Source organism: Lutra lutra, chromosome 6 (assembly GCF_902655055.1).
Source record: "Lutra lutra chromosome 6, mLutLut1.2, whole genome shotgun sequence".
Lineage (NCBI taxonomy): Eukaryota > Metazoa > Chordata > Mammalia > Carnivora > Mustelidae > Lutra > Lutra lutra.
The window spans coordinates 12,849,046-13,137,403 of record NC_062283.1 but is presented as its reverse complement, the minus strand read 5'-3'; the positions used below and the strand labels follow the sequence as shown (position 1 = coordinate 13,137,403).

Here is a 288,358-nt window from a genome sequence, read left to right as displayed (position 1 = left end):
CCATTGCCCCATTCCATATGGACATCCAGGGCCAGCAGCTCCTCTGCCTCGGGGTCTCATTTGGGGAGTTCGGGGTGAGCTGGGACCCCCCCAGGCCTTACCTCCCTCTAGGTCTGCAACACCCACATCTTTATGATCTTTCCACATTTCCTGGCCTCTCTGTCTCCTGCCCTTTCATCATGCTCAAAACCCTCTCTCGCCCAGCCTCTGGCCCTTATAGTCATCTCTCTCTCTCCTCCTGAGGCCCTCAAAGGCCTCCTCTCTCCCGTCCACCCCTGGGACCCAGGCATCCTTTCTTCAAAGGGTATGGATATTTTACAAAAGCCTTTGACTTCAAGCAGCTTCTGTTTTCTGCTCTCAAAATATCCCGAGGCAAGGACAGGCAAAGAGCCAATCTACCTGTTGACCTGAGGGAACATGAAAATAGAGCAAAATACAAAACAATCTCTCAAAGTATCATTTGCCATATTTATATATTTTCACCCTTTTCTCCCTTCCAGACTCAACCTGCCTTTGGAACTAAGTATTATCTTCTCTTTGTATCTCTACCATGTCTACAACCACGGTAGCCTCTCAGTACACGTGGTGAATGTAGATGAACGGATGCATGCCTTACATGAGCTCGGGATTTTTCAGCCCCAAACTTCTCTGCCCATGGTAGGCACACAGGTGCACCAAAGACCTAATCTTGGGCTCAGGCAGGGGGTATATAAGTGTAATCCACTACCTACGATATTTACTTCATCCTTGGGTTTCCCCCACCTAAAAATGGACACGCAATTTGAGGTTTTAAAATATAAGAAAAATATACCTTATTTCAAAACCATGATGTGTTGGGGGGAGGGAGAGGGCAGAGAACCAGTAGGATGTCTCCCTGGGTGAGGCAGCCTGAACTCACCACCCCTGCAGGACAGCTCAGAACTGGTTCTCTCCCACTTGGTACTAACCCCTTCCTGGGAACCTACCAGGTTCTTCCTAGGGTGCCATGCTCAGGGAAGAGAGTATCAAGAGGGAGAGGGAGAATGAATGAATAGGTAAGGGATTTTTCATTGAAACTGGAGCAAACCTGGACACACAAGGACACCAGTCTCCTCCTCAGCAGCTGCAGCTCTGGTGTCGGCCATGCCCACCAACAGTTGGGAGCCTGGGAACTCATGGTCTTCTGGAACCTTGGCCGGCTCTGACGTAAAGGAAGCTACACGGCGCTGCCAGTCTCGAGAAAAGTCTCAGCTCCGGCAGGGATGCAGCGTCCAGACGGGCTCTCTGGTCCAGCCATCTGGAATGGCCAGCTCTAGGAACTGACCCCCTGTTCGTCCTCTCTTATTCACTTCAAAGGATGCCCCATGAGGGAAAGAGACAAAAGGCCATCAAGGGGACTGGGGGAAGGGAGGAAACTGGCTAAATAATTAGCCCTCCAACCTTCAAAGTACTCTATAATCATTAATTAATCCACCCAACTGGGATCTGTGGGCAGATGGAGGCTCCCACCCACCCTGACACACCCATTGCTAAACGGGGCCTCGGGGCTGAGCCAGCGCGGGTAGGAGGGGTTGATGCACCAGATGGGGAGAGATGGAGACCACGGCACTTTGGGTTCGAGATCTGCTACTACGAAAAATCTTTGGGTAATCTGAGACAAGGTGGCAAAAATAGACCAAGAGGCTTTGGAGGAAGAATTCACCCCAGGGCTTGGGCAAATAGGACCTGAGGGCCAGAGGCCAAGAGTCAAGAAGGTAATGGCCCTGATTCTGCAAGGAGGCTGCCCCCTGAGGATTGCACATGAGTCCCTGCCCCACATATCCCCCAGGAAGCAGACTCCTCAAACCGTAAGGACCCCTGCCAGGACCCCCCCCCCCCAAGCAGCCTTAACAGCCATTGGCACCACCTTCAGCGGAGCCCCTGAAGACAGCAGGAAATACGTCCCGGACGGACCTGTTCCCTCCAACAACAGGGCTCCACCAGACCTGCCCCACACTCCACTGTGGATCCCACCGCAGGTGAACTTGGCTGTCTGGGGGCAACGTTCATTGTTCTGTCCACCTTTTTCACCAGGTCGCCCATCTGTCCCTGGGCAGTCCTTGCGGTATGACCAACTAAAATAAGGTTGTGGGTTCATATTTCTCCCACACAGATGAGCTCCCACCCTCCAAATCTTTATTTCCTACTAATGCTTACAAGGGAAATGAACGGTGTGTTCGAGATGTCACGAGGGAGAGAAACTGCTGATTTCCCAAGATTCACAAGATGTTGTTCATCCCAGCAAATTCTCAAGAATGCCTGGGCCTGGGGCTTGCATTCCCCAAACTCATTTTAAAGTCGTTCGGATTTCGGGATAACAAGTCATGCTAACGAAACTTACAAGAGACTGATAGGCAACATCAGAATGAATTATTCTTATGATTACTGTTACTGCTGAGTACTTCCTGCGGGTCAGGCATTGGGCAGAGCACTTTTCTGTGTGGCGTAGTATTTCCCTCATTCCTCACACTAACCCTAAGAGACAGAGATTCTTCTCATCTCCGGTTTTCACAAGTGGATACAGAACCATCCAAGTACATGAACTTGTTCCAGGTCTTTACATCTTGTCAATGGAAGAGCTGGTTTTCCAACTCACAAAGGACTCCTGTGTTCCTGTTCTGACCACTCCTCTCTGTTGCCAAGACAAGCGTTAAGTGCCAAGCAAGGAGAAATCGGTGCCACCTTGTTTGCCCTCCTGCAGGCAGGCTTTGGTGGAGAGTTTGACCCAGAAAGTTCCTCCTGGTCAGTGAAATCAGAACACGGGAAGCACTGTGATTTAAGAAGGTCAAGGCCTCCCTCTGTTGCTACGGTCTTCTCTCCAGGCCACTCCAACAGAGCATGAGCTTCTCCAGGCTCAGGGGGTCCGATCCAGGCTCCCTTTTCTATCTGTCCCCTGCAGGTTGCCACCTGCTTCTGAGGAACCCATCTCCAACACAGCCATGTGCAGGCTTTCACCCTGGGATTTGCTGCTCCTCTTTGAGGAGTCCTCACACAACTGTGGTTTCCAAAAATGAGGGAGATACTGTACGATTCTATTACAATTCCATTGCATAGGGTTACCTAGAACAGGCAAATTCATAGAGACGGGAAATAGAATAGTGGTTGCCAGGGGCTGGGAGTGGAGAGGGAAGAGAAGTCATTGTTTAATGAGTACAGGGTTTCAGCTTTGCCAGATAAAAAAAGTTCTGGAAATAGGTAGTGCTTGTGTTTGTACAACATTGTGAGTGTACTTAATGCCACTGAGCTATCTACTTTAAAAAATGGCTAGGATGGTAAATTTTACTTTACGGATCTTTTATCTCAATGAAAACATCTTTTTCTTAAATGGGAAGGAGGCTGCTTTGTCCAGCACACCCTCTGAAAAGACTCTCCCCCAAACTGAGTGATTGGTTCCCCTCCACTCCCCAGGAGGTGCTTCCTGATTTCCAAGGGATGGAAAGATGGGACCAGGCAGGACAAGGAACAGAGAGAAGTGGGGGCTCTCGTGGGGCTCCCAGAGCTCCACCCCCACGCCCAACTTTACAGGACTGGCTTGTACCTCGTCCCTGTTCCCAGGGCCACAAGCCTCCATTCCAGGGCTCAGCCATCTAGCTGAGGAGCCACTTTCTTGGAAGCTGTCAGGGTACGGCTCTTGGCCACTTTATGGTTCCAGAAATATCTGCAACCTTGTTTCGGGTACCAGAAAACTCAATGTTCCTGGCCCTAAATCTGCAAAGAGGTAAGTCATGGCTGCTTCTTCAGGGTTCTGGGGGGGGGGGGGTGCGCAGGGGTGCATAAAATAAGCCTTACATCTATTTAAGAAAGAACAACACTCCATTTTTCAAGAGCCTGTGCCTTTCCTCAAGTCACATACACTAACCATGGGCCAGGGAGCCAGGACAAAGGTCACATGGCCTATTCCAGCCTAGGAAAGACAGCAGCCACCTTCCCAATCCCTCCCACAGCCAGGTAGCCGAGTGCAATGACCCGATCTGCAGACTCTCACCCTCCTCCGAGACTAGGAGGACCTCAGCTTCCCCTCCTGCAGCAGCTCTCACACACCCCTTTCCCCCTCCCCGCACCGGCACCCCACCCCATGCACCTCCCACCCCGGCGGGCTCACAGGTGCATAAGGACTACGGCAGGTGGCCCTGTGACTTGGAGACACAAGCAACCCACAGGGCCTCACGAGGCCCGCTTGGAAAGTTCTGTGTTGGTACCAGGTGTGCTGGAGACGTCCCCACACTGGCAGGAAGGAGGCCTTGACCTCAGAAGCCTGCCCAGGACAGCATGTTCAAAGCCCACCTAATCTCTGCCTCCGACAGGCGCTCCCCTGCCCAGTGGCTGCGGCTACGGCGGGCCCCTCCGTCTTAGGTCTCCCGCCGTCCTCTGTCTAGGGCTTCAGAGAGTGCTGGTTTTATGACGGGAGCTGTCGGCTGGAGAGACACATTTTAAAATTCATGACCTTTCCCATCAGGGTTCAGAAATGGATCAGACTCCAAGATGAAAGCTCAGTTGATTCTTTCACTGGTCCTGCCCCCCTGCACGCCCCCTTTCCTCCACTTCCTCCCCGAGCTTTCCTTCCCCCATTGTCCTCTGGGATCTTTTGCATTCGTCCCAGTTTTAATCCCCCCACCCCATAATCCAAAGCAAAATGAAAATTCTCCTGTTTCCAAACGGAGCGTGCATTCCACGCCGGACTATCAAAGGTATCTCCCTTTGTCTAGTAGGGAAGGGTCACCGAAGGGGCTGCTGGGCAGCAGAGATAGAGCCCAGGTTGGAAGGGAGAGGGGGTCAGGAGGCAGGGGCTGTGGCCGGTGCATGTTTCCAGGCAAGGTCCTGGGCGGGGGGGCGGGGGGGCATCCACCTGAGGCTGGGGGAGGTGGAAACACCACTGGGGCCCAGCAGACAGGCTGGCAGCCACCCTTCGCAGCAGACCCTGCCAAGGAAAATTAAAGAGCAATGTGTTTGCTTCCTGCCACGAGTATAAACAACAACAGAGATCCTCTGGGCAGAATTCTTGCCATGCGATTTCAGGCGGCTGGCTGTCCTCAGCTGCCCCTTCCCTGCCGTGTCTCCCTTCTCCGTCCCTTCCCGAGGCCGTCTGGGGGAGGCATTGCCCAGTATCCTAATTTATCCTGGGAAACAGGAAACATAAATCTCCTCCCAGACGCGGTGGCCACACAGGAGGCGCGCGGACTTTACTGCAGCCGCAAGAGGCGAACAGGAGAGAAGCAGAACCTGCTGGCAGCAGGAGGGTCAGCCCAGTGACGGAACTGACATATCTGAGCCGAAGCAAGAGTTAGTGTGTCGGCTGCTGGGAAGGAACAATAGGGAACACATAGCCGGAACTTAGCTGCGCCAGGCATATTCTGAGCTCTTGACATCTAGTAGCTCATTTATGCCTCATATCAACCTCAGGAAGCAAGACCTTATCAGCCCCATGTGATGGCTAATGCCATACACCAACTCAGCTAGGTCACAGTACCCTTGGTCAAACACCACTCTAGCTGGTGTAGTGGTCAAACACCACTCTATGAAGGTACGTTTTAGATGAGATTAGCATTTAAATCAGTAGACGATATAGATAGAGCAGATCACCCTTTAAATGTGGGTGGGCCTCATCTAATCAGTTGAAGGTCTGAAGAGATAAAAGACTGAGGTCCCCTAAGGTAAAGGGCTTTCTGCCTCCAGACTGCCTTCAAATTCCAGCTGCAACATTAGCTTTTCCCTGCATCTCCAACTTGTTGGCCAGCCCTGTCGACTTCAGAGTTGTCAGCCTCTATAATCACTTGAGCCAATTCCTTAAAATAAATCTCTCTATTCACATACATACAGATAGGATTAAGTGTGTTTGTTTATGTATGTACAGATAGGATTGTGTGTGTTTGTGTGTGTATATATGTACACACACATGCACGTCCTATCTGTTCTGTTTCTCTGAAGAACCCTAATACACTCTACTTTACAGACAAGGAAACTGAGGCACAGAGAATTTTATTCCCTTGCCCAAGTCCTCAAAGCCAGTAAGTGCAGCAGGCAGGATAGGAATGTATGCAACCTGAATTCAGAATCTGCTTACTTACCCAGACACTCACACCTAGGAAGTCTTAACCCATCATCAGTGAGCTAACGTGGGGAGGGAAGTGTCATGGAAAATGTATTCAAGTAAACTTTAGCTGGGTCAGCAGACATGGACAGGACAGACTTTGAAATCAATGAGATTTGTTTTCAACCTCGGCTTCAATTTGATGCCCGTGACTTTGAGTGTGTGATTTAAACCTCTCCGGGCCTCCCTTCTCCTAATCTGTAAAGTACCATAAAAACTTCACAAGGTTATTGAGGGATTAAATGGGATAATTTTGTGTGCAAATAGTTATTTCCCAGTGTGCGAGGGAAATCATGTTCTAAGCCCTCATCAACTTGACTTACCAGAGTCTTCTGTAATTTCCTCCCAAAGTTTTTTCAGTTCGTCAAAGCCACTGACCTGTGTCAAGGGCAGGGTTCCCACAGGTGGAGATCACTCCCACCTTGAGTGACTACCTCCTGCAGGGACAGGCTGCAGAGCAGGGCCCGCTATCCCGGACCCTCATTGGCATTCCTCCTTTGGGCTTCCCCTGGGCCAGCTAAACCTGCCAAGCTTCTCTTCCTCAGTGGGGATGGGACTGCTCACCTGGGGTCCTCCCCTCACCGTCCCCATCCCTAGCCACCCATCTACTACCTCTGTCTCCAGAGGCTCAAAGCTTGATGGGGGTGGACAGGGCTCCTGGGTTTCTCTCTCCAAGGAAATAAGCATGTACCTTCTCCCCCAGGAAGAGGAGCACAAGCAAAAGGACATTCGGGAACAAGATCCTTCACCAGCAACAACTCTGTGGTGGGCCAAAAGAACAGGGAACCCAGTTTGCAGGGAGAGCGGGTTGTTTACGTCTTGGGTTTGTTTTCTTTGTTGCTTCTGTTCTAGGCTGGAGATGCTCCATGTGCTGGGAACCCCAGCAACGTGTCTGACCTGCATCTTCTCATGTGAATCTCCCACCTCCTCTCTTGGGCTGTCATCATCGTCTCCACAATACGTAGGAGAAAGCTCAGATCTAAAGAAGCCAAGCAGCATACCACTGCCTGGCAAAGAGGGAAGAGCCAGGATTCACCCCTACGACCCTTTGACTCCACAACCCTTACCCTTAACCACCTTTATCATGGGAGTGTCTACCTATTTCCAACAAACTTTAGTTTTTGTTTCTGGAAGGTGAGAGACATTCCATCCCTGCTCTGTCTCTTAGAAGGCAAATGGCTTTGAACCAGTCACTGAATCAAAGGAGAGACATGGAGCAGAGTAATGGTGTCCTGAGTCTCCAAACACTCACAGCTCTTAGAAGGAGCGGCCAAAGAGCCTGAACTAATATATTTATACCACCTCCTTCTCAGCGACTACTTGGCATTAGAGAAAATTCTTAGAAATCGAAATAAACAAGGATATTAGGGATAAACTCTCTATCAGATTCACAAATTGTATTGCAAAATTTAATGTGCTTGTCTTTCTCCTTTGAATGGGAACATCTAGATCTAGGATATATGATCATAATATTGCTGGGAGGGGAGCTAATACAGACAGGCCGAACACATTTCCAGTTCCAAGACTTTTCTCTGAAGTCACAGGCTTGATAATGAGCATATTAAGTCTGCCCATCCCCACCCTGCACCTTCACCCAATGAGCAACACAGAAAAATATTTGTATTTTCTATTCCAAAATAAACACTGGGAGTCTCTCTTTTTAAAATGCTAAAAACAAAAATAAAATGAAATAAAATAAAATAAAATGCTGAAAATAATCATAGAGATAAACATAACCAGAAACAGTTGTAGAGAAGGGCGGGGGGAGAGAATGAGGGAGAAATTTGATAGACCATCTATCTCTTTGTACCAGTCCTCTCTCCTTTGGCTTAATCCACTTCTTTTGTGACTACAGAACCGGAGCCCATGGCGGATGAGGTCTTAGCCCCATGCATGGTGAAGTCACTTCCCAAAATAAACAGGGAATTCAGGACACGCTGGTGAGGCTATTGAAATCAATTCAGCTCAACATGTGCACTGCTCCGTCTTATTCCCTACACCCTGGCTTTGGACATCCTTACCATAAGAAGTCTATCATTTTGATGAGGCATGCCAGGCCATCCGTCAGAAGAGGGTCCTTGTCTCAATCCGATGCACACACTCCAGAAATCTCTTGTCACTTTCCTGTTTCATTTTTAGCCATTTTAATTCCTGTGTGTACTTATTTATGTATGGCAAACACATAACCCAAGTGTTCTCCCCAAGGCAATCAAATCACAAACGAGTGAACCTTCACTTGTTCTCCCTGCAAATCTTTACCATGCGCCCACTATGTCAGCAGGTGTCTATACAGACACAAAAAGACGTGGTCGCCGCCCTAAGAAACCACCTGTAGGAATCAACTCCGGAACCACCTCCTCCAGGATGCCTTCCCCAAGCCCTGGGTCAGGATGAGAAGCACCGCCTCTGGGTCCCATGACCTTAGAGCCTTCTGCATCCACGACCTGCCCCTCCCGGGTGTAACTGCCCGCTTCGTGAGGCTGGCTATCTGTCCTTGCTCCAGCTAGAGTTGGGCAGGTTAAAAAAGGCTGCATCTCACAGCACTCTTGGACAAAGAATTGTAATAATGATGACGAGAATGAAGATGTTAATGATGATATGGCAGAAAAAAAAAAAGTAATCCCTTTCTCAAGAAGGATTGCTCGCTTCTCTCCGTCTGCCCCACATCTCTGCATGCGCCTCCTTGCGCGCTTCTCGGGGCACGGCGCGTGTCTGAGAGGATGCTAGGATGACAGCATGATGTCAATTTCTTGCGGGGTGCTCCCCGCTCTGATTTGTGCCGTCCTACCTAATAGACTTCAGCTGTATTGAAATGAAAAATGAATAGGAAGTATATCTTGCTTCTAAAACATATGTGTCAGAAAATCATTATGGGTATTAAATTACAGCAATAAAATGAACCAGAACTAATTTTGCAAATTAAGATCCAATAAATTTTTTTCATAGCCACACCTTTTCTTTAAAAAAAAAAGAAGTAGCAAAATAAGATTCCGTCTAACGGTATTAAAATGGAACATAAAGGCTTTTGGGGGTGGAGTGGGGTGCGGGTATGGACAGAAGCAGAAATTTCCATATGACAAACACTTAGCGTTTCAGAGGGCAGCCCGGGAAGGCTGTTCCTCCCCCGTCATAAGAACACTGCCCCTGTGCCAAACACTATAATGATCAGTTTTTTAAGCTGACATACCTATGTATTTTACATGTAAAATTTATGTATACATATCCCCCTTCCTCTCTTCTGCTCCCCGCCCCACCTCCCTTCTCCCTAGACAAGGTTCTGCTGACACCAGAAACTAGTAAATTTCTAAATTTCTGACAACTGCTTATTTTTAGAAGAGACTATTGCTGTCGGTCAAATTAACACTGAAGCTATAAACAAACCTTTAGAGCTTCGCCTGTTCTGGAGAATAACAGGATGTCTCCCTCCACCCTCCAGCGCTTGGAGGAGCCCGTAATTAGCTCATTGTCCGTGAATAGGTACAAAGGAGGCGGTGCCCGCATCCCCGCTCCCTTTCAACCCTTCCACGGGAGATCCTGGGGCAGATGTTAATTAATTAAGTGAGTAACTTCCACCATCTCCTGGGAACCCAGTTGCGCGCCACTCCTCCTTCCAAAAGGGACAGCGAGGAAGAGGAGGCCGGGCCAGCGCTCACAGAGCAGGTCCTCCAAGAAGAGGGAAAAACAGGATTCACTTCCCTGCTGTCGCTTTCCTCCTGGCTCCGGCTCTGGCAGAACTTCGCCCAGCCGTTCTGCTACACCCAGCGAACCAAACTATTTATAGCCACACAATCATTATAAATAAAGCTGTTTATAACACTGAACCTTGGCCCCGGCATGACTTAAAACTGTAGACTGGCAGTTATGAATTACTCTGTTATAGGCACAAGTGTGACTACTGACGGATACTTCCTCAAATTGTGACAAATAATGACAAGTTTGTTTGACAAACATCCCACTGACATTCATCTGATTTTGAATAAGTGGTGCTGCTTTTTAATTTGGTCCCTGAGGTCTGGGATCTCAGGGACTTTATTCTTTTTCTCTCTCCCCTCCTGTCCCCTCCCCCCCCCCCCCCCCCCCGCCCGACAAGACTCCGTTCTGTGTACAGCCGCTTCTCCCCACCCCCCTGATCACTGGGAGGGATTTGGGGCTGCTTAGGGGGAAGCTTATTAAGTCTGCAGTTTCTCTCATGGGACAATTCTGCTGTTGGAGCTTTGTGAGGGTTTGGGGAGTTTTGTTAATAACACAACAGTGATGGGGGGGTGGAAATGTGGGCCAGCCCTCTGGTGCTGGATAAAGGCAGAAGGAGGGACCCCAAGGGAGTCTTGGTACTGGGGGGGAGCTGTCACCTAGAAATGCTGGGTTCATGGCTGCACATGAACCAGTGAAAGATAAGAGTCTGGACAGAGGGATTTACCTCACCAGGCACCTGATCTGAGAGATCTTGACTGGTCCTATTTTGGGTCCCCAAGCTGGCGTTCTCTCTTTGGGTGAGCTGTTATAAATGTATGTCAGGGGATTTCAGAATGCCAGCGGACCTTTGGCATGTAATTCACCCTTTTACTGGGAGAAGAGTTGAGTCAAAGTCTCCCACTACTGTTAAAGCGGAGCTAGACTAGAACTCAGCTCCCTGGGCTCCAGGCAGGGGTTTCTCCCACCATCCTTGAATTGATTAATGCACGTAAAGCGTGTAGAACTGTTCCTGGCCCCCGGCAACCATTCCCTGACTGCTAGTTATTACGGGAGTGGTGATTTTCATACAGTACTTTCCACTGCTAGTCTGAATTCCCTCTTTGAAAGGCAGTCTTACAGGGCTCCCCACCTTCCATGGTCTGTCTTCTCTGTCTGATTTACCTTTTTTTTTTTTTAAGATTTACTTGTTTATTTGCGAGAGAGAGAGAGAGCGCGGGGGGGGAGGGGCAGCGGGAGAGGGAGAGAGAGACTCTCCTGCAGATACCCCGGTGATCACAGAGTCGATGCGGACCTTGATCCCATGACCTTGAGATCATGATCCGAGCTGAAACCAAGAGTCGGACACTCAACCAGCTGTGTCACCCAGGCTCCTGTGATTTAATGCTTATTTATAAGAAGTGCCCAATCTCGCCTCCCGTGCCCACTTTTTCCAATTTATCTTAAAAAGGGCTTTCAGAGCTATGTCTTCAATGTCATGACACAGTTGCCCATCCCTTCCCCCATCTCCTGGCCAGGCCAGAAGCACAGTGACAAGGGTCACTCTCAGACCTTACAAGGACAGGGCCCACCTCTGAGAGTGAGCCCCTTCTTACATTTGCATCCTACCTGTTTCTCAGCTGCTTTGCCTTAGTCCCAACCCTACTCCCTCCTCCCCCAGAATAAAAACCCACCAGTAGTTCCATATTTCCCCGAGTCACCACAGGCCTCTCCCCTGGAGGACAAGGTCCCCACCTCCTTCTCCAGTTCCAATCTATTCTTCATCCCAAAGCAGACTCTCCACTCTTCCCTGAATATGCTCCCTGAGATAGCCTCCTGTTCACTTTGACACGGATGCCCTCCCTCTGCATTACAAAACTCACACCCACATCTTGCAAGAGTCCTGGCAAATGCCCAAGGAAGCCTGTACTGCCTGATCGGGCAACTGCAACCCTCTTTCCCAGTTTCCCAGGAATCCCAGTTACCTTTCCGTGTGTGTCTCCGTCCGCTCCTGTCCCGTCTTCATCCCGCGTTAAGGTTACTGTGAACGTGTTTATGTTTCATCTTCTTCTCTAGTAGTTAGGAGCACCTCTTTCTTAAAGCCTCTTGGTATCTAGCATAGTGTAGATCCCAAAAAGGCAAAACATCTCAAAAGTCGGCTTACTAAAAGGGCAAGCAGACACAAAAACAAAAAAACAGTATCAACCTGTGTACATCCACTAAGATGTATAAATCAGTAGCAAACCCTACCATGGGGCCATGTGGCTCACACCAGCCCAGGCTTCTGCCACTCTGGAAGGTTCCATGAGGGATGCCCACCTTCGCCCTGACCAGCAGCAGCGCATACTTCAAAGAACTGAAAATGAGAGAGAGTAGATAACTGGCCAAACTGAGGCAGTGAAAGACGCTGAAGGACAAAGAGGCAAGTATCTCATCAACCCATCAGTCAGCGGGGCCCTCGAGCCTGCGTTTATTTTGAGCCTGCGATGCTCCTGACACAGAACCACCCTTCAAGGATACACGTGTTCCCTGCCTAGGGGCACTCACCATCGCCGCACTTTCTGTCTCCACACCCTTCCAGCTTTCATGATACTAAGCCCCTTGGAGCTCCAGGTCTCTTGTTGACCCCCTAGTTCTGATGTTTCTGATGAGAGAATTTGAAGGTCTGTCGGGCCTCTCCCGCTGAGCTCCGCACTCTTAGCCTCCCAGGCACCGGGGCTGCTCCAGACCCCCGTGCTACCCCGTGGACACTGGACCGGAGTCACCCATCGGAACCAACCCATTCCCCGGAGGAGGAGCGGGGGACAAAGCATCAGCTGACCAGCTGACAGCTAAAAAGGAAAATCACAAACTGAGCACTCCTACAAGAGCCCTTTCTTCCTCCAAAGCCACACGGGAAGGAAGGCGCCAGGCTGGAGAGGGGCTTGGGGTCCCTTTGTGTGCTTCCGTATTAACACAGTCACACTTTGCCATGCAGATGTCACTTCCAATAAGCACCAGGGCTTTCCCGGGCCTGGACTCTAATTGAAGGAATTGTTACTGTTGGTGAATGGCTGGGGAATTAATTAATGCAAAGCCAACCACTCCATAAATGGCTGCTTTGTGAGCAGTCTCCGAGTCCCGGGGACCTCGATTCCTGTGGTCAGTGCGGCCCCAGGTCTCCGTGTCGGCCAGGGATATTTGCTATCACCGCCTGCCCCTTTCTAAAACCACCAGGGGACAGGGGAACAGGGCCTCACCAGGAGCCTGGTGGGCACAGCCAACCATCCTCTGACTTCTCTGCAGCTGAGCGTGTAGTGTGGAAAAACTGTCCCCTCCCCAGGTTCTGGATTTTTCATGCACCACCTTCCTTTTTGAAGAAAGGCTTGGCTTGCAAGTTAAAGATGGGAACAGGAGTGCGAACAGATAAAAAGTCTCTTCTCAACCCTCCTAACTCCTAAACTGGTTCCTTGAGCTTTACCCGGGTGTAAGAACACACACACATACTCTCACGCCTAACAACGCCGCACACGCACAGTTTTTCTGACAGGAATGACTCAGTCTCTGCCTCATTTAAAAGCCAGTTCCAGGGACTCCTGGGTGGCTCAGTTGGTTAAGCGGCTGCCTTCGGCTCAGGTCATGATCCCAGAGTCCTGGGATCGAGTCCCACATCGGGCTCCTTGCTCAGCAGGGAGCCTGCTTCTGCCTCTGCCTCTGCCTGCCACTCTATCTGCCTGTGCTCACTCTCGCTCTCTCTCTCTCTCTCTGACAAATAAATAAATAAAATCTTTAAAAAAAAAAAATCAGTTCCAATGAACTTTTTGGGTAACCTGCTTCCTAGAAATAGAGGATCCAGGAAGAAAAGAGCTGATCAGTAAACGTGCCAAGCCCTCTGCCTGATACACACACACCTCACTGAACTCACAGGCTGGGTGTTTTCATTCTTCCCCCAACTTCTGTATACGGGGCATGTCCAGCCCCCACTTTTGTTTTTGCTTTGGTGGTAGCTTTGCAGTCTCCTCAAGCTAAACGGCCAGTCCTGAAATCCCCCTTCAAGCTTTAAAAAAAGAAGAAGAAGAAGAAGAAAAAGAAAGAAAGGTACCATGATGCTAACAATGGTGGAATTGAGGACAGATTTTGTTTTCCTTTATGCATTGTGGGGATATCTAGATATTCTACAGTGAAGGTTTTATATTCAAGAAAAAAAACTGCCTGATATTAAAAAAAAAAGGAAAGAAAGAAAATTATTTTAGGTTTATAACATCCCTCAAGATCCTGAGGTTTGCTTTGGCAGCTTTATCTGATTTTTGCAGAAGAGGCGTTCTGGTCTTGAAAATTAGCCTGGGTCATAAAACAAGGAGACTATGACATTCCCTGAAATTGGATCTTAAACCACTGGTTTCTGTCTGAACTTAGTGAAAAAGCAGTCAGTAAAGGAGAATTTATCTTTGGAAGCTCCATCCTCTCCTTTCTGTATTCTTATCCCTCTTCCCATGCCCTTACCACTCTTACAGTTCCCATCACTTTCCCTGTTTTGCTTTTTTTTTTCTCCTTCTTCTTCTTCTTTTTTTTTTTTTTCCTCCTTACTATTCTTAAAGCACTTCAAGGATGGGGCTTGGTGTCAGTCATTTACACTATAGTATGAATTAAATAATCAGGATTTATTTAGCTACATTATAAGTGTATGTTTGCATTTTAATTCTTAACTCAACTGTATAATGAAAGGTATGGGCTGATGAAAGCAGTCCTCACCTCTGCATTTCTGAAATCAGACACCTAGCTTCCCGGCTCTTCTGTTTGTGGGAAAGGCAGGTCCCTGACTGCAATAAATATTTCCATTTTAGCTACAGAATATCAGCATTTAATGTCTCTGCCCCTTTAGAAACAGCACACATTCTGGAGAGCCTACTAAATGTGGGAATGGTTGAAATAATGTTCAGTCTGCAAAAATATTCAAAGGCCCAGGTCTTTTCAAAGACAGTATTCTGTATTCTTACTTATAAAATCATATTTGCTTCCCAAAGATATTGAGTACATATACCAAGTGCCTAATAAATAAAAATGACTAATGATTTCGAGTGCTGGAAACTGTATCCTAGAGCATTTAAATAACCACTCAAGGTCGTTCACTGGTCAAGGTAGGGCTTGGCCAAGAGAAGGGGGTTTCTGGTTCCTGGGTTCGTGTTTCAACACATCATCTCTCAAACCACCTAATTCAAGTCCCAGACAAATCCGACAGCCTCACGTTGACGCTGACGGGAAAGTTCAGAGTGACCCTCCTCATTCTCTCTCCTTTTCTTTGGGGTAATTCTTGGCAAGTAGGCTATGAAATTAGGTTGAGTGAGCAAACACCATGTGGCTGACCCTGCTAAGCTTTGCCAACTTATTAGACCATACTCTGCAGCTAAATGGGCAAAGATGCAGAAGGAAGAAAAACTTAGAATGAAACAATCGCTTGTCTTTGCTCCTATTTCCCTCATTCTGACCCATGTCATGGCATGGTCAGTCCCTGGTTATCCACACATTTCCTGGGACCGAGAGAAGGGGGGGCAGCGGGGATGGGACTGCCAAGAAGCTTCCCCAGGGCTCACCCCTTAGAAAGAGTTTCCCAGTGGAAATCCACCTCCAGCCAAAAGGCTGAATTCACGATAGCCTTGTATTACTTATAGAGGGATGGTTGACACTCTGTCCCCCAAGATCTGGGGTCACCTTCCACCAGACCCCATGGGGACCGAATCTAGGCCCCCTAGTCATCATCATGTATCCTGTATATTTGCCACATTACCCTGTCTGCTGTCACCTAAAGCCCACATCAGATCTTGACCTTGACTCGCCAATGTGTGTTACCTAAAGAACCTCAGTACCTGCCATTTATGGATTTGTTCACTTGTTCAGCTAAAATATGGTACATGGTTACTGTATGCCAGGCACTGGGCCAGGCTCTTGCTATATAAAGAAACCAGACATGCAGCTCTTGCTCTTGACAAGCGGATGTGAGAATCAGAAAGGGACAAATGACAGAGAGCCAAGTTAATTTATACCCAGATCGACAAACGCCACTTTACTCTTGAAGACTCTGATCAGACATCGCCCTCTTCGAAAGGCTTCCTGCCCATCTGCAAGCAGGGCGTGCTTCTTCTCCTATGTCCTGCTAATAGGCGGGTTGTTACTCGACTGCAGAATTTTTCATATTGTTAAATTTATTTCTATGCACCTCTGCTCGATTTTTGAGACTGTGTGTGAAAAGGCGGGAGGATGGAGAGAGGAAAGGAAGAAACTGCTATTTCACACCTCCAGACACCCACAGTATCTGGGACTTTTCAGATAGATGGATGGACGGATGGACGGATGGATAATGTCCAAGCTCTCTTGTCCTCTTCATAGATTTCCTTGACCCAAATGCGTGTCCACATGAGAAATAAAGTTTCCTCACAGCTACTTAATATATAGAGCATGATTATTTCAGGTTCATCACGCAAACTTCCAGAATTTGGAGACGTGAAAGGCTCATCTCACTCCGCCAAAAGCTCATTTGGTTGTCTTTGTTTATGTTTCTCCAGGAGCGTAATTAGAGTACGTGTCAGCATGTGTGAGTGCAGGCGTGTGTCAGTCCTCACGGAATTGGGCAACGTCCCCCATAACAGGGGTCCCTCCAGTGGGTCTCAGCAGTGATGGAGGGCATGGAGGGGTGTGCCAGGAAGATGGGAGATTCAGCCTGTCAAAGCCAGTCACATTAAATCTTAGTGCTCATTCAGTGCCTGTCACAGGAGGAGAAATCTGATGACACCCGAACATCAGAACGGTTATAGCGTCTGTTAAATGGCTTGTTAATGTGATTGTTGAAAATTCTACACAGAAATGACACTGGTTACAACCAGAGCAAGGCAGGCCTGGCTCCCAGCCAGCTCCCACGGCAGGCCAGGTGGAAGGGGGGTTCCACTGCTACCTGGCCTGGCCTCCTGCCATCATTTTAAAGCTTTCTCTCTGTCTTGTAATCTGTTTCTTGTAAGAGAAGCCTGGCAGTCTCCCCCTGCCGCCCCCTAACCAAAAAAAAAAAAGAAAAAAAATGCCTCCTGTCATGAAGTTTACCTGTCTTTACAAGTGGAATAAAAATTTTTTACACCACAAATAAACAGAGCTTGGAAACAATTTGTCTATTCTATTTTTGGTGGGAAGGGTACCTATCAGAAACATTCCGTGTTGGTTTAGGGAGGCCTGAGTAAGAAAACTCTTCTGTAGGCTAAATACATTTCATTTGATACCCAGGCAACAATCATAGAATCTTAGGGTCATAGACCTTGAAGGTGACCGAGCCAACCTTATAGTAAGTGAGCTATGGCATGGTGGACTGGAGTGACAATCCAGGGGTCCTGATGGTCAGCCCAGCTTATCTCCCACTCACCCCACCCCCCACTACCTAAAAATCCAGATGCCGCACTGTTGTCTTTAGTAGCAAGAAACACAGGTTGCACTCTTGGACCTGGCCCTGGTCCCAAGGACATCTCTGACATTTCCCTGCCATCCCCTGCTCATATCTCTGAGGAAGGATGCTTGGATCTCTGAAGTGTCATGTGGGCTCCGCCCCCACCTTGCCCCAGGTGTGTGAGGACTAAGTCCCTGTGAGGCAGGATGACCACAAGCTGGGTAGCACTGGACACTCCCTTCTCCTCCAACCCCCGCCCAGGAAACAGACGTCCCAAAGCGGCTTGTTAGCATTGCTTACTTGGAAGGACAGAACCTTCCCTGACTGGGTCCTTTTCTTCCAACCCTTGGTAGTGGCAACAGATGATTTCTCAAAGGCCTGGATCACCCCATATCACATTTTGTTTTTCCCTGACACACTCTCCCCTTGTGTGCAAAGCCTTGAAGTGATTTTCTGGTCAGTTTCAGTGCCTCCTGCCGTGCAGGCCCTGGTATGAATTACACAGAGCAAATGACAAGCCCCTGCTATTCTCAGTCTTTAGCTTACGTTGGAACTCCCTTGCCTTCCTCAGGACCCATGGAAATTAAGATCTGCCCTCCCAGGCTTTCTTGACAGTTCAGTGCCTGGCCTCCACCCACAGGAATCCTTCAACCAGCCTCCCCCCCATCTCTTCCTTGCAGCGCTCTGAGCCACGCTCTGTGCGTTGGTTTTAATGGCTTTTCTTGAAGGCAGATTACCCTCTGTATTAATTTCCTAGAGCTGCCGTGACAAAATACCATGATCTTGGGCACTTGAAAGAACAGAAATGTACTCGCCCACCCTTCCAGAAGCCAGAACTACAAAATCAAGGTACAGGCGGGGCCATGCTCCCTCTGAAGCCTCTAGAGGAGAATTCTCCCTTGTCCCTTCCAGTTTCTGGTGGCTCCAGGCTTTCTTTGGCTTGTGGATAAATGGTTCCAATCTCTCCTTCTCTCTTCACATGGCCTCCTCCTTTTCTTCCCCTGTGTTCTCTTCTGTCTCTTTAAGGACACTTGTCATGAGGTTTAGAACCCACCTGGATAACACAGTGTGATGTCATCTTGAAACCTTTAACTGAATTATATCTGGAAAGGTCCTTTTCCCAGATCAGGTCACATTCACAGGGTCTCAGGGCTTGGATATGGATCTGTCATTCCAGAGAGCACCATGCAACTCACGACACCCTCTTCTAGGAGTGCCACTCAAATCCTGCTCCGAATGGAAACCTTCACTTTGGAGTAACTCAACAATTCAGCCGTGAAGCATCGGGTGCTGCTTGGGCACTGGAGGTTGGATATTAGTTCGCTATTAGACACACCCGGTGAATAAGGCATGGTTCCTGCCCTCAAGAAGTTCTTCATCTGACCCAGCAGGCAGAAAAGCAAATAAGTCTTTACAATACAACTTGAGAAAAAAAAAAAAGAATTGGAAAAGTCCCCTCACTCAAGAATCTGATGGCCCATTTCTCTGGCAATTCCATATTCCAAGCAGTGTCGCTCTCTTTTTGTTCCTGTGCCACAGAAGTCTGCTTAACCAGGAAAATGAGAACGGATGGAGGAAGGGAAGGGTCATGGGAGACAAGGGAGGTTTCTTCCCTGAGGAACCTTCTTTAGACTGCGGATACGTCTGTCTAGATATTAAAAGTAAGGACAGACGTTTGGCAAAAAACAGTGCACTAGGGGCATGACGTTTCTGATGTCTGAGCAGAGAGCAGCTCAGAGACAGAAATGACTCACCCACGGACAGGAGTGACGGCTCCCTGAAAAGCTTTCCACATATTTGTGCACAAATCGACACGTTGGCCAGGTGCCAAGGAGCAAGCGTGCTCTTTCACTGTTGAATTGTTTAAGCATTTCAATACTTGAGTTATGCGAGGCCGTATCTGAGCTCCCATGTGAAACCTTGCATGTTTAGTGCTCCAGATAGGAGATGGCCTGGCTCACAGACAGAGAAATAAGGCCAACGCTGTCCTCTGTTTCAAAACAAAGAATCTAAAAACCCTCTCCTAAATTCCTAAGGGGCAGGGAAAGGGAGGTGGAGGGGAGGGAGGGTGTGGGACATTATTCAGGATGATAAGGACGCCAGGTGGAGAGAAATAAAAAAATATACCTTGTCAAGTAGTTCTAGAAGGTTTTTTCTATAGCAAAGCCTTCCACCATTTAGGAGGCCAATTGTGGATAATACTTATCCTTGAGAGCCGATAAATACAGATATAAAAATGACAGGCAAATAGACAATGTACAAATTGGCTGGAATATTGTGATTCAGAAATAATCACTAGCTAGAGTGGTTCCTTTGCTCTGTACTTCTAAAAACACACTTAAGTAGTATCTTACAATAAAATGACTTTTCTTCTGACTTTTTCTTAGTGGAGATTCAATGAGTAAGACATAGATAATCATCCTAAACCAACCCTTATCTTCAGGGCTCTGCCATTTTCTTTGAAAAATAAATTATGTCCCAGAACAGTTCTAAGAAAATTGGCAGAGATCCACCAGCTGTCTGAAGAAAGTTAAAACTGCAAAATTCTCTAGGAAGCCATGCTTTGGTAACTCTGCCCAGCAGAGAATGTCTCGGTTCCAGATAAGTGGCCCTTATACAACACCATGTTGCAATTCCAATCTTTGCTCTTAAAAGACTCGTGTTAAATCCTGAGTGGAACATCTTGACCAATAAAAACAATAATATGCATAATTGTAATTACATCCTCATAACTACAAAGGAGAACACCACACACCTACTCACACAGCTGAGAAATATTACGAAGTTGGTGTTGATCTGGCTAAGTCCCAGATTCTCTGAGCTTACACTGTAGCCAAAAGAGGACAATGTAAACTGACCTTATCTAGCTCTTAAAGATCAGGGTCACCCCCAGCTGGACACTGGTTTCCCTTTTGCAAGTAAGTTCCCCACAAAAGTTGGTTCTAACCCATTTCTCATTTCTAATTCAGTCTACCAGAAGAAGCAAGAAACCCCATCCTCCAAAGAACAGAGAAATGCAGGTGGTGAATTCTGTCTACAGATCTCATTTAAGAAAATGTCAGTGTAATGTGCTGTTTATCAACCTACCATGGCCATCCTAGGGGCTCCTGCTGCTGCAGACTGTGCCCATTGTGTCCCTCCACCTCCCACCCCTTCTCCAGGACAGGGGCTCGAAATCTCAGGTTCACCAATGTGGCTGCCACCTCTTGGACTTCCCTAAGCAAATGAAGTCACAATAAGACCAAAATGTAAAAAGGCCAATGGGTCCATCCATTTTCACATTATGTAACAGACTAAAGGAAGGTCTTCATAAAGGTATGTCCATGTCCTGGACCTGTGACTATGACTATATTTGGAGAAAGAGTCTTCGCAGACATAAGTAAGTTAAGAATCTGGAGATGAGACCATGCTAGATTATCCAAGTGGGCCTTAAATCCAACGACAAGTGTGCTTATATGAGATACAAAGAGGAGAAATGCATAAAGAAGAAGAGAAAGCCGTGGGGAGATTGAGGTAGAAACTCATGTCACAGGTATAGCCAAAGAATGCCTGGGGTCACAGGAGTTAGAGGTACAAGGAAGGATTCTCCCCTGGAACCTTTCCCAGAAGCACCAGGCTCTACCAACTCCTTGATCTTGGAATTTTGACCTCTGGAGAGGATAAATTTCACCCAAGTTTGTGGTGATTTGTTATAGCAACTCTAGAAAACTCATACCTCTTGCTTCATTTTCAAGGACAAATTACACTCTCACGATCCAGAAGGCCACATCATGCTATGATCAAGCTCATAGGTTTGGTTTGAAACCTTGTACTCTTTCATTACGTAATTGGACATATCCCTCAAATTGATCAGGCAATAAATACCCTTAACATCTATAATTTGTGGCAGCAAGCACAAAGATGAGCTAGAAAATATTGCTCAACATATGCTGAAAGTTTTCACTACAATTCAGGATGAATATACATGATAGACACATCTGAGGTTGTCGGCCCTCAGCAAATGAATCTCCTTTCCTGGCAAATCACACCCCACACTCACAGAATTGAGCCCAAAGACCTGTTGGTGTTACGTGACTCTTCTCCACCTCCTATTAGACCAGTTATAATTGATGGGAGCAGAGACAGACCTTGACCAAAGCTGGACCAACCATGATTCCTCTCCTGGGAATCTAAGGTTGGGCTGAAGGTAGCTCGGCCAACTGAGCTGTCTGGGTGTAGAGGACCCAGGGAAACTGGATCACCATCAGGAGGCCATCTTCCTGCGTTTTTACAGATACCGGTCAATCCGGACAGAGAAGATGGGGACAGATCCCAGCGAAAAACAAAGATCAGAGACACAGAGAGGGTCCTCTCTGGCTTCCTCCTGCAGCCCTCGGATTTGGTGTAATATTCCTATATTCTCCTTACACCTTCTTTCTGGCCTGAGCCAGTTCAACCCGATTTCGGTGGTCAGCAACCAGGAGAAACTTGGTTGAGAACTGAATGAGCTCCAACAATTAAAATTAACGAATAAAAATTTACATTTCACAACAGATATATGTAGGGATAGGCTGATCTATCTGTCTACCTCTCCAGCCACCTATAGACATCTGCATTTCTTTATTGATATACAATGCATACAACGTTCCTTGGTCGAACTCAAAGTCCTTCCGGACGTAAAAATTTAAGAAATCCTTCCTCTCAGTTAGCATCCTTATTTTAAAGGAACTGGTCATTGTACTCCACCCCTTAGCCTTGAATTAGAATTTAATAAGTGTTTATTGCATGCATACTAAAGAGGATCCTGAAGACTTTTTTTTGAAAGTCCTCTCTTCCCCTTGAAGTACTTAAGACCTAATTAGGGAGATAAAATACACGCTGTGACCTAGTGTGGGTATCTCACCTTGTCACAATTACTGGCAGTTTTCACCTTTCATTAATCGAAAACTTCTCCATACCCCTAACCACTCACACATTTGACACTGACACCTCTCAACCCGCTTTTGTCTGCCAAATTCAGATCTTTATAAATCAGCTGAGAAAAGAGCATTTTGAGCGATTGCGTGGTAGTGCTGTCAGCCAAGAGCCGAGTTCTGGAACCATTACCATTTTCTTCCCCTGCACAGCAATGCTTCTGCAATTACTTGAAATTTTTTATTACACCGTGCCCCTACGGTTTTATAAAAATAAGTGGGGAAATGGAAAAATGAAAGCACTTCAATGTAATTCTTATGAACTTAACACAATCAAGACAAAGGTGGAACTCGGGGAGCCTGACTCGCTTAAATAGTCACCAGATTTAAACCGGTGAAGGAAAATACAAAAACGAAGGAACTTTTATGAAACGGCGCGAAACCCATCTTGCAAGAGTGGATCTAAGAGCAGAGGGGTGATAGAGGTTGGGGACGGGAATCCCAACCCCCTTCTCTTGTTCTGCTCTCACACGTCGATGTGAGCCAGAAACTTCCCAGAAGGCTTTGCTGATGGGAGTGGTACCCGGTTGGTGGACTGATAGAAGGGACCTCGGGGGCTGGAATCGGACTTCCCCTCCTACCTGTTTTCTCAGCTCTGAGGTAAGGTAAAGAAGGCCCTAAACTGAGGAGGAGGAGTCAAGATAGCGGAGAAGTAGCAGGCTGAGACTACTTCGGGTAGCGGGAGATCAGCTAAATAGCTTATCTAAAGATTGCAAACACCTACAAATCCAATGGGAGATTGAAGAGAAGAAGAACAGCAATTCCAGAAACAGAAAATCAACCACTTTCTGCAAGGTAGGACTGGCGGAGAAGTGAATCCAAAGCGACGGGAAGATAGACCGCGGGGGGAGGGGCCGGCTCCCGGCGAGCGGCGGAGCAACGGAGCACAAACTTTTAAAAGCACGGGACTTTTAAAAGACTTTTAAAAGTCTGTTCCGCTGAGGGACATCGCTCCAGAGGCTTAACTGGGGTGAAGCCCAGGCGGGGTAAGCGCGGCCTCAGGTCCCGCAGGGTCGCAGAAGGATCGGGGGTGTCTCAGTGTCGCAGAGCTTACCGGTATTAGAACGGGGAAGCCGGCTACAGAGACAGAGCCGAGGAGTGACTCTCAGCTCGGGGTTGCCTTGAACCGGTTGCAGGCTCGGTCAGCTCGGAGCGCGGCCGGAGGCCAGGGTGGCGGGAGTCATTGGGCGCTGTTCTCTGAGGGCGCACTGAGGAGTGGGGCCCCGGGCTCTCGGCTCCTCCAGGCCGGAGACCGGGAGGCCGCCATCTTCATTCCCGTCCTCCGGACTCTACGGAAAGCGCTCAGGGAACAAAAGCTCCCGAAAGGGAACCCGAGCGGATGACTCAGAGCGGCCCCGGGTAAGGGCGGTGCAACTCCGCCTGGGGCAAAGACGCTTGAGAATCACTACAACAGGCCCCTCCCCCAGAAGATCAACGGGAAACCCAGCCAGGACCAAGTTCACCTACCAAGGAGAGCGGCGGAATTCCAGAGGAGAAGAAAGCAAAGCACGGAACTCATGGCTTTCTCCCCATGATTTTTTAGCCTTGCAGTTAATTTAATTTTTTTTTTCTTTTTCAATTTTTTTTTCTTTTTCTCTTCTTCTGCTAAATTTTTTTTAATTTTACCGTTTTCTTTTTTTAACGTTTTTTAAATAGTTTATCTAATATATATTTTATTTTTCCTCTTTTTATATTTTTTCTTTATCGGCTTTCTTTTTTTTAATAGATTAATAGTTTAATAGTTTAATAGTTTTAATAGTTTTTTAATAGTTTTTAATAGTTTTTTAATAGTTTTTTTAATAGTTTAATAGTCTTTAATAGTTTTAATAGTTTAATAGTTTTTTTTTCTTTCTTTCTGAACCCCTTTTTATCCCCTTTCTCCCCCCTCACAATTCGGGATCTCTTCTGATTTGGCTAAAGCATATTTTCCTGGGGTTGTTGCCACCCTTTTAGTATTTTACTTGCTCCTTCATAAACTCTTATCTGGACAAAATGACAAGGCGGAAAAATTCACAACAAAAAAAAGAACAAGAGGCAGTACCAAAGGCTAGGGACCTAATCAATACAGACATTGGTAATATGTCAGATCTAGAGTTCAGAATGACGATTCTCAAGGTTCTAGCCAGGCTTGAAAAAGGCATGGAAGATATTAAAGCAACCCTCTCGGGAGATATAAAAGCCCTTTCTGGAGAAATAAAAGAACTAAAATCTAACCAAGTTGAAATCAAAAAAGCTATTAATGAGGTGCAATCAAAAATGGAGGCTCTCACTGCTAGGATAAATGAGGCAGAAGAAAGAATTAGCGATATAGAAGACCAAATGACAGAGAATAAAGAGGCGGAGCAAAAAAGGGACAAACAGCTACTGGACCACGAGGGGAGAATTCGAGAGATAAGTGACACCATAAGACGAAACAACATTAGAATAATTGGGATTCCAGAAGAAGAGGAAACAGAGAGGGGAGCAGAAGGTATATTGGAGAGAATTATTGGAGAGAATTTCCCCAATATGGCAAAGGGAACAAGCATCAAAACTCAGGAGGTTCAGAGAACCCCCCTCAAAATCAATAAGAATAGGTCCACACCCCGTCACCTAATAGTAAAATTGACAAGTCTTAGTGACAAAGAAAAGATCCTGAAGGCAGCCCGGGAAAAGAAGTCTGTAACATACAATGGTAAAAATATTAGATTGGCAGCAGACTTATCCACAGAGACCTGGCAGGCCAGAAAGAGCTGGCATGATATATTCAGAGTACTAAATGAGAAAAACATGCAGCCAAGAATACTATATCCAGCTAGGCTATCATTGAAAATAGAAGGAGAGATTAAAAGCTTCCAGGACAAACAAAAACTGAAAGAATTTGCAAATACCAAACCAGCTCTACAGGAAATATTGAAAGGGGTCCTCTAAGCAAAGAGAGACCCTCAAAGTAGTAGATCAGAAAGAAACAGAGACAATATACAATAACAGTCACCTTACAGGCAATACAATGGCACTAAATTCATATCTCTCAATACTTACCCTGAATGTTAATGGGCTAAATGCCCCAATCAAAAGACACAGGGTATCAGAATGGATAAAAAAAACAAAACCCATCTATATGTTGCCTACAAGAAACTCATCTTACACCCGAAGACACCTCCAGGTTTAAAGTGAGGGGGTGGAAAAGAATTTACCATGCTAATGGACATCAGAAGAAAGCAGGAGTGGCAATCCTTATAGCAGATCAATTAGATTTGAAGCCAAAGACTATAATAAGAGATGAGGAAGGACACTATATCATACTCAAAGGAACTGTCCAACAAGAAGATCTAACAATTTTAAATATCTATGCCCCTAACGTGGGAGCAGCCAACTATATAAACCAATTAATAACAAAATCAAAGAAACACATCGACAATCATACAATCATAGTAGGGGATTTTAACACTCCCCTCACTGAAATGGACAGATCATCCAAGCAAAAGATCAACAAGGAAATCAAGGCCTTAAATGACACACTGGACCAGATGGACATCACAGATATATTCAGAACATTTCATCCCAAAGCAACAGAATACACATTCTTTTCTAGTGCACATGGAACATTCTCCAGAATTAGATCACATTCTTGGTCCTAAATCAAGTCTCAACCGGTATCAAAAGATTGGGATCATTCCCTGCATATTTTCAGACCACAATGCTCTAAAGCTAGAACTCAATAACAAGAGGAAATTTGGAAAGAACCCAAATACATGGAGACTAAACAGCATCCTTCTAAAGAATGAATGGGTCAACCAGGAAATTAAAGAAGAATTGAAAAAATTTATGGAAACAAATGATAATGAAAACACAACGGTTCAGAATCTGTGGGACACAACAAAGGCAGTCCTGAGAGGAAAATACATAGTGGTACAAGCCTTTCTCAAGAAACAAGAAAGGTCTCAGGTACACAACCAAACCCTACACCTAAAGGAGCTGGAGAAAGAACAAGAAAGAAACCCTAAACCCAGCAGGAGAAGAGAAATCATAAAGATTAGAGCAGAAATCAATGAAATAGAAACCAAAAAAACAATAGAACAAATCAACGAAACTAGGAGCTGGTTCTTTGAAAGAATTAATAAGATTGATAAACCCCTGGCCAGACTTATCAAAAAGAAAAGAGAAAGGACCCAAATCAATAAAATCATGAATGAAAGAGGAGAGATCACAACGAACACCAAAGAAATACAGACAATTATAAGAACATACTATGAGCAACTCTACGCCAACAAATTTGACAATCTGGAAGAAATGGATGCATTCCTAGAGACATATAAACTACCACAACTGAACCAGGAAGAAATAGAAAGCCTGAACAGACCCATAACCAGTAAGGAGGTTGAAACAGTCATCAAAAATCTCCAAACAAACAAAAGCCCAGGGCCAGACGGCTTCCCGGGGGAATTCTACCAAACATTTAAAGAAGAACTAATTCCTATTCTCCTGAAACTGTTTCAAAAAATAGAAACAGAAGGAAAACTTCCAAACTCATTTTATGAGGCCAGCATCACCTTGATCCCAAAACCAGACAAGGATCCCAACAAAAAAGAGAACTACAGACCAATATCCTTGATGAACACAGATGCAAAAATTCTCGCCAAAATACTAGCCAATAGGATCCAACAGTACATTAAAAGGATTATTCACCACGACCAAGTGGGATTTATTCCAGGGCTGCAAGGTTGGTTCAACATCCGCAAATCAATCAATGTGATACAACACATTAATAAAAGAAAGAACAAGAACCATATGATCCTCTCCATAGATGCTGAAAAAGCATTTGACAAAGTACAGCATCCCTTCCTGATCAAAACTCTTCAAAGCGTAGGGATAGAGGGCACATACCTCAATATTATCAAAGCCATCTATGAAAAACCCACCGCAAATATCATTCTCAATGGAGAAAAACTGAAAGCTTTTCTGCTAAGATCAGGAACACGGCAGGGATGTCCGTTATCACCACTGCTATTCAACATAGTACTAGAAGTCCTAGACTCAGCAATCAGACAACAAAAGGAAATAAAAGGCATCCAAATCGGCAAAGAAGAAGTCAAACTATCACTCTTTGCAGATGATATGATACTATATGTGGAAAACCCAAAAGACTCCACTCCAAAACTGCTAGAACTTGTACAGGAATTCAGTAAAGTGTCAGGATATAAAATCAATGCACAGAAATCAGTTGCATTTCTCTACACCAACAACAAGACAGAAGAAAGAGAAATTAAAGAGTCCATCCCATTTACAATTGCACCCAAAACTATAAGATACCTAGGAATAAACCTAACCAAAGAGACTAAGAATCTATACTCAGAAAACTATAAAGTACTCATGAAAGAAATTGAGGAAGACACAAAGAAATGGAAAAATGTTCCATGCTCCTGGATTGGAAGAATAAATATTGTGAAAATGTCTATGCTACCTAAAGCAATCTACACATTTAATGCAATTCCTATCAAAGTACCATCCATTTTTTTCAAAGAAATGGAACAAATAATCCTAAAATTTATATGGAACCAGAAAAGACCTCGAATAGCCAAAGGAATATTGAAAAAGAAAGCCAAAGTTGGTGGCATCACAATTCCGGACTTCAAGCTCTATTACAAAGCTGTCATCATCAAGACAGCATGGTACTGGCACAAAAACAGACACATAGATCAATGGAACAGAATAGAGAGCCCAGAAATGGACCCTCAACTCTATGGTCAACTCATCTTCGACAAAGCAGGAAAGAATGTCCAATGGAAAAAAGACAGCCTCTTCAACAAATGGTGTTGGGAAAATTGGACAGCCACATGCAGAAAAATGAAATTGGATCATTTCCTTACACCACACACGAAAATAGACTCAAAATGGATGAAGGATCTCAATGTGAGAAAGGAATCCATCAAAATCCTCGAGGAGAACACAGGCAGCAACCTCTTCGACCTCTGCCGCAGCAACATCTTCCTAGGAACATCACCAAAGGCAAGGGAAGCAAGGGCAAAAATGAACTTTTGGGATTTTATCAAGATCAAAAGCTTTTGCACAGCAAAGGAAACAGTGAACAAAACCAAAAGACAACTGACAGAATGGGAGAAGATATTTGCAAATGACATATCAGATAAAGGGCTAGTGTCCAAAATCTATAAAGAACTTAGCAAACTCAACACCCAAAGAACAAATAATCCGATCAAGAAATGGGCAGAGGACATGAACAGACATTTCTGCAAAGAAGACATCCAGATGGCCAACAGACACATGAAAAAGTGCTCCATATCACTTGGCATCAGGGAAATACAAATCAAAACCACCATGAGATATCACCTCACACCAGTCAGAATGGCTAAAATTAACAAGTCAGGAAATGACAGATGCTGGCGAGGATGCGGAGAAAGGGGAACCCTCCTACACTGTTGGTGGGAATGCAAGCTGGTGCAACCACTCTGGAAAACAGCATGGAGGTTCCTCAAAATGTTGAAAATAGAACTACCCTATGACCCAGCAATTGCACTGCTGGGTATTTACCCTAAAGATACAAACGTAGTGATCCGAAGGGGCACGTGCACCCGAATGTTTATAGCAGCAATGTCTACAATAGCCAAACTATGGAAAGAACCTAGATGTCCATCTACAGACGAATGGATAAAGAAGAAGTGGTATATATACACAATGGAATACTATGCAGCCATCAAAAGAAATGAAATCTTGCCATTTGCGACGACGTGGATGGAACTAGAGGGTATCATGCTTAGCGAAATAAGTCAATCGGAGAAAGACAACTATCATATGATCTCCCTGATATGAGGGAGAGGAGATGCAACATGGGGGGTTGAGGGAGTAGGAGAAGAGTAAATGAAACAAGATGGGATTGGGAGGGAGACAAACCATAAGTGACTCTTAATCTCACAAAACAAACTGAGGGTTGATGGGGGGAAGGGGTTGGGAGAGGGGGTGGGGTTATGGATATTGGGGAGGGTATGTGCTATGGTGAGTGTTGTGAAGTGTGTAAACCTGGCGATTCGCAGACCTGTACCCCTGGGGATAAAAATATATGTTTATAAAGCTGTAAAAAAAAAAAAAAAAAAAAAGAAGGCCCTAAACTGACTGCCCCTTTCCTTTACAATGCCTTCAGGTGAGAGCTCACCATTGGAGTCTTGGTCTAGCCCAGCGGGTCCTGAACCAGGGACATTCTTGCCCTCCAGGAGGCATGTGGCAACATCTGAAGATATTTGAGTTGTCACAACCAAGAGTAAGAAGGTGTGCTACTGGCCGATGGTGGGTAGAAGTCAGGTTGTTAGATGCCTCTAACAACCCACACAGGACAGCCCCCAACCACAGAACTTCAAACAGTGCTGCCCAAGCCAAGGAAACCACTAGCTCCCAAACTCCATTCTTAATTTAGGAACTCTCTTTCCATTGTAAAACTCTCTGAAGTTTTATGAACCTCTCTCTGGACGATGAGTTATCCTCTCTAATTTGTGTGTGGTAAGTTACTGTCACATTTAGGTGGCAGTGGGGTCGGGGATAAACTAAATGACCACCATTTACTGCCCACTCACTACGAGCTGGCTGAACTCGGCTCCAAGTGCTTTGCAAACGTGACCACGTTTAATCCGATGAGAGTCAAATATAGTAGGTCCGCTAGGGTCCTCACCTTACAGATGAGAGATCCGCGGCTCGGAAAGTTGACTCTGGTGTTCAAAGTGACAGAGGTCCTAGGTGCAGAGCCAAGGCTGGAAGGGAATTTGACTCCAGACCTGGAGGATGCATGAAAAGCCAGAAACACAGATGATGCTCCAACACAGCATTTAAAGGAAGGAGGAGGAGGAGACACACTTGGGGAGACCCAGTGGGTCAGGAATAAGTCACGCATGTCCTTGGCGTCCTTTGTGCTGGCCCAGCTGCAGAAGCTGTAGTCCAGAGCCCTCAGACTCAGACCTGGGTTCGAGCCACAGCCCCGCTGTTCAGGGCTCTCACATCGCGGCTCTCTCCCCCACCCCCGGCTCAGACTCATCCCATCCTGTTAACCCAGAACTTGCTTTGTGCAAAAGCTGCAGAACTGTGAAAAGGAGCAGAAAGCATGTGATACGTTTAAATATGCCGGAGTGACATGCTGACCAGCGAGGTTTGTTTATTAAAATCTTGGTGTGGGGTGAAGCTCAATTGAGCTGATGTCAGCTGGTGTAGGAGAGGCCCTGTTTCCAAGATCGGGCTGCTGCTCGTCTTCCGTACTGAGCTGACAGAGGACATTCTGGAGAATACATTATGCCAAAAACATCTGTATGATAGAAAATCAACAATGAAAAGCAAGAGCTCCAAATGGAGTTAGTACTTTGAGAGGCTTTTATCTGTCAATAGATTAAACTGCTATTTTTATCTAAGGAGGAAACTAGAGGAAGTGTAAACCAGTTTAAGAACAGCAGAGACAGGCCCACTCTCTTCTGCCAAGTTATTTTTACGCGCTCGGGAGGGAAGGGGGTGGGTTTCTGTTTTGTTTTAATCGGCGCTTTTAAAGAAAGTGCTTAGAGAACGACCTTATCCCAAATCAGTCTACTTGGGGCTGATTTTTTCTTTTTTCCCTTCTGTTATTCCCCCACTGGAATGCGTGCCCTGGAGTGAGACACTAATGGGTTTGCATCTCGTGGCTTTCCTAGTTCCAAACTCTGGAGCTGTCACAGGCATAGCCAGGTGTGACCAGAACTAAATTTGTCACCAACACCCTTGTGCGGACAGGAATAATATCAATAATAAATTGCTAACATGTATCAAGCACTTACCCTGGCTAGGTATTTTCCATTCATTATTCCATTCAATCCTCATAGCTCTATGAGCTTTGTCATGTTTTGATCTGGAAGTTTTTACATTAACATTTTATTCAAGTGTAACACGCATGCAGGTAATGGCACAAATTCTAAGTATGGAACTCGGTGCATTTCACAAACTGAATGCACCATCTTGCAGGACAAGAAACCCAACATCTCCCGCCCTCTCCTGTGCCCACCTGCCCTTACCCCTCAAAGCTAACTGCCATCCCAACCTCCCACAACACAGAATGGGTTCATCGAGCTTTGATCTCTATGTAAGTGGCCCTTATACAATGGGAAACTTTTTGCATCTGGCTCCTCTCTCTCAGGCCTTGTGAGATGCATCCACATCCTTGTGTGTGGCTGTAGCGGGTAATTGCATTGTGCATCGTGTGTGGTTGTAGTGTGTAACCATGCTGTGTTTCATGCCCAACTGTGATGGGTAATTGTCTTGTGTATGCTATGTGGTTGTGGACTTCTTATCCTCCCAGCTGCAAAATACTCCATTGTGTGAATAGGCAACAATTAACGTTTCGGTTTCATTGTGGATGGGTTTTATGCCCGTTTTAAGTTTGAGGTTAAAGTTCAAGGTTAAGGTGGGAAGTTGAGAATACTGAGACTCAAGAATTTAACAACAACAAAAAAAAACTTGTCCAAGTTCACAAAGCTAGTAAATGTTAGATCTGGGATTGTAGCTCAAGTTGGCCTGACTCCAAAGCCCATGCTGTTAAGCACCATGTGGTCTTGCCTTTCAGAAAAGCTACTTTTGCAGGGACATCTCCCCAGTGGGTGGAAAGGTCTTTGGGATAAAGAATTTGAGAGGTCCACAGGAAGAGATATTTGAATAATGTGCCATGAATCCAAGTCTGCCCACCACTGTTGAGCTATTACCTTCTCTGGATGCGTCTCTATGCCTTGGGTCCTAACACTTTCTCCCATGTGCATTACTCTGCTAGACCATCCAATAGTTCTACCAGGATCTCAAGCACCGTGGGACTTGACTGAGTAGCAGACACTGAAAGCACACCATTGCACCTGAGACCAGGAGATATGTAAGCCAAAGAGGGTATGGTGCATGTCAAGTTCGGCTCGCACTCATGTGTCGGCTCCCTCTCCCCAGTCTCTGGTATTTCTCCTACAAACAGTTTATTATGCCGTTGCCAGGTCATTCCCATGGTAAGCATCAAGGGCATATCCAGCGAACTGGTCCACTATTAGGATAATTGTATCCTAAACAGCATTCCTGTATTTTTTACATGTTCTCAAGAGGAAAGGAGAAAAAAAAGAAAAAAGAAAAAGGAGACTCCCAAAGAATTACAGCACGAGAAAGGAAATACGAAATCTTGCTCTCTTCCTAATTGTTTGTCCTCTTTGAATGAAGAGCAACCCAATAAAAAGGTTTATTTTTATTGGATTTTATTATTCTATATTCTATATTTATTATTTATTATAGATATTTATATTATTTTATTTGATTTTATTATTTTATTATTTTTATTGGATTGTAAAGAGGAAACATCTATTTTAGGCAAATTTGGGGGGGCCCAAGATTTGGATCCTTCTCAACCCTCATCATCATAAGTGACTGTGGCTAGAGACACACAGAGACCAGCCACCAAGGAACTTATGAGAGCCTTCAGCACAGCTTTCTTTCATCATCTTTCAGCCTAGCTCCCCGGTGATCTTCTGCAGACAGGCACAGAATTGGTCATGATGTGTGTCTACTAGGTCATTTGGCCCGTTCACAGCTGACCATGCAGCAAATGCTCCATTATTATGGGCCAATGAACCCTGCTTGTTAAGATGAAAGAATCCTTGGATCAGCTGAGCTATAGGCCATTGTTTCCTTTCCATAAACACCACTGGCATTTCCAAGTGTTACACCAGAAGAAGCCCACCTTGCTTTGCAGCATCTCAAGAACCCTTGGCCTCTCTCTATGACCCTCCCCTGAAGGAAAGAAGAGGCTGATGGTACTGGCCAACTATACTCTCTTGGTAGGCCTGCTGCCACAAAATACTACAGACTGGGTGATTTGACCAACGGAAATGATTGTCCCATGGTTAAGAAGACTGAAATCCAAACCCCAGGTAGGTGTTGGCTGGGTTGCTTCCTTCTGAGGGCTGTGAGGGAAGGATCTGTTCTATTCCCTTTTTGCTGGCTAGCCAATGGCCATCTTCATGTTCACATTGTATTCTGCCTGTGCGCATGTCTTGTGCCAAATTCCCCCTTCTTATGTGGACACAGTCATATTGGAAAAAGGCCCACCCTATTGACCTCACTTGATCTCGTCTGTGAAGACCCTATCTGGGAAAGCCACATTCTGAGGTACTGGGCATTAGGACCTCAAATGGGAATAGTAGGGCAGACACAACTCAAGCCATAACACCAGCTCCCTCAGAAATTTCTTCTCTCCCCAATGCACAATTTAGTTCCACTCTCCCCTGAATCTAGGGTCTCCATTCTGTATGCTCTGATCTCAACCAAATAAACTTACTGAGGAAGTGGGAGTAAATGTGACATGGCCCAAGCTCCGATTTCTTTGTGGTCTTCTGGTAACTTATCACATTGAGGAATGACGTTTGGGTTGTCAGGGTCTCCTGTGGTCCAAGAGTTAGAGGCATCCACAGAACTTCTGCTTTGGTCTTCCCAATCCCCTTCCTCACACCCGATGGTCTCACCAACTGAACCTCTGCCTTCACATCACACAGGCTCATTCTTCCCTCCCTTCACCTACGCGATGCGAGCTCTTTCCTCCTCTTTCTTTGCCCCTCCAGTGATCTTTTAAGATCTCACTCAATTCATGTCTTCCATGACAGGCGCTTCTCACTCACATCATCTGAACAGACAGCACCTTGTTCCAGTTTGTGTTATGCGATTTGATGAAGGAAAATGGCGGGCATTTTCTCTTTCCATCTGCGATTTCTCAGCAGCTCCCCATGGCTGTCACTGACATCCCAGTTCCATGTCTTAGTTTCCTGGAGCCACAGATTTCTCTTCCAGGTATCCGGTCTTTGAAGCTGCTGCCAGGCAAGCACAGACAGAACAGCTTGATCACATGGATCTCTGACTGCCCCTCTTTTCTGATGAGCACAGGAACTTGGGAGATTTTACCCATGGTTAAATGAGAGGAGAGAGGGAGTCAGTACTTCATTTTGACTTGCCTGAATGAAAATAGGATTTTTTAAAAATCTTGTTTTGTCTCCAGTCCTTATTTTTGTGATGTCTTTCCTTTCCAACCAACTTTAATTTTAAGAAACTACTTCAACCCTTCAGAATGTCATAAAAAAGTCCCCCTGTTCAATTTGCAAGCAGAATCAAATTGCTGGAAATCATTCACATGGAGAGAAAGGAAGAAATGTGCTATTGGGAATGACTTGTGAAGTGTTTTAAAAATATAACATTTGACCTCATTTCTTTAAAAAATGTAAAGCTTGGGGATTTCTTCTGTGAACTTAGAAGCGGTGAATGGATGGGTGGGTAGATATGTATCGATTAGGGGACTTCAAAACCAATTGAAGCACCTGGTTTAGTCTTCCCAGGGAATGAGTACCTTTCTAGCAGAAACTCAGGTGCTTAGAGAAACACATACACTCTTTCAAGATGGGAATCCACTCCTGACAGCACTCTTTGCTAATGGATCTGATTACTATCCCCAATTAACTGATGGAAAACCGTAAGAGGGAGAGAGAAAGGATATTCAGGTGCCCAGCTCCATACCTGAGATATAACTCTCATTACATACATTAGACAAATCTTAATCAGTATTGAAAGGTATAAGGGCAACAATGGCCATAAAAGCTCTATTTCCTCACTCAGTTAAATTCAATTCACTCAATAGCCTGATTTTTCATACCCAAAAATAAATGTGTCTTGCTCCAGTTAGTAGATATGATACGAAAAAGCTATGTGTTCAACATACTGTGATACGTACCTTGGTCATTCCTTTGTGCAATGAAAATTTATTGAGTATTTATTACGTGCAGGCAATGGAAATAACTTCCAGTTGGATATGGGATACAGACAAATTAAAGCAGTTGCAGTATAATTTATAGGAACACATAGGCAAGTCTCCTGATCCAGTCTTGGAGGGCAGAAAATGAAAAAAAAAAAAAAAGTGTTATCGAAGCTGAGTACTCTCTGAGATGAGGCCTGACGTTAGCCAGAGGGATTGCATTAACCTAGAAGTGAGAGGAAAGTGGTCGAGTAGAACCTTGGCAGAGAAGATGGAGAAAAGTAGTCAAATTGGAAAAACGTTAGGGGGAAGGGTCCGCAGGACTTGGTGATGGCTTATGTCTTGTCTCATAGGTTGTGGTACTGATCAGGGGAGCAGATGCAAAGGTGATTTATTTTGCAAAGTGAATAGTAAGACACTAATCCTCCTGCCTGGTAAATCTCTGTTTTCACACATAGCTGCTTTGTTTCCAACTGTGCGCTGTTGCACAGCAGCTTTGATTTAAGTGAGTCTTTTTATACCAATGAATTTCTTCCGCTGTCTCATTCCAAGAGCCTAGCTGCTAAGACAGATACCTGAATTTAGAGTAAGCGTCTTCTACCTTCAGTCCTTTACAAGCAGGAATCAGAGACTCTTTTAAGCTTCATGCAATGAGATGATGAAGGGGCACGTGGAAGGCGAGCAAACACTAATTTGTTTTGTGTGGATAAGGCATCATCGAAGTAGCGACTTAGTAGTAGCGTGTTAGATATTGGAGATTTTCCACGTGATCAGCCCCTGCTTTTGAGCTCTCGATGTAGTAGAAAAGATAAACTGGGTGTGATAAGCGACATCATGGAGGCATGAGCAAACGTCTGTGAGCACCAATGGGAGAGCACGCGCATTGAACCTGCACTCAGGGAATAGCAAGGAGGGAGGTCACTGGCAGGAGTGGGCAGCAAACCTGGATAGAGGGATTGGCCTGAGTTACTCAGCTGGAAGGGTGCTGAAGTGAGCTCCAGGGGAGAAAAAAACATCGTGAACAAAAAGTCCAAATGTGAAAGTAAAGGGAAGAGTGGAGGATGGTAAATAGACTGCGTGCTGAAGCCAGAGTGGGCAGGGTCATTGAGGAGAGCAATGAGAAAGAACCAGAAGGATGGACAGGATGAGGGGCTGTGAGTGCCAGAGAGAGGATCTGGAACCACATGCCCACCGTGGGAGCCATGGGCGAATGTCAAGCAAGGAGCAACGGGACCAGATCTACCTCTCAGCTGCCCCCATGTCTGTGATAGATTGGAGGTAAGAGAGAGAAATGTCAGGAAGGTCAACTTGGAAAGAAGCCAATGAAGATTTGCGGAGGATCTGAGCCACGGCTTTGCGAGTGGCAATGAGCAAAGGAACAAAGTCAGCTGACATTTCTGCAACAGGATCTGGAGAAGTTGGTGACCAACAGCGTAGCAGCCATGAAAGCCGGAAGAGAATCTAGGGCTTCTGTCTTAGTCCACTCGGGCCACTATAACGGAATGTCATAGACTGGGTGGCTTATTAACAACAGGAATTCATTTCTCACAGTTCTACAGGCTGGGATGGCCAAGGTCAAGGCTCCAGATGAGAGTCAGCTTCCTGGTTATATTCCTGTCTGGTCACTGTAACCTCACATGGTAGATGTGGAAAGAGGCTCTCCGGGGTCTCTGTTACAATGCTCCACCCTCATGGACACAATCACCGCCCAAAGACCCCACCTCCCAACACTATCACACTTGGGGTATGTTTCAACACATAAATTTGGGGGACACAAACATTCAGTCTCTAGCAGTCTCTACCTTGGGCATCTCGTCATTAGGAGAGAGAGAATTCAGGGATGGCGGGGGAAGACGTTGTGAATCTAGGATGTGAGTTATCTTCACATCCCTTTGGAGGCCAGACAGCTTCCCAACATTCAACATTCCCTTCCAGACTGGACCACGTGAGTCTCTCTGGCTTCTCTGGGTGACGCTATGTCAGAGTTGCTCTTAGAATGAGGAATGGACATGTTTTCTAGTTGGAGGTGCGTGGCGTGCCTGAGTGTCACCTGTACATATGACATAGGGGATGTTTTTAGAGGAAGAGGGTAAGAGTAAGAGGACAGACGGTAGAACACTGCATTGCTCCAGCATGTGGAGCATAACAAATAACATGGAGGACAAGGGGAGATGGAAAGGGGAAGGGAGTTGAGGGAAATTGGAAGGGGAGGTGAACCATGAGAGACTATGGACTCTGAAAAACAATCTGACGGTTTTGAAGGGGTGGGGGGTGGGAGGTTGGGGGAACCAGGTGGTGGGTATTAGAGAGGGCACGGATTACATGGAGCACTGGGTGTGGTGCAAAAACAATGAATACTGTTATGCTGAAAAGTAATAAAAAATTTAAAAAAGAAAAAAGAGAGAACACAGGAAAAGAGAAGCGAGCAAGGAGATGCCAATAGAGAAGTCACCAAGGGGAGTGAGCACTGGGTCCCTGAGGTCAAGACTGCAGGCACTTGGGGAAACATCAGAACATCACTACGGAGATTCCTGGAGTTTGTGCCTTGGAGATAAATGCCAGTCTCTTCCTAGCCATTACTGCAGAGCCATGGAGACTAACGTTGGCAATAATGAGAAGTATAAATAGAGAACACAGAAAACAACAGAGATAAACACTTTTTCATAAACTATTTTATGATCTGGCATAAAAAACCAGAATGATGTGCAAAAGTAATTATGTACAAGGGCTATTTATAATAAAAACATAGTATGCATTTAATAAAATTTGCAACAACGTAAAAGACCAATACAAGGTATTGACTAAGGAGGATGTATATTGTAGCATGTTTCATAACAGGAGAGAATATTCACAGTCTGAGTGGATAAAGCAAGATACAAAAAATGTATAAGTCTGATCTCAATTTTGGTATATATATTATATATAATAATGGAAAGAATATTATATATATTTTCCATTATATATTCCATTTTATATATATATATGTATATATACATATATATATAATGCAGGCATGAAAAGACTGAGATGATATATATAGTGATTTGCTAGCAGTGTTATGTTTCACTGATAAACTTAAAGGTGAATTTCATTTTCTTTTTCATGTTATTCAGTATTTTTAAAATTTTCTGCATTCCTTTTTACTTGGGAAAAAAAAATCCAGAAAGTTCTATCCATTGTTTTAGTGATTGCATTTTGTGGGGTGGAGAGAGAGAGCTGGGTTAGTGGCTTGATAGACAGGCAGGACAGAGGGGCTAGATTCCGAGGATAGGGAACACTTGCACAGGACCCAGCAGCCCAGGGGCAGAGGAATTAACTATGGAAAGGAGAGGGCACACGCCTTCCCTCTGGAAAAAGAGGAGAAGACACCAAAGAGCAGATGACTGTACAAGTACCTTTGGAGTCATGGTTGGGAAATGCAGACAGTGAGGGTCCATTTTTATGAGACAACTAATCACCCATAGAGCGAGGGTCTGGGGGGCAGAATTAGGGTCCTGGGGAGAGTGGCAAACATGTGAAGCAAATGCTCAAGAAAGGTTAATAAGTAGCTGGGCTTGGAGACCTCCAAGCCCCCAGATCATCCTTTTCTACAGAGCCCATAAAAATGTAGGGTAGATGCCTACAGATTTGCCCATCTCCCAGGGGCTTCCCTGTCCACTGGTTCTCCTACTAGTCCATGCCCAGATGAACAAAGGGCAGGGAGACCATCCTGGTGTGGCCTGTGTCACACAGTCCCATGGACTGTCCCCAGTGTCTGCAGAGGCCAACAGCCTGGTCTCCCTCTATGGCCAGACCCTGGCCATAGGAGGCACACACAGCACCTCTCTCCAGGTGATGATCACTTACCCATTGTCTTTACTCCTTACTTAACCCCAGGGAAAACCTTACCCAAATTTAGGGGTCATGATGGGTATAGGGAGCCAGCCTTGTCTCCTGACATTTCTCCCTAAGGCAGTAGTCCTTTGAAACAGTATAAGACAGCAAAAAGTGCCCAAACCATTTGCTCTCCATCTGACCACATCCTTCCCCTGAGGCAATGAGGATGGGGGGCAGGGGACTGGCAAAAGGAGGACAAGGGGCTGGAGGAGGGAGGAGGGAGGACACAGGTTCACTTTTCAAGACCATTATCCTGCCAGCAGATACAGCAATGCTGGCCGCGCCTGTGTGCACCCAGGAAGTGCGTGTGCAATGGTAATTCACCAGGACATCTTTACTCTTTCCAGCCTCTATCCCAAGCTCTCCCCAGCTCTCTGCCTTCTGGATGTGCAGGACACCTGGTCTCCTCCAGCCCAAAATATGAGCAGCTGTCATTCCCTCCGTAGCCCAGATTAGCAGGTTGCCGAAAAGGACAAGCCGGTCCCACAAGGGAGTGATATATACCAAAAGGGACTACATTAGGCTCTTCATTAACTGGAGGGCCAATAAATTTATGAAAATCATGAATCACTGAATCTATTACTCAGAACGATTAATAGCTAATTAACATGAGGACGAGGGCTGACCCGACTATTCATCTCCACTCACTCCCAAGCACCCAATTACAGACCCCAGGGCTATCTCCTGTGTGCTCCAGTCAGATCCCAAGGGGACAAAGCTGAGGGATGAATTAAATGCAACTTTCTCTTAATGCTGGGACTTCCTCTGAGGGCCTATGCATTTCTTTAGCTTCGTATTATGGAAATAGTCACACATGAAAAATAGGTAAGAGCACCATGAACTTGATGTACCCATCATCTACCTTCAACACTTATCAACCCATGACCAATCTGATTTCATCTCTAGGCCCCCTTTCTGGGTTCTTTTAAAGTAAACCCCAGACATTCTGTTATTTCATCTATGATGACTCAGTTTATATCTCTAAAAGAGAAGGACTTTTAAAAACACAGCCATAATGCCGTTATCACACATTAAAAAAAAATCCAATAATTCCTTAACACCATTGCATTTCCTTGTGAATCTTACAAATTTTTAGCAGTTTGTTTAAATTGGGATCCAGGTAAGGTCCACACACAGGGCAACTGGTTGATAACTCTTTGAATTTATATGTTCTTCCTCTATAGATGCTTTTTTCTTGCAACTTTTTTGTTTTGTTCCATTAACCATGTCATTTGCTCTTAGCATTTGACAGTCTGGATGTTAATGACTGCAACCTTGTAGTGGTGGTTAGTGTGTGTGTGTGTGTGTGTGTGTGTGTGTGTGTGTGTGTGTGTATGTGCCCCTTTTTTGTGAAAGTTAGAGAGGCTTCCTTCAGATGAGTTTCTGTTTTTGCGTGCTTTAGCAAGAATGTCAAAGGTGGTAGTGTGTACTCCAATCAGAAGACCTATCAGTTCTCCTTGTCCCTCCTTTTGTGATATTACCAGCCATCCATGATTACTGCCTGAAGCAGAAGTTCTCAAACAGGGTGCCTTTGCCCTCCCAAGGAACGTTTAACAATGTTCATGGACATTTTTAGTTGTCATAGCTGGGATAGGGGATGTTACTAGAACCCAGTGGGTACACACTCAGGATATTGCTACCATCCACCACACAGCCCCTTAACACAAAGAATTATCTAGCTCGAAAGGTCGATAATGCAAATTCGAGAAACCCTGACCCAGGGCCGTGTTTTCATTTGGGGTTGTAAAATGTGATATTCTAATTCCATCAGTCATTTCTTATTTGTTAGCTTGACTATTTGTATAAAGAAAATAAATATAAAGAAGTATATATAAAAATAAAGAAATGCAAAAAACATAAAGAAAATATAATCAGCTTTTTGGTTTCCTTGAGGTAGAATGTATAGAGTAGATGTAAGTAAATGCTTGATTCTTTCATTTATCAGTTTCCGAAATGATAAGGGAGTTTGCTAGACTCCTCCAGAGGTGACCAGTAAGATCTCTTCTTACAAGAATCACTTACGAACTTGAGGGCCTATAAGGTATTGGATATGTTCCAAAAATACAGCAATTTTCTTCGCTGATGCCTAAATTGTCTCCTCTTTAGACAGTAGGAGCTTACTCAAGTTGCTTCCTGAGTCCTTCTGACATCTCCGCTTGTCTTTAAAAGTTTGCTTGACTTTCTGGAAGACAAGACACTCTTAGGTCATCTATGTTTACCCTCCTAGACTGCAATCAGCCTCTTCTCCAAGGTTCTTTGGTTCCTTTCAGTGATACTTAAAGATCACCATCTGGGTCCTAGGGGCTTGTGCATTTGAAGAGACAGATAGCCTTTGTAACACCATATTTCTCTCTAAGGATGGGATTTTCTGAGCCATATTTTATACACAGAAAAACTTGGACCCTTTTACCCAAACTCAAAGCACATGGAGATTTTTGAAATCCTGAAAGATACACACACTCCCATCTCCAGATTCTTTCAGTCAGGAGGTCTGGGAATGGAATGGGCTATCTCAAAAGCTCAATAGTGAGGTTAAAATGACAAAAGAGGCTGGATCTTGGGGATCAAGAGGGCCTGAACATGCCAGAGGCTTGGGCCTCTGGGCTCTGCAAGTCTGGGACTTCCCTAGGCAGAGGCTACCAGAGGACCCCAGAGTTGGCCATGAGGAGTGTCAACTCTGCCCAAGGTTTAAAGAGATGAGAGGATCTTCCTCCATGTTACAAATCAGATGCAATATTTTATATTAAAAAAAAAAAGTCGATTATGGAGTAATGCGCACAACTTCCCATGGTGATGTAGACGACGGTTTTGAAGAAGTGGTACGTCGCCTGCAGCCCGCTCAGCACTTGGCTTTACAGCACCAGGGCGCAGGTCCCTGGTCCACTGGCGTCAGGGTGTTTGGGGGACAGAGTGTGAGAAGGACTGTGAGCTGACTCTGAACCCAGTCCGCTCCAATAAAGGAGTCTCTTCCTTCACTATAAAAGCGAGGTAGCTTAGATTTTAGTGAAAAGTCCACAAATGGGTCCTTTGTCTAAAGCCAACAATTCTTTTATGTAGAGAATCCCTCTCCACCTAATTTCTCCTTTCTTGAATAGTGTCACATTGGAGCCACCTGTCTTGGGTTTAAGCTGAGATATGTCAGATTGAGAACAGCCTTAAATCCTTTCCAAAACAAGGTAGGGTATGATAGAGGGATAGATAGACGATAGATAGATATAGATAGATAGATAGATAGATGATAGATAGATGGATGGATGTGGAAACATACCTGCCATTTACCCGGGGGGGGGGCGGTTAACTGAATTTCTTTTCTTTATTTAGCCCTGCAGCTGGCTATCTCTAAGTGAGCTCCATAGAAAACTCTACTGCCCAAGTGATGAAATCAGATTAGCATGCCCAACTCTGATGTTCCGTGCTGAGGGAATTGGAAGGAGCTGAGAGTGCTGGAGCTGGGCTATTTTGCATTTCTCAGTGACATCCTCTAATGAGCTGACAACGCAGAACACCAGGCTGCTGTCTCGGAGAAATGAAAACAATACAGTGGTCATTTCACATCCTATCATCCTAATGACAACCCATGAGCTGCCTTCTCCTTGCCTTTGATTAAAATACATGGGACCTGCAAGAGGAATTGAAAGCAAGAGGCCCCGATGGGAGGAGAGACCAAAGAGGGCTGCATGGAGGGAGAGGGGAGGCATCCAAAGGAAAAACACCTTTAAGAAAGTCGGAGAGGTCAAGGGTAAATAAACTAGCCCTGGTGTCCCTTGAAACTTGGGCTCTTGGGAATTGTCCACTGCAACACCTGATTAACTTCGGCCAATAGAGCCAAAATGGTTCCACCAAAGAGACCCAGTTCTATTTCATGGTTCAGTCGCCACAGCAGTGCAAATTATAGGGTGACATTCCCCGGGCAGGCGTTCAGCTGGTGTACACCAGGACAGCTGGGCTCGTTATTAAAATTTTGAAAGACCGCATACGAGTTCATGAAAACCCACTCCTCGAGTCCTTCTGCCACCCACCACCCGTCTTAGGGGCGCCTACACCTGTCCTAAAAACTGGCGGCACCCCCACAGCTCGGCAACCTTACTAAATGGGCAAGGCCTGGTGCAGGGGAGCGGCCTGCACCCTGGTTCAGCCTGGTAGGCACCTTCCATTCTGACTGTCAACGTCCAGGCCATTATTCCATAGTTTTCATATTCAATTAGGCATGTCCATTAGGCCGCCCAGCACCGCTGAGCCTTCTCGAATGCTGCCAACAACCCACTGGGTCAGGCCCACGCGGCCCTGCCCGCCCCCCTCAGGCCTGTTGCCTCCACAATACACTCCCACGGGCCCCAGTAAAAGAACAAAGGGAATTGAAAGCCCTACAACCGTTCCACCTCTCAGAGGATTGGACAACCTTCACATGCTTGGCAAGCTGAACATTAGGATTTTCTTCCTGCCCTTTTGTTGCTGCCAACCCTCCTTAAGCCTCCTAAATTAATAATGATGAAGCTCTTTAAACCTTATCTTGAGTCTTTGTTTTTGATGATTTCCATTCTCTGGGGCCTTTTTCTCCCCCTCTGGTAGAGTTTTACCAGTCCCTCCTTCATTCGTAGCCATTCTCAGATATCCACAACGATCATCACTGGTTAGGTCATCGGTAGTGGGGGAGAAAAAGGTCACGGGGAGGGTGGGGGAAGGAAACATAATTATGGAAAAGAGAGGAATGGCCATTTAGGAATCGCTGGGTCGAGTGTTTGGGTCAGGAATGGTATGACATTTCATAGGCTCTGTTCCCCAGTGAAAGGGCCTGGGAGAACGAAGAGTTGGGATATCCCTAAAGGATCATATATAATGTCTAACATGTGGCAAAGAGGGGGGCAAGAAAGTAAGGGGTAGAACACCCTCCAGGACCAACACTTGAACCTGGCCTTGAGCTTGCCTAGTGTGAGCAGCGGGGGAAGTGTCCCTCTGACGCCATCGCTTCCTCAGAGGTAGATAATCCTCAGCTTGGGGACAGTCGCCTACTTTCTCCTCAGGGAGAAAGCTGGAGCCACCAGCTTCAACACAACCGTTCCTTTTTCCTTTCTCCACAACAATTGCCTTGTATTCCTGGGTCACCAGACTCCTCTTCTCCCACTGCAGAAGGTATGGAGAGGGAACATTCCAAGGGACTTCAGGGCTGCCCTCCTGGCTAGAATCCTCACAGGGCGGCACCAGCCCCAGGCAGGGGAGAGGGGACTCCACCTGTCCCCTTCCAGCCACCGCAGAAGAGCTGTTGGCGTAAGTGGAAAACCAGGACTCACTTGCCACACTGCCATGAGCTGGAGCTTCTCCAGTTCAATCCCACACAAGAGATATGTTGAGTATTTTCTAAGTGTCAGAATCTGGGCAAAGTACTGGGGACTTTAGAACAGCAAAAGACCAACTTTCTCTCAGGGAAAAGCTCGTCATTTGGCTCGAAGAAAGCTAAGATGAGCCGATTTGTGAAATAGTGACAAGAGGAACTATCTCTTTGCGACAGACCCAGCGTTGTGTGAACACCGACTCGAGTTCATTCTCTGGGCACACAGCTCCCCGTTTCCCAGCACCATCTGCAGCGTCCACATGAATGAGCTCTAGCTTATGGAATGTGGACAGAAGGGTTGGACGCTCCTTCCAGGTCTGGCCTCTGAAAGCTTTCCCACAATCCTCCAGGCAGGAGACAATCTCTTCCTTCTTAGTCAGCCGGAGGCAAAAGTCCCCACAGAGGGCTCAGAGGACCTACAGGAAGTGAGGCCACTAGCTAGAAGGATTCTGGGTCCCTAAGAGACTACAAAGAACAGAACCCCCCCTCCCGATACACACACACACACACACACACACACACACACACACACGAGTCATGTTGGATTGTAATATGAACAAAACAATAATATTGCATTGACCCACTGAGACTTTAGGGTTGTTCATCCCAGCAGCTAATATTTCTTACCCTATTTAACAGACTCATGGATTTCCTCAACAGATAAAATGAGAGAACACATGGAAAGTGCCTAATTGTATGCCTGACGTAGGGTAGGGGCCTGGCACTGTGCTGGGAACACCGCAGGTACTCAATGATTGACGATTATGTGATGAGAAACCAGTTGCCTTTCTTAGAGGCTCCAGACATGGAATCTCTGTCAGCACAAGCCTTTGTAGCCAAAGAGAGGGGGAGGCAGCTCCCAAAACGGGAGACCCACAAAAACATGGGCTGATGGACAGGGAGCGCTGCTGCAGTTAAAGGCACATGGAGAAAATTTTAAGTGACAACAGTCACAATGCACCTATCTGACTTCTTCCTGCCTTTGTTGAACATGGGCTCTGCCAGCTTCCCTGAGTTCCCGGCCTCCCTACAGGTCCTGAGCCTCCCTCTCTCCAGCATAGTCTGTCGAGCACTGCTTTGTTCTGGCCATTTCCTAGAGCAACCCTTCCATCCCAGCCCTCGCCTGGCATCTGGACTCCGCCACCCTGACTCATTCCCCAAGTACTTAGTATATGCAGGGCACTGCGTTAAAGACACACCAAACCCAGGGCGGCTGGGAGTGGGTAGCAGTATAAAGCCACAAGGGGAAATGGCAGAAAATGGAAAAACAATGATAAAACTCATGCAGGTCTGCATTTTATTATCATGGTGTCAGAGCAATCCTAAACAAAACCAGCAATAAAACCTCCTCCCTGTAGATAGTACCTGGCTTACTCCCCACATGCCCTGGAATCCTACTGGCTGGAGACCCAAGGTCAAATACAAGACGCTCCTTGCCTTCGGGGTACCTGCGGTCTAGTAAGCGAGCCTACAGCTAAATGCACCCTCAGTGTGGGGAACAGTCAACAGTAGGGAAGGCTCTCCCAAAAGCAGTGTAGTTGGAGCTCAGCTTTGCAAGATCAGAGCTAGGATTCCTCTAGATAAACAGGAAGAAACAAGCATCACAATCCCAAGGCATGAAACCACATGACACAGCCAGGGGAAGACAAATAGTTCCCTGTGACTGGAGGTAAAGTGGCACCTGGGCAGGGGTGCCTGGGTGGCTCAGCCAGTGAAGCATCAGACTCTTGACTTCAGCTCGGTCATAATTTCAAGGTGGAGAGATCAAGCCCCGCGTGGGGCTCCGTGCTGGCCGTGGGGCCTGCTTAGGGTTTTCTCTTTTCCCTCTCCCTCTGCCCCTCCCTGCCCCTCCCCACTCCTCTCTCTCTCTCTCTTTCTCAAAAAAAAAAAAAAATGCACCTGGGCAAACAGATACTGGTCAGTCAGACTTGAGCAGCCCATGGCATTCAATTCCAGAAGAACCCTTGCCGAGCTGGTGATAAGAAACTCACAAAGCACTGTTTTTCTTGTCTGTCGCTTTACTGAGATAGGATTCAAATACCATATGATTCACTACATAAAGTGTACCCATTCCGTGGTTTGTTGTGTACTCACAGGTTCCTGTACTCCTCACCACCATCCATTTTGGAATTGTACCCCCAAAAGAAACCTGGCACCTCTTAGCTGTCACTCCCCAATGATCTTGGGCATCTGCATAGGAGCAAGCCAAGGGTTTTTGAAACAGGAGAGTGAACAATTTTTACATCAGTTTTCTATTTTTTAAAAGGTCTCTTTCTGACCTTCCACTGCCCAAAGCCCAATATGGCACGCGTGCATGCACCCACCCACCCCCCCACACACACACACACACTTCCTTCATCATCCTCATGACGCAAGCATGAGGAGGACCTACCCGCAGCACCAGGTCCCTCCCCCTCACCAGCTGCGACCCCTCAAAAGCTTGCCCCTGCATGTCAAGCCCCCCCCCCCCAATAGGCACTGGTTTCCTGCCTCCCAAGAAATGCCTTCGGGAGCGTAGCTGAGCGAGCCTGGGCCTCAGGCACACCCCCTTCGGGTCCTGCTTCCTGGTGGCTGGACTTGGAGGATCTGCCCCCCAGGATTTTCCATCTCTTGGCCTGTTCTCTAACAGTTGACTCTCTCCCCCTCCAAAACCCCCTCCCTCCCACAGCTACCCCATCAAACCACACCCCTCCCCAGGGGGCAGAACCTCCTGGCTCTCAAGGCCAACAGAGGCCCACAGAGGCCTCAGCGCTCACAGAAGTCCCTGAGATTCGCTCAGGACCTGCCTGCAGGGAACATATCATTGTGCTTATTTCAGAAATGGGGAAACTGAGGCTTGCAGAGTGTACGTGGGGTTCTAGGGCTCCATGGCAAGTGAAGGGCAAAGCCAAGCCTCCAGCTGAGGCAAGGAGAGGCAGTCAGTGTTAGAACAGCTTTCTGCCGCCTCAAGCTACCCTCTCACACGAGCGGCCCGGTCAGATGGGAACAGAGAGCTGCTTCTCCCCGAGTAGCGCGTCCAGGTCAAGCACGGTACCACACACTGCGGTATCAGCTGAGTCCCGGGATCCCGTGTCTTTGTGTTTCGCCATCCCTAGCACGGGACTTCCAGTTCCATCATCAAAACTCCTACTCCAGACCCTGAGATTTTTTTTCAACTGGGCAAGCAATAGCTTTTCCAGAAGCCTCATCTGGTGGGCTTCTCTTCCATCTCACTGGCTCATCAGGAAGCGTAACATTCCTGCTACACACAAAATTAGCATTTTTCACCAAGGAAGAGGGAGGAGGGAGAATGGATACTGGGTAGGGAAACTGATGCAGGCTCTGAGCAGAGTCCGGCCCCCTGGTCTCCCACACTCCACCCTCACTGCCCCAAGCCTGTGGCCCAGCATCCCCCACGCCCCAAGATGCACCGGGCTAGGCCCCAGGCAGGCTTGCCACTCCCAGAGGGACAAGAGCCTCTGCCTATCATCCGTCTACACTCTCAGCTGAGCACGTGTTCCCATGGGCAAGGGGAGAGTTCGGTCATTTCCTCTGGTGGAGGAGCCACTGAGAAGTCCCCACTTCAGAAGCGTTAGAAAGCCCTGGGAATATGCCTGCCCTCCCAGCTGTTGCAGGCCTTAATGGAAAAGGCTCCGATGAACTCATTTCCAGGCCCACCACAAAAGCCTTCTAAACTTTCTAAACTTCAGGCTCTCAAAAGGGCTCAAGGATAAATTATGTATTAATCACCATCTCCAGATCATACATCAAATTACGCCTTCATCCTACAGTTTCCGAGCAGCATTAACCTGGATGGTTGGGGTAGAGGGTAAGGGGAGATGTCGGCAAGCTGGGAAGGAAAGAAGTCTCTTAGAGGACAAAATGCAGAGTCTCAGAGACGTCTACGCTGCAGGGGTATTAACTAGAGCGGGTCCATCTGTCTTGTCTGCCTTTCCCTCTAGCTGAGCGGGCCCATGAGACTGGGGAAACTTAATCACAACAGAAGTGGACCTTGCAGAGGTGGGTCCCCCCACCGAGCAAGCCAGGCCCTTGTCCCCCAGGCCTGGCGGCCATGAGGCACTAAGACACTGCTCCCCACACCCTGTCCTCCGAACAAGGCACCATGGAAACCTCACTCAAGGCGTCTTATTTCCAGGCTCCATTGCCCTCCCCATTCTCTGAAGATTAAACCTGTTAAGAACCTTGAGAAATGTTAATCACCTTGGGCTTTTAGCAAACATCCTTCAAAATCGAGACCCCAGGGCAAAACTGTAATGTTCCATGGGCAGCACGATAGCATGGAAAGATGCAGGGACCGCAGCCCTGGGTTCTGAACCAAACCCCTCGTGAGGCTCCCTGGCCATCTGACCATCTTCTCACCCATAAAACTAGGCTTTGAGCTAGTAGAGATTAAAGATCACTTCAGGCTCTAATTCTAAGACTCTAGGAATGAACTCTATTGCCCTGAAGTTTTTTTTTTTCCTTTTTTGTATGAATTTTTTCAGAAAATGCAAGTAAGTCACAGATATTCATGACAATAACCTTGGAGTGGTTACCATGACCTCTGGCAAGGTACTTGAACCTGGTAACTCAGTTCCCACAGTAATCCTATTGTAGGCTTGGGTACATACTACAGACCCAATATACAGGTACAGTAACTGGGCACAGATAAATAAGTCATCAACCACTGCATCTCCTCTTGGGCGTCTTAGAGGCATCTCCAGTTTAACGAGTAGTTTCCCCACCCCTACCCCACCTGCTTCTCTTCCAGTCTTCCAGTCTCCAGCAAGTGACAGCTCCCTTCCTCCTAGATCCAGGCCAAAACCTTCACACGTCTCCCGCCTCCCAACTCCTCACAAATCGTGTCAACTTTGCTCTCAAATGTACTCCCAGTGGGACCCATCCAGCCTAAGGCTCCATCATGTGGTGTCTGGGCCACTGCAAGAGTCTTCTTACTGATCTCCCAGTGTCCACCACACAGGAGGGGTCTCTCAAGGCCATAGCCAGAATGATCCTTTGCAAATATCACGCAAAACTTTCAGTGGCTCCCTATTTCACTGAGGATGAATTCCAAAGTCTTTATTGTGGCTTCCAAGGTCATCCAAGATCTCTCCCACCCCAATCTCTGATCTCCTCTTCTACTCTCTTCCCATGGCTCGCTCCTTCCCAGCCACAATGGGACCCTTTGGTCTTCCTCAGGCCCACCAGGCATCCTCCTGTCTCAGCCCTTGCCCGGCCTGCCCTCCCCGCCCAGATACCCAACTGGCTTGCTTCCACGCTTCATTCCAATCTCTACACCACGCTCAGGAGACACTCTCTGACTATATAAAATTGCACCTCCCTTATCTGTCTGTGTCCCCTGGTTCAGTTTTTTTTTCTCTTTAGCACAGATCTCTGCCTGACATTGTTTATATTATTTATTTTAGCGCCCTTCTCCCTCTACCAAAGGTAAGCTCTATCACGACAAAGACTTTGTCTCGTCTATTCGCTGTGAAATCCCCAGGGCCTAAGAGAGTGCCTGGCATTTTCAAAAGTCCCTCCGTGTGATGGAGGTGTCAGCTAACATAGTGACATTAAAGAGAAAAGTAATAATGTGTTTCCTATGTCACCTATATTCCTTAGTCACCTATAAAACAGCCCATTGTGGATTTCTGCATGATATAAGGTATTTAAAACGCCAATTACCTAATTATTTGACTCTTAATGAACTCATTAGTGAGTATGTTTGTATGCAGAAGGCTAATGTACTGAAAGAATGACATTTTCCCTCTACCTGGACAGGAATTATATACTGTGATGTAAATAAACAATAAAATGATTTGTTAAAGACATTAACTCAATGCAAATATAATTATCCAAATAAAATAAACCATTTTTTTTTAATCCTTGCTTACTGAATGAAGAGTTACCTGACTGAGAGAGGGAAGCACGTGCCACTGTGTGGCTAGGGGGAAAGAGAAGTCAAGAGAACTGGGGAAGGAGGGAAACCAGTGAATACCCAAGCCACATCCATTTCCTAACCCAGGAATTTGCAGGCAGACTCCCCTTCTTGGCATTCAAAACCTGGAAGTGAATGAGTGACTGTGGATCATCATTCAAAGTCATAAATGAGGCCATAGGATTAAAACACACGCAGGTGCACCTGGATGGCTCAGTCGGTTAAGTGTTTGACTCTTGGTTTTGGTTCAGGTCATGATCTCAGGGTCATGAGATCGAGTCCCGCCTCGGGTTCCGCGTAGGACATAGAGCCTGCCTGGGATTTTCCTTTCTCCCTTTTCCTCTGCCCACCCCCCACTTGCTCACAGACTCTCTCTCTCTCTCTCTCTCTGAAAGAAAAAAACACACACACACTCAAAATAGACATCTGTTTTAACTATGTAACTATATAATTTATTACCCACACTGAGACAGTTTTGAAAGTGAGAGACAAATAAAAGTATAATTTTTAAAGGATGCATTTATAGATTGACAAATTTTTTATTTTATTATAAAGGTAGGTCTATAAAATTGTCTTATTTAAAAATTATTTTCATGAATAAAACCATTTCTAAAAACAAAAAGCAATGCACATGAAAGCAAAAAATGTTTAATTATTTAGACTGATTTGTCTGAACAGTTACAAAGTGCAAAAGCAGAATATTATTCTTGGTTCATAAACACTGTAATTCACTGTGGAGTCGCATCTCTATCTAATACCACGTCACAGACACGTTTCTCATATTTTTAGAATTATTTTAAATTTTTTTATAAAATTACCTTCAATATTTTTCAAAGTTGCATTTTATGGTGTATAAATTTGAACTTACTGATGACACCTTGGATTGACTCTTCTCAGCTGACCGCAGTATCTTTAGTTAAGAAAATATTTTTTCTACAGGTAAGTGAAGAGCTAATTCTGATAAATGGAAAATATTCTCAATTCTAATTATTTCCTTATTGAAATCTGTTAACATCTCATTCTAGATCTTTTCTTGGGTACCTTTTTTTTTTTTTTGTCATTCAGAGAAACATTCTTTGACTGAAATTTTATGGGATAAAATTCATCAAATACATTCTCTATGATTCTTTTAAATATTTTGCCAAATTTAGATGCTACAAAGTCATAAGATATTTTGAAGCATAATTATTTACCCTCAAATTCAAATTATTTGATTTGTTCAATTTTTCCTTTGGTTTTGTAGGTATGAATATTGTTCTCAATGATTACATTTTCCAAAAAGCTTCCAGAGCTGAAGTCTTCTGGCACACGGTTCCTCAAATACTTGGTTCAAGATTACCAACTGCTTTGGAACAAAATGCAAACAAAATTTAGAGGACTTACTTGTTCACCTGTTGGGGGGCGGGGGTGGTGGGGAGGAGAAAAGGTCAGTAGACATCATAGCACGTTTGAGTTGATTTACAAAGTAGCCCATTAAAGGCTCAAACATTTGCAAAATTTAAGAACACGGTGGAAAAGAAAAAGAGCTCATTTTGCTGAAGCACTTTTCCGATTTGACATCAGCTCCATTACAAATATTTTGTAGTTTCGCTTTTCTGTGTGTAAATAAAAATATTTATGTCTGTCAACTATGGCTTCTATTTTGTTGGTAGACTGGAACAGCTTGTTTGGATGCAATTATGAACTATGAACGCACTACATCTAATTCCAAATACGTTTCTGCTCCACAGATTTCTTAATTTAGTAATGATACTCTTTCTCTCATGATGCTGAGCTCCACCAAAAACCGTATTCGAGTGTACTACCCCATTTCCCATTGTTGGACCGTTATTAAGTGAAGTGAGAAGCTACAATAATGTCAGAGGCTACATTTTTGACAGAATGAACTTCCAGAAGCTTTGTTTTGAGTCCATGAATGGATGGCGGGGGGAATCAAACCATTATTTAAGTTAACTGGTTTTCTGTTGAAGAAACAGATATAAAGCTGCATCATTTTAACTATTTGCAATGTTCTTCTGCTAATGGAGCCATCCTGTTAATAACCATCACTTTGTGCACAAGAAAAAGTGAAATCAAAATTAAGCCAAATAAACAATGAATAATCATTGTCCGTAAACTGAAAAGCCATACTTCCCAAAGTGATCTAGATACACAACAGCACGGGTGAAATCGTCCTGGCCAGGTGTAACTGTCTTAGAACAGCTACTCATTTTTTTTTAATTGGACAGTGATGATTTTTTTATAAGATTTTGTTTTCTGGGTTTAACTGTGCCAGTGGTGTTACCACAGTCCCTGGGTTTTGTGGCAAATGTCATCAAGCCCTATGCAGGTTTCACATTCATCATCAACATTCTTGAGCAAAGGATAGTCAGTACTTAATTTTTCATTAAACATGTACCTTTTTTTTAGCTCAATGATATTAGGGAAAAAACAGTATTATCACACAATAAGGTAAAACCATAGCTTATGGGTTTATCCTATAACACTGAGGTAAAGGCTACAACTGGGTTCAGACCATCTTGTCTACACTCCACTGTGTGACCGACCAGTCAAACTCTGTCCAGCACATATTTCACGTCCACCAAACCAACAGACCCCATGTTCCCTTCTGATTGCCATGACTCTTTCCTGGTCACCCCAGGGTCTGACACAGGCTGAGGCTTGTAGCCCAAGCTGCAGCAGGGTACAATTGGATAACCCCATCATTCAACACCTAGACCCAAAGGAGAAAAGCATCCCTGACCACTGGTGTCCAAGGGGAACAGGGTCTCCTTCAGAGCCCTCCAGAAAGAATCAGCGTTGTGGAGACCTTGTCTGTGAGAGAAGACTTCTCTGCTGTGGAAGCCAGCACCCGGGGCACCTGTTACAGCCGCCCCAGGAAACCAATACTCTGCCTTGAGCCCCTGAAAGGCACCTCTGAACGTCCTCAAATGCAGTCTTGATTTCCATGTGGAGAGCCATACTTCCCTGGCGTGACAAGTTGACTCTTGCAATTTTTGAATCTTCTGGACTGTTCTGGAACCATCCCGACATAGGAACAGTTTCAACATTTTCTCTCATGGCACACTAGGACTTTAGCACCCATTCATCCAAGGGGAGGTTATGAGGATGTGTTGATTTTGGATGCTTAGGGCAACAGAACAACTTTGGACCCAGCAAATTTTTGGGTGACATCAAGTTCATTACACAAAGCTACTTGGACCTGTCCCCAAATCCTATAGCCCCCCCGAGATCCTACTTTCCCTTAATTCTTGGATAACATAACTTAGTCAAACATCCTCAAATTCATAAAATGTCCAGGGCTTGCATTTTCCACGTCATTTTTTATTGCAAACTTCTGTCTCCACTCCGGAGGCTACCCTATGTTATTTCCTCAAAGCATACTTCATACAAAACAGCCAAATGAGGAAAAGTTTACTGAGGGTTTGGGAAGAATGGAGAGGGCGGCCCAGTAGGAAAGAAGAAATGACTTAAAACTGAATAGAAGGCATGCTTCTCAGGACACCCTTAGACACCTCCTGCCATTGGGGAATGTCACATGCGCCATCTTCCTCCCCTTGTCTCTGGCTGGCACTCAAGCTTTTCAAATAGTCTTTGCAGATTCAAGTCCTTTGGATGCATCATTGGATGTGACCTTGGATGCATCATTGGATGTGACCTTGGATGCATCATTTCCCCTTTATATGCCTCAGTATCTTCATTTGAAAAACAAATGTAACATTATTCAGTCATTAAAAAAAATAGGTACTGATGCACGCTATGGCAGGAATGAACCTTGGAAGCATGATACAGCGTCAAAGAATCCGGACATGAAAGTTCACATAGTGCATGATTTCGTTTGTATGAAATATCCCTAGTAAGTAAAGCCATAGTAACAGGAAGCAGATCGGTGGCGTCCAGGAGCAGTGGGGTGGGGGTTGGCGAGAGAAATGAGAAATCATTCCTTAATGGGTATTATAGGTTAAATCATGTTCCCCTAAAAAGATATATTGAAGTCTTAACCCCCAGGAACGCCCAGAATGTAACCTTATTTGGAAATGGGGTTTTTACAGAGGTAATCAGTTTAAAACAAGGTGATCAGCATGGCACCGAATCCCATATATGACTGACGTCCTTATAAAAGGGGGAAATTTAGGTACAGAGACAGGTGCAGACACATGGGAAGAACAGCCTTTAAAAAAAAAAAGATTTTATTTATTTATTTGACAGAGAGAGAGAGAGAGAACACAAGCAGGGGGAGCAGAGGGAGAGGAAAAAGCAGGCTCCCCACCAAGTAGGGAGCCTGATGTGGGGCCCCATCCCAGGACCCCAGAATCATGATCTGAGCCAAAGGCAGACAACGACTGAGCCACCCAGACGCCCCAGGAAGAACAGCCTTTGAAGGTGGAGGCAGAGAATGGACTGAGGCAAGGAAGCATCCTACTCTGAGTGTCAGAGGAACATAGCCCGGGAGACGCTTTGATTTCAGACTTCTAGCTGCAGAACTATGAGACAATACATGTGTATTGCTTTAAGCCCCCCAGCGTGTACTACTTTGTTACTGAAGCCCTAGAGAAGGAATACAAATGGAAACAGGATTTTCTTTCGAGGTGGTCAAGATGTTCTGGAACCAGATCAAAGCTGAGGTCGTACCACATTGTGAATGCATTGAATGTCACTGAACTGTTTACTTTCAAAAGGTTAATGTTATGTTACGTGAATTTCGTGTTCATTTACACATGTATAATAACACCTGCCTACCACAGTTGTGAGCGTTTAATGAGTCAACACACAGGAAATCCTTAGAACAGCTCCTGAGATGTAGTAACCACTCAATGAAGGATTGAGTAAGCAAGTGTAGATAAAGTAGAGAAAATACTACTATCCAACATTCTCTTCAAATTTTCCTGCTTCGAACCATCAAATAAGAAGGGGCAGTTAATTACCCAAGACATGTTTTTTTTTCTTTATGTAAAGCGTTCCTCCCTCTTTTCTGCCAAAACACTCTGAGTGAGCATTGAGTCTGAAATGGCTTCTCTTTTTTTTTTTTTATAAGCTGTCCCAACAAGTCATTTTCCCCAAGATTTCTCACCCACAAGATGATTTGTACCAACCCCCATCACCGAGCATTCAAAAATTAGCAGTGGACAGATTTCTAAAAAGTGCGATTATTTGGGGCGCCTGGCTCACTTAGTTATCTGCCTTTGACTCATGATCCTGGGGTCCTGGAATCGAATCCCATGTCGAGCTGCCTGCTCAGTAGGAAATTGGCTTCTCCCTCTTCCTCTGCCTCACCCTCTCCCCTCAATCATGCTCTCTGTCCGTCTCTCCCAAATAAATAAAAATATTTTAAATAATTGTAATTATTTCCACCCCATCTCACTAACAGCTGCATACAGAAATGAACTCATTTCCCTACCACTTAAGAACAAACATTTTTCGATCATCCTTCCTGGGGGTGGAGGTGGTGAGTGGGGAGGGATGATTTTATGAGACCCTCTACACCCTTGCCTACTGCTCCTGACCACAGCGTCTCTCTGGGCTGTGATGGCTGAAGCCAGTAAGAACACTTGCCCACATGGAAATCAGACACCTAACCTGGGACCCTGGGCTCTTACCAAGTGGGTTTATTGTCTGGTACACAGCCCATCTCATGAGGAGGAAGCCCAGGCGGATAGGTTGGCAATGTATTAAAATGGGGCAAGATCCAGTAGTCCTAAGCATTAAAGTCTTTTTGTTTTTTATGAAGGTCTTGGTTCTAGAGGATTAAAACACCCATACACAGAAAAATGACTTGCTGACCTTAAAGTCGTCTTGTTTATCATTCTTTCTTCTAGAATACAAAATAGGAAGAGGGAAAGTCTTCCAAGTACTGAGAAACTAGCCTTTAAGGGATGTGATGCTCTGTGCCAGTGGAAAACTAATCATGGAAGAAAAGGCAGAGGAAAAAAAAAACTGTGCAAGTGAGCTGGAGCAATGAAAGGAAAAGTTCGAGGAGACACGTTAGACCACGGCCACCGATCTGAATCAGGCATGCCACAGATTTGGGGCAGGCTTTTTTGAAAATCTATGCCTCAAATTTCATTTCACAGAATTGCTGTTAATGCCCCAGAACTTGTCGTAACACGCTGCATCTTCAGGAAGGCCCCTTTTTATTATTAATATTTTATTGTTTTTAGGGTAGGCACCATAGGAGAGAGTATATGGGAGCGAAAATGTACCAGCAAACTCTCAGCCAGGCATCCGGGTGGCAATGCAAAGTGCTGGTTTGAACAACTCTATTATAAGCCAGATACATATTTATGTCCTAGATGCTTTCTTCTTCATAAATATTTTCTCTGGTGTCTCCGTGTACCTCCCTATCCATTTAGGGATCACTTAACCTCACAATCAAACACTACTGGGCAAGCCGTGGAAACACACAGCTGTTTCCCAAACAATTACAAAAGAGGAGAAATACATCAAATGTGCGATTCTTATCACAATTAGCTGTTGTGGGAAAGGATAGCCCCTCCCTTTCATCTGTCGAGATCATCAGAAAAACAGAGGCTACATTTAGAAAGAAAAAAGCAGTCCTTACTAGAGAATAAGTGAGATGTTTTATAAGTTAAGCAAATAACAACGAGGAGAGTAATTATCCAAGTGATGGCAGCCAACATGTGAAGCTCCCAAGGCCAGGACTCATGCCGAGTGGTCTACGTGATTCTCCTCACTAAAGTCCTCCAGCCCCCCATGGGGTAAATGTCATCATACCCATTTCACAGATGGAGACACTGAGACGCAGAAAACATGGCCAAGTTCATCAGCTATTAAAGAGATCCAGCTCTCAATTTAGATTTATCTGATGCTGAAACCCATGGTTTTAATAACAGTGCTTCTTGCTAACATGAAAGCTTTCACATGCCCAAGGACAAGTCTGCCAGTCCCCTCCCACGGATTCTTATTCTTTTTGTCAAAGGATAAAATTTAGTTACTGCAAATAGCCTCCGTGGCTGCTATTCCCCCTGTGGCCGGGTCTGCCGCCTTGACCCAGACAGAGGTCATTCTCCTCTCGCTGACCAAGGTAAGCAAAGCACACTGGGTCTTCGGGATTTAAAAAAAAAAAAGCTGAGCTAGAAACAGGTGAATATAGTTATTGTGAAGACAAACAATAAAAATGAAGTCCCCGAATGGAAATATGAGTGCCCTGCAGTCAAGACATAATTGCTAGAGAGTTAAAGAGAACAGAAGAAGGAGGGAGGAGAAAGATGGGGAAAGCCAAGAGACCCACTCCAAGCCCAAGATAAAGGCAGGGAAGAGTAAATGCTTTTCTTGGATAATTAAAACTGGGATCGTATGAGATATGAGGTTAGACACTTGGTGAATTATATATTTCTAATTCCTCTACCGAAGCGCCATAGGCTAGAGACAACCTCCCAGGTATTAATGAAAAGACCTCAGCATGGTGCTCTGAATTCACTGCGGTGTGCCCAACCCAACAAAAAGAAGCCCAGAAAACCCACAAAAATGGCGAGAGTCAGTTCCTTTGATCAGTTGATTTCTCTTAATGGTTACTGTTTGCTAACGGGCCCCCTCCCACCGTCCCCCCCACACACACATGTGCACACACACATACACACACACACACATACACAGAAGGGTGACAACTCTAAGAATATTTTCTGGATGGCTTCTTTGTCTTTGAAATGTGTTTTATTATTCTTCAGCCAAATGTAAGAAAAAATCATCATCCTGCTGATGAACTAAGGCCCAAAGACTGACCACACTTAGCAAGAAAAGGGCTGTTCAGACCCTCAGAGGATGCAGGGCCCAACCGGGACAATGGAATCCCACCTCCTCTTTGGGAAGGTGTCGCTTCTTTACATTTCCTCCAAGTGGGTGAAAGGCCAGCCCCGCTGAACACTTTGAAGTAGGGGACTCACAGCTTCCTGGTGTTGTCTCCTTCCTCAGAATCCTCCCATCTCTGCCCTCCTCTCCTTCAAAACCCTCTGCCCAACATCTAAGGCCTGCTCAGAGCCCACGGGTGGAAGGTGTCTCTGGTAGCATGTTTGCAGAAAGCAGTTTGGACAGGGTGCCTCAAAAAATCTCAAGAATATCCTTCTCTGTGAGCCACACAAAAATGCAGCCCAGACAAAAGATTTGTGCCCCCAAATGTTAATCGCAGAATCACTGAAAACAGAAAGGGAAGATATAGGGCCTCATTATGGGGGAATGTTTGGGTAAAGGATAATCCTTTCCATGTATGCAAGGATGGTTTTATCACCAAAATGATTATAAGATGGTAAAGTACAAAAGTGTTACAAAGTCATGTGTGGTAAACGCAACTGGACAAAAATATCACCCACAGGATGAAGGAAAATGCTGAGTGTAGTCACCCCTACACATACTGTGGTGGCATTTATGTTTATATACGAAATAATAAAAAAAATTTTTTTCTCTTAGTTATGTTCTGTTTTTGCTGTCTTGAGTATTCTACGATGGATATTAATGTTTTAAAGGCAGAACAAGAGTATGGTTAAGAGCAGCCTCTAATCCGAAGACCTAGCTCCGCGTCCAACATCCCAGATCTACCACTCACGAGCTCCATGACTTCAGGCAGGTTACTTAATATCCTTAAACTTTGGTTCTCCAATCGACAAAATGAGGACGATTTTATTGTCGGGAGGATAAAATGGATTGGCAGGTGCAAGGAGCTTAAATCCACAGCACAGAGTAAATGCTCAGTAAATATGACCCATATTATGAAACTCTTACTGAATACTTGACGGTTGCAGGTTAAATGTTCAGCCCACTGGGTAAAGAAGGCAAGAACCAGCTCCCTGTTCTTGAGGGGAAACAGACGGGAAACAGACATGCACAATATGGTGAGGTCAGGTGCACAAGCTAGGGAGATCCAAGACATGGGGGAAGCAAAGAAGAGAGAGTCCCTACTCCACCAGGGCAAGAATGTGACTGTTCCCGGAACTAGAATCCCTCAGATAGTTTCAGATCCCAATGTTACGTCATCTTGATACATTTTAGCAACTCGGAGCGGGGGTGGGCAGGGATGAGTACCTGCAGGGTAACTGGCTCCATAAGAAGGAGGTGGTGTGGTACCTGGCATCTTAAGTCTGGGGAGCGTTTGATAAGGTCCAGACTGCTCTCATTCGCACCATCACACTTGGCTTTCGCGTGACACTATAAGCTGGCTATTTTTTTTTTAATTTTTTTATTTTTTCAGCATAACAGTATTCATTAATTTTTGCACCACACCCAGTGCTCCATGCAATCTGTGCCCTCCACAATACCCACCACCTGGTGCCCCCAACCTCCCACCCCCCACCCCTTCAAAATTCCCAGATCGTTTTTCAGAGTCCATAGTCTCTCATGGTTTACCTCCCCTTCCAATTTCCCTCAACTCCCCTCTCCTCTCCATCTCCCCTTGTCCTCCATGCTATTTGTTATGCTCCACAAATAAGTGAAACCATATGATAATTGACTCTCTCTGCTTGACTTATTTCACTCAACATAATCTCTTCCAGTCCCGTCCATGTTGCTACAAAACTTGGGTATTCATCCTTTCTTTCTTTCTTTTTTTTTTTTTTTTACAGCTTTATAAACATATATTTTTATCCCCAGGGGTACAGGTCTGCGAATCGCCAGGTTTACACACTTCACAACACTCACCATAGCACATACCCTCCCCAATATCCATAACCCCACCCCCTTTCCCAACCCCCTCCCCCCATCAACCCTCAGTTTGTTTTGTGAGATTAAGAGTCACTTATGGTTTGTCTCCCTCCCAATCCCATCTTGTTTCATTTACTCTTCTCCTACCCCTTCAACCCCCCATGTTTCATCTCCTCTCCCTCATATCAGGGAGATCATATGATAGTTGTCTTTCTCTGATTGACTTATTTCGCTAAGCATGATACCCTCTAGTTCCATCCACGTCATCGCAAATGGCAAGATTTCATTTCTTTTGATGGCTGCATAGTATTCCATTGTGTATATATACCACATCTTCTTTATCCATTCGTCTGTAGATGGACATCTAGGTTCTTTCCATAGTTTGGCTATTGTAGACATTGCTGCTATAAACATTCGGGTGCATGTGCCCCTTCAGATCACTATGTTTGTATCTTTAGGGTAAATACCCAGCAGTGCAATTGCAGAGTCATAGGGTAGTTCTATTTTCAACATTTTGAGGAACCTCCATGCTGTTTTCCAGAGTGGTTGCACCAGCTTGCATTCCCACCAACAGTGTAGGAGGGTTCCCCTTTCTCCGCATCCTCGCCAGCATCTGTCATTTCCTGACTTGTTAATTTTAGCCATTCTGACCGGTGTGAGGTGATATCTCATTGTGGTTTTGATTTGTATTTCCCTGATTAGGCTGGCTATTTTTTAGCAAGGCTTAGACAGGTAAAGGCAGCTGGTTCTGGCTCCTCAGCAAGTAAGGGTAAAGATGAGACACAAACTCTGGGAGAGAAAATGTCATGGCAGAGAGGTTACAGAAAGCCTTCTCTGTTAGGAGAGGCTCGTGTTTCATTCGTTACTTCTCTGTGTGAGAAGTCTCCCACACCAAGATCAGGACAGAGGGATTTGGTGCCCCAGTGAGCTTGCGGACAGTTGGGAAAGACCAGGCATGAAACCCCAGCGAGAGGTTCAGACAAGCTCTCGCCAAAAGCTCACACTTTGTATAGGAATTCTGGAATGAGATGCAGACTACTGGTTGACCCAAGGATTGTTGATCTTCATGCCTGATACTCTAACTGCAGGCTTCCTTTGAGCCTATCATCCAACTTGAAGGTGTTCTTTTGCATACCCAGCTACAGAGAAGCAATGTAGTCTAAAGAAAACAACAGTGAACTTGGAGACCAGTGGCCTAATCAGGCTTAGTTCAGCCATATGACTTTAGCAAATGACTTTAAGCTCTCTGAGCCTTCGCACCCTCCTTTATTGAAATGTTGAAATAGTAACACCCACATCCTAAGGTTGTTAAGTGATTAAGTGAAATTATATTACGTGTTTTTGGCATATTTAGCAAAATGGTTTGGCTCGTAAATATCACTTATTCTTCTGAATAAGGGAATGGATTCTTGGTGATACCCAACCACATCATCAGCATCATAGCTTAGACGTGTCCCATGAGTCACATGGCCCCAATTGCTCAGCAATAAGGCCAGTCAGTTAGACCATGGCTAAGTCAGCAATAGAGACATTTTCCACTCGAACTGGAGCCACCCCTCTGACTCACATAAAAGGAGTCTTGCTATCCAACTCCCATGGCCTTTACCTAACTAGGTGGATTATCCACTGGTTTTGAACATCTAGGTCAATACTCTTTATTGTTGCTATAGAAAATTGAGAGCTGCAATAGGATAAAAATAACCTCTACCAAGACCTACATTTCTGTACAGAATCTGCGCTGCTATGAATTGCTCTTGATCATTTTCCATTGCCAAAATGGGCCCTCTTCATACAAAAATGGCCATGCGACCCCAACGATTTCACCAACCATAACTCTACACAGTGATGGTCAAGTAATGATGAAATAAAATGAAATGGTGTTTCATTTTAAGGCAACTTAAGGAATATGAATGGATTGAGCTATTTTGCATTTTTCAGTAGAATCATTTCAAAGGAGCGGGTAATGGCGAACTCAAGACAGATGGCCAAGAGAAAAGGCATGAATACTGGTACCACTTCATAGCCTATCAGCATTATTTCTCCTTGTCTCCTGTCCTGAACTGCTGTGCATTGTTGTACACGGCTACACCCCTGCTAAGTGTTCCTGGCATCTTTACTCGAATACTGGGTACATTGACCTGAACCATTTCCTTAATTATTTTGTATCTGAATACATAAAAAAAAAAAAAGACATGCAATCCCCATCATAAAATCTCACACTGTGCTTTCTCTGTAAGTCAGGTCACTCATAACAGTATCTCTGGGATGTGAGTTATGAACAAGACTCTTCCAGTAGGTATAGGCTGTCGCCTGTCTTGTATCACCTCTACTTGACAATGAACACTACGGTGACCAAGTTCAGGGTTCTTGACATCTCATGAGAAACAAAGACACATCTCCACTTCTCCATATCTTGCATTGATACCAACAGTGCTATGGCATTGCTAACTTTTCTGTCTTTAAGTCCTAGGCTTATAATTTTTAGATCCCTCCCATGGAGTTGGCAGTAGAGCAAAATTCCACACAACCCCTTTTGTTTTCCCACTGATATCATTATAAAATTAGAGGTACATTCCTATGGAAATAATTTGGCCCTGAAATAGAATCAGAAACACACTTAAGGACGCAGCACATATTTTAAGCACATATTTTAAAAAATGAAGATAACCTGTATTAAATAATTGTCAAAATAACCATTAAAATAAGGGGGAAAGCATTGGACCTGTGTTTGAATACAAGTTCTGTGACCTACCAGCCATGTGATTTGGGGGTAATTTTTTTTTTTTTTAAGTTGGACTAAAAACTCTTGCATCGCAGGTCATTATAAGAATTGACAAGGGAATGCCTGGGTGGCTCAGTCGTTTAGGCATCCAACTCTTGATTTCGGCTCAGGTCATGATCTCAAGGTCGTGAGAATGAGCCCCGCAATGGGCTCTGTGCTCAGCAGGGAGTCTGCTTGAGATTCTCTCTCTCCCACGCCCTCTGCCCCTCCCCCCATCGTGAGCTGTTAAAAAAAAAAGAACTAAGGGAAACAGTAATATAATATCTGATGTACAATATGGGCTTACTAAATATTGCTCAAATTGAATGAATGACTGAAAACAAGCTCTAAAAATAGAAGGCTAAAACTGCCATCAACTGGCACTTTGCTTCAAGAAGTAGCAGCACCGATTAAAAACCAAAATATTTTTTTAGTTCCTGAATGTTTTTAAAGCACGTGTCACATTATCCATATCTGTTAAAATCCTTATTGACTTTTTAAAAATTGTAGATGTAGTATGAAACTGGACAAAATGAAACATTTCAGAAAAACATGATATAATGAAAATTTCTGTTAATTAAAGAATCCAGAACTTTAGAGCCTGGATTCAAACCCAAGTCCTATCAGGGTGACCTTGCCTGACATTGTGCCAGCATATGCCTTTCATCCTGGCATAATTATTAACAGTGGGCCTCTCACTTTCAAACTGTCCCCACAGAGGTGATAAATATGGGGTCTCTTGCCCTATAACCTGCTTCCCAAAAAGAACACCCCATCAACAATTGGATGCCATGTTCCCCATCCTCTTCATTCTTTATTACCCTCAAAAAAGCATTATTTTCCACAACTTATTTCAACTTTTCCTCTTACTTTACAGATTGAATTTGAATTGAATACATAATTTTCCGTACATGTCCATTTTCCTATTTGAACCTGGATGGCAGAATTCTGTTTTAAATGCATTTTGTATTTCCAAGAATGTATGCAAGTGAGTTAAAATGATATAAAATAATAGGTGATGGTACCTTTTTTAAAGTTCCGTGAAAAAAAATTATTTGACCTGAGGTCTGCTCTATATGTCTCAGCCACGTGAACATAGACGCAGGTGGGGTACAGTAAAATCCCACCGGTTCGGAATCCAACATTTTGGAATTTGAGATCATTTGGGCAGGATCTAAATTGAAGGTCCCCACTACTTAAGAAGTCATTTCTCCATGACAATGAAAATGATTATTTTTAAATAAGATTTTAGGGCCAAGTGTTTAAGAGATCAAACTGCCTGTTCTAAAAGGGTTATAAAAGAAAAATATGTGATTTAGCTCAGTTTGACTAATAGCATGAAGTTCAAAGTTATTTGATTATCTGTTACATGTTCTGTAATTAGGCTGTTCCGTAAGTATGGTCTATTGAGATGCTAAGACAAACTTCATTCAGGAGCTCCTCTGCAACTATATCCAACTTTTTTCTTCCTTGAGAACCAAATATGTCCCCAGCCTGTTCTGCAACCAGTAGTGATCCCGTCCCAGCTGAATCCCTAGAGGGTAGAGGTGGGCAGGAAGGGCACAGGGTCCTTTAAGAAGAAATGTCTTTCTGATCGAGGCAGACATGGCTGGTGCCGCCTGTTCCCCACCCTGTCTGCCTTGAACATTTGGAGGTCAGACTGCCCTATCACAACCACAGAGGAAAGATCAAAAGCATGAAGACTCCCAACTCCGAGGATTCTGAGCAGGTGGACCAACACCACAGCTGCCTGCTCCAGACTTCCGGCTGCAAGAGAAAAATAAACCCTTATTCGTGTAAGGTGCTGTGAGTTGGATTTTGCATTACCTGGGGCCAAATGCATTCCTAACTAACACAATGGCCCAGGGGGCTGACATAAGCCTATTTTACTTGAAACCAGGTTTTGCATTCTTCCAAGAAGTGATGTGGTCTCTTTCCCGCAGTAAAGTAAGAAAGCGTTCCCCTTCCATCACATGAGCCTTTTCATCTTATTTCAATTTGAATTCCACTTTTTCATTCCGAAGCAGATATTCTCAGAACGTCGTCGCGCAAAGCCATATTTAAATTTAAGCGTTCAACCTATTCCAGGTACCGTGTTCTTACTACTAACCGCCACACCATGGAGTTGTGGTCACGAACATGGGCTCTAGGGTTGGAATGCCCAGTTCCCAGTCCCAGCTCTACCACAGACATACCCTATGACCTCACACTTGAACTTCTGTGCCTTAGTTTTCTCATGGTAAAAATGGGGGTGGAGGGGAGAAATAGAGTATATGCCCAACAGAGTAATCATGGTGGGTACAATGGTGGGTACAAAACCAAGATGGGTACAATGTTTAAAACGGTGTGTGGGGGGACTCCTGGGTGGTTCAGTGGGTTAAAGCCTCTGCCTTTGGCTCAGGTCATGGTCTCAGGGTCCTGGGATCGAGCCCCGCATCAAGCTCTCTGCTCAGCAGGGAGCCTGCTTCCCACGCCCCCCTGCCCTACCTACTTGTGATCTCTCTCTCTCTCTGTCAAATAAATAAATAAAAATCTTAAAAAAAAATCGGTGCGTGGAATACTAAGCACTCAATAAACAGCAGGCTTTACGTGGGATTTAATAGTCGATTCTATGTCATATATACAAATACACACAGACTGTGTGTGTACATATGTCAGTGTGTGTATATGCAACTGCTTGTGTTTTACTTTATATTCTCAAATAAAACATGGAATAAAATGAAAGTTGGATCATCCAGTCCTTTGGACACCCCAACTATAAATCCAGAGAAGCCCCAGGGAATAAATTCTTCTTCATCTCTTTTGCTTCTATTTTTTTTTTTTTTTAAGTTCTGTGTCTAAGCCCATTTGATTACACCTGTGTTACGGAACCCTCAAAATCGTTCACTCTTATTTCCATGAGCATTTGAAAGAATATGGACACTGCTTGGAAAGTCTCCTCAAACCAGCCTTCCTGAAGTTCGAGTTTTACTATTTCTTACCAACAATTGGCAATGATATCTTTTGATTTGGGGTTGGTCGATTTCGTCTTTTTTTTTTTTTAATCTCCTTCCTTATACAATTGTTGTCGTGCCCTCTGTGCGTTTCTCACTGTCTTCATCTGGGCCCGAGAAGCTTTTCTGTGCGTGAGCCTAAGGGAGCGCACTGTTCTCCCGTCTCTCAATGCCACTGGCTTTTTTGGATGCTTGACACAGCATTACTTGAACTTTCTATCATCAAAGAATACATATCTTTTTTTTTTTTAAGATTTGTTTATTTATTTGACAGACAGAAATCACAAGGAAGCAGAGAGGCAGGCAGAGAGAGAGGAGGAAGCAGGCTCCCTGCTGAGCAGAGAGCCCGATGCGGGGCGCGATCCCAGGACCCTGAGATCATGACCTGAGCTGAAGGCAGAGGCTTTAACCCACTGAGCCACCCAGGCGCCTCAAGAATACATATCTTAACCAAGTGGGTCACAACTGCAGTTCCAATTTCTTCTTTTCTTTCGTGACAAGGTTTCTCTTTCCCCCTTTGCAAGAGCTTTCCAAATGACCAGCACCTGTCCTGTCCTCTCCTTCCCCACAAGGCACCATTCTAGTCCTGCCCCCCTCCAGTATCCTGGTCTCAGTGAGCGTGTTCTCTCCTCCCTTGCTCCCCAGCATTTAGATCCTGCCTCTGTGTGATCCCTATCTTCCAAATTGCCTTCCAAGCTGCAGCTGCCACCCCTCCTTGGTCTTGGCGCCAGAGTCGGATCTAAAAGAACTGTCCCCTTGCTGGCTTCCCTATCTCCCACATTAAAAAGTTGTCATCGTCACATTTCACTTGTCAGCAATGCAATGCACAAATCAGGTATTTCTTTTTTACGCCTTCGTCTTTGCTGCACATAAGAATTAGTGTCTAATGACACAGAGGCGAAAAGTTAATGGAAATTTAATTGAAAAAAACTACCGTCCCAGCAGGAATTGGACCTGCTGGCCTGCACATGAGAGGTACATATTTCATCCACGTGGCTTCGGGGTTTGGTTTAGCGGGCTTGGATATAGATGATATCACTTTGGTAAACAGATCATTCCCGTATTTTTCCAGTATTACTTTGGTCAACAGAGAGAAGAAAGGAGTGGATTCCAATTTAAATGTCAGGGCTACCACTCTAAGGAGGGGAGTTATAAAAATAGGATTTAATTTCCTATAAATGTTTGATTTCTTCAACCCTAACATATAGAAATAATGAATATTTATACATGTAAAACATGCCTTCCTCTCACCTAAAGCAGCATTTAGTCGCTCATACCCAAAAGAAGTCTGGGAGAATGTTTTTAGGGATTAAGAATCCCACCTCAGATTTTTCTAGAGGAAATAACATTATCCAAAGACTTTTCCCCTCCTTCTTTCATATTTTTCCCCAAAAGCCTAAGCCATAGAAAGAAATGGGCAAGGGGGCTCCCCAGGGTGGCTCAGTCAGTTAAGCATGTACCTTCAGCTCAGGTCATGATCTCAGGACTCTGCCATCAAGCCCCACGTGAGGCTCCCTGCTCAGTGGGGAGCCTGCTTCTCCCTCTCCCACTCCCTCTGCTTGTGCTCACTCTCAAATAAATAAATAAAATCTTTATTAAAAAAAAAAGGAATGGGCAAGGTATACAGTTTTGATGATTTGGTGATAATAGAATACTGAAGTAATTCAGACAATCAGGATATTAATATGTGTTTCTATTTTAAAACAAATTAATTAAGATTAACAAATATGTCGTATCCAGATTCACCTAGAACTGTCACCTGATCTGCAATACTTGGGCTGTACACATGAGGCTTCCCGAGGAGGTTGGGAAATGTATCTCTCCCCAGCTTCTTGCTTGCTTTCAACATTTTAGAGCATTTAGCTATTTTCTGGTGCATGGCTATGTGACAGAGACTGTATGCATTACAATATGTAACTTTGGTCAAACTGGCCATTAAAGCATTGAACAAGCTGTAGAAGGAACCCCTAGACTAGAAATTCTACAAATAACATGAGCCCAAAATGGCAGAGCCTGTACTTTCTTTGCACTTGGACACCATTTTCATCAGTCCCACCGTGTGGTGAAAAGCATAGAAGATTTCACTTTCGGTCAACCAAAAAAAAAAAAAAAAAAAAATCCCTAAAATTATTTTTTTTAAGATTTTATTTATTTATTTGACAAACAGAGATCACAAGTAGGTAGAGAGGCAGGCAGAGAGAGAGGAGGAAGCAGGCTCTCTGCCAAGCAGAGAGCCCGATGTGGGGCTCAATCCCAGGACCCTGGGATCATGACCTGAGCTGAAGGCAGAGGCTTAACCCACTGAGCCACCCAGGTGCCCCCCCAATGATAAATATTTAAAAGCTTCTTTTTTGTAAAAGCAAAAATGGTTTTGTGAACTGCTAATAAATAAAAATTACATCTCTGAAATACAAAAATATTACAGAAACATAATTTTTATCTTTACTTCATCCATGTTAAATCTATTTGTATGAAACACATAATATATTAAGACCACAGCACAAACATACACACACAAGTTATTAAAAAAAAATCTCTGAGCCTCAGTTTCCCCATCTGCAAGATAGAAATACCCATACCCATCTCATTTTTTCAGATAAAGCAAGTAAAACAGCACAGTGTTTGCTACATCATAAGAGTCCATTAAGTATTAGCCATGATTGTTGTTGTTACCAAAATTATTATTATTATCCCTCCTAAAGGCATAATGTTTTCCAGCAATGCTGAACCACTCACTGTCTCCTTACTTGCTTTTGATCACTCCTGAATAGCTCCTACCAGCTCTATGTAGTCAAATATTATCTGTGCTTTTCAATTTTAAATACTACCTGCTCCATTAACACTGCTTAGCCAGAAGCAACTTTCTTTCTCCTCCACTTCAAATAATACTGTATTTGCATCTCTCTTATGAAGCTTATAGCTTTTTGTCCTGTATAGACATATAAGACATATTTGACAGACATATGAATTGTTTATATTTATACACCCCTTCAGAGAGAGTGAGTTTCTTGAGGATAGGGGTCATTTCCTATTCTTATGTGTCCTTCCCAAAGCGTTCAGTGTTGAACCTTGCCCTTAGTGACAATCAATATATACAAGTTGAATTAATTAATAAATATTTCTCTCTACTCAGTGCAAAATGTCTGCTTGAAGGCAAAAGTGAGACAATGAGGAAGGTTGTGAGGTAGCAGATATTTCAATCTTTATGTCTCCAATCCGTGTCACATGTTATAGTCAATAAGGCAATACAAAGTTTATCTAGACATGAACGTGAACCCTCCTTTCCCTCCCCACTCTCCACCACTAATTTGGTAACCTTGGGGAAGTCATTAACTATTCTAGGCATCGGTGCTCTCCCTGGAGAAAATAAGGAGTTGGATTAAATATCTGAGGGCCCTTCTGGTTGTAAATCCAGGGTACCGTATTTGAGATAATGTCTGTGCCAGCAAAGATGGAGTTATGGGGGAGGGGTCTAAAGCATAAGAATCAAGCATCAAGGTTGAAGCCAGAGAGGTATCTGGGTGGCTCAGTGGGTTAAGCATCTGACTCTTGATTTTGGCTCAGGTCATGATCTCAGGGTCTTGAGATCAAGCCCCACATTGGGCTCCATGCTCAGCAGGGAGTCTGCTTAAGATTCTCTCTCTCCCTCTCCTTCTGCCCCTCCCGCACTCAAGAGTGTGCTCTCTGTCCCTAAAATAAATCAATAAATCTTAAAGAAAAAGAAAAAAAAAAAAAAAGACTGAGGCCAGAAAACAATACTAAGGAGGAGCCATGGGCTGGTTAATTTAAGGTCAGACCTAAGGGCAAACCATGAGTCTGAGAACAAATCCAAGATGGCGGCTGGAACATGAATGAGCATTTCACAGGGTCTGTGAGTGCAAACAAACAAACCAAACACAACAACGAACACAGTCTAAACCAGGTAGCTCAACATAGAAATGTTAATATGGGAATCTTGCCACAAAGATGTTGGAAGAGCTAAAAGGAAAACCCAAAAGGGATGGAAAGCCAACCCAGGGATTAACAGTGGTGGATAGCCACTACTCTTCCCAGGAAATAATGGGAGGAAATAATGGGAGAAGCAGTGTTACTGGTGTCCAGGGCTGGGGAGGTCCAGCAGAAGAGACTGCTCCGTAAGAGTTACAACTGCCGATGAGACCCAGCTACTTCCAAATACACCATCCCAGGGAGAAATTGAGACAGAGAAAGACCTCATCTTCTACCTTTCTCCTATCTTCTAATGATTCTTGTTGGCCAAATCCAGCTGTGAGATACTTGGCAGGACCATCCAGAAACATAGTTGATAGGGGTCAGCTCATGCAATATCAAGCAGAGCAGAAGAAAATGAGAAAAGGAAATGAGAGCAAACAGACAATTAACCAACCCAGATGGTCTTGGAGCTAGCTTCAGAGATGATTTTTCCAGAACAGGCTTCCTTGGTCTGTGACTTCTTTGAAGTTCTCCACCCCACCTGCTGCCATCACACTTTGCATTATTGTTGCTTTGGGGGAGCTAAGAGGAAAGCTACTGACAAATGGTCTGATGAACCGATGTATGGAAGTGAAGACCACGTCATACAACATCAGTTGTAAACATTCCAGAATTCTTCTCTAGATGCTTCCTAATGTATGCTACACTTGCTCATAACCAGGGTTTCTCCAGTGCAATGTATCCCCGAACAGAACCCTGGCTGTTTTTCCACACTGACATTGATCTCATCGGCTTAGACAATGCAGCGTCTCATGTCAACTACTAAGTTAACATGAGCTGTAAGACCGTACTCTGATGATAGTCTGATCCTTCCAACAAAAACATAAAATCCATCAGTGCGGTTTCCTGCTAATGAACTAGGAAGCAACAAGCTTTCCTTTTTTTTTTCTTACATTCCACAGTGACATTCATTGACCTCCAGCAGGCATGTGCGACACCGGCAGTAAAATGATATCACATGCATATTTATCGTATACAAATTCACCTTTATCCATTTCGGGGGAAAATTGAGGGGTGGAGGGTAGGGAGAGAGAGGGTAAATTTTCCAATAAACATGGGCAATTTTACCTACCATTTCCCACCATGAGCGAACGCTCTGGAGTGAGTCGGAGATGAGAGATGTTTATCTGTTCTGCCCTAAATCAATCTTCCCTCCTGCTTATCTCTCAAAGCCTCTTGCCGAGATGCTAATGTGTAAGGATTTGGCACTGAAAAATTAAATGTTGCTTACATAGTCTTAACTGTGTACGTATTTTTATATATACTCTGCATACCAATGCTGTAAACGATGTGTACTACACAAAACTGGCAGATGAAGACTTTTTTTAAGGGTAGATTTTCAAAAAATATAACAGTTCCTTGCCTTCCATGCGGACATTAGAACCTAGGCGACCCGAACAGTATGACTCCAGGGAACATGTGTAGGAATTGAAAATTCAGTTGAGGGGCACCTGGGTGGCTCAGTCAGTCAGGTGTCTGCCTTCTGGTTCAGGTCATGATCTCTCGGTCCTGGGATCCAGCCCCACATGGGGCTCCCTGCTCAGTGAGGAGTCTGATTTTCCCTCTCCCTCTGCCCCTCCCCTGCCATGCTCTCTCTCTCAAATAAATAAATAAAATCTTAAAAGAAAAGAAAATTCAGTTGAGAGGCTGGTGGTGGTGCAGGAATGGGGAGGAGTTTCACTTCTACCAAAACAAGAGTATAAGCCTTACCTTCGAAAAGGGAGAGAAGGAAGAGAAGACAGGGCTGGAAATCAGTATCACTGCCAAGATTTATCGTCACAGGCTGTCCCTCTTGTGCCCAGATACTGCTCTGAGATTTCATCATATGACTAAACCAATGATTTCCTTTGCTCCACCTCAGCTCTCTGCCTCAAGAGATAGGGGCATGATATCTTCCTCTTGCTTGTTATCACAAAAGAATATCTAGTGATTAGATCTAATTCCCAAGTAAGCCATTCTCCAATGCTGAAGCCATTCTCCAATGTTGAGAGTCCAAGACGACAGACGAATTCGGATCGGAATAACCCACCCCGGTTCTGTTCACCTCAAAGGTGGCCAGACATTGGGGTGTCGGGATGAGCACGACAGTGTGAATGTCACTTGCATGACAAACATCCCAGTGATGTTCTTCCTTAATCCAAGGTACCAGGAGAAAGTTTTTCCCAACCTTCATCCAAATCTAAAGGGCTTCGTCTGAAGTTCTTCAGATTCCTAATCTCAACTGTGTAACATCCAGAATATATAAACAACCAACCAACCAAACCAGGAAAATCATCTATGAGCTCCCGCAGCCTGAAAAGCTGCCATCAGTAATAAGCCTTCCCTCTTCCCTCGCTCGCCCTGCCCTGAACCCTGGGCCCCTGCTGTGTTCCACAGCACAGCTTTCTCTAACATGCCAGGTTAATGCTGAGAAGGAACTTAAACCACAAAGGACCAAAAAGCAAATATTTTTGCCCAAAGCTAATGTAGCAAATTACATGCAAGATCTAAACTCCAAGAACCTTTTAAATGGTGCAAGTCTACACAAACAGACAGCATCTAGCTTGCCAAGACTTAAAAACTAAATTAAATCTAAATCATGTCCCACTGGGGGATTTATAGAACCCAGTTAAAAGACCAGGGGTCGGGTCTTGGCAGGACTTCTGGCTCACATCGCCCCCCAGCTAACTAATTTCTCTCACTGGGCTTCTGTTTGCCCGGGAAGCCTACATTTCTGCCCCAAGTGCATAGGAGTGGCAAGGTGAGAGTGTGTAGGCTGGGTGCTCAGGGCTCCAGGCAAGAGAGGTGTCTCTGCGGAATTGGAAATTCACCGTGAGTGTTGCCAGCCACGTGCTCTGTTGCCCCTAACTGGGCTGCTGTGGATGACGGTGTAGTCTGTGAGGTGCAAAGGGCCAGTCGGAGCTAAGGTCAAGTCCTCTTTGAGCAGAGCTTCTCCATGGAGGAAACCACCTTGCCTCCATGCACAGTGCTAGCTGCCTCCAGGCCCAGAAACCTCATCAGCTCAGAGAGGGTGACTTGTCTACTTCTGTTAAAGATACCCCATCAACAGTGACCTGAGCCCTAACCAGGGATGGATCAACTCTCAAAATCAACGTCCTCTTGCACAAAAACATGCAAGGGAAACATTTACAAAGGAGCTGCTTTGGTGGGAGTCAGATCCACAATGAACATTTTCGGTCAGAAGGCTAGAGACCAGCAGACGTAAGGTGTTCACGGCCACCTTTGGAACCACGGCCATAGGACCTAGCACCCGGCCACACTCCACGTCCTGCCCCTTCAGCTATGGCTGCAGCCCAAAGCAACAATGCAGATGAAGCTGGAAAAGCTCATTTAGAATCAGTGCAGTGGGGAGACTGGCCCTGGCAGTGGTGTGTAGGGAAGCCAGGAAGTTAATGGACTGCATCTGGCTTTGTTTTGCTCACATACTCAGTTGGACACCAGACAGCCGTGGTGGTTATTTTTTGAGCACTTGGGGGAAACTGTATTTTTTTAGGTCGGCGTGCACTATCAGTTCTGCATCACTTTCATCCCTGAATTTCTTTGTGCATAGGTTTCAAACTGTATTTCAACTAGATGTTTTTGACCTTGTCTATCAGTAGGGAAATGAGTTACTGTCAATGATGGATCACACACTTTCACAGATCCTGTGGCTACAAATGTCACCCTGAAAAAGCAGCCTAGCAGACTGTCCTGCAGTATCTGAGAAGGGCAACAAGACACTGATCACTAAGAACAGGCCCAGGGGCCTAATTCAGACTCAAGTGCAAAAGGCTAGCACCTTCTAACACCTACAGAAAAATCTCCTACACAGTCCATGCTGGCTGGATCTTAAAGGTCATCCAAGCCAACATGTCAATCCATCCACAAACTGTTTTTTAGAAATGCCCATGGATTTGGGGTGGTTCTGAACTGGGGAGAATGAGAAGCAAAGGAAGGCTATTCCTCACCCCCTGCCGTAAACCATTCTCAGGAAATGAGCATTCGGGATTATACCTGTGTCGATGAGTCATTTTGTCTTTTGTCTCTAGTCTTCTTCGTGCGTTCCTAATTTTCTACAGTAAACTGGTGGTTTCTAGTAAGTAAGGAGTGGGAGAAGTGCCCCTTGTTATCTAAATTTATTTGACTCCTAAGTTCTGAGAGTGAGTGTTTAGAAATTGAGTTTGGAGAATAAGAAATCTATCCAGTTGCTGAGTTTCAGAAAATAAGACCTGACATTTCAGAGAGTGATGGCTTTATCCAAATCAGTTTGGTGGCTGAGCTCCAAGAGGGAAAATTTGGATGACCAGCAGTCAAATAGCAATAGACATCTAAATTGAACTTTTAATAAACAAACTTTCCCCTCCCCTCTCTACACATAAGCACTAAAATTATACTCCGGTGGGTAATTTTTGCAATGTTGGTCTCTGGAAAAGTTTTATACCATAGTACTTTCGTATGACAAAACTTCACACTCATTTTAGTTGTTTCTTCAAGTAAGGAAGAAGTTTCCAGGATGAGTCATAGAAGCAAAGAAATTGGGGACAACACAGGTGAGTTAAGCATCTTTGTCAAATTCACACAATGGAAACACTTGAGTAAGGATTATGTTTTAATGTAATTCTGTGTTCTCTCAACTAATCCGTCAATGAGCTAAGAATCTGAGATCTATAGGCAATAAGTGTTAGGCAAACATGAAGAATGATTTCTTGGCCTCCGCCCATAGAGCCTTCACTTACGCTTTAGACAAATTAAATTAGAGAAAACAAAATCCTGGCCAAACCCATGACTGTTACAGACTTTCTATGCCAAGGAAGTAGAACTCCTCAAGGAACTAGGAGCTAGAACTGCATCCCACATACGCTAAGAAAGAAATACCATAGTTGTCAAGTGAACCCAGTATTGCTAATATACTTCAAGCAGAGATGTAACCAGAGAACCAAATGTTTTCTATAAAAAGTGAAAGGTGAGATCAGACCCCTTGGAGAATTTTTTTTCCCTTTCTTTAATATCTTCCAAATATATTTGAACTTGTTTCCTTCTTGGACTCATTTAATTTTCCCTGATATACTTCACAGATGTGAGTTACATTTGGAAACACGACTCAGGGACTGTGTGGTTTTGACCCATATGTTGGGCTCGTGGAATTCCTCCACGGTTTCCCACAACACCAACGTCGCTCACGCTCAGATTCCCTTCCCAGTGCTGCCCACTTCCCTCCCAGCAAAGGGCTGCATTACTCAAGTGACCGCTGACTCAGTCACTGTAGGAGGAGACTGCCATCAGAGCCAGTATGAGTCTATGAAAGAGGAAGATCCCAGCTGGTCTATGAAAACTGTTGGGATTGGCCAAGCGGCCCTAACCCACAGGGCTCATTCCCTCTTCTTCCCTTATAGTGCTTAAAAGTAGCATCATTTGCAACTTGTTAAATAAAAAAAGAAAATACTGGCTTACTTCCAGTTACCTATTCCAAATCACAAGTGTTAAGTAGAAATGTTTACTGAGCGAGTGAGGAGTGGGAGAGAGAGAAAGGAGACCCAGAGGGGATAATGAGGAGGGCTGAACAGCAACCCACACTGAAATACTCAAACTTCTCGGAAATTCTAATTGTAAAATAACAGCAGTCCCCGCTTGTTGGAACCCAATATTTATCCTCACAGCAGCCCCAAGGAAAAGCATTGTTTGTATTCCCATTTTACAGAGGAAAAAATAAAAAGCAAAAGTTTGGGTAAGTTGCCCAAGATCTCACAACTGGGAAATGATAGAGCTGAGTTTCCAAACTAAGTTAAATCCCTGCTCTTTCCACCTCTAACATCTGTCAGAAATATTAACCAAAGGGTGTTTCATAAAATCAGTTTGGGTAGAAAATAAAGAAGATCTAAAGAAATTTGGAGAATGGTTTCTTCAAAGATCTTCTACGTTAGTTATCATTGTCATGTTATTCACACATCTGTTGACAACCTAATTCAACCTAATTTCCTTTATGTAGAGAAGTGTCAAAGAAAGCATGTATGCTCTGCTTTCTTCTTAAAGAATCATCTTCCAGGTTCCCTTCTTTTTCCTTTCAGCTCATTGCCATGTTGGCCATCAAGGTCTCCCCAGGACCTCATCAGCACAAGCCTGCCTCTACCTTCACACTGGTCTCCTCCCATTGCCCAGAATCCCACCACCACCACCACAAGACTCCCTAAACTTTATATTCAGCTGAATAAATGCTGCCTTCTTTAACAACTGGGATTTGAGTCTCTCAAACCCTCCCTTCAGCTCCCTTCAGGTCAGCCCCACCAGATCCTGACCTTTTGAATCACAAAACACAATTGGAGAAGGGCGCATAACCCCCAGACCTGGCCCACCACAGGCTCACACCATCCAAATACGGTTTGGCCTGGCAAGTGCTGAGTCATCCCAGTATCTGTCCTTCATCCACTCTCTGGCTTTTTCCCCCAGTGTAACAGTTACAGATCTTATTTTGTCTGAAGACCCGAATCCTGGTCAAACACCCATCTCCTTCTTCACCAAGTAGCTGGAGACCTTCTGGAATCAGCTTCGCTTTGGAGCCCTCCTTCATCCACCATACACCCTTTTTTTTCCTGCCTCTCCCCCTTGGTAAGACCTAGTTGCCTTCCACGCTCCTCTACAAAGCCTGCCCTGAGTGTTTCCTCCCTCCCTTGATGTCCTAAAACAGACCTGTTTATACATCTAATTAAGGTCCAGTTGCCAAGTATTTATCTTTTTCCCTTTGAATCTTCTTTTAATATTTTAAATTGCACAGTCTGACTTATCTTTTTTATGCACGTATCCTGTCTATCTACCCAACCAGATTGGGTGTCCTCCAATGCTCTGTCCTTTCCCATCTGCTCATCTTCCTTTCTAATAACTCCCTTGGAGAGAGCTCATCCACTTGTGAAATACCATGGAGGCTACACATATTCGTGCCATTAAGCCCCTGCTCGGGCTACCCCTGTCCTTAGGCTCCTTTCTTCTTCTCCCTGTCAGTCTAAATCCATACTCTTTGTTCAAGGCCACTTCAAATTCCAATGACACCTTCTCCAGCAAACACAGGTCCACGATTACCTATTTTTTTCCTTCTGAGTATCTCTAATACTCCTGTCTATATGAGTATTTTCATGCTTAAGCATATTTTTGTCTTAGTGTGTCTGTAAGTGTGTCCACCATTCCTTTCCCTACCAGTTTTGGAGTCTCCTCAGGACAGTAACCAAGTCTCTGGTTTTGTACCCCCGTAGTACTCAGCACAGTGTTATATATTCTAAAGTGCTTATTAATTACGTCCTACCTGCATGCATCCTACATTTCAAAAATTAAAATAGAACTCAGATTTCTGGTTGCCAATATGGCGCAGTAAAGGAAGGCTGTGGTGGGGCTAAATGGAGCCAAATCTGGAGCCAAAACTGAGCAAAATCTAAACCCTTGGGGCAAGGGGTTTTATGTGCTTTAAGAACCTCTTTTCAGAGGACACCAAGTGCACCAGCTGTGTTGCTAGTACCCAGCTTCACAGGGTTGTCTTGTTTAGTTATCCAAACCCAGAAACATAACACCTTGAAAGAGTCTAGCCGAGTCAAGAATTCAGAGCTCATTTGCCCAAGTGGAAAGTTGCACAGGGCCAAGCAAAGCTGACCTGATGAAAGCCAGCGTGTTCAGCTTCCTTTCAAATCAGCAACCATAATTGCCACTACCATTTCACATGGCACCAGTCACACCTGTGTTCTGGGGCCAAGAACAGTGGCCAGCTCAGCACCTTCTGAAACACGGGTGGCTGAAATCCAAGGCAAACAAGTCTGAACAGATGAATCACAGCAGCAAGACCCCAGCGGCAGCCATTGTAATCCAAGGAGCTTACCCACAATCCAGCAGGGCAGGGTGTAACCTGTAAGGTGCTGGATATGGGGTCCGCTCAAACTTCCATCCTCAGAAGCTGTGTCTCTAATAATTGCTAAAGAAATTCTCTTGCCTCTTCTTGGTTTGAAAATACGCTTAGCCTTCCTGGATAAGGGACCCAGACCCCATCTTTGAAAGAAAGTATGGTGACCCACAGAGCTGACCCACCCTCATAGCCACGGTCCATACACAGATGACAACAGAAAGCCAACAACCAACATTCCTAGGCTGTTTCATTATGAACTAAGCTCAAAGGAAGCTACTAACACTTATAATGTTCTATAAAGTTCTCAGGAAAGAGGTACATGGGTGGCTCAGTTGATTAAGCCTCTGCCTTGGACTCGGGTCATGATCTCAGGGTCCTGGGATCGAGTCCCACATCATGCTCCTTGCTCAGGGGGGCTCTGCTGGAGGATTCTGTCTCTTTCTCCCTCTGCCCCTCCTCCTTCTCATGCTCTCTCTCAAATAAAGAAATGAAATATTTTTTTTAAAGTTCTCAGGATAGTATTCTAGAAAGGCAGTGTCCCAGTGTTCACCAGTTCAAAAGCTAGTCAGAGTGGAAATTGAGGGTAATGTTCAGTCTCAGGAGCTTTCCTGCCTCTGCCCCCCGGAACTAGCCATAGCAATTGAGAGAAACGAGAGAAGAAGTACAATTCACTTTTCATAAGTACATCCCAAGCCCATGCACCCTGGTGGACCCACACTACCAACCTGCCCCTCCCCGCACTGGTCTGTGGAGAAAGTGTCTATATGCATTCTCCTACAAAGCCAGCATCCTCTATAGGATCCTCCCTGAGGCATGAGAACAGCACTACCTGGACTTGGGGCACCTTAGTCCTGAGAGTCAAGAATTCTCAGAGTTCTTGAAAGTCTTTCTCGAGAGTGGAAAACCAATTCATTTATTCATTCAACAAATACTTATCAAGCATTCACTATGCGTGAGGCAGGTGTTCTAAAGTCTGGAAGATGGCAGGGGTGGCTGTGTGGCCCAGTGGGCAGAGCATCAGACTCTTGATACCGGCTCAGGTGTCAGGGCCGTGAGACCGAGCCCAGCATCAAGCCCCTCATCAGGCTCCCCGATCAGTGTGGAGTTCGCCTGCCCTTCTCTCTCTGACCCTCCCTCTCCCCCTCACGTGCTGGCTTGTGTGCATGCGCGCTCTCTTTCTAAAAATAACTTTAAGACTCTTAAATAAATTAACTAAATAAACTCTGGAAAATAGCAATCATTAAAATAAGAAAAGGTCTCTGCCCTCCTGGATCTTATATTCTGTCTGGAAGAGATAGGCAATTAACAAATAAACGTGTCCATATACACACTGTCAGATGATCGCGGGTGCTTGTGGGCGAACCCGGCAGATCAGAAGGGAGAGAAACCACCCACAACTGGGGGATGTGGATCATGAGGGGCGGTCAGGGGCAATCAGGGGTGGGCTCACTGAAGAGGGGACGTCTCCGAGACCCTAAGGAGGCGAAGGAGAAGCCATGCGGAATGGTAGAGGGAGATTTCCGAGCCAATGCACCAGAAAGGGCGTGGGGGGACCCTGAGGCGGGAGCCAGGCTCGTGTGTTTGCAGAGTACCAAGGGACCAGAGGTGCTGGAGGGACTGGAAGAGCAGGAACCAAGCAGAGCAAGGTGGAAGGAGCGGAGACGGGACACGTGGCCGGAAGCCAGCTCAGGGAAGACCTCACAAGCCTCTTGAAGGACTTTGGCTTTGACCCAGTGTATCAGTGGGGCCCGGTCGGGAGACAGAGGCCACACCAGTTATTTCCACAGAGCTAATTTAATATAAAGAAATGTTAATGAGAAATAAAGTCATTAACCGGGTCAGGGACAGGGTAAGAGAGAGAAATGCCCAAAGCTGGCTCCGCCGCTAGGGCTGGGCGAGTGAAGGATGAATCATTAAAATTCAGACGCTCAGACCAGGGTCCCCACGGAGCAGGAGCCCAGACCCCTGAAGAGGGGACGAGGGCAGCTGGTTCTGGCTTCCCGGAGGAAGCGCAGTGAGATTGGCTCTTGAGCCAAGTGCATTTAATTGTGTCTACGGGAAGGAGCTGCCGAGGCCATGGGAAGGCAGCCGGGGCCGGGGTGCCCCTGGGAGGGCCGCAGCCAGACAAGAAAACCCCGCAGAAAACAAACCCGAGAAACGAATCTCTTCTGGCTCCTCCGGGGGCGTGGCCTCCCTCCAGCGCCCCCTACTGGCTGGTCCCAGCAGGGAGGCGGCGCAACCAGGGGAAAGGTGGTTTGGGGGGGCCCAGCCCCAGCAACTTAAAACCCAGTATGGAAGGATGAGTTCGGAGTCAAGTGGCAATACCTTAACAACCGACACCCTCTGAGCAAGGCAGGAGGGCATCGGGGAATTTTGAGCAAGAAAGGGGCATATGCTGACTCAGTCCGATGGCTGCTTCATAGAAGATGGTGGGAGGACAAGAGCGGCAGAGGTGGGAAGAAGTGGTTGGCTTCTGGATACTGCTGGTCCCATGGGATTTGCTGACCACTTGCATGTGGGCTGTGAAAGAAAGTGAGGTGACTCCCACATTCCGACCTGATTAACTGGAGAGCTCTGGGTAGGGCCACTTGGGTTTGCCACACCCATTAGAAGTCCAAGCAATGATTTGGCAGCTGGGTACCCAAGTCTGGAGCTCAGGAAGGGGTCTAAGTTAAGATGTAATCCTGAGGTTCACTCACTACATAGATGGATTTTTTTTTTTAAGATTATTTATTTAAGAGGGCACCTGGGTGGCTCAGTGGTTGAGCCTCTGCCTTCAGCTCAGGTCATGATCTCGGGGTCCTGGGATCGAGTCCCGCATCGGGCTTTCCCGTCTGTGGGGAGCCTGCTTCCTCCTCTCTCTCTCTCTCTCTGCTTGCCTCTCTGCCTGCTTGTGATCTCTCTCTGTCAAATAAATAAAATCTTTAAAAAAAAAAAAAAAGATTATTTATTTAAGAGAGAGAGAGTTGGGGGGGGGGGGGGTAGCGGCAGAGGGAGAAGCAGACTCCCCACAGAGCAGGAAGCCCAATGCAGGGCTGGATCCCAGGACCCTGGGATTGTGACCAGAACCAAAGGCAGACGCTTAACCAACTGAGCCACCCAGAAGCCTCCCCAAAGATGGATTTTAAAGCCACATGCTTAGATGAGATCAGTAGTGACATGTGAACAAAGGCCCACCAGACACAATGGCGAGGAATAAGATTTGAAGTCAGAACGCCATAGACTTGAATCCAGCTCTCCCACCACTGGACATTCCCAGGCAGCTCCTCACCACTCCAAGCCTTGATTCCACATCTGTAAAATGGGGATGATAACCATCATACTGACTGCATCGTTCCCATGTGAGGATTAAGCCTGGTGGAAGTAAGCAAAGCCCTTACAGTGCCTGACATGCATCCGAAGCTGGAGAACGGGATAGCAGTCAAGTTTACCCCCCACGGTGAGGAAACTAAGGACAAAGGAGGTCAAAAGGAGTGCCTTCTGATGCATATGGGAATCCTTGCTCTAACTTGTTAATCACTGGCCAGGGAGTAAGAGGAGATGCCAGACAACCATTAGACAGAAACAAAGAGAGAAGACAGATTCACAAAAGGATTCTCAAAAAAAAAGCAAAACAGCAATCCTTGAAACCGCCAAAACTGAGTTGGCAGGGCAACAACGGCAGAGAAACAGAATCCTTGCAGAGAGATGAACTCTGGAGACATCGGCGGGTGCCTGTCTTGAGCTGGGTGAGCTGTGAGTGAGTCACGATGAGCACTGCATCACCACGACAGTCAGCCCCACACACCAGCCCTCACTCGCTCCAAGTCGGCCTGGGAACCGAGCCCCATCCTCCCCTCAACTGTTCACCACTCATGGAGCGTGTTCACATGAAGCAAGCGGTTTCTTTCCCAGAGCTCAAAGGCAGGGTTATGTAAGGTTGTACTGATGTCCTTGCTCAAGAGCTGAGACCAGCTGCCTGCACAGGGCGCTCCCTTCCGAGGGATAGGTCAATTCAGGAAACCAAACCGCAGATCTCAAGGCTTTCAGAAACCAGCGGTGGGATGCAAGGAACCGACCTTCTCCACAGGCTGCTCTCCCTGAGTGGAGAAAGCACTCTGCGTGCCGGACCCCACTGTGTGACATCAGAGCCCCCCCTCCACCCCTCATTTGGTGTCAAAAGCTTGTCACGTTGCTCTGCTTACAGCAGCCTTTTTCCACACGAGTTCCCAACAATTTGACAATGTGAAATGCTCTACTGTCCAGGGATTATATTCCAAACAGCTGTTCCTGGATGCTAGGAAGGACCCATCGGAAATAGGGATTCTTGACCTCAGCTGCAATTCTTCTTTAAAAAGTTCTGATGCCTACGCTCCCCTCGGGCCAATCGTTAGGAGCGGCACTGCATCACCCCTCAAATTCTAAGTCCCAGTCCTTCAGACTATGACTGCATTTGCGATGGGATCTTTCAAGAGCTAATGAAGGGAAAATGAGGTCATTAGGATGGGACCAAATCCAGTATGACTGGTGTCCTTATAAGAAGAGGAGATTAGAACATAGGCTAGTACAGAAGGGAGATCATGTGAGGACACAGGGAGCAGCCTGAGGTCCACAAACCAAGGAGAGAGGCTTCAGAAGAAACCCACCTGCCCACGCCTCCATCTCTGTGATGGAGGATAACATCCTCTGTGAGAGGATAACAGGCGTGTGTGAGCTCCCCAGTCTGCGGTACTTCTCTTATGGCCGCCAATTGAATCAGAAGCTCTGCGAATGAGACCTAGGCGTCAGTATTGACTCAAGTTTTCCCGGTGTTTTCACCACGGTTCTGTTTTAGATGTCACTCTTCTGATTGTAAGTGCTCTTCCTTCTGCTAAAATCAGGGCTGACTCTGAAGATGGCTTCTCAAAGAATCCATGATGCATGTTACTTGGTATAAGTTCGTTCATTCCTTCTTTCCTTCCTTCTTTCCTCCCTCCCCATTCATTCCTTCCTTCGTTCCTTCCTTCCTTCCTTCCCTTCTTCCTTCCTTCCTTGACAGCAATGAACAGGACAGGCCATGGCCCACACCTCAGCCTCGGGCTCAGCAAAAACAAAGTTAAGTCCCATCTAACGGCCTTCTTTTAAAATCTGAACCACTGAGCGGCCCTAAAGAAAACCTCTAATAAAGCCAAGGACCTAGAAAAGGGCTCTAATCTGATGAAAGCTGCCAAGGGAGGGAGGGAGAGAGAGAGAGAGACCCAGCTGTAAAAGCTAGCCGGAAACGCCAAGGCAAGGCCTTTCCTCTCTGGAGCACACCCCAGTCGCACAGAATGTCTTTTTTTTTTTTTTTTTTTTTTTAAACTTGTTCCTCATTCAGCTTTCTAAATGTCCCGTTATACGCAGTAGCACCTTCCTAGGAATGGCCAAATGACGTGTCAAAGTATGGGGATCAGAAAAGGGAGCTGCGGCAAGAGACCCACACAAATCCACAGGAATGGCCAGTCCTCCTTTTTCTGCGAATGGTTGGTTCAAAACAAGCCACCAGCGGTGATCTGATCCCTGCAGGTCTTTACATAATGACAGCAAGGAGGACCGGCGAGCTTGCAAGCCTCGTCTCTTTCCCTGGGCCTCTGTTTCCCCACCTGGGCTGCAGACACAGGAAGGGTGGACATCTGAGCACCACTCGGGTGCAGGTGAACTGTTGTGGTTTTAATCGCCCTCCCCATCAGCCTCTGAACCTCTCCACAAATGTTTCCCCAGCACGCCTTTGCCATCCCCTCCCCCTCTTTTTTTTTTTTTTTAAATTCATCCCTGAAAGCTTCTATTATCAGTCACTGCATGGGGTAAATTTTCAAATCAGCAGTCAGTTTTTAAGCTGCATGACTCCTATTACAGCCAAAAGAGGCAGGTGACCAACACCGATCCGGTCTCAACAATCCACTCCGCAGCGCATTTCCTCGTCTTCATCCACTCGTCTTCGTGGTGTGGGTCCAGGTGAGCTTCTAACAAAGCCTTCTGGGAGGATGGGTCTCTGGTTCCCAGGGGGTCCAGGGGAAGAGGGAAGGAAGGAGACAGGGCTTCCGGGATGGTTCTTCCTAGGCCTTTGGTCACATTTACCGGAGCCGGCTCTGCTAGGAAGGAACCAGTGTTCTGATGGGTGTCTGAGGGGCTCTCCAGCATTCCAGCTTCCCTTTCCCAAGCATGCACATGTCCCTAAACAATGCCTTCCGCCCACTGGCCAGGCCATCCCTACACAAAAGGCTCTGACCCACATTCCTGCAGCTCTGGGACCTTCTTGGCAATGCCTGTCTGTCCTCTGTGGACACGCCATCTTACCTCCCCTCTGGCCTCGTGGTTTTTCTTCCCACTCAGCCATTTGGACCAAACGTTCATGCGCATTGTGCCCCTGGTGTCTGACCCCACCTTTACACTCAAGGTGCTGCCTTTTATATGGCATCTATAGGTGGAGTAAGACCTCCCCATCCCTTGGAGATACAGGCAACTGCTAAGCCCCCCAATTCTAGCCTACCAAATGTCCAAAGTCTTTCCTGCAACTCAGCCTCTGCTTCTGATCCCCATACCTTGACGGACTGTTTCTGGGCCACATCCTACTGGGCTCCTCAGCCTGTGTCCAACACCTCTCCTACAAAATCATTTATAAGGACTATAGGTCAGGGAGCAAGAAGAAAGATTTACCTCAGGCACAAATGAAGAATCCATGATATGTGTTCTCAAGTTCCTCTTGGCAACCCCACAACCTGGGGCAGGGAGGAGGTCCCCTTTTCCTCAGACCCAGCACCCAGCCTCAGGGCCTCTCAACAGAAAGCCTGGTCTTCCTCTTTCCGTCATGTAAGGAAGTTCCGCAAACACAGACACAAGTGCCTAGTACAAAGGTCTCTTTCCGATGGCCTATCACGGCCTTCCTCTGAGGAATGAACTCCTCACTCAAAGGTCAGCAGCCTCTAGCAAGGTCCTTCCTCCCTCCCCTCCTCTGAAGTGAGGATCAGCTCCAGAGTCAAACGAGAGCTGGCCGGTGGCCTCTGATGAGACCGAGCAGGAAAACTGCCAAGAGAGGACCTCCACACCTTGTAGAAACCAGTCAGGCCCCAGGGATCTCCTCTCAGAAGGCTGGGTTACAGGAGTCAGTCACGGCCAAGAGGAGCAGTTAGAACAGCTGGTATAGCAGCAAGAATCCGAGAGACATCCCAAGAAGGGGCCAGTGAGCGAGCAGAAGTCCAGAAGGCGCACGGAAGCAAAAATCGTGAGATGCAAAGCAAGAGGCAGGAAGGGTTGAGGTAGGTAGTGGCAGGTGAGCAGGGAAGGAGAGGGAGCTGCCCCATGTGTCCAGTCAAGGCCCTTCGGAATGAAAGGAGGTGCCATTTTCCCCACCTGGCCTCAGTTACCTGCTGCAGACACAGTGTCCCCTACTTGCTTACTTCCCTGCATATGCGTGTGATGAATCCCCATTGCCTCGGACTGGAGGCCTTCTCTACTTCTTACCCCTTAACAAGGCAGCTTCGTAGCCTCTGTTCTGTGACAGTGTCGCGTGTCGATCTCAGAACACCGCTAGGCCCCCCACCCCTGCACTGTGGGTCAGGGGTCTTACTCAGATTCATAACCTCGTGTTCATAGCTGCTAGCACAGAGACGCTCAAGAGGGATTTCCTTCCAGCTTAGCCCTCTACATTATGCCCGTGAACTTAGCCTGATTTAATACCTCCCAGGTCGTCAAGCAAAAATAAACATGATATAAAAATATAGGCCCATGTGTAAGACCTTCAACTTCCTTCCTCCAGGTTGACCAACAAACTACAAGGGAGAGTTTGAAATGGAATAACAACTCCCTGGACCATGGAAAGAAAGTTGAGAAAGACCTTGAGGTCAAACCAAAAGCCGTGATTTCTTCCCTCCTCCTGACCCCAGGGCAGCCTCCCTGACTGCAGATGGCATAGTCACGGGCCTGTCAGATTCTCCTGCGTTCAGGTAACTGTGGAAGGGTCAAGCTTGAAAGTCCTCCTCAAGTAAAATGGCCCAGTTCTAACATAGTGATTCTCCACAAAAAAAAAAAAAAAAAAAAAAAAAAAACCATCTACGGAGGAGGTGATTCTGTAAAACTCAGGCAGCCAGAGAACACATCAATTGAGAGCTATGGCATGAGGAGAAGAATTTGCTAGGGTGATTCTTTCTGCTGAATGTGGCTGATGCCAGAGCAGAGGAAAAATCCAGCCTTTTGCCTCCTGTCAGAAATGGCTGCATTCACCCAAAGGGCAGATTTTACCCGTTTTCTCTGAAGGAGGCCTTTCTTCTCTGTTTTCATGCCGAAAATTTCTGACGCTGTTAATAGCCAATGTCTGAATATAGCTTATGTTGGCTCCCTTTATGTGGCATTTATAAACCTAATAATAATCTCACTGGCATCTCCACCTCTGAAACTCAGATTATTACAGTGGGATTAAAGTCTGTAGACCCCATACTTTACCGCCATCCTCTCTCTGTACCCACCAGTAATGGAGGGTCTAGTGGGTCTCTCTCCAGTGGAAACCAGCTGCATCCTCTGAAGGCGTGAGTAGTGGAGGCGTGACGTGTCATAGCAAACCTCTATGTTTCTTCTGACCCAGCTCACAACCCAGATGAAGTTCACACCAACATGGCCCTAAATGCATGCCCACTGGCCAGATGCATCTCCGCCATTTTCCTCCCACTCGAGAAATTATATCAGAATGCAAGAACCTAAAAACAGCAACCTTAAGGGGCCTCTCTCTGGTACTCATTGTAATTTTTCAACAAAGCAAATTATTCAAAACTTTGCTATTTCAACTCTTACTAATTAAACTCATTCCTTCTCACATGCAGTGTGGACACCAGGGTTGAGAACACTGACTTCTCAGACACCCTAAGACGCCTACCACTGGAATTGTTGATGTCCAACAACTGAGCAAAAAATAACTGTTGCTGTTAACTGACTCATGGAAGATTCCAGCACTTTAACAGGAATCAAGTCACCTCTCCCTTTCATAAAACACACTCACCAAAATGCCATATTCTCCAACGACAATAACAACTGTGTAATACCCAGCAAAGGCTCTGTTATCCTCCGAACAAAGGAAAAGATAAAATGTGTCAACTTTATCATCATTATGGATGATTAGTACTTTTTGTTGTTTTATATAGTTCCAAATTCCCTGAAAATGAACATCTACCATTTTTAATTGGATATTGTTCCAAATGTTATGTAAAAAATGTATTTCCACACTAGGAGTGTGATTTGAGGAGATTCCCCAGGGCATAGACTCTTTCCCATATTGACTTAAGAAATTCTTAGAGCAATGAGAAGAGGGGGGCATTTTTTTAAACGACCTCCAAAGGGAGGGTGGGGGGAAGGTGGAGTTTACCTCATTTTTACTAAAAGATTTCCTGACTGCCTTCCATTGAGATAGATATTATAACAACACTCCTACTTTCTCAACCAACAATTAAAAGACAACTCTTTCCAAGTGTCTGTGAGACATGATCTTGGGATCTATTACATCAAATGCATGTTTTATAAGTCACCTGTCAGCTAAGCTTCTGCGAGTGACAGACTTTGGCCACTGGAAGAAGTATGTCAGAGAACTGGAAATGAAAGTGGATCAAAGGTGCACACCCCTCTAACTAACACCAAATCTTCTTTGGTCACTGAGAACATAAGGGCTTGGGCTATTCCTTTCCAGCCATCTGGGCAGCTGAACTGTGATCAGGGGTCACGACACTGAAAATCCAGAGGACCACTGAACAGCTTTTTTGTCTGGCTCACCATTTCCGTAGCCAGAAGGTGCGAGCTTTGAGCTGGGTGGTGGCCAGCATAGAGGCCGGAAAGTGGAGAGAGACAGTCACATGGCGGGGTGGGTAGTCACTACGGGAAGAAGAACAAGAATCCAGAGGAAGAAAAATAAAAGCGAAGAGGATAGAGGTAAAAAGGAGACCAAGGAAGATTAGCATTCCTCCCTGCCAATGCAGGTGAGATGATGGAAGTTTACTCTTCAAACTCATCGGGAGTGCAAGCAATGTAATTTCCGAAGCCAAAGGGCGAGGGGAGACCCCCTGGGTGACCTAGACTTTGCAGTGAAAATGCACCAGGGAAGCAGAGTGTGCAGACATTTATGCCACAAAACTGGGGGAAGCCTCCACACCACTTCCCAGTCTTCGTCTTGTCAAATGACAAATGTCTCTTTTCTGTAAGGATCAAATGGTGTTGGGGGCAGGAACATAAGCAAAACCTGCAGTGACATTGATTGTGCGTGTTAGTGGGGCTGTTTCACAGCGGGCGGAGAGTTTCTTCACCAAGGACCGCGATGCTGCAGCATCCTTAGCCACAGATCGGCCCACAAAACACGTTCATCCAGCCCCTCTGACAGCCTCACATAGACATTTCAATTACCTGATAACACCGCCATGTTTTCCTCGCTGAGCAGGAAGACTCCAAAAGAGCTACACCTTCTTCCCTCTTCAGCTCCCGCTAAATTTCTACCTCCTTCTGAGGATCCTCAGCTAAGTCTCCACAGTGAGGTTGCTACCAGCACACAGAGCGAATACCAAGAGAGTCCCGGACCTGAATTCAAATCCTGCCTCTGCTGTTGGCCAGTGGCGTGACCTCGACTAGATTGCCTATATCCTATCAACCCCATTCTCCTCACCCGTAAAATAGCAGTTGCTACAGAAAATCAGATCAGACTGGCACCGTTTGGAACACACGGGTATGGTGCTGGTTGTTGGGATGCCAAGTGTGGTAAGCAAGTATTCAGCTCCCTCTCACAACTAACATGAAACGTACATTTCTTCTCATGAAAATGCTCTTGAAAACCTCTTGAGTGCATTACAAGTAGCCAATCTAGCTTTAGTTTTATGCAAAAATATTCTGCTCCAATTATCCCGAAAGCTTCTTGACAGAAAATTAGTGTTTAATTTGATAACATCATCCTTCCAATGTAGGGGTGGAAAAAAAAACCCACAAATTTTGTGTATCTGAGAAATAATTCTAAGTGATTAATATGATAACAATTATTGGTTAATAATAAAAAGAACTATGCTATGGTCAATACCTCATATTTATTTACCAAGTTTTTTTTTTTCTTTTTCAGTCTAAAGATGGCAGCAGAGAATATTCTAGATGTCTCTCTGGGCTCCACTCTATACAGATTTCTATTAAAGCAACTGGAGTCCCTTTAGGGCATTGGTTGCTGTGTCTCTCACTGGAATGTGAGCTCCCGTGGCTAACGTCTTCGCCATCTTTGCGTATCTGGTGCTAGTACATAGGAGGTTAGGAAGGATGAGCAGATGGTCAGTCCACCTACCTTGGCAGGCAAAGATACAATCTGAAAAAGACAGCTGTTTTATAAGTTTATATTATACTTGTATCAGTTAAGATCAAGCTCAGCTGCTTTCATCTATACCCTATCAAAAAGGGCTTAATCAAAACAGATGTGTATTTCTTTTCACATCGAAGTCTAGAGCTAGTCTGTCCACTGTCCCAGCTCCAGGGACCCGTGTGGCTCGAGTCTCATTGCTCAAAGCTGTTGCCACGTACGGCTTTCATTCCTGGGTTTACGTCTTGGTCCAGGATGTCTCTGAAGCTCCAGTCATTACAATCACAATCCAAGTAGAAGAAACGTATGCATGGGTATTTGGGAACCTATATGGGTGGACTGTGTCAAAGAATGCTATTTACCTCTCAATATCTATTTCTTCCCTTTTTAATAACAGAACCTCAATTTTTATCCCCTTTTATTATCATCCATAATAAATATTATATTCTTCAGCCTGCTTTGCAGGAAAGTTTTGGATAATGAAATATAAGCAGAAATATTATGTGGAATTTTGGAGAAGTTCCTCCTCTTTAAACCGAACACGGATAGGATGGCTGGAGCCCAGTCAGCCATCTTGGATCATGAAAACCACAGAGAGGAAAGCTGCATCCTAAGAATGACAGACAAATGAACTACAAGGAAACTTTGTATCTGAAAACCTCATAGAGGATCCAGACCAGCCCTGGACTGCCAACTCTGAACATCTTCGTTCTGAGAGAGAAATTAACTTTTACCTCTTTTCTGCCACTGTTATATTTCTGGCCTCTGTAAAGCTGAATCTAGTCTGAAACAGGGCAGGACTGAAGTATGGAATCTCTTTCCTCCCCCTTCCCATTTATCCATTACCAGCAGCGTCACTCTCCACCACACAAGGCCATTACTGAATCTTTTTTCACTATCTTAACCCTTCTCACAGGGAGTAGCAAATAAAGGGCACAAAGCTCATAACTTTTAGTTTTGCAAACTATGAAAATTTTATAACAAAAGGAAATAAAACATGAACCATCAACAATTCCCTGTTCTGCTCTTGTGAAATAAAAAAGTTAAGAGAATTCATCTCCAAAATCCCAGAAGCCCTTCTGTCACCATTCAGCGTCTATGGCCAAGTTCTTACATTGTACTTGATAAGGGAGCATATCTTTAGATAAATGGTTCCTCATTAACATACATACTTAAAAAGAATAAAGTCAGCAGGAAAGAAATACTTATTGTTCTCTATCAAAGGGGCAGATCACAAGCTCTTTGCCATTTGACCTAAAACCCCTCTGAACAAGAAGATCACCCCATTTTCCTTCCTATAAATCTCTATTGAAAAAGTTCAAGCCATGTACGTTGTCAAAGCGACTTTACAAATAAGCAGGTGCCGACATAGCCATGAATACGAAAAAATATTTTCCTGGCCAACAGTTGTCTTCTCTAAGATTCTATTAGAGTTATGCCTCTGCTGATAATCTCAATTCTTATTTTATCTTATTTATGTTTAAATGAGTTCCATGTACCCACAAGTATAAGATAAAGTGTTTTATAAATTAACACCATGGAGAGATCAAGATTAACAAGTTTTATGAAGGTGATGTGTGGGTAGCTGCTCTGAATCTTTCTGCAAGCCGTGTCAGGACTCCACAGATCACTACAGATCCCATGACAGAGAAGAAAGGTGAGTAGACAGAGCTTACTGCAAAGACCTGGATTCTTGTCCCGAGTCCCATTTCCAACACTAGCATAAATTTGGACAAGAGTCTGAATCTCTCCAGCCTCTTCTCTGTTAAATGAGAATTATAACAACTTTAAATAATTTTGGTGAGTTTTAACACTCTATGAAAGCAGTTTATAATGGTAAGGAGTTGTATAAATGTACTGTCCATATGTTTGTATGAAATAGTAGTGTTTAAGTTCTAAGTAGTCGAAACTAAACTGTGTACCTTAAGCATTTGTGTGTATATATGTATGTGCCTAATGTATACAGAACATTCTGGAACAAAAGAAAATAGACCATTAAATGAAATGGTCATCCTTGGGGGATAGGGTTTATTTTGTTTCCTTTAAACTTTTGGTAGTAGCCATATATTATAAAATTAAGAAAAAATATGGACTATGGCTGAAGTTGTTTTTATGATGAAATGGGAGGAGGCCAAAACAAAGGGATTTGAAAGAAACAGGATATTCTTCTAGCAGTGATAATGAGTCCCCCAGATCTATAGTCTTGAAAGCTGTTACCCTGGTGACCCATAAATTATGTCCTTCAGATGGATGCCAATACCACGTTAGCCCTAGCAATTACGCATCAAGATTTAGAAAACCAAAATACTTATAATTGTGTGTGAAGAAGTCCCCAAACACTCAATACATAGGTGTTTCTGGCATTAGGAGCCATCCCTAAACGCACACCACAACACTTGTATTTCTAAGAAGTACTTTTGATTCAAGGAACACCCTTACTACCACAATCTGTCAGGCAAAAAGTGTTCGGCTTCCACAATTATTTTGTTGTCCATCATTTCCCTTCCTCTTCTTCACTACCTGTTCCATAAATATTCCAACACTCACTCCCAAAACCCCAGAGAAGATTTGGGGGTGATACATTGAAATTAAAGCAGAAATTCTTTGTCTTTGTGCAAATCCCACTCTCTTTCCTGGAGTCTCCAAATCCTTACCATGATTGCCTTGTCTCCAGCCCTGAGTCATCTGGTCTAGATTCTCCAGGCAGGCACACATAGAGTCTGGACCTCCATCCTAACAATGACGACCCCCTCCATCCACACATCCAGCTCCTGCAAATGCCCTCGGGAAGGCTAGTCAGCAGGGAACAGATCAGGTATGAAGGACACCAGAATGGTGGGGCACTATGGAAAGTAAGATGCTGGTTCTTCAAAAAATTAAAGGCAGAATTACCATGGGATCTAACACTTTTCACAATAGCCAAAAGGAAGAAGCAATTCAAGGGCCCATTGACAGATGAATGGAAACAAAATGTGGCATATACATTATTACTCAACATATCCAATATCATTTGACCTGAAAAAGCAACGAAATTCTGTCACATGCTACATACAATATGTGTAGCATAACCTTCAGGACATTATGCTTAGTGAAATAAGCCAATCACAAGAGGACAAATACTATGTAATTCCACTTATGTAAGGTCATTAGAGCCATAAAATTCATGGAGACAGAAAATAGAATAGTGCTTCCCAGGAACCGGAGGGAGGAAAGAGGGGCATGTCATCATTTAATGGGTACAGAGTTTCAATTTGCAAGAAGAGAAGAGTGCTGGAGATTGGTTGTATACCCCTCTTGCTTAAGACGGTAAATTTTATATTGTGTATATTTGATCACAACGTTTTAAAGAGGGATGCCCAAATCACCTATGTCCTCACCTGGAGCCAAGAGCACCACACATCCAGCCCAAGTGGACCCTCTAATGTCCAACCTTAGAAGACCAGCCCAGGTCCCATTAAAATCCTGCCATGAGCAAATGCCTTCCAGCTAATGGGAAACTTCCTATCTCTGACCTGCTGTAGCCACATGATCGAGACCAAATCTCAGTCCCAAACTGTGTTGCAGAAGAATGGTTTTAGATGTAATGGGGTCCCCACGTCGGTAGAAACTTAAGAAGCTGTCAGCAGCAGTGATATTGCTTCTTGATCTGAGTGGTGGTTACGTATGTTTACTTTGTGAGAAATCATTGAGCTGTACAATAAGGATCTGTGTGCTTTTCTGTACATAAATTAGGCTATTTTTTTAAGTTATTAAGAAAATTTTCCAGCCCTACTCCATTGTTGCTTGCTTCATTATTACAATCCTGTGCCTCTCACAAGATGATGAGTTCCTGAAAGCCTTAAAGAGTCTAGCACAGTGCCAGGATTTATTACAAGCTTCAGATCTCCCTAGTGACTTCACTGAAATGTGGAGATCCAAGGGTTGTCAGAGGGAAGAGGGCAGTGGGATCATTTTCCAAAATCCTTCAGCATCAGCAAAACAGAAGCTTCCTGACCCCAAAGCTGCAGCTCAACAATACAGGTTTGATAATCAGCCCAGGCTTCTAGAGCAAATTCAGCTGTGCTCATGATAACCCACACTCTGCAGAGGTAACAATTTTGATTTTAAGAAATAGATAGATAGATTTTTAAAAATATATTTGTGTATGTGTATATACACACATTTATATGCATGTCTGTGTATACATGTACACACACACCAAAAGCACCAAAAGTGTCAACAGAGCCCAAATCCAACCTCTCCACAAGAAGAATGAACATGATGGGGTAAAAACTGTGCCTATATTGAAAAGTGGCTTAAACCAAAATAGATTTGCAAGTGGCAAGCTCTGTTGACAAGGTCTGCAATGGTGGATTCTTAAGGAAAGTCAAAATTTGAATGAGAGGTCCTTGGTCTTGAAAATGCTGCAGACTCTTATGACCCCAAGAAGAAGGGTTGGTCCCACAGCAGAAAGGCTAGAAACAAAGCACCTCCAAGGGGATGAGATAGAGCCTCCAAAACCACTGGTAGGAGATGCTCAGTTTAAAGCCTCTCACTGGAGAAGACCTTTGAACTCGTAGACACTAAGCCTTGGTAGGGTCTCCTGCATTGGGATGCGGAGAATGGGCGCCATTTGCATTTCATCTGTTTCTCCAAGGGTGGTATGTCCAGTGCAGAGCTGGCTCCCAGAGGAGACAGAAGGCCCCCACCCTCACCTAGCAACCCTCTGTATGTGGAGCAGAGAGGGCAGCTTTGACCCACCAAGGGAAGCCGGAGGAGGGAGTTAACTGAGGTCTGACTCAAACACCACGCCTGTGGGGGATTCGTGAGACAAACAGATCTGGAGGCAAAGGGGTGTTCTAGTCAGGACATGGAGGAGCCCTCCCCTTCCCACCACTCCTGAGAGAAAATATACCTTTGGTGGGTAGACCAATGTAAGATCGAAGGTGCACCAAGCTGCCCTCAGTTCTCATTTTTCTCTCACTTTCCGGTTTTCTCTGGTCTGACAAATCAAACAGAATCCCAGAGGAAAAACGCCAGAGGAGGGAAGAGTCCTCCCTCTCCAGGCAGATTTATGGCATTCTGGATGCAGCTTGCGTCTGTCAGGCCCAAATGGTGAGGGTGGGCTCATCGAGTAGAATTACAGCTTCCTATAATGGGGAAAGTTAAATAGACAAGCTCGCCTACCCCGAGGAGCACGAAGCAGAGGTCAATGCTGCTGGCTTTGAACATGAATGGCCCCTTCCCCTCCATCCCCTTTCACATGTGGCCCGGCAACAGTAGCAGACAGATGCCGCACAAAGACAGACACACCTGATTAACCATGAATACAACAGCTGTCGCTTCCCCACCGCCGCCACTACCCACAGCCCGGCTCTTTCCGCTCACTTTTTCCCCTTTCTTTCAGCTCGCACGAGGAAATTAAACCCACCATTAAAACCCAAGTTAGTGGGAGGGTGTCAGCAGCCAGGCCTTTGTCTCTCTGCTCACAGCCCTGTAATAGGTACCTTCTGATTTGTCCTTTCATCTGAAGAAGAGCTGCGGCCTACTGCTGAAGGCCCAGTCAACTCAAAACCTGAGACCCCAGAGAAAGGCCAGCGGTGGGTGGGGCAAGATGGCGCTGACTCAAATGGGGAGGGAGAAAGTCGACAGAGCAGCACGTTTTGTGTGCACCTGAGACTTTCTCTCTTCTCCCCTCCTCCTGTTCATTGTCTTGCCTCCAGCCGACCAGCGTTCCCCGCTGCTCAAAACACCCACCCTTACGATAATTTGGCAGTCCTGCATTCACCGATGGGAAGTGGAGCTCAATGCAGCATTGTCTTTCCGTGAGAACTCACGTATTTCGGCCCCCCATTTTGAGCTAGACTTCACAAAGAAGAATGAGGGCAGTTGTTGTTTTTTGCTTTTTGTTTTCCCCTCTTAGGTAGCCAAATCCTTGAGTCCAATTTAACTTCCAAGACCTTGAGAATCAGAGTAAGGGAGGAAATCTAAATGTTGAAATGCAAGTAACTTCTAAGGACATCAATAAAGCAGAATGTGACTGTGCTGAGCTTCCAGAAACCTACAGAATAGTAATTAGAGCCCTAAGTGTGAACTATGATTTTTCTTCAGGGGTTTCCTTTTGTTTTTGTTTTGTTTTTTCCCCTTTGGTCAATTCAAGTTAATTATTTGACCTCTGTAGTCCTGTGTTTCTAGTTCTTAAAATGGCTCTCTTGACTGTCAAAAAGTTTCTTAAGCCATGACCAAGAGAGACTAATAAAAATGATCAGAAATCACTCAGTAAACACAAAGTCTTATAATATAATAAGGGGTTGGTTACTGGGTAACTTAACTCAAACTCCCGAAAATTCAACAAATATCCCTTACTTCCTCACGAGTGGAAAAGTAATGGAACAAAGCAAACCTGTCATCTGAAATCTGTTTCCAATGAAGACCGAGCTCTACTGTATACTTCCGACTTCTACCAAGAATTCATGGAGATATCTCCATCAAGATAATTAGAAAGAAGTCTAACTAAAATGCCTAGAAGATTCTGTTTCAGACAACATAGTAGAAGTCCCAAGAGCCACGATTATGTAAGACATTGGGATTTGTTCCAGAACACAAAGGTAGCTTGCCGTGGTTGGTAATCTTAGACTCATCTTCCATCCAGTGGATGAAGAGCCATATCCACCTTCAAATCAACCGAGGTATCCCACTTCAGAGCAATTTGAAAAGACCTCCCTCACTTTGCCATTGAAAGCCTTCTCCACAACTCTTATAGTATCCAAATATCTCTTTTTCTTGCTTCACAGAACCCACAGTTTAAGCAAAGGAAGCCTATCTGTTTTCAATTCTTAACTTTTCACACATGGCAAACGAGTAGAACTTTTGAACACTGCGATCATCTGGCTGATGAGCAAGCTGTTTTCCGTTTCTGGCAACAAATACTTTTGGCTTATCTTGACGGGAAGAAAAGGGATGAAAATATACTCTGGTTGGATATCATTGATAACATTTGTCATCTTTGCAGCTTAAAAAAAAATAGCTTAGAAAAAGTCTCCCTTGGTGTTATAGAAAATGGCAAAGAATTGACACCATCATTCAGATGCCAATTAAATTGAGTTCATAAATGAAGTAGACTACTGTGGTCCTTTTCAAAACAAATACAATATAACATCATGATGTGGGATGAGGTCCACATCAGGAATAAGGATCTTTGGGTCCTGGATCTGGAGCCCCACTGGTGCACATAGTACCTTTGAAGGCTCACTTCGTGTGTCTAAACCTATCCTCATCCCTATCAGTGTGCTAGGGCTGCTAACACAAAGCAGTTTGGTCTGGGGGGCTTACATAACAGAAATGTTCTGTCACAGTTCTGGAAGCTAAAAGTCTAAGGTCAAGGTGTTGGCAGGGTTGGTTTCTCCTGAGGTCTCTCTTGGCTTGCGGATGTGCATCTCATCCCTGAATCTTCACGTGGTCGTCCCTCTGTGTATGTCTGTGTCCTAATCTCCTCCTCTTATAAGGACACCAGTCACATTGGATTAGAGCCAACCTTATTGACTTCATTTTTCACTTTTAACTCTTTAAAGACCCTCACTCTAAATACAGTCACGTTCTAAGGTACTGAGGATTAGACTTTAACATATGAATTTTGGGGGAACGTGTTTCAGTCTATAATACCTTCTGAGGGACTCATTGGACTAAATTAGTTTAGATCTATCTCAATTCTGACACACTCTGAGGCCATGGTCTGGGTCCATAACCAAGGTGAGCAGAGGGCTCACATGGCATCCATCTTGCCATGATTCAGTCACAACCAAACATGAAGGAGACAAAATGGATGGCCACATCATTTGAAAGCAGGGAAGTCAATCTCATGAATTGCAGGGTCCTTGAGAGTCATGCTGCCACCTTTCAAAAGAATCAGAAAGACCAGTAAACAAGATCCCTTCTGCTTTAAGGGAGGAGTGTTTTACGAGCATTAACTCACCCTTGCTGACCATGCCCACTCACCAAACCCCTCATAAAATGGTTTTTCCTTCTCTCACATTGAGAAATGGCAAAAAGCAAAGGAATGAATCATCAAAGAGGCAGAACACTCTTCCTATGACTCTTTTACCTGAGCAAAAACGTTACTTCCTGAAAGAGGAAAGAGAGAGAAAGTGTCAGGCATGACTAACGGAGGTGACAAGCTGACGCAAAGAAGTTCAGGACAGCATGAACATTAGAAACAGGCAAGATTACGTAGGAAAACGAAGGTGGATGAGCACACTCCCTCAGGGAAATAAGGCTTGGGGGGTGGAATTGTGAATAAAAGATTTCCAAAAAAAGACATGTGTGTGTAATTTACTTAATAGTTCCACCAACATGCAGCAGTGGGCTGGGGATGATGGTTCCAAACACCGTGTGACACATGTTTACAAAGGAACTGGGTGACTCTATTTTAAATGACAACTTCTTATTCATCACCCCTCCAAATGGCCTGTTTGCAGCACTGCTAATCACCAGGGTTCTTCTGGAAGCAGCACTGTTTAGTCATGAGCCATGTGCTGGCAGTGGCTGGGGACAGACAGGAGGGCCAGCAGCTCGTGACTTCAGGGATCCAAAGAGGGGAAGTAGCTCCAAGTGATGGTGTATGTTATAGGTTGACTTACGTCTCCCAAAAAGATGTGTTGAAATTCTAGCCCCCAACACCTCGGAATGGGACCTTATTTGGAAATAAGGTTCTTGCAGATATAATTAGTTAAGATGAGGTCAGACCATTGTAGGGTAGGCCCTCAATCCAGTATGACTAGCATCTTTATAAGAAGAGGAAAATTTGTATACAAAGAGAGATGCAGGAAGAACATCATGTGATGATGGAAACAGAGATTGTCTGACAATCCCTACAAGCGAAGGAATTCCAAGGGTTGCTGACAAATAACCAAAGCTAGGGGAGGCAAGGAAGGATTCTCTCCTGCAGGTTTCAGAAGGAGCATGGTGCTGCTTACAGCTTGACTTCAGATTTCTAGTCTTCAGAACCACAAGAGTAAATTCCTATGGTTTAAGGCATCCCGTCTTAATCCATACTTTGCTATATGGCAGCCCCAGGATGCTCAGGTGTCCTGCATTGTGGTGAACCCAGCAAGCTTCATGGTAGGTGTTCTGCAGCTCCATGACTTCTAAAACAATGTATTCTTCCAGGGGCACCTGGGTGACTCAATTAAGTGTCCACCTTCAGCTCAGGTCATGATCCCAGGCTCCCTGCTCAGCAGGGAGTCTCCTTCTCCATCTGCCTCTGCTCCTGCTCATGCTCTTCTCACTCTTCCTCAAATAAATAAAATCTTTTTGAAAATAAAATTTAATTTAATTTAATTTAAAAAATAAAATAAAGTAAATAAACTCTTCCACAAGTCTATACTTTCAGGGATTTGACCTTTTTCCAGTTCTGAAAAAAAAATAAAAGACCTTTATTGGCCTTCCAGCCTCTCACCCCAACATGTTGAACAAAGACTTGGCAGATCAGAGCTGGAGACGTATCATCTACCTGCTTTTAGGAGTGACTTCCTTACCATTTTACATTTTCCCTAACCAGCATGACTGTGGGTGAGTCTCTAGGCCTCTGTCTTTTCATTATAAGATGAAGGGCCCCAAGTACAGTAATTCCTAGCCTGAAACACTGGAGACCATAACTGCTTTTCTTCGTTGGTGTTTTAGACACCAAGATGATGAAAAAGAAAGGGGACAAGGCTGTATTACGTTCTCTTCTCCCTTGTGCTAGTCCTAAAATGTTCTTAAAAAAATTAAACGGAAAATATTTCTTGAATACACTGTTTAGCAAGTAGCAAGAGGAAAGATAAAGGTTATGAATTCAAAGGAAATACTTCAAACCATAATCAGAGCAATCAACTAATTAATCAACCAGTATTTACTGATGCCTATGGAGAGATTAAGTATACAAATGGTTAACAACCAGAGCATATAAAAAATTGATTTCTAACTTACAAGCTGCAGCAACCAGCCAGGAATCCAACCCATTATCTACAGTAACCAGCCCAGAAAGTTAACCTGCTGTAAGTCAGACTTGTATGAAGTCAGATTACTATCTCCAGCAACAATCCAGGAAGCCAAACAATAACCCCTGTAACAATTAGTCCAAAATGTCCAGGACCTAATTAGAAACTGAAAGCTTACCTCATTTTGGTCCCCATGGCCAAACTTTGACCAACCAGAGAAAGTCAAGTATGCACCCCCAACCAATCCCATGGGATGTTTGCTTGCTTCTAGTTAGACCATATCAATGGTCTCCAATCAAGGCACAGCTGAAGCCTTCCTCCTTTTCCATTATAAATCTTCCCCACCCCTCTTCCTGCCTTTGAGTCTTTGTCAAAACACAAGTTATGGGGCGCCTGGGTGGCTCAGTGGGTTAAGCCTCTGCCTTCGGCTCAGGTCATGATCTCAGGGTCCTGGGATCGAGTCCCGCATCGGGCTCTCTGCCTGCCTCTCTGCCTACTTGTGATCTCTCTCTGTCAAATAAATAAATAAAATATTTAAAAAAAAAAAAAACACAAGTTATGGTAGCTGACTCCCTTGCTATATAGCAAGCTCTGAATAAACTTTTCTTGTTCTTATTTGGTTGGTCTTCCATTTACTTCCACACCACCAAATGCAAGTAAAGTCTACTCTTGGAGGGTAGGGAAAATACAAGGATGTATAAGACCTGGTCCTTATACTTAATAAACTTAAAATCTATGGGATTTGAGATAAAATGCCCAAAGATCAGAAACAACTATCATGACAATTAAGCAAGTGATAAAACCAGTCAGGAATAAAAAGTCTTAAATGCAGCTCTAGGCACTGGGTATAGAAGTTTGCAGGTTAAAGATTACTTTTGGCTGGGAAAGACAGATATGAACCGGATTTCAGTACACAGAAGAAAATAATTCTAGTAATTATTGAGATACCCCTGTTCACACGGTTATTTAAACTTGAAAGTCTGTGGGAACTAAAAGGAGGCCTGGCAGAAAATGTGTTTGTTCCATGACTACTTTGACTGTCACTTGAACATGGAGTGATTTCTTGGGAAGGTCCCTCCTTTCTCTTCATAAGCCCCAAGTGAGTCAGAACATTCCCTGAGTCACTCAGACTGTAGACAAGACACCCTCGCCCAATTAGCCTTTCGATTAAGTTCATCTGTGTTCCCATTCCCAATGATTTCCCCTGAATCCTTGACTATCCACCAAGAGTAGATCTTTATCCACACCAGGCCATTTTTGGAGGCCAAGCAGGGTGCCCTCCTAGAAGCTGGGGTTTTAGGAAACCCCCTTCCCTGCCCAATTTCTAAACCAATTAAGAGGCATAAGAATTAGACATCTAGAGGTAAAAATATCACCATCTGTTAGATGAACAAAGTCTTGGCTGGAGACTATGACTTCAGATCTGTGGGCTTGTTAATATGATACCACTGAAGTCGCCTAGCAGGTGCCTGGCAGGGCTGGAAGACAAATTTTGCCATGTGGGTCACTGCCCCTTAAAACTTCAGGCTTGAAGAAGCAGAGAATGTTCACTGTCTCTAGACAGTTCCCAGAGAGTGAAGAGAAGGTGAGGCATTTATGCTCAGTGACTTCATCCAGACTGAACACCCCTCTCTTCCTCCAGTGCAGTGAAAGAGATGATGGGGAGAGCCCAGGGGATTTACTCAATGCAAGCATGTCCCCCTAGAAACAATAGGAGTGGGAACATTCCCATGTAACACCCACAACAGGCAAGTCTTACTTCCCACAGGGTTGAAGTCTATAACACACACACACACACACACACATGCACGTACACTCTCACACATGGCTGCCCATACTATGGTCATGCTCTGTAGTTCTAGGATTTATGACAACTTTTAAGTCTGACGAAAGCAAATGCACTCATGGAGAAAGCTCCCAAGTGAGGGATTGTCCTCAGCACGGACTATGTTAGAGGTGTAGACCCCTAAGTCAAGCATCCTGAATTCCTGTCCTAGTACTGGCATTAAGTGGCTCAGTAGTTATTCAAGGTCGTTTCCCTCCAGGTGCTCTGTTCCCAGCTATACACTGGGAATCAGCACCTCTCCTGTCGGGTGTATAAAGTGAGAGAGAAAATGGGAAAAGCATCAGCATAGAACTCAACTCCACTTCACAGAGGCACCAAGGTGGTCCCATATTAAGAGACAATAGTAACATCTTTCTTGAAAAGGAAGTTCACCACACAGAACTTTTTCAGCATGAGGGAGTACATCCAAGAGTGGATCCCTGAAAGTGAAACTGGAGAGCAGAAAGGAAAGGTAAGGATGGTCCCCAAGCCTGTGAGCTGAAGGGCTGGGTGTTACTGGGTCAGTTTGGACAGCACATAGCCAGCAGCCTGACAAGTCCTTTGCGACTCGTTACACTGCTGACTCTGAAAGCCTTCACCCTCAGGCAACCTTTCCCTGAATTATCCCTTGGGAATAAAAAACCAGAACACCCCACTCCAAAAAGTATTCATAGGAGAGAGGTTGGAATTTGAAAGGGCGTCCAGCTTTTCCCTCTGCCGCTTCTTGAACAACAACTATTGTTGGCTTAGCCCTTTGTCATGGCTTTTTTTTACCATTCTCTTGGCAACAAAATGGCCTTAGACCTAGCTAGAGAAATGGTGGGAAGAAAGGGAAGGAGAAAGGAAACATTGGATTAAGGAAGAAGAGAAGAAAAGAGGGTTCATCTTACAAATAGAAGACCAGGGAAAAATTAAGTGCAGAATTTTTTCAACACCTAATTGGGATTTCCTAAGGGTGCCCTGCCTGCCCCGAAGCCCTCAAAATCAGAGCTTTGTCTATTGGTAGATAGAGAGGCTCAATAGGAAATGCAACTTTATTCGGAAGGATAGAGAAGGATCTATTATTTCACCTTGCCAGTAAGGCTCTGCTTCCGTTTTTCTGCTGATGATTCGCTCTACTATGTGCTTCCCTTTCACATGTACTCATTCACCAGGTGCTAGGAGCCTGGTGGTGTGATACACGGGGAAATGAGACAGCACCCTGCTACCCTCAGGGAGATCCCGGTCAAGTGGGAGAGACGCTAGAACGGAGGGAGTTCTGCTGCAGTACAATGAGACAGGTTCAAGTACAAATAAAGGCAGTGAAGGAGCCCAGAGGACGGGGTTCTAACTTAGGGGGTGAGGTGAGGGGTCACAGCAGGGGTCCTCATGGGGTTCCCCAAGAAATAGACTCAGAGACCACTTGCAAGAGGCTTTCTGGAGAGGGCTCGCTTAAAAGGGAGAGAGAGAAGCAGGATGAGCAGAGAAAGAAGTTTGCCCACGATTCGGTTGCCCAGGGGGCTTTGGATGACCCCTGGGGGAGATAGAAAGCTGGGATGGCTTTTCAGAAGCCATGCTACGAATTGAGGCTCCGTCCCTTGCACAGACCACTCGTTGGCAATGGGCAGCCCCAAAGGACAGAGGGGCATGACCTCAGGCAAGGCTGCCCCATGGGCCAAGGGCAATGTCCAGGGAGGGCTTCATCGGTGAGCTGGCAGCGGGCAACACCCCACCGGGGCGGAGGAGCTGGGGAGATGACCACCTCGGACCTAAAGGGGAGCTAGAGCAGCACGCCGTGGCACCCACTCTCAGAGGTTTTCTAGAAGAGAATCGATCTGAGCTGAGTTTTAGAGCATGCAAATACCCACAAGGAAAGAAGAGTGTTTGAGGCAGACAAGAGCAACATGCCAAGACTAGGGGCCTTCAGAAAGCATTGCACATTTGGAAAACCATCAGGAATTCAGCAGACTCATGAGGTATGTCGGAAGGCAGGACCTGAGAGGAGAAGGGGGAAACGAGCCAGGAAAGCAGGCGGCCAGATCATAGAGAAGCCCATTGGCTGTGCTAATGAGTCTGGATTCCATCTTAGAAATAAGGGAAAAGCCAGAGAAGGATGTTCAATACTATTTATGGGGTGTTTTTTTTTTTTTCCTGATTTACTATGAGTTTAGGAAATGCATTAAGTACAAAGGGAAAAATAAAATAATCTCATAATCCCACCACCCAGAGATAACCATAATTAACATTTTGATGGTATTCCTTCTGGTATTTTTCTATTTATAGATATATGTATTGGGACAGGAAGAAAGGGGTTTTGAGAAACATCAGACAGATTATACCATAGGTACAGGTTTTTATCTTGCCTTATGATTTATATCAAAAGTAGCTTCACGTCATTAAATGTTTTTCAAACACATGATTTAAATAATCGCACTGAAGTCTATTGATTGGATTTAACTAATGCTTTCCTTATTGTTGGACAGGAAAGTTTCTTTCTGGATCTTGGTCAATAAGTTTTATTGTATCTTAAGACAAATTCCCAATAAAGGAATCACATTGGGTTAAAAGATAAAAACATTTGAAGATTGAAAAAGTTTAAGAAATGACACTGGATGCAAAGAAATGTATTTTTTTTCCACTAACTCGCCTCTGGGTCTTCAATAAGGAGAAGGGGAAGAGATCTAAGTGACTGCGGAGTGTTTCGGTTAACCGAAGGCCGATTGTGGGGTTCTAACATGGACCCACGGGTTTCACATGAGCGCTCTGACACTGTCAGTGTTGCAAAGAGCATGTGAGGCAATGCCTCAGTGTCCCCTCTAAAACTGAGACCTTCCTGACCCTCAACCACTCGGGGTACTCAGATTTCATTTTTCCTTCCCGTTGGAAAAGTTCCAAACATCCAAAGCCTACCATCGGATGACTTCTAAGGTTCCCTTTCCTGATGAAATTCTGACTGTATCTCTGCGAATGTTCCTCCAGAGCAAACTACTTTATTAGCTCTGCTTTCCACATTCTACTTCTCCCCGAAGGCAGACAGAAGGAAGAAGCTCTAAGCCCTCCATTGACACAGAAATTGTCCCAAATGCTCTCAAATTTATCTTCATTTGTGCTGCTGCCTATAAATTACTTTCTCATGGGATATGGTTTGAATTATAGGAACAATCCATTCCTTTCCCCGTTGGTTGCCAGCCCTTCCCCAGGGTCACAGAATACTTCTTTTTGATGTTCATATCCTAATTTTAATCCAACTGTGTGTTCTGTCAGTGGTCTCTGGAGTCTGCATCAGACATAATTCTCAAGCAACAGGAAGTGAGTTAATGTGACCAGTTCCGTTGCTTAGGACCCTTCCATAACCCGCTCTCTACACAGCCTTCCCGACATGTGTTTATAATCACGTGGTGTTATCTCTATAGCAGCTTGAATGGTCTTCCGTCGGAAGGGGCCATCGGGGAAGCGCCCGTCCATCGAGCCTGCTTCTGGTTCTGTTGTTGTTGTTTTAATCTGGCATCTCAGAAGGCAGAATGGTCTAATGAAAAGACAAACCCAGATCAAGAAGTCTAGATTCTTGGCATAGTTCTGCCACCAACAATTTAGGTGACAGAGAGGAATTTACCTCCCGTTGACCCGTCTCTCAGAGTGGTCATGAGGAAAAACCAAATAGTCATCAACACAGAAAACAATGTGCACAGTTGCATAGATCCAAGTAGTAATTTATTCCACCAATCTCATGTATATGCACAGAATGAACAGTAATATAGTTCATAAAGCAAATATCATCATTCAAAAAATGTTTATTAAGCCGGCAGTTACTTGGAGAACAAAGAAAGACAGAATACAGCCAGGGTAATTTCCAAGGCTGGTTGGAAAGAGACACAGGAGTGACTATTTGCAGCAATGATAAGTGCTTTCATGGGCATGTGTATGATCTGACTCGCAAGCGCAGAGGAGGGAGCAGCGCATCTCGCCAAGAAAAGTCAGAAAACAAATCAACAGGTGACACCTGAGCGGTTTGGAAGGATGAAAAAGACACTCTCACGGCAGGTAAGTCAGGAATGAAATCATCACTTCTAAAAATCTCCAAGAAGAAAAAGAATACCGCATGTTCAGGGAACCATAAATCCACCAGCGTGTGGGAGCGCCATGTGTGTGTCAGGAAGGAGCAAGGCTGGAGTCCTGTTCCCCTACTGTAGAATGTTGCTTTGTCTTCAGGGCAAGGTAGAGTTGGTGACATGCCTACAGCATGGCTGTATTGGTCTTGGTCCAGGCAAGAAACATTGAAATCAGTCATTTGAGAGGAGTTTCCAGCAGGATTTTGTTCAAAGGTGTGGATAAGGTGTAGGGAAACCACAAGGGATCCTGATTGCTGTCCTTAGGCCTAGATGGGTGAGGGGAGAAACAATTATTGCGACTTGGAAGAAAGCCATGTGAGAATCCACCTGATGGAAGCAATGAGCCCTGGGAAGGACTTAGGGAGAGAAAGGACCCCTCTCGCTGCTCCCACCCTTCCCACCTCATCTCACCAGTACCCTCATTGGCCAAACCCTACCAGAAGCCAGAAGACAAAGGAGCTTTGGAGGAAGAAGGCAGGGTGAAGAAGGATGGCTCTATAGAGACAAACAAAATCTATCTAGCATCAGGCGAATAATACCAGATTGGAATTTCAGGCAGCTCATCAGGCAGCAGTACAGAGAAAGGAAGCCAGAGAGAATCAGGAGAAGCAAAACACAATCCAGATGAGATATGATGGGGATTTGATAAGGCAGTGCTACATTAAGGAAGGGGTCCAATAGACTCAAGAACATTGAGAAGATTCAATCTAAGGAACTTGATTGTCCCTAGCTGGCATCTCTCAAAAACTCTTTCTCATACATGGATAGCTCCTTGGGCAATAGATAAAAACAGAAACAAGAGGATCCTGGGGGATACAGTTTGTCATTTCTGATATCAGAGACTCATCCTTTTGAAGCAGTTCATTTCGCTGATGACACCAATCCTTGGATTTGGAAGCCAAGAACTTAGGACAGGCAGTTCCTTCCTTTTCAAGTGTCTCTGTATCCACCATCTGAGAAAAAAAGAGGCCATTGGGCTGAGTGGTGGCATCATGAAAGATGTGTTCACGTCCCAGAACCTGTGAATATAATCTTATTTGGGAGAATGGTCTTTGCAGAGGTAATTGAGTTAAGGATTTTGAGATGAGCTCATCCTGGATTATGGAAGGCCCTAATCCAAGGACAATTGTCCTTAGGAGAAACAGAAAGGAACACAGGGAGACATGGAGAGAAGAAGGCCATGTGAAGACAGAGGCAGACATTGAGTTCAACAGCCACAAGCCAAGGAACATGTGAAGTTACTAGAAGCTGGAAGAGGAAGCTGGAAAAGGTGAGGAAGGATTTCTGGGCATCTCCCCTAGGGCCTTCGGACACCTTGGTTTCACACTGCCAGCCATGGCACAATCAGGCAAAACTTCTAAAGTTCACCAACACTCATTACCACCTGTGTCCCCAGCGATCTCGCCACCTCTTGAATGAAACTTTGGTTCTGTTTACCACTTGGCCCAATGTGTGTCTTTACCATCAGTGGCCTCCTTCCCACTCCAGTGTTTGCCCCAGAAGAAAAATACAAGACACTTGGCTTATTTGATGTCACACGTTCTGGAAGCTGTCATTGAAATGAAATTTGAATTAAAGACAGGTCATCATAGACGTCTTGAAATGTGCCTCAAAGCGATATCAGATATATTTCTGCCAACCTTCACTTTGCCAACTAAGCTTCACCCCTTTATGGGAAAGAACTTCTAAGGCAACGTGGCATATCGGGGAGATTGCTAGAAGGAGATTGCTAGAAAATATTCCAGTACATTGATTAGGTGCCTATGAAAATGAGGCTGTCACTGCACAAACCACAGAACCAGTAGTAAGAGCACGTTTGTTAAGGTGGGACAAAGAGATGATGGGTACCATGTTCAATAGGTTGAATACAAGATCCCTGAGGCCCACTGGGGTAGATTTCTGGTAAGCAGATGAAATATGTCTGAAGCTTAAGAGTGAAGTTTGAGAGGACATTCTGGATAATTATGTTTTCCCCTTAAAAGTAGAAAGTGTCTTGTATCTTTGATGCATCTCTTCTTATTTTTTGTTTTTTAATTTTTTTTAGATTTTATTTATTTATTTGAGAAAGAACACACAAGCAAGAGGAGGACAGAGGAAGAGGGAGAAGCAGACTCCCTGCTGAGCAGGGAACCCAATGAATCAGGGCTCCATCTAGGAACCCTGGGATCATGACCTGAGAGGAAGCCAGACACTTCACTGCCTGAGCCACCCAGGTGCCTCTTGATGTATCCCTTTTTTAATTCCATTACCTCATAAAACAAACCCGATATAGAACATAATTTCACTTCTAGATATCTTGGGGTTTGCCTAAGGCAAGAGTTCCATTTGAATATATCTTGCCCCCATGCAGCCAACAAACCCCATTCCTACATCAGAGAGTATACCATTGTTAGTCTGAACCTATAACAGGAGTTCCATGCTCCTTACTGGAAATGAAGGTTGGTCATGTGACCCCATTCTGGCCAATGAGATGGAAGGGCTGAAGGGACCTGGGAAAGCAAGTGCATAGCTTTTCTGCAAGAGGTAGTGACAGCTCATTCTTTCTCCTTCTCTGACAGAGTAAAGGAACACTAGCTCTAAGGCTACTGGCAGTCATCCCATGCGCACAAGGACAGCCAGCCTGAGGATCCACTCAACACCACACACAGAGAGGGAGAGAACGTGGGTTCCCATGATCATCGCTGAGCCACCAGCTGGATCTCTTCTGAGTCACTATAGGTCCTTATCACTTAGATCACTTTCACAGTTTCTATTAACTGCATGTGTGAGCACCCCAGCCCCTACCAGAGTCTTCCAATGCTTTGTCCCTAAACCACATCACCCCAGACCTACCCTGGTGAGGCTCCTGTCACTCATCAGTTGTCATTTCTCAGTGACAGACAAGAAAATATGAGCTAAAGCCCTTGGCATGGGGCTTAAAACCCAGGAGGCGCTGGGTAAACTTAGTACCCACTGCTTTGTCTTACTTCTCAGGTTTGAGCCCTCTGTCTCTCTCCCAGATCCCCACCATTGGTTTTGAAATGCTCTATGTGATAAAAGCCAGGTCCCAGCAGGCCTCTGGATGGCTGGGTGCTTAGAAGGCCTCGTTGCCAAGGAGTATGCAAGTGGGAACTCCATGCCCCAGAAACATCAGCAAATGAGCAACCTTCCTTATTAGACTGTCACCATGGCTAGTCACAGACACTCTTATGCCTCATGAGATTCAAATATAGATGGCAGGGCATGAACACCAACGCCGTTAGAAGCTCAGTGAAATCTGGTTTTCGATCATTCAGAGCCGAGATGTTTCCCATCTGAGTCATCATTACCGTATCAGTCCTCACGTTGCTGATGAGCAGAAAGACTGATTAATACCGAATTCTGATTACTATAATGTTCACAGTGTTACTGAAGGAAAGCCCAAGAACTCTGATCAGCAACTTCTTTCGAAAAAGAGACCATTGGATTTCCCCTCCCCTTCACCCTGAATGTCCTGGTTCTCTGGTTTGGCCCAGGAGTGGTTGCAATAAATCCTCATTTAGAGCTCAAACTTTCTCGAACTACAACACTGCCCTGCGATGGACCCTTCGATAATGCAGCTGGAGAAACCTTCCAATAGCGGTATTTTTTTTTCCTTTTGCTTTTTTGGGTTAAAAGTCACTCACATTCATGTGAGTCTTACAGTAATCTCATGAGATACTCAGAGACACCTTGAGGTATTGTAAAAACAAATGCTGAAAATGCTGGTTTGAGAACATCAGCCTGGGTGGAAAGCGCCTTCCCCATCGCCAGTGACTCACTTTGGTGACTCAGGGCTTGTCCTACAAATGCAGAGATGCACAGCGCCTATCTTAGCTCCCCTTCCTCTGCCTACCTGGATGGCAGTGAGGGATTCATTATGTAAAGTGTACAAAGTGCTTTCAGTCCTTCTGGATACAGTTTACATGAACACACGGCACTTCCCAGGTGTTAAGGAGCATTCAAATTTAGGGGAGGGAAGGGGGGCAGGGAGGGATAAGGCGTGGGATCTTACTTTCACAAGTGTCTTAACTGAAACTGAATGTCCCCAACAAAGCCAAGACCTTAAAATGGAGAAGATTCTGATTATTGGTTTAAATGTGGAAATTTTAAATTTCTAGCAAACTTTAAGGAAAAGAAAGAAGGGAAGGGAAGGGAAGAAAAAATCTTGATGTGCCAGTCCAAACTTCTATTTCACATATATTAAATCCCCTTTACCCTGGAAGACTGTCAAGTGTCCAGTAACATTTTAATATTTACCCTTTTTTTTCTTTTTTTTTAAAAGATTTTATTTATTTATTTGACAGACAGAGATCACAAGCAGGCAGAGCGGCAGACAGAGAGAGAGGGGGAAGCAGGCTCCTCGCTAAGCAGAGAGCCCGATGTCGGGGCTCGATCTCAGGACCCTGGGATCATGACCTAAGCCGAAGGCAGAGGCTTTAACCCACTGAGCCACCCAGGCACCCCTAATATTTACACTTTTACTCCTCTGCCATATAATCACCTCAGCTTAGACATTATGCAAATATGTGAAATCTTCAAACATAAAATGAAGCCAAGTTACTCACCGAAGGGAAACCCTATGTCAACCTTCATCATTGCACACCAAAAATGTCAGGCAAACCCACTCATTTACTAGAACCAAGATAAAACTACCCACCAGTGCTCAGGAGTCCCTCTCAAACACATGCAGGGCTAACAAAATACTGAACCTTAAACTCATTTGGAAAATAAGCCTACGTATTTTTTCCTTTAGCAAGTGCCACTGGGTGACCCCACCTTCAAGTCCAACAGCTGAAACTCAGCTTGCCCTGTTTCCCTTGAGTACTGAGTTCTAAAGGCCACTGGTTTCAATATATTTTGCCAGAAATAACTTGAAGGCTTTCCTGAACAGGCACCAAAGCCCTTTAACAATGTAGTCGTTTAAAATTAACATCCTAACTTAAAATAACTAAACCCGATTTTCACTTATGATCAAAATTTATACTGGAACACCTCTGTGGGGGTTAAATCCAGTGCCTCCACCTGAGACAGGGGATTTGCTGACAATCAAGAATGGAAAGAGAAGGTTTAAGTCCAGATGCCAAGAAACCAATCCTATTTCTGAAAAGAAAACAGTGTCTGTACCTTGTCAATCACTTGGAGTTGAACCTATGCCTCCATTAGTCAAAAGAATCCCTGAGTAAGTCTTCCTCTTTCAAAAGATTTTCTTTCCTGCAAACATCTGCTAAAAGTAGTGACCTAGAAGAAAATATATAAATATAAAAGGAAAGAAAATACTGCGAGATGGCCAAAAATTAGAAGTGACCAAAATGTTCTTCAGTAGGTAAATGTACATCTATGTCATAGAATATTGCCCCGGAATAAGACCAGCCAGTCTTGGCAGGTCACGTACTTTTCAAGATCACTTCAATAACATTCTAAATGGCCAAATCACAGAACTGGGGAACAGACTAGTTGGTGGTGTCATGGGTCTGGCGATGGTGGGTGAGTATGAGCATTAGTGGGTAGCATGATGGAGATATCTGCATGTTGATGCTTACTGAATCAGTACATGTGGTGGAAGGGTATGGAACTCCTCACATGCATTGTACCAGTGTCAGTTCCCCGGTTCTGATGCAGTACTCTAATTATGTCAGATGGGACCATGGGGGAGACTTGGCGAAGGGTGCGGGGGACCCATCGGGGCTATCCTTGTTCTCCTTGTAACTTTTGACACATCTATAATTATTTAAAATTTTTTAAAAATAAAGAGAAAATAAAAGAGTGAAAGGAAATAAAAGAAAGAAGGAAAAAGAAACAACTTAGAGTAAAATACTGACAACTCCAGAGATGAAAGATGACAGGGAAGATCTAGAGGAAGGGACAGACAGCAAGAGTAAACAGCAGGGGTTATGGTCAGGCAGGCTGACAACCAGAAGCTGGCTGGGTTGTAAGTTGTAAATGAACTCAATGGACAGAGAAGGGGAAAGATCACTGAACTGTTACCCTTGAATGACAAGGATAGAAGTGAGGGAGCAAGAGTAGAGTCATCGTGGTGGCAGAAGCTACAGGAAGGTCTGGTGGAGAGGGAGTGGGATGCACAGGGTGGGACTAGCATCTCATATTCCTTAGGACGTGACAGATATCAAATGAGAGAAAGAATGACAAGGGGAAATGTCTGACTTAGAAAAAAATATTGGAAAGGAAGACGAGCCATAGAAACCTGTAAGTTGAAAAAGAAGGGGCAATTTTCTTGGGCTTGAGCAGAATCACCAATCAAATAATGATGATGTGGCCAAAGAACATCACAGGCAGGTGAGTCAGAAGGAGAAGGAGAAGAATGACAGAAACCAGGTCTTTGAGGGAGACAAATGCTGAGCAGCAAAATGCAATGGCCTCTGAGAAGGTATTCCTTACGCAGGTCTAAAACCCAACAACATATCCTGAACTTTCTAGATTTATTTAACAAACATCTTTGATAGCCTGGTACATATCAAGTCAAGCATGATTTTCACATTAAAAAATATGACCTTACCAAGTGCCGTTCATGTACAAGTAACACAAAACTGCAGGAGGGTGAATTAGCATAGGGGAGGAAAGAGTTCACAATACAACCTGTGAGCAAACATCTTGGAGTCCCCTAGGGCCCAATGCAGGAGACTCTTCAGTGTCTCCGAGAGCATAAGCAGCCAGTAATATTAAAATCTGAAAATTAAAACAGATCTAAGGATCTGATACTCAGATCTTAGAATCTGAGATTTAAGGTGGTCATAAAGGAATTCTAATCACACAAAGAGAGTCGCAGTTCATGAATCTCACAGGAGACACCGGGGAAATTCCAAGGAGGGTAGCCCCTAACAAAACAGAAGGAAGAAAGATGGTTGGCCACTCCCCATGGTTGGAGAAATTACAAAACAAACAATCAGTTTCTCTCTCAGCTACTGGGGAAAATATCAGCCGGAATTCTTAGCCAACATGCACTCAACAGTAGGGAAAGAATCAATGGCATCCTCTGAAAGTGATGGGACAGGAATCCATTTATCTCCATGGCCACAAAGCCCAACCTCTAGCTTTGGAGAAGAAGTCAGCAAGTAACCTAAAATTAAGAAACCCAAAGCATATGGTAAACATTGCCAGATATCATTCCCTGATTAATTATGTTCCTGTGGCCCTACAAGAAATCTTCATTTTCCTTTCCATTTTTTGTGATTCCCTTGCAAGAAGCAGATGTGCAATTCAAGAAGGATGCTCTGATAAAACCTGAGTGCCCAGGGCCTGTGGGTGGCTAGTGCCAAGGACTGAGAGGTGAGAAACAGTGAAAAGTTTTCTTCAAAAGAATCATGAGTGATAGGGCAGAGGGAGAATTCACTAACATGTGGACTTTAAGAAACCACTCTGTAGAAAGGCCAACAGTTGAGAATAAAATTGAGAAGAGAAGTTTGAGCACTGTGAGATGTAAATCCCCTCTTCAGTTTTCCTTATAAAATCTTCAGTACAGCTTATCTCGACAAGCGCTGCAAAAGGTACAGAATTGTCAAATCACTCCATTTTACACCCAAAGCAAATGTAACGCTGTACATTAACTACACTGGAATTAAAATTTTAAAATTAAAAAATAAAGGGATGCCTGGCTGGCTCAGACGGTGGAGCAGGTAACTTTTGATCTCAGGGTTGGGAGTTCAAGCTCCAGGTTGAGTGTAGTGGTTTCTTTTTTTTTTTTTTTTTAAGATTTATTTATTTATTTATTTGTCAGAGAGAGAGGGAGAGAGAGCGAGCACAGGCAGACAGAATGGCAGGCAGAGGCAGAGGGAGAAGCAGGCTCCCTGACGAGCAAGGAGCCCGATGCGGGACTCGATCCCAGGACGCTGGGATCATGACCTGAGCCGAAGGCAGCTGCTTAACCAACTGAGCCACCCAGGCGTCCCGAGTGTAGTGGTTTCTTAAAAATAAAATCATTTAAAAAATAAAAATTTTAAAAATTAAAAATAATTTTTAAAAATAGAATAGATTAAAATCTCCAGTACAATCTGCTTTGTGGCGTGAACTTTCATTGAGGGAGACACACAGAAGTGCAGAGCCCTGCGTCAAGGTCAGCACAAGGGCAAAAGCATAGGTCTGGGTTACCTTTTTATTAACTACTCTTTATTTAATTTATGTTAAAAAGAACCTAAGGACATGAAGCCCAAGGAAGGAAAGAGAGGAGGGGAGATTGTAGGTTGGATCCCTTTTTCTTTTACTAAATTTTGAAATTCTTGAGTCACTTATGCTTTCTCGGTTTCCAAGCAGGCTCTGTGGGAGAAGTGTGATCACCTAGGGTTTATAAAGAGGGTCTGGTCTCATTCATTCCCTCCAAAACTTCAAGAGGCTTTAAGGATCACAAAGATTCTTTTCAGCTCTGATATCCTTTTCCTCTCCCGGGATCTCAAAAGCCTTCCCATCCTCCTCAGAAACAAATCTAGATGTCTTTGAAAAGAGGACACATACTCGCGGTGTTCTGTTACTGCTGCTTTCTATGGGTCGTCATCGGATTAGAGTTTAACTATTTTACCAAATAACCAGATAATCTCTTTACCACTGCACCCTTTTTTTTTTTTTTCCAAAAGGGTTGGCCATCCTAGAAAGTTAAAAGATTGGAAGGGAGTCTCTGTCTTTATCCCTTTGCAAATAAATCCTACCCCAGAGGGAGACGCAATTATGCTGAATCCAGACTGTGAGTTTCTTTTCATACCGAACAGCAAAATAAAGAACAAGGTACACACGTGAAAGCCAGAGATTATCTGTGTGGTTTCATCAACAAACACATCTGTGAAACTGAAGAGGAGGTCTGCAGAGTAGTTTTGCAGCCAGAAACAGCAGCCTCGGCAGTGAATCAGGACAGGTCTTGGAGCAAGAAAGACCTGTTCTCCAGTCCTGGCACTGCCCTTGCTGCTGGATACTCAATAAAGTTTTTTCGTGGCTTGCAAAGTCATTAAAAATAAGAATGAAGTTTGCCTTGTGGAAACAGAGACAAAAATACGAGGCAGGGGCGCCTGGGTGGCTCAGTGGGTTAAGCCACTGCCTTCGGCTCAGGTCATGATCTCAGGGTCCTGGGATCAAGTCCCGCATCCAGCTCTCTGCTCAGCAGGGAGCCTGCTTCCCTCTGTCTCTATCTCTCTCTGCCTGCCTCTCCGTCTACTTGTGATCTCTCTCTGTCAAATAAATAAATAAAAATCTTTAAAAAAAAAATACGAGGCATATGGTTCCTTATCCCCAAGCACACAAATAATAATTGATGAAGAAAAGAAATGAATGAAACACAACTCTCTAGCTCATCTCCTTTTTCTCTCAGTCACTTTTTTTTTTTTTTTTTTAATTTTGTCCTCTCTCAGTCCCAATTCTGTCTCTTGTTTTTTCCAACCTTCCCTCCCCTGGTATATAATTATTCATCCCGTTCTCAGAAGAAACAGCACAATCATAATTTGCTCCAGTAATCATGAGTGCTCAAGGCACCCTAGGCCACCCGATGCTAGGTGATGGGACAAGAAGGGATGGCAGTCAGGTGTTACGCAGCGTGGACACTTAACCATGGGCAGCCCAGCAGACCAGATGGGTTTTTCCCACTTATCAGAGGGGCCTCATTCTTGTTCTCCCACCCAATACCTCCAAAACAGTCTTAGTAAAATATCTTTCATCATGCTCTCCCTACTTAAAACTTGTCACTCCTCCAATCCGCAAACACCTGCTGATTGTCTCCCCCAGGTTCTCCGCAATCATCAATCAAGGTGATGTTTGCTTTACCTCAGCAATAAAAGACTTAAAGCAGGTGCTGTGCCCACAAGACTCCTTACGTGTCAGAGAATGTTCTTCTCTAGTCTCTCTAGCCTTCCCCTGAGCAGTGAAGCAGAAGCCCTGCTTGCAAGAAGCCATCACAAAAAGTTATAGATGAAGAAAACTGCTAGAAACATTTTTTTTTAAGATTTTATTCATTTATTTGGCAGAGAGAGATCACATGTAGGCAGAGAGGCAGGCAGAGAGAGAGGGAGAAGCAGGCTCCCCGATGAGCAGAGAGCCCGAAGCGGGGCTCGATCCCAGGACCCCAGGATCATGACCCGAGTCGAAGGCAGAGGCTTTAACCCACTGAGCCACCCAGGCGCCCCTAGAAACATTTTTTTAAACACTCTTTTGCTTTTCTATAGTTCTTGAGCCAAACTTATTGCCCTAGCACCAAAGTCTCTCTCTGGCTTATGGCCATTCCTCTCCTGTTCTATTTTCTCACCAAATCTGACACTGTTTTGCATCTCCCACAGCTGTGAGCACAGCACTTCGCAAATACTTTAGCTCAGTGTAGACATACTGTCTTGATTTGATTTCTCCTTAGGATCTCAGTAGCATGATTGGTTTGGTTCTTAAGCCTTTGACTCACCTGATGGGTAGGGTTGCCAGATCTGGAAAACGAAACAAAACAGGATGCTCAGTTCAATTTGAATTTCAGATAAATGATAAAAACTTGTATATGTTGTAGGCAATATTTGGAGCATATTTATACTAAAATAATTATCACTTATCTGAAATTCAAATATAACTTGGGCATCCTGTGATTTATCTGGAAACCCTACTGGTGTGTCACCTAAAGCTAAGCAAGGGAATTTTCCATATATTCAGTTGGTGACGCTTGGACAACAGAGATGGCTTCCATGCAGCAAGACTCTGATAATCCCTCACTACAGACATGGCAGAAGGAACAGGGAGGATATCCCAAAGCTGGCAACTTAGCCCATATGAATAATCTGTCTGGCAAAGGAGGGCTTTGTTGCATTCTGAGTCGAAGTGGCCAATGGTATTTTAAGTGATCGTGCAAGGTGGCAAGGCAGGAAGGCCTGGGAGTGGAAAATATCGCCCAAGAGTGGCATACAGCAACCACTGCCCTTCTAAGAAGCTGAATTCCTCCACAAGGGTCCCCTCTGGCCCTGTCTCGTAAGCATGTCCTAAATCAAGGGCAAATGGAGGCAGGGCGTGTAGTTGAGTGGGCTCCCTGATTAGTCACCCCTGCCCACTAAGCCATCCCACTCCCCAGAGTCACAGCCTTGGGTATTTTCAGAAAACCCATGCCCAGAAGTCAGGAGCATCTCCAGAGATTCTGGGCAACCACCACAGTATCCAAGAGAGTTGGCAGCCTGTTTTCTACCTGGGGAATAAGGGCACTTTCTCCTTTGTAATGTGATTTCTTGGCTGGAGTGGAACCACGAGGCACCCCGAGATGCTCTGTAGAAATGCAAGATGATATTGTATTGTATTAATGTCACTTAATGGTAGCTGTCAATGATCATGATGGAATAAATATGGAAAAGGAAATTGCCGTAATTGATTGACAGTCTGGAATCTTCGATATTCGACCTAATGAGAGAAACCTATGAGCAGCCACCTCCCAGTGCAGGCTATTAATGCAAATCGTATGCACCACACTGGCACGCTGAATTATGCAATGCCGTGTGAATGTCTAATCCATTTCACCAGGCTTGTCTTTATCCAGAAAAAAAAAAAATATTTCGCTGACATGCTGATTAGTATATTAGGAGAGTTTAAGAAGTTTGGTGCTAAAGTAGGTGCCATCGTGGTGTTATTAATTTAGTTCTGAACAAGACAAACAGCTCTGTGCAGCCATCAAAATCACTACATAGGTCTACAAGATAACTTTGTCAAGACTGATGGGAATTTACAGAAAAGGCTTGTGATATGTGGAAGGAATTAGCAACTAGATAAGGAGCATATCATTTTTCTAGAAAACCACTGTCAAGGACTCAGTACCCATGCAGAACCAGACACCTGCCAAGACATATACGATGTCTGCATGATCGCTTGCTCAGACATTCAGAAACTTGTGGAAACTTAGAACAGAACCAGATGTGGGAGGTCAAGGGAACGACAGGTACAAATAAGGTTTGGGGCCTCCTCTGGGGATTCTGTGGAGGTTTAAGTACTGCCCAGGCATGATCAACAACAACAAAACACTCCCTGTGGGAATTCACTTTATATGGGAAGAAGTCCCTTAGGACGGAAAAGTAAGTTGCCAATCATCCGTTACTTACACATTCCAAGAACTCAGCTTTGAGAATTCCCTTGCCCTAAGCTCTTAACTCTACATGTATCAACTCTTAAAACTTGGACCCTTAGAGGAAGTGCCTAGACTCCTAACTACATCTCCCAGGGCTTCCTACAAGTTAACCGTTTCCTGGCTGCTCACGGGTACCCCAAGTGTCCCCAAGTTTTAAAGCCCAGGGATGGAAGAAAGAGAAAATGCCATGCATTGCAATTTTCCACTACTGGTCTCAAGGTAATAGGTCAGTACATAGATGAACTTTTTACCTAACTGCACAAAATATTGTTGCATACCTAGAAGTACAAACTCAGTCTTGCCCACATGGTGTTTACAGTCAAAGAGAGGGGGCACAGAGGCCGTGGGGATTCCTGGTGGGTGGAGAGACGGTCCTAAAGGAGGAAACAAGTGTACGCGACAGGGGGGCAGACTCAGTCTGGGGGTCGGTGTGGGGGCTAGAGAAGGTGTTATTGAGGAAGCAGTGCGTAAGCCAGGACTCTTCCAAAGTTTTTATCCTTTTAACTTCAACGAACGTGTCCTGATACGATGTGTATTGGAGAAAACACGCTTGACGAACTTCCGATCTGGTTGTCGTTCTATATAAACAGCTGCCCATTTCGAGGGAACTGATGTAAATTGTTCCCTTTTCGAGGGAACCGATGTAAATTGAGACGTGAACCAGCCAATGTAAAGACAATATTAAGCAAGTAAGAGTGCAATCGGCACTCAAATATTCCACAGATTGCGAATGTAGGACGTGATTGCCTGAAGTCCAGGAAGTCTGTGTGAGGGAAATGTGAAGAGAAAGGTGAGGGGCCACCTGGGCAGGAAGGGTTCCAGGCAAGAGTTGAAATAACAAAACGAAGGAACAGGAAAGCAAGACAGAAAGTTCCTTCCGTGTGCTTTCCCATATTTTATTGCATTCTTTCACCAATCACCAGTCCCCTGTGGTGTAATGTATTCCGTCAGATTTTCTGTAGAATAATCGAGGCCCTTCCAAGGTCAAGTAAAACACTAGAGGTCACTCAGCAAATTAGCAGCAGAGGTAGAGTTACAAGGCAGGCCACTTCTCGCCCCGTGGAGAACACTGTCTCTCGCCTCCAAAGTTCCGAGTGTGCCGCAAGACGGAAAAAGAAACTTTATACAAAACAAAGTAAAACAGAGGACTTCTAAGAGGAAAATAAAGGCTGCACATGGCTTAAAAACATAGCAGTGTTTTCGTAATTGGATGTCCTTTGAAATGACTCCGTTCCAAGGTCCTTGTTGAAGCTTGTGGAATATTGTATATCTTTCCAAGGACAAGGTAGCCTCTACAGAGCAAGCAAGGATAGCCGTACTGGGGAAGTCTATGTCCCATTCAGTCCAGTTCTGGCTCTCACAGAGGCATGAAAGGGCATTCCATGCACGGTGGGCTTGTCCTTCTCAATGTCAACGTTCAAGTTGGGTTTTCCCCGTGTAGGTCCCAATTATCCTTATAACCCATGAAAAGGCAACATGTCAAGCACCATCCATAAGCTCCTCTGAAACCCTAGAGGAACTAGTTCTGTTTTCCAAGCTCCACCATTCCAGGGGTAATGAACTCCACAAGCTTATTTCTTCCTGTATAAAGAAGAAGAAGAAGGGCTGCTCCAGTCATGGCTCCTCTAGGAACCTGTCCACTCTTGTTTCATGGTCTGAGAACAGTCTGGAAAGAAGTCCCACTGCTGTTAAATGCCCTGCCTTACCAGTGCCTTCTCACCTCTCCCACCACGCTTCACTGGCTCCATCCACTTCCTGCCCTGTCCCTTCCCATTTCTTCTTTCCTCTCTCCCAGATCCCCAGGCTTTCACAGATTTCCAGCTTCAGGGCTCATGACTGGTTCATTCAGCCAACATTGAAATGTGAGCCCCATCTACCTGCCAGGGTTTGCTCTAGATCCTGGTGTGCAAACAGTCCTTAGTCTCACAGAGCTTATATTCTAGTGGGAGGAGACAAAAAATAATCTCATAGGTTTGTTACAGATTTTTATTGTATTTTATTTATTTGAAAGAGAACGACCATGAGCAGGGTGAGGTGCAGAGGGAGAAGGAGAAGCAGACTCCCCGCTGACAGGCAGCCCGATGCGGGGCTCCGACCCAGGACCCTGAGATCATGACCTGAGCTGAAGGCAGACCCTTAACCAACTGAGCCACCCAGCTGACCCTCATAGGATTTTTTTTTTTAATCAAATGGTGATAACGATATCTACAGAAGAGTATTGTTTAAAGACCAATGTGGGAGGAGTCAAGATGGCGGAGAAGTAGCAGGCTGAGACTACTTCGGGTAGCGGGAGATCAGCTAAATAGCTTATCTAAAGATTGCAAACACCTACAAATCCAACGGGAGATTGAAGAGAAGAAGAACAGCAATTCCAGAAACAGAAAATCAACCACTTTCTGCAAGGTAGGACTGGCGGAGAAGTGAATCCAAAGCGACGGGAAGATCGACCGCGGGGGGAGGGGCCGGCTCCCGGCGAGCGGCGGAGCAACGGAGCAAAATCAGGACTTTTAAAAGTCTGTTCCGCTGAGGGACATCGCTCCAGAGGCTTAACTGGGGTGAAGCCCAGGCGGGGTAAGCGCGGCCTCAGGTCCCGCAGGGTCGCAGAAGGATCGGGGGTGTCTGAGTGTCGCAGAGCTTACCGGTATTAGAACGGGGAAGCCGGCTGCAGAGACAGGGCCGAGGAGTGACTCTCGGCTCAGGGTTGCCTTGAGCCGGTCGCGGGCTCGGTCAGCTCGGAGCGTGGCCGGAGGCCAGCGTGACGGGAGTCATTTGGCGCTGTTCTCTGAGGGCGCGCTGAGGAGTGGGGCCCCGGGCTCTCGGCTCCTCCGGGCCGGAGACCGGGAGGCCGCCATCTTTGTTCCCGTCCTCCGGACTCTACGGAAAGCGCTCAGGGAACAAAAGCTCCCGAAAGCGAACCCGAGCAGATGACTCAGCGCGGCCCCGGGTAAGGGCGGTGCAACTCCGCCTGGGGCAAAGACGCTTGAGAATCACTACAACGGGCCCCTCCCCCAGAAGATCTACGGGAAACCCAGCAAGGACCAAGTTCACCTACCAAGGAGAACGGCGGAATTCCAGAGGAGAAGAAAGCAAAGCACAGAACTCATGGCTTTCTCCCCATGATTTTTTAGCCTTGCAGTTAATTTAATTTTTTTTTCTTTTTCAATTTTTTTTTCTTTTTCTCTTCTTCTGCTAAATTTTTTTTAACTTTTACCGTTTTCTTTTTTTAACGTTTTTTAAATAGTTTATCTAATATATATATATTTTTTCCTCTTTTTATATTTTTTCTTTATCGGCTTTCTTTTTTTTAATAGTTTTTTTTTTTTCTTTCTTTCTGAACCCCTTTTTATCCCCTTTCTCCCCCCTCACAATTCAGGATCTCTTCTGATTTGGCTAAAGCATATTTTCCTGGGGTTGTTGCCACCCTTTTAGTATTTTACTTGCTCCTTCATAAACTCTTATCTGGACAAAATGACAAGGCGGAAAAATTCACAACAAAAAAAAGAACAAGAGGCAATACCAAAGGCTAGGGACCTAATCAATACAGACATTGGTAATATGTCAGATATAGAGTTCAGAATGACGATTCTCAAGGTTCTAGCCGGGCTTGAAAAAGGCATGGAAGATATTAAAGCAACCCTCTCGGGAGATATAAAAGCCCTTTCTGGAGAAATAAAAGAACTAAAATCTAACCAAGTTGAAATCAAAAAAGCTATTAATGAGGTGCAATCAAAAATGGAGGCTCTCACTGCTAGGATAAATGAGGCAGAAGAAAGAATTAGCGATATAGAAGACCAAATGACAGAGAATAAAGAAGCTGAGCAAAAGAGGGACAAACAGCTACTGGACCACGAGGGGAGAATTCGAGAGATAAGTGACACCATAAGACGAAACAACATTAGAATAATTGGGATTCCAGAAGAAGAGGAAACAGAGAGGGGAGCAGAAGGTATATTGGAGAGAATTATTGGAGAGAATTTCCCCAATATGGCAAAGGGAACAAGCATCAAAATCCAGGAGGTTCAGAGAACCCCCCTCAAAATCAATAAGAATAGGTCTACACCCCGTCACCTAATAGTAAAATTGACAAGTCTTAGTGACAAAGAAAAGATCCTGAAAGCAGCCCGGGAAAAGAAGTCTGTAATGTACAATGGTAAAAATATTAGATTGGCAGCAGACTTATCCACAGAGACCTGGCAGGCCAGAAAGAGCTGGCATGATATATTCAGAGTACTAAATGAGAAAAACATGCAGCCAAGAATACTATATCCAGCTAGGCTATCATTGAAAATAGACAGAGAGATTAAAAGCTTCCAGGACAAACAAAAACTGAAAGAATTTGCAAATACCAAACCAGCTCTACAGGAAATATTGAAAGGGGTCCTCTAAGCAAAGAGAGACCCTCAAAGTAGTAGATCAGAAAGAAACAGAGACAATATACAATAACAGTCACCTTACAGGCAATACAATGGCACTAAATTCATATCTCTCAATACTTACCCTGAATGTTAATGGGCTAAATGCCCCAATCAAAAGACACAGGGTATCAGAATGGATAAAAAAACAAAACCCATCTATATGTTGCCTACAAGAAACTCATCTTACACCCGAAGACACCTCCAGGTTTAAAGTGAGGGGGTGGAAAAGAATTTACCATGCTAATGGACATCAGAAGAAAGCAGGAGTGGCAATCCTTATATCAGATCAATTAGATTTTAAGCCAAAGATTATAATAAGAGATGAGGAAGGACACTATATCATACTCAAAGGAACTGTCCAACAAGAAGATCTAACAATTTTAAATATCTATGCCCCTAACGTGGGAGCAGCCAACTATATAAACCAATTAATAACAAAATCAAAGAAACACATCGACAAGAATACAATAATAGTAGGGGATTTTAACACTCCCCTCACTGAAATGGACAGATCATCCAAGCAAAAGATCAACAAGGAAATCAAGGCCTTAAATGACACACTGGACCAGATGGACATCACAGATATATTCAGAACATTTCATCCCAAAGCAACAGAATACACATTCTTCTCTAGTGCACATGGAACATTCTCCAGAATAGATCACATTCTTGGTCCTAAATCAAGTCTCAACCGGTATCAAAAGATTGGGATCATTCCCTGCATATTTTCAGACCACAATGCTCTAAAGCTAGAACTCAATCACAAGAGGAAATTTGGAAAGAACCCAAATACATGGAGACTAAACAGCATCCTTCTAAAGAATGAATGGGTCAACCAGGAAATCAAAGAAGAATTGAAAAAATTTATGGAAACAAATGATAATGAAAACACAACAGTTCAGAATCTGTGGGACACAACAAAGGCAGTCCTGAGAGGAAAATATATAGCAGTACAAGCCTTTCTCAAGAAACAAGAAAGGTCTCAGGTACACAACCTAACCCTACACCTAAAGGAGCTGGAGAAAGAACAAGAAAGAAACCCTAAACCCAGCAGGAGAAGAGAAATCATAAAGATTAGAGCAGAAATCAATGAAATAGAAACCAAAAAAACAATAGAACAACGAAACTAGGAGCTGGTTCTTTGAAAGAATTAATAAGATTGATAAACCCCTGGCCAGACTTATCAAAAAGAAAAGAGAGAGGACCCAAATAAATAAAATCATGAATGAAAGAGGAGAGATCACAACGAACACCAAAGAAATACAGACAATTATAAGAACATACTATGAGCAACTCTACGCCAACAAATTTGACAATCTGGAAGAAATGGATGCATTCCTAGAGACATATAAACTACCACAACTGAACCAGGAAGAAATAGAAAGCCTGAACAGACCCATAACCAGTAAGGAGATTGAAACAGTCATCAAAAATCTCCAAACAAACAAAAGCCCAGGGCCAGACGGCTTCCCGGGGGAATTCTACCAAACATTTAAAGAAGAACTAATTCCTATTCTCCTGAAACTGTTCCAAAAAATAGAAACAGAAGGAAAACTTCCAAACTCATTTTATGAGGCCAGCATCACCTTGATCCCAAAACCAGACAAGGATCCCAACAAAAAAGAGAACTACAGACCAATATCCTTGATGAACACAGATGCAAAAATTCTTGCCAAAATACTAGCCAATAGGATTCAACAGTACGTTAAAAGGATTATTCACCACGACCAAGTGGGATTTATTCCAGGGCTGCAAGGCTGGTTCAACATCCGCAAATCAATCAATGTGATACAACACATTAATAAAAGAAAGAACAAGAACCATATGATCCTCTCCATAGATGCTGAAAAAGCATTTGACAAAGTACAGCATCCCTTCCTGATCAAAACTCTTCAAAGTGTAGGGATAGACGGCACATACCTCAATATTATCAAAGCCATCTATGAAAAACCCACCGCAAATATCATTCTCAATGGAGAAAAACTGAAAGCTTTTCCGCTAAGATCAGGAACACGGCAGGGATGTCCGTTATCACCACTGCTATTCAACATAGTACTAGAAGTCCTAGCCTCAGCAATCAGACAACAAAAGGAAATTAAAGGCATCCAAATCGGCAAAGAAGAAGTCAAACAATCACTCTTCGCAGATGATATGATACTCTATTTGGAAAACCCAAAAGACTCCACTCCAAAACTGCTAGAACTTGTACAGGAATTCAGTAAAGTGTCAGGATATAAAATCAATGCACAGAAATCAGTTGCATTTCTCTACACCAACAACAAGACAGAAGAAAGAGAAATTAAGGAGTCCATCCCATTTACAATTGCACCCAAAACTATAAGATACCTAGGAATAAACCTAACCAAAGAGACTAAGAATCTATACTCAGAAAACTATAAAGGACTCATGAAAGAAATTGAGGAAGACACAAAGAAATGGAAAAATGTTCCATGCTCCTGGATTGGAAGAATAAATATTGTGAAAATGTCTATGCTACCTAAAGCAATCTACACATTTAATGCAATTCCTATCAAAGTACTATCCATTTTTTTCAAAGAAATGGAACAAATAATCCTAAAATTTATATGGAACCAGAAAAGACCTCGAAAAGCCAAAGGAATATTGAAAAAGAAAGCCAAAGTTGGTGGCATCACAATTCCGGACTTCAAGCTCTATTACAAAGCTGTCATCATCAAGACAGCATGGTACTGGCAGAAAAACAGACACATAGATCAATGGAACAGAATAGAGAGCCCAGAAATGGACCCTCAACTCTATGGTCAACTCATCTTCGACAAAGCAGGAAAGAATGTCCAATGGAACAAAGACAGCCTCTTCAATAAATGGTGTTGGGAAAATTGGACAGCCACATGCAGAAAAATGAAATTGGATCATTTCCTTACACCACACACGAAAATAGACTCAAAATGGATGAAGGATCTCAATGTGAGAAAGGAATCCATCAAAATCCTCGAGGAGAACACAGGCAGCAACCTCTTCGACGTCAGCTGCAGCAACATCTTCCTAGGAACATCACCAAAGGCAAGGGAAGCAAGGGCAAAAATGAACTTTTGGGATTTTATCAAGATCAAAAGCTTTTGCACAGCAAAGGAAACAGTTAACAAAACCAAAAGACAACTGACAGAATGGGAGAAGATATTTGCAAATGACATATCAGATAAAGGGCTAGTGTCCAAAATCTATAAAGAACTTAGCAAACTCAACACCCAAAGAACAAATAATCCAATCAAGAAATGGGCAGAGGACATGAACAGACATTTCTGCAAAGAAGACATCCAGATGGCCAACAGACACATGAAAAAGTGCTCCATATCACTCGGCATCAGGGAAATACAAATCAAAACCACCATGAGATATCACCTCACACCAGTCAGAATGGCTAAAATTAACAAGTCAGGAAATGACAGATGCTGGCGAGGATGCGGAGAAAGGGGAACCCTCCTACACTGTTGGTGGGAATGCAAGCTGGTGCAACCACTCTGGAAAACAGCATGGAGGTTCCTCAAAAGGTTGAAAATAGAACTACCCTATGACCCTGCAATTGCACTGCTGGGTATTTACCCTAAAGATACAAACTTAGTGATCCGAAGGGGCACATGCACCCGAATGTTTATAGCAGCAATGTCTACAATAGCCAAACTATGGAAAGAACCTAGATGTCCATCTACAGACGAATGGATAAAGAAGATGTGGTATATATACACAATGGAATACTATGCAGCCATCAAAAGAAATGAAATCTTGCCATTTGCGACGACGTGGATGGAACTAGAGGGTATCATGCTTAGCGAAATAAGTCAATTGGAGAAAGACAACTATCATATGATCTCCCTGATATGAGGGAGAGGAGATGCAACATGGGGGGTCGAGGGGGTAGGAGAAGAGTAAATGAAACAAGATGGGATTGGGAGGGAGACAAACCATAAGTGACTCTTAATCTCACAAAACAAACTGAGGGTTGATGGGGGGAGGGGGTTGGGAGAGGGGGTGGAGTTATGGATATTGGGGAGGGTATGTGCTATGGTGAGTGTTGTGAAGTGTGTAAACCTGTCGATTCGCAGACCTGTACCCCTGGGGATAAAAATATATGTTTATAAAGCTGTTAAAAAAAAAAAAAAAAGAAAGAAAGAAAGAAAGGATGAATCCCCAAGTTTTGTATCAACATGGACGGGACTGGAAGAGATTATGCCGAGTGAAATAAGTCAAGCAGAGAGAGTCAATTATCATATGGTTTCACTTATTTGTGGAGCATAACAAATAGCATGGAGGACAAGGGGAGATGGAGAGGAGAAGGGAGTTGAGGGAAATTGGAAGGGGAGGTGAACCATAAGAGACTATGGACTCTGAAAAACGATCTGAGAATTTTGAAGGGGTGGGGGGTGGGAGGTTGGGGGCACCAGGTGGTGGGTATTGTAGAGGGCACGGATTGCATGGAGCACTGGGTGTGGTGCAAAAATAATGAATACTGTTATGCTGAAAAAAATAAAAAAATTAAAAAAAAAAAAAATAAAGACCAATGTGAAATTTAGTGAGCAAGTGGATATTTTGCAACCTGAAAAGCCTGTCTGAGAAGATCACATCTAAGTTAAGATCTAAACCGCATGAAGAGCAGTAGGTAGCGTTCCAGGCAGAGAGAACATCTCATGCAAAGGCTCCAGGCTATTGGGAAAAGGGGAAGGTTTACAGAATTGAATGAAGGCCATTCTGGTGCAGTAATTCTCAGTGGGGCCACGAGTGGCAAGATTGTGGGGGATCCTTCCATGCATTTAGGGATTTCTACTATCCCTGGCCTGTCCTCTCAATAAACACCAATAAAGCACCTGGTTCTAACCACCAAAATCATCCCCCTCCCCTGCACCCTCCCCAGATTTGCCCCAGCTGAGAAGTATTAAAGACCAGCAGGTCAGCAGTGAGAATATTCAAGGGGCTTTGCAATCAAGTATATTAGTTTCCTCTTTAAAGTACAGAAATTGATGCCTTCACAGTTCTAGAGGCTGCGAATCCCAAATCGAGGTGTTGGCAGGGTCATTTCTCTCTGGGGACCATGAGGAAGAAACTGTTCCAGGCCTTTCCTCTGCTTCTGGTGGCCTCAGGCGTTCTTTGGCTTGTCGATGACATACTCGCAGTTTTCATGTCGTCTTCCCACCATGCCTATCTGTCTCTGATCCGTATTTCCCTTTTTATAAAGACACTAGTCCTCTGGGCTATGGCCCACCCTACTGACCTCATCTTGATCACTTGCAAAGATGCTATTTTCACATAAATTGGCCTTCGCAGCTAGGCTCGGGGCGCCAACCCCACGTGGGGAGGAGACTGTTCAACCCATAATGCGGGTTAAGAAATTTGGATTTTGGGGCGCCTGGGTGGCTCAGTGAGTTAAGCCTCTGCCTTCGGCTCAGGTCATGATCTCAGGATCCTGGGATCGAGCCCCATGTCGGGCTCTCTGCTCAGCGGGGACCCTGCTTCCCCCCTCTCTCTCTGCCTGCCTCTCTGCCTACTTGTAATCTCTGTCTGTCAAATAAATGAATAAAATCTTTAAAAAAAAAAAGAAAGAAAGAAATTTGGAATTTATTTTGTTTTATGAAATGCTTCAGAGGCTTTTAAGCAACTGCGTGATAGGATTTGATTCCTGCTTTCAAAAGTTCGATAGATGGATAGATAGAGAATTATTTGGGACAAGAAAAGGTTGGCTTGGGAGGTGTCCTGATACCTAGAGTCAGGTATAGACAGCATTTGGCCCAGTGCCCTCTCAAAGAACTACACCAGGAAATGGGCTAACCCTCCCCAGGAGAACTGCTCAGGGAGCGAAAGCTATCTGGGGACTGCCCAATGGAAGAGGTAAATTGGAGCCTGAGAACCATCAGCTTTCAGGTCGAGACCAGAAAGTGGCTTGGCTAGGTTTCTGAGTGCAGAGGGCAAATTGGATCATCTCTCAAGTGCCCTTGCACCTGCAGGTGTGGACGGTGCTGGCAATTTCCACATGGTTATGTCAACACAAGATAATGCCACCTTCTGTGGGTCAGGCCATGAGAGGTCAAGGGTGCCTTCTCTCCCCATCACTCCATTCTCCCTCCCTCCTGTCCCTGATGGTGCTCACCAGGACAGAACACGGCCACTGTCTTTTCAGAGCTGTAAGGATACACATCCCCTCCAATAAATGAGTATTTTCATTTCATTGAACAAAAACAAGTTAACGCACCAATAGCGTGGGCTACCTTCCAGGGTTTGTCTGCTGACAGATTAAAAAGTATGTCAACATGGCTTTAGATTAACAAATATTGCAAAGCAGAAGCCTCTGTTTGTTTTGTTTTGCTTTGTTTTCCTGGTTTCATGGTAATGTCAGCAGATCCATGCCTGCGCCCACGTGAAGGTAGGTGGACCATGGTTCTCCAGCCAGGCCAGGACCTTGAAACGTCCAAGTGTCCGTGAATTGCAGTGGTCAGTCTCTCCCTCCCACCAGATCAATCAGTGGGGAGAGCGACAGCAAAGGTGTGTGGGTGGGTAGTGTCTTGATCATGCAATCTGGGTGCCTATAGGCACTGTTAAGTGCCTGAATTCTGATTTTCGTATCAAAGGAGAAAGAAGATGGTGAGGGATGAGCTAAGGGGTGGGAGATCCATGTGACAACTTTTCAAGAAAGGTTTAAAAAAATAAAAAAGAAGAAGAAAAGAGGAAGGTCATCTTTTAATTCTTTAATGTAGGTACTAACTCTGGACTTTTTGTTGTCCTCCATCCTTAGTGGCTTACAAATAGTGCTTAAGGGTAGACCTGGACCCAAGGACACTGGACTGGCCAGAGTTCAGGACTACTCTAGAGCAGGGGACAGCCAGCCATGGCTTTCAGATCAGTTCTTTTTTTTTTTTAAGATTTTATTTATTTATCTGACAGAGAGAGATCACAAGTAGGCAGAGAGGCAGGCAGAGAGAGAGGGAGAAATAGGCCCTCACTGAACAGAAAGCTCAGTGGGGCTCAATCCCAGAACCCTGGGATCATGACCTGAGCTGAAGGCAGAGGCTTTGACCCACTGAGCCACCCAGGCGCCCCTTTTCAGATCAGTTCTGGCCCACCACCTGCTTTTATACATCCCACAAGCTAAGAACGGCTCACGTAGCTTTTAGCGGTTGGGAAAAAAGCAAAAGAATTGTATCTTGTAACATGTGAACACATTTCATGACCCACGAAAATTAAAATTATGTGAAATTCAAGTCTCTGTGTCCGTAAATAAAATTTTATTGAAACACGGTCACATTCATTCATCTACATACCAATTATGGCTGCCTGGATGGTACGGCAGTGACATTAAGTGATGTCCAAGACTGTAGGGTCCTACAAGTCTAAAATGTTGACTCTCTGCCCCTTCACAAAAAAAGTTTGCCAACTCCTGCTCGAGAGGATTAAGGAACAAGCATACTGGATCTTGTTCTGTGTTCTCAGATGCCTGTCCTAAACCTCTGTGAATTACTGTTGTATTCATTTGAGAGTATATATGGAGCTCCTGGTCCCGGTGCTGGAGGTACGACCGGGAACAGTAACAGACAGTCCTGCTCTCAGAGCTCAGAGTCCAGGAGCAGAGCAGGTGTCAAACGCAGAGTCACGCCAGGGTAGTGTGCTCTCCCTGATAACCGGGCCAAGTGCTCCCTGCAGGAGGTACGGGGAGCTGTAAACACACAAAAGAGGTGAACTGACCTCCTGCTCCATGATATCAAGTAAGATATGCCCAGGTTAGATTAATGATTAATTGGGGGTTTATAGGAAATGGTGAAGTTGACAAGAAGGGGAAGAGAAAGGTTATCTATTTCACTTTCTTGCACGTACCCTTCTTCTGTCTTCTACCCTTCCCTGAACTTCTGCCTGGCATGGAGCAGCAGAGGAACAGAATATGAGGTAAGAGCGAGCGGTCTGGGTGGGGCCGGGCCAGGCAGAGACCCGGAGGCCACATGAAGGATTTTTGTCTTTAAGAGCAGCGGGAAGGGGATGCCTGGGGGACTCCACTGGTTAAGCCTCTTCCCAGGGTCCTGGGATCAAGCCCAGCATCTGGCTTCCTGCTCAGTTGGGAGTCTGCTCCTCTCTCCTTCTGCCCCTCTGCTTGTGCTCTCTCTCTCTCAAATACATAAATAAATAATCTTTTAAAAAAATAAAAAAGAAAAAGAAAGAAAGAGCAGTGGGAAGTTGTACAAGGACATTCTCAGCAGCAGTGTCCCCTTAGCAAAACTCTGGAGGCGACCAAGCCCCACCCACTGGAGAAGAGAGAAACGAAGGCATATTTGGAAAGTGGACTATTACAAAGTCATTCCAGCAAGTCTACTGTGGCAACCTGCGATGGGATTGCGGCATCTCAGCCACCTGTTATTGGGGGGAAAAGCAACCTCAGAAGATTACACAGGAGATGATAAACTTTTTACAACGTTTAAGCTAACTAAAATTTAACAGGACATTTTTTAGAAATACACTTATAAAATAATAAAGCAAGGAACAATTAAATAAGAGGCCTGGGAGAGTGAGTTGGACGCGTTGTGCGATGGGGCTCCACGCCTAGTTCTTGTTAATGTTCCAGTTCTTGTGGGCAATGGATTCATAGGTTTTTATAATATTAAAAAAAAATTTTTTGATTGTAAAAAGAAGCCCTTAAAGCATTTTATAACAGAGGGTGACGCAGTCTGGTTTGCAATTCAGACAATCTCTCTGGCTGCCATGAGGAGACTGACTTGGAACAGGGCAAGAGTGGAAGCAGGCAGACTGGCCAGGGGCGAGGGTAGGCAAAGCAGAGGGGCTGTGCTCAGATCAGAGACATGGCAGCAGAGACAGACAGTGGCATCCCTTTGGTCAAAGTGACTTGCCATCTGTTTTTACATTTAAGGCATCAGTATTCAACAAACAGCAACTCAACACTTCCTTAAATAGGTTAGGTAGAAAAGGCAGAAGGACAAGAACCTAAATCAGGACAGTGCCTTTTACCAACAGATTTCCAAGTCTACCCATTGGAAAAACGAGTGATTACATGAATGAAGATAGCCTACATCTGAATGAGGATTCGAGATCTTTAGAAACACTACCGGCAAGGCCGGCTAACTTAGGAGACCTCATAGAAAACCCTCTTATCTCCTGGAAAAATAAATAAGAGAAACACAATAAAGCTACCCTCAAACAGGGGCGCCCACCCTTCCTCAGAAATTCTCTCCCCTCACGCATACTGTACCAACCTCTGACCCCCACAAGCGTACTTGAAGTTCTCCAAAGTACCCGTTCTAGGAAACTAGCCTCCCAACTGGCATATTTAGCTTGGCTAGCTGCTTGTGTGTGTAAATGTAGCTTGGCGTCCAAGGATCAAGGTTAAAGTCCAGCCAAGGCAAGTGACAAGTTTGTTACCTAGACTCAAGGGAGTGCTTCACGCAATTAAAGGGGTTGCTGTCTTTGTTAAACTGCTGTTGGGACAACTCAAGACAATGAGATGTAGGCCTGCCCTGTCTCTCACGTGTTCCTCACTGTGACCAGTCCAGTGAAGGAAGGGCCCCTGACTGGCTAAGGGACCCCGGGCACCAACCCATGAATCTGACAATACCAGGCCCAGGAAGACCCTCTGTAAGCGTTGGTCACTCATCCCTAAGAAGTCATCTCAAAACGCACCTACCTCCCACATGTGTACCCTGTTCTCTGCATTGTTATCAAATGCTCCAAAACAACTTCGGGTCCTATCCCAGCTGGTTTCATTTTCTCTACAGACTCAGAACCCAGAACAGAAACAGAAGCCAGTGGAAACTTTCTGCGAGTGAGGGGCTCCTGTGTTCACCTTCCAGTGTGTTCCCCCACAGTCACCTGCCGAGTCAAGGACAGGCCCTCTCCTCTGCAATGCTGAGTGGCTCCTTTTTGTTTTCCCTTCTGCTTGGTTTTTGGGGATCTGATTCTTTCTTGGTGATTACACTTATAAATCAAACAACTTAAAGGAAAAAACGAAAGAAAGATAATGGGTCACCATCCTGTCCTCCATCATGCTCCATCCCCTTAATCCACAGACCCTTTCTTCCCTTCTTCCCCCTCCCCAAGAAATAACAATGACATCATTGACAAAAGGCTGCCATGCTTTAAAGGTTTAGAAGTGAGTTTTCTGACTCTGGGGACTTTCAGATAAGAATCTGCCCCTCAAATGAGATGAATAATAGTAATGGTAATCTTTTCAAACCACAGGAACAACAAAGGATGTGAAAGCCCGACAGAAGACCAGATTTTCAGAAATGTGGAAGGTGCCACGTTCAGGCAGCCTCCCACGGGCGTGCTCCGGCGATGCAGGGGATGTGGGTGTCGCTCGAGAACTTCCGGAGCACCCGCTGATGCTGATGGGCTGGGGAGAAATGGGAATTATGCACTCTGGAAACCCTAGGGACGTGACAGTTAACTCCTTTACACTGAAAGTTGAACAGATCTGCCCCAAGTAACAGATAAACATATTGACACAGATTGTAAATTGCCATGCTGCAGAGCTGGCAGGGGTCCAGAGATCATCTCACCTGACTCGCTCCTGTTACAGAAAAGGAAACTGAGGCCTGGACATCCCACGTGACCGGCGCAGCTGCACCCAAGGGAGGGGGTGCGGGCAGAGCTAGGGCTCAAGTGTTGCTTTCTTGGCTCCTAGTACAGTCCGCTTTTCTTACAAGCCCCCATATGCCTCTGAACTTGAGTGGAATGATTCTGTTATCTTACAACAGACAGAAGGCAGTGAGGGAAACAAGATGGAAAAAAAAAAAAAGAAAAAAGAAATTGAAACAGAGAGGAAAGAATGGAAGAGATAGAGAGTGACAGACATTACAGGAGGGACTCTGTCTGCCCCTATCTGTCTTTATCTTTCTCTGTATCTGTCTGATCCCATTCTCTTCTGTAACCTGTCTCTATTCTGTCTCCCACATGCTGGCTCCTGAAAGAGTACAGCATTATTTAATTTATCCTAAGTACTTTTAAGGAAGGCTTGCAAGTGAGTGAAATGCTGGTGGCCTGGGAGCAGTCAGAATGAATTTTCCAGAACTTCTGTACTTGGGCTTGGGGTGGGCCCATCCTCTTCCCCCACTTCCAATGAGGGACTGAGATCCCATCACACACACCTCAAACTCTGGCTCCTGGGCATCACCTTACACTGTTAAAATGCAGAATCTTGGGGGCACCTGGGTGGCTCAGTTGGTTAAGTGTCCGACTCTTGATTTTGGCTCAGGAGTTGTAAGATAAAGCCCCACATCGGGCTCCACACTCAGCGGGGAGTGTGCTTGAAATTCTCTCTCTCTCTCTCTCTCTGCCCCTCTCCCTGCTCACGCTCTCTCACTCTCAAATAAATAAATCTTTGTTTTATTTAATGCAAAATCTTGGACCCACCCCTACACCTGAGGGATCCAAGTCTGCATTTTAACAAGATGTCCTGACGACTGATCGATTCACATGCACATTAAAGTATGAGAAGCAACAATGTTGAAAACATTGGAAATTCTTCTTCCCAAGTGTGTCTCCCTCAGTCACAAACTTTCTTTCACGCCCGGGAGGAAGACACCGCAGAGAGTTTAAAGACTGAGTAAGACTTGCGCAGTTTTTTAAAAGCTAAAACCCATCCTGGGAAAAGCCTGGGGAACACATACATTCATTCCAAATAGTTTGTTTCAAAGCAGTTGAGGCTTGGTCTTCTCAGGTTGGTTGTCACCTGTGACAAAGTCACAAGAATGCCTATAACAGTTTGGATTTTTGCAAAGTCCAGAGGGATGTAGATTTCTAATACTTCCAGCCTCTCCTAAATCAGAAAAGTATAAACAGCAGGAAGGATTTAAGTATTTTGAACTTGCCAAATTCCATAATAAAGCAGTTCTCCTCCCATGCCTTGCTGGAAAGGGGATATCGGAATGGACAAAGCTGGAAGTTGTGGATGATTCCACTGCTTAGAAAAGGCAGCTTTGGCTGCCTGGGTGGTTCAGTTGGTTAAGGACCTGCCTTTGGCTGAGGTCATGATCCCAAGGTCCTGGGATCGAGTCCCACATTGGGCTCCCTGCTCAGCAAGGACTCTGCTTCTCCCTCTTCCTCTTCTGCTCTCCCCACTCATACTCATTTTCTCTCTATCTCAAATAAATAAGTAAAATATTTAAAAAGGAAAAGAAAGGGAAGGGAAGGGAAGGAAAGGAAGGCAAGGCAAGGCAAACTTGCCAAGATTTCTAATGCGCACCCTCATGGCAAGATCACGATAAAAAAAAAAATTAGTGGGAGAAAATTTTCAGGTGTCAGTTGCAACTGCGGAGTGACGGGCAAGGAATTAGAAGCTTCTTATGTAAAAGCGTTTCCAACTTTGAAGCTGGTGAGGGAATATTGACTTATATCCTTATTTCTCCCAAGCGTGATGTCATCCCATGTGTCCCGTTGACACCGACAAGGATTTCTTGTTAAATAATCCCTCTGCCAACATCAGGGAATAGTCTTGCCCTTTGATCTAAACAGATAGGATCTCGAGAGTTACCCTGCTTACACATCTCCAGTTAGGCTGCTCAATATCAGATTTCTGAAGGTAGAACGAGGAGAAGAAAAGTACACACAAAAGTAGAATGAGTGAGCTCAGAAAAAGGAGAGAGAGCAAATTCTAGAATATGCCTTCTATGAATAGATACTGCCAATGTTTGGTGTATGCAAAGCACTCTACACCATTCACAGATTTTATTTAATCTGTAGATTTTGCCAATCATGTTCATATTTATAGCCGTATGCAACTCTTTGTAACTCAAAATCTAAAACAAAGGCCAAAAACTCTACCCTGGAGAATCTGAATTCTGTCGCTCTTCCTTCTTTCTACACACACACACACACACACACACATGCACGCACACACAAGCCACGGCCATGAAACTCTCCTGTGCCCACACATTGACATCGTGTCACACCTCTGCCCGCACAATGATCCCAGCCCCCAAGACTGAAAGCAAGCCTCACTCCCACACTGGATTCTCCCTTGTCACCCGAAAAGATGTTAAGCTGGGCTTCAGGGTTGGAAATGCTCAGGGGAGAAAATGAAAGCTTCCAGATTGAAACAAAACTCCGAAGGGACCAGATTCATGGCAATGCACCCCATCAGAGGAGACGCACACACACACTCATGCCTCCCTCTGTCTCCTATGCCTTCAAAAGATATGGTTCTCTGTTTTTACCGGACTTTGAATCCAGCGCCCCAAGACTAAAAGTCTGACGATGCTTCCAGTCCGCTCCACATTTGAGCTGGCTCCGGGCAACCCCAGTAAATTGTGGGTCGGTTCCTGCTGTAAACATCAGCCAACCTGAGCTGAGTCTTCTTTTCGGCAGGAGCAAGTTGAGTGCAGGCAGGACCCCGTCCTAAAGATTTGAGATATTTTGTCTTTTTAGAAGTTTGGGGAACACAGAGTGGGAAAATACTTTAAAATAAGGGATCAGCCCTGTGAAATGGAAGGCAAGACAGGGAAGGGAGTGTTTGGCTCACCGCCCACTGTGCAAATGTGTTTTCAAAACCAATTACCATGCAGCGATCAGGCAGCCTATCTGTTGGGGGACCAGACCGTGGACACCGGCAAGCTGGGCGTGGCTTCCCTGCACACACCAAGCCACATCCTTGGGAATGAGGGGACAGTTATCGGTAGAAGACTCTTGATGGAAGAGAGGATTTCTTTTAAAAAGGACATCTTTGGGCGCCTGGGTGGCTCAGTGGGTTAAGCCGCTGCCTTCGGCTCAGGTCATGATCTCAGGGTCCTGGGATCGAGTCCCACATCGGGCTCTCTGCTCAGCAGGAAGCCTGCTTCCCTCTCTCTCTCTCTCTGCCTGCCTCTCCATCTACTTGTGATCTCTCTCTGTCAAATAAATAAATAAAATCTTTAAAAAATAATAATAATAAAATAAAATAAAAAGGACATCTTTTATTTTCCCATCTGTTTCTTCTCACAGTACAGTGTGGGGTCAAATCAGGTCTTGCAACATTCTACAGGGTAATTTGGCACTTTCCTTCTATAAGCTTGAACGTAGAGACAGAAAAAGGCTCGTTACTACCTGGTTCACCACGAAGGACAGGATTGAAGGGAACACCACCTCCCACCGCCTGCCTCTATGTAAGAACCCCTTATAAATAGACAGGGGGTGAAAGGCTTTTGAAGGGAAAAAAAAAGGACATCCCCCCCACTCAAAGAAAAGGGTGTTAATTAAATTTGTTTTGAAAAGTGCAAATCCTTGTATCTGCTCAAAGTAAATGAGGCATTAATGCCTCAAAGGCCATTGTGTCCATTGCACAGAACTCCCTAAATGGAGCACACAGCCACTGTGGCTTTTGAAATGGTGAGATTTGGCCCCTCAAATTCAAGCTACATGGTATGAGGTTACCGTGGCCTCACGGTCACAAAGAACTTGAAACTTTTATAAGAGTCCCAGAAAGAAGGAGGAAGAAGCAAAACACAAAAACAAAGAGACTTTTATTTTTCTACCTACTAAAAAAATAAAAACTGCCCCTGCTCCTGGCCTTCCTCCACAGCTCACATTAGCCAGCCTCAGAGGGGGTGAGCTCCCTAAATGGAGAGGTAATCAAGCAGGTGGTGTGCAGGCTGGCATGGAGCTCAAGCCACCAAAGGAGCCATGCAAATCCTATCACTACCATCTCATGCTCCCTATCTGATCCCCAGGTGCCCATCTCCCCTCCCCCCTCCTCCCCTGCAAAACTCCTGGGTACCAGAAGCAACACCAGCCATAAGCCCAGTCCAATTTTTTTTGTTTCCAAATATAGTGCAGAAGAGAAGTGGAAAATGAAATCATTTACAACAAATGGCCCTCAGGAGGGACTAACTAATTCTATGCCATGCTTTGTACCATCAGGTAAAGGGGTAGGGAAATGGATGTAAAAGAGAAGTAGGGATTTGCTTAAATGGATAGGTAAGCTTTCCAGATGGTGCCAAGGCAAATACCTTGACAAATTAAAAAGTTCATTGTTGACAATCAAAATGATATGAAAATTTTAAATCCATGACATTTGATCCTAATTAGATATAACATCAATTATTGAGTTAACATAATTAAAAAGCTTCATTTAGAAAATGTGTAAGCATAAGTATGATTTAGAGGGGGATGGGGAAGGGGTAGCCAACTAAAGGCCAGGACATTTGTGTAGAACAATAGAGCTTTTGACCTGGGTTTCTTAGAAAGTCCTTCTACCTCCCTCTCCATTCAGTTCATGGGAGCCTCGCCTTCCCCAGGGGGTGCTGACCCCCCCCCCAGAAGGGGGTTCCAGAAGGTCCAGGATTTCCCAAAGCTGGACCTGACTGAGCAGAGGCAGCCATTAGCAGAACTTTGCAGGCTACCCTTGCAAAATGGGCTAAATGTCCATGTCCCCCCAAATTCAGCTGTTGAAGCCCTAAGCCCTAGTGTAGGAGTGGGGGCTCCGGGAGGTGATTAGACTGAGATTAGTTAATGAGAGTAAGAGCCCCATGATGGGATTAGTGGTTTCATAGGAAGACCATAGTCTCTCTCTCTCTCTCCCTCTCAATCCCCTCCACCACCAAGGAAAGGCCATGTGAGGACATGGCTAATGGCATCCATCTACAAACCAAGAAGAAATCTCTCACCAGGACCCAGATCTGCTGGCCCATTGATCTTGGACTTCCAGCCTCCAGACCCATGAAAAGCAAATCTCTCCTGTTTAAGCGCATCAGTCTTCGGTCCTTTGTTGTGGCAGCCTGAGCAGCCGAATTCACATCCCACTCTGTCCCTCCCCCAACAGCCAGCTAGCCTGTCCAGGAGGTCACCTTCCTCTGCTGCTAAAAATAATCCTGCCTTAACCTGGAGGACCGATATTCACTTCCTTCCTTCTAAACACCATGGCAGTAAGCTTCTGACTTCTGGGAGGGAAATACTCGAGCAAAAAGTGTGTGTGTGTATGTGTGCATCTGTGTGTATGTCTCTGCGTGTGTGTGTGTGTGTGTGTGTGTTTGTGTGTATACATTGTGCACAGAACACCGTCTCTTTCAAAGACCAACTAGAAAAACACAACAGCCACCAGCAGGTTTTCAAGAACATCATTCCAGAGAGAGGTGTGCTCTGTGCTTCTGTCCAACCGTGCCTAGCCTCTCCGTGTGCTCTCTCTATCATGTGTGCTGTGTCTTGTTCTTACAAACACCCCTTGAAGAGGGTGAGAAGGTCATCCTGATTCACATCGGTAAAAACAAGGGGGCATTTGGTTGAGCTTGTCTCCGTCAGTGATATATTTTCAAAACTTCCTAGCAACCACAAGCTGTTGGTATTGGAGTGAAATGTTTCCAGAACACAGAGACACAAAAAGTACACCAAGTCTGAGCAGAGCCAGACACACAAGGCTCTTGTACTTGATATCGTAGTTACTTTCATGGACGTTAGTGTGGCGAGTTGGCAGGGCTAACAGCAGAAGGGCACAGCAGAACCTGAGATGGTATTTTCACATTCCATCTCCCTCTACCTGCCCTGAATTATGACCCATCCGCATACAGCCTAGAGAGTTTAGCTCTAGAAAACACCAAGTGATAAGCCTCGCTTTCCCCCAAGCCTTCCCAAAGGTCAAAAGCATCATGAAGGATGCTATTATGATTAAACCAACAGCAGTCATCTCCCACTGGCTGCAGTAGAATGTACAAGGAAAAGGAAGTGGGGGGGGGCAGAGGAGGAGGTTCAAAGAAAATTCTGGAGACGAGTTAAGGCCTGAGGAATGTGAGGTGGGCGTTAGGACCCTGCTCTCCACCAGAAGAGAGGAGAAGGCTTTCTGGGCAGATGAGGAGCCTGGAGGTGGGGGTGGGGAGATTAAAAATAACCCCAAATAGACTTGGGCCATCCCATATTTCAGGAATGTGCCCAGGAGGGGCAAGGGAGAAAATGGAGTTCCACAAACGGGTAAATGTCTCCTGTGTTTTTCCAGATGGCCATACCCTTGCGTAGGAGGGCCCTCAGGCAAGGTCCTGCTGCCCAGACAGGCCTGAAGAGTGCCTGACCCAGATGTTTATCAGGGCTGATCAGCTGGGTGGGTAGAGCTCAAAGTAGGATAAGGAACTCTAGGACATGGATGAAGTCCTGTTTGTTTTGTACCCACAGGATCACGCCAGCCCTTCATAAGCCTACAGCTCTTGGGCACTCCCACTCCCCCTTCTCTATGGCTCAGCCCGCCACCCCCATCATGGGTGTTCTCCACACCAGGCCCTGCCTCTCTGTGCCCTCCTGTGACAAGCCCCCTGCCTAGTTCCCTCTACCTGCTGCCTCTACTGAAAACCCCTACGAGGGGCTCAAACTTCCCGCTCTATCCTCCAAGCTCAGAATGCAAAAGTGGTCTTGATTCTGCCTCCTGGGTAACCCTGGAGGGCTCTTGGGGAATGAGCTCTCAGCACCGCTCCTGCCCGGAGGGGCTTTGTCTCTGCTGTCCTCCAGCCCCAGTGACTCCACCCACTGACCCACAGAGAGCCTAGGGTCTGCACGTCCCCTTCCAGACCCTGCTCTTTTGGTTCCACAGGTGACTCGGGTGGTGGTCACCAGCCTCCAGATGTTTCTTGACTTGTTGGTCTTCATCACACAACTCTTACAAACGTCTGAGGAATCCCTTACTGGTGGGTCAGTCTACCCCTGCCTTCAACCTTAGATGTGGGACCCTGATGGATATAATTGCACTTGACAGCTCTGAGCACAACATCATCTTTGGTCTATAGATGGGGCCTTCTCTTGTCTTTCTGGCTTTGGTTTTATCAATGCCCTCTGTCTGCGTTACTCCATTACTCTGCCCCATGGGCCATTATTCTGATGCGGTCTACAGCCGTCGTCTTCTGCACATTCTCTTGCACAATATTTACAGCTCGTTGGTGTGTATATATTTTTAACTTGCACAAGTGGTTGGTGTTTCACATTTTATTCTGTTTCTTACTTTTTCCTACCAACACTCCTTTTTTAAAGAGAATCCATCCACTTTTACATTTAGTGCATTGCTTTGAATTATTGCACAACATGTACATAGATGACCTCCATCTACCTGTCCTACCAGTAATTCTGCTGATGGTGAAGAGTCTCTAAGTTTCTACCAACACAATAGTAAGGCAAATCCAAATACAAATATCCTCAGAGATTTTCCTGTCTGGGTCAGGGTAAAACTTTCTCTGGGATACACACCTCACTATGGATTATCTGCGTTATGGTTCACACAAATCCTTCAAGTACCCCAGCAATGCCAGGTTACTCACGAAAACACCTACCCAGTGGTGAGGCTCAGTCAGCAAGGCATGAGGGAGTTCTAGAAAATCCATTTGCCACCACCAGTTGACGTCCCTGAGTTTTCTAACGTTTTCCAGCCTAAGGTGGGGTAGAGCGAAATCTGTGTTCAGATCTGCGTTTCTCTGGTTGTTAGTACAGATGAACATGTCTTTACACATTCATTGTCTTTTAGGTTTTCTCCTTCCTACAATGTCTGTTTTTTATCTTTTTTTCGTTTTTCCATTGGAGTTGATTTGTAGGCCTCCTTTGCAAATTCTACATATTACTCCTTTGTCCGTTCCAGATGCAAACATCATCTCCCACTTGAGATCGTATCTATCTTTGAGGTTTCTATTGTGTTCCGTTTGGTCTCTAGGTCTGTTTCTGAATACTATTTGTGTGACTACGATTTGGTTGTATGTTTTAATATCTGAATAGATACATGCCCTCTTTAACTTTCGTGTTTCTTTTGTAATATTCACTTAGCTATTTGTTAATCTTTTTTTTATATAAATGTATTGAGTTCCTGGGGAAAAAGTCCAACTGGAATTTGGACTGAAAGTGCATGGAGATTATAAATTAATTTGGGAAGAATTGCAATCTTCATAATATTAAATTCTTCATCCAAGAACATGATATTTATTGATATTATTTTCTTTGTCTTTTATTAGAGTTTTCAAGCTTTTCCCCATGGAGGTCTGAGGCAATCTTGGTTAAATCAATTCCTAAAAAGTATTTTTTTTGTTCCTATTGGAACGGCATCATATTTTTTATTATACTTTCTGGATAGTATAGCATAGTAGGAACTGAAGTTATAACTGTCTGACTTAATTATTCCTCCCCACTAAGAAGGGAAGGATGTCTTCCCGAGCTGAGCCTCTTTTTTTTTTTAATATTTTATTTATTTATTTGACAGACAGAGATCACAAGTAGGCCAAGAGGCAGGCAGAGAGAGAGGAAAGGAAGCAGGCTCCCTGCTGGGCAGAGAGCCCAACGTGGGGCTCGATCCCAGGACCCTGGGATCATAACCTGAGCCAAAGGCAGAGGCTTTAACCCACTGAGCCACCCAGGTGCCCCCCGAGATGAGCCTCTTAAGGAAAATGCCCCATCTGGAAGCTTCTTCTCTCCTATTTTATTCTGTCTCTCCAACACCTCACTTCATTTCCAGAGGCTTCTTGTTCAAATCTCCCAACATGGAGCATTTACTTTTAACCCAAAGAGGGATTCTACCATTTTTCTTTCTTGTTTCTTGCAAACTCCCAACATTGGTTGATACGAGTAGAAGCTGAGGACATGAGTGGGGCAGGGAATGAGCTCCAGTTCTGTGAATGAGAACAAAAATGGGTGCCCAATTCCAGTGTAATACCTTAATCTTCTACCAAGAAGCATTCCGGCTAACTCCCAGTTGGTTTCCTCAGGAATTGCAGAGAACACCTTGCCAAGCCAAGCATTAATTTTCCTTGAAGACATTACAATATTATTTCACATGAAGAAAGGACATTGCTAAGTTGACTTTAACCTTGTCCCTTTCTAAATAATGAACTTTGGCATGGTGGTGTGGTGAAGTCTTTTCTTCTTTCCTGGGCTGGCATATATTCCAACAGACATCACAGCAGCTATAAATGCCTCCTTCCCATCACCCTCAATGTGTGGCACCAGCTCTGATGAAATTTTCTGGTTTGTTTTGTTGATGTCAAAGAGTTCTTTAATCAATGGAGTGAGCGCTAAGGGACAGGGAAAGTTTAACCTACCAGAATCCCTCTCCCAACCCCAGTAGTAACATTATGGAAACCATGGGATACAAAGCTTCCTTTCTCTCTGCTGGTTCAGGATGAACCTGAAAAACACTACCTGTCTTATAGACAAACTTCTACAGGCTGATGGGTATGAATGGTGAGACTATAAAACACTCCAGGGCCCGAGATGTCAAAATAAGGTTTTGTTGCAAGGGAATTTGTTTGTTCACAGTTTTACCAAATTCCTAGTGTTTATGTGTAACCAGGGGCCACTCTGAACCAGGAGGACATTTTGCTCGCAGGATACATGAGCTCCGTTCATTGGCATAGCTGTCTCATGCTCCCATGCCTTCAGTCAGATGTTTCTCCCTGTTCCCCCTTTTGTCACCAGCCTTCCATACACAAACCACCCATGCTTTGAGAACCACTGAATTGGAGACACCACTTCAAAATTATAAAGTTTACAGTGAAATTCAGAAGAGTTTTTAAAACCCCCTCCTTCAGGGCCCCATCACATGCCCCTGTTTTCACAAAAGAATTCACCTCTTCCTCTCCTAAGTCCCTGGGTACTGCTCCAGACCTAACACACCCACCGCGCTCACTGAGGCAAAAATGAGAACCACGAGGAAAGGCAACTTTCTTCTCCTTCCTCCCTCTCTTGTCCCAAACTGGGGCTGAACACAGCTCTCACTATTCGTGATGCTTATTTGCTTCTTAATTATCCTCAGCCTCACATCGTCCCTTAAATCTGTTCACACTTTACCTCTGCACTTGGTCTCCAAAATCAAGATCCATGTGGAGGACCTGTCGGTGGTAGACTTCTGGTCTCTCCCAACACACGGCTCTAGCCTTGGGAGATCTTCACACCCACTGCACTAACAGACCATCTCTGTTCAAACTTCCATGCAGTTCTAGTCCATGATGGCAATCCCGCCTGCAACTCCAGCCTGAGTCCTTAATCCGCAGGGAGAAGCCAGAGGCACATTGAAATGTGAATTTGAAGTCCACGGGTCTGTACGTTCCCTGCATCCCCTGGGTCTTGCCTTTTCCCTTTGAAGAGTGGATTCCTGTTTCACATTTTACTGTCGCCTAAGAATTTACTCTCATCCAAGTGCAAGGCGGGCAACATTCTCTCACCTCCCTAACGTGTGCCTGAGGACTAGATATCGTAGCCCTGAGGATTTTTAAGCCCCCGATGAACAGACCACTGGGCATTCACAATGGAGAGGCGCAATTGTTGGGTTTCGGCAGCCTGCGAAAAGCAGAGGTCCTGATGGGCAGGCTGGAGAGAGTACCCACCATTAATTGGTAGACTTGAGTTGTTAACATTCCCTCAGTGTTCCCCAGCACAGGGCTCTTGACTGGACGGCTGGAGATAAGAAGTGGGTGTAGGGGAGGGGGCAGCGTCGGGTGGAGTAAAGGAGAAAAATCTCTCATTAAAACCCCAATCAAGACATTTTAGCACCTTTTCTCCCCCACAAGGCATTTGCTTCGAGCCCACAATGTTATACTTGTTGAACACTATCATACCAGAGACAAATCATTTGCTTTCTTTGGGGGATTTGGGGGTGGGTTGTGTGTCTCAAAAAGCTCACATACACTGGATCCTTGAGGATCATATGTTCACACTGTAGTGTCTCTGACAAATGCATTTCTAAGCACAGGCACATGTATGTACGCAGATCGTAGGTTACAACAATACTTTCCAACCTCTGTCCTTTTATTTTTCTTAATTTCCTTCCTTTCTTCCTCCTTCCTTCCTTTTATCCTTTCTTCTTTGGTAATTTCCTTCCTTCCTACCTTCTTCCTTTTTTCTTTTTTCTTTTGTAATTTCCTTCCTTCCTTTCTTCCTTTCTCCTTCCTTCCTCCCTCCCTCCTTCCCCCTTCCTTCCTTCTTTTCTCTTTCTTTCTTTCTTTTTTTTTCTTTTTTTCTTTCTGTTGGCATAAAAAGTATTGGCTATTTCTTGAAAGCAGGCCTTAGGTTAGTGCCCCAAAAAGCCTTTTCTTACACAAGGATTGCCATGAGAGCAGATGCTTGTTAGGTTTTATGGGCAGTCCTCCTTTCCAGAACCGTCCTTCACCCTCCTGCCTTGGTCACAGGGAATTCTCAGGGGCCATGTCTGCTCAACGTGGTCCTTCAACCCCAGCCAAGTGGACCGGAACCAGACTAGGCACCAGACCCATTCCAGACCAGTGAGAATCTCACATTCCAGACCCCAGAACTTTAGAATATGAATTAAGGAATGGACATCGGGGTATGGCTGTGTTTTCTGCTTTGTGAACTAAGACAATGATAATGTCATCTTACTGAAAAAAGAAAGAAAATACTACAAATGTGCAACAAGAAAGGGAAAAGTGAGATGCGGGGGAGATCACACCTAGGTGCCCCACGGTCCACTGAGGAGTGTCCTGGTACCCCGGGCCCACTTGTCTAGCCAACTTCTGCATCTGGGGAGTGAGAGCCCTTCCACGGGCATGCAGGGCCAGGGAAGAAAGGTCAGGCTAGAAAACCCCACTGAGGATCCTAACAAGGGGAAGCATTCAGTGCCTCCCATGTTAGGTCCCCCTCCTCTAGCAGGGAACTTCCGGCAACAAAGCTTATCATCAAACACATCTCATTCAAGGTCGAAGTATCGGCGTACCATTGTCACAATGAAATCTGACCCATATCGAAATAGCTACCTCGACACTCTGTGTTCTATACTTACCTGCTCACATTACCGATAAACCCACAAATATAAAGCCTGGGAGGAAAGGCTAACTCTGTGTATTCACATCCCCAAGACATCCCTACACACGGATTACACCGATGAGGGAATCTGAGTGACGCTGAAAGAACCACCTGGCCCCAAATATCCCCCACCCTTTCTGGCTGCTCGTGGCTACCTGTAAATTCCACTATTACAATCATTCTTCTATATTCCCATGAGCGCTCCATTTAGAGGACTTTGTTCTTGAGATGTGACTATCCCATGGAAGATGCTATACAGTAAACGACACAACAGCATGAATTTAGTCATCAGATTCATTAGTTGATAGTTCGTAAAAGCTTGAGGATCTGGGCTATCCTAGGGTAATCTTTAACGGTTGAAAAAGCAGATTTTCTTTATGTCGGAGAAAATTAGAGTCTCCACTATATGTCTAAGACTCTGCCAGTGACAATATAATGAAACATGACCCTGCTCCTTTCTCAAGAATTTCTGTATGATAACACCTCTTAATATATACCAAGGAATTTGGATATTTTTGTACTACATATGCCCCTGGAATGTTTACTAACTCTAACAGGCCACCCACCAGCCAAGGGAAAATCTGCCCAGCCAAGGGTCACCGCTGAGAGGGTTACTTCTAAATTCTCAAAACGAGTATAGACAGGGGCCAGACTACGGGAAAACCAATGTGGCTCTTTCAGCTTTTCCAAGTCCTGGGCCCCATGCTTGGAGGTCCCATGCAAGTACTTTTTCAAGAACTTTTGTTTCTTTTCTCTTGTTTTGGATATTTACAGGTTATCACAGATATGCATGACTTCTTGTTTACCATACTCATAGCTCTATTTTCAAAATGGACTGATATTTGGGTAGTTTTATAGTTACTACCCAGAGACTTCTCTTCGTCAAGGCTCAACTGATTAACCCATTCAGGCATGCTGAGGTCCCCCTGTGTGTGATACAGTCTGTGGCTATATCCCAAAATAGAGCAAAATCTGCCCTCAGGTGAAAATGTACGTACTTTTGCTCATAATCAAAGGATCATGTAAGGCCATTCAAAACCAATCTCTGTAATACATTTTAGAGAAAGAATGAAAAAATACATTTTTTTAGAAAAAAAAATTTTAAAGGACACCATGGACAAAGTTAAGGGACAACATATTGGAAGAAGATCTTTGCAATGTCAAACTGACAAGGAACTACAATCTAGCATATACATAAGGAACTTCTGCCAAGCTACAAGGTCCAGGCGGCCATTCTGCAGAGAATCTGGTAGTACTCAGCCAACGGAAAGGCTATGACCCAGCATTCCTGCCCCTGAGTCCAAGGAGATATATGCCAGGAATTCTTAAGGATTAGCCTATCAGTCAATAAGGGGACATGGTTGGGGATCTTCACCTCAGCATTTGTGGCAATAGGGACTTCGAGATGGTCTAGGTGCTCCTCACTGTTGGAACAGATGGGTAACACAGGGGAGCCACACACAGCCACACACGTGCCTGAAAAAATGCAGTGCAGAAAAAGTAAGAAGCAGAATGAGTTCTCTAATATGCCATTTACGTAACTTAAAACACATGTTCCCCAAACTGAAATACATGTTTTGCAAGAACACAAGCAAATAAACCAATACGCACAAACACGTTAAACCAGTTGCCTTCAGAGAGGACAAAGATGAGGATGGGGAAAGGGACAAAGGGAAAATGTTCCATGCACTGGAGACGAGACTTGAAGGGATCTGTCACTGTAGCACGCCGCAAACCAGTCTTCTACACTTCAGGCTTAAAAACAAGCAAAAATGGGCCAAGAGAAGCCATCCGGTCCTCCAGTCCTTGAGGAGAGGAGGCAAAGGGCACCTTTCTGAATCCCCAACAGCACCGAGTGCCATGTCCCGTCTTTGGACCACGTCTAGTATTTGTACAACAGACACGTGACTGGTGGATCTATCCACAAATGGCTTCATAAAAGGAAAAACACCATCCCATGGAGGATGGCCAGGAGCCATGGAGCTGCCCTATAAATAAATAATTACTGATGCTCTTTTATAGGCCAGACACCATGCTAGACCCTGGGAATGAAATGAGTGAAGAAGGAGACAGTCCATCTCCCCACGGGGTTCTGCTGAGAGAGAACTCAATGAGTCAAGTGGCAATTACAACAGACTGTATTGATGGCTATGACGCAGGTCAGAGCACGGGAGGCCCTGGGGACACCCCACAGGGGCTCCTAGCCTCACTGCGGAAGTTCAGGAAGAGCATCCCAGGAGAGACTGATGCTTGTACTGAGTCCCAAAATGTAAGTAATAGTTACATCAGCGGGAATGGGGGGGTTGGGAGGAGGGCGCATAAGAAGCAGGAGAAATCGCATATGTAGTGGGGCCCCAGGGTCAGAACTCTACCATATTAACTCTGATCCCTACTTCAGAAGGGCTGTCTTCCTAGCCTGAAGATATGACAGACCAGTTACTTTCCTAGATGGAGCCGCTCGGCATGTATAAGCGTTCTGGAGGCATCTTTATCAAACAAAGAACTGATCCCTGTGTAAGAGGGGAAAAGAAAAAAAAACCCTTTAGTTCTCTTTTCAGAGCCAGCACATGTGCACATGCAAGTCAATCTTGCCTCAAGCAGGCCAACAGGAGCCGAGCACATATCACTGTCCTGTGCCATCATTTCTATTCAACTTAAAAGGGATAAAGAATTTCGAACGGAAAGGCTTTGCACCTGCCAAGTGACTTCACCTTTCCGACGTTTTCCTTCCATCCCGTAATTAGGATTCTTCATTTGTATATGGGCGAGGATGCTCACAGCTGACACACGTCACACATCTCACTCTGGAGATGTCCTCCCGGAGTACGTAGGGCTCTGGGTTTGCACTGGCCTGATGAGCTGAAGCACAGAGTCCTACAAAATGTCAGTGCTAGAAACTTCCTCCAGGGGGTCTCAAACCTTGAGCCTGCAGCAGCACCCCTGGAGGGTTTGTGGAAACCACAGGGCTGGCAGGGCCGCTCCCAGGGGTCTGACTCAACCCCAGCCTCCGCTGGGGTTGCAGAATTTGCAATTCTAACAAGTTCCCAGATGGTGCTGATGCTCCTGGTCTGGGGACCACACTTTGAAACCCACTGAACTCTTCTAATTCTGCTGATGGAGAAACTGAAAGTCAGAGAACATGTCAAGAAAACCTACAAGTCCCCAGTGTGTCTCCTTCATGCTCACTTATCTATGACCTTGACGATGCTTACCATACCATAGGTGGCAGGACAGGGTGTGGAGGGCTCCCCACCAAGCAATTCTCTGGGACAGCACCTAGTGTTATACAATGTAACTCAATTCTGACACCATCTTCCTGGACCTTAGACCCTCCAGAGTGCTCCCCTCCTGCCCCCTTCGGACATGGGTCTCAAGTCCCGGTTGCCCCTTGGGCCATACACTGGAGGTTCCCACGACACCCTCTTTGGGTTTGATTAATTGGCTAGAGCCGCTCACAGAACCCAGGAAAAGAGTTTACCTCCTGTCTTATAATCAACTGATTATAAGATGATATGATTTAAAAAAAACAAAATAAAAAATACTTGGATAGAAGAGATATGCAGGAGGAGGAATGTGGGGAAGGGTCCAGGGTTTTCATGCTCTTTCTGGATACAGCCCTCCCAGCACGCCCATGGTTCACCCGCCCAGCAGCTCTCTGAACCCCACATTTTGGGGATTTTTATGTACTCTTCATCGCATAGGGTTGATCAATCATGGATTCCATCACCAGCTCCCCTCCCCTTTCTGCAGAATGGGGGTACAGCTGAACATTCCAAGCTTTTAATCATGGCTTGCTCTTTGTGGAGACCAGCCCCCAACCCGACTGCGGAGTCCTTGGGGAGCCCACCCAGAGTCACCTCAAGAGAACAAAAGACAATGCTATCACCAAGGAAATTCCAAGAGATTTAGGAACTCTGTATTAGGAACAGGGGTCAAAGACCAGATATTAGAACAAAAGATGCTCCCAGTGCTCTTATCACTTAGGAAATTACAGGTGTTTGGGAGCTCTGTGCCAGGAACCCCGGGCAGAACCCAATATATATTTTTTCTATTACCTCACAGCAAGTGACTTATGTAAAATGATACAAATTCCTGGTAATCCAACCCAGGTTTTAGGGGCATATAGTGAACAGGAAAGAAATAAGAGTTACAGAGATTCTTGAACCAAGGTCCTCACAGTGAGTGGCTTCCTAAATAAACAGGAGACATCTTCTCCTGTTCTTACAACCTTCCCCCTCTCCCTCTCATCCAAGCCTGAGAAACATCACCAAGGATGGGGGCTCGGGGGTTGCACCAGCAACAAAGGAGGTGGAGGCAGGCGCTGAGGGTTGAACAAAGTCCTAGAGGTCCCTGCAAGGCAGAGGCAGGTACCACTCTGCGCTGTGTTTCCACTCACCCTGCACGGTGCTCAAGCCAGAGGTCCGAACTATATGAGTGAGTGAGCCCTCTGCCAGAGCCTCCTTAACCCATGCCCCACAACACTTGCAAAAAATATGGCCTGCAGATGAACTCCAGAGAGCTTGCTCCACCTGTTGGCCCTTGGTACCTCAGAGGAGATAGCAGCTTCGGGGAAACCCCCTGAGACACATAGGAACCGCAGCCCGCCACCCTCTCCCATCGGAACCCTGCCATTGTGCAGGTTGCACTCTGGGAGAATGATGGCGGCTGCCGCCATCTTGGGACCTTCCCTGTGGGGGTAAGGAGGGAAACAAAATCTGGCCTGTTTACCAAAGAGGGCTTAATGGGTTTAATGACAAAGAGCAGGAAGTCTGTGCTTTCGCTCTTGTCAGCACCATGGGGAAGAGTCTGGGTGAAGAAAGATGGTGGCTGGTTATCCTTGTTTTGTTGTCCACACCCCCACCTTCTTCTCAGGAGGAATGTGATGGGAGAGGAAAAGTAAGCCATCAGCTGGGGCCCTGGTCGTCAGTGATGTCAGTTATTGAGCCGGAGATGCATTGTTTAAGCATTAAGAGTTCAGAGGTCAAGTCTCTCTGGCTGTTTATTACACCTAGGGCCCAGAACACTCAAGACATCTGCAGTTACTGAGAGTTCATTACAGAATTCTTTCCAGTGGCCCTCCTAACAATCTATGATTACAAAGATGGAAATGTCCTGCTTTGCAAGAAGCATGAGTTTGAATTCCACCAAAAAAATAATAGTTCCGCCCTTCGGTTGAGTGAGATGTTGCAAGAAAATTACCCCAGAGCTGCTCAACAACCCGGTGTGGCTGTAGAGCTACATGTTCTAAGCTTGCTTCTGTTTCGCATTCACAGCAACATGGAGAGGTCATTTGTCTCTGGAGACTCGTGGTCACAGTGTGACTTATGACAAGGGTAAGATACTCATTTCAATGAACCCGAGCTTTAGCGGAGTCACTGGTAGTGGAGCAAGACACGTAACAATAAATATTTCATTTTATCGTATACCAGATATTTGGGGAAATAGTCATAGACTACTATTTGAACCAATTATTAACTGATTTTTTGAAACCTGATTGCTAGTGGATAATCATGGCCCTCTGGCCTGGAGCCCGAGCTAGAGGTCATCTGACCCCACTGCATAAAAGGCCAAAGGAATCAGACCTACAAAGGTCTTACTTTAAAAAGATGTTGGAAGCTCGGGCTTCCAAGGCTGGGTCCCGCAGGACAAATTCTCTCTACTTTGCCTTTATTCCTGAGCTGAATAGCCTGATTCCGAATTTTGCAAAGCAGGGGCTCTCAGAGGCTATAAAGAGAGTTGAAACCTCTCCCCCAGATGAAGTCCATTCTTGTGGTTTGCCTCCCTTCTCTGCCCTCCCCCCCACCCACAACAGCAGGCACGCAGGCAAGACCCTGATGTGGTTTTAGCTTCCCAAGGGTCATTACCTAACATTTTGACTTGAGTCAAAATGCCACTTATAAAACCCTTTACACGTTTGTTTTTAAATTGTGGAAATGGCTGATTTACTTCCAAAGAATGTTTGGAGATCTTCCGAGCTGTGCCAGGATCCATAATTATCAACAATTGCTAAGGCAGCTTAACCCTAATGTAAAATATTGTGCATACAAATGGGTTTATTTTGAACCCGTTCACACTATTAAATTTGAGTCTGGTACAGGGTTTATCCCCAGGCAGTGCTCAATGACAGCACAGTAGCAAACACCTTGGCTATATGTCTTCCTATTTGGTTGGCTCGTTTTATATCTTTGCATGTTTAAATAGGCAATGGGAGTGCTAATTAAAATGCAATCATGCAGATAAATTAGACCATGTTTCTAAAAGGTAAAATGAAACCCCTTTTGAGTTCAAAATCTTTGTGATATTCAAGGCAAAAGCACAGTGTGATACTGAGTCCAGAGAAAATCTTTCATGATTATGGCATGTTTAAAACCAAAATTCGTTTCGTTTTGTTTTTAGATATACGGAAGAGGCAACAAATTTTTATGGGTAATTTCTTATGGGGAGTCAAGACTTGGGGTTTCTAGCAAAATGTTCAAGTCGTAGGTCACTCGGAATAATCTGTACAGTCCATGTTTTGCCTGTAGAATGGAAAGTATAACGCGTATTTCAAAGCCTACATCGGTGTAGGCATCAAGGTGACCTCAAAACCTATGGTTGAGTTTCACTCACTGGGTTCTTCACTCTACCTCTTGCATAATCTGTTCACAGGTGAACCTGACTGCCCGCAACCAAAGACAAAACAACACGCTGACATCCCATAAAATACTTTCTATCTCTGAGTTTCAGTTTCTTCCCCCTGCAAAATGAGCTCCGGTAAGGCACTGTGGACTGCTTTTGATATTATAAACTGTTCCAAAACAACAAGGATAACAATAGTAGGTCTGCATATCCCCGCCCCCTGCACAATTGTGCACATGCAGCCTCTAACCCTCTGATCTGTGTCTGTGGACCTCCAGTTAACACTTTTAGTGCGTGAACCGGCAATCCCACTTCGGGCTATATATACAAAGAAAATGAGAACTCCGCATCCCTACAACAATGAGATGGCATATGTCTTTATCTAGGACTTTGTCCTAGGCTCTAACCTGTTCCCTTTTGCTCAAACTGTGTACTACGAATTAATCTTTGCAAAACAAAGCCCCCAAAAATCATATAAAAATTCATCTCTGCTTCAGCATGAGAATATTCTGCTGCGTACACCATTTACAAGCCAGGAAATAACTAGAAACCATTTAAGTAATACAACCAGTGTGGTCTAATTGAAAGCGTTAGATAGTCTAGGAGTTCTTGTTTGCCTACTCCCCCCTTTTAGAAAGTGTGCACTTTATTTCAAGGTTACAATTTCTTCCATAGATTCCCACCACCTTCTAGTTTCCAGTCCCAGTCCCAGGCTCAGAAGTGTTCTGAGCCTGCATGGGTGCCAGGAGAAGATCCCGCTTGGGTATTTGCTTCTCGCCCTTCAGCTTTTGAATTGGAGCCTCTCTAAGTGCTAAAGCTATCAGCCTGAACTACCGTCTCCCCAAGTCTGTTCTCAGAAACTTCCCCAGAAATGTGCCAAAAAACAACGTGTCCATGGACAAAAGAATCTGGTATATTCTGCACCTTGGATACTCCCAAAGCATTTTGTCCTATTAAATGCACTAAGAAGTCTTTCATAAACAAATCCATTTAATTTTGTTTTCCCAAAGTTTGAAAAACTTATGTGATTTGGGGCACCTGGGCTGCTCAGTCGGTTAAGCCTCTGACTTCAGCTCAGGTCATGATCTCGGGGTCCTGGGATCAAGCCCCACTCTGGCTCTGTGTACAGCAGGGAGTCTGCTTCTGCCTCTGTCCCACACCCCCTGCCCTCACTCATGCACTTACATGTGCTCTCTCAATCTCTCTCTCAAAATAAATAAAATCTTTTAAAAATAAAAACTTATGTGATGTTAGAATCATTTTGTTCCTATGGTATTACTATTAGAGCACATTTGGAGAAAACCAAAGATCTGGTTTCTACCCCATCCTCAGCTGATGGACTCTCAGTGAGCTTCACTGAGATTCTGCTGACCCGGGTTCAGTACTCATCCCTTTCATCTAAACATCATTTTGTCCATAGACCTCTTAGGTCTTTTGCAGTCTTGCTCGGTGGTGCTGTCAAGCCACCCAGGTCCATCCTCCTCCATACCCACCTTCCCTTTTGGAACTCATAATTCACATTTATGTATGAAAAGATGGTCACCAGGGCTCCTGGGTGGCTCAGTCGGTTAAGCATCTGCCTTCAGCTCAGGTCATGATCTCAAGATCCTGGGATCGAGCCCCACCCAAGTTGGGCTCCCTGCTCACTGGGGAATCTGCTTCTCCTTCTCCCTCTGCCCCTTCCCCTGCTTGTGCTTATGCACGGTCTTGCTCTCTCAAATAAATAAATAAAGTCTTAAAAAAAAAAAAAAAAGATGGTCACCACCCTGCCCAGGAGACAGGCCCCATTGTTTCTCTCTCAGATGTGTTTCCCGTCTTAGCAATTTGGAGCCAAGAGAGCTCTAGATATCACCCAATCATTTTCTAAAGTTACAAAGAAAAGAACAGACCTGAGGTGTTACCTGACTTGACAGAAATGAGACCAGAGCCCACACTTCCTGATTCTGGGTCCAGTGGCCCCAGGAAGGAACTCAATCTAACCAGAGGCACACAAGATTGATACAGACCAGAGAGTAAATTTGCTGATTTGCAAGGAGAAGTGAGACGTGTCTGACCAGACATCTAGAGACAGACCTGCCCAACAATGAAATTACAGTTGGATGCCTTCCTGATGAGGATGGGCTCTGAGGGTGGAGAAGCAGTTGGGTTTTCTTAAGGAATTAATGCTCTGGAGAGCATAAGGGATGGGTAGTTAGGAAGGGGACCCTGAGTCTGATTTCTCACCAGAAGTCGGTGATGGCAGTCCGATGACATCACCTCTTACATCACAGACTACCTGGCAGATGAGACAGTTACCTTCCCATCCCTTCCAGCTCTACGTTTTAGGATTCTGTGATTCTAAATTCTGTCCTTTAAATGACTCTGCCTTCATGTCTTCAGCATCCCCTTTTACATGTCAACACACAAACCCGTAGCCCTTGGTGAGAGGTTCTTTCAATCCATAAACCCCCAGGATTGGGCATGGGTCCTCTTTGTCCTCACAAGGTCATTACATACATCTTCTCGGTATTCTCAAATAAAAGGCTCATTGAAAAAACAAATAAAAACAAACATAATACAATAAAATACACACAACAAAGCAGGTTGACCGCAGCTGCTCCCTTGATCTCGAATAAATATTAACGTCCCCATCTCATCCCAGAACCCCCGAATTAATGTAGTCGCCTCATACTCACCGATATGTATTCATTCGATGTCACAGCAAGATCTCGGGCTCCCCGGGAAGCCAGAGTCACAGGCTGAAGTCTAGACTTCTCCATCGGGCAGTCTCGGTAGTTTCCTGCAACACCAAATCACGGTGTCATTAGCCCCAGATTATGATGACAGGGTCTCCTAATTCAAGTCCGCGATAGTGCCTTTAAATCACAACCGCTACTAAACTGCTTCATTTATTTAAAGAATGTCCACTGCCCCCGGGGCCTCTGGGCACGGGTACAAAATGCTGCTACCAAGAAGTAGCCACAGCAGTTCTCCCTAATCAACTAGCTGCTCATTAGCACGCTCTTACCAGTAACGTTAAGTACATCAACAAGGATGAACTATAAGAAACATATGATTCTTGTTCACACTTACATAAAATAGTGACAGTGCTGTTAGTAATTAGTTACCAGATCCTCAATTGCTTTGTTCTTTGGCATTAGTAATATGCCACTTGAAGTTTTACACCAAATTAACATTATCCGCATTCAACTGTTTCCAAGCCCCTTGAAAATGTGTGATCCTTCCTCGTAAGCAAAGATATGCGCCTGACAGGGAGACGTGTACTTTGAATTGTTTGCTGGCGGCCTCGAGGGAAGAGTGTGCCGAGCATGATCCATCGTGGTGCGGGAAAGTTCGGCTCTGAAACTGTTAGCAATTGTCCACAATTAGGAACGATTACTTCACCGTTTGAAGCTGATGCACCTCTCTGGGCAATAAGTTTACTAACATGTGGCTGTGTCAAACCATCAGGTCTGGCAGATGGAGGGGAGCGAGAGCGAGCCCCGAAGGCCACTGAGGCTCTTACCCAACTAGGACTCTTTCTGGTTCCACGGTCGGCTCATAGACAGAAACAGAATTCCAGATTCTTCCGGAGGTTTGCAATCAATGCAGCTAAATCCCATAAATTCAGTTTCTATTTTTCTATTTGTAGGAAGATAATGATATCTGTTGATATCTAAATTCCTTAGGAAGATGAGTGCGGTGGTAAAGACATAGATCACTGCCATTTTTAAGGAAAAATAAAATGCTTCTGAAATAAAGAGGATTAGTGTAAGACCAGGCAGGAATCCCAGAACCAGGCTCCAAATTCTGTTCCCCAGAAGTGGGCATCTATTGTCTCCACTTCCACTGGAATAACCATCACCACCTTTGTCTTATGAACAGCTCTGTGGACAATATTTATATCGTATCTAAGGATTTTGTTTTGTTTCGTTTTCCACGGACACTGTACATCAGATGTTTCCAACCGCCACTGTCACTAGAAAACTGGATCTAAATCTTCTCGCTGGTTAACATTTCCAAATCTGTCTGAAACCCAGATCTCTGACTCCCCACTTCCAATTGAAATATGAATGTGTCAGTTAGCTGTCTGGCTGAGGGAGAACACACCGACTCCAGAAACTCCAGATTTTGCCACAGGATTAAATACTGCATGTGCTGTAAGTGCAGATCCTAGAATTAGACTGAATCTTTTCCTTTCCCGCATCCTAGTTGAGGCAAATGCGGTATCGTTCTTGTTCTCGTTGATGGGCTCATGGTGCTGTCCTTCACGTATGGAAGTTCTGATTCATCAGCAGAAACACATGCTTCTGAGGGCTTTAACCAGGAAAGAGACTCCATTGTTATCAGCCCTCACTCCGCCAAATTCCTCTTGCAACCATAGGAAGGATGAGTGGTTGGACTAAGGGGCCCCTCTGTGAAACTAGAAGAGATGTGGGGCTTTTTGCCTTAAGTAACATGAAAGAAATTTAAGTCCGTGATCTTTTGATTCTTAATATCATGGTCTCATAAACCGAACGAACCATCCCAGGTATTATAAGAATGCAATTCAACATTTACAGGGAAATAGTACCTTCAGTATTTAGTTAAAGAATGGATTCTAGACTCTAATAAGTTTTTACTATGTTGGCAAACAGAAAAGAACCATAGGATTAGTAACAAATGTTTTGCTCCTGCAAGTAATTACTTCGCTTAAAACAAAATACTTTTTTTTTTTTTGCCTTCTACAATGTGAATTCTCCAATCCTTTTGGATAAAAGGCTTAGATGATCTGTTGTCTCTAGCCAGAATGACTGCATATGTTCCATCATATATCAGTTTCATCAGCCGCCATAGAATAGGCACATATGACAATAAATCATTTTGGGAACTTCCTGAATCCCAGCCAAGTTGTAGACAATAAAAGATCCTGCTTGTAAAGGCAGCTATAAAAGTTAATTTCATACAGGTTCCCCAGCACACATGCCACGGTTCAGTTCCAAACAGATGTGATCTTGGAACGGCAATGGAAAATGGCACGAAACGTTTTCGCTAACTTTCCGTATCCAGGAGATTCAAGTATTTCGTGTTTTCTACAACCTTCCGTCATTAGCACATTGCAGCAGGTATGAGAAATGAATTCTTCAAGCTTTTCTAAGGCCTAAGACGGTGTCATTCCAGTCTAAAATATTCCTCCACATTGGAAAGATTATCCATCAAGCCAGACACACAGAGACTGAGAAAACCCTCACAGAGCAAAATAACAAAGACAAAAGCAGACATGTGGGGCTGCATTCTGAAAGAATCTCTTGAAACAGGAACTTTTCTTCATTTCCCTGTTTGCCTTTGCCGATAGATGCCCCAGCAGACAGCTACAGAGACAGTGATCTCCTCCACCCACTCACTCATGGCACGGCCCAGAAAAAGGGATTTGAAGGAAGGAGAAGCTGAGGTTGAACTTGGGCCACACACACCAATTACACGATTGATTTGAAATTTTTCTCTCTGTCCAAGATCGCACTTTGTCCTTGGTCGCCAAGGCCATTACAAACTCTTTCCCTGCTCCTGCCAAGGACCGCAGCCACATTCATTCCTAAAACTCCCCCATGGTCCTAGGCTAACACCGCGTTTCTCCCGATTTTCAACAATAGCTGATTGCCTGAGACGCTGCACGTTCATCTGAATTTTTGTAACATGAGTCGTTCTCTACATACTGGCAGAGCTCCATGTTCACAGGTCTCTGGAATCAATTCGCAGCAAAAATGATCAACCCTCGGGTTTATCTGTTGCTGGAGTGAGGATTTTTCCAACTGTCATAAAGACACCCTCTCTCCACAAAAGCCCCGCTGAGCCTGAGAGCACAGAGCTCAACTGAAGTCCAAGAAATTGTCGCACAACGAGATGCTGAGCGCTGAGAGAGGGCGCCATTAACGTATTAATCATACACCTGGAATTAATTAAAGCCAACCTAAGGATTAAGGTGCTCCAGGCCAACAGAAAGAAAAAACTGGATTGATGATGTTATGTGGTAGATATTTATAGAATCACATCTTGGACCAGCAGACTTGCTTCAAAATTACAAGGGACATTTTCCAACCATTGGTTCTTAACAAATACTGGGCCAACCTCAGAAATTTGTGAGGGGTTCTTCTTTTGAAGGTTTCAGGAAATAGGCTCAGTGACATTGGGTAGCCATTCCAAAATGGAGAAAGGAGAAAAAGGCCACAAGCCCACAGTCATGGCCTTGAAAGGGAGCCCTGACTTCTTCCCCAGGGTATGGTCTACACTGGATCTGGGATTGTGTTCCTGGGGGATTTGGTTCACACCGAAGACACAGGAAATGGAGTTCTATCGGCTCCACTGCTGACCAGCTGTGGCCTTGGCAAGTCCTTTTAAACGCTTGGACCTCCCCTTCTTTAACGGTGAGGAGAATAAACTAGTAAATAAACCCGAAGGTCCCTTCCATACCCAGCCTTCTACATAGGTCACAGTGGAGGTAGTTGAGCTGTTGTTTATTGACAAAAGGCACCAGGAAACGCGTTTTGTGAGCCTTGGGTTGAAGGTACTCCCACTCCTGAGCTATGTTTTTATCACAACTGCTTTGCATTTTCAAGAAATAGGTATAAATATGTCACAGCATGGGCGGGGTGACCTCAAAGCCAGAGGATATTTGCTTGCACCAGAGTGAAAGAGCAGGATCCAGGACAGGCGAGTCAGGGAGCAGAAAGGCAAGAAATAAGGTCAGGCTCACGAGCCCCTGGGCAGCTCTCGGGTGGTTTCACCCGAAACCTGAGGTGGTTCTCAGTTTAGCGGCTGGTTTTCTTGGAACTAAGAGCAAGTGGTTTTGCTTCACCAAGCAGGTCAGAAACCAAATACCTGCCCTGTGACCAGCCTGATCTTTGTCTGGAGCAACTAAGTCCATTGTGGTGTCTTTCTCCGGACTCCTATGACCTCTACCTTTGACCACCTGGGCTAGTGCCCCAAGCAAGAATGAATCTCACATCCCCCAGTATCTTCCCCTTCCTCCCCTATTTTGCAGTTCAGAACACGGCAGGTCTTCACTAGCTGGTTATCAATTGAGTATTAAAGGTCCTGACTGTTTAAAAGGTAATCTGTGGCGTTCGATAGAAGTAGGACAGATCTGATGTCCAAACTCTACTGTGAGAATGATTCCTTCATTTAGCAATCCCATGAAAACCATAGCCCTATTTTATAATAACTAGAACGTCTATAGCTCCTAGCAATTTCTCTCCGTCATTGTCTGCTGTCATTGGAACAGACCAATTTGCAAGATAATAGAGCACACTTTGTTTTATTTTACTTAATGGGTCAGCTCTTTGGAAACAAACTGGGTATCCTATAAGGAAATAAGTAGTACTTCAGTGGAAATAAGAGTTCTCACCTGGCTCCTGGGGCATAACTTTCTACCTGACACAATAGGGATCACCGGTTTTCAGTCCATAGTACTTTCTAGAAGGTGTGGGCTGCAAAGGAGCTCTTCTTTATATATTCCAGTATTTGAAATATGTTTTTCAGCCCACGGAGAAGTATACGCCTCTGCAGTGTCTAAACCAAGACCAGGTGGTATTAAACAACCTCCACCCTGAATGCCTCCGCAGAACCCCCAAAGAGCAGCCTTGCGGGGTAAGAATCCAGCAGCGGGCTTCCCACTGACAGAGAACTTCACACGGAGAAGAGATGAGCCATCTGTCTAGGCCACGTTTGTCCAGGGATATATACTCATGGCTTTCAGACTGTCGTTGCTCTGTCTCCCCAGCTCTGGGTGACAGGCATAAGAAAAGTTCAAAGGAAGGGCCTTTTGTATTAGTTTTTGTATTGATCACAGGTTTCTTCTCATCTTGGAATTATTCTGTAGATAACGTAATAACGGTGTTATATGCAACTAACAAATCGAGCACAACAAAAACTTAGGATGTACTTTATGTTGGCTAATTGAACATAATAAAAAATAAAAATAAATAAATAAAAATAATGCTGTGGGCAACTCTTCCAAATCAGTCAATCTTAGCAACATAATCCTTTTTTAAAGTTTTTTTTTTTGTTTTTTTTTTTTTACAGAGATCACAAGTGGGAAGAGAGGCAGGCAGAGAGAGAGGGAGGAAGCACGCTCCCCGCCGAGCAGAGAGCCCAATGTGGGGCTTGATCGCAGGACCCTGAGACCAAGATCCAAGCCAAAGGCAGAGGCCTCAACCCACTGAGCCACCCAGGCACCCCAATCCTTTTTTAGAATATTGCCAACCCAAACACAAGATTTCTACAAGTTGGTCTCTCATTGAGGGAAAAGAGGAAGTCACACAGAGGAACGGTGAGCCAGGAATCTTTCCTGGTATTTTCAAGATCACTGGGCAGAGATTTTTTTTTTCCAGTTATAAAATGTATTTTATCACCAGAATAATCTCCTATGTCATATACCTTGATAAAGAAAATGAACCACGAAGATATTTAAAGACAATTCCAAATACTTCAGAAAGCTTGTGTCCTATCAAAAGGAGTCTGGGCAAAGATTTGTAGAGCCCCAATCCAAGCATTACAATTATTTTTGTAGTTTTATGAGATTAGTGGTTAAGCTTCAAAACGACCAAGTTGATATCAGGCCATTCGAAGTTATTTCAAGTAAACTGACACTTGGTAATAGAATAGGTATACTAAAATCTAACAGTAGTACAATACTTGACAGTTGATGGGGTATTTTCCCACATCACATTTGATCCCCACGACCTGTCTAAAACGGCTACTGCTGTCCTCCTTGATAGATTAACACTGTGGCTGATAAAAACTCAAATACAGGATTCACACTCAAGTCATCTAAAAATCTAGATCAGAATCTGAAGCTCCTTTCATTTTACCATGAAGTGATCTCAGCAGTGCCAGACCAATTTACAATACGTATTGGGGAATCATAAGTCAAATACAGAGTAATCTTACATTTCTGAAATTGTGCATGAACTAATTTTAAAATAGGTAAAACATCATCTTCAAAAGCAAGAGAATTAGTTATTGAACACAATGTATTTGGCAGCTCTCCTCCAGCTTTAATACTTTGCACAATGCTCTGTCCATTTATAATGTTTCCCCCAACAACCAACCAAGAAGACTTCAGCTCTCTGGGGCAAACATCTTTTGCCTCTTTGATGGTTGGCCTCTGTATCCCTCAGGGGATTTCATCAACTCACTCCATCTCTGTCTCTAATATGCCTCTAGAGGAGCAGAGTTCAGATCCTGGGTATAGCTCCACACGGTCAACATCTACAGGGTTATGGGTGGTTTGCAAATAATATTCAGCAACCACTGCTCATGCTCCTTGAAACCTCCTTGGAAGAGAATGAATCACCCCACTGATCATCGCCAATGCCACCTGAGCTGCCCTGTTATGGGCCCAGCAAGGAAAGGCTTGGCCCAGAGAACAAGGATATTTGACCAGGAATTGGCCATGAATCATTTCTCTCTCGACTATAATTTTCAAATGGTGGTTCGTGGTTGTTTTCCCCAACTCCTGGGATAGTAGTTGGTAAGGAATAAGGGTTAAGTTAATGTCTATTATAAGGGGGGGGGGAGGAGAGAGACAAGGAGGGAGAGAGAGGAGGAGGAAGGGAGGTCGGAAGAGACAGTGGCTATGCTTCTAAGACCATCTCCAGGAAAACAGATCAGAGATAAACAAGTTCAAGTGTGAAAGCTTTTAAAACCACTTTTATCACATTGTGCCACTTCCTGGGGACTTTCCCTCCTCCCACCTCCCTCCCCCTGTGTGGCTGGCATGTCCAACCTATAAGCAACGATCTCCTTTGACATCCGCCTGTCACTGTGTCCAGTTTCCCTAGGCTCCATGTCTTAGCCTCTGAGGGAGGCCTTCCATCCACCCTGAGAGTCCACTCCTTCTGCTCTGCCTGCCAGCCTAGACCCTGGATCTTGGCCTGTCTTCCCCTCCTTGACTTTGCTTGTGCTCCCTAGGTCTGGATGGGCCAGGTCAGAAAACCAAGCCTGCTTCCTCCAGAGGCCACATGTTTCCTGTCTCACACCTGACCCTCATCAGGTGGTAGTGGGGAGGGGGATCTCTTTCCAGTTGACAAGAGGATCCTTCCCTGACATTCTTAGCAAACCCCCTTACACAGACACACACCCCTCCTCAAGGGCTCAGGCAATCATGTTCTTCAGCTCCCAGCCACCTGCCTTGTTCCCAGCTCCTCTGGCTAGCTCTGTCCCTGCCCTGTATTTAGATCAGAGCTGAGATTTTGCTTTCCTTTGGTCACACGTGGAGGATTCCTCCCAGACTGGGAGTATTAATGGGCCAACCACAAGGCATATTTTGGCAGGTTCCTTCCATTTGCTTATGAGGATAACATTAACCCCCTTTCAAAGGAAGAAAGGAAAGAAAGAGAATGGGAGAGGAGGGCCACACAGGGGAGTGGAGGGAAGGGAAGGCACTTAGGGAAAAATTTAGCTTAGGGACTATCAGAAGCTATTTGTCCACTGATATTTGTTCCCCCCCTTTAATAACGCAACCCCTAATTGTACCTGGGCCTAGCCCATCAGCTGGAGACTGCATTTCCCAGCCTCCCTTGCAGCTTTGGTGGCCACGTGATCAAGTTATAGCCAACGGGATGTGAGCAGAAGACTATGAGCCCTGCCATGGGTCACTCACTACCCTGGCTCTTTTCCTGCTTCCTGCTGAGTGCAGCTGTAGCCACTGCCTTGCCTCCGGCCCCAGCCTGCTGACCTGCGGACTATTACATAAGAGAAGAAGAAACTTTGATCCTATTTATATCACTGTGTTTTAGGATCATTCTGTTTTAATATGTTAGTCCATGCCCTAATAAATACAGAGGATCAGGACTTTGATGTCACAGTACTTAGCTGGGCATTACCTAAATTGTGATTTCCTCAAGTCTCTTATTCAAGTGAGTTTTAATTGTATGTCAATCGGTATACTGATTACATGTTTCTGAGAATGGGCTCCACTCAAAGCACTCTGTGAGGCCCTATAGACATACGTGACATTATCCGGCCCTTAGGAAGGGTGTCATCTCACCATGAAGACTAGACAGACACAAAAATGCCACAACACAGCCCTGTGCGTTGTCAGTCTCCATACAGTGGCGAGCACACAGCCACATCTCTTCCATCTTCATCAATAACACTCTTCCTGGTCTATAGGCCTCCCAATTTGAAATAAGATTTTGTGGTGTTTGAGTTAAATTTTCCCTTCCCCTGATCACTTAGTTTTCCTCTACCTCCAATTTTGCAATTATGAAATGGCCAAGTGTACTATCGACGTCCTTATCCCTTTGACTTTATGGCTTGGAATTCCCAACCTCTCCAATATGCCTTCCTCTCTATGGTCCTAGGGCATATGGAAGTGGGTCCAGGCCGTGGCATAGTTTCCTTCTAAGTCATGCATTATTAATGTTGGAGATAATTGCTCAGTGCCTCTCTTCTTGCCACCCAAATAGCAAACCTTGCATTCTTCTATCAGTCCCTGCTGCGCCTCATGCTGGATGATTGCTTTGCGGGAGCTGAGAAAAGGGGCTATGTGAATTTGGCCTGGCTGCTCAGGCACCAAGGCCAGAAAAGAAGATTAGCTGGCCTGAACAAAATCGGGACATGAATTGATGAAATGAGGAGGACTAGAGATTGATTCTCTTTCTATGGCATTGGCAAGTGAATCTAGAGCTATTTTCTAAATGAATCAAATTGCTTCATTGTTCACCAGAGGCAAGAGTAAGATCAAGCTCCAGTATTGACCAATAGTAAGTAAAACACACACACACGAAATGGAGATCAATCCAATACTTTGGATTAGCGATGTCTCCGAGCTAGTAATATGGCGGAACGGGAGCCATGTCTATCTAAACAGTAGGTGAACGGGAGAGCAATCTTCTCCATCTAGTATGAGGGAACCATTTGTGATACAGAGAGAAACCACGTTGTGGGAGAAGATCTGCCCAACTACTACTTTACTACAAGTCTAACTTGTCAAGTGACAGTATTCTCAGGTGTGGAAATGGGAGAGCGGTGCAGGAATTCTCTGAAAGTCACTCATAAATGAAAGCGCTTCTCATGCTGCCTGACCCAGAGTCATTCTTCTTTCGTTGTTAGCACCATCAGAAGCGGACATTACAAAACACTAACGTTTGTTCGAAAATGAAAATAAGATCCTAGATGGACAGGGAGGGAAGGGCTGCCGAAGAGAATATGAGAGACTGGGAAAAGGATCCAGGGAATGAACCTCTATCCCTGAAGAGGAAAGATTTCAGGCGACCTGAGAAAACTGGCAAAGATGCCATGTGAGGTGCCAGAGAAATGTGTAGGAATGCTCAGAAACCAGAGAGTATCTCCAAGGACACGAGCCCTGGAAAGAGAGAATAAGTCACTGAGTTCTCCTATGGGCAGGACATGGGCGCAGCCAGAGCCTCATGGACTCGAAGGCTGCACAGAGATGATTTTCAACCACACACAAGGCAGAGGCCTGTGGAATTCCCCGGCCATGAAGACATAAACAGGGCAAAAGGCAAACCGATGAGGGGAACCTGAAGAGATGTACAAAAACCTGAGGTAGATGACATAAAAAATAATCTAAGGGCCCATATTCCTACAACTTGCTGAACTGTTGCAGAGTTGACCCCTTGAGATTTGCATATGTCGTGGTAAGGTTGCTGTGGAAGCTGACAACATGTGTGGTGTCTCAGAGACGCCAGCTCTGGAAGGGTTGGGGGCTGCTGGGGGGCGGGAACCCACACTGTCTGTGGTAATTCTAAGGTCCAACCGTGGGGCCCTGGGAGCCTCCACATCTCCTCCCACCTTGTCCAGCGACACTCCAGATTCTCCTGTCTTGGCCCACCCTGAGCTGGACAAGTCCTTTGATTTGTTCCTTTTCTCTAAGAGAACAGAAGATTGGGGCATCTGGGTTTCAGACTCTGTGAAACAGTTAACTCACAGTGGAAACATCCACCTCTGGCCAGTGGGTAAACAGCCCACAGACCAGACCAGTGGCTCCTCCAAGAGACTCAAGAGCTCTAGATCATTAGAGATGGAGGGAGGGAAGAAAACCTCTCCTTGAACCTCTGACGTCAAGGTCACAGCCACATCCACTGGCAGGCACAGCTCTTTGCTTTTTCTCAAAAGGCAGACAGGAATCTTACACCATCCACCCTGCAGGCCTCCAGCTTGTGAGCAGAGCTTGGGGGGACCTGCCCCGGGCACGCACGCCTCCCAGGCATGCGGAAGGGCAAATAACCTCTCAGAACATGGAAGCATGATAAATGGTTCCCCTTCCAGTCTCCAACCAGATAGAGCCACCTCCAAACCCACCCCACCCAGCACCCCTCACCCCCATCCTGAGCCTGTCCCTGAGTCCCACATCCTACAGAGGAAAGGGACGAGGGAAGACGGCCCTGCTGCCCGCAGCCTGACACAGACCCAGGCAGAACTGCAATTTGACCCACATGGGGCATTCAGATGGTTCTTTTTCTGCCTGGGAATATGCTTCCCGGGGAGAGCCCCGAGCTCCAAGGCAAGAGGAGACAATTGTCGCCGCAGGCAAACATCAGCCCCGCTCCCCTGGTCCAGTTTCAGCAGGAGTGAGAGACCATGGTGCACCCTTGCTTCCCTGGCCCCTCCAACCGCTCAGAGCCATTTATTTTCCTTTGCTCGATCTCTCCTTTCTGCCTTCAAGACCGCGTGAAGTCGGGAAGTCTGCTCAGCACAAGACAAAACAGAGAGAGGAAGAAGCCGGCACAAAATGTTTTCTCCAGCGTGCTGCCTGGGGAGCCAGGCCTTGACTCTGACATGTGCTGGAGGTGTGGTGTCCAAAGTAAACCTTTGAACTGTTTTTTTGGAACCTCCAAAAAGACCCTGCACATCAAAGGGGATCCGAGCCCCGCTCCTGCGTTGCAGGCATCATTAAGCATTTTGCATGAATCAACCACCTTCTGAAAAAGAAAGGAAACCCAAACTCAAAGCACATTGCCAGCCCGTGGACCCGAACGCGCCCCGAGCACATGCTCACCACATGGCTTCTTCCCCACCCCCGGTTCAAGGCAATCAAACCCAACAGACACGCCAGGACCCCATTACCGTCGGTCACCACGGAGCCGCCCCTCCGCAACCCAGCACCCCCCTCCCGGGGGCGGATACAATGGGGCCGCTTGTTGGAGCAGCCTCGGGACCCTCACTCGTGCCTGCCTCGGAGGAGGCCACATGAGATCCGACTCCAGTCACGAGAGGAGCCCCGCTGGGCTGCCCCACCCCACAAGCCAGCACAGGATGCCATTTAGGGCTGAATAGGGAGTCCTGTGTGAGCCCTTTGGCAACGTGCCCAGAAAGCCACATATGCGAGTGCCCGCGTTGGTGGGCACAGCAGAGGACTCCCGTCCGCGAAAGAAGGTAGACCAGAAAGCAGATCTGGAGTCCCCAAGCTCTTCTGCCATCTACCTTCTGGGAACTCACTTGGTGGGCTACAGGTAGCCCTGGAGATCGGCCGTGGATGGGCTGGAACCTCAGAGGTCACAGTGGCCACCGCAGCTCCTAGACATTGGGAAGATACTGTCCTTCTTGATCAGCCTGAAGAGGAAAACATTTTCAGGCCCTTCACTACCAGCGGTGTCATCCCCAGCCCCAGAACAGGAGTGATCATTGGAGGGCAGTGGGAAATGGCCTTGGGAGGCCACTTCTGTCCTCTCCAGCCACTAGCCACCTTCAAAGCACTAGGAAGCTCTCCAACCCTGCAATTTTTTTTTAAGATTTTTATTTATTTATTTGACAGAAAGAAATCACAAGTAGGCAGAGAGGCAGGCAGAGAGAGAGAGGAGGAAGCAGGCTCCCTGCTGAGCAGAAAGCCCGATGCGGGGCTTGAACCCAGGACCTGGGATCATGACCTGAGCCGAAGGCAGCGGCTTAACCCACTGAGCCACCCAGGCGCCCCACCAACCCTGCAATTTCACTGGAGGTAAATGAAACAGTTCTTAAGACAAGATGCTCTCATTCTTGGCAGTTGTCTTTTTTAAAGTCATTTTCTCTGGTAAGCAAAGCTCTGGCTTCAAAAAAAGAAGAAAAAAAAAAAGGTTTAAAACTGCTAAGGCAAACCGAATGGTAAGAGTTTTAATTAGCAGTTCAAAAACTGCCCACATTCTGGGTTTTTAATTAATAGGCACAATTTTTGTTGAGTTCTACTTCAGTAGGAGCTATATAAAACCACTGAGTGGGTGACATTATTCCATTCAAAAAAGAGCTATAAAGGAAAAAAAAAAAAGCCGGATTAGGAGGAGCAGAGAAGACAAATGAATCATTTCTCTGGGTTATACCTTTATAAATAAACATTGTTATCTAACCCCTCTTGCTGGAAGCCCTTCTCCCCATAACCAATCAACCCAATGAACTATTTTGGCATCTTGACCCTGTCACTTGAATCCAGACCCTGGGGATCCCAGCCAGATCTCCTCATTCAACAACTACTGACATATGCTTTGTCAAGCACCAGGCAGGTACCCAGGATGCTGAGATGAGAGGGCTGCTCCCCACCATCCAAGCAACTAAGTCTTCTACAAAATAATCCCATGAGAAATAAAAATGCTACACGACCGGACTCCAAGCTCCCCAAGCACAGAAATGCAATCTTATCCTCTTCTGTATTCTCATGATCCAGGCAAGGTCTACACAGAGGAGGCAACTGTTAAATGTTTGTTGAATGACTGCAGGGTGAATAGTGGGGGCCCCCATGCACGCAGTGGGGGCACAAAGGAGGGATGATCAACTCTGACGGGGTAGATAAACCCAGATGCCAGTTACCTGTGCATCAGGGCGAGGCCATACCAAGAGTTCTCCATGGCCTCTGTTCTGATGGCTCAGAGCCCCCCAGAAAGACCAGTTGTTAAATATCTAGGCCATCATCCACAGGGAGAGAGGTGCAACTCTGGAAATGGGTCTTAAAAACCAAATGGGAGTTTCCCAAATAGAAAAGCTGGCCAGGGCATTCTGGACAGAAGGGGTAATCCAGACATAGGAAAAGAGAATGGAAATTTACCAATAAACTGGGGTATTCTTAAGAGAGAGGCTGGGCTGACACATTGGAACTAAAACTTATAGAGGATAGTCTACCACATGCAGGAAGACAGTCCTTACCCCGAAGGTGATAAAGGGTCATCAGAAGGTTTACCTGGAAAGAGGCTTGATGAAACTACTTTGATGAGAAAAGAGCTCTGGGGGGAAAAGAAAAAATAGGTCTGAAGGTTAAGAAATGGGCAAGTGGAGCGGTGAGAACAGGCACTGGCAGCAGGGTTGAGGGGACCTCTGAATATGGATATATCTGGGAGGGAGGCTATCCTCAGATGAAATACAGGAATTCCCTAGACATGAAGGAGGAAAGAAGAGCTCCAAATAGCTTCTGGCTTGGGCAACTTGGGGGTAGGGGGGTGTGGAGGAGTCTGCCAACGTGATAGGACACAAAGGAACCTAGGAAGGCTGGAGCAGACGTGTGTTTCACGTGGTGGCTGTTGCCTTTGCCATGACAGATGGAGCGATCCAGCATGTGTCCTAGAGTTCTAGAGCCCAGGCAGATGGTCCTGGAGAGTGGACCTCTGCTGGACTGGGATTTGCATGGAGTTTTGGGGTTTTTTTTGCCACAGTCTCAGGCGAATGCACACTCACAGGCACACACACATATGCACACGCACACACACACAGCCTCCAGAATTTCCGGATGTGTCACCCCTGTGATAAGAACATTTCCATGGTTGAGGAAAACCTGATGCTAATTCAGAAGACACCACGGAAAGCAGAGCACAATGAGAAGGCGGCGATGACACCACTGAGTTAACGTGATGACAAAGCAGACTCCAGGAACACTTCCAAATAGGGAGAAAAGCTCAACCTTATTTCTCACCCATGTTCCAAAGAGCTCAGCAAGAAACCCCAGCACTCTCAGTAACCTCAAGTAACCTTTCCCCACTTAAAGCAGAAAAGAACTATAATAATAATAATAATAAATTTTAAAAAAACCTCCTCCTTGGCACACATCAGAGTCTTAGCCCAGGCTCAGTCGTTTCATCTGAACTACCAGCAGGCTTCCCACACACAGTGATGGTCCCAGCAGACATCTCCCTGTGGAATTCCAAACAAGAGATCCTGAGCTGTCAACAGACAGACGGCCTTATTCTCTCCTTCCCTTTGGATATTTCTCTTGTAATCCTGGCTTCCCCGAGAACCAAGAAATTCTCACTAAGCATTCACATCAATTCATCTACCCCAGATTCCATGAATCTACTCCTGTTTGCTGCACCCTATAATTTCCAGGTGCAACATAGAGCCAGGGAGAAGTCCAAACCTATTTGGCTGCAATATGGCAGAAGGGATTGTCATGTTCAGCTTGCTCTTCCCACAGACCTGCCTGTGAACCAAGTCAGCCCTAGGAGTCTCATTACTACCGGGCTGGGGCACAGAGAGAACAAGCAACTTCAGGGGAGGTCATACCACAAACCGTGAGAGCTCAGCCTTCCAGTAAGTGTCCCCAGTTATAAGATGGTCACAAATCCCTGTCATTTTAGAGAAGGGGGTTCCAGACTTCCCTGTGAAGAAGGTAGTCTGAACATGTATTACTAGACTAACTATTCAACCATGTCGAGTTCAATTCCAGTACAGACCCTGAGGCTAGCCAGGTGCACGGCCCAGGAAGAGATACCGCAAAAAGTTCACACGATCCTGTGTGTTACCAATAGAGTTCATACTTATTATTCATGGTAGTTATGTTCTATACAACCATCAGGAGCACTAAGCCATTAATATAGAACCACAGCTCCTAGGGGGAAATACAGGGTTAGGTTCCTGGGAGCCTCTGGTCAAAAATGCATAATCTTGTTTTATGTGTGTTTCCATTTAAAGATACCTTACTTAATATTTATATAGATATAGATATAGATATAGATATAGATATAGATATACACACACACATACACACACACACATATATGCATATATAATTTCTATATAATTATATACACTATTATATATTATTTAGTATCTTATATATGATATGTGATATATTTATATCATATATGAAAAATATATATATTTATATATATTGTTGATTCACAACCATTGAACTCATGGTCAATAGCCCTATAATTCATGCCTGAATGAAGCTTGTCTAACACATATATTTAAGACATATCACAGGGGTGCCTGGGTGGCACAGTGTTGACCATCTCACTCTTGGTTTCAGCTCAGGTGGTGCTCTCAGGGTTGTGAGATTGAACCCACATGGGGCTCAGTGTGGAGTCTGCTTGAGATTTTCTCTCCCTCTCCCTCTGTCCCTCCCACTCACGCTCTCTCTCTTTCTCTCTGAAATAAATAAATCCTAGGAAGAAAGAAAGAAAAAGACAGAGAGAAAGAAAGAGGGAGGGAGAGAGGGGGGATAGGAGGGAGGGAGAAGAAAGGAAGGAAGGAAGGAAGGGAGGGAGGGAGGGAGGGAGGGAGGGAGGGAGGGAGGGAGGGAGAGGGAGAGAGGGACGGAAGGAATGGGCAGGGAAAAAAGAGAAAAAAACACATTGCAGCCTTCTTGCCCTAGGAGCATTAGACAATTCTCCAGCACTGAGCTTGGGACCATTTTAAACAGTGAAATCTCCAAGAAAAAGCACCCAAAAATGTAAGAAATATGGCCCTATGAAAAAGACACCTGTTCACAGTCTGAGAGCTGAAACCAGAAGGAAGAGCATTGCCTTGTTCCCGTCAGCTGGAAACGCACAGATTAGGTGACCAATTTTTCACCACGACCCATATACACAAAGGACTATGAAAGCACTCTAATTATTGATCTGGGGGTTATAAATAAATTGTAGCCAGTAGGCAAATTCACAAATACAGATTTGTGAGTAATGAGGATCAACATGGGTTATATGCAGCTCTTTTCTGGAACTTAGCTGTTCTGTAGGGGATATAAACTAGATGTTTAAGTATATCATCATTTAAAGCAGTTCATCTTCAAGGTCATTCAAGTCATTTCTATTTCTTTTGGATTTTAGTGTGTGTGTATATATATGTATATATGTATATACATATTTTTTTAAGATTTATTTATTTATTTATTATTTGAGAGAGAGAGCATGTGGAGGAGGGGCAGAGAATCTCCAGCAGACTCCCCATTGAGTGCAGAATCCAGCTCAGGGCTGGATCCTACAACCCCCAAGATCATGACCTGAGCCAAGATCAACGGTCAGAGCCTCAACCCACTGAGCCACCCAGGTGCCCCGATTTTACTATATTCTTAAAACAAAAATAAAAATGAAGAAATGACCAACAGGGTGATTTTAAAAATGCAGTGCACATTGAATGCTTTATCTTTGACAAATTAATGCCTTTAATGTACAGCCCCAATATCGTGTGATACAACTGGCCCTATCATAAGATAATGAAAGGATTTTTTTTTTAATATTCATTCATAGGTCATCCTGGGCAGTTTGGTCTGGCAGAGGAACATGGTATTTAAGTCATATGATGACAATCACCATTTATTCCGTTTGGTATTTCTGTGTCTGTAACCGCATTTGAGGAGAACCCCAATTTTTATATTTGAAGCCCTCTGTGAACATGTGGCCGGGCAGATGATTTTTTCCTGATCCTCCCTGTGACAGGTGCATATGTCAGTGATGACCAAGGCTTTGAAGGGACCTTCTTCGTTCATGATGCAGTGAAAGAAACCTATTGTTTTATCTGCTAGAAGAATGGCAACAGCAGCCCTCAGAAAGGGGCCGGGACCCAGGGGGAGAATGGTTACATGAAGCCAGAGCTGAGACTGTGTTTTGGGCTGTGTCAGCTCCCACGTGGTCCTTTAGGCCTCCAGGCCTCAGTTTCCTCAAATGTAACTAGAAGATGCTTGAGACCAGAGGATGGCAGACATGTTCTAGAAGGATCTAGATAGTACATGATTTAGGTTCTATGGGCCAAGAGACAAAACTGAGGATATTGAGAGGTATTTGGAGAACAAGAGAGAAAATTAATTTCCACAATTTTTTTCAACCCTTTTAAAATGTGAAAACCATTCTTAGTTCATGGGCGGTACCAAAACATCAGCAGACCAGATGTGACTCGTGGGATGCAGTCTGCTGGACCCTGCCTCAGGTCAGGTCAACAGAACTTCCTATAATGATGGAAATGTCTAACTGTGTTATGCCTATGCGAACTTGAGTTGTGTCTAAGTGTGATGGAGGAATTGAATTTTTAGTTTTATTTCATCTCCATGAATTAATTTCTCTTTTAATTCTTTGGAGCCCACTGCAGGGCTTGAACTGACAACCCTGAAATCAAGACCTGAGCTGAGATCAAGAATCAGATGTTTAACTGTCTGAGCCACCCCAATGAATTTAAATCAAATGGGTACCTGTGGCTAGTGTGCTAAGCCACTTCCTCAGGCCCTAAGACTTTATGGTTCTAAAGTTCACTGCATTCAAGAACCTCTGTTTTATGAAGTTGTCTGATGTGGACAGGCTTTGGAGGTGGAAGTTGGATTTTGTTCTCACTGGCATTTGTTTCTTTTCTAGTTTTCAACAATGTCTCTAGTCGGCCATACCATCCTAATACCGAATTCCAAGCTGTGCAGGCACCCCAGTGTGCCACAAGAAACTCAAAGAGGTGCTACAGAATATTTTAAATTGGGGGGCACCTGGGAGGCTCAGTCGGTTAAGCGTCTACCTTCAGCTCGGGTCATGATCTCAGGGTCCTAGGATCGAGCCCTGCGTTGGGCTCCCTGCTCAGTGGGGAGTCTGCCTCTCCGTCTCCCACTCTTCTTCACTTCCCACCCCAGTTGGGCTCTCTCTCTCTCTTGCTCACTCTCTCAAATAAATACAGTCTTAAAAAAAGAAAAAAGAGAGGGAATATTATATATTGGAAAAAACCCATGCCATACTAAACATTCATCTATCTATATTAGCTGGAAAACTAGCTCAACATCTATCCAGTCGTTCACACAGCATAGCTGGTTCATAGCTTAATCATGAGTTAGTGCTACATTCCTTTCAATAGAGTCTTATCTCTGCCAAGCTGGGCTTTCAACAGTTGCCATGATCATAAGCAAGAACCATCATGCTGTCTTGGTCTGTTTGGGCTTCTAGAACAAAGTCCCATGGGCTGGGTGACTTATAAACAACAGAAATTGACTTCTCACAGTTCTAGAAGCTAGAAGTCTGTGATCCAGATGCTGGCATGGTCGGGTCCTGGTAAGAGATCTCTTTGAGGTTGTAAACTGATGACTTTTCTTTGTGTCCTCATGCTGTGGAAGAGATGAGAGAGCTTTCTAGAGTCTCTCCTTCGAAGTGCACTAATCCCACTTAGGAGGACATCACTCTCATGACCTGATTATGTCCCAAAGGCCCCAAATACTATCCAAATACCATCATAATGGAAGGAGCGTTTTGACATGACTTTTGGGGAGGACACAAACATTACTCCATTGCAGGGGCCCACTCGGATCCCAAGATTTTCTTAAAGTACAACTTTTATCCCTTCCTTTCTCCCCACCTCAAAAATTGGGCCTCTAAATTTTTTTAATCTGCAGACCTCAACAACTTACTTCATGAAATTTTCAATACCAGGGATCAGTCCTGACAGGAGCAAAGGGAACGTTCCCTGCCAAAATCTGACTAAGGAGAGATTTTGCCTTAGGTTTCTGAGAAAATGTATTAAGGCATTTGTCTCATGTAGACTGGGGTTCCCTCACCCACATGGCAAGTAACTGTCTTATTTTTAGAGCCCTCAGAAGAAGTTCCTGTTTTGTTTGTCTCCTCGGCAGTGAACCCCCACCCCCCAACCCCTATCACCATGCATTCCTGATTTTGGAAACCATGAGAAGAAGCCTGATTCTCCTACTGACCAACATTCTCCCTCCCGGGGAACAAGAACCCATTACTTGTTCATCCCTATGAGCCAGCAAGCAGTCCTTTCTCTGCTAGACCTGCAACAGGGAAAGTTTAAGGAGTTACCTGCAGTCTTAATAGTGTTCTTTCCAACTCCCGGGGTTCTCTAGTGTCTGGCTGTTTGGCTGCATAAAAGGCAATGAGCCTAAACCATTAACATTTTTTCCATTTGGAGCATGGGGGAAAGCTGGGAAATCACACCATACATACATGTCTATATTCTTATATATATACAGTCTGTGCCTTGTTTTGTTTTTCCTCTAGAACCTGAAATCCAAGGTGGGTGGTATATAAGGGGTTGCTCCCTGGTAATTATCAAGTCCGCTTAAGGGCTTTGTCCAGGTTCATGGTGAAAACTCCACAACTGGGGCTACCATTGGACCCCACTGTTGCCGCCAAGATGGCATGCCACACACGAATTCATTTCACCACGGGGTTTTCGGATTTTCTGACTTACCACCTACAATTTCCCTTGACTGTGATTCAGTCCACTTTAACTTGTTTTACTTTTTTCACTTTACCTTTTGTAACTAACTTTACTGAAGCTTTTCTTTTTTTAACTTCAGGTACTCTCCACTATGTCATCCTGAGGGGGGGCGGAATCTCTTTCCCACTAAAAACAAAAGAAGATCATTAGATCCATATTACTAAAAGTAAAAAATTTTAAAGTCCTGTTAAAACACCTCTGAATTCTAGCAACACCCACTTATGGGCTGGAGGTGACAGGGGACGTGTAAGCCCAGGAGAATTCTTCTGCACAAAAATAAAGGGCTTATATTTAAAAGGCCAAAGGAGAGCCAAATGACTTTCTCACCCTGAGAGTTCATGATTCTGTGGCCAGCTCTGAGGGAATTTGCAGGTTCCCCTTACTATATGACTGTGGACAGATTCTGTACTCCTTTGTACTTCCTCTCCCTTAATTTGGCTCATTTTAGAAGGCTACAATGGGCCCAGAAATACACCAAATGCTAGAGACATAAAGATGAACAAGGCCCAGTCCTTGTCTTCAAGTAACTCAAAGAAAATTTTTTTAAAAAATGCATAAAAAGTAATTCTAATTATCCTCCAAGACCATAGTGAGGAAATCAAGGAACTTTCAAAAAAGGATGCTGCGGGCGCCTGGGTGGCTCAGTGGGTTGAGCCTCTGCCTTCGGCTCAGGTCATGATCTCAGGGTCCTGGGATCGAGGCCCGCATCGGGCTCTCTGCTCGGCGGGGAGCCTGCTTTCTCCTCTCTCTCTCTCTATGCCTGCCTCTCTGCATACTTGTGATCTCTCTCTCTGTTTCAAATAAATAAATAAAATCTTTAAAAAAAAAAAAAAGAAAGGATGCTGCCTCGGAGGTTCTCAGGCAGAAGAAAAGCTTGAGCCCGGGATGGACACATGTGATACATTCAAGAAAGAGCATGGGGAACCTGGTTGACTCAGTCAGTAGAACACGTGACTGATCTCAGGGTTGTGAGTTCGAGCCCCACACTGGGAGTAGAGATGATGTTAAAAAAATAAATAATTAAATTTTTAAAAGAAAGAGCAAAGATTAGCATGTCTCAGCCTCTTGCCTCCCACCTCTGGCTGCCCCCTCCAATCCATTCTTCACTCCAAAACAGAGCAATCTTTCTAAAATTCAATTCTCTTAAAACCCCTTAGTATGGTTCGAAATGCATTCCACAGTCTGACCCCTTCTTATTTCTCCAGACTCAACAATCTAACCAGTCCTAATGGGACAGCACTCTGTCCCCACCACCAAGGAAAGCTAATACCAGCTCATCTTCCAGAACTTGGCTTAAGGATGCCTCCAGAGAAAAGTCTTTCCTGAGAAACTCCCAAGGCTGGTTTAGGCTTTTTTTCTAGGTGTCCCTAGGTATCCTGTGGCACATACTAGACTGTATGGTAATGACCTCCTTGCTTGTCTGTAGCCCTCATAGCCTGTCAGCCACATCAAAGCAGGCACGTAATAATATTTGTGAGGGGCACCTGGCTGGCTCTGTCAGTAGAACGTGCAACTCTTGGTCTCGGGGTCCTGAGTTTGAGCCCCACATTGGATGTAGAGATTACTTAAGGAAGTTTTAAAAATCAATTAAAAATATTTGTGGAAGAAAGAAAGGAAGGAGGAGAAGGAAGGATAGGAGGAAGAGGGGCGGGGGAAGGAAGATAAAATCCTGTAGAAGTCTCAAGTGTAAGACATCAACTAAAGAAAAAGTAAGAGCCAGAAAGAACACTATCTTGCAAGCAAAGGTAGGAGGCTCTTCTCATCTTGAGAGAAATGCTCTAGGGAAATCAGTTTGGCTAATGATTCAAACTGGTTTCTTTGCTCCTTTTTGTGCCATGGACATCTTTGGCAGTCTGCTGAAGTCCAGGGGCCCCTCTCAAAATAATACTATCACATATCGAAAATGCAATACACATGGCTACAAATAAAACTACTTATACCAAAGTAGCTATCAAAATATTAAAACATCACCCTACGGTCATATCTGCACTTCTCTATTAGTGCATTAAGCAGTGAGATCTAGAAGGTACTCTGTAAACCATTGCAATTTCCCAGTAGGGATGAAAGACAACAATACTTCGAGATGTCTGCTGTAACTATAACGGGGTATTAACATATCTATGGGGATATCTAATTACAACAAATACTGATACTGTGGTTGATTGCCTACCTTCATAATTGAAGGAAATGCTGAACTTCAGATGCGTGTTTTCCCCATCAACATTTATAGACCCCCCAAGCAAGTCTCCAAACTGGCAATGAGGTCGTCACTGACCTTTGCCAGAGCCATGTGAGGCAAGTGATGAGGCAAAAGCCGGGGGGGGGGGGGGGGAATTAAATGCTGAATGAACTGAGAGGGGAGAAACACAGCCATGATTATAGGCTCTTCTTTCCAGATGTTGTTGTGGCCAAAAGAATGAAAAAAGGCTTGGAGGAGCTCACAGGCAGAGAAATGTCAAGGGGAAAGAGAAATGGAACATGCCATCTCCTTGCGACCCAAAAAGTCACATTAAGTGGCTTACTCACTGCTGGAAGTGGTCCCTGAGTCATGAACAAAGGACAGTGGATCAGGACAGGGAGTTATTCACACTATTTTGGGTAGTTTGGGGACATCATGAGACCCACCCAGCCTCAGTGTCAGAGCTGCAGGGAAGAAGGGACAATGCCCCAGGATTTTCAGAAAAATGACTGGCCATCATTGTTCAGAAGAGGAAGACAACAGGTTGTCTCTGGGGTCAGTCTGCAACTCCCACCCTCCAGGTCCTGCTGATCCTAGAAAGGACTATGGAAAAGCAGCCTTTTGGTCTACAGGGAAGACGGAGTCCCTCCCAGCCCCCTGCTCCCGTACAGCCCTTCTGGGGCAGGTGAGAGGTGGTCTCGGGGCAGTAAGAGTATTTCACAGCACATTTTTCTGGGTCAACACTGAACACCATCCACAGCAGTTGGAGAGACCTGAGGCATCAGATATTAAGAAAAGAATGTGTATATGGGAGCCAGAAACAAAATCAGAGAACAGGCAGATCCAAAGGTGACAAAACACAGACCGCAACTCAAATAAAAGTAGAGAACGTTTGCATTTCTTCATCACCAATTTCTTCTAACCAAAGTCAAAAAAAAAAAAAAAAAAAAGCCTCCTGAGATCCGAGGACTGGGCTGCGACATCATCCTTTGAGTTTGGGGAGACAGTGAACAGAAGGAAAGCCACGCAGATATGCAAAATACCCCCATTCAAATCCAAGCTTTGCTCTTCCTGCAACCCGGGGAAATTGAGTAGCAGGAGAACTGCCTTTGAGCCGCTTTTCTTCAGCGGGTCTGTCGGCGAGCTGACTGCATCCAGCCCAAGCCAGACCCAGATCAATCAGACGGAATGTCTGACACTCCACCCAGAGCCTATGCGATTCTGCAGCAAGTGTCCTGCGCCTGTGCCCCCAACTCAGGCGCTGCTGGACACAACCCCGTAGGGATCACAGATGCCCTTTCCAGAAGTGACCTGCGTGAGCCTCCCCACTCCTCCCTGAGCTCTGACAGCTGGTGGCCAGACTGCATTATCAGCCCACATTCTAATTTCCCAGGGAGAGGGAAAGGGGATTTATTCAAGGTCACCCAGCAGATGGAGGCCAAGCCTTGGGTAACACGAACCCCTAACCTTGAGTCTTATCTTTCACTGCACTATTTAGCTCCACCTGTGGCTTCCAGTGAAATAGGAAAAAAGAAAAAAAAAAAAAAAACAGCTCTTTTCCAGCAGTGTTCAAGGTCATTCTTTGCAGGACCAACCTGGAGTTCTCAGAGGATCTCATACAGGGGTTAAGAAAAAGAGATCCATTTCCTAAACCTAATCGCTCAGGCTTCTAACAGCCCCTCTCACAAGCTGCACAGAATAAACAAATTCTGGATTCCTGGAGACAGTATGAATTAACTGAATATGCTGTGCACACGGAAGAGTTACCTGCTTCTCGGGAATCTGAGACGCCATCAAACCCCCAGCTTTAGGGTGACTCCGCATCTCAAGGATCAGGGGTCCTGCAAAGTGCAGGCGTCCTTCAACGATCCCTGGGGATCCTGGCCACTCGCTTCTGAGATTCACGGCCTCCCTTCCAGCACTCTCTGCCCATTTGGTCGTTGGTGTTGTCTACAGAAACCCACACAACGGAAGACCTCCTGCTCCAAAGGGCAGGTCTGTGTGCCTGGACACAGGGCAATGGGGCCAGACTGCCATCCTCCCGCAATTTCGGGAGGACTTGGGTCAGGCGTGGCACAGATACTAGTTTCCAGAACAGAGGGCCCCCAATGAGCCAGCTGTGAACTCTGACTTACCTGCCTGCAGCTGCTCTCTCTGCGTGGCCCAGGGAGTAACTGTTTAATGAGGGCCAGAGAAACAAACAGGTTCTATTTGACTCTCTCTGGGTAAGAGCACAGCTGAAGGAGGGAGGCGAGGGCAGGAGGTGAGGGCAGGTGTCTGCACTTACCTCCAGGCTCCACCTTCCGTTGTGTTCTCCCCTCTGTCTGTTTTCTGTGCATTTCTGACAGCTGGCCGGAAGCCCTGGTGCCCAGATTCTGCACCCCTGCTTTTCGGGGTCACCTGCAGACCCCTCAGAAGCGCTAACAACCACATGGCTTTCAAAGGCACCTCCCGCATCCATGAGCTTCCCTCTCGCCTGAAGCCAGTAACCCTGGGACCGCAGGAAACTGCCAGGGAAGTACCGTCAGGTCAAGGCCTCAAATGGAATTAAGAGGAAGAACAAAAAGGCTCCAGCTCCTCCCCAAACACTCAGATTGGGAAGCAAACTGTTAGAGCTAGGGCAAGCTGTCATCACCAAGCCCAGCTCCACATTTAGTGCCTTAGTACTTCCTTAGGACTTACCATGTGCCCAAGAATCCCAGAGTCCAGGGGCCGAAGGGGACCCTGCTTCCCCCACCTGCTTTTGTGAAATAAAAGGATCACCTACCAACACTGACAAAAAGATGACTACATACGCATTATGGGATTCCCACCGAAGGAGAGATGGAGCTGGGAAGCTCCACGTCCCCACGAGACCGCATCCTGTCCTTCCGGTCCTTGCCAAGGCCCACCAGCCCCAGCCAAGGCCATCACCATGGCCCGTGTGCTCCACAGTCACACACACAGCGTTGCCCCCAGTCCAGGACACGTGTCCCACCTCCCTGCTGCTTTAGGATCTGTGGATGCCTGCCCATCCCCCCTTGCACATTTACGGGACTTGCAAACTCCCTGCACACCTCACCCTTGCCTCCAGCTCCAGCCTGCTTCCTTAGCTTCCCATCTGACCTGGTATCCTACCAGCCCCGGGAGCACAGAGGATTTCCTCCTCTCCAGGGGCAGCGGCCCTAACACCTGAGAGTCCTCACCCCCGTGACCATACCTTCTGCGGATCCCGATCCTGGCCTTTCTGCTTAGAAACCTGCCCCTCTCCCCGTCTCAGCCTGTGGGTGTGGCGGGGGCTCCTGGGACCCTCGTCGCCTCCCTCCTTTGGCTCCAGGAATCTCACCCCATCCCCATTGCCTTTCCTGAGCACTCATGCCTTCCTCACCCTCCCGCAGTCTGGTCCACACCACCTGGCACCCCGAACCTCGGAGCCCTCAAATGTCAGCGGTCACCCTTGACCTTGTTCAGTAACACCTTTTCTCGTTTCTTGCTGCCTCTAACTCTCTAACAAACGTTCCACAGTTTGTTAACAACCACCCCTGTCTCCACGGCCCAGCTAGTCGCCGCTGGGATTGGTGCACTGCTCTGCCTTCCTGGTCTACTGCTCTGGGTGTTGCCCTTGTGTCTCCTTGTGGGATCTCTCTCCAAGGTGAGAGCGGGAGTGATCCATCCCCATCATAATCCTTATCCTTATACTTTTCTCATTATTTACGTGTTCTAAAGTCACCCATCAATCCTCATTGCTGATAGAGTGAAGCACCAACTGGGGATAGCTTCGGAGGTCTTCCACGTGACCCTACCCCACCAACCTTACCCCCATGCTTCCTTCTGCTACAGCCCGGCTGCTGGCCTCCTCCCCCCAGAACCACAGGTGCGAATGTGCAGATAAACTCCAAACCTCCACCTCGACCACGTCCCTCCTACCGTCCTCCTCTCTGGCCAAATCCCACTCCTACTTCAAAATCTAGCAAAACATTCATCTTGTCTCACTTGTATTATTAATGTCCAGGAGACCAGGAACGCATCTCCCACTCTTGAATATGCCCTCAGCACTTAGCGCAGACATTGGGAAGCCAAACATAGAACAGATACGGGATAAATTCATTTCATATACCCAACCTAGGCATTCTTTTGTCTTGACTACCACAGCAACAAGCCAAGAGGCATACTTTTTGTTCAAGTATCACTCGCTTTGCCAACATAAGTGATCCTAAAGTCTATAGTTGTGTATTTACAATTTTCATTTCCCTGGTGTAGGTTAAAAAAGTCTGTGCTAGACAGATGTCTTTGTTTCCTCCTTCTCTGTGGCAGGGTGACAGTAAGGGACCACATTTGGCTACGTGGCCTAAACAGGATGGCTTACGCCATTGACAAGGTTTATCTGAAATGGTGATAAGCAGACTTTTCCTTTTTCACAAAATGGAGCCCATTGTGGAAGCATCTAAATTTAAACACCCCATACCATTACCAAACGCTAAGTTTAAAGGTCAACACGGGAGTGGCTTTCTACTGGAGAAAAGACCCACGTAAGGAAAAAAATTAGTGTCTTTCTCATTCCCCTTTAATTGTCAATAACTCCATAAATTTGTGTTCTTAATTTGTGCATTGATTAAACTCTTCCTCTACAAACCACATCTACCGTATCAAAAACAACTCCTTGTCTCCCAGCGTGCATTTCCTTTCTTTTATAATAGAAACCCCAATTTTTAACTGGCTACTGGCCAGCCTGTTAGCTAGATCGGGCTGTGACTGTGTTTGGCCAATACGATACAAGCAGAAATGTCATGTGCAGCTTCTGGAAAGTATCTATTTTTTTTAATCTTTCTTTTTAAGATTTTATTCTTAAAATTTTTAAGATTTTATTTATTTGTTTATTTTTAAAGATTTATGTGTTTATTTGACAGAGAAGGACACAGCAAAAGGGAATACAAGCAGGGGGAGGGGGAGAGGGAGAAGCAGGCTTCCTGCTGAGCAGGGAGCCCAATGTGAGGCTCGATCCCAGGACCCCGGGATCATGACCTGAGCAGAAGGCAGGCGCTTAACCCACTGAGCCACCCGGGTGCCCCTGTTGGAAAGTATCTGAGACAAAAGAATGTTCCCTTCCATCTTCCTTTGTCTTTCCTGATAAATACAAATGACTTGGACCCTCCAACCATGGGTCCATGTAGAAGAAGAAATAGAAGAAACCTGGCCCTTAGCTTTACAGAGTAGACATGCCAGCTGTGTAACACCTGCCTCCAGAGTTCATTTTGTGAGAGAGAAATAACTCTCCATCCTATTTAAGTCACTGTTATTTGTGGTTTTCTGTAATGGGCAGCTAGACCTAACCCACCTGGAAATAAAAACTTACGACTCAATTCGTAACTTCCAGAAACTCCAAAACATGATCCTGCCCAACATATACTACACAGCTTTGCCTCCAAAGTCCATGTATGATGCCGATTTTTTCCTTTGTGTATTAAATGGAACCGTGACTCATTTCAACTAAATAGGCCAAAATAAGTACTGCTCTCTTTCCCCATCTTCATTCCTTTGTGACTTTCTTTGCCCACTAAGAGACAGAACACGCACAAAATGTGTGGTATGAGAAGTTTACATTGACTCTCATCTCTGCCTTTTATTAGCCATGTAACCCTGAGTAAATGACATCCTGTATTCAAAAAACGGGGTGAATAATTTCCATTTGAATCATCAAAATCCCCACTGGTTTTGCTGTGAGCATTAAGTGATATATTAGAGAGCGTGGCTGGCCTCTCACTTGTAGGAGGAACTTGATAAATACTTGTGCGATCTGAAAAAAAGAAAAACCTCACAGATCCTAAAGCTCCCAAGCAATTGCCTTCCAATCAATAATTATTGACAATTTCCTTTTTTAAGCAGAGAGAAAAACTGTACCCCTCACCACAGGTGTTAGGGTCCTCTGTACGAAGCTGTGTACTGAGACTATTGGCCTTGTAACTTTATGGCTGTGAAATCCAGCTTCCCCAGAACCAAGGAAAGAGTTACAGGAAGTTCAAAATAAGATCCGTTGATCGGTACATGTGAAAGGATACAATTGATCATCCACAAAGATGGCGGCCAACCATCCTCTTGGTTCCATATGCCCATGTGTGCACCACTCTTCCCAGCAGAAGAAGGATTCTTGCAACTTGCTTTGACCAGTAGAATGTAAGCAGAGTGGTATTTTGTGAATTCCAGGCCTGGGCCTTAAGAGACCTTGCTGCGTCTTTTTGCTCCCTTGGAAGCCAACCACCAAGGTAAGAAGCTTAGGCTAGCTTCTGTGGAGGAGAACCCAGGCTTCCCAACTGGCAGCCAGCAGTACAAACTCAGATAACCATCCTCCCGACTGTCCTGGCCCCAGCCAGCTCCCAGACAGGTACACCACCTGGCCCCAGCTCATGTAAGGAGAAGCAGAACTGGCTAGCTGACCCACAGAACTGTGAAAAATTTTTAAAAAATAAGTTATTGTTCTTTGCGTCACTAAGTTTTGGGATCATTTGTTACACAGCAATAAGTCACTGGTACAAAAGGTGAGCGTTGGGGCGCCTGGGTGGCTCAGTGGATTAAAGCCTCTGCCTTCGGCTCAGGTCATGATCCTGGCGGTCCTGGGATCGAGCCCCGCATAGGGCTCTCTGCTCAGCGGGGAGCCTGCTTCCTCCTCTCTCTCTGCCTGCTCCTCTGCATACTTGTGATCTGTCTGTCAAATAAATAAATAAAATCTTTAAAAAATAAAAGGTGAGCATTAACCCCATGACTCTTAGGAGACAGGAATCAGGACCTCAGTGCCTCCTGCCCATAATCCCCCAAGCCTATGATGTCAAGCAGCATAGATCCCTACCTGTCATTTCAGCTGCCCCACCTGGAAGGCACTTACTTGTCCCCACCAACCCATGCTGTTTGCGGTAACTGTTTCAGTATGCCTTTTGAGTTCATTTTTATTCCTCTTCTCTGACTTTTGTGTCTTACTATTAAAATAAGAAAGACACAAAGGGAAGAAGTACAAAGATAATCCAGGCCCCAGCTAAGAAGTTTGTGTGAGATTCTCCCCACCAGTTGGCTCTGCTAATTTGCTATACTTAAATCCCCATTTTTATAAATGATTTTCCTGTTACTAAACTCTACAGTACTAATAACAATACATTTATTACATTTATTGCATTCTTACTATGTGTAAGGCACTGTACCAAGCATTTCACAAGTATTATGTCTTTTAATTTTTAACAACTCTATTAGGCAGATGCTACTAATTTATTTATCAAATAGGAATCAACCAGGCACTGTTTCAGGTACAGGGGACACAGAAATAAGCAACAGAGACAAAAACCCTCCCTTCATGGAACTTGCACTCCAGAGTTGAAGAAAGGCTCTAAGTGCATAGTGCATAGGACAGTGAAAAATGCAAACTCTGGGGGGAAAAAAATAATGCAGAACAAAAGCCTTACTGATCAGGAGACATCTGAGCAGGAAATGAGGATATTAGCCCTAGGGATAGATATGTGGGAAGAACATCTCAGGCACGTCCAATTCCTTGAGCCAGAAACCTACTTCTTGTGCTCGAAGGATAACAAAGCAATCCTAACGCCAGGATCAAGAGGAGAGTATTTAAAGGTGAGAAGAGAGAAGTCATGAGAAACCAAACCAAGGAGGGCCTTCTAAATCATGACGAGGGCTTTGGCTTTATTCTCAATGAGCTGGGAGAGCATGGGAGAGTTTTGACCTCATCTTTTCAAAGACTCACTCTGTCTACTATAAATAGGCCAGAGAAGGAGGGACTGGTTAGGAGACTCAGGTAATAATCCAATGGAATATGATGGTGGCAGCAGAGGGAGTGGTGAGAAGCACTTAAGCTTCCGGAAATATTTGGAAGGCGGAGAGAGCTTAATACTGTTAGCATTATTCTGTCCATTTTACAAATGGAAACGAAGGGCAGAGTAACTTGCCCGAGATGGTGACAGTTAATGAAACAGAGCCAGAACGCAGATCAGGACTGACTTGACTTGAGAGCTCATCCTCTTCTCCACGCTGTCCTGCTGTCCCACTTGGGAAACTTCTTTGCTTCATCAGTCAGGAATCCCCACCCATCAAACCGCCTCATCTCTACCATGCCCCATCTGTATAGAAAACAGAAAGAGGGGCGCCTGGGTGGCTCAGTGGGTTAAGCCGCTGCCTTCGGCTCAGGTCATGATCTCAGGGTCCTGGGATCGAGTCCCACATCGGGCTCTCTGCTCAGCAAGAAGCCTGCTTCCCTCTCTCTCTCTCTCTCTCTGCCTTCCTCTCCGTCTACTTGTGATCTCTCTCTGTCAAATAAATAAATAAAAATCTTTAGAAAGTCATTCCTGTGTATAAACTACAGCAGGACTGTGTCACTCACCCCTGGTTTTTAAGAAGTGTGTTCCCTGCAGTATCTGTGACAAGTGACCTCACAACCACACCTAAGAAACTCTTTCGTCTACATACCATTTAAAAAAAAAAAAAGAAAAGAAAAGAAAAGAAAAAAAGAAAACAGAAAGAGGTGGAAATGTGAACTGGTATAACCACTATGGAAAACCACATGGAGTTTCCTCCAAAAATTAAAAATAGAAACGATCCAGCAATTCCACTGCTAGGCATTTACCCAAAGGATACAAAAATACTAATTCTAAGGGGGAACATGCACTCCGATGTTTGCAGCAACATTATCTACCAGCCAAACTGTGGAAGCAGCCCAAGTGTCCATCGACTGATGAATGGATAAAGAAGAGATAGTGTCTAGATATACACATAAACACACACAAAGGAATATTATTCGTCCATAAGAAAAAACGAAATCTTGCCGTTTGCAATGACAGGGAATGGATCCAAAGGGTATAATGCCGGGCAAAATAAGTCAGTCATAGAGAAACAAATACATATGATTTCACACATATGTGGAATTTAAGAAACCAAACAAATGAGCAAAGGGACAAAAAGAGAGAGAGAGAGAGGCAAACCATGAAACAGACTCTTAGCTATAGAGAACAAACTGACGGTCAGCAGAGGGGAGGTGGGTGGGGGGATGGGCAAAATAGGAGATGGGGATCAAGGAGGGCACTTGTGATGAGCACTGGGTGATGTAGGGAAGAGTTGAATCACTATTTTGTACACCTGAGACTAATGTTAGACTGTATGTTAGCTGAAATTAAATAAAAACAACAACAACAAAAATAGGCCAAGCCCCAATTCAGCAGCTTTGCTCTTATGTATTGAATAATCCCTCCCCCTCTTACGTGGAATTAGACCTGAAGCCACAACCTTGGACGTGGACGAGTTTTGGCCTCGGCCGCCGCAGGCTTTACCAACTCCCTTGGATTGCCTAAAATCTGGGTGAATGGCTTTTCTCTCTTGAGGAAATTGCAAACAATCCCTGATAACGATTACCTAAAGAGATCAGAATCACAGTGTCAAAAGACAACCATTAGAGAAGACGTACAAACAGCGTAGCTTTATGTGTAAAAATAATCACATCCCAACCTGCCACTCGGTAAAACAAAGTTCGATGCCGGGAATGAGGTCTTGCGTTAATGATTTCCATGAACTGAGGACCTCGGATTCTCTTACTCTCCTTGGAATTTTCTTACTCATGAACTTTGACAGTGTGACACGGTGATGATCCAAACGTCAGGGGAGGGGGATGCTTTCCAGAAGACATGTGAGTGTACAAAGGGCTTTATAGAAAGAACGGTCAGTGATCAGATGGTCATGACCTTCCTGCACACACTTTTGATTTTGTTTTCTTTTGTTCTTAGTAGTTGACAATCTTGGTGAAATTCTGTATCATAAATTACGTTTAAGAAGAAGAGGTCCCTTCCTTCCTTTTAAATTTCCTATCATCAAAATTGAAAACAAAAAGGCCTTCTCTGAATCGCAGTCTCCTTCTCCCTCTCCCTCTCTCTCTCTCTCCTCTTTTTCCAAAGAAGAGGACTCCAAGATTTTCAGCTGCTAAACCCTCAGAGACCCCCCAGAGGTTCAACTGTTAAGAACACCAATTTCCGACCCAGGACTCACCCACAAAGAGAATGAAGGATAACTGACATCACAATTTATTGCCCCAAAAACAACCTTCTCAACTCAAAGCCAAACCATAATTATTGGTGAGAAAGACACTGCCTGTTAACCAGCTGTGAAAGACTGATTTACAATGCATTCTCCCTCACAGTAGAAGGCCTCTTGGCAGTCACAAATACAGGTTTTGTGTATTCAGAACAAAGCTCAGAGGAGCAGAAGAGAGCAAAAAAGGATATTCTGCATGGGGAGTGTGCCCTTTTCCACCACATTTATTCCATAAAGTCACAGCACCAAGAGCCCTTGGAAAATGCCCCATTAGGAAAACAAACTTGCACCAAGATAGGGACAAAGACGGAGCACTCTCTTTTTCCCTTTCTCTCTCTCTCTCTTTTTTTTTTTCTTTTAAGTAGATTCATATCCATTGAAATCTGCCGCTCAGTATTTATGGCTTACAGGAACATAGCTCTTCACAAATGAGGAAAATGCTAATACAATTTTAAGTCACAGAACAACACGACCTAACCTCGCCAGAGGTAGACGATTTAAAATAGTATTAAGTTCTTGTATCTAAGAGGGCTGTCAAGCATTAAAGCTAAAACAACACTCTCAGATAAGCGGGTGTCAGAGAGAACACTTCCCTGGTGCTACCAGGAGAGAGGCTAGTTGAGGTTGAGGGGGTTTGGGAAATGAAAAAAGTGTGTGAGAAAGAAAAGGAGTCAGGAGGAAGGATAAAGTCACCCAGGAGCAGGGCTGTGGAGGAGCTGCCTAGAAAGAAGGCCTGGCTGGTGGTGGGACCCTTCCTTCCTGGCGTCCCACGCCAGGTACCATAATCCCAGGGGGCACTGGATCAGAAAGTTCCTGAGCCTTTCCCCCCCCCCGCCAAACCCCCGCCCAAATCTGGAGAGTGTCTTACAAGTTTACCTCCATTTTTCCGGAACAAAGCCGTTGCCCCCCGTGCAGAAACACTTTGGTCATTTCCCTCCTAACAGACCTGGTCCCAAACAGTATTAATCTTTGGAAATGCCCTCCAAGGAGCTGGGGAATGGGTCCATTTTAGGATTACTGGGACATAGCTCTATGTCAAGACAGAAATGAGTGCAAATATACTTTTCCTCACAGAAAACGTCTTCACAGAGTTTCCACCAAGTGGAAACATCTGGAATTCAGAACAAAACGGGAGCTAGGGTTCAAATCCAGTGTGTCATCGAGCACATAACTCAGACACTGAGTCTCATCTATTAAACGGACTTGGAATAACTGTGTCAAGGACTTGCTGTGGATATGGCTTGAGATGATTCATCCAAAGGGCCAGCACATGGATGACCGGATGACCAGCTGACAGTCAACACGTGGGGCTGGGACCCGTCCTGTGCTGTGGTCCCTGAGGTAACCACCTTACACCTGAACTCAGGACTCTGGGGTTAAACAGGGCTAAGGATTCGTTAGCTCTGGACTGAGAGTGAGAAGGGAAAAAATGCCGCAGGAAAAGAATAGATCGTCGCCTGTCAAAAGACCCAAAATTATGGGGGGAGTGGGTGCCAAAAACCAACAGCCATCGGCACACCAACCACCAGCCTTAGATCTTTGGGGGGCAGGATGTGTGGTTACCTTTGAATTGCAAGTAAACAAGGAATAATTCTTTTAGTGTAAGTATGTCCCAAATATTGCACGGGCAAACTTGTCCTAAACTTCATCTGCCATTTGTTTCAAATTCAAACGCAGCCCTTGTTCTGGGGCAGGATGTGAATGGAGGGATGGGGGGAGTCAAAAGGAGCAAAGGTAGGAGGAAGAACAGAGACAGGTTGGGTAGGAAGGCAGGGAGCGGGGGAGGAAAATGGTCAAGGAAAAGCCACTGCGAGCAGGCCAAGAGGAAGAACAGCCAGACAGAAGGAAAGCAGAAAACAGACACAGAGAATTCCTCAGCTAGTTTGGAAAGGCCACCGGCACACAGTGTATGTCATGGATGGCTTGTTTCTCATTTAATGCAGGCGGAACTCATGGCCTGCCACCAGGTGCCAGGGGAAAGTCTGTCTCCTTCTAGTCCTTTACAGCACACAGGAGTTAAGAACCAAGGTTTTATCAGCATTGCAGGACCACTAAGCCTCTCAGGGAACCGGGACACCCGCCCAGGTTCCACGGGAGCCTGGGCTGTCTGTACTCACATGATTGCTTTTCTCCAGACACCTTATTGCATTTACTATGTCTCTCCCCACCCAGGGAAATAAGTCCCCCCACACCTCGTCGGGTCTTAGCCTGGTCCTCCCATCACCCAAGACATAAATCACATGTGCAAGTCGTCAGAAGCCAGTACTGTGGGCTAAGCCCAGGGGGAGGCAAAGACAATGACATTGGCTCCATAATGCCTTCCCCTTGGCGTCCATGGTCACGGGCTGCATGGACCCAGAGAAGAAGGCCTTGAAACCTTCCATGGGCCAAGTGCAAGAGAATATAAGATAGATAAAGTAGGTTGGAGAAAACAGAGCTTTCAGGTCCTTTCGGCCACAGGGAATGTTTTGCTCTTTGTGACACAGAAAGGAAGCTGGACCCAGGACCCAGGCAAGACAAAGAAACCCAGGGCCCCAGCACCAAGCAAAACAGTGGTTCGGTAAGCTGTGAAGAAAAGTCCAGCTCTTGAATTTCCTCCTTCCTGCTGTGGGAAACGCATAGTTGACAAAGCCCATGCCATCACCGGGACCCACACACATCATGGAGCGGAAGACCCAAGTTCGAGAGTCAAAGGAGGAAGGTAGGGGAGGAAATTGCCAGGTCAAAGCCACCGCCTGAGGAAGTCTGATTACTCGGCACGTTTAAAGCATTATTGTCTGGTCTGGAAGTAGTAGGTACAGAACGAAAGGGGGGTGGGGAGTGTCTAGAGAGATGTAGAAAAAGAAGGGGCTGTAAACTTGAGCATTTCCCCCGGAGTTTTACTGAACCTTCTGCAACACTCCCAGGGTTCCTGTTAAGAGAGGGCAGGCGGGTAAGGAGTCAGCCAGCCAAACACAAAAGGAGAGGAGTATGGAGTAGAGGTTAATTGTGGCCGTCAGAGACGAGCGGTTACATGGGGAGATTGGTTTAAAATTAACGAGGCGTTGGTTGCTTTTTATAGGTCTTCCTAGGTAGGGAGATCATAAGCCAAAGGGGCAGAGGGGAAGGGCTCCTCAGGAACTTTTCCTGACCAACCCCTTCAGGCCAAATACAGCGGGGGGCACTCAGCCAGAGGAGCACAAATTCACATGGGTGCCAAAAGAAGGGTCCCACCCCATGTGCCTGGGCCGGGACAGGGCACAGGAGCCCTGGGGGAAGGAGAGACCGTGAGGCCCTGAGGATCTCTACGCTTGAAACTTGTGGCTGAACCCCTTGCTCTGGCCTGAGATCACACTCAAGAAGGAGAATCTCCAAACCCACCATGTTCAAGCTTTTTCATCTTACTCCCGCCACTGTCAGAGTTAGACTACGATCAGGGAGGGGGCATGCCAGTAATTAGTGTGCCGATAATTGCTTGGCATGGACCCTTCTCGACTGGCTTGGGCTGGGGATGTGGATACACTAGCCTCTTGGTGTCTCTATCAGGATGATCCTGCATTGAATGGGCTCAAAGTTACCTCCTCTAGGAAGGCTCCCTTAATGCCCCAGGCAGAGAGAATTGCTTCCTCCTTTGTGCATATGTTCCAACTTCCATGGTTTCATTCTCCTGATTTCTATTGTTTACTACTGTTGGACTCAGGAGTGAGAATTCTGCCTCATTTTTCTTGATCCCCACCACACAGCACAATGAAAGCTTAGTGAAACTGTCCGCAGATAAAGAAATGGAAACACAGAGTGATTTTCTAACTATGGCAGCTAACCAGAGATGACAATGCACCAGAAAAAGAGGGAGGACTCAGGGGAGAAGGAAAAAGAGAGAGAGAGAGAGAGAGAGAAATACACATGTCCTAAAGCCGCAAGCTCAGAAGGAAAGAGGGTCACGGTTAATGGGTAAGACATCCAGAAACGTTCCAGCTGAACAAGGACCATGAGACTTCAAGCCCTGGACAAGGCCATAAGGAAGAGAAGAAATCGAAATAAAAATAGAAGTATTTATCTCTTATGGAGTCAAAGTTTCCCAACACCAGGGTCTAGAGACTCAGAGCAGCCTGTCGGGGAACAGAAGTCATTCAAGTGGTCGCTGTCTCAGCCAGCCCCCAGTTGCCTCGGCCCTCACACCCAGAAAGTTCAAAATTGTAAATAACTGTTGACCTGTCGATTTCTCATCAAGTCCACTTTGGGAAGAAACCGAGTGGATAGTGAGTGTGGACCCAAAGTCAACCAGCTCTCCCTTCTCCTCGCTCAGTAGAAGAACCTGAGGGACAATCAGGCAATACCAAAGGCAAGAGAACAGAAAGGGAATTGTTGAACAAGATGTCAGGGTTCGAAGCAATGGCCCAATTCCCAGCTGCCTCCTGGTTGGTGCTTTCTTCCCCGTTAGGGCTGCCTTGGAAATTTCAAGCACAGACCCAGGGGCCAAAAGACCTTCTTCCTCTTTCCTCAAGTGTCATTTCACCCACATAAGAATATACCCATTTTACACCTCCAAGGTCAGGAAAGGATGTCTCGTATTTCTAATAAGGTCTAGGATCCCCATGGCTATTCCACGCCACATGGCAGGGCACCAGGAGTCCCAGGGAGGACAAGTCACTCAGGGCTGTTACTCAGAGTGTAAAGCTGAAAGGCAGCAGGAATTACATGGAGAATGGCCAAGGGCCATGTGCAAGGCTCAACTCTGTGAGCAATGGGGAGCCATTAAGGAGAATCCGGGAGGGAGTCATGAGGCCCTCATTTCAGAGGGATGACTCCTCAGAGGGCAGATGTGAGGATGACAAGTCTGGAGGCCACTGTAATAGGACAGGTATGGGCTGGTGAGAGCCGGAGCAGGACCCTACAGTAGGCGGAAGGAGGGAGGGTAGGGAGGGCCGGTGTGCCAGGCACTGTAGGGAGTATGAAGGCAGATGGCAAAGCCAGTCTCTTGGGGCTCCGGGAGGGGCCAGACCAGGAGTTGCTGTGTGGATACCAACACGTCCCTGAGAAGGTTGGCTCCTCTTGGAAGCTAGACTCGCCTTGCGGGTAGAGGTGGCCTTTTCTTCGTAAGGAAATGAATGCCCCCCCCTTGTCCACCACGTTGGGCCACAGACAGAAAAGGAGTGGGCTTTGGACTTGGGGACAGTACCAGAGGGAAACTGGGCCCCACCATTGTTTTAAAAAGGCAAGGTAGATTGTTTTCAAGCTGCTGTGGTGGAGGAGAGAGCCTGCAGTACAGAGTCGAGCCTGACTCTCCACGTGGCAAAGACCCCTGGAGATTCATGGTCCGTGGGAGAGTGAGGGGTCAGTGCTTGGACAATCACTAGGAGGAGCTTGAGTTGGGGGGGGTCTCACTCAACTGGGCTCAGCAGTCCAAGGACAAGGCCTAGCCAAAAAGAGGGTTCAAAGGAGCCTGACCAAAGTTTACTCAAGGAGGGAGTCCTTGTCAAACGGGAGGACCATCTCTGCAGCACGGGGCAGAGGGCCCAGAGAAGGGGCTAAGGGGTGCTCCCAGATACCAGGTGGCAGCCTGGGAGAGATATGTGGGATTCTGCTGGGAACCAGACATGGAGCCTCCAAGGCCTGGGAGCCCCCATGGCAGCGGTGAAAGGAAAACAAGTGACCATGTGACCGGGAATATTCTGTGATAAAGAGGGGACACAGAGCATGGCTGCAAAATCTACGAGGTCGGTTCACATATCAGATCTAAAGAGCTGGATCCTACCGGGATGAATGTGAGGAACAAAACGGCATTCATTGCAGATACCCAGACACTATAAGGCGCACCCTTAAAAAACCATCGGGAGCGCCTGGGTGGCTCATTCGGCGAAGCGTCCGACTTTTGATTTCAGCTCAGGCGATGATCTGAGGGTTCAGAGATCGAGCCCCACGTCTGGCTCTGGGCTGAGCTTGGAGCCTGCTTGAGATTCTCTCCCTCCCTCTCTCTCTGCCCCTCACCCCCATGCACTCAGGTGCACTCTCTCTCTCTCAAATAAATAAATCTTTTAAAAAAATAAACACTGAATTTCTCCCTTCTGATATAAAGGAGCTCTCAGAGTGATGGTGATGTGAACATTACCAGAAATGTGTCCTTCCTTTAGCCTCTAAACTGGCCTTCAGGCTCCTGCAGATTTTATTCGTATCAGTGTCCCACGTTCTAGGGACTGACTCTACTAACATAGATTAGTCATGGGTTTTTGTTTGTGAGGGCGGGAAAGAGCAAAGTTAACCTGAATTCAGAGAATTGCTTCTAACTGGGGACCCAGCAGACTCCTTTGTCCACCCAGACCCCTGAGATCAACAAACAGTCCTTGCCCGCGAGATTCTTCCAAATTTCTGCCAGAGAAAGCCAGAACTACGAGCATAGAGCTGGGCTTGATTCAAGGCAACGTGTTAAAATCCTACCCCCCGCCGCAACCCGATTTCTCTTGCCTTTATTATATATGATCAAGTGAGTTTGAATGAAACTGTCTCCAAGTCCTCATTTTTATTTCATCCTGACAATATTATTTTTATCAAGCTCATAATTCAAGTAGCTTTATTCTGCTCTGACTTTCCTGAACCAGGGGAAATTATCTTGTTCCTTCCCTTGGGTTTGAAAGAAAACCTTTCCATAGCGAATGTTTATCAGCAGCACAATTTCTTCTGCAAGAAATTGAAACCTCCTTGACATGAAAAGGTAAAGAACACCGGGGCTGGGATGATAGACAGACCACCAAGAAAAGCTTCGGGGAAGAGGAAATCCAGCTTCCAGAAGCTCTGCCTTCTATGTGCCTTCCCCGGGCAAGGCACACTCAGGGAGCCAAGAGTAGCAACCAGTGCAGCCTGGAAACCGACCAATCCGGACAGAGCAAGGTCCCTGGCTGGATTTATGGGGAGCAGACTTTAACCCTTGCCCTTCTGGATCCTGGAAAGATTTCGGAGGGAAAAGACAGCAAGGGAGTGTATTACTCAAGATTCTCCAGAATCACAGGAGTAGTAGGATATATATAGGCATATATGTGTACGTATGTACTATGTATACCTTGTACTGGGCACTGCAGCACATATGAATACATATCTGGCTGGAGAAAGACACAGAGATTGAGATTTTAAGGAATTGGCTCCGGCAATTACCCTGGTTGACAAGGTCAAAATCTGTAGGACAGGCCAGCAAGCAGGAGTTGATGCTGATGTTGCAAGCAGAATTTCTTCTCTGGAAAAACCTGTTTTCACACTTCAGGCTTTCAACTGATTTGACGAAGCCCACCCACATGATCAAGGGGAATCTCCTGTTCTCACAGGAGTGAGTTCTCACAACTGACAATGAGTGTTAGCCACATCCACAAAACACCTCACAGCAACAACCGGAAGAGCGTTTGATTGAATAATTGGTTACTAATGATAACCATGGCAGTGGGATGAGGTCAGGGGGAGTAAGAAAGGGGGAAGTCCACTCAGGGGACCTAAGACAGATGTTATCCACCACGCCACTCAGGGTATTTTAATATTTTATTGTATTTTAAAGATTTTACTTATTTGTTTGAGAGAGAGAGAGACAAAAGAGTGAGCATAAGCAGGGGGAACAGCAGACAGAGGCAGAGGGAGAAGCAGGCTCCCCGCTGAGCAGGGAGCCTGATGCGGGACTCGATCCCAGGACCCCAGGACCATGAAGACAGACGCTAAACTGGGCCACCCAGTCACCCAGGAATATTTTAATATTTTAAATAGTGGCCCTGGTGTCCTCCTGCAATGGAGACAGAAACAGCGTAACCCAAGAAGGAACAGTTTCTAGGAGGATCTGCTCTGCGGAGACTAGGAAGGAACATCAAAACGGGTTTGGTTTTCATGACAAAATTCTGCCCCCCAAATTCTGTACCCACTTCTATGTCATTTGGGGGAACTGCTGCCATCGCCCTAAGAACAAAAGCTAATCTGCTGCTATTCCACAGCAATAGAGGCTCTTCTTTATGGAGAACCTACTAAACAATATGCTACAAAACCTTCAATAACATTTAAAAGCTAAGAGTTATTACACCCTTTACACAGACGAAAAAACTGAGGCCTCCAAACATTAAGTCGTTTGTCCAGCACCGTCCAGGTTGTGAGTGGAAGAGCTGGGATTTGGAGAAGCTGGGTAATCCCAGCCCTATTCAATGCAAAGTCTATGCTCTTTACACAATGTTATGGAAGCAATAGACATGTTAGCCAGAAGTCAGATTGGGGTTGTTCTAGTTTAAGTAGTCTGGTCAAGAATGCCCCAGTTAAAGACTAGTCGTTTTAATCAACGTGGAAGAGTAGTTTGCAACATTCTCAGGTCACTGTTCCTCAGACACAAATGATCGAGTGAATTTTCCAGAAGATCCATGAACGCTTTTGCTTTTGCTTTGTTCCTACAAAACTCTTCCACGTCCCCAAATCTAATGCCACAGTTTCTAATAGTTAGAATGTAAACTATGGTTGATACTTAATCACACGTAACTTTCTATTAACAGTGCGATAAGTAACTAAAATTTTATCAGTATTTTTTGCGCTATCTTATTCTGAATGGCATCCTCCTTGCCCCCAAAGCAATAATACTTTATTGCAAACTATTTCCCTAACCAAGTATACTCCTTCCCCCAGAGAACTGCTACCATGGAAATCTATGCAATAAATTCATTTTTGTGGCTTGCACATCAAATCTGACAACATAATTTTGACATTTGGTAAAAGTACATCTTTGTCTATATCCTCAGAAGAAGACTTGCTTAATAGCTCTCCTCTCATGTTCCTACAGTATATATTTTATGCTGACACCAAAAATGGGGGGAAAGGTTATTTTGTTTTGGGTTCTGGTTTTTGGCTTATGTTTTTCAGATACCTGAAGAAGGAGTTTTTGTAAAGTTAACAAGGTAGCTGGAAGTCAGGTTGTGAGGAAAAATTATTTGCAACTCCATAGAGAATTCACTAGTAGGAATTCAGCACTAATGACCAATTCCCCTTTTGCAACACCCCTAACCACACACATTCCTCAGCGTTCTTCCCGATGCCAAACTCTGTTGGAAAGATTACCCTGAATTGGATTCATGAAAAACAAATTGGACTTATTTCACTCCAAGAAATTGGAACCACATAAAATAAAATAATGCCAAATTATGCTTGGAACTAGGATATGCTTGGTTCCGATTTCTTGGGACAAAAGAGCTCCAGATTACAGCCGATGTGTGCAATGCGAAATAAATCCTTTCTTATTTTTAGATATTATAAATATCCCTAGCATTGTGTTATTTGCAAAAGAAATGCGTAACTTTCCCTGGTCTTCACCACAGGGCCGTTCTCTAAAGAAGAGGATTTTACATAAAAGGGTGTATTCAACACTATCCAAAGGTGTGTATTTACTGAAGTGGCAGAAAGGGCTTAGTAGGCGAAATAAGTCAATCAGAAAAAGATAATTATCATATGATTTCACTCGTACGTGGAATTTAAAAAACAAAACAGAGGAGCACAGGGGAAGGGAAGGAAAAATAAAATGAAATCAGAGAGGGAGACAACCATAAGAGACTTTTAACTACAGGAAACAATGAGGGTTGCTGGAGGGGAGGTTGGTGGGCAGACGGGATAATTGGGTGACGGGCATTAAGGAGGGCACGGGATGGAATGAGCACTGGGTCCTCTACTGATGCATCACTGAACTCTACCTCTGAAAGCAGTAATACACTATATGTTAATTAACTGAATTTAAATAAGACAAAATTAAAATTTTTTAAAAGAGGCCTTATTAGGAAATAGTCTCATAGTCGATTCTAAAGCACGGAACTCAGATAGTGCTTCATAGTGGGGCTCCAGTGAATTCCTTTTAAACACCTACACAACTCAATGTTAACAGCTTACTGTAGACAAAATAATCTGCCATTGTACTTTCTCCAAAATGAAAACTGCCTCACGATTACTTCTGTTTTAATCTCTTATGTGAAGAAAAACAGAGAGGGGAGACCAACTTTTTGGTAGGTAGATGAACTCTTAATGCCTCAAAAAGCATTTTTCAATCAATGATTTTTAAAATATATATAATTGAAGATATAGATATGTTCTTCTTATACATCTTGATTTTTTCTGTAGTATTCCTTATCGTTACTTTGAGCTTAGACAAAGGGCTAAGTAGAAATGATATCCTCCTTTAGTTTCTTTTTTTTTTTTAAGATTTTATGTATTTATTTGACAGAGAGACAGAGAGAGTGCGCACAAGCAGGAGGAACAGCAGAGGGAGAGGGAGAAGAAGGCTCCCTGCTGAGCAGGGACTCTGCCATGGGACTCCGTCCTAGGACCCTGAGATCATGACCTGAGCCAAAGGCAGACACTTAACCAACTGAGCCCAGTCACCCATATCCTCCATTAGTTTCTGCCAAAATATGGGCAAAGAAGTTCCTCTGACCCGTTCCTACATTAGGAGCGATGAGGGACACAGAAGTATATTATGATGTCCAGCCCTTGGGAAACTTGAACGCCATCCTAAGACAATATATGCATTTGCTTAGCAATTATTAACAATGCAAAACAAAAACGAAACTCTACCGTACTGCTATCAGTCTCTTGATCCATCTAGCAATCCATCTTTTTTTTCTTTTATGGATTTCACAGTAAGTTGCAAACAGACTCCTACACGCATCAGTTAGAGTTGACTACAGCGAAGAATATTCAACATGATCCCCATTTGAGGGTGAAAAAGAGTCCACTGGTGTCAGTGGTGTCAGTGGGGAGAAGGATGTGCAAGAGAGAGAGACTCAAAGGCTCAGGGGGATGGTCAAGGGCTATTGCCAAAGTTCCAGAGATAGATGACCAGGGCCTGGACCAGGGCAGGGATAGGCGGAATGTAGAGGAGGGGACAAGCAGATGGTGGAAATGACAGCTCTCCACAATAGATTATATACCAGGAGCAGGATGAGGGAATGCGAGGGAACCACAGCAACTCCCAGATTTCTACCTTGAGCAACAGTTAGGAACTGACTTTTGGATGATGATACATATGTTGGGGGAAAAGCTGTAAGTTGGATTTGGGATGCAATTTGGGGGATACTGTGAGTGTCAGAGAGACAGACGGGAGTCAGCAGCATTTGTGGGGAATTGCACGGTTTTTGTCTAGAGAAGGCGGTATGCAGCAGGAGCCAAGAACAGAGCTTGAAGCCACATGGTCTTCAAGAGCGGGCAGTGGGGAGATGCCCATAAAAGAAACAGAAGAAGCCGAGGAAAGGGGAGAACCAGGGAGAATGGAAACTTGGGAATAAGGGGAGGAGACAAGTTTAAGATGAACTTATCTACGGTATAAAACAGAGAAGTCAAGAAAGATGAGGAGACCAGAGTCTATGGGATTTGGCAAGTTGGATATTGACGGTGACCTTGGTAGCAAACAGTTGTGGAGGAGCTGGGGAAACGAGGCCAAATTTCAGTGTGTTGAGAATTGAATGAAAGATGAGGTCATAGACAGTACAGGAAGACTAATCATTCTAGAAATTTTGCCATGAGAGGCAGGAGCGAGGCAAGGCATACACATTTAGAGGATGAAGGTCACAGGAGGGTTTGCTTTGTGGGCGGAGCATCTTGGCCATTAAATGAACAACTGTGTCATTTAGCTGACATCTAACATACGTGGCCGAGCACTGACAACTGTCATAGTGTGCTTGCATTGTCTCCCTGATTTGACTTAAACTTCCATAAACAGGCGGACTGTTTACCGCACTCATAGTCTTACGGAGCATAAAAGCCTGAAGGTATAGGTGTCGGAGATGATTGACTGTAGCCCTTCCTCTTAAGGCTGAAGAATCTAAGGCCAAATTAGAGTGAGTCACTCTAATTTTTTTTTTAGTTCTTTAGGATTTATTCAGACTATGTTTATGTAGTCAATTTAAATATGAAAAGAGGAGGCACATTCCTTCTACCAAGAAATAATCGCCCATAACACACGGTGTCTGTCTTCCCTGTCTTTCCCTGTAAGTGTAGTGTGTGTGTTTGTGCGCACGCGCATGCACATGTACATGACAGAGTGCGGCAAGGGAAGGTTCCAGGGCTGCACTCTTGTTCTACCTGATGCCCCACGGTGGACAGGCACTGTCGCTGCTGTCCCCTTGGGCATTCAGAGTGACAGCACTCATCAGCCCCATCTGTTGAACAACTAAGCCATTTCCAATTATTTGACTCTCATGATATAAGTGAGAAGCATGTCTGTGCCATGAATCTCTGTTTCTCTACAAACGATTCCTATAAATACCAATACTAAAAAACACTTTAACCACATTTTTGGGGGACTGGCTGCTGGATCCTCTATGCTCTCTTTATTAAGGAGAAGCATTCCTTTGGAAAGGAGGGATCCCGGATTCTATAGATGAGACCTGAAATCATGACGAGGACAAGGCAACAGTGATGCCATCAGGGTATTGGGAGTGACCACAGAGCATGGAAGAGCCTGCCCAGAAGCCCTCCTCATATGTCCTCTCCCACAAGCTTCCCTGCCTTGTGTCCTGGAACAAACCTCACCATGCCTTGTCTGGTGACACGCTCAGGCCACTTCAGTGCCTCGTGCTCCTTAACTCAGATGCTAACTAGAGCAAGCAGACCCTGGTCCATGCCAGCAGAGGGGTGCAGGCGAGGGCACTGCTCTCAGTTTGGTACAGAGTAGTTGCTAACAAACCACACAGGTCCTTTACATCGTGGTTTGCAGTAAGGAGAAGGGTTTTGTTTTTCAACACAATTGAAATTCCAGTCCAGGAAGCATTGAAAAGGTATAACCCTGATTACAGGGGTGTCCTTGCTGTGTCCACAGCAACAGAGTCATTGGGATCTGGGTAGAACAAACCCCATCTTTTCAAGTGTGCCCCCAAATTGGGATTGATCTGCTGGTCCTAAGTTCTGGGGCAAATACTTCTGCAATCTTCCTACCACTTCTCTATTTTGCTCATATCAGCCCTACTTAATGTTAAATAGGAGCCTTTGCGTATTGCCAGAGAGACACCATTTCTGGGCTTCCGGGCTTCTCAACGGCAGGCACACAGCAAAGTCTCTGAAGGGACCCTGGCCTTCAGACTCCCGCTGTTTTCAGGAATCCTATTCTGTGGGTTCGTTTTGGATTTCAAGTGATGGCTGGACAAGTCCTAAACATTGTAACCTGTTCTATCTTCTACTCCTGCTTCTCCAGCTCCCTCCTCGAGTTCCTTTAATTAGCTAAACTTTGGAATCACCTGGTGTCGGGCGAATGTAGTTGCCCGGTGCAGACAAAGAGAAGGATGAGGTAAGCCACTTAGAAGGCAACTGATTTATTGCATGTAGAAAAACTTCCTGTTAGCTTCCCCAAAGTTATCTCTTCCCTTATTATTTGGAAAGCACAGTAACTTTCCACTTACTATCTACTGATGTGAAACAGATTTGTTTGGATCTTAGAGGAAGCTCTGTTTTGCATGGGGGGTGTGCGCATGCGTGTGTGTGTGTGTGTGTGTGTGTGTGTGTGTACGCACGCGCATGTGCACGCATGTGTGTGCATTTCCTCCTAGACCTGCTAGAGTACAATCATTTGGTTGTGCACGCCTATATTGAACTTGCTGCCGCACCATACCACACTTGCAAAAAATGTTCTTTTCTAAAACAGTGAGAAAAAGCCTTTATAAGCTGAACTAACAACATCTGCCTCTCCAAAATGCCTTCATTGTATTGGCAAAAAGAGCATTTTTTTTTTTAAGGACTACTTTAACTGGATTGTTGGAGCAGCACCATTAAAAGGATAATGACAATGTTACCCTTAAATAGATGTTCTTAAAATAATTGCTCTTCCCCACTATGGGCTGGCACAGTGCTCAGGAAATTCTGGTGGGGTCAGCAGGTTCTTTGATGCCTGGCTCTGTCTCACTCACTCTCTTCTTTTTCTCATCCACCCTCCCCCCAGTTGTATTAGACATTGAAACTTGCTTTCTCACCTGTATCACAGCTGACTCTTTTTTTTTTTTTAATGATAAATATGTAGGTTTCTCAGTGGGTCAGCAGTTGCTGCTTCTTTATTCTGTCTTGAAATCGTCTTATTCTGGGAGTCAAACATAATCAAAACATTGATTTTCAGAGCATCACCATCCCAGAAATTGACGAGTTGGCCCTGAAATCAGAAGTCTGCACATTTTGTTTCTTATCTTGGGTGCACCTAAGAAGTCTGACCATGACGTGCATGAAGAGGGGACATCCGACCTTGCTAGGAGAGAGGTTGAGTCAGGACTGGTTGTGGTGTCTACCTGGGGCTGGGGAGTAAAGGGAGGCCCAGTTTGTGTATGGGCGGAGGGGAGGCTCTTGTGAGGCTGTGGATATAAAGCAATAGGGAACTGCAGCCTGTCTCTCTGAAAAAGGAAGTCTCTGGACTCAAGGGGAAGTTTAAAACATGAAGCCAAAGTACCGGGCATAGAACTGCAGAAAAGCAAACAGAGAGATGTAGAGTTTCGAGAGAATCCAGATGCATGCAGATGGAGAGGGCATTTGCCCTCTGCTCTCACTCTGAGCAAGGAGGAACCTGCTACAAGAATCAGTTTACAAAAAAAAAAAAAAAAAATTAAAAATTTTTAAAAATAAAAGTAAAAATAAAAAGAATCAGTTTACGCAGGAGAAAAATCAGATGACATATGCATGATTTTGTTTGATGTCCAGCTCAAACTGAGGCAGCTCCCAAATAATGCAGAGTACACTTCATCTCTGTGCGGACACAGTAGCTCAGCAGTGATTACCGTACAGTCGGAGGTGGGAGGCATTAGCTTAATTTTCTTGAGATTGGACTTCCATTATTCCAGTTTCATTGGACTGACAGACCACCTTGTCAAACCTACCCAGAGTTATTAGACTAATGGTTTCTATCGTGTAACATAAAGTTCTTCTCTGTTTAGGGTTATATTCTAGATACAAATTCAGCCAGGGAGCACTTGGTTCTTCCTTAAGTGATGCATGGAGGGTGGATGAAGGAAAATTGAAACACGCTTCTGCTATGTTACCTTTCAACCCATTTGTTTACAATGTATAACCACTTATGGCTTACAAAGAAAATCCACCACGATTTATTGCTTGGAAAGATGATGCAAAGAGTTTGAGAGAGAATCACTAATAAATTGATGGTGGAGTGCTTTGTTAATACAGAGTGCTGTTGAAATGCATAATGAAGATTGGCCCCTTCAAGGTCACTCGGCAAAGAAGAGGCTAGAACTCAGGATGCCTTCCTCTCCATTGAACAGACCTTGGCAAGACAGACGGACAGACAGACTCTCACAAAGAGTGAATGGAGAATGTTTTTAACCTCACTTGGGTACTCCTGGAAGGGGCCACCACTTATTTCTACCCAACCATCTGAGCAAAACTAACAAAATAAACAAGAAATACAGCAGGTGCTTCTCAAGCTTTAACGTGCACATGAATCTCTTGGGACCTTGTTAAAATGAAAGTTGTGAGTCAGTAAGTCTGGGGTAGTTCCTCAGACTCTGCATTTCTAACAAGCCTCCAGGCAAGGCCAATACTATTCACCCCAAACTCCAATCTAAAACATTTGGACAGGCACAGAGATTCCTTTAGATGCTAGGATTTCAATATGCTGGGAAAGACCATCTCTGAAGGAAGCTAAAGGTGTTTGTTTAGTGTTGAAGATGCAAAAACAGAAGCACCCAGACAGAGGCACCTACAAGGCGTTTGGAGATATTTAATTGGAGACCAGGAAGACTTTGAATAAAGGCTTTGAATAATATTTGGGGAACCATGCACATAGACGTGTCATAGGAGACATCACGAGTGTAGACAAATCTATAGATAGACTGATATATGGAGGAAACTTGTAAGTTCACAGTACATTATCATCACTGGCTCATGCAAAGTCCCATTTTTGTTTTGTTTTGTTTTGTTTTGTTTTGTTTAGAGGGAGAGAGAGCACATGGGTGCCAGCAGAGAGGGAAGGACAGGGAGAGAGAGATGAGGCTCCATCTCCCGACTCTGAAATCCTGACCTGAGCCGAAATTAAGAGTCCAATGCTCAACCGGCTGAGCCAACCAGGCACTCCATGATTTTTTAAAATGAGCTATTTCATGCATTCCCTTGTATCCCCATCCCTCCCACCACAAGCAATTTTCTAACGTGTCTGATGTGTAGCCTTACATTTCACTAAGTGTTCATATATAATGCCTCTTATTTTGTGTACATGGGTTGTTTTTTTTGTTGGTGGTGGTTTTGTTTTTTTGTTTTTTTTTGTTTTGTTTTGTTTTGTTTTGTTTTTTAGATACAACCATGTCTGGCAAAGGGCAATAACCTTAATGTTACAACGTCTTGACTTGATACACATGTGTACACCCATGTAGCCAGCAACCAGCTCCAGAAGTAGACTATCTCCTGTGGCTCTCTGCACATATCTTTAATTTCCATAAGCGACACTGAATAATAGATATTGTTCTGTTCCTTACCTCATTCCATAGCATGACATTTTCAAGGTTGATGCATGCCTCTGTGTTTACGTATTTGTTTCCAGATGCTTCACAGTGTCCCCTTTGTTCTTCTGCCACATTTATGTCACATTCCCCAAGGAAGGACACCTAGATTGCCTCCAACGCTCTCTACCACAAATAACACTAGAACAAACATACTCGTTTCTGTTCTTGTAGAGACCCAGATTGAGATTTTTTTCTTCCTAGACTCTATAACTAGGGACATGATTAGGTATGGAGCCCTGGTGTGTACACGTACTTACTTCAACTAAAATTTACCAGATTGACTTCCAGAATAGCTCCAGCCAGTCTGCACTTACAAATGCTTTCTCCTCAAATCGAATGTATGTTTCTTTTGAATGTTCACTACATTAAACTGGACTCAAGGTGTCCAGGTTTTCTTAGGGTTACATTTAGATTTTCCCTGTGCATGGCAATTCATTCCTTTGTTGAATATTTCATGAACACCCACGACACGATGGGTACTCTGCTAGGGGCTGGGGATGCATCTGCGAGGAAGAGAAATCCTCAACCCACGTGGAATTGATGTTCTAGTCATGATAACATGAAGTGGGTGAAATCACTTAGGAAGAGAATATAGGATGAAAGAAAACCAAGGGCAGAATTCTGAGAAACATCAAAAGATTAAGGGGTACAGAGGAAAGACTCCTGGAGGGAGATCAAAAATACTCTGAGATAACAAGAGAACCAAGAGAAAGTGATGGCCTGGGAGCCAAAAGATAAGACAGTTTTGAGGAAAGTACAGTCTGTCAGACAGAATATAATTAGGAGGTGGCTGGTCACCAAGAAGGCTTTGGCACAAGCCATCAACAGAAAATTGGAGAATGATGGGGCAATGTCCATCCTTTGGTCCTCAGTCATGTTCCCAGACCAAATACGTGACCTCCACTTTTCTGGAAGCATTGGAACCCACTTTTTTTCCTTCAGGGTGCATTCTTTTCTAAAAAATCCCTTTCTCCTTCAGTAAACAGACCTGGCTCTTCCAACCCTCTAGACCAGAGCATAACTTCTAAATTCTGATGTAAATGCCACTGAGTGATCAAGGATAACATTTTGCTGATTATTCCAAAGAGGGGGACTCTGGTCCTCTCCAAGAATTTCGCAAACCAATCTGCATTTAACAAAATTAGTCTGTAAAATTAAAGAAGACAGAAGGGCGGGGAATGAATGGAAATCTTTTCATCTGACAGTTGAAAAGACAGCTTCAGATGTCATGTTACTGCTTTTATGTAGGACATAACAATGACTTTATCTTTGTCTCCTTGCTTTCACTCATTTTATCATTGTATATCATGGATACCCGTGGGAGTGGGGGATGTATCTGTAAAATGTCTACCCCATGTTTTCAATCTTTTACGTTTTCAGTTCTCCTCCACTGACTTGGGTGTGGTCCTCATTGCCTCCAGCCTTAATCGTCACAACAACCTGAGGACAGATACTCTGCCTCAAGTCCCCCTCCTGAGCAGCACCGTCCAGTAGGCATCCTCACTTGCAGAATCCTCAATGCTTTCCCACTGCCTCCAAATGAATCCTGCAGTCCTTCATGACCTGCGCTCACCCCACCCTGAACCTTGGGTTTCCCATTGCATTACCCCCATAATGCTCTGCTCCTGCCAAACCAGCCTGCTTTGACCTTCCCCCAATACGCTATGCCCTTTCTACGCATCATTCCTTGTCCCTGCCCTTTAGCACATATGGAATTCCCTCACCTTACTCAGAGTCCTTCAAGTCCTATACCCTCAACCTCTACTCCTCTGTTCAAACTCCTAGACCAGCAGCTCCCGAGCATCCTGGTTTCAGGACCCTTTTACACACTTAAAAATTAGTAAGGAACCCAAGGAGTTTTTATCTTGTGGGTTTTATCTACCAACTTACCATAAGATAAATTAAATCAGGAACACATTTAAATATTTGGTAATCAAAGAGACTCCTAATATTACAAAACAAACTGAGGGTTGCCAGGGGGTAGGGGCGTAGGGAGAGGGAGGTTGGGTTATGGACATTGGGGAGGGTATGTGGTACGGTGAGTGCTGTGAAGTGTGTAAGCCTGACGGTTCATAGACCTGTACCCCTGGGGCTAAAAATACATATATATATATATATATATGTATGTGTGTGTGTGTGTGTGTGTGTGTGTGTGTATATATTAATCATTTCTGAAAATGATTATGTGTTACCACAAAAAAATATATATTTTATTAAAAACAACTCTATCTGCCAAAACAACAAAAAAATAACAATGAGAACAGTGGTGGTGCTTTCGATTTTTGCAAATCTTCTTTAATGTCTGTCTGACTAGAAGACAGCTAGGCTCTCCTGCTCCTGCATTCAATTTTTTTCTTTAAGGTGTTATTTACTTAATTATGAGAGAGAGAGAGAGAGGAAGAACAAGCAGGGGAAGCAGCAGACAGAGGAAGAAGCAGGCTCCCCGCTGGGCAAGGAGCCCAGTGTGGGACTCAATCCCAGGACCCTGAGATCATGACCTGAGTTGAAACCAAGAGTCAGATGCTTAACCAACTGAGCTATGCAGGTGTCCCTACATTCAATCTTTTATGATAGGTTGTTTTGGTTGAAGCATTTGAAGAAAATCTAGACATTACCTGGATTAAGGGAGAAGAATTATAATACTTTTCAGATTATCGTGGACATTGCTTTTTCATCCTGTTCCAAACTGGAAAAGTGATAATTTCTTAAAAGTTGGTTGCAAGATGGAATCTGAAAATTTATCAATAAATTTTTCAGACTCTGTTATATTAAAATTCATTGATCTGTCTTGTACTTTGAATAGCCCTTTTATCTACTGATAATTTTATAGCATCAAGCACTGACCATTTGGAAAGTATTGGTTCGTGGAGTTGTGCAGAACTTCCAAATGTTGACACATTTCATTAAAGGGGATATATATATATATATATGTGTGTGTGTGTGTTTGTGTGTGTGTGTGATATATATCCTATACATTCATCTCACCACCAGTCTCCTAAAAAAAAAAATTAAAACTTGGCTTTCAAGTATTGAGAAAATGTAAAGCTTACAGCGGTGAATACACATGAGTTTTCCAGAATTCTACTTTTCATTTGAAAGCTCAAATTCTCTAATTGGTAACAAAAATATCAGTTGCTTTCGTTGAAGCGATAGGCTCTCTTTGTTCATTTCCAAGAAAAGTTTTGGCAAATACCCAAATCTGAATAACCATAGTTTATCTGTCAATCATTGTGGTAGATGGGAAAAAATGCCTTCCCTGCACCAAAGATCTGTTCACTCCCCAGTCACTGCAACCTGTGAATGTTACTTAAGGAGCTTGAGAAGAGGGGGTTATGCTGGATTATCCAGTGACGAGTCCCTATAAGAAAGAAGACACAGAGACACGAAGGAGAGAGGGCGACATGAAGACGAGGCAGGGACTGGTGTGATGCTGCCGAAGCGACGAATGCCGTCACCACCAGAAGCTAAAGAGACAAAGAGCAGGTTCTCCACCAGAGCCTCCGGAAAGAGCACAGACCTGCCATCACCTTGTTTTTGGGCTTCCAGCCTCCAGAACGATGAGAAAATAAGGATCTGCTGCTTTAAGCCACCAACACTGAGATCATCTGTTAAGACAGCTCTAGGAGGGGTGCCTGGGTGGCTCAATGGGTTAAGCCGCTGCCTTCAGCTCAGGTCATGATTTCAGGGTCCTGGGATCGAGCCCCGCATCAGGCTGTCTGCTTGGCAGGGAGCCTGCTTCCTCCTCTCTCTCTCTCTCTCTGCCTACTTGTGATCTCTGTCTATCAAATAAATAAATAAAATCTTTAAAAAAAAAAGACAGCTCTAGGAATACAGTCCTTCTTGCAAGTAAACATTGATGGTCCATGAAAAAGGCTGCTAGTTCAGGTGGTAACTCAAACAACCACGCAAGTCCTTTCCTTCAAGGTGGTCCTCACAGTTGAATTAGAGCAATAGTACTTTATGCATGCTTCTCATGTCCTCACCCAAAATGCTAAAAGGAGAGGTACTCAAGAATTGAGATGTAATAAAATGAGTCACTTATAATGCTTCAAGGACCCTCTTTTGTTTTTTTGTTTTGTTTTGTTTTTGTTTTTTTTTTTTAAGATTTTATTTATTTATTTGAGAGAGAGACAGTGAGAGAGAGCATGAGCTAGGAGAAGGTCAGAGGGAGAAGGAGACTCCCCATGGAGCTGGGAGCCCAATGTGGGACTCGATCCCGGGACTCCGGGATCATGACCTGAGCCGAAGGCAGTCGTCCAACCAACTGAGCCACCCAAGTGTCCCTTCAAGGACACTCTTGACTGAAGGAGGCATTTTTTTATACAATGATGAGTAGTGGTGAAGAATACTGTGGCTACTAGTATAGTGGGTGCCAGGGCCTGGTTCGTGCTAAGTCCCCAGAGTCTTCAGAGTCTTCCCTACTCTCATTGTGCCCCATCAGTACAAATATCAACACAGGAAAGAAAAGAAAAGAAAAGAAAAGAAAAGAAAAGAAAAGAAAAGAAAGAAAGAAAGAACGAAGGAAGGAAGGAAAAGAGAGAGAAAGAGAGAGAGAGAGAGAAAGAAAGGAAGGAGGGAGGGAGGGAGGGAGGGAACATTTTAGCATTATCATGAAAATTGCTTTTAACCTCAAGGATGCCTTGAGATTGTGCCATAGGCTCTAGGGTCCATAGGTTACATTTAGACAATGGATGAAGCAAATATAGCAAGAGGTTCATTTAAAATTAGTGGTGGGTATACTGGTATTCACTGTATTAGTTTTTAAATTCTTTAAATTTTTCTATAGATTCATTTTCATAATGAAATGGGGGGGTAATTTTTGTAAGTATGTTTAAAAAAATTTTTAGCTCATTTTGTGATGCTGAGCCTGAAAGGTAAAATTACTCTCTTTGGCCTTCTGTCTTCTGGCTCTGGCTCCGATTCACCTCTTCTTTGTCTCCCAACATCTCGAACCACCTGATGGTCTAGAAACACTGGGCTGCTGGGAGTCATCCAGACATGCCTCAATCTTCCATGTCTTTTCACATGTGATTCCCTAACCCAGAATACAGTCTCTCCCCCTCCACCTCTCTTGGTGCTCCAGTAAAATTTTAATTTAGCTTTCAAGTTGGGGCCCCAATACTTGCTCTCCTGAGGAAACATCCCTGTGTCCCCATGGACTGACATCGGGACTTCTACTCCTACAGTCAGCCCGAAGAGCAGAGCCGTCGGACATCAGCCCAAGACACCAACAAACTTAGGTTGCTAGAATATCACTGGGATAAACTTGATGGATGACACCAGTTACCTCAGGTTCCACAGGCAACTCTTCAGGTAACCAGTGAAATATGAATTAACGAGGATGGAAGTAAATAGTGATCCAAAATGGAACCATTCCACGTCTCCACAAGCTTATCACTCCTGAGCGTTTTTGTCCTGGACATGAGAAATCACTCTAAACAAACAGAAGCCATTTCTGAGACACTTGCCTTAAGTCATAGTTGGAACTTGCAAAAAAAAAAAAAAACCTCTGAAACCAACCAATGTGTGGCAGGGTGATCTTTACCCAGAGTAGGTGGGTCATATTATTACATAAATCTTAACTACTTTAGTAGGCCCCCCCCCAAAAAAGTTGCCTGTTTTCAAAAACTGTAGTTCCAAAAAAAGTTAAACTCTTCTTGTACATTCCATGTCTGTCACAAATCTCTTATTTTGAACAAAAAGAAAAAGCTAAACAGTTTTTATTACTAGAGAATTCTTTTCTCTACATCCGCACAGATTATACATTGAGCATATATTAAAGGGGTATCTGTCTGAAGAAGGCCAAATGATTCATCTGCCTCGTATGTTCAGGTGTTTTTATAAAGCCGGCCCATTCTTCCCTGATAGCACGATTTCACTGTCACTTAATTCTCTGGATTTTCATCTCCCCAGTTGACAACAAGCTCCTTGAAGATGAGGACTTCTGTTTATCTTCGTATCCCGGGGCCGAGCCCAGTGCCTGGTATATAGAACACGCTCCGTAATTAAGGGAATATGTGAAGGTAGGGGAGGCCTTGGCACATTTGAAAATTCAGACATTCATTATACAAATTCCACATACAGTACCTCCATGATAACAGAAGCAGGGGTCCCAGGGAAAGAACTCGGCTCCTTTGGTGAGCCACGTAATCAATCAAGTATTTGTTGAATGACAAACACCAGCAACTTGCAGGCCTCAGAGCTGACTGCTGAAGGAATGCAGAACAAAACAGGGTCCCTGCCCTTCTGGAGGGAATAATGCTAACTCCACAGACAGTCATGAAACAATTTGAGAAAGATTAAGCTCGTGGAGTTCCGTAAAACAAAAGCTGACAAAGGCCCTTCAGGGGACCCAGAATTTGAATATAGGACACTAGGAAACCTGTTCCTTTCTTTATTATACAACAATAGAATGCAGACAATGGAAATAGGGCATCTGAGGCCTAGATTTCCAAGGAAGCTGATAGTTGTGCAGTATGTGACCAAAACTCAATCAATCAATCAAGTTAGCAAAAGTGTAAGAACTCTGAAAGGCATCTATATACAAAGTATCCAAATATGTTTTCAAGAACAGGAAAAAAAAAAGAAAAAAGGGCACCTCCGTGGCTGTTCAGTTAGTTAAGCAACACCCTTCGGCTCAGGTTATGATCCTGGAGTCCCAGGATAGAGTCCCGCATCAGACTCCCTGCTTGGCAGGGAGCCTTCTTCTCCCTCTGACCTCTCCCCTCTCGTGCTTTCTCTCTCCCATTCTCGCTCTCTCTCTCAAATAAATAAATAAAATCTTAAAATAAAAAAAGAATGAAAAAATTATTTTGAATACTTTTCTGTGTAGCCCATGGGCCGACTGATTGGCTTTTTTATGGTCCTAAGGTAAATTTACCACTCGCCACACCCAAGAGGGATTCACAATCATAACAACTTACCAAGTCACTTCACCAACATTTACCAAGTGACTTTACATTTGTTCTCTAATTTTTAATCCCCATAACACCTCTAAGCACTGCAGCCCTTAGACCTAGCAACCGGGGTCCCGTGCTGGACCCCACATCCCAGAAGACCATTCCCGCTTTCCTCTAGCCATGCTCTTCCCACTCCTCAAGAGGCCAAAGTGATGGGGCCCCCCGAAAGCCATCACCCCCATCTGCCTCTAGCATGATAGCAAACATAGGATGCACGGTTAAATATGGATGTCAGATAAACGTGGGATCATTTTTTTTTAATAATGCTCCATATTTAGTAAATGTATGTCTCAGAATAGCTCATCTCTACCAACTTGCATGACCGGGCCAAATACCACCGCCCCAGTGCCCTCATTCCCTCCCACCTGCCCCCGCAGGTAGGAACAAACCGCTCCCACAACCACCCCCGTGCATGCGCTGTATGTCACCTACACTTTTTCTATCCTGGGACACAGGACAGTCAACTCCTATGCACATCCCACCTCCTCCGCTCAACGGAAGCTCTTCACCAATACAGACTTGTTCTAGGAGAGTGCCCTGCCATCCCGTGATCCCCCCACTAAGGTGTTTGAGAGCCTTGCCTGTGGAGACCTAGAACTTTCTCGAATGCCGGGGTTCATGTCAGGTCAGGTGACATCTGTGTCTAGCAACACCAGGACATGCTGCTGCACGGCTCACTCTCCCTTGGTGTCCCCGAGTCACGGCGGAGCACTAGGCAGACCCCTCCCTTCTTCCCCCATGCCGATGGCTTTTCAGGGAGCATCCCTGACGGACAGGCACGCCTCAGAGGCTTTCCTTCTTTCTTCCCTCATTCTGAAGGCTATAATTAACTCTCCTTAGGGAACATCTATCCCATACAAAGCTGTCTCATTTTGCTCCCTGGAACTATATTAAATATCAAAATATTTAAATCAACAAGAATCTTAAGAGTTAGGTTGTAAGGTAGTTATAAATCAACAAGAAAAAGACAAAAAAGAGCCCCAGTAGGTCAGGCTACCCTTCACAGCATTCACAAACATACAAGTAGGCAAAAGGGCATTTCAAGACAGCTCCAACTCATTGTTATTCAAATCCATGGCAATTACTTTGTTTAAAATTGCGCAAAAAATTAAAAAGTACTTAAACTTATAAGGCACAGTTTTGGCAACTGTGCATTGAAAGGGGACACTCTCCTGTGCTGCCAAAGGAAGTGTAAACTCAAAAAAACAAACAAAAATCTCTGGAGAGAATTTTTTCAATTCGTATCCAGAGCCTTAAAAACATTCATATTTTTCTGACCTAACTACTCCATTTATAAAAATTTCTCATGAGAATACATCAGATAAGCACTTAAGAGTTTTCACAGCTGTGCTATTAAAAAAAAAAAAGTGTGAAACAAATATATGCCTACAATAGGGGGATGACTAAATAAAATTTAGAATATGGATCTAACGCAAAAATTACTGTCGTAATCCAGTTTTCAGGAGAATTCCTGACATGAGAAAATGGGGTCTTCATTGACACAGGCTGGGGTGTCCTGCAGTAACCGCTTTTAAAAATCTCAGTGGTTTTAAGCACGACAGACATGCTTCCCTTCCCTCGTTCACATTCCACATCCAAACGAGATTAGGCCAGAAGGGTTGGTGGGGGCTCCCTCCATGCACTCACCCGGAGCCCCAAACGCTCAGATGACCTTAGGACCAACCTCTCAGGCTGGAAAGAGAAGGAGAAGTGGTCCCACGAGGCATTTTCAACCCAGAAGCTAAGAACCTTACTTAGGATGACAGCCCATTGGCCAGAACCAGTCACGTGGCTCCACCTACCTACAACAGTGGGAGGGGGGAATGCGATCCTACTACGTACCCAAGGGAAGAGGTAAGCCAGAGAGGGGGCAGTGCTAAAAATCTCTACCATTATATTTCTGATATAATGTTCCAAAAAAAAAAAAAAAAGTGTAATACAAAAATACAAACATACCACAATCCAATTTTAGAGAAATATTTTTGATACTTTCGTATTGTATGGATAAATGGAGGAAATCCACTCGGATAATACAGGTATCCTGGCTGTGAAAGTACAGATGGTTCTTATTTTCTTCTCTACACATGTTTGAGTTTTCTAAGTTTTCTACAAAGAACGCCTTAATTTCTACACTAAGAGGAAAATAAGTTTTATGTTTCAGGATTCTTCTTGCTGTCCTGGGTTTTCTCACCTTTGGAAAACAAATGTTTCTTCTCCCTCGTTCAGCAGATTCTTTCTAAACCTGTAATGGGAATACTATTACTCTTCCTCTCCCTGTCAGAGTGCTAAATGAGAAGTAACCAGTAGATGTCCATTTAAAGACATTTGCATGGGGCGGGTGGGGGAGGGGAGTAAGTGTTCATTAGATGCAAGCGTCATGATGCTTCCCTCAGAACATGGAATTAAATTCTGTCAACCTACACAGAAGATTAGATCATATCTTGCTGCCATTTAGCCAAAAGATATGACCAATGCCCTTGATTATTCCCTAAGGAAGTATGAACCTTACCCAATAGTTCAAGGCTTAGAATGGGGGGGGGGGGGGCGAATAGCTCAGAATATTCGCTCTCACAAATGAACCCAAGGGGGTGTCTTTTATCTCTTGGTAGCCAAGTTCACTATTGATATCCCTAAGTCTTCCTGCCTAACTCAGGCTCCAGGGCCTCTTGCCTTCTCTAAATCCTTACTATTCATATAGTCCGTGTCAGACAACCCAGCCCAAATCATTTGACACCTTATTTCAAATATTAATTTCCAGGGTCAGGGACCCTAGGAAGTCTGGGACCCTCTGAGCTCCTCTTTCTTGCCCCCACTGCCCATCTAGCTCAGTACCAGCATAGCTCAGCCCCATTCCATAAGGACTTTGTCAAGTTGACCCGAGCCCTTCAAGGGGAAAAGTAAGTTGTGGGTCTGATCCTGGTCCTTTCCCCACAAGGCTCCTAATGCAATATATTTATGTTCACACAGCCACTCGCACAGATTAGAAGTGGGAGCAGAATACCGTGTGAGTCTCGGGAACCAAATTGAGATTCCATTATTTAAAAAAAAAAACAAAACAAACAAACAAAAAAAACGCATACTGTAGCTACTCAAAGAAAAAATGATGTAGTTTTACAAGGTTGTCAGCCCACCATCTTCTATGAGAGTGAACACTAAATGTGGCTGAAGGGAAACTCAGTGTATCAGGGACAGATGGAATGCTTATGTGTGGGGTCTTCTTGATTTTTAATACGCCCCACTAGCCACCGGTCTCTATTGATGTGAAGAGAAATTAATTAATGGCAGCATCATCACAGCAGCCTGTTTGAACTAATTGCTGATGTGACAGGGAAGGGGAAGAAACAGAAGAAGAGAGGGATCGTGGCAAAACAGATGAAGTTTTAATTAATGATGTCTCAAGATGTCATTTCTTCTGGAACAAAGTAAGAATGACCTTCTTGGCAAATAACTCATCCAATTCCACATTCCCTGTCCAACCGTAATACTTTAACTGTATGGTTCCCAACTTGAAGTGGTGACAATGGGGAAAAGTGCTAAGGTGACTGGGACATTCTCTGTGCCTCATCGTGTCCCAGCCGGGTCTCGTTGGGTGATATGTGGGTGCAGGTTCAACTTTCCTACTGCATTCATACCAGACCCAGGTTGTGCAAAATCATACATCGTTGACACAGGAACCACAGTCTTACATTAAAAATGATTACCACCCCTTTTGACTTTGTAGCTGTAAATATGAGATTTAATCATAACATTTAGCTCTGTGATTTATGGATATCATAAATCACATTGTGTTGTGAGTCTGGGACTATCTGTCATGGTGCTAAGAGACCACAGCAACTACCCTCTCAGGAAGAGATGAAAACAAGACTGTCTGTAAAGATATTTTGGTCTTCCTCTGCCATCATCCCATCTGCCCTCCCAGCCAAACACCAGCACCTGCGAACACCTCCTCCCTTGATAGGGACCCAGAGAATACAAGTAATAAACTCAGTGTCACTCTATTTTTGCCTGATATATATCCTTACTCTCCATGGATAGGAGGAAAAGTTAGGAAAATTAGGAGCAATTTATATGGTCTCCTGGCACTGCATTGATTTGGGGAAATCATGGAGAAGAACTTGCAACTTCACTGAAAAGTGAATCGAGTAGCATGTGTTAGAGACATCTCCTAGCCCTAACTGGGCTCTTATCTGGCACTCCCAGCCTCTCTGCCATCCTGTTTTGCTCCCTTGGTTTCGGATCTACATTATGCCCATAACTTGCTTCTGGGCCTCTGGGACTATTAGTTTCATCCTAAATGTTTAACAATCCAGATTGCTGTCTTAGTTGGCTGGAGCTGCCATTAACAAAATAACACCAACTGTATGGCTTAAACAACAGAAATCCTCTTTTCCCACATGTATTTCCAGTTCTGGAGGCTACAAGTCCAAGGTCAATGTGTCAGCACGGTTGGTTCCTCCCGAGTCCTTGGCTCGTAGATGGCCACCTTCTCGCTGTGTCCTCACATCATCCATCCATCGGTGCGTGTCTGTGTCCTAATCTCCTCTTACAAGGACATCAATCATATTGGATTAGGGCCCACCCATTTAATTTCAAGATCCTATCTCCAAATAAGGTCATATTCCACGGTGGCTAGAGTTAGGACTTCAACATATGAATTGGGGCAGGGAGGAGGAACAATTCGCAATCACCTTTCCAACCCTCCTCTTCAGCACAACTTGGCCCTTCACCATGGTGAAACTCACCAACCTGTCCCTCGGCTTCATCCACACCTCCCACTGAAGCACACTGTGGCAGCAGCATGGGGCAGAGCATGGGGCTGCAGCACACTGGCTAACACATCACACCGCCTTCTTCTGAGTAGGGCTGCCCCACCTGAGCCAGCAGCACCATGCAAGGTGACCTCCCTTCAAATTCAGAATGTGGAGGGGGAGTCCAACCCCCTCCATGTTGACTCACCCTCAGCTTATTCAGGATGGGTTTACTACCTACCACTTCTGGACTTCCGACAGCCCCCATTTTGCCAAGAGATTTGAATTCTAAGGAAGAAATTAAGACTTCTCTCTCTCTCTTCCTTTCAACTCTACCTCCCTGAACCAAAAGGGGTTTCTATTTCCAGCAGTATAGAAACTTTCCTTATATCATATTCTCTCTTTCCTCCATCATGGCTCAAAATAATAACACTCTCTCAGGCCTCCAAGTTTTACTCTTAATATACATATGGAAGCTTTTTGGAATTTGGGAGACACTTTTCTCTCACAGCAAAGCATTGATTTGAAGACTCTCTCACTTTTCACATAACAATTCTAGCACGAAACCCACAGCTAAGCCAAGATTCTTTATTCTGGGTGGTCTCCTCCTTCCCCTGAATTGATAGATTCAATGCCAGGACAGCCTGATAGCAAGGAATGAAAATACATGGATATGTCAAGACTACAGTTCTTGTTGCACTAGCAGCTGGGAAGCAAATATTCCGGGACATCCCCCAGAATAAGCTGAATTGTTACGGGCATTCAGTGATCTAGTTAGCACTGGAATTATTTTCCTTAGTAGATAGGTAACTAGGGAGGCAATGAAGACAACCATCAAACATGTTCGTTAAGAATTCACTGGCAGGGGGCTTTCTCTGGTCCAGAGCCAGAAACCTTCAGTATCCAATAGTAATTGTCTTCCCAGGAACTTACAGAGGCCCACCACCCTTATTATTTGCTCATATCTCACTTGGGACCCCCAGGGACTATGGAAAGTAGAAGAGGGATACCCTGAGAAAACATCCAAGACAGAAGAGTCAAATTGGCTGGGTCCCTGAAAGTACATTATATAGAAAACGTGACTTAGAGGCAATCCAACATGGTGGCCAACAGGAGACTAGAGTCAGGCAGCTTGGCTTCAAGTACTGACACTCCCCTTCCTACCTTGTCACTCCATGTTACGAAACCTCTCTAGAGGTCATCTATAAAATGAGGGTTACAGAAAGACCCATGTTTACAGTGTTGTTGTAAAGCTTTTGAGCATGAATACATGTACAATGCTAAAAGAGTGCTTGACACATAACAGACTCTCTGTAAATGTTAACGTGAGTATTATCAGGTTGTGGAAAAGTGGTTAGTATGAGTAATTTTAATAGCCAAAATTTATTGAGTGCTTATAATATACCAGGCAATTTTATAAATTCCTTACATGTGTAATGGGGGCTAAAAATTATTAATATAAGAATATTTTAAAAGCCTGTTTTCCATCCCTTTCTAGGTCTCTCCACCCCCACTTCCACTAGTAAAATTCTGATTTGGTTTACTTGGCACATCCCCATATCTTCGGCTCATGGGCCTTAATCCACAGATTGCGGGAAAATACTATAAGCCTGAGAGGCAAGAAGATTTATATTTGAAATGAAGAGAACTCCTGGCATTAAAAAAAGAATAGCTCCAAGAAAATACGGCAGAGTGAGTACGAGAAGTTTTACTTGGCAGTTGAGAGTGGAATAAGGAGAGATTTTCAAGCACAGCTACTCTGTGTTGAAAGTGAGGGCTGGACAAATTGAAGGCAGAGAAATTTTTTTAAGTGTAGCTATTTCTTAGGCATACATTACCCTCTTGGAATGTTCTTAAGAGACTAAGTAAACACTTGAATTGCTTTTGATTAAGCATCTCTGTAACTTGTTTTTCTCTTTGAATGTGATTCAAAACGAAGACAGGACCACATGGGAACCCACCTTTACACAGGTTATACCCACATTCTCTGGGGCTGTCCTCACAGCAATCCTGTGAGTCAGACACTGGTTTTATCCCCGCTTTAAGGGAAAACTGAAGCTTAGAGAGATAACTTGCCCACAGTCACACAGAAAGCAAATTTACTTTCAGCTCAGAGCCTGCATACTGTCCACCATGCTACCGAATTATCCCTTTAAGCCTGCTTTAATGCGTACTTCCTCAGTCCTCCCGAGATTGTTATCTAAACTAATGCCTGGTTTCTTCCCAACACCTGAAAATGTTTTCCTTTCAATTAAAACAAAAAACAAAGTGTATATGTGTGTGCGAGTGGGTGACTTTTAATTTAATGAAACAATTTAAATATTAAATATTCACATTGTTTAAAATTCAAAAGGTACAAATGGTTTAAACAAAGTCTCCCTCCTAACCTTGTTCTCCCAGCCATCTGGTTCCCCTCCCCAGAGGCAAACAATGTTATCAGCTTCTATTGTGTATTTCTAGATAAAAGCACTATAAGCAAATACATTTTGTCTCGCTCTCTTTTTTTTAAATGATAGCATAACGAACTCGATGTTGTGTACTTTGATTGTTTCCATTTGTCAATATGGGAAACCATTCCATACTGGTATATAAGGCGTGTCCTCCTCTTTCCTTACAGCTAAAAATAACCCATTAGGATGCACCCTCCTTTCTGTTGGACAATCAGAAAATATCTAAATGTGTCCTATTGTAAATGATGTGACAATGAATACTCTGTCATTGTGCATGTTTGTAGATCCACAGTACAGATTTCTAGAAACAGAATGACTGGGTCAAAAGTCATGTGCCCACGTATTTTTAATCAATACTCCTAAATTGCCTTCCAAAGTTTTTTTTTGTTTTGTTTTTTGTTTTTTGAGAAAGAGAGAGGGAAAGAAGCTAAAGGAGGGGGAGAGGGACAAGCAGACTGTGCTGAGAGCAGAGCCCTCAGAAGGCTCAACCCTGAGATCATGACCTGAGCTGAAATCAAGAGTGGGATGCTTAACCGACTGAGCCACCCAGGTGCCCCTTCCACAGATTATTTTAACAAAGTACATGCCTACCAGCCACAAATAAGATTGTTTATTTTCCCTTACCCTCTCCAACACAGTGGATTATTAAACCTTCTGGTCTTTGCCCATCCGATAGATGAAAGCGGAAAATCCATTTCTTCTCTTGCCTCAGGTTACTTGAGTTCAATCTGTAACTTGTTGCCTACAAACTGTTTCATTCGTTCGTTTAAATAGTATAGGGCATTTCCCACATACAAGTTTCTATCCCAGTCACCCCTTCGCCCTGGGAAGTAGAATCTCTCTCCAAAATCGTTCCGTGGCTTAAGAGTCCTCCAGATGGCTGGGGTTTGAGTAAAACTCCTGATTTCTTCGTGGTAGAGTCATAGGATAACTATTGGGGTTTGGGAGGAGCAAATAAATACTATTCCTGTCCCAGTTCTGTCCCCAATCCCCTCCCCACCCAGCTCTAAGTTGGGACCAATCAAGAGGCAGTCACAGGAATCAGACAGACGGGGATGAAAGTATCTGCTTTATGTCTGATAAAGCCGATTGGAGTCTAAAGCTTAGACCCAGAAACAGATGGGTTTTCTAATATCTGTCCTGAATCAAAAAACAAGCAAACAAAAAAAGCCACAATTAAACCCAGACACGCAGTCATAAGCAGGCCTTCTCAGCAAAGGGCAGTCTTCTGTGCAGTGATGGCTACTTAATACAGGGCCTCCAAGGAAAGTGGGTTTCCTGAGGACAACCAAGCCCACCAAGAGCTTGCATGGCTCTTGTGGGCTACTCAGGCAGACCAGCTACACATTATATGTAGCCTCAGAGGTGTCTCTCCCCATCCCTCCCTCCCCACACGCATACACGCACACGCCAGAGGCAAGGAAATTCTCACCCCTCCATGCAAAAGTAGGGAGAGGGGATAAGAATACTTCTACTGTTAAACCTTTGGGGATGAAGTTCTAAAGAAAAATGGGACCATTCGCGGGGTGGGAGGGAATTAAAAATGTGAAAAGAATGCAAAATGTATTCACTACTTCATTCACTAAATACTCATTGAGGGTCTACCCAGTACCAGGCTCTGTGCTAGGATCTGGGACTGAGAAGACAAATACTCAGCTCTCGCCTTCTATAGGACAGATGTTGTGCAAGAGAGATAGCCACAGAAATAAATCACCTTGTACAAACTCTAATCGAAGCATGGACAAAGGAATGGGCAAGGCTTTGCCAAGGGCTGTGCTAGGAAGGATGAGTAGGGCAGCAAACGGCCATGTATGTGATAATTCTTGGTGTCAGGAGTTTGTGCGTTGGGCAAGAGGATGCCAGATCAGGAAAAGGTTGCAGTTGCAAAAGGAGAGAATGGAATCAAGTTGTGTATGAGGCACAAAGAGTATTTCTGTGTGGATGGGGACCTGTGTAGAGGGGAAGGAAGGGATCAGGTGGTGTAAGACACACCTGGGAAAGTACCAGAGCTGGGCTGGGCAGCCTCTGTAAGCCACACTCGGGAGCTTGCTTTCAATCCTTAGACCAGGGGGAGCCCTTAGCCCTTTTTAAGCAAAATTGACATAACCCACTTTGTTTCAGGACGACCACTCTGGCAGCAAATAAGGAAGGTAGAGTGGAAAGAGAGAGAGAGAGGGAAAAAAAAGAACTGAGAACTAAGGCAGGGAGGACCAGTTAAGAGTCAGCAAACTGACGCAGAAGAAAGAGGTTAAGGGTCAAGATTAGCACGAGGGTGATCAAGAAAAGTGAAGAGATCCTGCAAACAGTGTCCAGGTAGAATGAGCAAGAGGTGGTGATTAACCAGGCATAGGAGGTCAGTGGGAGGGAATCCAGGGCAAAGAGGCATTCTGTTTGAATGGTGAGGCAGGCACCCAGAGCAAAAGAGGAGCAGGCTGGGGGAGAAGAAATTGAGTTTTGTTTTGGATTATGCTGTGTTAGAGTTACCTGAGAGATAGTGGGATGTTTCTGGCAGATGCTGAGAAATGAAAATCTGAGCTCGGGAGAGAAATCAGGGTGCAGACAGACTTGGCAACTCCTGGGATAAGGGCTGTACGCTTACGCTATGGGCGTCCTGTAAGAGTAGTTAGCTGCATAAGCAATGAGCATGGCGAGAGAGACAGGGTGGTACAGGGGACCCAACAGTCAATAGGTATCTGGGACGGAGGAGAGATCAATGAGGACAGTTCATGGGAAAGCGAGGAGGTCTGGGAGATAAGGAGGGAGGAAGAGCCCTTCAATGAATCATCGAGGAGATCAAATTCTTCCTCCTCCTAGATATTCAAGGCCAAATGGCATCGTTGGAGGGGACAGTTTTCTCATCCACATCTGTCCTATGATATTCATCTTCTAGGGCTGCCTGGAGAGCTAATTGGATGAGAGAAAGAAGGATGAGGACAATGGCTCAGCTTCCTCCCACATGCCTCTCTAGAAGAAGCTTCTCCTTGTTCGCCACAGAATGGAAGATAAGAGCGGGACCTTGGGAACACCTTCCCCACAAAATCTAGCATAAGCTCTGCATTTACAAACATCCAAAGGAAATCTAATATCCTCCTTCATGGGGTTAAGGAAACCTAATATCCTTCTTTATGGGTTTAAGTAAATCTAATATCCTTCTTTTCCTTCTTTATGGATTTCTCACCAGTGAAGCCCACACTATCTAACAGTGATCCCTGCCAGGATCCTTCATGACCACACCATCAGCTCTGGTCAACAACTTGGACAATTGTCCATGTTCACCTTTCTCTAGCCATCAGATCTTGGCACAAACTAGGCCATGTGCCTGGAATGCCCCATTCGTTCTATAAAATTTCTCTTGATTTCTTCAAAGTCATGCTTGATTCTTACCCTGTCTACAAAGCTTCTGTCCATTTTCTGTCTCTGTATGTCAACTGAGATCCACTCTTACTACCATCTGACTACAGACTTGGTCTGTGTTAACATTTTTTATTCTACAGAAGTCATGTCATTTGTCATAATTATTTTGGGGAATAAGCAGACTTTTCTAGAGAACCGGAGCTTTGCCTCTAAGCCTCAGTATTTTATTTGCTTCATTGAATGGACCAATATTTATTGAACATGGTCTTGTTATGTGCCAAACAATGTGCTACACAATGGAGATTTTAAACAAAGGAAAATAAACACAGAGAAAGTATTCATTACATAGGCAAGAAGCAAGACTGGGCCTCCTTTAGGGGATGAAAAACTTACATCTTAATTGCTCCCACTGCCTTCTTTCGTAGATCTTACTAAAGCAGATTATTCTGTTCCCCGCCTTCTTTAGACAGAGAGGAATGAACATCTGAGACATTTGTGTTGACTTGGGCGCATCAACTTGAACATTTCTTTTTTAATTAGAAAAACAATATGTTCCTTATGAAAAGTTGCAAAAAAAAATTTTTTTTTTTTTAGTCACCCATGGTCATACCATCCAAAAAAGCAACCACCACTAACATATCTGTGTATCTTTCTAGGCTTTTATCCAACCAATTTTAGGAAGTTTGCCATAATAGAGATATAATATATTGAACACAAAAGTTCATAGCTTGCTCTCTTACACGTTCCCAGTACGGTGTAGCCAGGAGAGAAATCCCAGGCCCCGTTTGTCCCCCATTTCTCTGGCCCCTCTTGCCCCCATCCAGGGGAGCAGAGTTTACCCCACCCTCTGCTGTGACAGCGGAAGCTTGAAAGAGCAGAGGAGGGGTGGACACAACATGCCCAAGGCTGAGAAGTCCATAGGGCCCAAGGATGAATTAAAAGACAGAGTCCTCCTTATTTTTCTGGAGAGAGGAATCACAAGTCTCAGGGAGTAGGGTACAGCAATAGGAGGTTCTAGACATGGAGACAGAAAGAAATAAAAGGGAGGCCTGTAGGAAGTGGAAAGAGATGTCTAGGAGAAGCAGGGGCATCTATATGGGAGACCCTCTGACTAGCAGAGGTATCCATTCTCCACTACCCCCCATTGGCAGAAAGAGGAGATAACACCTCAGAGGCTACACTGTCCCACGGGAGAAGGAACACCTTCGAAGGCTATCATCCAAGCAGAGAAGACCATAATATGTCCCATCTTGAAGACTCACTAGTTTCCAAATTCTCCATTTCCAGAGGATCCCTGTGCACAAACCTTGGGAGAGAGAAAAGGACCTTTAATATGTGTTGTGTTTGTAAGAGAGGGACATCTCCCAGGACTACCAATGAGCAGGGAAGGAAAGCATATCCCCGCTACCTGTTGAAGACATGGTCTCACCTTCATGCACCCCCAGGAAGTTATGGACTGCTTATAGAATGTGAAGGGTAGTTGCCCCATGCAAAATGGCCCCAGAACACCTACCATTAAACATCCATTGTTCTTCCTTCCCCTTCAGTGCAGTGACTCCCAACCTTATCTGCATGTTGGAATCACCTGCATAGCTTCCCAAACTATCGATGCCTATGTTCCACCTCCAGAGATTGTATGACTCTGTCTCAGGGGCGGCCTGGATTTAAAAAAAAAAAAAAAAAAGATACTCAGGTGAGGATAATGTGTATCAGATGTGTTTGAGAGCCACTGCTTTAATGTTGGGTCCTGGAAATCACTTCTCCTCATAGGTGGTCTATAGACAATAACCCATCGCCCCAACTCTAATACAATGTTCTGGAAAAGCTTCTAGAATATATCTGAAATGGGGGAAAATTAATTTGGAACAGTGCAAATAAAATGCATGAACTGTAGAATCATAACTCTTTTTTTAAACATTGAATGTGTCTGCTGGGAGACCTCAGCTTTTTTCTGGATAGCTGAGCTGGCTAAAGTAGTAACCACCAGATAAGCCAAGTTTTATGGCATCTCTGTAAAGTGTATGGGTTGTGTGTTTATCTATGCATATGCTTATAGAATGTTAGCCTGAAAGTTGATGAGTTCAACTATAATGTCTTCTCTGAGGGTTCAAGCAACTTGAGAGCAAGTATCATATTAATGCATCATTGTGTGGCATCTTGAAGAGAAACTTTACACCCAGGAAATTCACAGCAAATGCCAGAGTGATCTTCAGCACTCATGTTGCTGCTGATTCTCCCAGGGCTGGCTAATGGACCAAGGAACAGCCCCAACCCCAAATGACAAGGCACTCCTTATAGAAGTGGTATCTGGGGTCTTCTTGGGGATATCAAATATTATCTCTCCCCAATTAAAATATTCCTGATGAGTACTATTACTTGTTCCCCAGGGAGGACACTGACTAAGAGAGCTAAAAGCAATGAGTTCACCTTACAGTTTCCCACTCAACTGCCCTTTAAATGTGAAAACAATTATTTTAATCACTTCTAGCTGGAGGCTGCCCAGAGCTGGAAGAGGTTCTCTGAGCATCCTTGAGAGACCTGGACCAGGGAGAGAGCTGGTCCTCAGAGCTCCTGGCTGATGCAATCTGAGGACATTCCCCAGAAGACATATTCCTCACTTCTTAGTTTAAAACAATAAATTAAAAGTTTAGGAGAACAATCCTAAACATCACACTAATTGACTTCAGAGACAAAAGGCAGGTCTAGCCCATGATAATTCAGCTCAGCCTCCTGCAAAGGCCAGAGAGTCTGTGAGGAGCATGGGTCCCACACAGGCAGACACAAAGTGTTCTTGCCCTCTGCCATGTCTTATCTAGTTTACCCTTCTTTAAAAAAAAAAAAAATTATTTTCCTCTTATATAGACCTTCATAGAGAAGGTCTAATGATACATTTCATTAAATCCAGTCTCAGTTATGTTTTACCTCAGTTTGCTACAGGGGTCCCCCAAAACTCTTTGGAAAGAAAGAACTTAAAATGAATATTTGACACCTTTGGGTACACTTTGATCTTAAATAAAATATATCATTTGACACATCTGGGGAGTTAGAACAATTGGGGGAGGAGAAAATGGTTCTTTTTTTTTTTATTTTAAGTGAAACAAATAAAAGGTATTGCTAGACTCCCAAAGAGTGAGAAGTACATTGGTGTCATGATACAAATGGCACCTGTGAGCCCCTTTCCATTGACAGATCATTCTGAGAATAGCCTTTCTGTAGAGGAAGGAATCTTCTGACTACTTTTCTACCTGAACCTTCTCCTCTTCTAAGGACTTCTGAACTACAGCATTAGTAACCACTCTGCCCTCTAAATGTTCTTGATTTCCACGATGCCAGTCTCTTCTAGTCCTTTCCCTAACTTTCTAGATGCTTCTTCCCCACCCTGCTAATGGGCAAATCAATCCCAAGTGCTAGGCTCTTGGGCTCTGCCCTTGGCCCTCTTCATCTAGGCTCTCCCTACATGACCTAAAACACTCCCATGACTTCAGCTGTTGTCTGTAAGGTGCTGAGTCCCAGAGGTAGCTCTTCTGCCAAGGTCTACATCCCATTATTTCTTGGACATGGATTGGCCATCATAGAATTTCCGCAAACCCAATATATACAAAACAAAATGCATACTGGTTCCTAAATTCTCCTTCCATTCCTGATCTTTGCAACTGACATCACCATCTACCCATCACTCAAACAACAAATTGGAGCTCACCCTCAAATCCTTCTGTTCACCCCTACACCCAGCTTATCACCATTTGTCTCAGTTGGGAATTGCTTTGGGCTGCTGGACGAAAATGATGGATACTGCAATGACTTAAAGAAGAAAAGATTTTTTTTTTTCCTTATATAGCGTGAAGTGCAGAGGGAAACCATCCAAGGCTGTTACACTGGGTCCGCCATGTCATTGGGCCCCTAGACTCCTGGCCTTTCCTCTCTGTCATGCTCTTCACGAGGTTCCCACCTTTAAGAGTACATCATGGCTCCACACTGTCTGTTCCCAAGTTCCAGGCAGAAAGAGGGAAGAGGTAATGCACGTACTTCTTTTGGCTCATATTTCATTAGCCATAAAGAGAACTCATAGAACAGCTATTAGTGGGGCAAGATAAGAAATCAGGGCCACCCATCCTACTTCTTAATAGCTTTCAAATTATCCCCAAACATATTTTGTTCAGGCCCTTATCATTTCTTCTGTGGATTATTTCAATAGCCTCCTAATTAGACTCCCTACCTTACCACCTGTGCCCCTCACAGCCATGATTTACACGGCCGCCATAACTATCTTTCCTAAATGTGAATCTGATCCCTGCTTAAAATCTTTCAGGGGCTCCCCTATAGTCCTCAAGAAGAAGCCCACCCTGCCTGGCATGCCTTTAAGCCCTTCCCAGTCTGGCTCAAGACCATTTCTGTGCCTCCTCTCGCCTCTCATCCCCCAAGTTCCAGACACACCGACCACACTTTCATCCCGTGACATCTCAGTTGTCTTACGCCACCCCATCTTCCCAAGCATTGTCGCTTGGTCTGCACAAAGACACTTTCGTGTGTAAACAACGATTAAAGATTTGAGGAAGTACCCACACTGTTTGTGTTTGCACACAAGGAACAGTGAGCAAAACATGTTCTTTGTTATGCATGCATACATACCGCCCTTTTGAAACCCAACAGAGATGCCTCCTCTGTCTCCAGAAAGAATCTAAAGATGACTCTCCAGGAAGAACCACGTGGGAGAGTCTCCGTGTCACTTCCTCGGTGACCTAATTAGTTCAGCCTTCCACACGTCGAAGAAGAGAAGGGAAAAAATGCAACTTCTCACTTAAGAGTCCTCCTTGCAACCTAGACACCTCTATGTAGATGAAAGCAAACCAAAGGAAAAGTGAATAAGGATGAAAGAAAAAGGGCATAATGATGAAAGAAGACCTGTACCCCCAGATAGGTAGAAACTCCTGCAAAATGCATCCACCAGCCTGGATTCTGACCTGAGATGTGTGGCTCGTGGGCAAGAACAGAGAGAATGGAGAAAAAGTAAGAGGCTCATTGGAGCCCAAGTGATGGTGCTTTCCCTGGTTTTCTCAAAAACTGAATTGCTTGGGATGCCTGGGTGGCTCAGTTGCTTGAGCGGCTGCCTTCAGCTCAGGTCATGATCCCAGGGTCCTGGGATAGAGCCCCACATCGGGCTCCCTGCTCAGCAGGGAGCTTGCTTCTCCCTCCCTCTCTGTCTTCTGCTCTCCCTGCTTGTGCTCACTCTCTCTTTCTCGCTCTCTGACAAATAAATGAATAAAAAAATCTTTAAAAAAAAAAAAAAACAAACTGAATTGCTTCCTACAAGTGCTGGGGGGGAAAGAAAACAATCACGGTCAATAGTTACCGTGGGGAGGACAAGGGTGAAACTAACAAAAGGTGACATGTGACTCTGTGTGTGTGTGAGATGCCCTGGGCACCGTGCCCCCAGCTATTTGGAGACCCCTGTGGAAAATAGGAGCCAGAGTCTCCTTTGCCACGTGTCGGCTGTCTCCTTCCAGGGAGCCTTCTGTGGACCTTGCTCGTGCTAGTTCAATGTCATCGCCTTTACTGTAAATAAATGTTGACACTGGGGAGCCAGCCTATCACCTCCATAGTGCTAAGACTTGGCTGCTTTTTCCAGCACACACACCACCGGGAATGAGCCTGGTCAATGAGTCGAGTTTCTGGAGAAAGAAATAGAATGATCACGAGCCTGTCCAATGACAGAAACTGCTAAGGACACAAATCTTCTCTCTGTCGATTTATGTTCCTGTAGCTCTGTGGGAAGATTCTTAGAAGTGGTAGCGAGAGAAAAGGAAACTGGGGATCTTGGTGTTTCGGATCTTGGTGTTTAACCATCTTGGCTGGTTACTGCTTCTTCACTCAGCACTCTTTAAAAGAAAAGAAAAAAAAGTGTCTTTTAGGCACAAATGATTAAAGAGAAACAGAAGACAGAACGAGAAAGTTCCAAAATGCTCCTCTACTGTAACCCGAAGCCATTTCTCTGAGAGAGGTTGGACAGATTGTGTAAAGAAAATGAGTGTTGGGAGAAAGGAAGATTGAGTCGCCAGGTAGGGAGAAAGTACCTCATAGTACATCACAGTACATCACAGTCATGTTTTTCAGACACCCAGAAAACTGGCCGCGAAGACTGGAAGACTTGGTGTGATCTGGGATTGAGGTCATTCTCAAAGCACCACCCAGCGGAACCCCCGAGGACTGAGTGCATCCCAGGAATTGCCGATCACTCTGGTACCAAGGCCTTATCCTCACTTGACATCGTCCAGCTCCCACACACTGGCCACGTCACTGTCTCCCTATCCTTCTTCTCCTCCCATCTTCTCGGATTCCTCGGTGTTCATGGATCCATACATGGCAAGGAAGTCCAGTGCCTTCAGACACCTCTAGTGACCTGCTCTGCCTAGTACACCACTGGCTCATTTGACATCGTATCTGAAGAGTCCTTTCTGCAGCGACAGAGAACTCTCCGGTCCACTATCATGTGCTTAGGAGTAAGGACTCGGATCCATCTTCATTAATCTTTGGCTATGCCAAGGTCATCAATGAAGTTGCGGTAAAAACAAACTTGCCGGAAGCAACAGCGGTCCGTGGCATGGTTAATCCTGCGTGCTTTTAACAATTCTAGAACAAGACCAGGTATAAATCAATCCAGTACAATGGATCTTGTATTTTCTCTCTCTCTCTCTCTCTCTTCTGTGAGTGATTGCTTGCTGCCCAGAGGAAGTTTTCTTTACCTGAGGTCCTAAAGAGATTTCATGTGCTTGGGAGAAAACTATGAAGGCAAAGAGGAAACTGGTTACATGTAGGTGTTTCCTAACTTGAGTTTCACTTTTGTCTCACACACACTTTTAACCCTGTAAAGGTGAGCTAGACAAATGCCACCATCCCAGACTAGACCAGACCGATGGTGCTGCCTGAGTCCTTTCTGAAGCTGAGGCACCCACGAAAGGCCACCACCCCTCCATCCCGGCTCCACAGCTAGGTCAGTGGCAGGGACAGCAGAGAAGTGACCAGAAGAACAGTGTTTCTCCCCTTTCCCTAGCTGGTGGCAAGCAACCAGCTATTATCTTACTTTCTTTGTGTCTCCTGGACTTTAATCTGCTCACTAAGTATCTAGCTATGATTTTTCATTGCTGGTTTGTTTGTTTTTAATGTAAGCTCTACCCTCTGTGCAGGGCTTGAACTCACAACCCTGAGATCAAGAGTCACATGCTCCAATGACTGAGCCAGCCAGGTACCCCCCTTCACTGATGTTTTAAAGCCAAGAGGTTGGAGTGCCCGGGTGGCTCAGTCAGCTGAGAGCCCAACCCTTGGTTTCTGTTCAGTGATCTCGGGGTTGTAGAAGTGACCATTGTGTCAGGCTCCACACCCACCCAGAGTCTGCTTGAGGGTCTCTCTCCCTCTCCCTCTGCCCCACCCTACCCCTTCTCTCTCTTCCTCTCTCTCTCTCTCAAGTAAATCATAAAGAACAAACTTAAAAAAAATAAAGCCAAGAACTCCTGGGTGAAGAAAAAATGGGGAATTATGGCAGCCACACATTTTTTTTCATTTTCTTCTGGAACTGTGGAAAGGAGAGTAGATACCCAGAGTAACCATGGCATGACTTCTCTACTATTCCAAGAAGTGTACATTTCAATTTGTTTCCTAGTACAGGTTGCACAAACCCCCGCCCCAGGGAGCCCTTTATTAATACTTCATTCACCAGAGAGAATGCAAACAAAGCAGGCAAAAGTTGCCACGTCTGATGCAACTTTTTAGGACCGAACCAGACACTGATGCAAAACCCCAGGGAGCCTCGAAGTTAACGTCACCTGGGAAATTGAGCAGGAGAAGCTCCCTCTTTGTGCCACCGATCTTCTGCCTTTCCTTTGAAACCCCCAGGCCTTTCTTTCACCTGGCCATCTGCTACTTACCACACTTCAATTAGAAAACCAAAGGAGGGGGTGCCTGGGTGGCTCAGTGGGTTAAAGCCTCTGCCTTCGGCTCAGGTCATGATCTCAGGGTCCTGGGATTGAGCCCCGCATCGGGCTCTCTGCTCAGCGGGGAGCCTCTTCCCCCTCTCTCTCTGCCTGCCTCTCTGTGTACTTATGATCTCTCTCTCTCTGTCAAATAAATAAATAAAATCTAAAAAAAAAAAAAAAAGAAAGAAAGAAAACCAAAGGAGGGGAGGGGGCTCAGGCTTCTGCACAGCAAAGCCTAGAACCCTTTGGGGAAAAGTGGAGGAGTGCAGGAAGTCATCCCAGTACTCATCCCTGAGGCGTGCAGGGACACCTTCTGTATCATTCCGGAGGTCTGTGAGTTGTCATACACAGCAGATGTGATAGACAATGGGAGAAGGGCACTCAGGGCCCAAGCTCGGGGATGTTCATTCGAACTCTGGGAAATTTCTAAAGCTGATTTGCTCCCTCACACAATCCAAAGAGAAGAGGAGATGCCTGTGTACACACACTAACCCCACGCCCTCTGACATGACCAAAGGAAGTTACGTGAGGACTTCTGAGATGACTGGATGCCCGTGATGACGCCGCCCTTGTTCCCACAAAAGCTTCTCTCCCCCTCGCTGGGCTGCGGTCACTCTGATGAAAATGCTGAGATGCGGAGAAACACCACCACAGTCTCAAAAGGTCATTCTGTCCTTGCCGTCCCCAGCCTTCCCGGTGAGAAAGAACAGCACTAACCATTCATACTGAGTATGGCTTTTACTCAGCTATATCTTCTGGGCCTTCTTGAAACTGAGGTGAAGTCTTAGCGTGGAAAGTTCCAGACTTAGGGTTTGTTTTCAAAAGAAAGCAGATCTAAGGGGTGAAGTGCTGGGCCACAAAACATCTCCCAGGAAAGTCCCTTAAACTCGGACAAAATTCTGTCTTTACTCACCTGTGGGATTTCACCGGAGCTTATAATCATGACGTTTCTAACCCATAGACGAACGTTGGGAGGATGGGAAAGATAAAATGTATAAACCCAGGTGCCAGCCACGTGAATAATGGGGGTTTTTGGTGGCCATTTCCATAAATTTAACCAACAGATTATACCATCCTTTTCTTTTCCTTTTATCTCCTTAGCATCCTGTCACCAACGGAGTGATAAAGATTCAAGGGAAAAAAAGAAAAATCCCGTTCGGATTGATTTTCTTTTTCAAATTGGTTTTCTAAATGCAAGTGATAATGACCAAAGACTTTTAAAAACTCATTTCTAAATGATTTCATCTTTCTGCCTTGAACACATATCACTTAATTCAATACTCTCGAGCAAGACCACACTTTTGTTAACATTCCACATTTCCTTTATTGATTACTGTAGGCCATCCTATCCAAAGGGAATAGAGGATGAGCCAGGATATCTTTCTTTAATTTCTAGGTCATGATAGTTTGTGGTGGAAGTGAACTAGAGGCCCATCCAGGAAAGGAACGACTCCAGTAATGACTAGGAGAAAAGCAAAAAAAAAAAAAAAAAAAAAAAAAAAAAAAAGAATTTCTCTTGCTGATGTTATCCATATGATGTTAAGACAGCTCTCTCAACTCTTGAGACCTAACAAGGTTGGTAGATAGAAAAGCCAAAGAAACTCAATATCCTCTTTAATATTCATCTGAGGACATTTCCTTTCCATAGGACATGTGACCAGAGTTGGAGGCCAAGCTTCCCCCCTCTACCCAGGCTTCTCCAGGGAGGCATAAAGAAAGCTCATCCTGGGTGCCCTTCCACGAACTATCGGACACCCAGCCCTGTACGGAGAGGTCACTCTAGGAGACTCAGTTAGCTTCAGATATGGAGAAATACACCATTTTGTGTGTGTGGTGTGTTTTTTGGTTTTTGGGTTTTTTTTTAATACGGATGTGAAAAACAGACCACAGACATTCTCTGACAAGTTGTGTAATTTTTCTACACAAATCGGGGCTTGAAAACCCTTGGAGGCGATAAATGGGAACACGGAGCGAGGGTGACAGGACACAGTGAGTCATTTCAACTTCCTGCTGATCACAGAACCCTACAAAAGCTCCATGTGTCTCAAATTTTTGCTGGGGGCTTTCCATCTGAATTCATTCTCCATCCGATTGCTACGGTTTGCCCCTTCTTTCCATTTGTCCCTCTGCATCACATGCATCTGAATTCTTGCTGGTCTACAAATAACGTCATTGTGTTCTGCTGGGTGTTGGGTTTTTAAATGTCAGTGTTCTGGGCTCAGCCTTACATGATGAGATAACACAGAATATTTCTGACTTCATTCCTGCGATGGTATTAACTGCTAAAAACAATTTTAAATGGTAGGTGCAGGAGACTAAGAGTATCCACTTATCTTGATGAGCCCTGAGTAGTAAAGATAGAACTGTTCTAGGCTATACATCTGAAATTCCTGACACTGTATGTTAACTACACTGGAATGAAAATTTTTTTAATTAAATTTAAAATTTTTTTCAGAGGGTGATTATTTTCATAACCTTGAGTGTGGGGCTTGAATTAGGCTAATGGATAGAATTTTAGCAACTTTAGGTTTTTCTCCAGATTTTCCTTCAACCTGTAGTTCTTGTGACCTCTTAGACTCTAAGAACAAACAAAAAAGGAGACTGGGAAGGAGCGTTTGTGTATCTGTGGTACAAAGAGGCAACAATAATGGGGGGAGGGTTATTCTTCTGAACAAATGATTCTGTTTCTGGTGTCTGCATACCTGGCTGGCAGGAAATATAGTCCTAGTCATGATTCATCTCCACTTCTGTGGATTCTGAGCATGCAAGGTACCAGGACAGGGAGAAGGGAGAAGGAGGGAGGGAAGGTACCAGGAGGCTGAACCATGAAGGCTCATAGCCAACACTCCTCTTCCTGCCACAATTGAATCCTGGTGTTAAAAAATATTATGAAGGTAAGGAAGATTTTATTCGAGAGACAACTGAATGGAACAAGGGGAAGTGGGGATTTATGGTTAGGGGCACGATGAGAGGGTTGGTGGATGGAAACTTACAAAGAGGAGATATCAGAGGTGGGGGAATTCTGGCTAATTGGCTTAATGGAACCCTTGCTGAAGACGGGCCAGGACGATCAGACACCAAAGATGGGGTGAGGTGTTTGCTCAGATGCAAAGGATGGTGTTAAGCATGGGGGTTCTTTCTAAATGACCCATCAGGATTCTTGCTAAAAGTGGGCAATGCAGGTCCAACAAAGACAAACCCTGAAGCCCCAAGGTCAAAGTATATTTGGCTTAGAGGGGCCTCACTAAAGTTGAGTCAAGAAGAGAGTCTTTGTCACTGATTGCCTGGCAAAGTTTAGACGTTCTGCTCTGAAACTATTCCCTTGTAGTCACTGTGTCCGCAGACCACCTATGGGACCCTCACAGCTACTCCATAGAAAATTGGCCACGACCTTTAGAAGGCACTCATCTTGAGAGGGACTTGGGACCTGCCATGCATAGAAACCCCAAAATTGGCCTCTCCTTTTAGAGGAGTTTTGAATCTCCCCTTCCTACCCATCCACATAGAGCCAATGCAACACCTCAACTGCAAATACTTTCTTCACCCACTTTCTTTCCTGGAATACCCAGTTCATCCGACTTAAACAACATAGCACTGGGTAGGGCTGTCTTCCAGGTACCAATAAATTACACCTTGGTTTCATACTACAAAGTCTTGGTTTCTTGGGATGGGGAAGGTAAAAACACAAGAGGGAGCACAGAAATAAGTATCACAATAAATTGTTTCTAAGTTATCGATAGAATGACTTAAAAACATAATGGTTCTACTTTGAATCTATGTGTCTTTCTATTGCTTGCCTGCAAATACTATCGTATTATTTAGAATTATTTAGAATTTAGTTCAGGATATTCTGCCCAAAACACCTGACTTCCAGGTGCTGTATCCCCTGAACAAGTTGCAAACCATTAATATTACATGTGTGAAGGAAAATGTGTCATGCCATGTCAGGAGCATTGGTGGCTATAGAATATTGCTTGATGATTCTGAATTACGTCAGTTGATTCGATGGGAGGGAAGGAGAAAAGAGAACGCCCTGTGTCTTGGGGAAGGGAGCTCTCAGCTAAGAAAAGGAGTGATCATGTACCCCTTAATGCTGAAGTCAGAAGATTCATCAGAGGACAGGAGAACTGCCAGACAAAAAACAGGATACTTAGCTCAATTTGAATTTCAGATAAGCAATAACAATTTTTGTATAAGTATAGACCATGCCATATTTGGGATATACTTATACTAAAAAAAAAATTTCCGTTGTCTATCTGAAATTCACATTTAGCTGGTTGCCCTATATTTTTATCTGCCAAATCTGGCAGCCCTAATTACAGGCTCCTTTTTTTAAATATCAGCTTAAGCAATTGATAACATTGATATTAAGCCTGACAGAGGGTGCCATGTTTAAAATCATGCCCTAAACTAGACACCAAAATGGGCGGGTCAAATAGTGTAACAAATCGTCTTAAATCGCTTTCTGGCTTCCAGTCCTGCACTGCTTCTCCCAGCTACAAGCTGAAGCAGTCACTGTCCTGGGATGGGTGGATACTGTGTCCCAAGCAGCAGGACCAGGGAGTCATCAACCAGAAACATTCTGTTTCCTTCACAGGTTTCTCTTAACTTCCATTCCCAGGCCCCCGTCTCAGACCTCTGCTCTTCTTCCTGAATACTCTCTCTAAGAGAACATCTTTCCTTGCTCACAGGTTCCATCACTCCTGAGCCAGTTTCTGCCTCCTTGGGTTCAAGCAGCAGCCCCAGCCATGAGCTCCCCTTGGGTTTCTCATCATTTCTTAAACTCGGCTGGCCAGAGCAAAACACATAAGGCTCTCTTCAGACCAGCTTCTCACGTCTGCAGCAACCTGGGCTCCACCGGCCCCAGCCCCCTGGCATCTTGAATGGCTCTCTTTCCTGCCTCCTACAGTCAGACCAAATCTCAGCATGGTTCCTCTGTAAATTGTCCCTCACCCATAGCTTTTCCCAGGGCGGCCACATTCATCTTGGCCTACCTCTCACATCTCAAATTGCAACTCCCCCAAACCCAGGCATTTCCTCTCCAGATCTGTCTCCTTATTGCTTCCAAGGCTTCTGGCTTCCTGCAGGGCTCAATCAAAGCCCTCTGCAGTAAAGTCCTACCCTGCTTAGAAATGTTGGTTCCTATGTCCCAGCATGACATTTCTTCCACGGCCTCTCTGTCTCAGAAGATGGCTTCCTCCTTTCTATCCCCACACCATTCTCCCCTCTGGGAATGTGCTATATCCAACCCCTCCTTCAGAGACAAGGGCAATTTCCTCTTCCCTTGTGGAGATGTCCTTGTGTAATCTGGCCTCCCTGGGTCTCCTACACTCAGGGTTTACCTCAGTGAAGTCCCGAAAGGATAAAATGATGCCATTTTCTTTGTTTAATAAAGGGAATGGAGGTGGTTACCTCCTTCACCGAGATCCTGGCTTCCCTCAGTGAATGGGTTCAAAACACATGATGCCCTAAATATGGCCCTCAGTATACTGAGTACCTTAAGCTGAAGGAGTATGAGAAAATGGCAGATACAAGAAAGTCACTCAAGAGTGACCTTCCTGGGGTGCCTGGGTGGCTCAGTGGGTTAAAGCCTCTGCCTTCGGCTCAGGTCATGATTCCAGGGCCCTGGGATCGAGTCCCGCATCGGGCTCTCTGCTTGGCTGGAAGCCTTTTTCCTTCTCACTCTCTCTGCCTCCTTCTCTGCCTACTTGTGATCTGTCAAATAAATAAATAAAAATATAAAAAAAAAAAAAGAGTAACATTCCTGGCCTATTCTCCTGAAGCCCGTAACAAGACTATGGTGTGAGAGGTACCTTCCCCAGACCTGCAGGGAAGGAGCATCCTTCTCTCCAAGATGGGGGCAGATGGTGGGGGGGAGCGAGAAGAACCAAACATATAGGCCTAAGTTTCCCCCACTTCACTACACTTACCTCACACCCTTTTCCGATCACGCTTCCCCACAACTGGCCCTCTTCATCACACCCAGCATAAAAACACTCAGGTTTAACCATCTCTACGAGTCTGCATTTCCTTAGGAAAGCTTTTGTATCACATAAAGCCATATTAAATAAATTCGTATGCCTTTCTCCTACTAGCTTCTCCTTGAAGATTTAATTTTCAGACCTAGCCAGGGTCCCTAAGAGAGTCGAAGAACACATTTTCCTCCCCTACACCCAAGTCCTCTTGGTCTGGGGGTGATGGGTTCTGGAGAAATATTTTCCAGCCCTACAGGCAAAATTCCCTCTAGACCTGGATGTCCGCTATCCCCCAGACCCTCGCCCTCACATCTGAGTCCCCAGAGCTGGTGGAACATACACGAAGAAAAGAGCTTCCTGAGGTTGAGGCTTCATTTCCAAATGAAAATGAGAAAAATCTAACTTGTATTCATCATAATAAAATTTTCTTAAGTGATAATTTTGCATAAGCAGCTCTTTGTGGTTTTTTCTGGCCTAAACATTTTTTTTTTTAATGTTGTAGTTTTTTGCATTGGTCAAGGCTAAAAAGTCATCTCTTTCAGGAAAGTTCCGTTTCCTGATTTCTTATATCACAGTCTGACTCACCCAAAGCTGCCTAAGTAATACCCTGAGTTCTTGGGGTGCCTGGGTGGCTCAGTGGGTTAAACCTCTGCCTTTGGCTCAGGTCATGATCTCAGGGTCCTGGGATTGGGCCCTGCATCTGGCTCCTTGCTCAGCAGGGGAGTCTCTTCTCCTTCTCCCTTAGCCCCTCCCCCTGCTTGGGCACTCTCTCTCTCTCTTTCTCTCTCAAATGAATAAATAAAATCTTTAAAAAAAAAAAATACCCAGAGTTCTTGTACCTCACTGCTGTTTGCTAGTGGTTTCCATGATGCACCAGGACAGGACAGCACCTCCCAGAAAATAAATCCCTGTCAGACATGACCTTAAAGCCCATGGTGAATCAGGTTACAGTTGGCCTAAATCCACTCTTTCTTTCTGAAATTGGGTAAGGATCAATTTCTCCATAAGAGTTGTCATCCTCTCAAATTTCATGGACACCCAGGGGGGACAAATAAAGATGCTGATTCCAAATGGCCTTTTGCCCTTGGTTTTGATGGGTTGAGACAGTGTAGAATGAGGAACCGTGTCCAATTCTGGTTGGAAATGGGTAAGGAAAAAAAAAAAAAAACAACAACAACCACATATGCAAAAACATTTAACAGGTCAATAACAAGCAGTGTGCTTTGCATGATATCCTGAAGCCTTGCTCTAACTAGCAAGAAGAATTCTGTAGACGGCAGACTCCAACTGGACCCCATCCAAGGATGCCCATCGATTGAAGTAACTCTGGGACGGGATGGAGGGGAGGGGAGACCAGTGGCAGTGGGGCCAATGGGGAAATGATGGCAGCAGTCCAGGTGAGGTCATGAGGACCCGAAATAAAATGGTGAGGACAGGAAGAAAAGAACATACTTAAGAGGCCTTGGGTCTGGGTGTGTCTGAGAACTATGGGAGGTGGACAGCAGGAGCTATTGGTTTAAAGAGGTGATGCGTGGAGGGAACCAGGGAAGAGACTTGTTGCCGTTGCCATAGAGAGAGGCAACGTCAGCCAGGAGGTGCTTACTCTGTGGGTGGGGGATTTTAGTCTCTGGCCCTGGCCCTGTGGATTTATAAGCACGTTCTGCAGTAAGGGAGGCAGCAGACAGCAGTAGCCAAAGTTCTTTTCTCAAAAGATGGTGGAGACACAGAAGCAGAAGCCATGCTACTTCATGCTCAGGAGCCAAAATGCAACCCAAAATAGAGAGCAGCGGCCTGTCCTGGGAGCCCAGAGCCCAGGGTGGATCGGCTCAGGGAAGTCTGCGAGGAACGCGGCACCTGTCGGCTGGAGCCTGGGGGTGTTGGTAGGCAACCTTCAACAGCAGAAAGGCCAGGTCCAGAAGCAGCCCTGGGAACAAAGGACATCACAGGGGCCTAGCCAGAGAACATGAGGAAGACCCCAGGGGCTCACAGAAATAACTGGCTGGATCTGCATTCCAGGGAAGGGACACAAGCCAGTGAAATCCGAGTTCTGACAGTGAATCTGACCTCATTTGTATCCATAGGCTGACGGGGCCTGGAAACATCCGTGTTACAGATGGCCACACACCCGAACTTATCACATGACATTACAATCCCCAGTTTACATCACTTTCTCCTTCACTGCTCCAAAAGCTTCTGGGGCGAAGTTCCTCTGTACGCTCTCCAAATAGCATGCACGCTTGTGGGAGGCATGGGTCTGGTGTGGCTGAAACCCCAAGAGGGATCTCCCTGTAATACGACCGTGGAACCACATCCCGACCCTAAAAGAGAGTCATTACAAAACTCCAGCATGAGAACAAGAAATCAGCATTCCTCCAGTGGACACCGTGAGCTCCATGATGACGCCGAGCCCCGGGAAGGACCTGGTCTCTCTAGGTCAGCAAGTTACCTCTATGTCTGCATTTCCTACAAGACAGGGATGCACCGAAACTTAATAAAACAGGCTGCTTGGCCAGAATAGCCAGCAACTTCAGAGAGGGGGGAAAAAACAATTCTTTTTTTTTTCAGGGGGAGGAGAAGGAGAGGAGGCAGATTAGTTAGCGGTTTTGGAGACCAAAAGTCTAAGCAACACACACTCACGCATGTACCCACACCAACTTCACCCCCACGATCTGAGACCCTGGAGAGAGTCGCTGGGGCCAGGAAGAGGCACCCAGAGATTTAGTGCCCGAGAGGCACTGAGAAAGGCACTTAGAGAAGAGGCACCTGCTCTTGAGAGGCCACAGGTAAGCAAATGGAGCCATCAGTTCAATCTGCCTCCTCCCCCACAACCCCCAACCCCTGCCCTGGGGAAGCAAAGTCTGGCAGGAGGGAGGTCATAGGCAACCCAGAGACATCACCCTTTCCTGCAGAAGGGCCGCCCACTGTCCTGCACGAGGGGCTCTGGGAGTCACTACAACAACACAGAAGCCATTACCTGATAGAGTATGTCTGCAGCTGACAGAGAGCAGGACGATCTTCACGTCCCCAGCCATGGACAGACACTGGTGGGTACAGACACTGCTCCCCAGTTTGCTTCGTGGGTCACATCATAAGGTGATCCGGTTAAGTTCACGCTGCCGTACCCCCGGCCCCCTGATTTCCAGTCTCGCTGGAGCGGGACCTGACCAGTGAAAGTAAATTCAACCCTGCTCCCCGTGATGGTCCTGAATGGGAGCTGCTCTGGGGGGCGGGGAGCAGAGATGCTGACATGAAAAATACATATTGTTCCCCCCACCCCACACTTTCCCCTCCAAAGTCATTGATTTTTTTTTAAACTGCTCGCTAAAGGAGACACACATCTCTGTACCCCTCGACAGCCCCCTGCTATTCACGAGCAGGAACAGAAGGAACGGATTCTTCCAACACACCGTCAGCCGCAGTGGCCTGAGCCCACGGCCAGGATCAGAAAGAGCTCTTTCCAAGCTCTGCAGAGAATCGTGTCGAAAGCAAGAAAAATAAGAAATATCGATTACCGTGTTTGAAGAATTTTAAAACAAGTGTTTGCCATTCCAGCTTGCTTTCCTAGTCTTAGCACTTGAGAAAAATCCTGCATTTCCAGATAGGAAAGTGCTGGGTTTGGGACTTTTATAAAGGGCCTGGTAATATTTTTCCTAAGATCTCCGTGGTAGGGTGAGTTTCTACCCATTGCCTATGCTCGAAAAGATTTCAGCATCGGTAGTAGCTGGGACGGAACAAAGGTGGCGCGAAAACATCAGTTTTAGATCTAAATGAGCCCGGCTTAATAAGACCCACGAGGTTTAAAGGCAGACTAACTTCTCTGTCTCCTGCTAAATACAGATTTGCAAACACCATTAATGCAAAAGAGGTAAGATAAGTCAGGCGCAGATCCCGCGCTCGAGGACAAGTCATCCTAGTCTTTGCCATAATACACATGTGGACAGGACCAGACCAGAAGGTGGTCGGAGAAGTTCAGAAGACAAACAGACGTGCTTCGGGGATGCCCCTAGGAAGTGAACTTCTCCAAGGGTGGTGCTCTCTTCCAGCGGAGACCCAAGTGGAGACCCAAGCGGAGTCCCGCCTGCCAACACAAGGAAAAAGCTTCCCGGGAGGGCACGTGTGGTCCACGTGGACACCGACCACTCCTCCCAGTGTGAAGACCCCCAGAGCAGGGGCACATGCAGAACTGGAAGGGAGACCTTTCCGGGCGGCTCCCTTGGGACCACAGCCAGCTTCTTGAAAAGGGGAAGATAAACTTAAAAAAAAAAAAATTATAAATAAGAACCAGGCCAGTCGAAAGCTCTGTCTCTGTCCCCCTGCAGGGTGTGACCTGATGTTGGTGGGGAAGCCAGCTTGGTAACTCCCCACCCACGCACCTGCCCCCACTACCCCCGGAGCGAGAGACTTCATTCCCCAGGCCTCTGTGAAGGAGACAGGGTGCACCTCAGGCGGGTTAGCTGTGTGGGCTCGATTTGGGGTGGCCGCCTCGTGTCTCTGTCATTGTCACAACCAGTTACAAACCCCGGGGGACTCCCCATCTGTCCCCAGCCCTCCACCCAGAGGGAGAGCCTGGAAGTGTCCAAATGTTCCAGCCTGCACTGATGGGTGAAACCGTGTCTGCTGTCCCCTCACCTGGCTGTGCGGCTTCCAGAAACCCCTGTGACACTTTACTTGGTGGGTCAACTGAAACCTACGTTGAGGAAGTAGCATTTGAGCTGAGTCTTGAAGAAGGAAGGGGATTTGGCCTCTGGGTCAAAAAGCAGCTTGCATGCAAACGTTTCACACAAGAGCATTCAATGAGGAAAACAAGGGAGAAGAAAACCTGCATTTCCAGGAACACACACCCGTCAGATCACAGATAACATACATTTTTTTTGCCCTCCCTCTTCTCATTTTCCATAATTTATATCTGCTCGGACTTAGAGTTCCTTAAATCCTTCTTGCTTAAAATCAAACCTGGCCCAGAAGGAAGAGGTGAGTGATATATAGCTGTAGGGAGAGGCGGGGGGGGGGGGGGTGGCGCGGGGAGGGCGGTGGCAGGTGGGGAAGATCTGAGAAAATGCTGGTTGAAGTCACCACCTTGCTAATGGGTGAGAAGTTCAGAAAGTCATGGGCAGAATTGGGGTCTTTGCGGCACTGTGGAGAGTGGCCCAGTACCTGCCCTCACAGACCAGCAGAGGCGGGGCAGGGATTGCAACGTTCTGCAAAAGGAAAACCCAAAGGGTTGTGGAGGTTCCCTGTGGAGCCCAACACCTTCCCAACTGCTGCAAAGGCCCAGTAAGTAAGGCCCCCACACATGTCTGTGCATTACTAAAAAAGGTTACAGAAAAACCATTTCTTCGTTTCTGCTAAATGTCCAGAAAGCAGGAGAGGAATGGTAGAAAGCCGCACAACAGCCACTTGGCAAAGCTTTTCAGAATGCCTTTCTATTTCTCTGTTTTGCAAGCTCTGGGAGTGCACTGAGACTTCCCCAATCAAGCAAGGATCCTTTTTCTTAACATTCTGCAAGGCTTCCTTACAAATGTCAGAAAACAGGACTCCACAGAGCCACCAAGGTCCTGAGGCGGGTTTTTAAGGTCCAGACTGCAGCGGCCTGCTGGCTGGTCTTCCAAGCCTGTACGCTCAGCTTCTGAAACCAGCCCTTTTACCCTGTGGCTCCCTTGGCCCAAGGACTTGTATGGCTGGTGGGAATCCAAGCCCGGATTCACATTCCCTGCCAGCAAACCCACTTCACCCATGAACACTTGGCACTCAGAGTATAATTTAGCCAGGCCCGGCTTCTTGGGGCCACCGAGCTTTTCTAGTGCAAATGCTCACCAACAGCCAGAGTGACGCAGCGGGGAAACGGAGCCAAGGCCAAAGGCATTGTAGCCGATCCATGAACTGGGCGGCCTCTGCTCGGCTATGGGCGTCACACAGAGCTCAGGGCACAACAGTTGGCTCTCTGAAGGAGAAACTCGGTGCAGTTGTATATCTACCAAGGTTTATTACAAACTTTACGGGTATACAAAGACATCAAGTTGGCTCTTAGGGATGCTTCCACTGATCAGTGACTTTCATATCTTAACAAACGTAGAGTGGCAGCTGACAAACCGACAAACAAGTGTAGTTTGGGGGCGCCTGGGTGGCTCAGTTGGTTGTGTGTCTGCCTTTGACTCAGGTCATGATCCCAGGGTTCATGGATCAAGCCATGAGTCAGGCTCCCTGCTCAGCGGGGAGCCTGCTTCTCCCTCTGCCCCTCCCCCTACTTGTGCACGCGCGCGCTCTCTCTCACTCTAAGTCAAGTAATATATAAAATCTTAAACACACACACACAAGTGTAGTTTTGACATGAGTGTGGGCTGATATTTTTATTTACACAAGTGAGAAAGAGGAAAACAAAATGACAAATATGCATGTCAGAACTTCACTTGTTGGCCCAGGAGAAGAGGCACTTCTTTGCAGAATCAGATCCTAGATTTCAAGCACTAGAATATTTTCTCAATTTTTTTGTGCCATCACAATGTAATAGCCACACACAGGTACACCTAAATCTATATTTCTAACATCATCTCCAACACTTTCTTTTTTTAAGTGATCTCTGCCCCCAGTGTGGGCTCGAACTTGAGAGCCCTAGATCACCAGCTCCTCCGATTGAGCCAGCCAGGCGCCCCCTCCATCACTCTCTCCATTCTAGGCCAAGGGTCAACAAGCTTCTGCTCTTAAGGGCCAGATATTCAACATGGTCAGCTCTGTGAGCGGTACCATCTCTGTCAGGACTGCTGACTCTGAAAGCAGCCACGGGCAACCTGTACACAGATGGGCTCAGCTGTGCTCCAGTAACATGCACACAAAAACAGGCAGGGGCCCAGATCTGGCCCACAGGAGGCAGCTAGCCAGCCCCTTGTGTAGACCATGGATGAAACAATGACTCAAGGGCACCTGGGGGACTCAGTAGGTGAAGAGTCTGCCTTTGGCTCAGGTCTTAATCCCAGAGTCCCAGGATCGAGTCCCGCGTGCAATTCCATGCTCAGTGGGGAGTCTGCTTCTCCCTCTGACCCTCCCCACTCTCATGCTCGCTCTCTCTCTCTCTCTCAAATAAAGAAATAAATAAAATCTTCAAAAAAGATTGTTCAAAAAAGAAACAATGAATCAACCCTGATTGGTGGTGTTTCTTTGAAAATCAGGCCTCTGAGGCTGACGGCAAGCTCTCTGTGGGAAGTCAGAGACTGAGCTTAGAGGACAGGGTACATGGGAGCACACCCTTCCACACCTCTTTGCTGGGACTGCCGTCACAAAACACAGCTCACTGGTGTATTAACAACGGACATGTCTTTCTTGAAGTGCTGGAGGCTGAAGTCCAGATCGAGGTACGGGAGACTCTGTGCCCTGCTCCTGTCCTCACTTCTGATGGTTTGCTGGCAATCCCAGCGTTCCTTGGTTTCTGCAGCATGGCCCAGTCTCCGTCTTTATGTTCATGCAGTATTCTCCCTGCATTCATGGCTGTGTCCAAATTTCCCCTTTTGATAAGGACTCCAGGCATATTAGATGAGGGTCCTGCCCTAAAGACCTCGTCTTAAGTAATTACATCTCCAACGACCCCTTTCCCATACAAGGTCACATTCCAAGACTAGTGACTTTAACTTCAACATATGAGTTTGCAGGGTGGGGGAGGAGGACATCATTCAATCCATAAAACTACCATACAGCTAGAATAATTCTCAATAACCTCTAGAGTTAGAAATAGAAATAGATGGGGCGCCTGGGTGGCTCAGTGGGTTAAAGCTTCTGCCTTCGGCTCAGGTCATGATCCCAGGGTCCTGGGATCGAGCCCCGCATCGGGCTCTCTGCTCAGCAGGGAGCCTGCTTCCTCCTCTCTCTCTGCCTGCCTCTCTGCCTACTTGTGATCTCTGTCAAATAAATAAATAAAATCTTTAAAAAAAAAAAAAAGAAAAAGAAATAGAAATAGAAATAATAGAAAAACATAGTCAGGGAAGTGATGAGTTTTGGGTATTGATCATTTTTGTTTTATTTTTTTTTAAAGATTTTATTTATTTATTTGACAGAGAGATCACAAGCAGGCAGAGAGGCAGGCAGAGAGAGAGGAGGAAGCAGGCTCCCTGCTGAGCAGAGAGCCCGATGCGGGGCTCGATCCCAGGACTCCGAGATCATGACCTGAGCCGAAGGCAGCAGCTTAACCCACTGAGCCACCCAGGCGCCCCGATCATTTTTGTTTTAATATAATTTTCTTAATTTTAAGTTCGTATAAAACTTATCTAGTTTAGGGATCCCTGGGGGGCTCAGTCAGTTGAGTGTCTGCCTTTGGCTCAGGTCATGATCCCAGGGTCCTGGGATCGAGTCTGGCATCGGGCTCCTTGCTCGGTGGGGAGCCTGCTTCTCCCTCTTCCTCTACCTTCCACTCCCCCTGCTTGTACACGCTTTCTCTCTCTGACAAATAAATAAATAAAATCTCCCCCCCCCCAAAAAAGACCTATCTAGTTTAATTTAAATATTAATACATGTATTTAACACCTGGCTGGCAAAATTTCTGCAAATCTGTTGGTTGACTCTCTTAAGCCAATACAAGTTGGCTTCAACACACCATGGGTTATGGGGGGTGTATGCTATGAACAGGGCCTCCAGAGAAGTTATATCTCCCCCAGGCCCTGAACAAGGAAAACCAGACCATAGGCTCTTTGTCCCCATCCTAGAAGTCCTCCCCGCAGAGGAGCCCTGTGTGACACAGTGTCAACCTCAGTCACTTCCCCAACCCCTCCTACCCTCTCCAGTTAACTCCATCCTCATTGTTGGGTCAAACCTAACTCCCCCGCTCCCCAAAGAAGGTGATGCTAAGCAGGGCATATGAGACTTCACATCAGGACCCATTCTTGCTCATATTCTGGTACTCAGGCTCCCTCCAGGACCAAATAACATCCTTATATCTACTAGTAACTTCTCCAACCAAGCCCGGTCCACAGGGATCTTTCCCTTTGCTGAATTCCTATAGAATCTGCTTACGTGTGACATCGCATTATCCTGTGGTTGGTTTCTGTATGGATCTTTTGCTTCTCTATTTAATTTATAAAACCTTTGGAAAGAGAAACTGTATTCGTTGCCGTCTCTCTCAGTCCTGGCCCAGGGCTAGATAGATAACAAGGAATTAATAAATGCTTGTCACTTACATAGAGAACAGAAAACAGTCATCAAAAAGCAATTTTGTCTTAGGCTCAGGTTGGAAAGAGCCAGGCCCTGGTTCAGAGGAAGGCAGAAATGAAACTCAAGGGTATCAATCATTTCCACTCACGAGCTTTAACAAGTTTGTAAAGGGAAGAACTGCTTAGACCAAGGGAAGGCCTCACTGAATGTGCCTTCTTGTTGTCTCCTGACTCTTCCTCGTGGGGGGATGGCCAAGGGGGAGGTATTGGCCAACAGCCCATAAAGGGTAAGAAATCTCCCAAGTATTAGTTCAGTAATCATGGGTACCTATCATACCATGTTCACTACAAATACTCAGAGGCTTAACAAAATATTGAGTTCTTTTTTTCTCACATAAAGCCTAATGACAGGAAACAGAGGAATGGGAACACAGCGTGCTTAGGGACAGAGACTCCGCCATCTTCTACCCATAGCCCTCATACCTTGGCCCTGGGAGTGGACATAAGCTGGCATCCCCAAGGAAAGAATGCACATATAGAATCACTCAGGAAAGTCTGGGTAAGTTCTGGAAGTGGTTTCATCAGTTTTGCCCACCTTCTACTGACCAGAACTTAGTTGGTTGGTCTGATGGCCCCATCTAGATCTCTATGAGCTGGGAAACAGCAACTCTACTGTGGAATGAGAACACAAACCGCTAGGGCTGTGCAAATTTTTCCATAAAAATGAGCCTGGCCAGGGCCCCCTATAACCCCTAAAAAAGAGAGACCAAGATGGAGGCTTCATCAACTCTGATGGATAGAATTTGGCTTAGACATCCAAAAGGGGTGGTTAAACCCTACCAAACTTGGGAATCATCCATGGAAATTGCTCCTAGCCAGGAAGGAGTCTCATTTAGCTGAAAAGCATCATTTAATAAATGAGAATAGACTTAATATCTCAAATTCCTTTCAGCCCCAGGAGAGACAATATCCCACTTCCATGCCACTAGAACATCCATCAGTGGCTCTGCTCAAGTTAAGTGGCAAAGGCCCTAAATTATCTCAGCATCATGTGATCTGTCGCCCTTCAAACAGTTCTCAACCGCACTGAGCCAGGAGCCGGTTACCATCCAGTGGTCAACAACAGTTTACGGGTTAACCTAGGCCATCCCCAGTGAACACAGGAAATTCATTCTACAGACCCAGAAATACCAAAACCTATAGGTATTTTAATGGCGTCTCCAAGCACCCCGAAAAGGGAACGTGATACCCAATTTTTATTTTCTAGACTAGGATAGTAATTTGACTCACTGTTTGCAAATAGTCTGGAAATCTACCAGAAGGAGCCATCATCTGACTTCAAAACTACCACTGAGAGTCACCAGGAATACGACACTCTCAAATTATTTCTTCTTTATGAGCCATGCAACCAGAGTTAGAGAAACCGCTAAAATGGTGTAGATACAGCAATAGAATAAGTTCCTCCAAAAGTGCCAAGCAAGATCAAAGAGCAGAACTCAGATATTTAAAATGAAAGGAGAAAGGGGTGTCTGGCTGACTTAGTTGGTAGAGCATGCAACTCTAGATCTCAAGGTTGTGAGTTCAAGCCCCATGTTGGGTGTAGAGGCTACTTAAAAATAAAATCCTTTTTAAAAAAGAGAGAAAGGATAGAGATAATAAAATGCTAAAAACAGCATCCACATGTAGAAAGAAGCAGAGCTGAATTAAGAAAACTGTGCCATGTCTCTTGGAGGGAAAATGAAGTAAAAATAAATATCCTCACACCCCCTCGAGAAAAATGTATATGATGTTAAGAATATTGATCTTGACAAATCTTAACCCTGAGGTTGAGAAACTTGAGTATATCTAAGCTGATTTCACATTAGAAAGAGAAAAGGAAAGAAATAAAATGAGGTCCATGAGCTTTAAAGATATATTTATTTATTTGAGAGACAGAGCATGAGGGAGAGGAGTGGGGGAAGGGACAGAAGGAGAGAATCTAAACCAGACTCCCCAATGAGCTCAAAGCCCAACTCAGTGCTCAGTCTCATAGCCCAAGAGATCATGACCTGGGCCAAAATCATGAGTCAGACGTTTAACCAAATGAGCCACCCAGGTGCCCCAAGGTCCATAAGCCTTATAGGAAAAAGATACCAATTTTAAAGCTGTTGTATTTTCCAAAAGAAGAAATAGAATGCCCACAACCAGTCAGAAGGAGACAGATTATCCAGGTCCTTGGGAAGCAGAGATGAGACATTTATTAGTTGAATAGCACACTGCAGCCTTATGGGAGACCACTAGGTAGGTGACAAATGGCCTCCCTTCTAAAATACTCTCCTTTTTTTTTCCTTCCCAGCCAAATGCCAAAAGTAAAACATATGCCTTGGGTGTCTGAAAAAGACAATGAAATATACGGCATCCAACCACAGCTTCAGGCACGTGAAGTTCTCCAAATAAAAGCTAAGGGGGGAAAAACCCAAGTCAAACATCTTAAAGTTCAGCCTATGTTTAAAAAAAAAAGTAAGACTAAATAAAAATAAAACTCCAGACTCCACAGTGCACATCTGGGACAATTTATATTGTGAGAGCAGGTTGTAACGGAAATTGCAAATGCCATTAGCTGTAGAGCGGTCCACAGACTCTGTGGTAGGATAGCTGGGTGGCCACAACCGCAGCGTTCCGCTGATGTCCCACTGATGAGAACTGTGATGGGACATTGCATCTCTGACGGGACTCATGATGAATACTCATTTCCTCCACAGAAGAGAGAAGTTTAAAAAGAGGTTTCTGCTCTTTGCCTTATCACAAAATAGTTTCTATATTCACAGAAGGGAACGAAGTAGGCCCTGTGATCTTTACACTGGGTGGCCTCCAACAACCCTATGCCTTCTGATATTGACGACCTTGTGTAGATTCCTTCCACATTGGCTCTGGGCCTAGCCATGTGACTCGCCTTGACCAGTGAACATTGGCAAGGATGACACAAGCAAAGTCTTATCCTTTTGGAAGGGATGCTTGTTCTTGAAGGCTTGGGCCATCATATGCGGAAGTCCATCCATCCCACCGGGGAGCTCAGCGGGAGAGATCAATGCCTTACCTCACCCAGCTCATCCAGCCCATCCCAGCAGAAGCACAGGCATGTGAATGAAAAAGCCATCTCAGATAATCCAGACCAAGCAGATGAACTATGGAATAGAGTAACTGCCCAGATGAGCTCAGCCCAGATCACAAAATTATGAGAAATCATAATTTGTTTTAAGCTACTGTGTTCGGCATAGTATGTAATGCAGCAATTGCTAAGTAGAACAGCTTCTTAGGAGAGAAGATGTAGTCAAATGCTCATGACCTTGAGGATCAGGTAGACTCAGATCAAGTCTTATAACACACAATCTACTAGGTGTGTGGTTTGGGGTGATGTCTTTTTTTTTTTTTAAGATTTTATTCATTTATTTAACAGTCAGAGATCACAAGTAGGCAGAGAGGAGGAAGCAGGCTCCCTGCCAAGCAGAGAGCCTGATGCAGGGCTCGATCCCAGGACCCTGGGATCATGACCTGAGCCGAAGTCAGAGGCTTTAACCCACTGAGCCACCCAGGCACCCCTTGGGGTGATGTCTTTTAACCTCTCTTCATTTTTTCGGTGAGAAAGCGAGTCCCTGTTGGTCGCTCCTCCAGCCGAGCACCCACGCTTTTCCCTTCTATGGAAGCCAATTCTACCATAGCTCCATAGGTGGGCCAACTGACTCAGAAAAGCCAATGAGTGTACCCTGTCATCTGAGTACAATAAAGTCAGTCAGGGCTAAGTTTGTGACCTAACCCAGTCCAGTCAGAATGAATCTCAGAACCTCAGCTGACAACATGAATAATCTTTCTTATCCTAGAAGCTAGCCTAAGAACGAAATTAACACACACAGCAGGAAATATCCAACAAAAGGAAATCACAGAGAGAAGGAACTTGAACTTGATCAAAATGCTCCTGAAGCTAGGATCTACCTTGAACGCTTTAAGTAATGTGAGCCAATAAATTGACTTTGCTGTTTAAATTAGTTCAGGCTAGGATTTGTTACATGCAACCAAAGTATCTTGGCTGAAATAGTGAGTACCTAGTTTTTTTCCTGCCTGGTACCCCTTTCTCCTGGAAATACTACTCCTCTTCTTTGGGGAAACTGTTCCTTCCCCACCCCTCAAAAAAAACATAGTTCTAAAGGAGGCTGCCATCGCTCCCCAAGTCACAAGGGAAGAGTAAGGCACAACAAGACCAATCAGAGTCTTTCCCTAATTTTAGTGACTGAAGAAGAGAGATGGGGCCCCTCTGGTAGTGAGGCTGAGCTGCCAGAAGCCACCCACAGCCCTCCTTCCAGCTCTGTGATGAAAGCCTTCTGAGAGGACAAAACCCTACTGAGACACAAGAAGAGAGTCCGGGAACATCCCAGACCTTGACTCCAGATGATCCTGAGGACATCTGCCACCCAACCTTCAACAAACTGACTCTGAGAACCCGTGAATCCCCCTACCCCTCAGCCCTGCATCTTGGGATGAGGTGTGTTGCTTTCACTTTGACCAGGGCTCCTGGCTCTGACTTTTTAGGCCAAAACAATCACTGAGAGCCTCTCAGAGGCAAGTCACAAAACTCTCTAGGCCTCTGTGTGCTAAAATAAAGGGCTGTCCTATGTGCCCAAAGCCCTCTCCATCTGCTATAGGCCTCTGGGGCCTCCAGTACAGATGAAAATAGTACCCACTTGACCTAAGTTTCACATAACTTTCGCCTTCTCATTACCATATCCCATTTCTATCGCACAAAAATATTGATTCATAAAGTTAACGAGAGCCATTCAGTGTGCACAGAACAATATCCACAGCTTCTACTCACCGGGTGCCAGGTTAGGCGTTTCATTGCTTCCAGTCCTAATAAGCCACACATAGTAGGCTTCTGCAGAGGGCGACTATAAAGGAAGGCACATTTACAGTCAACCCCTCATCTCAGGACTCCAGGATCCTGTTTGCGCTTTCCTCTTCCCCAAATATTTTTGAGAATCCTGTTGTGAGTCCCAAGGCAATTACCATAAGAATTTCCCTCTAGTTCCACCAGTAAATGGTTCTCAACCTTCCCCCCTTCCTGCATCTTTCTATGAGTCCTCAAAAGGGGATGGGGCCCCAGCTGGAAACTACTCCCCAGTGCCCATCAACAAGGGAATGGATGGAAAGGCTGTGGTATATTTACTCAGTGGAACACTAAGCCACAACAAGAGGGAATGAACCCACATTCTACCCCCTATCACTATGAATTGCATGGACATAAAGTTATACAAAAGAAGAAAGACAGGAAAGAAAATGCAAGAATAGTTCCACTTATATAAAGATAAAATCAGTATGATCCAGCAATCCAACTTCTGAGTACATATGCAAAGGAAATGGAACCACTGTCCTGAAGAGATATCTACATGCCTGTGTCCCTTGCAGCCTTATTCACAGGAGTCGAGACATGGGAACAAACTGACTGTCCATTGATGGATGCATGGATAAAGAAAGTGTGGAATACACAGACTATGGAATAGTATTCAGCCATAAAAAAGGAAATCCTGGGACGCCTGGGTGGCTCAGTTGGTTAAGCAGCTGCCTTCGGCTCAGGTCATGATCTCAGCGTCCTGGGATCGAGTCCCACATCGGGCTCCTTGCTTGGCGGGGAGCCTGCTTCTCCCTCTGCCTCTGCCTGCCATTCTGTCTGCCTGTGCTCGCTCTCTCTCCCTCTTTCTCTGACAAATAAATTAAAAAAAAAAAAAATCTTAAAAAAAAAAAAAAAGGAAATCCTGCCATCTGCAAAAACACTGAGGAACCCTCAAGGCATGACGATAAGTGAGAGTAAGTCAGAAAGAGGAAGACAAATACTGCATCTTCTTGCTTGTATATGGAATCTAAAAAAGCCAAACTCAAAGAAACACAGTAGAATGGTGGTTGCCAGGGGCAGGAGGGTGAGGGAAATGAGTGGGTATTGGTCAAAAGATACAACCTTCCATAAATAAAATCTTAAAAAAAAGGGGGGGGGCGCCTGGGTGGCTCAGTGGGTTAAAGCCTCTGCCTTTGGCTCAGGTCATGATCCCAGGGTCCTGGGATCAAGCCCCACATCGGGCTCTCTGCTCCGCAGGGAGCCTGCTTCCTCCTCTCTCTCTCTCTCTCTGCCTGCCTCTCTGCCTACTTGTGATCTCTGTCTGTCAAATAAATAAATAAAATCTTAAAAAAAAAAAAAAGATACAACCTTCCAGTTACAAGAGGAGTAAGTTCTGGGGATCCGATGTCCGGCATGGTGACTATGGTCAACGAATCTGTATTACATACTTGAGTCTTTCATGAGCATAGATATCAAATGTTCTCACCCTAACAACAACAAAATGGTGCTTATGTGGGGCGACGGGTGTGTTAACTAATTTTACTGTGATAATCATTTCACAATAAGTATGTGTTTCCAATCATCACTTTCTACACCTTAAACACACACAATGGTATATGCAGTTGTATCTCAATAAAGCTGGAGGGGGAAAAGAGCCTCTTAAAGGGGGAATCATTCGGGAAGCCCAGGTGACTGACTGGTTGAGTGAACAACTCTTGAACTCAGCTGGGGTCATCAGTTCAGGCCCCGTGTTGGGCTCCATGCTGGACGTGGTGTCTACTTAAAAAAAAAAGTGAGGAATCATTTAAAATGATACACACATTAGCATTTTACATTAAAACTTAAAAACGTACCTCCACCTACCAATAATTTGTTGTGAGGCTTAGGCCTTATTTTATTTTTTTAAATGGGGATCTACTCTTTGATGATCTAAGAAATGCATTTTCTGTGATTTCCAATTTGGGCTTCCTAAAAGCCAAACAAAAGTCTAAAGATACTTGCAAAGCAATTTTCGTGTGTAGTATCCCTTGAGATTTTTATTCTTTCTCACCATCTTTTTTGTTTGCCCCATCTACACATACTTTGACAGCAGGGTTTTTTTGTTTTGTTTTGTTTTGTTTTGTTTTGTTTTGTTTTGTTTTTACCAACTCTCTGTATCTTGTCTTTACCAAAACATGCAGCTGAAACTTCATAAGAGACACCTTTCTCTTCTCTCACACACAGTTCCTCAGTTTGTAAAATTTTTAACTCCATAAAGCAATTTAGAATCATGGGGAAAACAAAAGACCGCAATCAGGCAAAATGAAGCAAAGACATTAAAAGTCGGGGTGGCAGCGTGTCGTGGAGGGATGGCAGCAGGAAGAGGCAAAAGGACGAGCTTCTGGGCGCCGGTTACATTTCCCTTCTTGATCCCGGTCGTGGGGCGGGATCAGCTTAGCAATGTTCCTTAACCTTGACACCTGGCTTGCACTTGTCCTGTTCCTTTCATATACTGCAATACAGAAGTGGTCCAAGGACATGAAGGGGACGTGCTGCTCTGGTTTCTGGACTGGAGGGCTCACCTGCCAGCATTATGAGTTCCTCCCATTATCACAGAACTCTAGAGAGGGGGCCCGCTCTGCATTTGGGCATCCGATCTATCCCCAGCCACAGAGATGCTGGCCTCTGTGCCCTCTGCTGCTCCCTGAAGGCTTCATGCTCCCTGTCTGCCAATCTCTAGGACCCACCTCTCTCTCCATCAGCAGGGAGAAGCCCTCTCCTCCTTGCATATCCAGCACCACAGGGGCAGGGGGCCTCTCGTGCTGCTGCGGCTTAAATTTTACCACCCAATTCTCTGAGAAAGCTTTCCCCCAGGAGAGTTTATTATGTTTCCAGTAATAAAGAGTTCTATTTTTACCACTCCTGCACTGAATGCACTGGCACTGTGGCCAAGAGTTCATTCAATTAGAACCATATGGTACAATGGTAAAAAGCATGGCTATAGATCGCCTGGCGCTCGGTCCCAGCCATTTACCGGCTGGGTAGCCTCAGCCAAGTTGCTTAAGTTCTCTGGGCCTCGGGTTTCAAAATTCAAACGTGGCCTCTTCTATACAAATTAGGAAGATGAAAGGAGTCTGTACGTGTTCGTGGCTTAGAATAGAATTTGGTGTATAGTTCATGATTCTACCCAACCCCAGCAGTAGTAACACCTACCTGCAAACTGACATTTACTGCCTGTCTTACCCTGCAGTCCGTCTGCTGTGTCTGTTTCTTTCCGAACCCTGGTTGTCGGTGGAGTTCATGTGCTTTCCTAAGAAACTCTGAGAGCCCGTGCAAATCAGAGGATGGGGCCAAAGCCTATCCTCAGTGTCCCCTAACATTCCATAACTGTTAGAGACGGTTTATCTGCATAAAGATCACAAATGCCCTTTGGAAGCAGGCCACCTAACTCAAAGGCTGGCATTGCATAGTCTTAGGTCCAAGCTGGCAAGGAGGCCATCAAACTCGCAGTAACCCCAAGGAATAGGGATGATAAGTCTCATTGTGCACACGTGCAAGCTGGAGCTCAGAGGGGCTGATCCAAGCGCATGTAGCAGGTGGATAGCCGAGCTGCACCCGAGCCAACTGTTTCTAACTCTAAAACCCAGGTGCTTCCCACGGGACGATGCTGTCATCACAGGTGCAAGGCTCTGTGGATGGCAAGGAAAGAGGAAGCATCATTTGACTGGTGTGAATTACAGTCTAGTGGCGAGGTGGGGCATGGAAGTACACTAGAAAGAGAAAGTCAGCTCAGGCCACAGCCTATTAGACCTGAACATGCAGGGACCTACAGAAGAGCTATCTTCAGCCAGCCATTGCAGGTTGGATACAAAGTGTCCAGAGAACCATTCTTAGTCAAACAGAAAAAAATAATAATAATAATAGAAAACAGCAGGCAGTGGACCCAAAGGGTCATAAGAGATCTGAGATCTTGGACAAACCAAGAATCAAAAGTGAGGTAAAGATGAAAGCATATTTGGGGCACCTGGGTGGCTCAGTCAGTTAAGCATCTGCCTTTGGCCCAGGGCATGATTCCGGAGTCCTGGGATTGAGCCCCCAGGTGGGAATCCCTGCTCAGCAGGGAGCCTGCTTCTCCCTCTCCCTCTGCCACTCTCTCAAATAAATAAATAAAATCTTTGGGGGGAAAAAAAAGATGAAAGCAAATTTACTCTATGTCAGACACTGAGCAAAGCACTTCTTTTACTGTATTGGGGGGGTCCCTACAACCATCCTAAGTTTCAATCCTTCACAAGAAGGACTCTTAGAACTCAGGTAAGCGGCTTTGCTCATGGTTACCATTACAGCAAAAGGATACAGATTAAAATCAGCAAAGATAGAGGCATGCAGAGCAGAGTCCAGGAAAGACCAGGTGTGAGCCTCCAGTGCTCCCTTCCACTGAGGCTGTACGAACAATGCTTCCTTATCCCAGCAACAATGTATGACAACAGGTACAGAGTATTCTCAACCAAGGAAGTCGCTGGAGCGTTGGTGTCCAGGGTTTTTATTGCTAGTCCGTCACATAGGCATGGAGAGACTGGATGGCTGACCTCCGCTCCTCAGTCTCAACCCCTCCAGAACTCAGGCAGATATGGTGTGACCCAAGGCCTCCATCACAAATCCATTGGTGAGCATAAACTCTATGGCATGGCCGAAGGCCCCAAATAAAGAGACACTCTTAGCAGACAGGATATTTCAAAGGCTTAAAGTTCACCTCCCAGAAGACCTTCATGGGTGGGGTTTGAGCACTCCCAACACAGTGAATCAACCCTACAGAGTCCATGTCATTTCATCTGCACCAATAATCCTCTACAGATGGTCTCCAACTTACTCTGGGTCAATTGATTATTTTTTTTTATCTTTATGATGATGTAAAAGCAATAGACATTCAACAGAAACCATGTTTCACATTGTGAATTCTGATCTCTTTCCAGGCCAACCATACACAATGCAGTTTTCTCCTGTGATGTGGAATGGCGAGCCACAGTGCCCAGTCACCCTGTAATCACAAGGGGGAACAATGGACACACTGACAAGCACTCTGCCCCCACACAACCATTCTGTTTTTCACTTTCAGTACAGGGTTCAATCAATTACAGGAGATATCCAACACTATATTATAAAACAGGCTTTGCATTAGATGATTTTGCCCAACTATAGGCTGATGGAGGTGTTCTGCGCACATTTAAGGTAAGCTTTGCTGAACTATGATCTTCAATAAGTTAAGTGGATAGAATGCGATTTCAAAGTACAAAATTTTCAGCTTAAGATGGAATTATCGGGACATAACGCCCTTGTAAGTCAAGGTAGATGTGTATGTCGGTACTATTATCCCCATTTGACAGTTGAGAAAACCGAGTCTTTTGACAGTTGCGCCAAATCACAAGGTGACGTTCTAGCAGATGAAGGAGTCAAGATTCCACTCCAAGTCCATCTGATTTCAGAGCCAAAGAGATGCACTTTCTTCTGCTGCTGCCATATTCACATGCTGTTGGTCTCAAGAAGGACTAAGTGAACCCTTTGGATAAGCCTATGTTCTCCCTTCTGGTGAAAATAGAACTTAAAGCCTCATTGAGCTACATCAACCTGGACTGTTTGCATGATGCAAACTTCCGACTTAGCACTCAACACAGGACAGGTCTTACCTCTCTCCCACTAGGCTTCAGAGGCTCCAGAGGAAGGCAGTGGAATGAATCCTTCACCCCCAGCATCCCCTATACCAGGAGCAAGAAGAACGAACACAACAGTTATTATCTAGATAAATTGAATATCCTGCTGGGGGTCAGTCTAATAAACTAACTTCACAGGTGAAAGAGTATTTGAATCATTATTATTGACAACTGCAATTTAAAAAAGGAGCAAAATAAAAGCCAAATGTCATTTATACACGAAGAAAACATGCTTGACTTTGGAACACTAAGGAAAAAAAGAACCCAGACAGGTAATTCTCAAACAGTGAAAAACAATGAAACTTTTACAGATGTAAAGCGTGTATCAAACAGTGTAATCCATTGATGAGGGACCAGCAAGGATGACAGAGCTAGTTCAGAGGAGAATTTAAAGAACAGAGGTTTATATGGTCAACCAAGAAGGATATGCCAAAATAAGTTTCCTGAGTGAGACACCAAACGAGTTAATGACATAAAGGACAATAAATCTTTAAGCATCAGAGAGGTTGTCTTCTCCACCAGTCAGAAAACTATTTTTGCTCTCCTGAACAAATGTTTCTAAGTTAACACGCAACTTCACCAAGTCTGAGCCCTAATCAAGAGTGAACAGTAATTAAAGCAAAAGTACGGGGCGCCTGGGTGGCTCAGTGGGTTAAGCCGCTGCCTTCGGCTCAGGTCATGATCTCAGGGTCCTGGGATCGAGTCCCGCATCGGGCTCTCTGCTCAGCAGGGAGCCTGCTTCCCTTCCCCTCTCTCTGCCTGCCTCTCTGTCTACTTGTGATCTCTCTCTCTGTCAAATAAATAAATAAAATCTTTAAAAAAAAAATAAATAAATCAAGCAAAAGTACATTTTCAAGTGAATTAAATAATCCTGGGATGGGCTTGTTGGACAATGTCCCAGGATGACACCAGAAGTTTCAGATCATTTTTCTTAATAGTAGATATGATTTTTTTAAATGTAAAGATAGATTAGATTCTTATATTAACACATATCATGATTAGACTGAGATCTTCAGATTCTCTATCTTAGGTCTAAAGGAATTTGGGGGGGAAAAAAAACCCTATTCTGTCATTTCCTAAGCTTAACCTGATAAATTTTTACATCAGAAACAGAACTTCTCACACTGTACTCCATGTGTAAAGTTAAAACCCAATATATTAAAAGGCTATTTCCAAAGCAAATACAGACATCCACTGCCAGGGAAAAATAGGGATTATCAAAAGAATATCAGCTAAATCTCCCTCGAAAATAGAGTCCTCCAAAAATACTAATCCTCTAGCATTACAGTTAACTATTTGTTTAAACACACTTAATCCACCAAAGATACTGTTTTGATTGTCATTTATCCTTATGAATAAATGGTAATGGACTTGAATTTCCACAACACTTTTTAGACTCTTTAATTTAGAGTCCAATAATTGGCATTTTTTGCAAATCCAGCAAAACCTGTTCTGAAGTTTGTTTTTCGCTATGCATGAAAAAATAGTTTGATAAGAAGCTCAGTAGTGGCAATCAAGTTTCGAAAGAGGGCGTAGGAAAGAATATTTTAACTACTTATTAACTTTTAAAATACTGTGAACCTTTTAGAAGTATCTATTTACATAAAATCAATGTAGTAATTAGAGATTATTCTTATCTCTTTGTTAAGATAAATTCCCGAGAAACTCTATTCATCACAGTGCTCGTCCCTCATCTAGCTTCATCTGGAACACCTGGAAAATGCTTTAAAAATCAAAGCATGTAAACTCAACCCATCTTTGAGATTCTGATGCAGCAGATAGAGTCCAGAAATTCACATGAGAAAAATCCACCAATTATTCTGATGACATCCAAGTATGGGGACCACTAACCAGGAAGGACACTTTCCTCTGGTGGCCTATCAGCATACAAAAGCATCCTTAGATGGCTCTTGGAGACTAAAAATAACTTAGAAAACATGTAGCCTGGTATATTTATAAAATACTCTATATTTTATAATTCTGACTTTTAGGTGAAGTAGCCTGGAATTAGCCCCCAGATAATTCTAGTTAACCAGCTTTTATTCTGTATTTTAATCTTGCATTTCACAGCAGGAACTCAGGGTCAGTCAATCCTCTCAAGTTCTAGACACTGAAGCCTAACCTAAGGGTTGGCAAACAATGGCCAAGTCATCCCTCCACCTATTTTTGTAAATAAAGTTTTATTGGAACTTAGGCTCATTTGCTTACATATTGTCTATGGATGCTCTCACACCAAGACTGCAGAGTTGAGTCGCTGGAGAAAAGATAATGTGGCCCACAGAACCCAAAATATTTACCACTGACCCTTTACAGAAAAAGTTTGCTGATTCCTAGCTCAAGCCTTCACTAAAATTGGCAAATATATTCTTTTTCTTCACAAAATAAAATAAAGAACTTGAGGCCAGAATAAAACTCTTACAACTCAATAATAAGGAGAAAGTCCAGTTTTTTCAAATGGGTAAAAGATCCGAACCCACACTTCATCAAAGATGTATAAATGGCAAATAAAGAACATGAGAAGATGTTCAACATCATGAGCCCTCAGGAAAATACAAACGGAAACTACAGTGAGATACCACTGCACACTTACTAAAATGGCTGAGAGGAACCTGGGTGGCTCAGTCAGTTGGGTGTCTAATTCTTGATTTCAGCTCAGATCATGATCTCAGGCTCATGGGATCGAGTCCCACATCAGGCTCTGCACTCAGCAGGGAAGTCGGCTCAAGATTCTCTCTCTCCCTCTGCCCCTCCCCATCATGCTCTCTCTCTCTCCCTCTCAAATAAATGAATAAATTTTTAAAATAAAATAAAATAAAATGGCTGGAAGTAAAAAGATGTGATCACACCAAGTTTGGGGAAGAATGCAGAGCACCTAGAACTCCCTCATATGGATAATGGTAATCTAAAATGGCACAACCACTTTATAGAAACAATTGGACCATTTTTTAAAGTGAAATATGTACCTATCATATGATCCAGATATTCTTCCCTGAATTATTTACCCACAAGAAATAAAAGCATATGTCCATGTGAAGATTTGTACATAAACATAATAGCAGCTTTATTTTTAGTAGCCAAACTCTGGGAACAATCCAGATGTTCATGAACAGATGAATGGATAAACAGTGGTAGAGTCAAACCATGGACTATTATTCATCAACACACATAAATGGACTATTTATTTCTCTTTTGTTTTTATTCAGATTCTAGTCAGTTAACATATAGTGTAATAATGGTTGAATGAACCACTGCTATGTGCAACCACCCAGATAAATCTCAAAATGACTATGCTAAGTGAAAGAAGCCACACAAAAAAATACATCCTGAGAAGCCAAAATATTGAGACAAAAATCAGATCAGTAACATCCAGAGCTGGAACTGGGGGTGAGGAAAGGATTGATGTGAAGAGTGAAGAGAACACTTTCTGCAGTGGCAGAAAGGTTCTGTCTGCTTATGGTGATAGTTACACAACTGTATACATTTCTCAAAACTTACCCAATATATTCTTTTAAAAAGTGGAGGTTTTTTCTGTATGCAAATTATACCACAATAAACGTGACTTATAAAAGGACACAGGAGCCAGTTGGAAGGGACTCCCACCAACCAAATCTGGGACAATTTGAACATCAAAACAAATCATGGTAGTAACAGATAGTTACCCATTAAAGAAAAAGCAAATCTGAATCCTTACTGTGATAAGTAAATAAACAAGGAATTATGGGCAGAGGGGAAGGAGCATGTTTGTTTGTTTGTTTGTTTTAAAGATTTTATTTATTTATTTGACAGAGGGATCACAAGTAGACAGAGAGGCAGGCAGAGAGAGAGGACAAAGCAGGCTCCCTACTGAGCAGAGAGCCCGACGCGGGGCTCGATCCCAAGACCCTGGGATCATGACCTGAGCCGAAGGCAGAGGCTTTAACCCAATGAGCCACCCAGGCGCCCTGGGAAGGAGCATGTTTACAAGAGTAAGCCAGTTAATAAAAATAAGTACTTTATTATGACTACAGTCATCATTAACACTCAAGAGTCAGCCGTGAGCACTAAAACTAATGAATGAAAGTTTGTAAAAACGGAATATTTGCACAGTCTCAAGTTATCTTCCTGCAAGATTTTTATCAATTATAAAGGGGGAAATAATGTCTTTATAGTAGAGAAGCCTGGTGGACAACTCCCTCGACCAAGTGAGTAAATACATCACCTACAACGAGACAAGCTGGCATCATATGCTTAAGTGTGAGCCACGAAGGATGCAACATCACTTCTACTCTCGTCCTACCAAGTATTCAAAACCTGAATCAAAGCTTGAGGAGGCATCAGACAAACCACGATTAGAAAACATTTTACAGAATAACTGCCCTGTCCTATTAGAAAATGTCAGTCGTCAAAGACTTTTTTTTTTTAAACAAAAAACTAGTCTGGATTAAAGGATATAAGGAAACATGAGAATTTAATGCAGTGAGTGATTCTGGATTACATTTTGGACAAGAAAAGACATCATCTGCAAATTTTGGCTAAGACCAGGAGGATGACAAGGTAGTATTGTATTCATGTTAATTTGCTGGTTTTGATGGCTGACTGCAGATGTGCTAGAAGATGACCTTATTTCTTTAGGAAATATGCTCTGAAGTATTTAGAGGGAAAGGGGCAACATACTTGCAACTTAATCTCGGAAAAAGTATAGGTAGGTACAGTAGCATCCTGGGGTTTAATAACCAGCTCTCCAAAACTATGTGTGTATATATGCACACACATAAGGTTACTGGTATAAATTGACTGATATAAAGAATGCGTAGTACACAGTTTGAAAAAAATTAAATATGCAGGGTGCTTTACTGTAAATGTTATATAACTGATTCTTACAGAATGCTTTTGCTAATTTTTGCCAAGCTCTTTACCCCTATACCCACCCTGAGGTTGCTATTCACACGTTAGCACTGGCAGACACCACACACTTTAATCTGCATTATTAGCACACTCTCATCACTTTCTTAACTCTAGATAAAAAGGACAATTAAGAAAAAAAATTCAAGCCCTGATTTGTCTCCATGACAGGTCACTGAATGAGGCGTTGCAAAGACTCGCATGGGTGTGCTCAGTGATGTAGCATTTCTGCCATAGATCACATGAAAGAAAATCACCTGCAGAGCATAAATGAGAGTAAAATAAATAAGGAAAGGTGAGTTTTGAGTACTGGTTTCTTCTGTATTAGAGTTTGGAATGGGGAGGAAGCATTGGTCACTGTGGCTTCTGCCTCTTTACTCCTCACACGGAATCATAAGCTAAAATAATTTCATGTTGAACGATGGCCAGGTTAAACAACTAGCTTGTGAGTTTCCAGAAACTGTAGCCATAGGCTCTCCTAAGCCAAAACAAACTGGCCCCAGTACACAACGGAGAAAGAGAGAATGATAAACCAAATGTGATGACATTTTAATACTCAGGAAATCTGAGTAAAGGGTGTGTAGGAATTCTCTCTATTCCTGTAACTTCTCTGTCCATCTGAGATCATTTCAAGATTTAAAAGTTTAGATGAAAGGAAGAAGCAAGATGGCAGAGAAGTAAGAGACCTAAATATCGTGGGGTCCCAGGAGCTCAGCGAGAAAGTTATCAACCGTTCTGAACATCTACAAACTCAACAGGAGATTGAAGAGAAGAGGAGCAGCAATTCTAGGAACAGAAAAGCTACCACTTTTCGGAAGGTAGGATGAGCGGAGAAGTGAGTCCGAGGCGATATACCGGAAGATAGACCACAGGGGGAGGGGCCGGCTCCCGGCAAGCAGTGGAGCAGCGCAGCACAAAATGGAGACTGTTAGAAGTCTGCTCCACAGGCTAAGCGGGGGTGGAGCCCTCACAGGGACAGTGTGGTCTCAGGACCCACGGGGTCACAGAAAGACCGGGAGGACCTGAGTGCGGCAGAGCTCCCAGGTATCGGAGTGGGGAAGCTGGCTGCAGAGACAGAGCCGAGGAGTGGCTCTCAGCTCGGGGTTACCTTAAACCATGATCCAAGGCACAGTCGGGTCACTGAGCTTTGAGCAGGGACCCCACAAGCGGCAGATCCGGGAGGCTCACCATCCTCCAGGAGGAGCGCATGGCAGGAATCTGCTGGGTTTGGAGACTCCAAACGGCGCCGAGCGCCAGAGACAGAAATGCTTGGTCACAGGCCTGGTGAGCTCAGAGCGTGGCTGGAGACCAGGGAGACAGGAGGGATTGACGGCTTTTCTCCAACGGCGCACTGAGGAGCGACCGGAGATCTCAGCTCCTCCAGGTGGGAGACTGGGCGGCCGCCATCTTCATTTCCGCCCTCCAGAGCTCTACGGAAAGCACTCAGGGAACAAAAGCTCCTGAAAGCGAACCGAGCAGATTGCTTAGCAAGGGCGGTGTAATTTCGCCTCGGGCAAAAACATTTGAGAATCACGGCAACAGGCCCCTCCCCCAGAAGATATGTAAGAACACCCAGCCAAGACCAAGTTCACTGATCAATGAGAACTGCAAAACTTCACAACAATGGTAATACAGCACATAAAATTCATGGCTCTTTTCCCATGAGTCTTTAGTCTTTCAAAGTTAAATTTTTTTAATTTTATTTTTTTCTTATTCCATTTTTAAAAATTTTTCCTCTTTCCTATTTTAACCTTTTTTAAACTATTTTATCTTATGAATACCTTTTTTAAAAAGTCACTTTAAATTTTCATTGTTATAATCTATCCCTTCATTGTATTTAACCTTATATTTTGTATACATATAGGTTTTTCTTTCTTTAAAACTTTGGAACACAGTTTCTTCTAATAGATCAAATAAACCCTAAATTTAGTACATGGCTTTATTCCAGTCTCCAGCCTGATCACATTCTTTCCTCATTTTTTTTCCCTTTTTCAACCAATTTCTTATCAGTTCCTTTTTTAGAATATTTTTTAGTTTTCATTTTTACAGTCATGTTCCATCCCTTCATTGTGTTTACCCTTATTTTTTTATATATATAAGTTTTTCTTTCTTTAAAATTTTGGGAGGCAGTCTCTTCTAACAGACCAAAATACACCCCAAATCAAGTGTGTGGCTCACCAGTCTAAAATATATATCTATATCTGTGTGTGTGTGTGTGTGTGTGTGTATATATATATATATATTTTTTCCCCCTCCTTTCTTCTCCCCCTGGTTTCAGGTCTCTTCCAATTTGGCTAGTGTATATTTTTCTCAGGTCGTTGCTACCCTTTTAGTATTTTATGCTCTGGTTCATATATTCTTATCTGGATAAAATGACAAGGCAGAAAAAGTCACCTCAAAAAAAAGAGCAAGAGGCAGTACCGACAGCTAGGGACCTAATCAATACAGACATTGGTAATATATCAGATCTAGAGTTCAGAATGACAATTATCAAGGTGCTAGCTGGGCTTGAAAAAAGCATGGAAGATACTAGAGAATCCCTTTCTGGAGAAATAAAAGAAATAAAATCTGACCAAGTTGAAATTTAAAGAGGTACAATCAAAAATGGAAGTTCTTACTGCTAGAATAAATGAGGCAGAAGAGAGAATTAGTGATATAAAAGACCAAATGATGGAGAATAAAGAAGCTGAGAAAAAGAGAGACAAACAACTACTGGACCACAAGGGGAGAATTCGAGAGATAAGTGATACCATAAGACAAAACAATATAGAATAATTGGGATTCCAGAAGAAGAAGAAAGAAAGAGGGCATATTGGAGCAAATTATAGCAGAGAATTTCCTTAAGTTGGTGAAGGGAACAAGCATCAAAGTTCAGGAGGCACAGAGAACCCCCCTCAAAATCAGTAAAAATAGGTCCACACCCTGTCATCTAATAGTAAAATTACAAGTCTCAGTGACAAAGAGAAAATCCTGAAAACATCCTGAAAAATTCTCACCAAAATACTAGCCAACAGGATCCAACAGTACATTAAAGGATTATTCACCACAACCAAGTGGGTTTTATTCCTGGGCTGCAAGCTTGGTTCAACATCTGCAAATCAATCAATGTGATACAATACATTAATAAAAGAAGGAACAAGAACCATATGATACTCTCAATAGATGCTGAAAAGCATTTGACAAAGTACAGCATCCTTTCCTGATCAAAACTCTTTACAGTGTAGGGTTAGAGGGTACATACCTCAATATCATCAAAGTCATCTAAGAAAAACCCACAGCAAATACCATTTTTAGTGGGGAAAAAGTGAGAGCTTTTCCCCTAAGGTCAGGAACACAGCAGGGCTGTCCATTCTCACCACTGCTATTCAACATGGTACTAGAAGTCCTAGCCTCGGCAATCAGACAACAAAACGAAATAAAAGGCATCCTAATCGGCAAAGAAATCAAACTCCTTTATGTGGGAAACCCAAAAGACTCCACTCCAAAACTGCTAGAACTCATACAGGAATTCAGTAAAGTGTCAGGGGAAAACGTGCATTCAGGGAAAGGGGAGCACTGACTTGGTAGGGTCTGTCCCCAAGTTCTTTAGCTTCATTAACAGCCTGTTATTCCACAGCGAGGTCAATGACAACCTATCTTCAAGTCAACCCACGACACGAGTGAAGTGTGATACCACAGGTATATATGGAGGACCATGGGTGCACAGTGGAGATCGCTGACCTTTTCTTCCCTGCCCCTCCACATAGACTTTAGCTCCTCATTCCCACCTTTTATCTATGAAAGAAGCACAGGATCAGGGAGCACGCAAGGTCCATGACAGTGAACACACAGCGAGCAGGTGTCATCACTATGGAAGTTGCCCCACGGCCGAAACCTCACCCCTCCCTCCCTCCCCAGCTGGAATTTAGCCATGCCTTGATACAAAGCAGCTGTGGCATGGTGTAACAATGCCGAGCAGTTTGGGACAGGAAGTGAAAGATACCACATCCTCTCGAAACTGCAAGGAAAATCTATCAGGCCTATTATCAAGGCTTCACAGTTAAGAAGTGGCAGTTGGGCTCTCCTATTATGACGGACTTTGGAGGAGGCATTGGTTACTGTGGCATCTGCCTCTGGACTTGAATCTGGAGAGGAATGTCATAGGCCATCCCAGTGCTTGACATGAAAACTTCGAAGACCATCCCTCAGAATGTCCCTAGAGGATGGTCATTGGAAACACGGACTAAAGGCCTGCTGGGCCATCGTAGGGCACGGGCACCCATAAAGATGAAGCTTCCAAGATTCTGTCAGAGCACTGATGTAGAATCAGAGAATTCTAGAGCTTCCCAGAAGTAGACTTAGAGCTCGTTCGACCCAATGCTACAGTCTGGTTGGAGATGAGAGACTCATCCTGGCCAGAGAGCCCTTATAGCATAAGGCTATACGTGAAAGGCGTCTGATGCATGCTAAGGAGAGTAAGCGCAGGGAAGGCACAGGGAAGGGGTGATTATGGAAATCTTCAGGACTCCTTGCTCTACCCAAAGAGAGGCGGCCGAGGAACTCTACCTTCAAAACCTTAATTTTCAGAACAAGTTCTATACCTGATGAAACAGGAATTATCAGGCAACAAAGATCAAAGTGGGACCGGGCTCAAGGTCTTAGGGCCAGGGCAGGAAAGGAACAGGTGGCAAGTGAAGGGGGAAGATTTAATAACATGAGATTTCGTTGGTTCAACAAAGAAGGTCCTAATCTTCCAGCTGAATCTCTACACATATGGATTTATAATCAGAGGCCCCAAAACAGTAATCAATCTTCGGCCTTCACCAATGCAAATTAGGTACATGGGAGGAAGGAAGTAGGAAAGAAGTGTTTGCCTTTGTTTTCGGTCTTTGTGGGTTTTTTTTTTTTTTTTTTTTTTTTTTTTTGTCTTCTGGTCTACCTAACTCTGTTTGTATATTCAGCCTACTGCCCGTGGCCTGAGGTCCCGTTGGCACCATCTTTCTCCTCTAGCTTCTCCCACTACAACCTTCTCCATTTTGCACCCAGAGCTCCGGACATGGGGTTCAGTAGGTGGATGGCAACCAACACTGCTCACATTAGATCAAACATAAGAACTAAAGCCTGTTTGGCAAGCCCCCAAGCTTGGCTCTCTCAAAGGTTCTGGAAAGGGAGATAAAACGTGCCTTTCGCAGCGAAATGTTTGTGACTTCGTATCAAATTCACATTGCCGACAGCTCTGTGGAGCGACTGGACACAAAACAGAATCCCCAGTTCTGCTCTCTGCCAAGACCCACCTCCCACTGCAAGGAAATGTGCAGCCTTGGCCTTCAGGGGTCTCCAGAGAAGGAGGGAGTCGTCAGGAGGCCTGGAGGTGGGGGCCTGTTACCCAACCACAGTGGTCACACAGGTGACTGGTGCCAAAGGCCCGAGGATGTGGCTTCTACACTGGCGCATACTCCGTTATTCAGCCAGTCCAAGCCATTGGGAGCCCTCTACTTTTTAGTCTGCACTGACTTCTAAACACAACGTCCTCACTGCTCAAGTTTCATGAACATATTTCCCTCGACGCACCTGAAGGTCCTGCAAGCACATGGTCCAAGGGCAAACCCCTACCGACATCATGCTTTCAGAAAGCTCTAAGGTTAGTAATGGGTCATTGAGAGACCAATATCAATTACAGCGCCAGGCTTCCTGAGACCTTGTGACAGCCCACTCAAGGGCAGGGCTGAGGTCAGCCTCCGGGGCAGCTCTTACCAGCATGACATGTTGCCTACAAGTCATCTCTCCCCCTCTTCTCTGTCTGCTGTCGGATCAGATTCAGGTCATCACTTTCCCTCCCCGTCTTTGGGCTCCTGAAGTCACCAGGATTAGACTGATCCCCGTCCCTTTGCTCAGATGAAGTCGTGTCACCTTGTAAAACTGCAGACTTAGGTTCTTGCTTTGCCAGAGTTCATTTTCCAGGAAGAGCTGGCTTTTGCCCAGGGAGGACCTCAGGGAATCACAGTGAGGTAGGTACATTTTGTTTTGGAAGGCCCAGGAAAGTGAACGTCAGAAAAAGGAGTGAGGCAGGAAGATGACAGAATAACAGGGAAATAAGATAATGGAAAAGAAAGATCAAAGCACAACTGAGGACAGACCGTTTACCTCTTGCAATTTTTGCTGGAGTCAAACTTTAAAAACTGAATAGCCTCCCAGGAGCTGCTAAATATCTCTTCCCTTTGTTCTAAGTGGGATTTGAAAGAAAGTTATTCGAACTTGTCCTTTGGATAAAGGGTCTTAGAGAATGTGTCTGGGAGGCTCAGACCTCGAGCAACCTCAGGTCTACTTTAAATCAGCCCGACTCTCTCCTTCTGCAGATTCAGACCGGCAGCCACATCCCAGGGCAAAGGTGACCCTCTGGGTGGCCTAAACTCTCATCCTAATTAGTATCAGCTGGCCTCTGGGAAAGAGAGCGTGGAACAGAGGCATAAGTCTCATCATGGAAGTCCCAACTGTCCGCTTTGATTAAGAAAACAATTCTATTTACAATAAAGTCAAAAAGAATGAACTACTTAGGGAAAAAAAAGTAGAAAGTAATGGAGGACGTAAAAAACTTGCACAAAATGTTGTCAAAAGATATAAGACACAAATATATGGAAAAACACCCTGTGTTTGTGAATTCTAAGACTTATTACTCCTAAGGTACCAATATTCCCCAAAGCAATCTATAGATTCAACGTAATCCCTGTCAAATCCCATTTTCTTTAAGCAGAACTAAAATTCATACAGAATCTCAAGGGATCCTGAGTGGTCAAAACAATCTTGAATAAAAAGAATAGAGTAGGAGGTCTCACAAATCCGGATTTCAAAACGTATTACAAAGCTACGAAATCAAGACACTGTGGTACTGGCATAAAGACAGATAGATAAACCAGTAGAATAGAATAGAGAGCCCAGAAATAAACCTTTCCATATATGCTCGAATGATTTTCTGCAAGGGTGCCGAGACCATTCAGGAGGGCAAAAGTAATCACTGGTGTTGGTGCTGGCAAAACTGGATATTGACATGCAAAAAATAAAATTGGGCCCTTTCTTTACACCAGATACAAAATTAACCCAAAATGGATCAAACACTTAAATGTAAAACCTAAAAGTACCAAATTCTTAGATGAAAAGAGTTGAAAAAATCTTCAAGACATTGGATTTGGCAATGATTTCTTAAAGGTGATCCCAAAAACATAGGCAACAAAAAATAGACAAAACAAATGCATTTTTGCATTTTGCAAAGGACACTATCAATAGAATGAAAAGGCAAATCTCAGAATGGAGGGAAATACTTGCAAATCACATATCTGATACAGGTCTAGTTTCCGGAATATATAAAGAACTCTGAGGACTTAACAACAACAACAAAAAAACCTGATTCAAAAATGGACAAAGGACTTGCATACATGTTTCTCCAAAGAAAATACACAAATGGCCAATACGCATATACAGAGATGTTTAATATTACTAGCCATTGGGGAAATGCAAATCTAAGTCACAATGAGGGGCACCGGGGTGGCTCAGAGAGTTAAGCCTCTGCCTTCAGCTCAGGTCATGATCTCAGGGTCCTGGGATCGAGCCCCGCATCGGGCTCTCTGTCAGCAGGGAGCCTGCTTCCTCCTCTCTCTCTGCCTGCCTCTCTGCCTACTTGTGATCTCTGTCTCTTAAATAAATAAATAAAATCTTTTAAAAATAAATAAATAAACAATGAGATAGGAACTTATAGTCAGTAGGATGGCTACTATAAAACAGAATTTAAATTTAAAAAAACAAAAATGGAAAATAACAACTCTTAGCAAGGATCTAGAGAAGTTGAAACCCTTTATAATATTGGTGGGACTATAAAACGGTGTAGCCACTATGGAAAACAGTATAGTGATCCCTCAAAAAACTGAAAACAGAATTACCATATGATCCAGCAATTTTACTTGTGAGTATGTATCTAAAAGAACTGAAGGAAGGGTCTCAAAGAGATATTTATACTCTCATGTGACAGCAGCATTAGTCACCATAGCCAAGAAGTGGAAGCGACCCAAGTGTCCATTCACGATGAATGGATAAACAAGATGTGATATATACATACAGTGGACAATTATTCAGCTTTACAAAGGAAAGAAATTCTGACTCATGCTACAGAGTGAATGAACCAGAGGACATTATGTTAAGTAAAATAAGCCAGTCACAAAAAGACAAATACGGTATCGTTCTACTTACACAAAGTACCCAGAGTAGTAAAGATTCAGAGACACAGAAAGTAGAATGGTGGTTGCCAGGCTCTCATGGAGGGGGAACGAGGGGATGTTATTTAACGATTATAGAGTTTCGGTTCGGGAAGACATAGTGAGTTCTGGAGACAGTGACAGTAATGATTGCATATTGTGAATATAGTTAAGGTTACTGAAATGTGCACTAAAAATATCATTAAAATGGAAAATTTTATGTTTAGTATATTTCACCACAATTGTACAATTTTTTAATGTCTCTGCCTTATTACATTTGGATTCAGGGTATGGCATTTGGCTTTATCCTGAGAAACTAACTCTAAGCATGCCACTCCCTCTAGACCCACAATAGCTCCCTCCTTGCTTTACCACTTGGCTTACTCCAGGTCCCAATGCCAGATGATTTTCAACCCCTGGTACCACCATTAACCTCATCTCATCTCTTACTGGTCCTCATTCAAGCCATGTCCTTTGGCCTAACCCAGGTATGGCTCTTTGGGTCTTTTTTTTTTTTCTTTAATGATTTTTTTTTTTAATTTTATTTATTTATTTGACAGACAGAGATCACATGTAGGCAGAGAGGCAGGCAGAGAGAGAGGAGGAAGCAGGTTCCATGCTGAGCAGAGAGCCCGATGCGGGGCTCGATCCCAGGACCCTAAGATCATGACCTGAGCTGAAGGCAGAGGCTTAACCCACTGAGCCACCCAGGCGCCCCTTTCTTTAATGACTTTATTTATTTATTTATTTGAGCGACAGAGAGAGCACAAGCAGTGGAGAAGGGTGAGAGGGAGAAGGAGAAGCAGATGCCCCACTGAGCAGGAACAGCTCCCCCAGCCCACCCCCACACAGGGTTTGATCCCAGGACCCAGAGATCATGACCTGAGCTGAAGGCAGATGCTCAGCCAGCTGAGCCACCAGGCATCTCCTCCATGGGTCTTTTCTCTAGTTACCTCATCTACCTAACGTATGCTCATTCTAAGTCATTCAGCCTCTTTCCACCCTTCTTCTAGACCTGGGTCACACTCCCACCCCTTGCACAGACTGCACCAATGATTGCCAACCCACGTCTTCTCCTCATTCTCTGAGGTCCAACTGTGTTATTGTCTGAAAAACCCAGTTTAACACTGTATGCATTGGACGGACCATTGAATTGAATTGAGCATTGAGCAACTGAACCCTTTTCACATGCATGGGACTAGACTAGAGACTAGATTAAGGTCCATCAGATATTGCTCTCCAGCTGACTCATTCGTAAATCTTGCCTGTACCACTAGATGGTAAGTTTCTTAAAGATGGGACTATGCGTGTCTTTCCGTGCCTCTAAGAGATAGCACCAGGTCAATGTAAGGGATTCATGGGTTTTGACCCCAAATTTAATAACCAAGTGGATAATAATATTAAAAGAACTTTAAAGTCCTAGAGTTTGAACAGAAGTTCAAGAGTTTGAACATAAGCATTTATGTTTGCAAAATTCCTCCTGGCAGTCTTTTGCCTCTCCCACCACATTACAAAATAAAACAAACCAGAAAGCCCTTTATGTGGGTAATAAAAGGGGAGAGGCATGGAATTAAGATAGTTTTTTTTTTTGGGCCGGGGGAGAAAAAGTGCTTGGAGATTGTCATATTTCATTGAACTTAGTCTGAAAGCAGAATGTTGACAGTTTGGGCAAAGGCAGTGACTCTGAGGGCAGAAAAGATAAGTTGAGAATGTTTCCTTACAGTTAAGGTCACCAATTTTGGCTTAGTCACTTGCAAAAGTTAGTAGACATTCTGTTTTTAAGTCAGCCAAGCACCACCGATGAGCTCACAAGGGCAGCTTTGCAATCTGAAAACCACGCCCCATGCCCAGTGGGTTTCTGCTCCTGACATATCCCATTTGGAGGCTTGGACTGAATCTGGGATTTCCTAGTAGAGCGGTCCCCTTTTGGTTCCAATGAGTTCACACATTAAGTAGAGTCTGAGTAAATATAATTATGTGTGATTTAAGATTTCTTTCTTCAAAAGGAACCAACTCATGAAAATTTCATAGAAAGGAAATAGAAAATCAAGGGCAGGATGTAAAAAATGTGAAGAATCATAGAAGCAAATGTGTTAAGTGGGAACTTCCTAAAGGGTTTTTACCATCTCCGGTTATATATTCTACTTATCGCCAAGATGGAGACTAACAAGCTTCTGTTTTCCTTAGCAGATCTCCCAAATACAGGAACCAAAGGAGGCAGTGTTCAGTCTGTCCCCTCTGGAAGCCGTTCCGGGCATATATACCCTCCCTCTCCAGCCCACCTCAAAGTGCGGCTAATACTGGATCAAGCCTGAAGGGTCTGGCAGCAACAGAAAGTGCTGACTCGTCCAGTGAAAGGCCTGCTTAGCCTGGGCATGACCAGCCACAAAGAGTGGCCTTTGCCCCTGCCCCTGTTAGCACAGCATCCATGCCAGGTCAGGCCCTTCAAACAAGCCCCATATGCCCCCAGGAGAAAAGCAGGATGAGTCCAGGTGAGAAACGGGCTTCTGTTCAGACGTCCATGATCCATCCCACCAAAGGGAAAACAAGGAAAATCCATAGCCAACAGCGAAACAAGGGCAACCAGGCCAGGAGGCAAAGAGCTGAGGTGTGCCCAGGATCTGAGGGCCTCTCTACACTCTGGTCGCTGCGGGAAGATTCACTTTCCTTTTCTGCCTTTCGTCCTTGAGAGTCCTACCCCACTAACCTGGCCTAAGGAGAGAGATCCTCCGAAAAAGCCGTTTTGCTGATAAGAGTGGGTCCACACACAGCTCAGGGCTTGTGTACGCTGCTGAAAGGCAAATGATCTCAACGTGAAAGACGGATTAGGCAGTTTTTACTACACAGCCGGCTTCTGTGGTTTCTATTTTATCTCCCGGGATTTAAAACACACACACACACACACACAGAGAACGCACATTCATATTTTATTTCCTAGAACAGGAGTCAAATTTTAACCATGAGAATCCCTTTTAGGTCAAATAAGGTCCTCAACTGCCATGTGACTGTAATTGTTTTTTAATTTCCTTTGATGCAGAAAACACAATGACAAAGGCTTTTATAAATTAGGCAACCGTTTCATAAGACATATGGATAGTAGCACAATGGTTTCTACAGATACTTGAGAAACTTGGGTAGAAGACAGTATGGGTTCACCACCACACCCACTCATGATCCCCACCCCACCAATGCCACCCCTCCATCCCCTTTCTCTCTTTTTTTTTTTAAGGATTTCATGTATTTATTTGAGAGAGAGAGAGCAGGAGACGCAGACAGCAGACTCCCCGCAGAGCAGGGAGCCCAATGTGGGGCTCGATCCCAGGACCCCAGGATCATGACCTGAGCCAAACGCAGATGCTTAACCCACTGAGCCCTTCCTGAGCCCTCTTTAAAGATCAGTCTCACAAGTTGTCCTAGCACCAGAGTTCACAAATCCCCAGAACTAGTTCTCAGGGCAGACAGACATTTAAAGAAGAAGGTTACGTCACCCATAACTCATCTCTACCTGTCACCTCTGCCTAAGGGCTGGGGATGTCTGCCCTGAATGCACATGGCTCCCTAGTACCCCCGAGGGGAGTGATGGCTGAAAAGCGAAGAAACAAAAGGTTTGGGTTTCTGATGCTGATTTCTCAGGAGCGGAGTGGCCGACTGAAATCCGATTCTCTGTGTAGAACCCTAGGAAGAGATGGCGTCACCTATTGAAAAAGCCAAACACTTGAGCTGCATTTTAGACACCCCCAAAGGGTAGAGTAAGACCCACCCCCCTCAAAAAATTCCCTCCTTTTCTCCAGAACCGAGCAATCTTTTCAACATCCATCAGCACCAAATGGTAGCTATTTAAATAAAGAGGTTGACAACGCAGCCTTTGGTCCAGCTTGAGCAGGCCATCAATTAATACTGAATGAGTGAGTGGAAAAGACAAAAAAGCAGGCATGGCCACGGGGCAGAGGACAACACAGGGATGACGAAGCCTCTTCGACCCCAGTTCTGTCGCTTCCTGCAGCGGAGCGGGGGGGACACAGGGCCTCTGGACAAATTAGGTTTGGAGTTTGGGTGAGGAAGGGGCCACGCCTACGCTCACTTCCCATCTTTCACCCAGGCAGGCCCCCAAACACTTGTCAGGCCACACTGATGGATGGGCCTGGAATGGCCTTGTTTGCCGCCAGGGTGAGGCCCAGCAGCTGTTGAACAGGCCTGCGAGTGACCCTGGTCAGTCCTTGCAAGGCAGGAAGCACAGAAGAATAGAGTGTCCACTTAGTGCTACCCACAAAGGCAGTGGGAGGAGGAATTCCCTCCCATTGTGAGCAGGCCAGCAGCCGGCACTCTAATTACGCTCACAAATGAGGGAGGAGGGGTAGCGCCGGGAAGGAAGGGAGAAAGAATCAGAACTGCTCCAGAGCCATCCCAGTCTGACCCTCGGTCCCCCAGCAGATCTGCAGCCCCATGTGCGCGGAAGCCGGAGAGGAGATGACGGCAGATCTCTAACCGGCACGCCGAGGGAGGACATCCCAGTCCCTGGGAGCCTCCTTCGGGTCTGGGGAGTGGGTGTGTGCGACGTGTTCCCATAGCCCAGGAAAACCTCCTGGAAAACCTCTTCCTGAGCCCCACACTTCCCCGGTGCCCCACTCAACTGTCTGTCCCCAACCCCACACTCCACGCCACCCCACACCCCCGCGCCCCCAGATGCTACCACTGGAAGAAGGAAGAAAGGCCAGATTAAAGGGGGACTCTCACTGCTTCATCTATGGAGCTGACATGGGTTTCACCGGGATGGGGAGAGGGGAGGTCAGGACCCACTCAGAGTTATTCCATTTACTGCTCCCCCTTTATCCACCCATCTGAGCCCTGTGGCACTCGGGGGCCTTGTGCCTTTCCCATTGGGCCTTAGTGAAAACCAGGGAGACGCTGGGCTACTGGGGGCAGTGGTTTTTATTCCACAGGCCAACGGAAGCGGGTCCACATTTTGCAAGACCTGAAGCCATACAATTTTTACAATGCAAAGCATATCCAAAATCATAAAATACAAATTAGGTCCAGGGTCTCGAAAGAGGCCGTGCAAGGAAGGGCCCTGAAGCTTTGGTCTCCTCCACTTCCTGACGAATCCACACTTGGGGAGGTGTGGGGGCATGAACCCTCTTCTCAAGTTTCCACTTCCTGAAAAGGGGCCCAGTACATCTGACCCAAAACCCAGGTGGGCGCTAGGGAACCACTCACAGGAGTCAGAAGGAAACACCCTGAGTATCTTTCTTCTTTATTTTGCTTCCTCCCTCCCACTTAAAAAGTGCACAAATGGATGAAGGTATTTGTTGAGTCTGAACAGGGGGGATTGCCATCCTAGGAGAGGTGATGATGAGTCCACACTACCTGGCTGGCCCACGGACCCAGCCCTCCTGGTGAGCTCCTGGCTGGGCGAGGCCACTTCGAATGGAGTAACTCGGCCCCAGACAAGCCCGCGTCCAGGGCCCTCTACATGCAGTGCTCTGAACTAGGAGCTATTCAAGGAAAGGAAAAGCAGAAGCAGACACAGTCAGCTCTTCCCCCCACATGGGAGCAAAACCTCTTGGCCCAGAGATCACAGGGCTTTGTAACCCTAGGTCCCTCCACATCGTGCTGGACTAATTCAGAGAACAGGGCATGGTTAGGCCAAAAGTGATGTGAGCAAAGGAGGCAACACCCAAAGAGGCCAGTACCAGGGGAAGGACGAGGTGCCCAAGCCCTTCTCAAGGAGCGATAACTTTCACCGAGCCGGAGGAGCAGGTTCCTGGGTAAGCAACCTGCCAAGGGAAATCATCCAAGACAGAGTAGGCCTTGGCCGGCCTCTCTCCTCCAAAATGCAGTCAACTCAGGCTGTTCCCAAATCCCCAAGGTGAGTCCCCGACTGACTTTAGAGTCGTCCCTGTCCTTCACCCCTGCCCTTAAATCACAGAGGGGGCAGGACGGCTCCAATTCATGCTTGCTCTAAGACAGCTAAGGCCAGCCTCTCCCTAGCAGGCCCCTTTGCATCTCACGAGCGCCTTCCCCCTCCGGCCCCCAGTTCCAGAATGATCCTTCCATTAAAGGACCCCAGTGGGAATCTTCCTTTCCCGCAGCCTGGACTGGGTAAAACTATCCTGGCCCATTCTCCTCTCAGAGATTCTTGGATGTGTTTGGCTCCATTCCCGACTCTCTTCCCCCGTCCCTCCCACCTACCCCCTCAAATAAGGCAACTCCTTGCAGAGGACACTTCTCAGGGTGTTTCATAAACAATATAGGTCATGACCCGAGGCTCCTCATGATTGAGTTTTATGCAAATCTGATTTCAGGGGCCAGGATTAGGTTGAACCCTAGGAAATTGCTGTGATTCGACCATGTGGACATCCAGAAAGGATGGCAGTTTCACCAGCTTATAGCTAATAAAGCACCCTGGTATCCAAATGTTAAAAATGTGTTGTCTGGGGCACCTGGTTGGCTTAGTTGTTAGGCATCTGCCTTCGGCTCGGGTTCTGGTCCCGGGGTCCTGGGATCGAGCCCCGCATGGGGCTCCCGGCTCAGTGGGAAGCCTGCTCTTCCCTCTCTCTCTCCCTCTGCTTGTGTTCCCTCTCTCACTGTGTCTCTGTCAAATGAATGAATAGAATCTTTAAAAAAAAAAAAAAAAGTGTTATCTGTCTTCCTACCTGCACTCTTCCTAAACAGTACTGATCAATTTAGGAGGCCGGACAGTGTTTATTGTTCTCCAAAAAGTACATGCTTCTCAACTGGGGGCATTTTTGCCCCATCAGTAGGCACCTGGAAACACCCGGAAACATTTTTGCTTGTCACTATGGCATGGGACACTCCTGGCATCTAGGGAGTAGAGACCAGCGATGCTGCCAAATGTCCCCCAATGCCCAGCACAGCCCCATGACAACCATGATCTACAACCAGCCCCAGGACCAGCCACCTTCCGGGAAGTTCTTCTTCCATTTCCCTGCGGCTGTCTGACCTGCTGGGAATCTTACACTAGACCCAGTCCCTGCCCAAACCCATGAGTTAGAAGTTGGACTCTGTCCCCGAGCTCAGAAATCTCCCCGAGGGAGGGGCAGGCCACCCATCTGCCCGCCAGCCTCACCCAGCAGCAGGCAAAGCTTACCACAAGGCTGCTCACACCACAGCACAGCCCTCCTAACCTGAAGAGAGAGCTCCCCTGGCCCGCTGCGGTGGGCTCGACCTGTTTCCTAGAAGAGATTGCATGCTCCTCTCGGTGATGGGGAAAGCAATTTCAGAGGCTCTCCAGCAGCCGTATCGCCTACCTCCCCCAGCTGCTGCCCTCTGCTAGGCAAGGAGCTAGGCTGGAAAGAGGCTGTAAATAAAGCTTGTTTTCCCCGTTCTCGAGCTCTATTCGCCCTTCAACTGCAACCGCCTCAGCCCTTTCCAGCTCCGTCAATTGGCGAAAAGTCCGTGTGGGGCTGAGGCGCGCTCCCGTTCACTCATGAACTTGAACCCAAGGTACGGCCGCAAGTCACCCGCTTCAAGAAATGGAAGGAATGCCGAGAGTCATCTAAACAAGGCTAAATCGGAATTTCCAAAAATAAGAGTCTCAAAATCTGCTCCCGAAGACTCCTAATGAAAGAGATCCCTCCTGTCCTTGGAAAACCAGGCCTGGGAACCACACGCAGTAGGACAGGAATCTCAGGGGCATGGCCGTCTTCTGGCCACCCCAGCCTCTCTCCTTCCAGCGGCGACTCAACACTCAGCAGTAAAACGGGGGATATTTTTTAAAATAAAAACAGGAGACATGTGATCCTCTCCTTCCCAATACTTAGCCCGTTCTCTGCTGCTTGGAACTTAAAACCTGCCTGCCGGTCACCAAATGCCACAGAATGCTGGCCCATGTTGCCGAGAGAGAGGCCTAGATGTATTTTAATGGGACCATGAGGATTACGTCAAAAGGTGAGAAAAAGGCATTTGCCAGCCAAGATAACACGCGTGCACCTAAGAGAAATACAACGTAGTCCGTCTCTCTTCCCTCTGGTCCCTTTCCGCTTTCTCCGAGAATTGGATTCAGCAGGAGAGTCCTTAGTCCTTGCAGGACAGGCAAGGGAGTGTTTCCTTAAGCCAAGCACTGCAGGTGGGAATATATGAGTGTGGAAAGAGGACAGTCCGCTGACAGGAGTTACGCCAAATGGGATCAGTGCAAACTTCAGACTAAGGCGGATCACAGAGTTACGACCTTACTTTCGACAAGCCAACCAACCATCCACACCGCATCGATGCCGGCACTGGAAATCTTTGTTTTATGCTTCGGGATACCAGCTATTAAGCCTTGGGACTACACACAAGAGCTCAGAGCAGAACAGAAGTCTTCATTTGAACCAAAAACATTCTGATTACTTTCTCAGACCTTGCTCAACACCACAAGGGAAGGGTGGGACCCACATTTGCTCCTTTAAGGTACTAGGTACAGGTGATCTAGTTATATATTCGAGGAAAGACACAGTTCCCCACATTCTTTGCCTCTGTCTGGGTCTTTGCGTTCACAACAACAAAAGCAGCTGCGCTTCATACGGCTTTCTACCACTTTACAAGGCACTTTCACGTGTGTTTCCTCAGGAGTTCCTCAAAGGGAGAAGAAAACCCCTAGTTTAAGGGAGCTTACTATCCCATTCTACAGACAAGGAAAGAATCCAAGGAATTAATGAGAAGAGCCTGTTTCTGACTCGCTGGGTGGCCGTGAGTCATCAGAGCAATGCCGTGTGGCCACCAAGCCACCATGAAGGCATTACTTCCCCCTGCCCAGAGAAGGGGGGTTTTGGCTAGAACCGAGACACCTGCGTCTGCTGATAACATTCTTCAATTCCAAAAATATCACATCTCCTGAGTGGTGATTTCCTCCCAAACCCTTCATATTCACAGTTGATGTGCGTGTGTGTGTGTGTGTGTGTGTGTGTGTGTTTGGTGTTGTTTAGGGGTGGTTAGTTACCATGTGACTGTCCCCAATCAAGAGTCCACCAAAGGTGCTAGAGGAGTACTTCAAAAAACCCAATGAAAATGCACACCAGGGCTGCCTGGGTGGCTCAGTCAGTTAAGCGTCTATCTTCGGCTCCGGTCATGATCCTGAGGTCCTGGGATCGAGTCCCACATGGGGCTCCCTGCTCAATGAGGAGTCTGCTTCTCACTCTGCCTCTCCCCCTGCTCATGCACTTTCTCACTTTCTCTCACATGCTTTCTCTCTCTCAAAGAAATAAATAAAATCTTTTAAAAAAAATGGAAAGGAAAAGAAAGAAAGATAAAGGAAAATGCACACCAGAGCATTTGCTATTAGCACAGAGATTAAATTTTGTGTCTCTTTTTGTGACATGTTCAGTGTGTAATATACTGGTTGAGAGAAAAACTGATCCAGGTACTACCACCGGGTATGAATAAGGCATAAAAAATCTGGTGAGCCCTAATCTTCATATCTCAGAAGCAGCATGGTGACTCTTCCACTCTGCTTTGGCTTGTGTCCCACTAATCACTGTGGGGGGAGCACTCACCTGACCCCAAAACAGATAATTGCACCATTTCAGAGTGAACCTATTTTTTTAAAAGATTTTAAGTGTTTATTTGAGAGAGAGAGAGAGAGCACAAGCGGGGAAGAGAGGGAGAAGCAGGCTCCCTGCTAAGCAAGGAGTCCAACACAGGGCTTGATCCCAAGACCCTGGGATCATGACCTGAGCTAAAGACAGATGCTTAACCGACTGGGCCACCCAGGTGCCCCTCACCAGAGTGAATCTATGATGTGAGAGGTTTGCCCATCTTCCACCTTCCACCAGTGGAAGGTGATCAAGGCCCATGGGCAGGTGCAAAGCAAAGGTTAAAATGTCCACAGGAGAGAAAGCATGCTGGTCCCCACCGGAAGTCCTGCACCTGTTGCCCGGCCTAGCACCCCACAGCGACCTACAGGAGGAGAGGGCATGGGCTGCAAAAGGAAGGAAGAGGAACTTTTCCAAAAGAAAGGAGATCTTTCAGCAGCAGAAACTAATGATGGAAGAGAAACTCACGAAATAAGCTGGTAGCAGTGAAAAATAATCCCCTTGGGAACAGGAGTTCAGAGACAAGAGGATACAATTGGGAAAGAATAGAACGACCTAAGCCACTGTATCCCATGCACATTTTCTCTTAAATATTATGTCAAAAATAAAAATGTTGACACTAGAGGCGCCTGGGTGGCTCAGTCGGTTAAGCGTCTGCCTTTTCTGCTCAGGTCATGATCCCAGGGTCCTGGAATTGAGCCCTGCATCGGGCTCTCTGCTCAGCAGGAAGCCTGCTTCTCCCTCTCCCTCTCCCACTCCCTCTGCTGTGTCCCCTCTCTCGTTGTTTCTGTCTGTCAAATAAATAAATAAAATCTTAAAAAAAAATGTTGACACTAATAGTGAATTGAAAACTGGTATCATGTGCTGCAAACAAAAGGGAACCATGAAAATAAATATGGTGATGGCAATGTTAGGGATTCCAGCAGGATCCTGAAGCCTGGGAGCCTGGGGCTTGCTCCCTCAGTGTTTACCAAGACAAATGAGAATGAGAATGAAAAAGAAAAAGAGGAAGAAAACTGGGAGAAACTAAGAATCGGTGGTAGAGAAGTATTCAAGATATCTCAGAACCAAATGGAGACTTTTTGACTTAATCAATGGGCATAAAACTGACTTGAAAGGCAATAGTTTCTGCTCTGCAACCTGAGATATTATTGAATGCCACATGTGAGGACTGTCTACGACCATCTCTCACCCCCCAGGAAACACCTAACTTCCCCAGTGCTCTTCCAGGCAGAAAGACCCCAAAATGTCCTCAAAGGAAAGACAGTCCACACCCAACACTCAGAGAAGCCGGGTACACCATCACCCACAATAACCACTGTAAGGTTTCATTTTCTTAGGAAATGCAATGACTATTTAGAAATGATGACATTCATCCTTTAAAAATAAGTATTAAGTCACGTTTCACCCCAGAAATCTCCCTTTACAAGCTACCCTTGTAGCTGTAAATTCTTTGATAATACATCAGTTGACTCTACGTCAATGGGGGCAAGATAGGGGAAACCCCCATTAAAATCTTATTTTTCAAAATATCTGAAAGCAGGCATTATCAAGGAGTTGACACTAGCCGGTGGTTCAACAGAAAGAATCCATTAGGAAAAGTGAGCAGAAGGGGGACAAAAGCTTACCTTCTGGGCCTGGCCAGTGGCAGAACCAATAGCAGATCAGGACTTACCCAGAGGTAACCGTCCACAGAAATTTAGCACTCGTGAGGGCTTCAAAACCTGACAAGTCCCTGGTGCCCAATACTTGATCAGGAAAAGGTCCAATCACCCTCTGGTCAGCCCATAGAGTGCTGGGCCAAGGAACACCAGATTAGGGGAAACACATCTAAGATCACAAAGTAAGGTGTGCCTCAGAGTAATTGCTAACATACTGAACCCACAACCTGCCCCACGCCCCATCTTACACCCACAATTCAGGACCCATACCTGCAGACAGAACCCTTCCCTACAAAATGCCCCTCACACTCTTGAAAACCTCATCACCCCCTCTACAGAGCTCAGCGGACGGCCTCACGTAATTGACACACACGCTGGTTAGGACCACTTGTATTTAAACCCTCCTACCCAAAGTACCAGATCTGTGTCTGTTCACCACATCTTTTTGGCAGGCCTACTGGGTGCCAGGGGCTGTGTTTGGGGCTGGCTGGTGTCCTCAAAGTCTTCCCAAGCTGTAGGTCTCGGGAAAGACTCAGGTGAAGGGGCAGAGAATAAGCCAGTGTCATAAAAATTATTTTGAGGGGCGTCTGGGTGGCTCAGTGGGTTAAAGCCTCTGCCTTCGGCTCAGGTCATGGTGCCGGGGTCCTGGGATCGAGCCCCGCATCGGGCTCTCTGCTTGGCAGGGAGCCTGCTTCCCCTCCTCTCTCTCTGCCTGCCTCTCTGCCTACTTGTGATCTCTGTCTGTCAAATAAATAAATAAAATCTCTTTTAAAAAAATTATTTTGAGCCAAAGCCATTTGCGTTCCTGAAATCCCTTATCCACCTAAAAGCAGGGCCTCTCAAAAGAACTCAATTGTCATAAATCCCCTCCCTGGGAGCAACCGGAATCTTCTCTTCTTGCATTTGACCGACATTGTCATCAACTATCCTATCTCCCATCTATTCCCCTAGGGGTTCATTTATCCTTCCAAACAGTTGGTTGTTTTTCCATGAGTGACCTTCCTCCCCTCCCCCTTCCAAGAAGTCACTTGTTCTTGCAGAAATGCCACTCTGCCCTTGCCTACCCTTTCGGCCCAGGTGACCCTCCCTATCCTCTCCGCCCAGATCACCAAATTCCAACCACTCCTTCAGCCACTTTTCTTCATGAATGCCCTTCTTACCTATGTCATTGAATCTGGGTCCTTTTCCTCTTGCTGATCTGTCACCTGTCAGGTTTGCTTGCAACATACCCAGCTAAAAAGAAGGTCCCCCCCCCCCAACACAGGCAGTCACAGCGCAGGGCGGTTGGTTCCAAGAAGGCCAGGCCCTCCCCCAGGCCCTGTGCCTGGGAGGATATAGCCAGGCACAGAACCTTCTAGTAACTTCTGGCCCACCGAGGCCTCTGGGACCTACAACCTTGGCTTGACACAGGTCACGGAGGATGGAGCTAACAGAGGGAAGTGGTTCCCCTTGAACTCAACAGACAGAATGTTGGGACAGCCCTTCTCCCCCTGAGAGGTGGTACCATCCATTCATCCCAGAGGCACAGCCCACCGGGCGGCCCAGTGGGACACTTGTCCAGGCTACAGAGAGAATTTCTGCCTTCAACCTCTCAGGCCAACACCTTTGCCAGCATGAGTTTAATAGACTTTAACAAAGGAAAAAAAAAAAAAAAAAGGCGGAAGAGGCCCCATGCATGCCCTCCCACCCAGCGTAGGAAAAGTGGAAACCCTTTCTTCTCCTTATGCCAAAATTTGTTTTGCTGGGAGAAGCTGGCTTTTCACCGAGCCTCCAGTCTCTTTACTAGCCAGGGTCAAACAAAGAAGCTTAGAGAACCACAGAACAAATAAACCAAAACAGCCCATGGAGAGCAAGGCCAGGAAAGGCCCCCAGTTGCGAGCAGAGCCAACTTCCTCCCAGCCTGGGTGCCCCAGCCCAGCCCTGCACAGCCCTGATGACGCCTGCGGGGACAGCTCTGTCTTCTCTTCATTAGCCTCTGCCGCGTCGCGTCTCGGCTCTGAGGGTCAGGCTAAAGAATCCATCCAGAGAACTTGTCTCCTCTCCCCACCTCCCCCCCATCCGCTTCTTCCTAAAATTATTAACATCCACTTAAAAGGAAGGGGCGGGAGTGGGGTGTAGCGCTGGCCCTCTTTTCAAATTGCTGTGAAGGGAGTATTGCTTATCACAACAGGTGCGCGGGCCACTCACAAAAAACAGAGGCAGTGTGGAGCTGAAAGGCTAGGAAATTGCTTGTTCTCTTTGTCAGCTGCTCCTACGGCCGTGCAAAGCCTGCTTAGGAGAGAGATATTGTGCCCCTGCTTTGGGCGGGGGGGAGATGGGGGGGTGGGCAGGAGAAAGGTGTAAGGTTGCCAAGGACTAAGAGAAGGAGAAAACAGTGTTGGGGGCTGGAATGGCAAGATGGGGGAGGGTTTGGTGTTCTGAGGCAATTTTGGAAAGGGGTCTGGTGGCTGGATGAGAAAGCTCCGTCCCAAACTTTCTGGAAAGCTCTGGCAGTGTATCCTCACCTCTATGGCAGGATGTGAAAAACAAACAAACAAAATGACACCCAGCCTGGCTAAAACAGTCATAGATATAGATGACGTATACTGTATCATCCTATGTTATATATATGAAATCAAATGAAAGAAAAAGTATTATTCAGAAACTGCCTTGTGTAGCAGGCAGGATAGAGCTGATTGAGTCACTCCTTAGGAGAGAAAAACGTGTTCAAAGCTATGTTCTTCAGCTATGTGGTTTACTTCTAAATTGGGCAGTCCCCTGTGTGGTATTGGCCAATGACCTCCAGCTTCCCAGTTTTCAGACTCTTCTAGTGGACACATGGATATGCTCCCCAAGCCCAACCCATTGGAGGGGTCCAGGCAGCGAAGGGGCAGCTCTCCCCCGAGCCAAGGCTGATCTAAGATCTTTAAGATACCAAAAAATGGAACTTTCTTCCCCTTGGGAAAGCTGCCATTATCATCTGAAAGAAGATTATTTGTTTTGCTTAAACATAAAGATAAGACAGTGGTGGAGATAGCGGTCTAAGAATCTGCCCCATTGCCCACGTAAGTGATCAGAAGACAGAGCCACAGGCCACGAAGCCGTTGGGTTTTGAAGCCGTACAATGATTCTGACGATTCTGACGTTAAAAGAAATGATGTAGATCTGAAGGTCAGACTTTGGAAAGGCAGCCGTGGTAGATCATTGAGTTAAAAGGGAAGGCAGCCTGGGTGACTCAGTGGGTTAAAGCCTCTGCCTTCGGCTTAGGTCATGATCCCAGGTCCTGGAATCAAGCCCCGCTTCGGGCTCTCTGCTCAACAGGGAGTCTGCTTCCCCCTGCCACTCTGCCCACTTGTGATCTCTGTCTGTCAAATAAATAAATAAATTTTTTTTTAAAAAGGGAGGGGTGGAGGCAGCAGGAGAATGGTGAGCATGAATCCCATTTCTGTTACAATATATGGACCTTTTTTTTTTTAAATCATGCCAGGAATCTGAGAACCAAAACCATGCAGCTTTGCACACTGAGGTCTAAAACTACCGCCCATACACACCCAGCAACCTCCATCGAACATTCTACACTAATGGGACTCCACTATCCCATTGTCTCTATAGCCTGACTGCATTATTCAGAAATCTCCTCAGAAGCCCATGAACTTTTCACTGGAAAACACACCGTGTAAGCCCTCAAATTTTGAGCGTTGCACCTCAAAATCCTCACCTGCTGTTTTCTACCAACCCTGGACTGTGGCGTCATGATCCTTACCCAATCTTTAATTAAGCACTGTGCTGAAAGACATGCCTTAAATGAGATTTCCAAATCTCCTTCTGCTTCAACCTTGCCATTCTCTCTGGAGACACTGCCAAAGTTCTAAATGGTATTTCCCTCACCATGGGAAACACAGGTTGTGTTGGTGGCCCCGGGAAGCCTGTGTTCGCCTGAAGGAATCCAGAATATAGCACTGGGAAGAGGGTTTTGGATCTTCTATTTCCTTCCTTCCTTCCTTTCTCCCCTCCCTCCGCCCTACCACCTCCCCCACCCCCGCTTTTCCCCCCTGAATTCCCCTTATCTGATTAAAAGCAGAGCCTCCCAGAAGAATTCAACTACCGCAAATCCCCTCCTCAGGAGCTTTTTTGGCAAGCAACAAAAATGGACTCCTATCACTGGAGACAAGAAGCCTGGCACTGGGATAAGGAATTGCCTAAATGGACATCACAAAGCTATCCCATCTCCCATCTCTTCTCTTAAGGGCCCTTTATCTTTCCTAAAAGTCATTTGTTTGCACCTTAGGACCTCTCTCCTATTCAGATGGTACTTTAGCCCCAAGCTGTAACCGCCATCTTGAATCACTTTCTTCTGGGAGGGCCCACTTAGCTGTGTGAATAGAAATCTGTGTTTTCCCTCGTTATTCTGTCTTTTGTCAATTTAATTTGCATGCCCCCAAATAAAGAAACTAAGAGGATAGAGGAAAAGTTGTTGTTGTTGTTTTTTTCTCCATGACATGATAAATCAAAGACATAAGCAGAAAAAAATCACACACTCTCCATGATGAAAGTTAGTAGGATACTGGTACATATAGACTCACTAAAGTTAAAGTTAAGGAAAATTTACTGAAAAGAGTAAATAAACCCTTGGTATCCAAATAGGATCTATTCTCAGATCTTCATGAATCCTCAGTTATAATTCTCCATGAAACTCCTACTATCTGCTTAAGAATCATATTCCTTTGAGCTCTTCACTCTTCAATAGCATGAGCAGGTGTATGTCTTTCCAGAGGCTTTTTAAAAAGTCAATAGACTTTATTGTTTAGAACAGTTTCAGATTTATAGGAAAACTGAACAAATGGTGCAAAGAGCTCCATAACCTCCCCCTCCTACATAGTCTCCCTTATTATTAACACCCTGCATTCATGCGGTCCATTTGTTACCATTAATGAACCAAGACGGAGACATTCTTATTAACTAAAGTCCATACTTTCCCCAGATTTTCTTAGTTTTCACCAAATGCCCTTTTCTCTGTTGCAGGATCCCACCCAGGGAACCACATGCATCTAGTTGTCATGTCTCCTTAGGCTCCTCTTGGCTGTGACAATTTCCTAGACTTACCTTGTTTTTGATGACCTTGATAGTTTTGAAGAGGACTGGCCGGGTGCTTTGTAAGACATCCTTTCATTGGAATCTGTCTGTTTTTCTCAGGATTAGACTAGAATTATGAGTTCTTAAGAGGAAGATCAGAGAAGTGAAATGCCATTTTTATCATACCATATCACGTACATACTCTCGACGGGACTTATCACTATGTGTATTAACCTTGATCGCCTAGCTAAGGTGGTATTTGTCAGTTTTCTCCACTTTATTTTTTTTTAAAGACTTTATCTATTCATTTAAGAGAGAAAGAAAGAGCCAAGTGGGGAGTAGGGTCAGAGGGAGAGGGAGAAGGAGACCCCACTGAGCAGGGAGCTCAACTTGGAGCTCGATCCTAGGACCCCGGGATCATGACCTGAGCTAACGGCTGATGCCCAAAGGACTGAGCCACCCAGGTTCCCCATTTTAAAGTTACTCTTTGTTTCCCCTTTTCCATACTGCATTCTTTGGAAGGAAGTCACTATGTCCAGCCACCTTAACCAAGTGAGGAGTTAAATAAAACAATTCTTCCTTGAGAGCAGAATATTTATTAGAATTATTTGGGATTTTCTGCACAGGAGATATGTCCCTCTTCTCCTCTGTTCACTGATTTATTTAATCTGTCATTTCTATCCATATGGACTCACGGATATTTATTTTATACTTTGGAATTTAAACCAACACTACTTCATTTATTTTGTGACTCAAACTATTGCAGCTTTGGCCAGGGGACCCCTTTCAGCAGGCTCCTGTATTCCTTTGACACCCCCCATTGTTGGAGGGGTGGGCAGGGGTTGGGGCTTGGTTTGGTTTTGCACTGCCTTTACTGATTGGCACAAGACGCTCCTGGTTCACCTTGTATGTTTCCTGCCCCAGCCCAAGAATCAGCCATTTCTCCAAGGACGTCAGGGCCATCTTTCACAAAGAAACTGAGTTCCCATCACAAGACGTTGGAGTGTAGATAAGACCAGCAGACAGCAGAGCTAAATGGAGAGGCAGATGAAAGCAGGGTGGTCAACCTGCTGGGCACTTTCCTTAGGACTCTGTCTTGCTGTCCCCAACCCTCACCCCCCGCTTGATAACCAATATGAGTCAAGTTCATGCCTCCTTTTTTATCTTAAAATATTTTATCATTCTTCTGATTAACGAACTTATGCAGAATGTTTTTTGAATCTTGTGCCCCAGTAAAATGACAACATATACAACATGTCATGGTCCTTCTAGAATTGTTTGTGAATAGCGAAAAACCAGTTTATTGTAGGGATACAGAACACAGCTTGCGATCCCAGCCACTCCAACCTGGTGCCAAACCTGTTACCGGCTGTTCAGTCTGTTTTCCTTTACTCATCTATCCCATCTCCAAGTTCAAAGCTCCTTTCCCAATTAGTGGATTTTTAGCTTTTTTAGGAGGGAGCCCTTTTCTCATATGAAAAACAGTGCTCATCCTCTATCAACCTTATCATCCAGTTTATTTCACTTTAGTGTGAAATGTCAAGAAAATTTCGGTTAACAAAAATTTGTTTAAAAACAGACACCCTTTGCCAATACTGTGCAGTTCATCTAACAGTCTCAAGACAGTCTCCAATTAAGTAGAGGAAGCAGAGGAAGCCATCTTGTAAAGTCTATGCAAAGATGCATTAATTTCATAGCAAATGGTAACATCTTGGGAATCTTCCATTTATTAATATTTGGCATTGTGTATACAGTCTTACATCAGGTATGTTTAATAGCTTAGACTATTTTTAAATGAAATGTTATAAACATTTATGGAACTCCTTAAGTGCCATCCCAGAGTATAAAGTTTGTCAGGGATGCCTCGCTGGCTCAGTCGGGGATGTGTGTAGCCCTTGATCTCAGGGTTGTGAGTTTGAGCCCTGTGTTGGGCATAGAGAGTATTTAAAAAAAAAGAAAAAAAAAAGTCTATGAAACCCTGGCTAGTGCCTGGGCAGTTTATTTTCTGGAAGTCCCTCCCCCTCCAGATAAGTGACTTATTTAACTATACGCTCATTAATTCTCTTGACTTGGCATTACATGGCCCATTTCCTCTGGGAACAGAATTTGGGAACAGAATTCTTGCTGAAGAGTTAATGGTTGATGTCCACAGTTGGCTTCCTAATTATGTACATATTAAAGGCCCTTGAATTTTTAAAGAAAGCCTAATGATAGAATTTTAGACAGGAGGGCATGTAGTGGGAGACATTTTTCAGAAGACAGGCTTTTCCCTATTTTGAGGGAATACAAAGCCCATCATATTTTAATAACACAAATCGTTCAGAAATACAGTGCCTCCTGGGGTACGGGCCCTACTCTGGATGGTTAGTGTTAGCACATACTAACTCCATCAAATCATCCCACCAGACCTCTAAGGTAGGGGCCATGCTATCTCCATTTCACAGATTAGAAACTCGGGCCCAGAAAGGTTTAAAAAAACTTTTCCCAGGTTTCACAGCTTATAACTGGCAATGCTAGGATTTCAACCTAACCATTCTGGCTCCAAAATCCAGGATCTTAAATAGCATACCACTCCTGGATACCGTAATTTCCATAGTCGGTGAACCAGCATCGTACTTCTTATTAACTTATTCTAAGAACACTCCTGTTTATAGAGTGTCTGTTTGCAGCTATGTCCGACCTCGGACAGATAGCACCGTTACAAATGTGCTCAGAGCCCATTTCAGGCTTCCTCTGCAACCTTAAATCCTCCCCATCAGCCACAGGAGCCCACTGGCCGCTCACACCACAGCCCTCGGCTCTCCTGCCTCTAGGTGTTTGCTGAGGCTGCGGCTAACAAGCCTGTCCTCTCCTAAGACTGGTGAACTTCTTCTTCAAAAAGCCTCAGACCCAGTCCTCTCTTCTCCATAAAGCTTCCAGAGCCCCCGCCCCTGAATGAAATTTCTCCCTCCTTCCCTTGTATTTATGCATCTTCTGTCTGGGCTTCTCATCTAGCAGATCTCATGGATGGTAAGCTTCTTAAGAAAACCTAAAGCATGGGTGCCTGGGTGGCTCAGTGGGTTAAGCCTCTGCCTTTGGCTCAGGTCATGACCTCAGGGTCCTGGGATCGAGCCCCACGTCCGGCTCTCTGCTTGGCAGGGAGCCTGCTTCCTCTCTCTCTCTCTGCCTGTGTCTCTACCTACTTGTGATCTCTGTCTGTCAAATAAATAAGTAAAATCTAAAAGAAAGAAAGAAAACCTGAAGTATATCTTTTCATTTCCTATGTCCCCAGAACTAATTATCAATACAGCATTTGTAGAATCTATTTGTTATATTCATATATGCATATATTGTGTCCATGCATACATGAAATGTAACACTTCCACATCATGAGTTCTCTAAAAATGTCTGTTAAAATGCATCAACAGCAAATAGTGGGTGTCAACCGAGAACCTAACTGTATCATTGAGGAAATGCAGTTCCGGTTTTCTGGGAGCTTATGGTCTAATTGTAGAGTCACCAGACGAGAGAACAACCACAAATTATGCTGATGGGCAGATAGGGAAATGACGCGGAAACACAGCGATGGGTCATCAGAAGAGCCAAAATCTAGGCTCGGCCCTGACACCACCTATGCGAACTTGGACAAGTAGTTTTTCTCTTCGAGCCTCGGTGGCATCCTCAGGATAAGGAGGCTGATGGTGTTAGCGCTCCTTCAGGGAGTCCGTGAGCAGACTGGCAGTGGCCAAGAAGGCTTTCTGAAAGAGAGCATCCTGCCAAGGAAATGTGACAATCCAGAACTCAGAGAACGAGGGGGCCTCTTTCTAAACCATCAAGAAGCAATCAACCACAAAAATTACCAAAATCAGTAAAATTCAGAGGAGGACTCTTGGGAAAGTGTCAAAGTTACACAGAGCGTTGTCATGACAGATCAAGTCAAGAGAGGAAGGTCTGAATGGAGCCCAGAAGGGGCGCTGGGAAGGAAGGGATGGTTAGGGCTCACCCATCCATGAACCTGGCCGCAGCCACACCATCATTACAATGATATGCTCCAGCACTGCGGGGAGAGAGCCAGGCCTGCCCCCCACTTAGACCCAGAGCTCCTGGAGCCATTCAACAATTTTCTCTGTGATTCCCTGAAGGCTGAGCAACATTCTAATGACTAGTTTTGCTCTCCAGCTTCTGGTGTAATGAGCAGAGGAAATTTTCCTCCTTTAGCAGCTGGAATGAGACTTCCTCTCGGGGACGGTCCTAGATTTACCAGGAAGAAATCCCGTTGATTAACCACCTGGGTTGAGGAATAAAATCCCAAGCAATAAACAACAGTGTCGATCAGCCTTCTGAGGAGGCTAGGTCCTGACCCCTTAGGGTCCTTTATTTTGTGAGCATTGCGATGAGTTTAGGTCTACAACCTTGACTCTGACTTTGATCACTACTGAATCACTCTATATGATGAAAATAAGAAGAATCTGAGAATTACAGGAAAATCAGGGTGGGATGGTGGGGAGCGTAGTGGAGATGTCAGACACCAAGTGGATTAAAGAGACTTGATCTCAGGGTTGTGGGTTTGAGTCCCACTCTGGGTACAGATATCACTTTAAAAAGATTAAAATTATTTTTTAAAAAAAGAGAGAGAGTCTTCGGAGAGAACAGAAGATTTAATGAGAATTTTAAGTTGTCTGCTGCAGAGTACAGTTTGCCTCCTCATCTCCCATTCGAGAATGCTGTTGCACCTGTTTGGAAGCATCCCAAGGAGGTTCTAAACTCTGCACACAGCTTGCCGCAGAGACGCCATACGGAGTCCTACAGCTCAGCGCGGCGGGGGCCGTGGACCAGGGGGCCAGGAGGCGTAGGAGGCAGGCCGCCCTGGGTGGTCTCTGTGCGCACGCGCTCATCGTGAAGTGGCGCCACCTTGCTGGGAGTTAGGTTGCATCAGCGCCTGAGAGGCTCGCCCCTGGTGAAATCGTGAGATGACGGTTCTGACCGCACCCAGCTGGGAACGGAGAAAGTCAATGGCTTCCCCACCCTCGGGGCAGTGCCGCCTTCTTCAGTACCACCAGGAAGACTTCCAGGACCCGCCGACTTGTCAACGGCTGCCGCACTCAGACCTCCTCAGCCGTGACCTCCACAAATCGAACCATAGGCTGCTGGGACGTAGGCCGACCGGCATGACACCCAGTCCCAAGCTTCTACGTTCCAGGGTGCCTGGTGGTTCAGATGGTTAGACATCTGACTCCTGATTTCGGCTCAGGTCATTTTCTCAGGGTCGTGGGTCGAGCCCCATATCGGTTTGGACCTGGAGGTGGAGCCTGCTTGGGATTCTCTACCTCTCCCCCTGACCCTCCCCACCTGCTGGCTGCTGCCTCTATCTCTCAAAAACAAAAACAAAAACAAACACAAACAAACAAAAAACTATTCCATCTTACTCAGAGCCAGCAACCGCCTGCAGCTTTCTAACTGTTACTAAATGGATTGTCTCAAGAATCGTGCCCAGGGTATAATTAGCAGCAAAAGGAGAGTAAGTGTTCAAAAAAAAAAAAAAAAGCGGGGGTGGGGGTGCTGCTTGGGTGGCTCAGTGGGTTAAAGCCTCTGCCTTCCGTTCAGGTCATGATCTCAGGATCCTGAGATCAAGTCCCGCATCAGGCTCTCTGCTCAGCGGGGAGCCTGCTTCCTCCACTCTCTCTGCCTACTTGTGATCTCTCTGTCAAATAAATAAATAAAATCTTTTTTTAAAAAATGGGTGACTTGTCCACAGAAGTCACCTCAGAATCCAGTGGTCGGAGCTCCTGTTTTGCCAGATGAGAACAGATGAGAACATCAAAGAAAGGAAGGCAGAGGAAGAAATGTGAGCCGGAAACCTCCCACCTGCACACCCTCACGTCCTGCCTCACCTCGAGCACAGCTCACTCTGAGAGATTCAACAACGTGGCACGCAGGAGAGAGAGAAGCCCAAGACCAGAGACCCTGGACACCGCAGAAGATCTCCGCATCTGGCTTCGGGGGTCCCTCTGGTGAGGCCAGGACCGTGGCAGCTCAGATGGGCGACAGCAGCCACTGTGAGGAGGGGAGCCAACTTCAAGGAAATGCCACGGGAAAGAGAGCGGGAACACATCAATCAAGCAATCCCCAGTGTGGATCAGATACTGCTTTCCCGAGCAGGCTCACAGCCCCTGCCCAAACTCCCGCAACTTGTCTTAAATGCAAGTCACGATAATGTAGACCAGGTGTTTCGACTTCCTACCATGATGGCTGGCAAGACCATCAATGGAGAGTCATAATGGCAACAACATCTGAAGAGCATCTGTGTTGAAACACAGAACAGGCAAGCTTTTCTTTCTTCTCCAAGGAGGTGTCTGTTCTGCATTTACGTGGTGATAGCATCACGGAGACGTGGGACCGCGAGCCTTTTTGGAACAGCTCTCCCGGCCTTGAGAGTCACACTGGTGTTTTCTTTTTGCGATGGTTGTTTGTTTTAAAGAAAAGAACACCCTGATGATGGGAGATGTTGCTTCCGTGAGGCAGCTGGCATCTTCGGTATAGGAGCTGTGGATGCCCAGGGGTGATCCCCCGACAAACATAGAAGCTAGGAAGTTAGGAGGCACCAAAAATCAACTGTCCCTGATCCTTTCCTT

The 288,358-nt window shown here is 45.1% G+C and overlaps 1 long non-coding RNA gene across 2 annotated transcripts; it reads right to left on the bottom strand.

The window, feature by feature from the left end:
• Positions 1-104,094: 104,094 nt before the first annotated feature.
• LOC125103091 (uncharacterized) lies at positions 104,095-252,448 on the bottom strand. Of its 2 annotated transcripts, none has more exons than XR_007128282.1 (3): positions 252,378-252,448; positions 152,806-153,012; positions 104,095-104,695 (listed from the first exon to the last, which is right to left on the bottom strand). It is a non-coding gene; the product is annotated as an uncharacterized LOC125103091 (long non-coding RNA). The 2 variants fall into 2 exon arrangements; XR_007128281.1 differs by lacking the exon at positions 104,095-104,695 and adding an exon at positions 127,980-128,592.
• Between the last annotated feature and the right edge of the window lie 35,910 nt (positions 252,449-288,358).